The 288,358-nt window shown below is 40.6% G+C and overlaps 5 protein-coding genes across 25 annotated transcripts; 2 read left to right on the top strand and 3 right to left on the bottom strand.

The window, feature by feature from the left end:
* Positions 1-76,239: 76,239 nt before the first annotated feature.
* fgfr3 (fibroblast growth factor receptor 3) lies at positions 76,240-187,369 on the top strand. Of its 9 annotated transcripts, none has more exons than XM_088354876.1 (18): positions 76,240-76,524; positions 86,181-86,342; positions 118,160-118,426; positions 126,494-126,547; positions 146,334-146,503; positions 155,042-155,165; positions 157,473-157,663; positions 165,159-165,303; positions 166,934-167,109; positions 170,175-170,323; positions 171,733-171,854; positions 173,625-173,735; positions 173,809-173,999; positions 177,894-178,016; positions 178,090-178,160; positions 180,080-180,217; positions 181,951-182,056; positions 183,631-187,369. In XM_088354876.1, the coding sequence occupies exons 2-18, from the start codon at positions 86,252-86,254 to the stop codon at positions 183,799-183,801; spliced, it is 2,400 nt and encodes a 799-aa protein (XP_088211002.1). In that variant the 5' UTR covers positions 76,240-76,524; positions 86,181-86,251; the 3' UTR covers positions 183,802-187,369. The 9 variants fall into 9 exon arrangements, with proteins under 9 accessions (XP_088211002.1, XP_088211001.1, XP_088210999.1 ...); XM_088354875.1 differs by having other exon boundaries at positions 166,934-167,116; positions 170,179-170,323; XM_088354873.1 differs by having other exon boundaries at positions 126,494-126,559; positions 146,337-146,503.
* A 23,673-nt stretch (positions 187,370-211,042) lies between these two features.
* On the bottom strand, positions 211,043-232,280 carry letm1 (leucine zipper-EF-hand containing transmembrane protein 1). 4 transcript variants are annotated; one of them, XM_088354329.1, is made up of 15 exons: positions 231,930-232,280; positions 227,326-227,383; positions 226,440-226,911; positions 223,756-223,899; positions 221,068-221,205; positions 220,731-220,934; positions 220,503-220,622; positions 219,325-219,456; positions 219,090-219,248; positions 217,515-217,607; positions 217,308-217,331; positions 217,069-217,203; positions 216,807-217,000; positions 213,690-213,846; positions 211,043-211,471 (listed from the first exon to the last, which is right to left on the bottom strand). In XM_088354329.1, the coding sequence occupies exons 1-15, from the start codon at positions 232,012-232,014 to the stop codon at positions 211,304-211,306; spliced, it is 2,283 nt and encodes a 760-aa protein (XP_088210455.1). In that variant the 5' UTR covers positions 232,015-232,280; the 3' UTR covers positions 211,043-211,303. The 4 variants fall into 4 exon arrangements, with proteins under 4 accessions (XP_088210455.1, XP_088210456.1, XP_088210457.1 ...); XM_088354330.1 differs by having other exon boundaries at positions 213,690-213,828; XM_088354331.1 differs by lacking the exon at positions 217,308-217,331.
* A 3,606-nt stretch (positions 232,281-235,886) lies between these two features.
* Positions 235,887-253,878, top strand: nsd2 (nuclear receptor binding SET domain protein 2). 6 transcript variants are annotated; one of them, XM_088354193.1, is made up of 22 exons: positions 235,887-236,050; positions 238,772-239,303; positions 239,982-240,144; positions 240,240-240,394; positions 240,638-240,907; positions 240,976-241,117; positions 241,241-241,326; positions 241,406-241,508; positions 241,574-241,686; positions 241,773-241,862; positions 241,928-242,054; positions 242,119-242,307; positions 243,056-243,235; positions 243,904-244,060; positions 244,131-244,333; positions 244,398-244,501; positions 245,661-245,930; positions 248,667-248,783; positions 249,008-249,149; positions 250,821-250,927; positions 251,313-251,508; positions 253,255-253,878. In XM_088354193.1, the coding sequence occupies exons 2-22, from the start codon at positions 238,797-238,799 to the stop codon at positions 253,476-253,478; spliced, it is 3,645 nt and encodes a 1,214-aa protein (XP_088210319.1). In that variant the 5' UTR covers positions 235,887-236,050; positions 238,772-238,796; the 3' UTR covers positions 253,479-253,878. The 6 variants fall into 6 exon arrangements, with proteins under 6 accessions (XP_088210319.1, XP_088210320.1, XP_088210316.1 ...); XM_088354194.1 differs by having other exon boundaries at positions 240,608-240,835; XM_088354190.1 differs by having other exon boundaries at positions 240,608-240,907.
* A 4,379-nt stretch (positions 253,879-258,257) lies between these two features.
* Positions 258,258-270,620, bottom strand: jade1 (jade family PHD finger 1). 5 transcript variants are annotated; one of them, XM_088354263.1, is made up of 11 exons: positions 269,289-269,303; positions 268,798-268,899; positions 267,868-267,940; positions 267,679-267,746; positions 265,993-266,335; positions 265,712-265,923; positions 264,461-264,628; positions 264,278-264,394; positions 262,702-263,265; positions 261,546-261,663; positions 258,258-259,804 (listed from the first exon to the last, which is right to left on the bottom strand). In XM_088354263.1, exons 2-11 carry the CDS (start codon positions 268,876-268,878, stop codon positions 258,957-258,959), a joined length of 2,592 nt encoding a protein of 863 aa, XP_088210389.1. In that variant the 5' UTR covers positions 268,879-268,899; positions 269,289-269,303; the 3' UTR covers positions 258,258-258,956. The 5 variants fall into 5 exon arrangements, with proteins under 5 accessions (XP_088210389.1, XP_088210388.1, XP_088210391.1 ...); XM_088354262.1 differs by lacking the exons at positions 268,798-268,899; positions 269,289-269,303 and adding an exon at positions 270,499-270,620; XM_088354265.1 differs by lacking the exon at positions 268,798-268,899 and having other exon boundaries at positions 269,289-269,914.
* Positions 270,621-274,184: 3,564 nt separating this feature from the next.
* Positions 274,185-288,094, bottom strand: asmt2 (acetylserotonin O-methyltransferase 2). Its single transcript, XM_088354203.1, has 8 exons — positions 287,926-288,094; positions 285,465-285,645; positions 282,767-282,896; positions 282,620-282,688; positions 282,440-282,558; positions 279,804-280,013; positions 277,179-277,301; positions 274,185-274,962 (listed from the first exon to the last, which is right to left on the bottom strand). The coding sequence occupies exons 1-8, from the start codon at positions 288,004-288,006 to the stop codon at positions 274,751-274,753; spliced, it is 1,125 nt and encodes a 374-aa protein (XP_088210329.1). The 5' UTR covers positions 288,007-288,094; the 3' UTR covers positions 274,185-274,750.
* Positions 288,095-288,358: the final 264 nt, after the last annotated feature.

Raw genomic sequence — 288,358 nt, 5'->3', positions numbered from 1 at the left:
TTCACTGAGGGCAGCACGGCGGCGCAGTGGTTAGCGCGTGTGCGGCACAGTTCTGAGGTCGTGGGAACCTCCTGCGTGGGTTCAAATCCAGCTACTGACCTTCCTGTGCGGAGTTTGTATGTTCTCCCCGTGCTTGCGTGGGTTTCCTCCGGGCACTCCGGTTTCCTCCCACGTTCCAAAAACATGCATTTCAGGTGAATTGGCCGGTCCAAATTGTCCGTAGGTGTGACTGAACGAGTGAGTTGTCTGTCCCTGTGTGCCCTGCGATTGGCTGGCAACCAGTTCAGGGTGTCCCCTGCCTACTGCCCGGAGACGGCTGGGATGGGCTCCAGCCCCCCCGCGGTACAGCTAATGAGATGAGATGAGAGATATTCACTGAGTGGGCTGTAGTACAAGGTCAGGGCAGGCTGGTGGAAGATGTTGTTTACAGGAACGGCAGGAACGGGACGTACGGCTGATAAGATAATCAGCGCACCCAGACGCTGTTGACGCAGAAAGGCCCTGATGACGCAGAAAGGGTCGGTGTTGTTTTGAGGACCCCGGACATCGGGACGCTCGTTTATGAGATGGTGAAGCCCAGGGGGCTTCCTTGGCACGCCCATGGGAGGAGTCGGCACACCATTATGCGGGGAGAAGATGGCCAATAGGAGAAAGTTAAAGGACTTTAGAAAAAGGTTCCAACGTCGCTTCTTCGGCCGTATTCGATGGAGTACATTTGGTTCTTTTGTTACGGAAATTAAATCTGCCCCTGTGTGGAAATGTCGGCTCAAAAACCGAAACAGGATCAGGACCCAAACGCGTGACATTTCTCACACAAGTCTTTTATTTTACGGGAAATGGGGAGTCATGCACATTAGGCAGCAGTCCGGCGTGGAATGATAGGAAGTCAGAGGCTGACGAGGTCGATACCAATTGCCCAAGTAGATATCGGATGGATGGGGTCGATACCGGACAGGACGGGACAGACAGGATTGATAATGAAACAGGATATCGAAATAAAACAGGACAAACTAGACGGGAACGAAAACTGGAGGGAATAATAAACAGGACAAAAATAGACAGGAAAGAAACTGGAAACCGTTTTTAAACAGGGTAAAAATAAATGGGAACAATACCGGACAGGAAATACAAACAGGAAACAGGACTGAGTAAAAACCCACGTCTTGCGGGGCAGAGGTTCTTTGACGGGCTGGCAAAGGAAGAGTGAGATCACTGAGCTTAAATAGACGGAAAGCCAATCTGTCAACGAGCCGCAGCTGGCAACACACGGGCGGGGCCAATTTGGCGCCATGGCAACCGTGACAGGAGAGGGCTACCTACCATATTGTTTATTTGTAAACGGAAATAATATGGTGAATCAAACGGATTACAAGAAGCAACTTCCAATGAAGCAGACATGCTTTTAGGCGGATTTTTTTTTTATCTGTTGGCATTATGGTGTGTTTTGGAGACAATATTGGACACAGAAGTTATAGACGGACAGGGAACGTAATGGAGAGTTTGGAGCTTTGAAGTTTTCGAGTATCTTGTTTCAGACTAATCTTGATGCGGCTTATAGTCAGGTGCGGCTTATGTATACACAAAATTGATTTTTTTTCCTTTAAAAATAAAAAAAATAAAATAAATAAGCATTTTTGAATGGGCGGATTTTCACTTTTCGCGGGTCCAGACTTCCTGTGCGGAGTTTGTATGTTCTCCCTGTCCTTGCGTGGGTTTCCTCCAGGCACTCCGGTTTCCTCCCACATTCCAAAAACATGCATCTCAGGTGAATTGGCCGGTCCAAATTGTCCCTAGGTGTGAATGAGCTAGCGAGTTGTCTGTCCCTGTGTGCCCTGTGATTGGCTGGCAACCAGTTCAGGGTGTCCCCTGCCCACTGCCCGATGATTGCTGGGATGGGCTCCAGCACCCCCACGACCCTACTGAGGATAAGCGGTGCAGCTAATGAGATGAGATATATAAAATGGGCAGCACGGTGGTAGTGCGGAGTTTGCATGTTCTCCCCGTGCTTGCGTGGGTTTCCTCCGGGCACTCCGGTTGCCTCCCACATTCCCTGTGTGCCCTGCCAGTGGCTGGCAACCAGTTCAGGGTGTCCCCTGCCCACTGCCTGGGATGGGCTGGGATGGGCCAGGTGCCTCTCACATATGCTGCACTTGTATTTCTCTCTCCCTAATATCTCTTTCTCTCTCTCTCTTCCTCCATTTTTCTCTCACTCTATCACTTTCTCTCTTTTTCTCTTTCTTTGTTCCTTTTTGACTCTTTCTCTCTGTCTTTTTCCCTTCTTTTACCTGTTCATTTTTTCCTTTACTCTTTCTCTCTTGCTTTCCCCTACTGTCTTCCCCTTTCTCTCTTTCTCTCCTTCTCTCCTCTTTTTCTCTCTTTCTATTTCTCTTTGAATTTCATTCTTTCTCTTTCATCCCTCCTCTCTCACTATTTCTGTTTTTATCTCTTGTTTCTCACTCTCTCTCTCTGTCTCTCTCTGTCTCTCTTTTTCTTTTTGTCCCACCCTCTCTACCTTTGGCCCCCGAGCTTAAATGAGTTTGACACTCCTGCTCCGGCACCCCCGTGACCCTACTGAGGATAAGCGGTGCAGAGAATGGATGGATGGATATACAGTATATATATATATATATATATATATACAGTAAGAGGTTCTGAGCCTCTGGAAATTAATTTTCAACTCATTCATTCTGCCCTCGACACAAGAGCGCATCCCCGGGGTGTTCATTAGTCGAATATTTCCCCCCCCCCTTTCCTCCCCTTCCTCCCCCGTCTCACCCCCTTCGCTCATATCGTGGCTCGACAAATGGCAACACTTTGCTGGAATGTTGATAAAAGTGCTGTCAGTCATGGGGAGGAGGGCTGTTTGTCAAGTGCTGAGAAAGAGACGGTGGGGGGCAAGAAGAGGGTTCGGGGAAGGGGGGGGGGGGGGTCACGACAGCGGCAAACGCTCCCCGAGTGATGCAACCGTGTCGTCATGGCGACGGTTCAGAAGCCCCGTCGTGGTAAAACATGTCAAGGAAAAGTAAAATTGGGTTTACTTTTGATGTGACGCGGTTTGAACTGGTACGGTGGAGTTTGTGGGTGGATGCCGAGGTGGGAGGAGACAGCAACTGCGGGTTGAAAATAGATCCGTTCCTATTCATGAGAGCTGTTCAACCGGGGTTTTTTTTTTTCAGATTGATTGTCAAACAAACTATACCTACAATTTAATTCCCTGTGCAAAAAAGTGACCAAAACCTTTGGATGCATAAATGGGGTCTAAAAATTTTTTAAATTATAATTATAATATTGTCAAATTCCAGTCTTTGTTCCTTTATATTGTGTAAATCATAACCTTATCTTCTTTGTTCCTTTATCTTCTTTGTTTTCTTTTATCCTCACTGTTAAATGTGAAACTGGAGTGCCACGTCCAATTTCGTGGTCACAATATGTTCAACCCATTTTTGTAACAATGACAATAAAGGTATATTCTATTCTATTCTAATACTGATTAAATCTCTATATTGACTACATTCAACGGAATTTAAAATCAGAACATCGACTTGCAGGGATTGCCATGCGAGCTCCGTTTCCATGGTTATCACGTATTTGCTTCTCCCTTTAGCATCGCTGCAAGTCATGCACCCACAGTACCTATAACACAGTGCTTACGAAGGAAACAAGATTCTGAACGGATTGAAGAGAAAGTTTTGTTTTTTTTATATTTTTTTAATATTTTAATTGTGTAATCATAATTTCCAAATACATACAAACTCATTTAAGCTCGGGGGCCAAAGGTAGAGAGGGTGGGACAAAAAAGAGAAAGAGAGACAGAGAGAGAGAGAGAGAGAGAAAGTGAGAAACGAGATAAAAACAGAAATAGTGAGAGATGGGGAAAGAAAGAGAAAGAATGGAATCCAAAGAGAAATAGAAAGAGAGAAAAAGAGGAGAGAAGGAGAGAAAGAGAGAAAGGGGAAGACAGAAGGGGAAAGCAAGAGAGAAAGAGAGTAAAGGAAAAAATGAAGAGAGAGAAAAAGAAGGTAAAAAGACAGAAAGAGACAAAAAGGAACAAAGAAAGAGAAAAAGAGAGAGAGTGAAAGAGAGAGAGAGTGAGAGAAAAATGGAGGAAGAGAGAGAGAGAAAGAGAGATAAGAGAGAGAGAAAGTGCAGCATTTGTGAGAGCCACCTAGCTTTGGCAACATCAAGTGGACCTGTTTCAACCTACAGCTCTCTCTCTCTTGTGCTTCTCCGACACCTGTGACATACAGTATTATATATTTTATAGATTATATTTATTTATTTATTTATTTATTTTTTTTTTCAAACCTCACTCGTACCGTAGTTTTCATTTGCGCCTTATCGTGCGCTTAATCGTCTCGATTGTAATAAATAACATTTCTAGCAAATCTACCCGGCAACAAGAAAGCCATTGGAGAAGAAGTCAATCCAATGTAAATAAAGCAGACATTTTGAGGTCTTTGATGCTTCCGATGCCGCCCCCTCCCTCTAAACATGCTATATGTGTCACATATCAAAGGCGAGGCGTCGTTTTGCCCCCCCCCCGGATCCCGAAACATGCAATAAAAGTCGTGGTCGTGGAGCGAGGAAAAAAAAAATTGTTTTCTCAGATGCTGCGCGGCCACGTCATCCCCCCGAGCATTATGGGATGTATTCTGCGGCCGCCTTTGGCAGGCCTCAAAGGCGTCAGAGAAGTCTCTTTCGGGACGCGTTGGCACGCCGGACGAAGCCGCAAGACTGCGAGCGGCTCGACGTAATTAGAAACATGCCGGCCTCGAACCCGCGCCGTGTTTTTGATTTTTGAGACTTCTGACTTAACGTGGGACGGGATGACACGGTCGGTATTTATTAGGTGACGTGTCGGTCGCGGCAGACATTGCAGACATTTTTAGGAGCGGAAGCAAATTTTTAGTCTTTATGAAGCATGCATGATTCTGAAGTGAATAATGAGAAAGGCATTGTGGGAAGTAGTTCAGCCAATAGCATATCTACACGGGATGACACAGTCCGTATTTCTTTGGCTAGGTGTCGGTCACGGGAGAAATTTCGAACATTTTTATAAACAGAAGCAAAATGGTAGTCTTTATGAAGCACGTATGATTCTGAACTGAATAAAGAGGAAGGCATTGTGGGAGGTATTTCAGTCAATAGCATATCAACACGGTGTGACATCGTTCATATTTATTTGGCTAAGTGTCGGTCATGGGAGAAATTTCGAACATTTATGAATGGAAGCAAAATGGTGGTCTTTATGAAGCACGTATGATTCTGAACTGAATAAAGAGACAGGCATTGTGGGAGGTAGTTCAGTCGATAGCATATGACACGGGGTGACATCGTACATATTTCTTTGGCTAAGTGTCGGTCACAGGAGACATTTCAAACATTTTTATGAACGGAAGCAAATTGTTAGTCTTTATGAAGCATGCATGATTCTGAAGTGAATAATGAGAAAGGCATTGTGGGAATTAGTTCAGCCAGTAGCATATCAACACGGGATGACATCGTCCATATGTCTCTGGCTAAGTGTCAGTCACGGGAGACATTTCAAACATTTTTAGGAACGGAAGCAAATAGTTGTTTTTTATGAAGAATGCACGATTCGTAACTGAATAAAGAGTAAGGCATTGTGGGAGGTATTTCAGCCAATAGCATATCAACACGGGATGACATCGTCCATATTTCTTTGGCTAAGTGTCGGTCACGGGAGACATTGCAAAAAATTTTATGAACTGAAGAAAAATGGTAGTCTTTATGAAGCACGTATGATTCTGAACTGAATAAAGAGTAAGGCATTGTGGGAGGTATTTCAGCCAATAGCATATCAACACGGGATGACATAGTCCATATTTCTTTGGCTAAGTGTCGGTCACAGGAGACATTTCAAACATTTTTATGAATGGAAGCCAATTGTTTGTCTTTATGAAGCATGCATGATTCTGAAGTGAATAAAGAGAATGGCATTGTTGGAGGTAGTTCAGCCAATAGCATATCAACACGGGATGACATAATCCATATATCTTTGGCGAAGTGTCGGTCACGGGGGACTATTGATATATTTTTAGGAACGGAGGCAAATTGGTCGTCTTTATGAAGCACGCATGATTCTGAATTGAATAAGGATAGAGAAAGGCATTGTGGGAGGTAATTCATTCAATAGCATATCACACAGGTTGGCATTGTCCCTATTTATTAGATGACGTGTGGGTCATGGCAAACATTGCAAACATTTTTATAAACGGAAGCAAATTGTTAGTCTTTATGAAGCACGCATGATTCTGAACTGAATGAAGATAGAGAAAGGCATTGTGGGAGGTAGTTCAGTCCATAGCATATCACACGGGGCGACAATGTCCCTATTAAATTGGTGACATGTGGGTCATGGCAAACATTTCAAACATTTTAAAGAACAGAAGCAAATTTTTTGTCTTTATAAATTACACAATATTCGGAACTGAAAGAAGAACTAAGGCATAGTGGGAGGTAGTTCAGCCAAAAGCTTATCAACTGAGGGTGACATAGTCCGTATTTCTTAGGGCAAGTGTCGGTCAAGGCAGATATCTGCAAACATTTTAAAGAACAGAAGAACATTTTTAGTCTTTATGAATTACACAATATTCCGAACTAAATAAAGAAATAAGGCATTGTGGGAGGTAGTTCAGCCAAAAGCTTATCAACTGAGGGTGACACTGTCCGTATTTCTTAGGGTAAGTTTCGGTCAAGGCAGACATTTTTCAAACATTTTAAAGAACAGAAGCAAACTTTAGTCTTTATAAATTACACAATATTCTGAACTGAATGAAGAACGAAGGCATAGTGGGAGGTAGTTCAGCCAATAGCTTATTAACTGAGGGTGACATTGTCCGTATTTCTTAGGGTAATCGGTCAAGGCAGACATTTGCAAACATTTTAAAGAACAGAAGAACATTTTTAGTCCTTATGAAATACACAATATTCCGAACTAAATAAAGAAATAAGGCATTGTGGGAGGTAGTTCAGCCAAAAGCTTATCAACTGAGGGTGACATTGTCTGTATTTCTTAGGGTAAGTTTCGGTCAAGGCAGACATTTTTCAAACATTTTAAAGAACAGAAGCAAACTTTTAGTCTCTATAAATTACACAATATTCTGAACTAAATATAGAAATAAGGCATTGTGGGAGGTAGTTCAGCCAAAAGCTTATCAACTGAGGGTGACACTGTCCGTATTTCTTAGGGTAAGTTTCGGTCAAGGCAGACATTTTCAAACATTTTAAAGAACAGAAGCAAACTTTAGTCTTTATAAATTACACAATATTCTGAACTGAATGAAGAACGAAGGCATAGTGGGAGGTAGTTCAGCCAATAGCTTATTAACTGAGGGTGACATTGTCCGTATTTCTTAGGGTAATCGGTCAAGGCAGACATTTGCAAACATTTTAAAGAACAGAAGAACATTTTTAGTCCTTATGAAATACACAATATTCCGAACTAAATAAAGAAATAAGGCATTGTGGGAGGTAGTTCAGCCAAAAGCTTATCAACTGAGGGTGACATTGTCCGTATTTCTTAGGGTAATCGGTCAAGGCAGACATTTGCAAACATTTTAAAGAACAGAAGAACATTTTTAGTCCTTATGAAATACACAATATTCCGAACTAAATAAAGAAATAAGGCATTGTGGGAGGTAGTTCAGCCAAAAGCTTATCAACTGAGGGTGACATTGTCTGTTTTTCTTAGGGTAAGTTTCGGTCAAGGCAGACATTTTTCAAACATTTTAAAAAACAGAAGCAAACTTTTAGTCTTTATAAATTACACAATATTCGGAACTGAAAAAAAAACTAAGGCATAGTGGGAGGTAGTTCAGCCAATAGCTTATCAACTTAGGGTGACATTGTCTGTACTTACCAGGCAACGTGTCGGTCACGGCAGACATTGCAAACATTACATAATAATGGAAGTTCCTTGATTCGATTCAAAACTTTTTTTTAAATTTGGTTTGATACTTGTTAGGGCCTGGTGTACTTTCTTCCACTAGGTGGCGCCTAACAGGTTTGGATTGGGACGGGAAATGGTCTTTCCCCTTGCCAAGGGGCCTTTCTCATTGCCCCATTGGCCACGCCTGATTTTCTGTCCTGGCATTGAGGAGAAAGCCCCTGGGCAGCGCCTTGTTTCCTCATCTGTCCCAATTCCGAAACCAGTTAGGCAGCGCCCCCTGGTGGAAGAAGTTGCACCAAACCCTAACAGATTCCCTTTAAATTGTATCCAATATCGTATACATTAACTATCACTCTAATTTTCCGTTTTTCTTTATTTTTATTTTTATTTTTCATCGAATTATGGATTTCTGATTATGTACCTCAACAGATTACATAAGAGATGATTGTGATTATTTATCCATTTGATTATTTTATTCATTTTATTTTTTATTTTTTATTTTTTATTTTATTTATATTAATCTATATCAGTTCATGAAAAGGAAAATCTTAACTATATCAATCATTATGTGAATAGTGATCACCTTTAGGGAACGGGGGTGTACTGGAGCTGTACTTAGACTATTATATGAAGCCGGATTTGAGTGCGTGTGTTCGTATGTGACTTATAGGCTCCGAAATGGCTCAACCGAGTTTCGTGAAAATTTACACAGTAGTCCTTTAGGTCTTGGGAAGTGTCTTTAGCTAGGTTTCGTGTCAAATACCCATCAATACCGACCAAACCACAAACATCTGCTTTCCCGTCATACTGCTCTTCGGCTCTCCCTAGTGGCTTCCGACGACCTCTTTCAAGTAGAATGCCCAGCAACGGCAATCCCGGGCCATTACGCCAATTACCCATGAAAGTGACTGAGAGAATGATCCATCCTTTTTCTTTATTGCGGCTCCAAATATCAAATCCAAGTAGGTTAACGTCAGGTTAGCCGTCGACTCGTTAAAGCGAGTGTCTTTTCCTGTCCGACTGACCTTGAAGGCATCGCGGCACCGGTCAGAGGGAACTGTCGAGTGCACGTAACATCTCGGTGGCAGCGGGGTGATGAAAAACGAAAAAAAGAGAAAAAAAATCCCCTGTAGTTTCCCCAGCTAATGAGTCGGGACGCAAAAGGCCTGATTATTGCCGAGCTCGTCAGTGTGAAGAAGTCGGCCTCCATGCATAAATCATCACAGCCTTAATGGAGGTTCATGCTGGACGCCGACAGTGCGTGGGAAGTCCTACCGATGGAGGAGATGCTACGCTATCGCAATGAGAGACAAACATTAGCAAACAGTACCAAACAGTGGGTTCATTTTTACCAGGATCATCCAAAATCAAAGACATCGAGCGACTGATTGGCTACCTGTCCCTATTTAAACCCACTCCTATCTGTCCCCCTTTGTCAGTCCGTCTGCAAACCTCAGCGAACACTAGGCAAGCCTTTTTCGACCCTGACTCCCACCTGTTTCTTGCTCCCGTCTGTCCCCCGGCTTCGACACGTTTTTGATCCCGACCACGTCTACTCTCCCGTTCCGGTTTTCGACCTCTTTTTGTCCCCGACCACGTCTACTCTCCTTTCCTGGCTTACGACTCGCTTACGACCCCGACCACGTTTTTGCTCTCCTGTCCCGGCTACTGACCCGTTTTTCCGTTCCCCACACCGCCATCGCTCATCATGCCATTAGTATTTTGAAGATAATACTATAATCCAAAAATACTCCGACAAACGTATCACAACAAAAATACTACAAACTATTTTACTACGGAAATAGTTCTACATAATACTTCAAAAACACCAAGAAAATTCAATTCTACTATGGAAATACTAATCAAAAAGAAAACTACATAATGCTTTGAAAATACTACTTATTTTTGAAATACTACAAAATACAAAAGATCTATCATGGAAATACTTCAAAAATACTACATAAATACTTAAAATGCTACAAAAACAACAATTCTACTTTGGAAATAATTTATAATTACTGCATTAATTCTATAAAAATCCACAAATACTGCAGAAATACTACAAAATTAAACTAACGTATTACTACAAAAATACACCTATCGAAGTGCTTCATAAATAATTCTACAATAATACTATAAATAACCCACTACAGTATTACTGTAATACAAAAATACTACTACTTAATTATCACCAAAAAGTATTACAACTATATTACAGAAATCCTACGAGGGAAATACTTTTAAAACACTACATAAATACTACTGCAGAAATAATACAACAATAAAACTACAGAATTACTACAAAAATACACCTATCGAAAAGCTTCATAAATACTTCGACAATAAAACTACAAAAATCCCACTACTGTAATACTATAATACAAAAATACTACTACTGAAATATCACCAAAAAGTACTAAAGCTATATTACAGAAATCCTACGAGGGAAATACTTTAAACACTCTACATAAATACTACTGCAGAAGTAATACAACAATAAAACTACAGAATTACTACAGAAATACACCTATCGAAGTGCTTCATGTATACTTCTACAATAAAACTACAGAAATTCCACTACAGTAATACTATAATACAAAAATACTACCACTGAAATATCACCAAAAAGTATTACATCTATATTACAGAATATATCCTAAGAGGGAAATACTTTAAAAACACTACAAAAGTACTACTGTAGAAATAATACAACAATAAAACTACACAATTACTACAAAAATACACCTATCGAAGTGCTTCATGTATACTTCTACAATAAAACTACAGAAATTCCACTACAGTGATACTATAATACAAAAATACTACTACTGAAATATCACCAAAAAGTACTATAGCTATATTACAGAAATCCTGCGAGGGAAATACTTTAAAAACACTACATAGATACTACAGAAATACTACTGCTAAAATACTATTAAAAAAACATTACTGCAGAAATACTACAACAATAGAACTACAGTAATACTTCCAAAAAAATACAGTAATACTGCACAACCAAATATCAAATGTAGTTCTTAAAACAGGGAACCAACATGTGAGTATTTGATTGTGAGTATTTTAAAACCAACTTGATTTAAAAAAAATGTATAAAAATAAAAATATATATAAAAATGTATACAGTATTTATTCCGAAATGAAAAAATATGAGGTGTCCAGGATGAAACCCCAAGTTTTTTTTTTTAAATGTATCAGTATTTAAATACTGTACTAGAAAATTCCCAAAGCTAATTTTTCCCGAAAGTACTCATTACAAGCCGAACAGGTGGCGCAAATATATACTTGAAAATACGTAATTACTCTCATGAAACATTCAGACGCATTTAGTAAATCGTTTTCTCTCAAAAAGCACTTATTTCCGCTGAAACACCTGCCGGCTGATACCAACGATGAAGATTGTGATACTGACATTTCTCAAATATTCACTATTTAATATACTTATGAATACATTTTTTAGTTGTACAGTACTTGAAACCTAAAGTGATCAGTCTCCATATCTCAACCCCTGTAGAAAATCTGCGTAAGCAGTTGGAAGTCCGTGTTGGCCGAAAAAAGACTGCAAGGCGGAATGGGCCAAAATACCAGTAACAGTGTGAAAAGGTTGTGAAGAGTTCCTCTGTTGTTGCCAAGAAAAGGGTACGTAACAAAGTCTTGAAAAGGAACTTATTTTGAAATAAATTCTTTCAAAATCAAACAAGGTTATTTCCTGTGTTGGATTACGATAGGCAGAACTTAAGACTGAGTTTAGTGTATTTTTTTTTTTTTTGAATGATGTTTTTGAGCTATAGCTTGAAGCCTTACCTTCAACCTCGTCAAATTTGACAGTCTGAAAAACTAAACGTAAGTCACGGCGTTTCCATATGTGGCCCTTTGGAGACGACCATTTTACAGATCCAAAACCTCTCAGATATTGTGAAAGAGTTGTAAATGTTTGTCTTCTCTTTGCATACTTGTGCATGATAATCGCACTACGCGCGTTAATTTTAGGCTCTGATTTGAAAACACATCGTATATGTATATATTTTGTTGGGACTTTTGTTAGCTTACCAATGTGTCAATCGTAAGGGCCATATTGGAAATCAATTTACAGTCCGTTTACAAACAAACTAAATAAGATGCAGGAATGCTTTTAGGCGGATTTTTTTTTACCTGTCGGCATTATTGTTTGTCAATATTTTACACGGTTGGATTCACTGGACTCTGTGAGCTATGCTAAACCATATCTTGAATCCCACTAATTCAAGCTTTCCAATGATATGTGGCATGACGTATTTCAGTGACTGGTGACATCGTACAGACACGTATATTTCCTCCTCCATCTTTTTTAACCCCCAATTTAATGGACGCAAGAGTGTGTTTAAGGGTTTGATGTGAATGGCCAAGGATAGTTAAGAATGACAAAGACGCATATGATGCGGAGGGGGTAAACCAGTTTATGCTGTCGGGTCTCTGCTGATGAAGGGTTGCAGGGCGAAGCAACTCAGCCCTTGTTGTGCTGTGGGCTTAATGTTCGGTGTCAGGTTGGGAAGAGCGAAGGGGGTTGAATGTTTGGTGAATGGGAGTCTGTTCTTGACTCTAGCCGTATCCTTTCTGGTGGTAGGTAGGTTGGTAGGTAGACAGATGGTGGATGGATGGATTGATGGATAGCCGGATGGGTGGATGGATGATGGATGGATGGATGGACAGACGGATAGATAGCTGGATGGACGGACGGATAGATAACCGAATGGATGGACGGACGGATAGCTGGATGGATGGATAGATGAGTGCTGGACGGATTAATAAATAACTGGATGGTTGGATGGATGGATGGATATATGGATAGTTTGATGGATGGATGGACAGATAGATAGCTTAATGGATGGACGAACGGATGAATGCACGGATAGCTGGATGGATAGATGAGTGCTGAATGGATGAATAGATACATGGATGGAAGGATGGGTGATGGAAGGAAGGATGGATGGATAGATAGATAGATAGATAGATAGATAGATAGATAGATAGATAGATAGATAGATAGATAGATAGCCTTATGAATAGCTGGATGGATAGACAGACAGATAGATAACTGAATGGATGGATGGACGAATGGACGGATAGCTGGATGGATGGATAGATGAGTGCTGGATGGATGAATGGATAGATGGATGGTGGATGGAAGGATGGATGATCGTTGGATGGATGGATGGATAAATAGATAGTTTGATGGATGGATGGACAGATAGATAGCTGTATGGATGGACAGATGGATGAATGCACGGATAGCTGGATGGATAGATGAGTGCTGGATGCATGATGGATGGATGGAGTGATGGATGGATGCAAAGATGGGTGGGTAGATAGATAGATAGATAGATAGATAGATAGACAGACGTACGGATGGACAGACAGACAGCCGGATGGATAGCTGGATGGATGGACAGACTGGATGGATGGATGAATGGACGAGTAGCTGGATGGATAGATAGATGAGTGCTGGAAGGATGAATAGATAACTGGATAGATAGATGGTGGATGGATGGATGGATGGATGGATGGACAGACTGACAGATAACTGAATGGATGGATGGATGAATGGACGAGTAGCTGGATGGATGGATAGATGAGTGCTGAAGGATGAATAGATAACTGGATAGATGGATGGTGGGTGGATGGATGGATGGATAGATATTTTGGTGGGTGGATGGATGGATGGTTGGATGAATGGACAGATAGCTGGATGGATGGATAGATGAGTGCTGGATGGCTGAATGGATAGATGGATGGTGGATGGAAGGATGGATGGATCGTTGGATGGATGGATGGATAAATAGATAGTTTGATGGATGGATGGACAGATAGATAGCTGTATGGATGGACAGATGGATGAATGCACGGATAGCTGGATGGATAGATGAGTGCTGGATGGATGATGGATGGATGGAGTGATGGATGGATGCAAAGATGGGTGGGTAGATAGATAGATAGATAGATAGATAGATAGATAGATGGACGTACGGATGGACAGACAGACAGCCGGATGGATAGCTGGATGGATGGACAGACTGGATGGATGGATGAATGGACGAGTAGCTGGATGGATAGATAGATGAGTGCTGGAAGGATGAATAGATAACTGGATAGATAGATGGTGGATGGATGGATGGATGGATGGACAGACTGACAGATAACTGAATGGATGGATGGATGAATGGACGAGTAGCTGGATGGATGGATAGATGAGTGCTGAAGGATGAATAGATAACTGGATAGATGGATGGTGGGTGGATGGATGGATGGATGGATAGATATTTTGGTGGGTGGATGGATGGATGGTTGGATGAATGGACAGATAGCTGGATGGATGGATAGATGAGTGCTGGATGGATGAATGGATAGATGGATGGTGGATGGAAGGATGGATGGATCGTTGGATGGATGGATAAATAGATAGTTTGATGGATGGATGGACAGATAGATAGCTGTATGGATGGACGGATGGATGAATGCACGGATAGCTGGATGGATAGATGAGTGCTGGATGGATGATGGATGGATGGATGCAAAGATGGGTGGGTAGATAGATAGATAGATAGATAGATAGATAGATAGATAGATAGATAGATAGATAGATAGATGGACGTACGGATGGACAGACAGACAGCCGGATGGATAGCTGGATGGATGGACAGACTGGATGGATGGATGAATGGACGAGTAGCTGGATGGATAGATAGATGAGTGCTGGAAGGATGAATAGATAACTGGATAGATAGATGGTGGATGGATGGATGGATGGATGGATGGATGGATGGATGGATAGATATTTTGGTGGGTGGATGGATGGGTGGATGAATGGACGGATAGCTGGATGGATGGATAGATGAGTGCTGGACGAATGAATAGATAACTGGATAGATGAGTGATGGATGGAAGGATGGTTGAATGGATAGATAGATAGATAGATAGATAGATAGAAAGATAGATAGATAGATAGTTTGGTGGGTGGATGGATGGATGGATGAATGGACGGATAGCTGGATGGATGGAAAGATGAGTGCTGGACGGATGAACAGATAACTGGATAGATGGTTGATGGATGGAAGGATGGTTGAATGGATGGATAGATAGATAGATAGATAGATAGATAGATAGTTTGGTGGGTGGATGGATGAATAGATATCTTGATGGATGGATGATAGATAGATAGATAGATAGATAGATAGATAGATAGATAGATAGATAGATAGATAGATAGATGGACGGACAAATAGATAACTGGATGGAAAGATGGATGGATAGAGAGAGCAGGAGAGAGATAAATCTGTGTTTGTGTTGACGTTGAAGAGCATTACTGTACATTAGAGACGGCAGATAATGGCGTCACTACCTGCAGGGCCAAACACACAGCTGCATTTTCTTTTAGCAAAAATAAAACACAAATGGGGGAGGGGAGGGCACCCGGAGTGTTACTCGGGGGGCGGGACGCGTCTCCGTCCATTTCGCTGCAAACACAGCAGGAAGACAGACGGCGCCAAAACGGGACCTGAATACCCACTAAAGACAGTAGTGACGGAGGGGACACAAGGTGAAATGGAACCCACGGCCTGAAAGGAGACAAGAGGGCCCCACAAAAAGAGTGGGGGTCCTGGAGGGGGGGGGGGTTTCGTCCCACTTCCATCACACCTGTTGACAAGGGGACGCGATGATGTCACCGGGCGGGGGGCATCGGAAGAAAGCCGAGGGTCATTTGGGGTGCTGGGACGAGTTGGGGTACGCCTGGAAGAGGGGGGTGTCAAGGGTCTTTTAGAAAGGGAGAAGGGTGGGCGGGGCTTGGACACATGTGCCATATTTGGGCATGTTGTTCTTTTGGATGCGGCAACATCGAATAAATCGAAAAAGATGAATTAGAATCAGTTAGAACAATAAAACTACTGCCTTTGTGTCCAAAAGGACCCTGAAAATGGAGCCTGGAATTCTATGAAATGTTTTAAAGCCACAGTGTGTAAGATTCAAGCATTAGATGGCACTGTGTACACCAGAGGTGTCAAAGTCATTTGAACTCGGGGGCCACACGATAGAACAAACATTCTGTCGGGGGCCGGACTCGTACATTAAAGAGAAAGGAAAAGAGAGATAAAGAAATAAGAGAAAGAGGGAGGGAAAAGAAAAGAGGGCGCGACAAATAAAAAGAGAGAGGGAGAGCGTTTGAGAAACAAAAAAGATCAAAAGTTGTGAGAGAGGGGGAAAAGAAAGGGAGAGGAAGAAAGAAATCCAAAGAGAAATGGAAAGACTGAAGGAGAGAAAAGAGAAAAGAAGGCGCGAAGGGTAGGAAGAGAGAAAGAGAAAAGAGAGAAAAGGAAAAAAGGAAGTTAGAGCAAAAGTGGTTAAAAGACACAGAGAAAGAAAGAGACAAAGAGCAACAAAGGAAGAAAAAAAGAGACACAAAGAGTGAAAGAGACAGCGAGTGGAAGAAAAAGGGTGGAAAACGGAGAGATAAAGAGAGAGAGAGAGAGAGAGAGAGAAGGAGTAAAAGAGGAAGAGAGCAAAAGAGAGAGAAAGAGAAAGAAAGCAAGAGAATGACAGTAAAAACCAACAGAGAAAGAGACAAAGAAAAAGACAAAGAGTGAGAAAGAGAGAGAGAGAGAGAGAGAGAGAGAGAGAGAGAGAGAGAGAGAGAGAGAGAGAGAGAGAAAGAGAATGACAGTAAACAAAGAGCAACAAAGGAAGAGAAAAAGAGAGACACAGAGAGTGAAAGAGACAGAGACAGGGAGTGGGAGAAAAGGGGTGGAAAAAAGAGAGAGAGAGAAAGAGAGAATGACAGTAAAACCAACAGAGAAAGAAAAAGACAAAGAGTGAGAAAGAAAGAGAGAGAAAGAGAAAAAGAGAATGACCGTAAACAAAGAGCAACAAAGGAAGAGAAAAAGAGAGACACAGAGACTGAAAGAGACAGAGGCAGTGTGGGAGAGAAGGGGTGGAAAAAGAGAGAGGGAGGGGGAGAGGGAGAGAGAGAAATAAATACAATTGCAGTGGCTTTGGCAACATCAAGTTGACATATTTCAACCTGCAGCTTGTTTTTCTCTTGCGCTTCTCTGAGTGTTGTCTCGCGGGCCAGAGGATGAGATCAGATGCAGGTGTGTGCAGTCACGCCACTCCCCCCGGTTTGAGTGGAAGCGTTTGGGAAGCTAGCATGCCGGATTTTGACCAAATGTCTGCATACCAGAACGTTTTGTGGGGTATTTTTTTTTTAGTTTTGTCATGTTTGAGAGAGTCCACCTCTGGAAAAACAGTAAATTGTAACCTTTATTTTGAAAGGGTTGCGCCAAGCGACAGGAGGATGAGATCAGATGCAGGTGTGTGCAATCATGCCACTCCCCCCGGTTGGAGTGGAAGCGTTTGGAAAGCTAGCATGCTGGATATTGACCAAATGTCTGCATACCAGAATGTTTTGTGGGGTATTTTTTTTTTCTTTTGTCAATTTACTGGAAAAACAGTAAATCGTAACCTTTATTTTGAAAGGGTTGCGCCAAGCGACTGGAGGATGAGATCAGATGCAGGTGTGTGCAGTCACGCCACTCCCCCCGGTTTGAGTGGAAGCCTTTGGGAAGGTGGCATGCCGGATTTTGACCAAATGCCTGCCCACCAGAACGTTTTGTGGCGTATTTTTTTTTAGTTTTGTCATTTTTGAGAGAGTTCGCCTCTCGAAAAATAGTAAATCATGACCTTTATTTTGAAAGGGTTGCACCAAATAAGTAAAGATAACAAAAAATGTAGTGAGGCTTAAAAATCGGGAATCATTTTGTGAAAAATGTGGAAAATTACAAATAACTCTCGAGCATTTTTGTCCCCCCCCCCCCCTGTTAGGCGTTGAATTTGCTGCACATGATAAAAACAAATCGAAAAACACTTTTCACTTTTCAACAATCCCCCAAACACTCGAATTTCCCACCTATTCAAACGCCTCGGTAATTACCTCAAGAGGATAAAATAGGGGGGGGGGGGGGGGTGCGCCGGCACATATTAAAAGTGCCTGAAAAAGAAATACTCTGAATTCTTCTATCAGCTCTCAAAAGAGAATGGAGAGAGTGAAGAGAAGGAGGAGGTGTTGGGGGCAGGAGTTGTTCCCCCAGGGGGAATCTCAATCAATTCATCACAGCGATTGGCTTTCTCTTGTCTCCCCTCCTGCAAGGTCCCCCCACCCGAATGCAAGACGCCGTTTTGTCATTGGTCCGAGAACCGCACGGAGGGCTCCGATTGGTCCCCGGGGAATGTGAGAACCTGAAGACCTCGGACCGCTAGGATGACAGGAGCTCAAAGGGCAGCTTCTCTACTCACGATGGGAATCACGGCTCTTTTCGGAGAAGCGGCTCTTTGGGCTCGGCTCACTAAAAAGAGCCGACTCTTTCGGCTTCCCAACTGATTATTTTTCTTGCTTTAATGGTAATAGGTCTGCATTTCTATAGCGCTTTTCAAGTCAATGACGACCTCCCAAAGCGCTTTACAATGTGCTTCACACTTACCCATTCACACACACACTCACACACCAATAGGGAGTAGGCCTCCAAACGTTTTGAGGATAATCAAGATGCTAAATGGTAAACTGTAAATGGTCTGCATTTCTATAGCGTTTTTCAAGTCAATGAAGACCTCCCAAAGCGCTTTACAATCTGCTTCACACTTACCCATTCACACACACACTCACACACCAATAGGGACTCGGCCTCCAAACGTTTTGAGGATAATCAAGATGCTTAATGGTAAATGGTCTGCATTTCTATAGCGCTTTTCAAGTCAATGAAGACCTCCCAAAGCGCTTTACAATCTGCTTCACACTTACCCATTCACACACACACTCACACACCAATAGGGACTCGGCCTCCAAACGTTTTGAGGAGAATCAAGATGCTTAATGGTAAATGGTCTGCATTTCTATAGCGCTTTTCAAGTCACTGAAGACATCTTAAAGCGCTTTACAATGTGCTTCACACTTACCCATTCACACACACACTCACACATCAATAGGGAGTCGGCCTCCAAACGTTTTGAGGATAATCAAGATGCTAAATGGTAACCCTACCCTTACCTACCTAACTACTCTACCTACCTACCTCCCTACCCTACCCTACCCTTACCTACCTACCTACCTACCTACCCTCCCCTTACCTACCTACGTACCTACCTACCTACCCACACTTCCCTACCCTACTCTACCCTTACTAACCCTTACCTACCCTCCCCTTACCTACCTACGTACCTACCTACCTACCCACACTTCCCTACCCTACTCTACCCTTACCAACCCTTACCTACCCTACCCTTACCTACCTAACGACTCTACCTACCTACCCTACCCTACCCTTACCTACCTAACCACCCTACCCACCCTACTCTACCTACCTAACCTACCCTACCATACCCTACCCTTACCTACCCTTACCTACCCTTACCTACCTAACTACTCTACCTACCTACCTACTCTACCTACCTACCTACCTACCTACCCTAATCTACCCTACCCAACCCTTACCTACCCTACCCTACTCTACCCTACCCTACCCTTACCTACCTAACGACTCTACCTACCTACTCTATCTATCTATCTATCTAGCTATCTATCTATCTATCTATCTCGGGCCGGCTCATAGCGCCGTTCCGTTCTCAAAAGACACATCGTTATTCTCTGTGCGGCGTGAATGGCGAGGGTCTTGGGGGGCAGAGTGGGTTTTAGGGGGCGGGGGGTGCACGGTGGCACGGACGGGGGCGCTATTATCTGGCTACTAATGGAGCGGCGGATTTTGGAGAGGGATAATTAAAAGCGATGGAAGCGTAGGGCAAAGGGGGGGAGGAGAGTGTTGTCATGTGTGCAGGTTTGCAGAGGCGCACTGAGCCCACCGTGGCGTCCCCCCCCCCCCCCTTCCTCCCCAGTGTGTCCCAATGGCCAGACATCTGCCTCATTATAGCCTCCACTTCACCGCATGCTGCCTATTGTGCGCGCTCGCCGTGTTTGTGCTCGCCATTGGCGCGACCGCGCCACTCTGCGGGAAGCACTTTGTTTTTCAAGTTTTTCTAAAGGTTGGTTGGTTGGTTGGTTGGTTGGTTTGTTGGTTTTTGGTTGGTTAGTTGGTTCTTGGTTCTTTGGTTGGTTGGTTGGTTCTTTGGTTGGTTGGTTGGTTGGTTCTTGGTTCTTTGGTTGGTTGGTTGGTTCTTGGTTCTTGGTTTTTTGGTTCTTTGGTTGGTTGGTTGGTTAGTTGGTTGGTTCTTGGTTCTTGGTTCTTGGTTCTTTGATTGGTTGGTTGGTTGATTGGTTGGTTGGTTGGTTGGTTGGTTGGTTGGTTGGTTGGTTGGTTGGTTGGTTGGTTGGTTTTTGGTTGGTTAGTTGGTTCTTGGTTCTTTGGTTGGTTGGTTGGTTCTTTGGTTGGTTGGTTGGTTCTTGGTTCTTTGGTTGGTTCTTGGTTCTTGGTTCTTTGGTTGGTTGGTTGGTTGGTTGTTTGGTTCTTGGTTTTTTGGTTGGTTGGTTGGGTTGTTTTGGTTCGGTTGTTTTGGTTTGGTTGGTTGGTTTTGTTGGTTTGCTTATGTTGGTTTGGTTTGGTTGGGTTGGTTTGGTTTGGTTTGGTTTGGTTGGGTTGGTTTGGTTTGGTTTGGTTTGGTTGGGTTGGTTGTTTTGGTTTGTTTGGTTGGTTTTGTTGGTTTGCTTATATTGGTTTGGTTGGGTTGGTTTGGTTGGGTTGGTTTGGTTGGTAGGGTTAGTTGGTTGGTTGGTTGGTTGGTTGACTGGTTAGTTGGTTGGATAGTTGGTTGGTTGGTTGGTTGGTTGACTGGTTGGTTGGTTGGTTGGTTGGTTGGTTGGTTGGTTGGTTGGTTGGTTGGTTGGTTGGTTGGTTGGTTAGGTCAGGTTGGTTGGTTAGGTCAGGTTGGTTTGGTTGGTGGGTTGGGTCAGGTTGGTTTGGTTGGTTGGGTCTGGTTGGTTTGGTTGGTTGGGTTGGTTTGATTGGTTGGTTGGGTTGGTTTGGTTGGTTGGTTGGTTGGTTAATTTCCTTACACACTAGGGTCGCAGGGGCACCCTGTCCTGTGGTGTGTCTTGGGCAAGAACAGCCTTGTGGCGCCCATTCCTCTCCAGGCCATCGTATGTTTCCACCAGGTCTGAAACCAGGGACCTTTTGCGTGATAGGGAAATGTGCTAACCACGGCAATATGGAAACACAATACTGGTTGGTTGGTTGGTTGGTTGGTTGGTTGGTTGGTTGGATTCCCTACTCACTAGGGTTGTAGGGGCACCATGTCCTGTGGTGTGTCTTGGGCAAAAACAGCCTGGTGGTGCCCATTCCTCTCCAGGCCGTCATATGTGTCCCTCCAGTCTCGAACCAGGGACCTTTTGCGTGATAGGGGAATGTGCTAACCACTGCACTATGGGAACACAATACTGGTTGGTTGGATTCCTTACTCAAAAGGGTCATAGGAGCACCATGTCCCATGCTCTCTCTCTTTCTTGTTCCCTCTTTCTTTCTACCTCTCTTTTTTTCTGATTCGCTTTTTTTTCTCCCTTTCTTTCTCTTTCTCTCTCTTTTGCTCTCTTCCTCTTTTACTCCTTCTCTCTCTCTCTCTCTCTCTCTCCCCCTCTCTCTTTTCCACCCCTTCTCTCCCACTTTCTGTCTCTGTCTCTTTCACTCTCTGTCTCTCTTTTTCTCTTCCTTTGTTGCTCTTTGTTTATTGTCATTCTCTTTTTCACTCTCCCTCTTTCTCACTCTTTGTCTTTTTCTTTCTCTCTTTCTCTGTTGGTTTTACTGTCATTCTCTCGCTTTCTCTCTGTTTCTCTCTCTTTTGCTCTCTTCCTCTTTTACTCCTTCTCTCTCTCTCTCTCTCTCTCTCTCTCTCTCTCTCTCTTTCTTTTCCATCCATTTTCTCCCACTCTCTGTCTCTGTCTCTTTCACTCTCTGTCTCTCTCTTTTTCTCTTCCTTTGTCACTCTTTGTCTCTTTCTCTCTCTGTGTCTCTTTAACTTCTTTTGCTCTAACTTCCTTTTTCCTTTTCTCTCTTTCTCTCCTCCTACCCTTCACTCTTTTTTTTCTCTTTTCTCTCCTTCTGTCTTTCTATTTCTCTTTGGATTTCTTTCTTCCTCTCCCTTTTCTTTTCCCCTCTCACACGACTTTTTTATCTTTTGTTTCTCACGCTCTCCCCCTCTCTCTCTCTCTTTCTTTGTCCCGCCCTCTCTCCTTTTCCCTCCCTCTTTCTCTTATTTCTTTCTCTCTCTTTTTTCTTTTTCTCTTTAATCTACCGGTCCGGCCCCCGACAGAATGTTTGTTCTATCGTGTGGCCCCCGAGTTAAAAATGAGTTGGACACCCATGGCATAGTGCTTGCCAAACGGGTCAATATCAACTCAACCGGTATCGCGATACCGAGGCTAAAAAGTAAATCCATTCCAGCACCGAGACAACGAATCCCTGGCATACTTTCATACAGTGTGACGCCTTTCACACTGAATGTGGCCTTTGAGAGCGGGGTGGGGTCTTTGAGGAGGGGGGGCGGGGGGTCTTTGAGCAAACACGTCGCCTGGGAAAAGAACATCCAGGGCGAGCGGCCCTCCGCCCAAGTTTGAGCAAACAACCCGAGTGGGCTCCATGAGGGTGGGGGGGAAAATGGCAGCTTCAAGGGAAAAGGTTTGAAAATGGCGAAAAGATTGGACCGGGGCACTCATCAAAATGATTTGAAGCGCAGGATTCCTATCAGCCACTCACAAAGTAACCTGAGCTATATTTCTTTTTCTCCCTTTCTCTCTTTTTTGTCCTCATTTCCTCCCTCTCTTTCGCTCTCTTTCTGCCTCCCTTTGTATCTCTTTTTCAGTGTTTCTCTCTTAATCTCTCTTTTTCTGTTCTTTCCTTTCTTTCTCTTTTCTTTCTCTCTCTCTTTCTCCCTATTTATCTCGTTCGCTTTTTTTCTCTAGTCTCTCTTTTTCTCTCCCCCTCTCGCTCTCTTGTTCTCCTTCTCTTTGTTTCTCTTTTTTTCTCTCTTCTCTTTCTCAAGGTGTCTCACCTTTCTTTACTTTCTTCTTTCTCTCTCTCTATTTCTTTCTCTCTTTCTCTGTTGGTTTTACTGTCAATCTCTCTCTTTCTCTCTCTTTAGCTCTTTTCCTCTTTGAGTCATCTTTTTCTCTCTCTCCCTCCATTTATCTCGCTCACTTTTTTTCTCACCCTCTTTTTCTTTCTTCTCTTTTCTCCCCACCTCGCTCTCTCATTCTTCTTTTTGTTTCCCTTTTTTTCTCTTTCCTTTCTCAAGGTGTCTCTTTCTCACCTTTTTTACTTTCTTCTTTCTCTCTCTTTCACTCTCTTTTTCTTTCTCTCTTTCAATTTTCTTTCCTCTCTTTCTCTTTTCTTTCTCTCTCTCTTTCTCCCTATTTATTTCGTTCGCTTTATTTCTCTGCCTCTTTTTCTCTAGTCTCTCTTTTTCTCTCCCCCTCTCGCTCTCTTGTTCTCCTTCTCTTTGTTTCTCTTTTTTTCTCTCTTCTCTTTCTCAAGGTGTCTCACCTTTCTTTACGTTATTCTTTCTCTCTCTCTCTATTTCTTTCTCCCTCTTTCTCTCTTTTTCTTTCTCTCTTTCCCTTTTGGTTTTACTGTCAATCTCTCTCTTTCTTTCTCTATAGCTCTTTTCCTCTTTGAGTCATCTCTTTCTCTCTCTCTCCCTCTCCCTCTCTCCATTTATCTCGCTCACTTTTTTTCTCACCCTCTTTTTCTTTCTTCTCTTTTCTCCCCACCTCGCTCTGTCATTCTTCTTTTTGTTTCTCTTTTTTTCTCTTTCCTTTCTCAAGGTGTCTCTCTTTCTCCCCTTTTTTACTTTCCTCTTTCTCTCTTTTTCTCTCTCTTTTTCCTTTCTCTCTTTCTCTGTTGGTTTTACTGTCATTCTCTCTCTTTCCCTCTCTTTAGCTCTTTTCCTCTTTTAGTCCTCTCTCTCTCTCTTTCTCTCTCGCTCCCTCTCCCTCTCTCTATTTATCTCGCTCGCTTTTTTTCTCACCCTCTTTTTCTTTCTTCTCTTTTTCTCCCCACCTCGCGCTCTCATTCTTATATTTCGTTAAGATTTTGTATTTTCTTATTTTATTTTATAGTTTTATTTGTTATTTTTCCATCTTCTTTCATTATTTTTTGATCTGTTTTTGGTTTTAAATTTAAATAAATATTTTCATTTTTTTATTCATGTCTTTTTTATTATTTTTCTAAAAAAAATTTTTGATTTTATCATTTATTTTTTAATCGAATAATTATTGTTTATCAATTATTTTGTGATAAGTTCTATTTCTTCCCCTTTTTTTCAGTGGTCTTTCCTTCCGAATTCCGTAATTCAATCAGGTCGGGGAGTACCCCAGGGGACCCTGGCCCACCGTAGTCCGGGCCCCATCAAAACCAGGACCCTAAAACAAGTGAAATCAGGCGTCCTAATAGCGGCTTAGGTCCTCCCCGTGTGAAGGCTTTCTGGTACTGTGAGTGGCAGGTTGAGGTGGCGATGGAGGTGGGGCCCCGGGGCCGGTACGGGGGCCGGCTCGGGGTCGGCGCTATGTTAGGTGGGCACAATGGTTAATCCCTGGATAGAAGGGACTCAGAGGCCTGGAGCTCGTCACGAAACCCCCTACCGCGGCCCGGGGACCCCCACTCGCTGGAATGGACGACCGCACTGCTGTTCATTTCATGGGCAAAACCAATCCCCGAGAGAAAGAGAGAGAGAGAGAGAAAGACTAAAGGTGGAAGTGTCCTTAGGTAAGACACTGAACCCCTAATGCCCCCGATAAGCAGTTTGGCAGCCTTGCATGGCTGCACGGCCGCTATTGGTGTGTGAGTGTGTGGGTAAATGTGAAGCACATTTGTAAAGTGCTTTTGGAAGTCTTCATTGACTTGAAAAGCGCCATAGAAATGCAGACCATTTACCATTTAGCATCTTGATTATCCTCAAAACGTTTGGAGGCCGACTCCCTATCGGTGTGTGAGAGTGTGTGTGAATGGGTAAGGGTGAAGCATATTGTAAAGCGCTTTGGGAGGTCTTCATTGACTTGAAAAGCGCCATATAAATGCAGACCATTTACCATTTAGCATCTTGATTATCCTCAAAACATTTGGAGGCCGACTCCCTATTGGTGTGTGAGTGTTGGTGTGAATAGGTAAGTGTGAAGCAAATTGTGAAGCGTTTTGGGAGCTCTTCATTGACTTGAAAAGTGCTATAGAAATGCAGACCATTTACCATTTAGCATCTTGATTATCCTCAAAACGTTTGTAGGCCGACTCCCTATTGGTGTGTGAGTGTGTGTGTGAATGGGTAAGTGTGAAGCACATTGTAAAGTGTTTTGGGAGGTCTTCAGTGACTTGAAAAGTGCTATAGAAATGCAGACCATTTAGCATCTTGATTATCCTCAAAATGTTTGGAGGCCGACTCCCTATCGGTGTGTGAGTGTGGGTGTGAATAGGTAAGTGTGAAGCACATTGTGAAGTGTTTTGGGAGCTCTTCATTGACTTGAAAAGTGCTATAGAAATGCAGACCATCTACCATTTAGCATCTTGATTATCCTCAAAACGTTTGGAGGCCGACTCCCTATCGGTGTGTGAGAGTGTGTGTGAATGGGTAAGGGTGAAGCATATTGTGAAGCGTTTTGGGAGCTCTTTATTGACTTGAAAAGCGCTATAGAAATGCAGACCATTTACCATTTAGCATCTTGATTATCCTCAAAACGTTTGGAGGCCGACTCCCTATCGGTGTGTGAGTGTGTGTGTGAATGGGTAAGGGTGAAGCATATTGTGAAGCGTTTTGGGAGCTCTTTATTGACTTGAAAAGCGCTATAGAAATGCAGACCATTTACCATTTAGCATCTTGATTATCCTCAGAACGTTTGGAGGCCGACTCCCTATCGGTGTGTGAATGTGGGTGTGAATAGGTAAGTGTGAAGCACATTGTGAAGCGCTTTGGGAGCTCTTCATTGACTTTAAAAGTGCTATAGAAATGCAGACCATTCCATTCCATTCCCGCAAACCGGGCCGAGCTAATAAAAGCCAAAATGCGGGTCGGAGGCCCGCTTCGCCGGACGACGATTTCGGAAGTGGCGAAAGTGAGTTCGACTTGCGGAATGTCCCGAGGGATCCTGCACCCTGACGCATCCGGACCTCTAAAAGACTCTAAAGATAGGACCCAAATGCGTGAGTCAAGTTTTGAGGTGAGCTTTCAATGGAAAAGGAGGAAAATTCCAATGCTGTATAATTGGCTCAATCGGGAGAGCGATATGTCAGGACCAGAAAGGAAACAGGACCCACTTGCGTGACGTTGACCACAAGTGTTATTGAAAGAGAGAGGAAGGGCTGCGCCCACCATCCGGTATTCGCTGGGCACGGGAAGTGGGTGGGGTGGATCTTTTGTAGCGAGCGATGGCGGGGTCAGGGATGGAAAAACGGGTCGGTAGCTGGGACTGGGAGAGAAAAAACGTGGTCGGGGTCAGAAGCGAATCGTAAGACAGAATGGGAGAGCAGACGTGGTCGGGATCAAAAACGGGTCGTAAGTCAGGACGGGAGAGCAGTGGTCGGGATCAAAAACAGGTAATAGCTGGGACAGACGGGAGCAAAAACGGGACAGGAGGGAGTTAGGATCAAAAAAAGCCTTATCGTGTAAAAACAGAGGTTTGCAGACGGACTGACCACAGGGGACGGACAGGATTGGTTCAAATTATAGATTAGGGAGAAAGAAAAAAAAAAAGAGAAAGAAATGAGGGAAAGAGAAGGAGAGAAAAGTAGAGAGGGCGGGACAAAGAAAGAAAAAGGGAGAGAGGGCAAAAGAGATAAAAAGAGAAGTCGAGAGAGAGGGGGAAAGAAAGGGAGAGGAAGAAAGAAATCCAAAGAGAAATAGAAAGACAGAAGGAGAGAAAAGAAAGCGCAAAGGGTTGGAGGAGAGAAAGAGAAAAGGAAAAAATGAAATTAGAGCAAAATAAGTTAAAAAGACATAGAGAGAGAAAGAGACAAAGAACAACAAAGGAAGAGAAAAAGAGACACAGAGCGTGAAAGAGACAGAGACAGAGTGGGAAAAAAGGGGTGGAAAGAGAGGAGAGAGAGACAGAGAGAGAGAGAGAGAGAGAGAGAGAGAGAGAGAGAGAGAGAGAGAGAGAGAGAGAGAGAGAGATTCTCTGGTTGTCTCACGGGCCGGATTCAATCCCTTAGCGGGCCTGACATGGCCCGCGGGCCGCCTGTTTGACACCTGTGCTGTAGATAGATAGATAGATAGGCAGTGGGGAGGGGACACTTTCAGGGCACACCGGGACAGACAACTCACTCGCTCATTCACACCTAGGGACAATTTGGACAGGGCAATTAACCTGACCTGCATGTTTTTTAGAAAAATGACCGAAGGAAACCCACGCAAACACGGGGAGAACATGCAAACTCCCACATGGGTCGTCAGCGCACAAAGTGAAAAGTTGGCACCGGTCTATTCCTTAATGTTGTAAGCTCAGTTCTTCTTCTGCCTCCTGAGACTGTGCCCTGGAGAATGGTTTATGTAGGTCCTGAAGATCTTGTGACATGACCATACCACTGCAGTTTTTGTCCGTGCACAGATGACAAGAGTTCTTCGTAGGTTCCTCTGATGGTGTTGCACTCCATTTCACTTTTCAGATGGGCTAAGTAGCTGATGCCTAGAAGTTCTTGTAGCATGGCATCTCCAAGTGTTGTTGTGAGAGTCCATATCTCCCAAGGGTAGAGGAACAAGGAAGTAACCATGACTTGCATGAGTCTGATCTTTGATTTCACTGCTATGTTCTCGTCCCTCCAGATGGGTTTAAGTCTGGCAAGTGCGGCTATGGTTTGAGCTATCCTGGCTAAACGTTCTGGTTCTGGACCTTCTTCCGATATGACAGCTCCAAGATTTTTAAATTTGGTGACTGGTTCTAGCTCTCTGTGGTTGATCTTCATGGTTATTCTTGTTGACAGATTGGCTTCCCCACTATTTAAACCCTGTCCTGTCAATCCCCTGAAGTCAGTCCATCTGCGGACCTCTGTTTTTCAAAGCAAGCCTTTTTTCTATTCCTGACTCCCGCCTGCCCCGTTTTTGTTCCCGTCACCACGAACATCACCATCATCCAGATGGTGATGTTTGTGGTGATACCTTTTGGACTGTTGGTCATTAGTTTCCATCGCAGGGTGGCTGGGATCTCCCTTAGAGATAAGGTGAGAAGCTCAGTCATCCGGGAGGGACTCTAGGTAGAGCCACTGCTCCTCTGCATTGAGAGGAGCCAGTTGAGGTGGCTCGGGCATCTGATAAGGATGCCTCCTGGACGCCTCCAGGTATGTCCCAACAACAGGAGGCCTCGGGGACGACCCAGGACACGCTAGAGAGAGAATGTCTCTAGGCTGGCCTGGGAACACCTCAAGATCCCGCCGGATAAACTGGATGAAGTGGCTGGGGACAAGGAAGGGCTTCCTTGCTGAGGCTGCTACATATATGTATATATATATATAATGCATATGTCACGGTTGCCATGGCGCCCAATTGGCCCCGTCCGTGTGGTGCCAGCTGCAGCTATTCAAACCCTGCCCTTTCAATCCCCTGTGGTCAGTCCGTCTGCGAACCTCTGTTTTTCAAGGCAAGCCTTTTTTCCACCCCTGACTCCCGCCTGCCTCGTTTTCTGCTCCTGTTTGTCTCCGGCTACGACCCGTTTCGATTCCGACCAGGTCTGCTCTCCCGTCCCGACTTACGACTCGTTTTTGATCCCGACCAAGTCTGCTCTCCCGCCCCGGCTTACGGCTCATTCCCGACCACGTTTTTGCTCTCCAGTCCCGGCTACCGACCAGTTTTCCTGTCCCTGACACTGCCATCGCTCGCTACAGAAGATCCACTTCCGTGTTCGGATCACAAGCCGAGTACGAGAGCGACCTGCTTCCCGCGTCCAGCGAACATCCTCCTCGTTTCTTCAATAAAACTTGTGTTAACCGTTACGCAAGTGGGTTCTGTTTCAGTTCAGTTATTTTATTTTTTTTCACAAGTTTTTGGCACTCCTTTTATCCCGCAGACGCAAAATTGATGTACGGACACGCTAGTATTTTCAGTTTGACTTTGTTATTACGCTTATTCCTTCTTATTTACGGCCGCCGGGTGGAAGAGAGGAAATTTAGCGGAACGTTTGATCTCATCTCGCGGGTTTAAGTTACCCCGACTCGCTCAAAAAACGATTTGGGAGCTCCCTGCCGGCAAATGGTTTGACTGGGAAACTGGGAATTCTTTCTGCTTGTGTGGTAAGGAAAGACAAATGAATGTGTCGAAGAAGAAAACATAAAGGAAGTCTTTCTCGCCAGACTAACAATGGTCTTTTTTTTTTTTACGATGTTATTGATTCATGTTTCTCATTTTTTTTTTCAGCAGTTGAAGAATCTCGGCTGCTTCTTGTTAGCTAGCGCGGCATTTGTTTCTGGTTCGGGACGATGGCAGCGTGGAGTACTGCAACACGAGGAAATATATTGTTGTTTTGCTGCCGTCGTATGCTGACTGTGTTTATAAAAGGGGGGCGGAAAATGTTTAAAACTCAAAAACGACTTGAAATATTTATTTTATTTTATGTGAATTTATTTTGAGTTTTTTTGCATGACATTTTATTTTCATTTGTTTTATTTTTTCATTTATTTCATTTGATTTTCTTTGTATTTCGTTTATATTTCGTTTTATTTTGGTTTTGATTTTAATTAATTCATTTTGTTTTATTTCGTTTGTATAGTTTTCATTTTTATTTGTATAGTGGTTCATTTATATTTTAGTTTGATATAATTCATATTTTTTTCTATTTTTACTATGTATTTATTAGTTCGTTTTGATTTTATTTTATTTTATTATGATATTCTATTATTCTATTTCTATTTTAGTTTTTCATTTAGTTTTGCCCTGCGATTGGCTGGCAACCAGTTCAGGGTGTCCCCTGCCCACTGCCCGGAGATGGCTGGGATGGGCTCCAGCCCCCCCGCGACCCTAATGAGGATAAGCGGTACGGCTAATGAGATGAGAGATGAGATTTAGTTTTAATTTAAAGTAATTTTGTTTTCTTTTCCTTTTTTTGGTTTATTTTGAATGTATTCTATTTTTCTTTTATAATTATTTTCATCTATGTGTTTATTTTATCATTTTCTTTTTCTTTTTTCTTTTTTATTTGGTATGGATTCATTTATTTTAGTTTATTCTAATTTATATATATTTCTATTTTTATTTCAAGGTCTTTATTTTTTATTTATGTAATATTTTATTTGTATTTTGGTTATATTTAATTTTCATTCTTATTTATACTATTTAATTTTATTTACATACTTATTTTTATTATAGTATTCTTTTATTTCATTTCTGGTTTACTTTGTCGTTTGATTTTGATTTTATTTAATTTTGTTTCCTTTTTATTTTATTTCTATTTATTTGTATTTTTCTTTTATATTTATTTTAATCTTTGTGTTTATTTTTCATTTTTATTTTATTTCCATGTATTTATTATTATTAGTCATTATTTTTATTTTACTTTTATTGAATTCCTATTTCTATTGATTTTTTTTCCATGTATTCATTTTTTTAATCCATATTATATATTTATTGTCTCATCTCATCTCATTGGCTGCACCGCTTATCCTCAGTGGGGTCGCGGAGGTGCTGGAGCTCATCCCAGCAATCATCGCGCAGTGGGCAGGGGACACCCTGAACTGGTTGCCAGCCAGTCGCAGGGCTCACAGGGACAGACAATTCGCTTTCTCATTCACACCTAGGGACAATTCGGACCGGCCAATCAATCTGACATGTTTTTGGAATGTGGGAGGAAACCGGAGTGCCCGGAGGAAACCCACGCAAGCACGGGGAGAACATGCAAACTCCGCACAGTAAGTCCGGTAGCTGGATTTGAACCCACACAGGAGGTTCCCAAGACCTTAGAACTGTGCCGCATACGCGCTAACCACTGCGCCGCCGTTCTGCCCCTATATTTGTAAATACAAAAAAAAAATACATTTTATTGTTAGTTTCGTATCAGCAAAAACCGAAAACACAAAAAAGAATGTTACTTATGCATGTTATGTAAATATCTAATTTTATAAATAATTTATGCACACACACACACACACATATATATATGTTTGTAATATATATAGTATGAATTTAGACTAGAATAGAATAGAATATACCTTTATTGTCATTGTTACAAAATGGGTTAACATATTGTGACAACGAAATTGGGCATGACACTCCAGTTTCACACATTCACAGTGAGGTAAAAACTACAAAACTCCAGTTTGCATGTTCCTGTTTTGAATTTCTTGAAAGTATGCAATCATCACACAAGGCCATTTGCCTCCAAAACTTCCCCAAGGCGGCCATTTTGTTGTTGACGTTGCGGCGTTGCCAGTGTTTGGGTGGAGAGTTACCGTAAACCGGCGCTCGGAATTGCTCTCCTACTTTTAGAGTTTCTCTAACCAGAATAACAAACGCTCACAATCACGTATACACACACACACGGTTAGCTTACCGCGGCTACGTGTCCTGCTCGTTTATTTTGGGGCCAGAAACAAAAAACAGCCGCAGTATGTACTCTTGTTGTTTGTGGACGACCGATTTGGGTCCTGCTGCGCTTCCGTTTTCCTAACTCTTCCTGAGCCCGGATAATAGCCTTACTGTTTTCAATGTTTGGCGGATTAACAGTATCTGGTTCTTGTACCGGTTAAGAGCTGCATGACCAGAAATGCAATAATTACATACACTATTATGGAAAATATTAATTTGTGATTAAGGGATGAGCAAATACAGTTTATTGGTATCGCTATTGGCGTCCATATCAGCCTTTTTTTAAAGGTATCGTACTCTGGACACGGTATCAGCTGCACTTTAAGGACTAATTCATTCCAATTTCCTGTTGATTAAAAGCAAAAATATTGAAAAACATTATTATGTGATCATGGGATGAGCAAATACAGTTAATTGGTATCAGTATTGGCGTCCATATCAGCCATTTTTAAAGGTATCGGTACTCTGGACAGGTATCGGCTGCACTTTAAGGAATAATACTTTCTAATTTCCTGTTAATTAAAAGCAATATTATTGAAAAACATTATTATGGTATCAAGGGATAAGCAAATACAGTTAATTGGTATCGGTATTGGCGTCCATATCAGCCTTTTTTAAAGGTATCGGTACTCTGGACACGGTATCGGCTGCACTTTAAGGAATTATACATTCCAATTTCCTGTTAATTAAATGCAATAATATTGAAAAACTTTATTTTGTGATTAAAGGATGAGCAAATCCAGTTAATTGCTATCGGTATTGGGGTCCATATCAACCTTTCTTAAAGGTATCAGTACTCTGGACACGGTATCGGCTGCACTTTAAGGAATAATACATTCCAGTTTCCTGTTTATTAAATGCAATATTATTGACAGGTATCATTTTGTGATTGAGGCTTGAGCAAATAAAGTTATTGGTATCGGTATTGCCGTCCATATCAGCCATTTTTAAAGGTATCGGTACTCTGGATAAGGTATCGGCTGCACTTTGCGGAATAATACATTCAATTTTTTTGTTAATTAAAATCAATATTATTGAAAAACATTATGGTATCGAGGGATAAGCAAATTCAGTTAATTGGTATCGCTCTTGGCGTCCATATTAGCCTTTTTTAAAGGTATCGGTACTCTGGACACGGTATCGGCTGCACTTTAAGGAATAATACATTCCAATTTCCTGTTAATTAAATGCAATAATATTGAAAAACATTATTATGGTATCAAGGGATGACTAAATACAATAAATTGGTATCGGTATTGGGGTCCATATCAACCTTTCTTAAAGGTATCGGTACTCTGGACACGGTATCGGCTGCACTTAATTAATAATACATTCCAATTTCCTGTTAATTAAATGCAATAATATTGAAAAACATTATTATGGTATCAAGGGATGAGCAAATACAGTTAATTGGTATCGGTATTAGCGTCCATATCAGCCATTTTTAAAGGTATGGTACTCTGGACACGGTATCGACTGCAGTTAAAGGAATAATACATTCCAATTTCCTGTTTATTTTCTCTCAATTTAACTTCTGTTGTTTTACATCTAGAACTTTTTTTTAACTGTCCTAGAATAAAGTATAATTGCACCCCCCCTCCATTAGGGGGCAGCGGTGCTCTCGGTGGTTAAGCATACGCGCTTTGCTCATGCGTAGCCGAGAGAATGAGTATAAAGTGTAGACACGAAGTATTGCAAATCCTACAGTCACCCCATGAAAAATTATTTAACGGGAATGAGAAGACAGGCGGCGAAAGACGGGGATAAAAAGGAAAATCAAAGTCTCCCAAAAGCTCATCATTACAGTTAATTGGTAATACAAAGCAGTTATCGCTTCAGATTTTTCAGTTCACAATATTGTAAATTATACAAAATAATATTGCTGAAATATGAGTCTATATATTCATGCAGTTTTAATCGCTTCAGATTTTCCAGTTCATATATTCTTGGTGGTTTGCTGTCCCGCCACAGTTGTAATGCCTTCTCAAGGTCCAATGGCAGCAACGGAATTTCCATAGCTAATTTGTGGTTTTCATTGTTGTGGTGCCGATCCGATGTGCTCTTCTGAAAGTTCGTATTGCGAAATGATTTATGCAATCCAGTTTTTTTGTCACGCTGGGTACACGCATCACAGAACATGTAGCCTCCATGATCATCCTCCTCATAGCGTCACCAGGAATATAAGTCCATTTTGGCACGAAAGTCCTTTTCTTGCTAGGAGTTTTCTTTTGTTTATTTTCTTTCGTCGAATCGTTGGCTTCAACACACGTGTTTTCCTTGCCTTCGTGATCTCCTGAAGAATTTCTCCGCCGTTTTTTCGTGCCGGAATGATTGCCGTTGTTATCACTTTCCGCATTATGTTTCGACTTATTACCGACACTGAAGAAATCACCAATTTTGTGTTGATTATCACCTTAAATCGACGACAAGCACCACAACAATGACGTCATCTCGAAGCAACGAGATCTCGTTGGCCGAGATCGGCGTGCGGACGAAATCTCCAACCGCGAGACCAAAACAACAATGGCGGAGCTGCCTGACGAAAAGTTTGGAGTGCGGTAAATCTTTGTTTAAAAAAAAGGAATCAGGTAATAATGACAATTTGGTGTCCAAAAAGTTGTGTCCCGGGGACGCACTTTGATTCGACACTATGCGTCCCCAGCAAAAATGATACGTCTAGGACGCAGGACACGGCAAACGAGAACACTGGCATATGTAGCAATCGGCTTCACCGCGACCACTGCGTTCGACAAGATAATACCTGTGTGATTCCTATTTTTGAAAATGTTGGCAGCGGACGGCATGATGCCGAATAAATGAAGCTGTCAATTCATTACACTACACCGAAATCACTTGAGTTTTTCGAGAGAGGTTTTCTTCTTCCGAGGGGGGGCGTGACAGACAGAAACACTTCTTTAAAATGACTTATTTACCGTATTTTCCGCACGATAAGGTGCACCTAAAAGCCTTTATTTTTTTCAAAAGCTGACCATGCGCCTTATAATACAGTGCGCCTTATATATGGAACAAAATGAATTCGCAAAGTCTTGCAAATAATTTGCAGCCGCCGACTAGATTTTCCCCCGAACGCCAAGTCGTCCGCGGTGTATGCTGGGATTTATTTACCTTGCGTTTCATTGGCTAACCAATGTGTCAATCATCATTTGAATGGATCACTATTGGCTAAAGTTATTCGGAGGTAAAGGGGGCGGATCCTTTTTATCATTTACAGGCTGGCATTGGCTTGAACGGCAAAACAAAGCCTGCAATTGGCCGAAAAAGATGAATGCGTATAGCACGTGGCTGACGGCATAAAGCATTTTTTTCTATTCTGTATTTGAAAATATTTTATTCTCCTGGATTTACTACCTTCACGGATATAAGAGGACATTGGCTGCACATTATTATGAACACAACGACTTCGGTGAGCTACTCCGGCTATATACTATCCCTGTATCTTGTTTCTGACTGAACTCGATGTTTCTGTGATAAGCGGTGCAGATAATGGATGGAATGGAGTGTCTATTTTTAAATTCAACTCAATTCAAAGTGTTTATTGTCATATGCACAGTAAAGTTGCGAGCGAAAAAGAAAATAGAAACTAAGGAATGGTTGGCATTTCTTGAATCCCAAGACTTTAACCTTCCGAATGATGGAACGATGCATTTGAGGGACATCGTACGGACACCGCATCCGCACGTGTTCTCGACACATATTTTCTTCTTTGCAAGCTTTGGGAATGTTAAGGGGGTAAGAAGTTGGACTGAACTATCTGACTGTTTTGTCCACGTTCCCATTGTAGCGCCTTATCATCCGGTGCGCCTTATGTATGTCAAATATAGGACCAAAAACAATGTTTTCGGGGTGCGCCTTATAGTGCGGAAAATACGGTACTTATTTTCCAAAGTGCTTATGACTGGATCTTATATTCTACCGTGGTTTTGGAGGTCTTTTTTGGGGGGTGGGCAGAAAGGAGGGCTAAAAACTCCCAAGGCTCAGGGGAGTAAGCGGTAGATTTTTCGGGGGGGGAGTATTGGGCGGGGAGGCGACAATGAAAAGCCTGTGGTGGTCCTCTCGGAGGCAGACTAGACGTCTTTCAGCTGCTAAATGCAGCAGCACCAACACTTGCCTGGTGTTGATGGAAAAAGGCAGCTTTAATGTCCCCATAAAAGCAGCTTTAGTGCGGGCACGCTGTATTTATATCCCGGGCAACAACAAGACCCAAAGCGCGACGGGACTGTCCGAGAACCCTCTCGTTATTTTGCCGTGCAAACGTTTTATAGGTCTGAGAATGTACAGTCTTTCGAATCGCAGAGGGGTGAGTCGAGAAACGTTGAATAACAGCTATCCCTGGAAAACTGGTCGGTAGCCGGGACCGGGAGAGTAAGACGTGGTAGGGGTCGGAAACGAGTCGTAAGCCAGAACGGGAAAGCCGACGTGGTCGGGATCAAAAACGGGTCGTAAGTCGGGACGGGAGAGCAGTGGTCGGGATCAAAAACAGGTAATAGTTGGGAGCAAAAACCGGACAGGCGGGAGTCAGGATCAAAAAAAGGCTTACCGTGTAAAAACAGAAGTTCGCAGACGGACTGACCACAGGGGACAGACAGGATTGGTTCAAATAGTGACAGGGAGCCAATCAGAACTCTTCCCCCCCTTCTCCACCAGCCTCACCTCTCATTTTGAACATGTCCTTTGCCGGCCCCCGCTCACCACTATAGTCAACCAAGGATAATGGATTGCATCGCAAGGGTAGTGTTCATTTTAGAGGAAAGAATAGAGAAAAATCTGCCACGCTTAATGCAAATGTGTTCTCTCTCATTCCCCACTCTTCTCAATAGTCACCAGGGGATAATGGATCTTGGCCAAAATCGTGCCATTCGTTCTAGGCGGGCCAGGCATGCTTCAGTTGGCCGATTTTTTTTTAAAAGCGCACTAAGGGCTCCTGCTCTTAGCAATAGTCAACCAGGGATAATGGAGCGCAGTCCCACAGGTACTGTTCATTTTAGAGGAAAGAATAGAGAAAAATATGCCACACTTAATGCAAATGTGATATCTCAACCCCCGCTCTTATTAATAGTAACCAGGGGATAATGGATCTTGGCCAAAATGGTGCCGTTCAGTCTAGGCATCCCAGGCATGCTTCAGTTGGCCGAGATTTAAAAAAAAACAACCTCTGAGGGCCAATGCTCTCAGCAATAGTCAACTAGGGATAATGGATTGCAGTCCAAGGGTGCTGTTCATTTTAAAGGAAAGAAAGGAGAAAAATCTGCCACGCGTAATTCAAATGTATTCTCTTATACCCAGCTCTTATCAATAGTCACCAGGGGATAATGGATCTTGGCCAAAATGGTGCCGTTCAGTCTAGGCGTCCCAGGCATGCTTCAGTTGGCCGAAATTTTAAAAAAACAGCGCACTGAGGGCTCCTGCTCTTAGCAATAGTCAACCAGGGATAATGGAGCGCAGTCGCATGGGTGCTGTTCATTTTAGAGGAAGGAATGGAGAAAAATCTGCCACGCGCAATGCACATTTTTTCTCTTATACCCCGCTCTTATCAATAGTCACCAGGGGATAATGGGTCTTGGCCAAAATAGTGCCGTTCATTTTAGGCGAGCCGGGCATGCTTGAGATGGACGAAGTTTAAAAAAAAATAGCTCTGAGGGCCCCTGATCTCGGCAATGGTCAACCAGGGATGATGGATTGCAGTCGCACGGGTACTGTTCACTTTAGAGGAAAGAATAGAGAAAAATCTGACACACTTAATGCAAATGTATTCGCTCATCCCATGCTCTTATTAATATTAACCAGGGGATAATGGATCTCGGCCAAAATAGTGCCGTTCATTCTAGGCGGGCCAGGCATGCTGCACTTGGCCGAAATTTAAAAAAGAAGCGCTCTGAGGGCCCCTGCTCTTAGCAATAGTCAACCAGGGATAATGGATAATAGTCGCACAGGTACTGTTCCTTTTAGAGGAAAGAATGGAGAGAAATCTGGCATGCGTAATGAAAATGTATTCTTTTATACCCCGCTCTTATTAATAGTCACCAGGGGATAATGGATCTCGGTCGTGTCGTTGATTCTTGGCGGGCCAGGATGGCATGCTTCAGTTGGCCGAATATTTTTTAAAAAGCGCTCTGCTGGCCTCTGCTCTCATTGATCCTGTTCAAAATGGATCGATGACTAAACAGTGCAGTTCATTTCAAGCGGCGACATTGGCACTTTTCAGCTGCCTGAACCAAGAAAAAAACACTCTGCTGGTACCTGCTCTTAGGGATAATAGAACCTGGCCAAAACTGTGAATTTCATTTTAGGTGAGCCAGAACAGTACAGTACCTTCTGCCGGTTTTTGCCCGCAGCAATATGGGATTGGGGATAATGGATTATGACCACATGTGTGCAGTTCACATTTCGGTGGACGGAACACCGACAAACGTGCGATCTGCCATACCACACTTGCAGCAATATGCGACCGGGGATAATGGATCGGGAAGTATTTTTCCAAGTAGTATGATGACGGTAGATTGTTCCCTCTTCTTACACGACTCAATCGGAGCAAGATGACAGTTGTCACAGCAACCGGAAGATGTCAAAAGAGAGACGCGATGCCACATGCTGTTTACAGTCAAAAAGTATTTTTAGGCCTCGACGTGGGCGGGCCACAAATCGAGTCTTGGTTTATGACACTTTTTGCAGGAAAATCAACAAATTTTCATGAATTGTTCGAGAGTGAAAACCGAGATTCTGAGGGACTTGTTGGTGTTGTTAGAAAGGCCCTGATGATGTAGAAACGCTCGTTGTTGTTTTGAGTATTTCAGACATCGGGGGGGGGCTTCCTTGGCACGCCCATGGGAGGAGTCGACACGCCATTATTGCGGGGAAAAGATGGCCAATAGGAGAGAAAGAAAAAGGCTTCCCACAGACGCTAACGCTATTAATTCTGCCATTTTCGATGGAGTACACTTAAAATGACTCAATTTTGTGCAGGCTTGGGGAGTAACGGAATACATGGAACGGCAAAAATGATGTTGGCAAGCTGTTTGGATTTATTTTCATTTTGTTTCTGTCGCATTTTATTGTAGTTTTGCCTGAGATCAAAGAGATCAAAGCCAGGAGAGAAAGCTTACCACGTGTTGTGAGTCATCATTTTATTCATATTTAGTTTCTTTTGTCTTTTATTAGCATATTTGGTATTGGAGTCATCCAAAAGTCATTGAAAGTACCGTAAAGTCCGGACTATAGAGCGCACCTGATTATAAGCCTGATTATTAGAGGAAAACCGATTTTGTACACACACAAGCCGCACCTGTATATAAGCCGCATGCGCCCACATTTAAACATGTAACACAAACACAAAATTAACCCAAACCCGTCTTCAAGTCCCGCGATTGAAACTAAATGTCCTTCATTAAAGTCCACAGTCCAAAAATCACAGCCGGCAAAAAGGATGGAAAATGATACCGGTAATTAAGGTTATATGCAGACCTGCAGAATCCGGGTCCCGTTGAAAGTAATCCAAAGAAAAAAGTGTATATTTCCAAAGGTAAGGGAGGGAAAAATATATCAGATGAACACATTTACTCACGCAACTCCTTTTTCTTGAACCAACTTTTTACCCCCTCTTCTTTCCTTGTCTGTCCCTCACCTTTAGTGGTCCCCGCTTAAACTCGGCACCCCGCGTTTGTTCCGCCCCTCCTTTTTAATTCGCCCGTGCAAAACATATCAGAATAAGTGTCTAAAATAAATACATTACAAAAATATACAGTTGCAAATACATATTATAGATGGTTACACATATTTACAAAGAAAGACGGTACACCGAGAGAGTTTTCAAAGCTTTAATAATAATAATATAGCTTTGACAGGGCAGTTAATGGTAGCAACACTCGAGCGCCACTAGCGGCACACACTACGGTTAGTGTTAAAGACCCCGTTCAAGCCTAGCGCTGCAAGCTAACGATTTCACGCGGCCGATTAGCGCTCGCTGCTGCGGGGAGGCGATAAGTGCGATGGCGAAGCGTCCGCTTAGACGGGCAGCTGTCACGGAAACAGGAGCTCGAGCGCGGGACGGCTAACAATGGCCGCCGACATCGCTCCATTGTCCTAGAGGACAAAAGCGATCGGTCGGGTCTGAAATGAAATCCTATTGTTTTAGGAGTTAAAAGTCGGATCTAGGACATCATATTTAAACTGTGGAAGTAATAGAAGGGTTAAATGTACCGCTGTAGTAGAAGTAGAGCGGTCGACTCGAAACAGAGAGGTCCCAGGTTCGAATCCCGACTCGCCAGAGCATCTTTGGGAAAGACTTGAGTTGTGGGCCGCTGAAGCTAGGGTCCGGGTGAAGTTGGGCCAAATGGTGTTTTCCACAAAAAACAGCACTGATAAAAATATTCCGCTGTTCTTAAAGGGACAGTGTTTTATATTCGTCCACCAGATGTCGCTGTCCAAGGTAGACTAAAAACTACGTGGACTGAAAGTGAGCAAAAAATGTTCACCCAGCTTTCACAAAGAAAGACATAAAGAAGGGAAAACGTAAACGTTTTTTTTTTTAAAGAATAAGAAAAAAAAGCAAACGAGAAAACAAGAAATAAAAAGAAAAGTAAGGGAAAAGAAAATGGAGAAAAGGAAAGGAAGTAAGAAAGAAAGATAGAAAGAAAAAATAAATGCAATTTTCTTTTTTGTTTACTGTTTTTTAGGGTCCTAGATTTTTTTTTCATTATTCCTTTTTCCCCATTGTTTTCCTTTTTTCTTATTCCTTTGGTTTCAAAACAAGGTGCAAGCAGAGCTCTTTTATAGAAATGTCACCAAAAACTGCAAATGAAAAGTTTATGGATGCGTTTCCCTTCAGCATAGTGGACGTGTGTGAGAGAAGGGGAAGCGTCCTAGGTGTGCACAGCTACCGCTCACCCAATCAATTGCTCTGTGTGCTTGGTTTGTTCTGTGGGTTTTTATCATGAATTGTCTTAAGAGTGAACATACGTTGTTTAATGAGCTTCCATGTAAGGGATTCTTGAGAAACTTACAGCCAAAACAGGTCTGTTGTTGTGAACGGTGACTGTAAACTGTATGTGAGTACTTTATATACTGGACCGAATAGTTTATATTGTCATTTCTGCTTCAGCCAAAATACCCATTTTTGAGCTTTTCAGATTTGACGCTACAGAGGAATATTTGCATGGGTGGCATTTTATCTCCGAGCCATTTTTGGCTCGCGAGCCAGATGTTCCAGACCAATGTTCCCTGTAATTTTCCACGGGTCGGTGAGCAATGCTTGAAACAACAGTGAGCAACAGCAATCCCAAGTGTGGTAACTAAGTCATGATCAAACATGTCCAAAACTTGACATCAAGTTACATTTTGCTGAGTTTCCGGCAATGCAAAAAAAATGCAACACAAACTTTTTTCTATTTTTTTTTTTAATTCCTTTAAAAAAATCTCATTGTGTTTATTTTTTCCTAGCTGTGACTTTTTTCTTTTTGTTCTCTATTTATTTTTTTCCTTTGTTTGTTTCTTTTCCTTTTTTCTGATTTTTTCCTTTTTTTTTCTCTCGTTTTGTTTTTTTCATTTTGGTATTTTTTTCGTTTTTGTTCTATTCCCTCTTTCTTTAAGACATTTTGTGCACAATTTTACATAATATTTGGTCGTGTTGGGATTAAAGAAGCAAAAACAACCCGAAGAGCCGTTTGGGACCTGAAAGAGCCGGTTCTTTTTAGTGAGCCGAGCCGAAGAAGCCGGTTCTCGTAAAACTCTACTGACTTTACTCAACTTCGTTCTACTTCGACATTGACTTCGAAATATCGCATTTAGAACACAGCGTGAGGGAAACCCGTGTATTTTTACTTTCATGCTCTGGAACTTAAATCGCTTCTTAATTAGCAATTTGGAGCCCTGATTTTTGTGATCCAGCTAGATTTTCTTATGCGCGGAAAGCTCTGGGTAGCGCGCAATTGCGCGCACACGCAGCTTAGAGGGAACATTGCGCTGGATAGATTTTGGGGTTGGTGTTTGGACTCTACTTGAAGGCCTGTTCTTACTCTCACCATTTTCGTGCTACATGAAAAAAGTAATCAAAATAAGAATCTGCTCTACATCGTACTCATATCATCCGTGCTGTTCTGTGTTCATTTTAGCGCTACAGAAAGGAAAAATGGTGGTGGGCCAAACCAACTTGGGACTTTGAGGGGAGAATTCGCCCAGATGGTAACACTCACCTCATCTGTTGCGTGGAATGTGGCCAAATATCTGACTAGAGATCCCGTCTGTCCCGTCCTTTCCGTTATCTTGCTCGTGTATCCAGTATCTGGTATCGATCCCGTTTGTCCCTTCCTGTCCGGTATCTTGCTCATGTATCCAGTCTCTGGTATCGATCCCGTTTGTCCCGTCCTGTCCGGTATCTTGTTCATGTATCCAGTCTCCGGTATCGATCCCGTTTGTCCCGTCCTGTCCGGTATCTTGCTCATGTATCCAGTCTCCGGTATCGATCCCGTCTGTCCCATCCTGTCCGGTATCTTGCTCATGTCTCCAGTCTCCGGGATCGATCCCGTCTGTCCCGTCCTGTCCGGTATCTTGCTCATGTCTCCAGTCTCCGGTATCGATCCCGTCTGTCCCGTCCTGTCCGGTATCTTGCTCATGTATCCAGTCTCCGGTATCGATCCCGTTTGTCCCTTCCTGTCCGGTATCTTGCTCATGTATCCAGTCTCTGGTATCGATCCTGTTTGTCCCGTCCTGTCCGGTATCTTGTTCATGTATCCAGTCTCCGGTATCGATCCCGTTTGTCCCGTCCTGTCCGGTATCTTGCTCATGTATCCAGTCTTTGGTATCGATCCCGTCTGTCCCGTCCTGTCCGGTATCTTGCTCATGTAGCCAGTCTCCGGTATCGATCCCGTCTGTCCCATCCTGTCCGGTATCTTGCTCATGTCTCCAGTCTCCGGGATCGATCCCGTCTGTCCCGTCCTGTCCGGTATCTTGCTCATGTCTCCAGTCTCCGGTATCGATCCCGTCTGTCCCGTCCTGTCCGGTATCTTGCTCATGTATCCAGTCTCCGGTATCGATCCCGTCTGTCTCGTCCTGTCCGGTATCTTGCTCATGTATCCAGTCTCCGGTATCGATCCCGTCCGTCCCGTCCTGTCCGGTATCTTGCTCATGTAGCCAGTCTCCGGTATCGATCCCGTCTGTCCCGTCCTGTCCGGTATCTTGCTCATGTATCCAGTCTCCGGTATCGATCTTGTCTGTCCCGTCCTGTCCGGTATCTTGTTCATGTATCCAGTCTCTGGTATCGATCCCGTTTGTCCCGTCCTGTCCGGTATCTTGCTCATGTTTCCAGTCTCTGGTATCGATCCCGTTTGTCCCGTCCTGTCCGGTATCTTGCTCATGTATCCAGTCTCCGGTATCGATCCCGTCTGTCCCGTCCTGTCCGGTATCTTGCTCATGTATCCAGTCTCCGGTATCGATCCCGTCTGTCCCGTCCTGTCCGGTATCTTGCTCATGTCTCCAGTCTCCGGTATCGATCCCGTCTGTCTCGTCCTGTCCAGTATCTTGCTCCAGTACCCGGTATCGATCCCGATCTAGAGAATGAATACACGAGTATGATTAGATAGGGCAAGTGACGGATACACGTTCAATTGTGGACGCGCGCAGCTTAGAGGGAACATTGTTCCCGACCGCTGCTATAAGAAAAAAAAAACGCTGATTCTAGTTTGGTCACAGTACTCGAGAAGAAGATTCACTGGAAAAAAATCGCAATCTAGACATCCGAGACCCTTTGAAAACACCGGATAATCCGAGGATTCGGATCCTGGACACCAGTCAAAGTCTTCGACTCGTCGCAACAATCCCCGGTTCCTCGATTCGAGCCAGGAAAGTGGCTCCAAGCACTCGGGATCTCCATGATTTGTTGTCGATGGACTTTTTGGTCGAGCGACTCAAGTCAAACTTGAGTTTTCGGTTGATTTGCTACCCCGCCCTGAGGCGGTGGACTCTGAGTTTCTCGGTTTGTCTAGCTAATAGACTCGGAGGATTAAAATAGAACTGATGTTGAAACTCACTGCTGAGTCAGAATTTGCTGTTTGCTCTTTCGAACTGAAGTTTGTAAAATCAATGGACTTTGTAGACTCGGGTGACACGGTTCTGCTTACCCGGTTCGGGCTTAAAATGTCAATCATTACTTCGGCCAGTCAGGCTTTTCCCTCTCTGTTTTTTTTGTTTTATTTTCTTTCTTCTTCTCCCTTTGTGGAAGATCTGCACAGCAAGCATTGACTTTTCTTTAAGTAATTTTTTTTAGACAGGGAAAATGCTGAAACTGTTAGTTTTACTCAGAATCACTAAATCCAAATAAATGTTCCTCCTCATGATGGGCTAAAAGACGCGCCGCTTCCTCCTTCCACCTCCCTCACGTCAGACGTCATTTCCGCTCCTTGCCAATAGTTTTCAAGCTTTACAACCTTTCTTTCTGCTGTTTGGCTAAATGTTTCCCTATTTTCAGCTTGTAATCTGCAGAATATGATTTTGTTTTCGGTGGCATTTCGTTCAGTTTCACTTTCGTTCGCTGCACTGGCAGTGAACACTTGATTTGAGGGATTTGGCCCCAGGTAAATCCCAAGGTCGTAGTTCAGCAGAAATGCACAGTTGAGCGCTAAAGTACACATGCCTGATGTAAAGCTTCGCGTTTACTTTGGCGGCAAATCATCCGGTTTATATACCTGCGACTCAAGTCATGTCGGGCTTTTTTTTTTTTTTTTTAGGCCCTATGCTACCTCTAGTCCAAATACAGTCAGCATCAGCGGTGCGGTTTGTACTCATCCTCGAGCCGTTGCCTTGGAAACGAATACTAATAATTCAGTGTGACAATACGAGCATTTATTTATGCATAATGTGCGTAATGTAAACACTGTATGTAGAATACGTTTTCCGTTTCTGCTGCTTTTCCAATGAAGTGAGCTGTTGCCAGGGTAGGGTTACTTTAACTGGATTACTTTCAATGACTTTTGGATTACTCCAATATCAAATATGCTAATAAAAGACAAAAGAAACGAAATATGAATACAATGATGATCCGTGTATTCCGTTACTCCCCAAGCCTGCACAAAATTTAGTAATTTTTTTTCATATTTAGTTTCCTTTCTTTTAGTTTCATTCGCGTTAACGATCAGTTACTTTTATTAAGGAAATAAAAGTCGTCCAACACTCAGGGACAAAAACAAAAACAGGCTTACAGGCAAACAGGAACTCAGACTAGGAATACTCACAAAACGGGCTTTTACTCAGAACGGGCAAGTACAGGTTTCCTCAAGTCAAACAGAACAGAATAATGCAAAGTAATGCAATGAACCCGCAACCGGCAATCCCCAAAACCCGCCCTTAAGAAGCACACACGCAAATTAGAAAATCTGCTACAGCCAGTGCCAAGGGGGCGGGGCCAGCCGGTCGCCACGGCGACCATGCTGGACATGACAAATACAGTTCCTCCCTTAAGTTCAACACTAGTTTTCCTTTTTCTATAGATAGCTCTAAGGCCACTAAACATTTTGTATTGACTTATTTTACAGGAAATACAACAAAATAAATTAGAATTGATGGGTTTTATAAAGCGGAATGAGTAAAACATGTGCAGGTTTTTTTAGCTAGCTATCTGGATAATTTTTTGGGTCTTTTTTTAGCTAGCTATCTTTCTACATTTTTTAACTATTTAGCAAGCAATCTACCAGCCTTTTCACATTTTTTTCAAACTCATATTTTATCTTTTTTGCTAGTAACATGATACATTTTAGCCTTCTTTCTAGCTAGCCATCTAGCTTTCGGTCTGGCTATTTACTCTTTTAGCTAGTTATCTAGCTCCGTTTTAGTTTTTCACTTGAGTATGAACTTTAACCAAATCTAAACTAAACTAAATAGGAATAAAATGATGACTCACAACACGTGGTAAGCTTTCCCTCCTGGCTTTGATCTCTTTGATATCCGGCAAAAGGAACATAAAATGCGCCAGAAACAAAGTTAAAATAAATCCAAACAGCTTGCCAACATCATTTTACCCGTTCCGTGTATTCCGTTACTCCCCGAGCCTGCACAAAATTGAGTCATTTTAAGTGTACTCCATCGAAAATGGCAGAATTAATAGCGTTAGCGTCTGTGGGAAGCCTTTTTCTCTCTCTCCTATTGGCCATCTTTTCCCCGCAATAATGGCGTGCCGACTCCTCCCATGGGCGTGCCAAGGAAGCCCCCCCGATGTCTGAAATACTCAAACAACACAGAGCGACAAACAAAATGAAAATAAATCCAAACAGCTTGCCAACATCATTTTTGCCGTTCCGTGTATTCCGTTACTCCCCAAGCCTGCACAAAATTGAGTCATTTTAAGTGTACTCCATCGAAAATGGCAGAATTAATAGCGTTAGCGTCTGTGGGAAGCCTTTTTTTCTCTCTCCTATTGGCCATCTTTTCCCTGCAATAATGGCGTGCCGACTCCTCCCATGGGCGTGCCAAGGAAGCCCCCTTGATGTCTGAAATACTCAAACAACACAGAGCGACAAACAAAATGAAAATAAATCCAAAGAGCTTGCCAACATCATTTTTGCCGTTCCATGTTTTCCGTTACTCCCCAAGCCTGCACAAAATGTAGTCATTTTATTCATATTTAGTTTTTTTTGTCGTTTATTAGCATATTTGGTATTGGAGTCATCCAAAAGTAACTAAAAGTAATCCAGTTAAAGTAACCCTACCCAACCCTGGCTGTTGCTGTGTAAAACAAATTCCCGCCATTGTTGCCAAAGTCCACCATGTTTTCCCGCAATCTTATTCCTTGACATGATAATACGCAAATACTCATTTGTTGAGGTGACACTCGTTTCGCAAACGTGATCTGAGACGAGTGCACAAAAGACGCTTTGTTGAGCGAAACGGATGAATCTTGCAGGACCGGTCGCCGGAAATATTTGGTAGAAGCTTTGGAACGCGGGTGTAGCCTAGTTGAATGAACGAATGAAAACTTGATTTCGAACATTGAAATAAAAACAATAACTCAACAAGAAAATAATGTTACATAATATATATTCCCTACTCCTTCGTCTTCCCTATTAAATACACCGATGATAATAACAACAATAGTAGTAATACGAGACAATTCCCGCGGCAATCGTAGGAGTTGTGATTGATCTGGCAGATGTCGGTAAAGAACCGGTAGCGTTGATTGGTTAGCATTATGAGTTAGCATAAAGTTTTTAACTCAGAGAGATGTATTTGTCATTTTTCACTTGGTTCTGTGGGGGACGGAGAGACGGGGCACTGGAAAAGCTGCGGTCAATCGTGGACAATTCATCACATCCACTACACAGCATTATATCCAGGCAGAAGAGCAGCTTCAGCGACAGACTGCTATCACAGTCTTGTACCACGGACAGACTGAGGAAATCTACTATCTAGACTTCTATCTATCTATCTATCTATCTATACTTCTATCTATCTATCTATCTATCTATCTATCTATCTATCTATCTATCTATCTATCTATCTATCTATCTATCTATCTATCTATCTATCTATCTATCTATCTATCTATCTATCTATCTATCTATCTATCTATACTTCTATCTATCTATACTTCTATCTATCTATCTATTTACCTAGACTTCTATCTATCTATCTATCTATCTATCTATCTACCTATCTATCTATCTATCTATCTATCTATCTATCTATCTATCTATCTATCTATCTATCTATCTATCTATCTATCTATCTATCTATCTATCTATCTATACTTCTATCTATCTATACTTCTATCTTTCTATCTATCTATCTATCTATCTATCTACCTAGACTTCTATCTACCTAGACTTCTATCTATCTATCTATCTATCTATCTATCTATCTATCTATCTATCTATCTATCTATCTATCTATCTATCTATCTATCTATCTATCTATCTATCTATCTATCTATCTATCTACCTAGACTTCTATCTATCTATCTATCTATCTATCTATCTATCTATCTATCTATCTATCTATCTATCTATCTATCTATCTATCTATCTATCTACCTACACTTCTATCTACCTACACTTCTATCTATCTATCTATCTATCTATCTATCTATCTATCTATCTATCTATCTATCTATCTATACTTCTATCTTTCTATCTATCTATTTATCTATCTATCTATCTACCTAGACTTCTATCTACCTAGACTTCTATCTATCTATCTATCTATCTATCTATCTATCTATCTATCTATCTATCTATCTATCTATCTATCTATCTATCTATCTATCTATCTATCTATCTATCTATCTATCTATCTACCTAGACTTCTATCTATCTATCTTTCTATCTATCTATCTATCTATCTATCTATCTATCTATCTATCTATCTATCTATCTATCTATCTATCTATCTATCTATCTATCTATCTATCTATCTATCTATCTATCTATCTATCTATCTATACTTCTATCTATCTATCTATCTATCTATCTATCTATCTATCTATCTATCTATCTATCTATCTCATTGACAGGAGTCCACAGGGACGACCAAGGACAAGCGTGACGGATTAAGTCTCTAGTCGGGGCCGGGAATTCCTCAAGATCCTGTCAAATGAGCCGGACAAAATGGCTGTGGATCAGGAGGTCTGCCCCTACGACATGGCCTTGTATAAGTGGAGAAGATTGGATTGATTGATAGATACTTCAAAACTGCTGATGTCAGCATTTGGACTTGGAACCTTCTGGTTTTTCCACCGTCCTTAAAAGCGACTGCCAACAGATCAATACTCGACTGACGATACTGCAAGATCGATACTCTCCTTTAACCTTCCTGCTTCCAGGACAAAGGGCAGCAGCCGGGAGAAGAAGAAGGAATTCCAAAATAAATCTAAGGTCCTAAAAGTACAAGCAACAACTTGGACGGCGTTCAGCTGGAGACGGTCCTTCGCGTCCAGATGCTGGGAGACAAAGTCAACATCATCGGGAATGTTTAACGTCAAACACACAAAAGTATTTCATTCATTTCCAGCTGCTTCCATTCACAAAATCCAAGGAGAGACCCGAAGACTTTTTTGTCTTTTAAAATTGTGGAATATTAGTTTTGAAAGAGTTTTTGAGGTGATTCTTGATTTTGAATCCAAAAACTGTCCGATAACTGCATCAGAATCCATAGACCACGTCAACAGCCATATAAAAAACAGACAAACTTCATATTTGCCTATTTAAACCCACTCCTGTCTGTCTCCCATTGTCAGTCCATCTGCGAACCTCAGTTTACACTAGGCAAGCCTTTTTTCAACAGCCATATAAAAAACAGACAAACTTCATATTTGCCAGTTGTTTGTCACGATTACCGATATGTTTCACCTATACCAGCTCCTTTGTCACCAACTGTCCCTATTTAAACCCACTCCTATCTGTCCCCTATGGTCAGTCCATCTGCGAACCTCAGTTTACACTAGGCAAGCCTTTTTTCAACAGCCATATAAAAAACAGACAAACTTCATATTTGTCTGTTCTTTGTCATGATTACCGATATGCTTCACCTATACCAGCTCCTTTGTCACCAACTGTCCCTATTTAAACCCACTCCTATCTGTCCCCTATGGTCAGTCCATCTGCGAACCTCAGTTTACACTAGGCAAGCCTTTTTTTCAACAGCCGTATAGAAAACAGACAAACTTCATATTTGCCTGTACTTTGTCACGATTACCGATATGCTTCACCTATACCAGCTCCTTTGTCACCAACTGTCCCTATTTAAACCCACTCCTATCTGTCCCCTATGGTCAGTCAATCTGCGAACCTCAGTTTACACTAAGCAAGCCTTTTTTTTCGACCCTGACTCCAACCTGTTTTTTGCTCCCGTCTGTCCCCTGGCTTTCACACGTTTTTGATCCTGATCACGTCTACTCTCCCGTCCGGCTTTCGACCTTTTTTGTCCTCGACCACGTCTACTCTCCTTTCCTGGCTTATGACTCGCTTACGACCACGTTTTTGCTCTCCTGTCCTGGCTACTGACCCGTTTTTTCCGTTCCCCACACCGCCATCGCTCGCCATGGAAGTAAAATAAATGTAAGTCCTACTTCCGCATTCAGAGCGACCTGCTCCCTGAGCCCAGCGATCACCGGATTGTGGAGGCAACCCTTTCCTTTCTTCCAATAAAACTGAGAGAAACGTAACGCAAGTGGGTCCTGTCTCCGTTCTGGTGTAAAAAATGTACACTATAAAAAATAACATATATCTACCACAAAGACTGTTTCTGAACAAAAACAAAACAATTCAACTCAAATTCCTTCCATTTCACAATATTTTGAAAATAAAGTCATGATGAGAATATAGTGTAAACAGCACACTGTAAAAACATTTAACAGTATAACAGATACCTTAACACAAAGACTGTTTCTGAGCAAAAATAAAACAGATCCTTTTGGGTCTCCACTGTGGACCCTTGAGTTCTCGCGTGTCCCGTTCGAAGCCCCGTTGACAGCTCTGGAATCGTCCTCATTCGGATCAGCCGTCTCCTGCCGGGCTCTTCCCAGAAATCCCAGTTTGATCCTCACGTCTCACTGTTTCTGAACAAAAATAAAACGATGTCAACAATATAACTTAAATACCTTCTATTTTCACAATATTTTAAGCCGTTAAGCGAAGATAGTGTAAAGACCACAATGTAAAAACATTTACACTATAGAAAAAAACATACATCTACTACAAAGACTGTTTCTGAACAAAGATAAAACAATTCAACTCAAATACTTTCCATTTCACAATATTTTGAAAATAAAGTCATGATGAGAATATAGTGTAAACAGCACACTGTAAAAACATTTAACAGTTTAACAGATACATTAACACAAAGACTGTTTCTGAGCAAAAATAAAACAGATCCTTTTGGGTCTCTTCTGTGGACCCTTGAGATCTCAGGTGTCCCGTCCGAAGTCCCGTTGACAGCTCTGGAGTCGTCCTCATTCGGATCAGCCGTCTCCTGCCGGGCTCTTCCCAGAAATCCCAGTTTGATCCTCACGTCTCACTGTTCTGAACAAAAATAAAACGATGTCAACAATATAACTTAAATACCTTCTGTTTCACAGTATTTTCAAAATAAAACCGTTACGCGAAAATAGTGTAAAGACCACAGTGTAAAAACATTTACACTATGAAAAACGATACCTCTACCACAAAGACTGTTTCTGAACAAAAATAAAACGGATCCTTTTGGGTCTCTTCTGTGGACCCTTGAGATCTCAGGTGTCCCGTCAGAAGCCCCGTTGACAGCTCTTGAGTCGTCCCCCTCTTCCCAGAAATCCCAGTTTGATCCTCACGTCTTTCTGGAATCCGGCACGATGGATGACAGCCAGGAAGGAGGATGGGGAGGGAATTGTTTGATGGAGGGGGCAGGGGGAGGACGGGGGTCTTTGAGGGGGAGTGGATAGCGAAGGAGGTGCCGCGGGACGGGCTGATTCCAAGTCTATTAGCTCGCTCTCTTTTCCACCTGTCACACTTTGGTGACTTTATTTTCAGTGACCCCGCCTCCCGCCGCCCCCCCACCCCTGCAAATATCAGAGATCAGCTCCGTCTTCTAGGCGTAAGCGATACCGGGGATTTTGGTATCGATCTCATCCGGGCAGTATCGACCGATATGGGTTTTTCAGGGCCAATAAAACGAAGATAATAACCGATAATTGGAGCTTATAGTCATTTGCAGTAAAAGCTTATAAAATGGCGTACCAAAATTCTATTAATGCAAAAAAGACTATTTGTTAGAAAACTGAACAAAAATAAAACAATGTCAACAAGGAAACTAAAATAGCTTCCATTTCCCAATTTTTGGGAAAATAAAGCGCAAATAGTGTAAGCACCACTATGTAAATACGTTTAACAGTAAAGAAAAAATACTTCCACCACAAAGACTGTTTCTGAACAAAAATAAAAAAAACCTCAACAAGATAACTTGAATGCTAGATAAGTTTAATTCTGTTTCACAATATTTAAAAAAAAAAAAGTCGTAATGAGAAAACAGTGTAAACAGCACACTGTAAAAAAATTTAACAGTATAAAAAATACCTCTACCACAAAAACTGTTTTTGAACAAAAATAAAACGTTGTCAACAATCTGACATAGTGTAAATCGCAATGTAAAGACATTGAACAATATTGAAAAAAAACCTCCACCCAAAGACTGTTTCTGAACAAAAATAACACAATGTCAACAATATAACTAAAATACCTTCCATTTCACAATATTTTGAAAAAAAAGTAATAATGAGAAAACAGTGTAAACACCACGATGTAAAAAAATTAACACTATAAATAAAAAAATACCTCTACCACAAAGTTTCTGAACAAAAAATATATATGCATCAACAAGACAACTAAAATACCTTCCATTTCCCAATCTTTTGAAAATAAAGCCACAAAGTGCAAATAGTGTAAATCACAATGTAAAGACATTGAACAGTATTAAAAAAAACATCTATTCAAAGACTGTTTCTGAACAAAAAAAGAAAACGTTGTCAACAACATAAAATATAAAATACTTTCTATTTCACAATATTTTGAAAATAAAGTAATAATGAGAAAATAGTGTAAACAGCACAATGTAAAAACATTTAACAGTATAAAAAATACCTCTACCACAAATACTGTTTCTGAACAGAAATAAAACAGTTTTACTAAAATACCTTCCATTTCACAATATTTTGAACATAAAGTCATGATGATAAAATAGTGTAAACAGCACACTGTAAGAACATTTAACAGTATAAAAATACCTACACCACAAAGACTCTTTCTGAACAAAAATAAAACAATGTCAACAACATAACTAAAACAGCTTCAATTTCACAATATTTTGAAAAAAAGTCGTCATGAGGAAATAGTGTAAACACCACAACGTAAAAAATAACAGTATAAATAACAAAATACCTCCACCACAAAGTTTCTGAACAAAAAATATGCATGTATCAACAAGAAAACTAAAATACCTTTCATTTCCCAACCTTTTGAAAATAAAGCCACAAAGGGCAAATAGTGTAAATCACAATGTAAAGACATTGAACAATATAAAAAAAAACCTCCACCCAAAGACTGGGTGGAGGTCTGAACAAAAACAAAACGATGTCAACAATAAAACTAAAATACCTACAATGTTTCAATCTTTTGAAAATAAAACCATTAAGTGCAAATAGTGTAAACACCACAATGTAAAAACATTGAACAGTATTAAAAAACTACCCCTATCACAAAGACTGTTTCTGAACAAAAATAAAACAACATCAACAATATAACTACAACATCTTCCATTTCACAATATTTTGAAAAAAAATCATAATGAGAAAATTTCGTAAACACAATGTAAAAAAATTACAGTATAAATAACAAAATACCTCCACCACAAAGTTTCTGAACAAAAAATATATATGTATCGACAAAACAACTAAAATACCTTCCATTTCCCAATCTTTTGAAAATAAAGCCATAAAGTGCAAATAGTGTAAATCACAATGTAAAGACATTGAACAGTATAAAAAAACAAAGACTGTTTCTGAACAAAAATAAAACGATGTCAACAATATAGCTAAAATACCTTCCATTTCACAATATTTTGAACATAAAGTCACGATGAGAAAATACTGTAAACAGCACACTTTAAAAACATTTAACAGGAGCAAAAAATACCTCTACCACAAAGACTGTTTCGGAACAAAAATACAACAATATAACTAAAATACCTTCCATTTCACAATATTTTGAAAAAAAAAAATCGTAATGAGAAAAAAACCTCTGTCCAAACACTGTTTCTGAACAAAACAAAAACGATGTCAACCAGAAAACTAAAACAACATTAGGACATTAAAAGACAAAAGTATTGATGCTCAGTATCGATACTAGTATCGACCCACTTCAACAAGTACCGCGGACCCCCCTCCCTTCCCTCAGAAACCCCCACGGGACCCCGTGACCCCTGCGGCACCACGGGGGTACGAAAGGGTGAAGAGGTCCTGCGAGGGCCGAGGTGGGGACCTTCTCCAATGGGGCCCGTCAGGCGGACCCCAACCCCCCCTGGACCCCCCCTGAACCCCTTCCCACACGGCTGAGACAAAGCCTCTGCAGGATTAGCCGGCCTTTGTTGGCACAACACAAATTACGAGTCTTTTTAACGCCCTACGCGAGATCCGATACGTTTTATACCAGAAATAACTGTAAAGACGTTCGGGTGGGCCTACTTACATGGGGGGAATGAGATAAAGAGCTTCAGGCGTGACAGAAGAAAGCCCTAAACTACAGAGGTGGAGCCCCTTGTCAACCAGGAACGTCTCTTTTAGCGTGTCTGGAGCTAGGTCGCTAGTTAGCATCGTCGCGTGAAGGAATTTGAGGAACCAAACAATTAAGCTAGTAGAGTTAGCTCAACTTTTTGGAAGCTAAGAGCTAGCGCAAAGGGCACCCAATTTTTAAAAACACAACTTGTGTTATTAGTATGTCTTACTAGCTTATTACCATGTTAGCACATTCACTAACTATAATGACTACCTACGTCAATTATCCATTTCCATTGACGGGTTTAGACATCAACCCTCCATTTTCTACTTATCGAAGCTAGCGATGAGTTAACTGAGCTGGCAGTGAATTAGTTAAATACCACAATGAGCTAGTTAGCTTATATATAGCGTACCTATCGAACCAGTTAGTTTGTAACCAACCTCCTCACCTAATTAACTACCAATTACGATGAGAGTCATCAAAGATCCATTTTGAATTCAACGCCATTGACAGGTTTGGACGTCAACCTTCAGTTTTCTAGTTAACGAAGCTAGCGATGAGTTAACTGAGCTGGCAGTGAATGGGTTAAATACCACAATGAGCTAGCTAGCTTATAAATAGCTTACCCAACGAACCAGTTAGTTTGTAACCAACCTCCTCGTTCAACTAACTACCAATTACAAAGACAGACATCAAAGATCGATTTTTAATTCAATGCCATTGAAAGGTTTGGACGTCAACCTTCCATTTTCTAGTTAACTAAGCAAACGATGAGTTAACTGAGCTGTTAGTAAAAAAGTTTAATACCACAATGAGCTAGCTAACTTATAAATAGCTTACCCAACGAACGAACAAGTTAGTTTGTAACCAACCTCCTTACCTAATTAACTACCAATTACGATGAGAGTCATCAAAGATCCATTTTGAATTCAATGCCATGGACAGGTTTGGACGTCCACCTTCAGTTTTCTAGTTAGCTAAGCTAGCGATGAGTTAACTGAGCTGGCAGTGAATGGGTTAAATACCACAATGAGCTAGCTAGCTTATAAATAGCTTACCCAACGAACCAGTTAGTTTGTAACCAACCTCCTTACCTAATTAACTACCAATTACAATGAGAGTCATCAAAGATCCATTTTGAATTCAATGCTATTGACAGGTTTGGACGTCAACCTTCTATTTTCTAAGCAAACGATGAGTTAACTGAGCTGTTAGTAAATAAGTTTGATACCACAATGAGCTAGCTAACTTATAAATAGCTTACCCAATGAACCAGTTAGTTTGTAACCAACCTCCTTATCTAATCAACTACCAATTACGATGACAGACCTCAAAAACCCATTTTGAATTCAATACCATTGACCTGTCCAGTATCTTGCTCCAGTATCTGGTATCGATCCCACCTGTCCTGTTCGGTATCTTGCTCCAGTTTCCAGTATCTGGTATCGATCCCGTCTTTCCCGTTTTGTCCGATATCTTGCTCCAGTATCCAGTATCGATCCCGCCTGTCTTGTCCTGTCCAGTATCTTGCTCCAGTATCCGGTATCGATCCCGCCTGTCCTGTCCGGTATCTTGCTCCAGTCTCCAGTATCCGGTATCAATCCCATCTGTCCAATCCTGTCCGGTATCTTGCTCAAGTCTCCAGTATCTGGTATCGATCCTGTCTGTCTCGTCCTGTTCCGTATCTTGCTCCAGTCTCCGGTATCCGGTATCGATCCCGTCTGTCTCGTCCTGTCCGGTATCTTTCTCCAGTCCCCAGTATAGATCTTGCCGGTCTCATCTTGTCCGTTATCTTGCTCAAGTCTCCAGTATCAATCCTGCCTGTCTCATGCTGTCCGGTATCTTGCTCCAGTCTCCAGTATCTGGTATCGATCTCATCTGTCTCGTCCTGTTCGGTATGTTGCTCCAGTCTCCGGTATCTGGTATTGATCCTGTCTGTCTCATCCTGTCCGTTATCTTGCCCCAGTCCCCAGTATCAATCTTGCCTGTCTCATCTTGTCTTGTATCTTGCTCCAGTATCCAGTATCGATCCTGCCTGTCTCATATGTCCGGTATCTTGCTCCAGTCTCCAGTATCCGGTATCGATCCCGCCTGTCCTGTTCGGTATCTTGCGCCAGTATCTGGTATCTTGCTCCAGTCTCCAGTATCTGGTATCGATCCCGTCTGTCCCATCTTGTCCGATATCTTGCTCCAGTATCCAGTATCCAGTACCGATCCCGCCTGTCTCGTCCTGTCCAATATCTTGCTCCGGTATCCGGTATCGATCCCGTCTCTCTCGTCCTGTCCGTTATCTTGCTCCAGTCCCCAGTACCAATCTTGCCTCTCTCATCTTGTCCGGTATCTTGCTCCAGTCTCCAGTATTGGTCCCGCCTCTCTCATCCTGTCCGGTATCTTGCTCCAGTCTCCAGTATCCGGTATCGACCCTGTCTGTCTTGTCCTGTCCGCTATCTTGCTCCAGTATCCGGGATCGATCCCACCTGTCCTGTCGGGTATCTTGCTCCAGTATCCGGTATCGATCCCGTCTGTCCAGTCCTATCCGGTATCCTGCTCGTCTGCCCCTGGCTTCCTGTTTTTACCACGTCTGACTTCTCTGCCCCGCTTCTTCTGCCCATTGCTGGCGTTTATGTTCCCGCGCATGACTACCCCGCTCCCGTTAATAAAGCTTGATGCGAAAACGTTACGCGTTTGGGTCTCCCGTCTGTTCGGTATCTCCTGTGGTGTGTCTCGCAAACCACTCTACCCCATGCAAATCGAGTTGTGTCATGTTTTTTGGTTCTATGGGTTTCTTTATTGACAGTTGGCAGGCCAATTCCCGCTCTGATCCTGAAATGAAAGGCTTGCTGTATTCTGATTGGGAGTCCTGGCAAAGGTTTTAAGGAAAACAGGGAAAAGGGAGAACAGACCTGTCACAAAAAGCTTGGACCATATTGGGTGTTAACACCCCGTATATGCTCCATGCACTCGAATACATTTCTGACATAAACGGAGTTTCATACGGCGCAACGCTTTCAAGCGAAATTGCGTCAATTCCCCAGAGGCGGCGTGAGAGCGGGCCTGTAATCTATTATCTATTATCGCTCGGCACGCGTCGCCTCGTTTTTTGCGCGTTTTCTGCGCCGAGAAAGAAGATGAAAGGCCGTTTTCTGCCCCTTTTTTCATCCCTGGGCTATTTTTAGACACTTTTGAGATTCCCCTTCTTGTGGACCACATGAATCGTTCCAGGTGGGGGGTTGTCAGGGCAGGAACGGGAACAGGACCCACTAGCGTAACGTTTCTCACAGTTTTATTGGGGAGAAGGGGAAGGAATGCACGAACTATCCAGTAATCGCTGGAAGTGGGACTTCCGTGGCGAGCGATGGCGGTGTCGGGAATGGAAAAAAACGGGTTAGTTGCCGGGATGGAAGAGCTAAAACGGGATCGGGATCGGAAACAAGTCGAAAGCCAGGAGAGGAGAGTAGATGTGGTCGAGATCAAAAACGGGTCGGGTCAGTAGCCGGGATGGAAGAGGTAAAACGTGATCGGGATCGGAAACAAGTCGAAAGCCAGGAGTGGAGAGTAGACGTGGTCGAGATCAAAAACTGAACAGGTCAGTAGCCGGGATGGAAGAGCTAAAACGGGATCGGGATCGGAAACAACTCGAAAGCCAGGAGAGGAGAGTAGACGTGGTTGAGATCAAAAACGGGTCGGGTCAGTAGCCGGGATGGAAGAGCTAAAACGCGATTGGGATCGGAAACAAGTCGAAAGCCAGGAGAGGGGAGTAGACGTGGTCGAGATCAAAAACGGATCGGGTCAGTAGCCGAAATAGAAGAGCTAAAACGTGATCGGGATCGGAAACAAGTGGAAAGCCAGGAGAGGAGAGTAGACGTGGTCGAGATCAAAAACGGATCGGGTCAGTAGCCGAAATAGAAGAGCTAAAACGTGATCGGGATCGGAGACGAGTCGAAAGCCAGGAGAGAAGAGTAGACGTGGTCGAGATCAAAAACGGATCGGGTCAGTAGCCGGGATGGAAGAGCTAAAACCGGATCGGGATCGGAAACAAGTCGAAAGCCAGGAGTGGAGAGTAGACGTGGTCGAGATCAAAAACTGAACAGGTCAGTAGCCGGGATGGAAGAGCTAAAACGGGATCGGGATCGGAAACAACTCGAAAGCCAGGAGAGGAGAGTAGACGTGGTCGAGATCAAAAACGGGTCGGGTCAGTAGCCGGGATGGAAGAGCTAAAACGCGATCGGGATCGGAAACAAGTCGAAAGCCAGGAGAGGGGAGTAGACGTGTTTGAGATCAAAAACGGATCGGGTCAGTAGCCGAAATAGAAGAGCTAAAACGTGATCGGGATCGGAAACAAGTGGAAAGCCAGGAGAGGAGAGTAGACGTGGTCGAGGTCAAAAACGGATCGGGTCAGTAGCCGGGATAGAAGACCTAAAACGTGATCAGGATTGGAAACAAGTGGAAAGCCAGGAGAGGAGAGTAGACGTGGTCGAGATCAAAAACGGATCGGGTCAGTAGCCGGGATGGAAGAGCTAAAACGTGATCGGGATCGGAAACAAGTCGAAAGCCAGGAGAGGAGAGTAGACGTGGTCGAGATCAAAAACGGATCGGGTCAGTAGCCGGGATGGAAGAGCTAAAACGTGATCGGGATCGGAAACAAGTCGAAAGCCAGGAGTGGAGAGTAGACGTGGTCGAGATCAAAAACTGAACAGGTCAGTAGCCGGGATGGAAGAGCTAAAACGGGATCGGGATCGGAAACAACTCGAAAGCCAGGAGAGGAGAGTAGACGTGGTCGAGATCAAAAACGGATCGGGTCAGTAGCCGGGATGGAAGAGGTAAAACGTGATCGGGATCGGAAACAAGTCGAAAGCCAGGAGTGGAGAGTAGACGTGGTCGAGATCAAAAACTGAACAGGTCAGTAGCCGGGATGGAAGAGCTAAAACGGGATCGGGATCGGAAACAACTCGAAAGCCAGGAGAGGAGAGTAGACGTGGTTGAGATCAAAAACGGGTCGGGTCAGTAGCCGGGATGGAAGAGCTAAAACGCGATTGGGATCGGAAACAAGTCGAAAGCCAGGAGAGGGGAGTAGACGTGGTCGAGATCAAAAACGGATCGGGTCAGTAGCCGAAATAGAAGAGCTAAAACGTGATCGGGATCGGAAACAAGTGGAAAGCCAGGAGAGGAGAGTAGACGTGGTCGAGATCAAAAACGGATCGGGTCAGTAGCCGAAATAGAAGAGCTAAAACGTGATCGGGATCGGAGACGAGTCGAAAGCCAGGAGAGAAGAGTAGACGTGGTCGAGATCAAAAACGGATCGGGTCAGTAGCCGGGATGGAAGAGCTAAAACCGGATCGGGATCGGAAACAAGTCGAAAGCCAGGAGTGGAGAGTAGACGTGGTCGAGATCAAAAACTGAACAGGTCAGTAGCCGGGATGGAAGAGCTAAAACGGGATCGGGATCGGAAACAACTCGAAAGCCAGGAGAGGAGAGTAGACGTGGTCGAGATCAAAAACGGGTCGGGTCAGTAGCCGGGATGGAAGAGCTAAAACGCGATCGGGATCGGAAACAAGTCGAAAGCCAGGAGAGGGGAGTAGACGTGTTTGAGATCAAAAACGGATCGGGTCAGTAGCCGAAATAGAAGAGCTAAAACGTGATCGGGATCGGAAACAAGTGGAAAGCCAGGAGAGGAGAGTAGACGTGGTCGAGGTCAAAAACGGATCGGGTCAGTAGCCGGGATAGAAGACCTAAAACGTGATCAGGATTGGAAACAAGTGGAAAGCCAGGAGAGGAGAGTAGACGTGGTCGAGATCAAAAACGGATCGGGTCAGTAGCCGGGATGGAAGAGCTAAAACGTGATCGGGATCGGAAACAAGTCGAAAGCCAGGAGAGGAGAGTAGACGTGGTCGAGATCAAAAACGGATCGGGTCAGTAGCCGGGATGGAAGAGCTAAAACGTGATCGGGATCGGAAACAAGTCGAAAGCCAGGAGAGGAGAGTAGACGTGGTCGAGATCGAAACAGATCGTAACAGGAGACAAACAGGAGCAAAAAACAGGCGGAAAAGGACTTGCCGTGTAAAAACAGAGCTTCGCAGACGGACCGACCAAAGGGGACTGACAGGACAGAGTTTAAATACCGACCGGGAGCCAATCTGTCAACAAGCTGCAGCTGGCGCCACACAGGCGGGGCCAATTGGGGGCCATGGCAACCGTGACAGAAAAGTGCTTGTCAGAGATTTGTTGCGGAGCGGGAGCGGCTCGATAGGCCGGTCTGACGAGTCAAGGGGGGGAGGGGGGAGTGTTGTCAATCAAATTGTGTACACGTGTTAGTATTGTGTTGTCATGTGAAAGATAAACTAGGCCTGGGCCACATATTGATTTATTGATTTTAGGCGGATTTCATTTTTTTTTTGATGAATGATTGGTAGCATTCAATTTACCCGATGTATTTTTAGCAGCGTACATATGTTTTATTTATTTTGGTCATCCTGGTAGGGGAATTACCTCATGTGTGGCTCTTTCTCAATTATTTTCCCCTCATGATGATGTTTTGAGTGTTTCCTTGCCCTCATGTAGGTGTTAGATCAGGGGATGGTGTCATAGTAGTCTGTAGTTTGCAATAGTCTTTGAATTGTGCAGCTCTTTGAGACTCTTTGTGATTAAGGGTTTCACAAATAAACATGACTTGACTTGAGGTTTTTGAGTTTTCCCTTGCCCTCATGTAGGTTTTAGATCAGGGGATGGTGTCATAATAGTCTGTAGTTTGCAATAGTATGTGGTCAATGCAGCTCTTTGAGACTCCTTGGGATTAAGGGCGTCAAAAATAGACATAACTTGACTTGACTTGAGGTTTTTGAGTGTTTCCTTGCCCTCATGTAGGTTTTAGATCAGGGGATGGTGTCATAGTAGTCTGTAGTTTGCAGAAGTCTTTGAATTGTGCAGCCCTTTGAGACTCTTTGTGATTAAGGGCGTCACAAATAAACATAACTTGACATGACTTGAGGTTTTTGAGTTTTCCCTTGCCCTCATGTCGGTTTTAGATCAGGGGATAGTGTCATAGTAGTCTGTAGTTTGCAAGTCTTTGAATTGTGCAGTCTCTTTGAGACTCTTTGTGATTAAGGGTGTCACAAATAAACTTGACTTGATGTATTTCTAAAATATCAACTTATTATATTAGTACTATGTTAGAACTATGTTATTACTGTAAGCGCTCCCTCGTTTGTGCGTTGTACTTCGCGGCATCAGTGCACCGTGGGTTGATGAATATTCCTCAATCCATTATCTCCGATTGCATATTACTGCTGAGTGGGGACTTGCAGAGCAAACTTTTGACAACTGTTTTTTCCATCACTAGAGTTTGCCTAAAATGAACTGCCTTCTTGCTAGCCATTATCGCCAGTTCTATATAACTGTGAGCGGTTACAGGCAGAAGGAACTTGTGTCTGGAGGCGTTCTGGCCTGTGAAAAATGTAATGCACAGTGGAAACCGCAGTGCATTATCCCCAATACCTTATTGCTGCAAGGGGCGACAGGCAGGTGTTCCACTCTGGCTTGCCTAGCATGAAAATCACTTTTTTTTGGCCATGATCCATTATCCCCAGTTGACGATTAGTGAGAGAGACTCTTTTAGTCTGTTCTTTTTTTCTCTAAAAAGCAGGCGTGCCATTCTGGCATGCCTAAAATGAAATATACAACTCTATCTGGGATCCATTATTCCCAGTTGACTATCTTTAAGAGCGGTTGCCATCGGAGCACATTTATTGTTCCGTTCAAGCGACTGAAGCGGGCCATTTTGGCCGGCACAAAAACGAAATGCACTGTTTTGGCCGTGATCCATTATCCCCAGTTGACGATTAGTGAGAGAGGCTCTTTTAGTCTGTTCTTTTTTTTCCTAAAAAGCAGGCGTGCCATTCTGGCATGCCTAGAATGAAATATACAACTCTGTCTGGGATCCATTATTCCCGGTTGACTATCTTTAAGAGCGGTTGCCATCGGAGCACATTTATTGTTCCGTTCAAGCGACTGAAGCAGGCCATTGTGGCCTGCATAAAAACGAACTGCACTGTTTTGGCTGTGATCCGTTATCCCCAGTTGACGATTAGTGAGAGAGGCTCTTTTAGTCTGTTCTTTTTTTCTCTAAAAAGCAGGCGTGCCATTCTGGCATGCCCAGAATGAAATATACAACTCTGTCTGGGATCCATTATTCCCAGTTGACTATCTTTAAGAGCGGTTGCCATCGGAGCACATTTATTGTTCCGTTCAAGCGACAGAAGCGGGCCATTGTGGCCTGCATAAAAACGAACTGCATCGTTTTGGCTGTGATCCGTTATCCCTAGTTGACGATTATTGAGAGAGGCTCTTTTAGTCTGTTCTTTTTTCCCCTGTTCAAGCCACCGAAGCGGGCCATTGTCTGCCCTCCCGTCCCGGCTTTCGACCTTTTTTTTTTGTCCCCGACTACGGCTTACAAATGGCTTCTTTCTTTCTTTCTTTCTTTTTCTTTCTTGCTTTCTGTCTTTCTTCCTTCCTTCCTTCCCTCCCTCCTTCCTTCCTTTCTTCCTTCCTTCCTTCCTTTCTTTCTTTTTTCTCTTTTCTTTTTTAATTTTTTATTTCCTTTATTCATTCTTTCTTTCTTCCTGTCTTTCTTTGTTTTTCTTTCTTTCTTTTTTTCTTTCTTCCGTGGCGCAGCCTTTCCTCTTCCCTCCAATAAAACTTGTGAGAAACGTAACGCAATTGGGTCCTTTTTCTGTTCTGGTCCTGACACATTTACCATTTACATTCAATCATTATTATTTAATACGAGTATCATTATTATTTAATGACGTCTCAGATATATAAAACGTATACATATAAAGTTTTTTTAAAATAAATCGGCTAACAATTATCTCTGTTTGACACCTCGGCTTCCAAACAGACGTCTGCGTTTGGCTAGCCGGCCGTCGGGAGCGTGCCAAAACCCAAAACAAGCACTCGGTTATACTCGCTAGGGAGGTTTTGGGGGTAGACGATTCGGCAACACGGATGCGCTCAGTGCCAAAAACGGAGGGGAGCGCGTCACAGAAAGCAAGAAAGCGTATGGCTTGGTCGGTACCCCATGGCGAAAATGTCTCGGTCCATATTTCTATCCGTCCAGTGAAAGTCCACAGTTGTATCCGTCCTTATATAGTGTAAGTCTATGTTTCTGAGCGTGCCTTGTAAACAGAAGCAGCAATGGAACTATGTGTCTTTCTTTCTTGTTTTTTTTATTCTTGCTTTCTCCCTTTCTTATCTCTCTTCTCTCTCGTTCTCTTTCATTCTGTCTTTTTCTTTCCATCTCTCTTTTTCTTTCTCTTTCTTTCTTAATTTCTTTCTTTATTTATTTTTTCTGTTCCTTCCTTCTTACAATTTCTACTAATATTTCTTTATTTCTTGTATTTCTTGATTTTTTTTTTCACGGTCCATATTTCTATCCGTCCAAATGTAGTGAAAGTCCACAGTTGTATCCGTCCTTATATAGTGTAAGTCTATGCTTCTGAGTGTGCCTTGTAAACAGAAGCAGCAATGGAACTATGTGTCCCTTTCTTATCTCTCTTCTCTCTCGTTCTCTTTCATTCTGTCTTTTTCTTTCCATCTCTTTCTTTCTCTTTCTTTCTTCTTTCCTCCCTTCCTTCCTTTCTTTCTTACTTCCTTTCTTTTTTCTGTTCCTTCCTTCTTACAATTTCTACTAATATTTCTTTATTTCTTGTATTTCTTGTATTTTTCTTTTCACGGTTCATATCTCTATCCGTCCAAATGTAGTGAAAGTCCACAGCTGTATCCGTCCTTATATAGTGTAAGTCTATGCTTCTGAGTGCGCCTTTTAAACAGAAGCAGTAATGGAGCTATGTGTCTTTCTTTCTTGATTTTTTTATTCTTGCTTTCTCCCTTTCTTATCTCTCTTCTCTCTCGTTCTCTTTCATTCTGTCTTTTTATTTCCATCTCTCTTTTTCTTTCTCTTAATTTATTTCTTTCTTTCATAATTTCTTTCTTTATTTATTTTTTCTGTTCCTTCCTTCTTACAATTTCTACTAATATTTCTTTATTTCTTGTATTTCTTGAATTTTTTTTTTTCACGGTTCATATTTCTATCCATCCAAATGTAGTGAAAGTCCACAGTTGTATCCGTCCTTATATAGTGTAAGTCTAGGCTTCTGAGTGTGCCTTGTAAACAGAAGCAGCAATGGAGGTATGTGTGTAATACATATAAAATTACAAGTACTATTTGGATTTTTTTTAGGGGGTAATTTGTGTGCGGCACAGTTCTGAGGTCATGGGTTCAAATCCAGCTACCAACCTTCCTGTGCGGAGTTTCTTTCTTTTATGCTTTCTTTCTTTCTTTCTTTCTTGCTGTCTGTCTTTCTTCCTTCCTTCATTCCTTCCTTCCTTCCTTTCTTTCTTTATTTTTCTCTTTTAGTTTATTTTCTCTTTCTTCCTTTTTCTTTTCTTTCTTTCTCTTTTCTTTCTTCATTTTTTCTTTTTTATGCTTTCTTTCTTTCTTTTTCTTTCTTGATGTCTGTCTTCCTTTCTTCCTTCCTTTCTTTCTTTTTTCTCTTTTAGTTTCTTTTCTCTTACTTTCTTTCTCTTTTCTTTCTTTCTTTTTTCTTTCCATCTTTCGCCCTGTCTTTATTTCTTTATTACTTTCTATCTTTTCCTCCCTTTCTACACTTTCTACTCCTATTTCTTCATTTCTTGTATTTTTTTTCTTTCTGGTTTTTATGTATTGTCCCACTTTATTTTTTCATGTATTTCTTTCTTGTATTATTTTCTTTCATAATTTGCATAAGTTGTTAACATGACGGAGTTAGCATTTATCCGTTAGCATGACTCATTAGCATGTAGCCGTCATCATAGTTTGTCAGCATTTAACTCTTAGCATGTAGCTGTTAGCATCATTTGTTAGCATGAAGCAGTGAGCATTTAGCTGTTAACATTAATGTTAGCATTTAACTGTAAGCACACAGCTGTTGGAATAACTTGTTGGCATTTAGCCATTAGCATAACTTGGTAGCATGTAGCCTTTAGCATAATTTGTCAGCATCTAGCCGTTAGCATGTAGCTGTTACCATTAACTCATTAGCATGTAGCACTTAGCATAAATTGTTAGCATCTAGCCAGTAGCATGTTCTTAACATGTAGCCGTCATCATAATTTGTCAGCATTTAACTGTTAGCATGTAGCTATTAGCATAATTTGTTAGCATTCAGCTGTTAGCATGAATCCATTATCATAATTTGTTTGCATTAAGTAGTAAGCATTTATCTTTTGACAGAAATCCTGTTAGCATTTGTTCCTTTATCTTCTTTGTTCTCTTCTATCCTCACTGTAAAATGTGATACTGGAGTGCCATGCCCAATTTCGTTGTCACAATATGTTCATCCCGTTTTGTAACAATGACAATAAAGGTTTATTCTATTCTATTCTTAACCGTTAGCATAACTTGTTAGCATGTATCCTTTAGCATAATTTTTTTAGCATGTATCCATTAGCATTAAGCAGTTAGCATTACTCGTTAGCATGTAACTGTTACCATTAACTCATTAGCATGTAGCACTTAGCATGAATTGATAGTATGTGGCCATTAGCATGTAGCTATTAGCATAACTTTTTAGCATGTTTCCGTTAGCATAACTTGTTAGCATGTATCCTTTAGCATAACTTGTTAGCATGTAGCCGTTAGCATTAAGCAGTTAGCATTACTCGTTAGCATGTAGCTGTTACCATTAACTCATTGGCATGGAGCACTTAGCATGAATTGATAGTATGTGGCCGTTAGCATGTAGCTATTAGCATAACTTTTTAGCATGTTTCCGTTAGCATAACTTGTTAGCATGTATCCTTTAGCATAACTTGTTAGCATGTATCCTTTAGCATAACTTGTTAGCATGTAGCCATTAGCATTAAGCAGTTAGCATTACTCGTTAGCATGTAGCTGTTACCATTAACTCATTAGCATGTAGCACTTAGCATGAATTGATAGTATGTAGCTGCTATTAGCATAACTTTTTAGCATGTTTCCGTTAACATAACTTGTTAGCATTTAACTGTTACTCTCAGAACTCTGGGAGGAGAAGCGAGAAAAACTTCCTAGTAGAAGATAGATATAATAATAGTAATAAACTGGTGGAGGAAAGCTTACAGTGCGGGCCGGAAACGCCCCTCGGGCCGTCCTTTGGACACCGACTTCAAATACTGAGAGACTCGATCTGTGACTCGTGCTCTGGCACCGAATCTTGGAAATGAGACGAGCCGTCTTGCTGCTGGTGATGGAGCGTCTCCAAGTAGCAATCTGCTAAATTGCCGTGTGGAGAAAGTGAGCCGCCGCTTCTTCGCCGGCTCGTGTAATACGGGTCCTGTGAATGCCTACGGCAACATGCGGCCCGCGGGCCGCATCAGGGCCGCTAAGGGATTGAATCCGGCCTGAAGAGAAGCGCAGGAGAAAAACGAGCTGCAGGTTGAAATAGGTCCGCTTGATGTTGCCAAAGCCAGGTGCCTCTCGCAAAGGCTGTACTTGTATTTCTCTCTCTCTCTCTCTTCCTCCCCTTTTCTCTCACTCTCTATCGCTCTCTTTCACTCTCTCTGTCTCTCTTTTTCCCTTTCTTTGTTTCTCTATGTCTCTTTCTCTCTCTGTGTCTTTTTACCTTCTTTTGCTCTCTTCCTTTTTTCGTTTTCTGTCTCTTTTCCCTCTTTCTCTTGTTTTCCCCTTCTCTCTTTCTCCCCTTTTCTCTTTATCCCCTTGTCTTTTCTCTCCTCTTTCTCTTTCTATATCTCTTTCTTTCTCTCTTTCTTTCCCACTCTCTCACTATTTCTCTTTTTATCCCATTTGTTTCTCACACTTTCTCTCCCTCCCTCTCTCTTTTCTCTCCTCTCTTTCTCTTTCTATTTATCTTTGGATTTCTTTCTCTCTTTCTGTCACACTCTCTCACTATTTTTCTTTTTAAACCTTCTGTTTCTCACATTTTCTCTCACCCTCTCTGTTTTTTGTCTCTCTCTCATTCTCCCTTTCTCTCTTTCTTTGTCCCCCCCTCTCTCTTATTCTCTCCCTCTCTATCTCTTATTTCTTTCTCTCCTTCTCTTTTCTCTCCTCTCTTTCTCTTTCTATTTCTCTTTCGATTTCTTTCTCTCTTTCTTTCCCACTCTCTCACTTTCTCTCTTTTTATCCCCTTTGTTTCTCACATTTTTCTCTCTCTCTCTCTCTTTCTCTCTCTTCTCTTCTTTCTCTCTCTCTCTCTCCCCCTTTCTCTCTTTTTTTGTCCCTCCCTCTCTCCCTTTCTCCCTCTCTCTTTCTCTTATTTCTTTCTCTCTCTTTTCCTTTCTCTGTAATCTACTAGTCCAGACCTCGAGTTAAAATGAGTTTGACACCCCTGGCCTACAGTTTTTCTAACCCCCACATTACACAGGGTTCGTACGGTTGCTTGAAATCCTTAAAATTGCTTGATATTTAGTTTAAATCAAGGCTTAAATTATTTTCTGGATCAGATCAATACCAACATTCCCAGTCGCCTCAAAATGCTAATGCTATGCTACTAATTGGAGGTATATTATTTGCTATGGAAGTTGAGTTCAGTTCATGTATTTTTATGCGAGTGCTAATCGTTTAAAACCTCGTCTCGCCTCTCGCGGGGTTTTCCGTGTTTCAACCTGTTTGAGAGTTTGACTTGCCAATGAACTCTCACGCATTTAATTTTTAACTCCATGAAAAGATTCATTGTTCATCTGCTCATCAGCGACTCCCCTGAGGCGGGGGAGTTGTCTGAGTGTGTGTTCGCATCTGTTTGTGTGAGCCAGGGAGTATCTATGAGAGGCCCTTTGAGAAATAAATCAGACTTTCTTTCATGTTCAACATCATACTCTCACACTTGCGCTATACTCTCGTACAGACACAGTCATAACCATGCACAAATAATACTCTATTCTCTCATTCACACTACTATACACTCTCACACATACTATGCTCTCACATAATACTACTATACTCTCACAGAAACACAACTATATCCACACAACCACTACTTCAGACTCACACACACAATAGAATCTCTCACATACACTACTATAAATTCTCACACAATACATTATACTCTCACACATACACTACTATCCGTTCTCACGCATCATTAACATTGCTATTAGTATAGGGTTTTCTTTCACACTCTCAGTGTTATTTCACTTTTGGTAACCATGGCGATGCACACTGATCTGTGTGTATGTGTTGCGCTTTTGCTCCCAGTAAATAGTGTATGTGAGAGAGTATTGTAGTATATATAAGGGAGTATAGTAGTATGTGTGTGACAGCATATTATAGTGTGTACGAGAGAATAATAATATGTGTAACAGACAGTATAGTAGTGTGTGAGTGGGTTAGGGTTAGGGTTAGTAGTAGCTGTGAGAGGGTTTAGTTGTGTGTATGAGATTATAGTAGTATTTGTGTATGAGAGTTTATTGATAAATGTTTGATAATATAGTAGTGTGCGCATGAGAGTTTAGTAAAATGTGCATGAGAGTATAGTAGTACAAGTGAAAGAGATAAGGAGTGTGTTTGAGAGTAAAGTAGTAGTATGTGAAAGAGTTTATTGATAAAAGTTTGATAATCTAGTAGTGTTCGCATTAGAGTATAGTAATATGTGCATGAGAGTATAGTAGTATGTGTGTATATGGGATGGTAGTATGTGTGAGAGGGTTTAGTAGTGTGTATGATATTAGAGTAGTATTTGTGAATGAGAATTTATTGATAAATGTTAGATAATCTAGTAGTGTTCACATTAGAGTATAGTAATATGTGCATGAGAGTATAGTAGTATGTGTGTATCGGGGATAGTAGTAGCTGTGAGAGGGTTTAGTAGTGTTTATGAGATTATAGTAGTATTTGTGAATGAGAATTTATTGATGAATGTTAGATAATATAGTATGGTGGGCATGAGAGTATAGTAATATATGCATGAGAGTATAGTAGTATAAGTGCAAGAGATAAGTAGTGTGTATGAGAGTAAAGTAGTGTATGTGGAAGAGTATAGCAGTATGTGTGTGACAGTTTAGTAGTTTGACTATGAGAGTATAGCAAAATGTGTAAAAGGGAATATACTAGTGTGTGTATGAGAGTATAGTAATATTTGTTAGAGAATGTAGTAGTATGTGCATGAGAGTATAGTAGTATAAGTGCAAGAGATAAGGAGTGTGTATGAGGGTAAAGTACTGTATGTGGAAGAGTATTGTAGTATGTGTATGAGAGTTTAGTAGTTGGCCTATGAGAGTATAGCAAAATGTGTAAGAGGGAATATACTAGCGTGTGTATGAGAGTATGGTAATATCTGTGAGAGAGTGTCGTAGTATATCCATGAGAATATAGTAGAGTGTGTATGAAAGTATAGTGATATGTGTAAGAGAGAGTTTAGTAGGGTGTTTCTGAGAGTATAGCAATATTTGTGAGAGAGTATAGTAGTATGTGTATGAGAGTATAGTAATGTGGTGAGAGTATACTAGTGTTGCCTGAGAGTGTATTACAGGGACCCCCAATGTGGTTTTCATTCTCACCCGGTAGCCCCTAAGACCACCTGAGTCGCCCTCAGACTGGTCCTAAAGATATACCGACGGTCATTGTGATTTTCCAGGAAATTTGATTGGTAACTGGCACTATGTTAGGAGGTTGATTGAGCCGATTTTAACTCCTAATACTTACAACCTGGTAATAACATGGTAATAACATAGTAATAACATGTTTTTCAAAAGTAACTCTTCAAAAAGGTCGCTGCAGTAGCAAGAGAATAGCAGTATGTATAAGAAAGTATAGTAGGATTTTTGCATGGGTATGACTGTCTGTATGACAGTACAGGGTAGAAAGACATAGGAAAAGGCAGTAGATTTCATCGCATGATGAAACTGTTATTAGTCATGGTGCCAGAGAAGAATGTTAATGGCAGTTTGTTTTATTCTATTCTTTTGTTACAAGCAGTGTAAGTGACAGTTATTGTCATTGTAACATGAGAAATGCGCAATTAACGTTTGTCTCTGGTACCATTACTAAGAATAGGGTGATAAGGAAGTTAAACCTCATGTCTTTTCACCTGTGATATATATATCACTGGCTCTTGCTCTCGCAACCCAGGTTCAATTCCCGTTGCGTCTACATACTGCGATTAGTAATTTGATCAACCGGCAAAAAGTTCCTGTATACTGCTTGTACATCACAGGTGTCAAACAGGCGGCCCGCGGGCCAGATCAGGCCCGCTAAGGGATTGAATCCGGCCCGCGAGACAACACTCAGAGAAGCGCAGGAGAAAAACAAGCGGCAGGTTGAAATATGTCAACTTGATGTTGCCAAAGCCAGGTGCCTCTCATAAGGACTCTGTACTTGTATTTCTTTCTCTCTCTCTCTCTCTCTCTCTCTCTCTCTCTCTCTCTCTCTCTCTCTCTCTCTCTCTCTCTCTCTCTTCTCTCTCTTTTCCACCCCTTTTCTCCCACTCTCTGTCTCTGTCTCTTTCACTCTGTGTCTCTCTTTTTCTCTTCCTTTGTTGCTCTTTGTCTCTTTCTCTCTCTGCGTCTTTTTAACTTATTTTGCTCTGACTTCCTTTTTCCTTTTCTTTCTTTTCTTTCTCCCTACCCTTTGCGCTTTCTTTTCTCCTTTCTCTCCTTCTGCCTTTCTATTTCTCTTTGGATCTCTTTCTTCCGCTCCCTTTCTTTCCACCTCTCTCACGACTTTTTATCTCTTTTGTTTCTCCCGCTCTCTCCCTCTCTCTCTTATTCTTTCTTTATCCCGCCCTCTCTTCTTTTCCCTCCCTCTTTCTCTTTTATTCATCTATTTTTTTTTCTTTCTCTTTAATCTACTCGTCCGGCCCCCGACCGAATGTTTGTTCCATCGTGTGCCCCCCCCCCCCCGAGTTAAAATGAGTTTGACACCCCTGTTATACATAAATAATTACAGTATGCTTTATGATGCCAAATAATTCATTTTATGTGAAATATGTCGAGCTGGCGTACTCAAATGAAGTAGAGTATTATTGGTGTCCAGGCAGAATATAAACGTCTGTGGTGTTATTTATGGCGGTCACAAATCACCGCAACCGTTTTGGCTAAGTGAGTTACGGCGGCGACGGCACACTCCGCGCCGCCCGAGGGGCTCCGTCCAACGAGCCGCTTTACGGCGCCATAAAGCGTTCCTATGGGCGTCCTGTTTTTCTGCCTGCGCCAATTTAGTCTACAGGTTAGCGCCTGTTTCACGGGCTCTTAAATGTCATAAATATTTGATTTTGTATGGCATCGTTGTAGCAGATGCTGACTTGATTTTGGAAGTTTCCTCCTTTGGCGCCAACTGCCTCGGACTCTGATTGGCTCTCTGTTCCTGTTTGAACCCACCCCCTATCTGTCCCCTGTTGTCAGTCTGTTTGCGAACCTTAGCTTAGGCTAGGCAAGCCTTTTTTGAACCCGACTCCCACCTTTTTTTGCTTCCCGGCTTTGATCCGTTTTTGATCCTGACCACGTCTACTCTCCCGTCCCGGCTTTCGACCTTTTTTGTCCCCGACCATGTCTACTCTTCTTTCCTGGCTTACGACTAGATACCGACCACATTTTTGCTCTCCTGTCCCGGCTACTAACCTGTTTTTCCGTTCCCGACACCGCCATCGCTCGCCATAGCAGATCCACTTCCGCGTTCAGAGCGACCTGCTTCCCGCATCCAGCGATCACCGGATCGTGGGTGCAACCCTTTCAGAAACTTGTGAGAAACGTAACGCAATACTGTCATGATTACTGATTTAACTTAGCTGTGCCCGCTCATTTGGCGCCAACCGCCGCGGGTTCTGATTGGCTCCCTGTCACTATTTGAACCCAGTCCTGTCTGTCCCCTGTTGTCAGTCCGTCTGCGAACCTCAAGCTTTTTTCGACTCCCACCTGTCCGTTTTTGCTCCCGTCTGTCTCCGGCTACGACCTGTTTTTATCCTGACCAAGCCTGCTCTCCCGTCCTGGCTAACGACCTCTTTTTGTCCCCGACTACGTCTTCTCTCCCGTTCTGGCTAACGGCTCATTTCCTACCCCGACCACGCCTTGCTCTCCCAGTCCCGGCTACTGACCCGTTTTTCCGTTCCCGACACCGCCATCGCTCGCCACAGAAGATCCACTTCGTGGGCGCAACACTTTTTCTTTATTCCAATAAAACTTGTGAGAAATGCAACGCAAGTGAAAACGCTGGTTTACTCGTGATCCCAAGAGCCAAGAAGAGATCCGCAGGTTCGAGAGCGTTCTCCATCCGGGCTCAGTTTCCATTTCCAGTTTTGGTCGTTTTTTCTAGCTTGAACTTTGTCAGGTTTGGTTTTTGTTTCTGGTTTCTTGTTTGGACATTTAGTTTGTTACTTTGTGCCCACCTCTTTGTTTTTTGTACTTGTCTTAGCATTGCAAACAAATACCTTGCTTTTGAGCACCCTTGTTTTTAGTTTCGGCCTCCCCCACATGGGTCCATCACTCCCAAAACCCTAGCACACAGCTTGTCATTACGGTTGAATGTTGGGTCCTGAAGTCAGACCAGTTGAGAAGCAGTGGTTTAGATTTTTCATCCATTGTTGTTACCTTGTTTCTCAGACCTAGTTTTGTTTTGAAAGGTTGGTACTTCCTGTTTCTCTTTGAGAGGGGTTTGTCAATTGAAAGGACTCTAATTACTGTTTGTGAACGCAAACGTGATTTGATGATTTCATTTGGGTGTATTGCTTCTTCGCATTCAGTTTTGTTCTTTGGGTTTTTTGGGGTTTTCTTGTAAGGACCTTTGCACGTTAACCTTTTATTTTGAAAATATTTTCAGTCCGTGGCGAAAAAATGCAAGTCAGGCTTGCGGCCCGGCCGGTTTGCGGGAACAGCGGAGCGTCTCGCCATCCGACCGTCCGACCATCCGTCACTCGCTGCCTATGGCGCACCCTCCGGCAAAATTTCCACTGGAGATTGTGTTGCAAAACAGCACCTAGCTGTCGTGATAACAACTCTTTGAAAGTTTCCGGTCTTGCGATTCCAAAAATCTTCCATTTTGGTGGGGGGTATTTAAATGTATCCACGTGTCATGAAATGATCTTGATTTTATCTGTAGGTGAAAAACACAACTTTGTTTATTACTCCTTTTGCTTTGTTTTATTTTGGTAACTTATGTCGAGCAGCGGCGGTGCTACGCTAAATTACTCCTCCGAGCACCCAAGCAGCCCCCTTCTGTCGGTAACCAGAACAGGAGCAGGACCCAACCGCGTGACGTTCTCACACAAGCCTTTTATTTTACGGGAAATGGGGAGTCATGCACGTTAGTCAGCGGTCTGGCGTGAAAAGACAGGAAGCCAGAGACCGACGAGATTGTTACCTATTGCCCGAGCAGATATCGGACAGATGGGGTCGATACCGGACAGGACGGGACAGACAGGATTGATATTGAAACAGGATGTCGAAATTAAACAGGACAAATTAGAAACAAAAACTGGGGAGAACAATAATTAAGACAAAAATAGACGGGAACGAAACTGGAAAACGATATTAAACAGGACAAAATAAATGGGAACAATACCGGGCAGGAAATACCAACACAAAACAGGACCGAGTCAGAACCCACGTCTTGCGGAGCAGAGGTTCGTTGATGGACTGACCATGGAAGAGAACTGAGCTTAAATAGAAGGAACGCCAATCTGTCAACAAGCCGCAGCTGGCGCCACACGGGCGGGGGCCAATTGGGTGCCATGGCAACCGTGACACCCTGTGCCTAAAACCGCCACTGAAGTCAAGAAACAAGAAAAAGTCCACTTGTCAAACATTTCTAATAAAAGAATGAAACAGTTTAAAGCAGAAAACCTAAAATATATTCAACCTTTTTTTTTTAAATGAAATAAAAAGACCAACAAAACCACTCTAATTACCATTTGTAGTGCTTTAAAATGACCACTACTAAAAAAATAAATTCAAAATACTGCTACACATTACAGGCAGAAAAGGAAATAAAACCTACAAAATCACAATATAATGAGATGTGGGCCCTTTCAAAACTGCCCAATTGACTGAACAGGAAGAAAAGTTTGAGCAGGGCATTATCGCCATCTACATCACTAATTATTTATATGATAAACATTATTATCCTTGTAAAAAGCTTGATTTTATTTTAAACCATTTACTGTACCTTCTAGGAGAGCATCAATGGCAGAAACTTGAACATAGTAGTAATATTTTTGCAATTGTGTCTTTCTCAGGCCCGATTATTGTTGTCACTGTTTTCCACTTTTCCCTTCACTTATTACTAACTTTCTTGGGACCCATTGTGGGCAGAAAAGGAAATAAAACCTACAAAATCACAATATAATGAGATGTGGGCCCTTTCAAAACTGCCCAATTGACTGAACAGGAGGAAAAGATCGAGCAGGGCATTATCACCATCGACATCAATAATTATGTATGTAATGAATATTTGTATCCTTGTGAAAAACTATAAATATAACATTTTTAAACCATTTACTGTACCTTCCAGACCAGGAGCGGGTCAATAGCAGAAATTCGTACACAGTTTTAGTATTTTTCGCAATTGTTTCTTTCTTCTTCTCGATTATGGTCGCCACCGTTTTCCACTTTTCCCTCCACTTTTAACTAACTTTCTTGGGACCCATTATGGGCAGAAAAGGAAATAAAACCTACAAAATCACAATATAATGAGATGTGGGCCCTTTCAAAACTGCCCAATTGACTGAACAGGAGGAAAAGACAGAGCAGGGCATGAAATCCATCTACTGTAAGGGAGTGTAATTGACCCTCCGTTTTTTTCTTCTTAGCATTATCCTGTGGCCCACTGAAAACGAGTCCGCGACACACTTTTTGTTCCCGACCCACCAGTTGAGAAACGCTGGTCCAGGGCTTTTGACCCTTGCTCGTCGAGATGAGATATCGATTTGTTTATTTGTTTTCTTGGGTTCCTGGGTTTGCTTTATGCAATGCGATGCCTGTCTGCAATTGGTCCACATCATATAAGATGCTGATGATCACAGATGTCCAATTGGCTGAACTACTTCCCCCAATTCCTTTCTCCTCATTCCGTTCAGAATCTCCTGTGCTTCTGAAAGACTTTGTATCAATGTTACAAAACTGTGTTTTTTTGTACTGCATTTATTCACTATGGGTTCAAGACGTGCAGTCATGCTAATGGGAGATGCAAACACATGATGACCATGGAAACGAAGCTTGCGTATGTCGAGTAATTCGAAGAAAATACACCAATCACTTCCCTTGCTAAGTAGCATGACCGTTACCAATAAACGGCCGGGACTATTACTATATACTATCTCTGTTCCTTTATCTTCTTGGCTCATACCTCATTGTGAATGTGTAAAACTGGAGTGTCATGCCCTATTTCGTTGTCACAATATGTTAACCCATTTTGTAACAATGACAATAAAGGTATATTCTATTCTATTCTATTCTAAATAAGAAGGCTGTAAAATCTGGGAAATCCAAAGGCATTACAAACCTGCAGAAATTTAAAAATCTGTCTAATTTTTAATCCAATTTTGCCTTCTCCTCCCCTCTTCAGCATCCGCCCGCTACTCCAATCAACCAGCTCAAGTCATATCACACTAATGGTAAATTTAATTTATTTTTTCCTTTCCATACATATTTTTATTTATAATGTTATTTAATCATAGGTAGGTATGTTACACATTTGGTAGTACTTACAAAATACTTTGAAGGTTATTGGAGGTTTGGAACTTATTAACTACGGTTACTAGGTTTCACATTATAACGGAAATTTGGATTGTTGTTTTATATTTTTTTGTCGATTTTGCTATTAAACAAAACAATAGTTTATTGATCGTATCTAGTTCCTTACCCACTTAGAGTAAATTCAGTGTTGCTAATTAAATTCCCGTACAAAAAATGTTATACGGCGTACACAAATTGAAATGTTTAAAAAATATTAAATACGAGCAAAACGTATAAGAATAGAAGAGAATAAAATAGAATATACTTTTATTGTCATTGTTACAAAACGTGTTGAACATATTGTGACAACGAAATTGGACGTGGCACTCCAGTTTCACATTTTACAGTGAGGATAAAAGAAAACAAAGAAGATAAAGGAACAAAGAAGATAAAAGTTATAATTTACACAATATTTACACATGAAAGTGTGGGCATGTAGGATGTTACATACAGGTATGAGAATGTAGAACACAACGCACTATGTAAATCAGTGAAGTAGCGAGACCGTGAAAATCGAACCCTGTTATAGCGAGGGTTTAACCATAAAGAAACAGAATGAATGGACCGGAAATAGTGTTCTCTGGCGTGTCAAAGTATAACTTGTTCTTACGTTTCATATTTCTCAAAAACAAATAAAACTATTAATACCTGATTCAGGTTATCAATAATTTAGAAAAGAGAAACAACATTTCATGATTGTTTTGGTTGCCGTCCGTCTTTTAAAACAAAATTGAGCGGATTTTAATAAGTTATGCGTTTATTGTGAAATACACAACCGGATATTGTCTTTTTAAGCACCGCTAGCTTTCCTGATTGCAACTCCTCTCCACCCCCTAGCTTTCCCCTCTCACTTCCGCGCGCTGAGGCTTCGGTGCTCGGCCAGTATCAGCGTGTCTCTCCGACTGACTGGAGCCGAACGGGACGCGGCTGTCGGCGGCCACAGGGAAGACGGCATGACGGCTGCCGCCTGTCGAGAAGTTTCTGGACCGCAGCGGACCCCCGGAACCGACGCCCATTGAGACTTTTGAATTTTAACCATTTTCCGAGGATTTTCATTTAAAGACAAGGAGAGAAATCAAGAAAAAGGACTTTCGGAGGGAGAGCTTGAGTGAGGAATTACTGTGTACTTTCCCTCCCGACACGAAGGAACATTAGGTGAGTTTTTAATATTTGTATTATTTCGTTTTTTATTCATTTTTTATTCATTTCTACCTGTTAAAATGACGACTGGTTCACCTCGGGCGATATCGTCAAACAGGTTGAGTCCGTTCTGCGCGTGCGCATTGCGCCGCTCTTGTATTTCTATTTTATCATATAAATATATTATTTTTTAAATTTTATTTGGTATTATATAGTAAATACACTACAAGCATTTTTGCCTTTAATATAATAAATATATGCGGTCGAGTGCATTAAATATGCAATTTCCTATGAATATGATTTGCAGTGGTGGACTTGTTCATTTTATATGCATGTAAATATTTTTAGGGTAAAAACATTGATAAATAGTCTACTTTGTGTTTTAAATACTTTTTTAAATACATATTTGTCATATATAACCTTTTTAAAACCACACGTTTTCATTTAAACAACTCAGCGCACACCCTACTTTAAAAATATGTTTAAAAAAATCATTATTGGCACCAGTTTTAGGGTTTTTTTTAAGCTTAAATTAACAGTATAAAGTTTTGTGATAACCGTGGCTCGGGTTATTAATTGTGGCTAATTTTCTTGCTATCATTTGAGATTTTACTACATTTTCAACCATTTTTTTCAAGTTTTACTATATTTTTTATATTGTTTTTCTCTTATATATTAAAAAAACAACATCAAAAATGCTTAGAATGAGCAAAATTTTTTATACCATTGACACTATTTTTACTACGTTTCAACTTATTGTTTTTTGACTAGTAAAATAAATAAATAAAAAAAATAGAAATATAGAAATAAAATCATAGAAATACAGGTAAGCAGTTTCATGTATTTTGAAAAAGCTTAAATTATCACATTGCCTAAATTGACAGTATATATATATTTTGATTACCATGGCTCAGAAAGTAACACGGGTTATTTATATTAGCTAATAATCTTGCTGTAATTTGGGATTTGACTTCTTTGTAAAACTGTCTTTCATGTTTTTATCTTGTTTTCCTAAAAAAATAAAAATAATAATGCTTAGAATGATCACAAAATTGTATACCATAATTATGTTTTTACTAATTTTTTAAATAGAAAAATAAAAACATCAGAAAAAATATTGGTTACCAATTTTGTGTCTTTTTAAATGTTTAAATGATCATGTTCCCTAAATTGTCTGTATAAAAGTAACAGTGACACTTTATTCAATTTGAATTATCATTTTGTTATAATTTGGGAACATTTATGACCCGTTTTTCAAGGTTTACTATATTTTCATCTTGTTTCTTTCTATGAAAATATTTTTCGAAATGGTGCTTAAATCGAGCCGAAACATTTATACCAGTGACACATATTTTACGATGTTCTAAATTTGTCCTTTGTAAAAAGTAAAATAAGATTTCAAATCTGCAAAATATGTGCAAGATTTTTACTTTGGCGAATTCATTCAAAATTATTAAAAATATTGCACTACACCGTAAGCAAATTACTAGAATATAATAAAATGGAATGGCCTGTATTGTCATTATCAGGGTTGGGTAGGGTTACTTTAACTTGATTACTTTCAATGACTTTTGGATTACTCCAATACCAAATATGCTAATAAAAGACAAAAGAAACTAAATATGAATAAAATGACTACATTTTTTTTAAACGGAACACATGGAACAGCAAAAATGATGTTTGGAATTATTTTCATTTTGTTTCTGTGGCATTTTATGTTAATTTTGCCGGAGATCAAAGAGATCAAAGCCAGGAGAGAAAGCTTACCACGTGTTGTGAGTCATCATTTTATTCATATTTAGTTTCTTTTGTCTTTTATTAGCATATTTGGTATTGGAGTCATCCAAAAGTCATTGAAAGTAATCCAGTTATAGTAACCCTACCCAACCCTGGTCATTATACAATAGTAGAATGAAATCGGAGGGCTTCTCCCTTCAGTTTAAAGTAAAATGTGTTAAATACATAAAAATCTATATAAAAATAAATGACATGGTGCCACCTACTTATATGGATGAAAGTTACAGCTACTCAAAAGAGTTATATATACTGACATTGAAAATTCAGTTATGTCAAATATTTCACTGTACTACCTCATAAGCAGATAATTAGTATAAAAAGTAGTATAAAAAGAAGAAAATAATACTTAAAATAAAAAAAGAATGGTGTGCTTTATTTATGTTTATATCTTTTACAGTGCAATCTTAAACCGCTTTGTTAAACCAATTATTAAATGTACTGTGCTACCTCATGAGCAGATAATTAGTATTAAAAAAGTATATAAAAATCTACTGCCACCTACTGATATGGATGACTATTACAGGTCCACGTCTGAAGATAGCAAAAATACCGAATAATGGCCTGTTTTTTTTGCAAATATGGCAATTTCCTGCGGCACACGAAACAAGATCTCACGGCACACTAGCGTGCGCCGGCACCCTAGTCGAAAATACTGTTTCAAAGGGGTCAATGTCTATTTTCTTTATTAAGTATGCAAAGCAGATCATAAGGCTCCTCTTGCATCGATTCCCGTCTGATGCTGACACTGTACTTTGATGAATAATTCAAATGAGCAAAACATGAGAAATCTGAACCGCTCATCATTTTTGGGGGGTGAGAGGTTTGTCTAAACGTTGCCACCTTTTGAAGTCGCCCCCCCTAGAGAAGCTGCGGGGTACAGATGTTTCTTTGCAGAATGCTCAAATGATGGCTGAGCAAATTGCAGTATGCAGAAGCTGAAAGCGGGCGGTGGGGTTGCCTGAGAAATGTCACGGTCGGCGGCGTGACCGTTATGTTTTGACACTTTTTGGACCTACCGCTTAATCGGACTTTGAAACTGAGAAGAATGTGTAACTGTCGGTCTTAAACAGGACAGTTTACCTTAGACATAACTCAGAAAGGTGAAAACACGGTTACAGAGGATAAAATTGGCAATTTTTGTTTAATCGTTCTGGGATAAATCTTCCTGAGAAAACAATAACAGTGATTCACCTATCATAGGACGGGACACCAGGGTTTAATTTGGCCCACCAGACTCTCAAAGACCTTGATTATTAAAAAAAATATATATATATTAGTGGTACATCTAGTTATAAATGTAATTTGTCCTGGGAGTAGCTTTGTAACCCAAAAACTTTGTAAGTAGAGACGAATTTTGAATGTCAATGCGCTAATCTTTTCCAAGCGCATCAAAAGTACAGTATATCTTTTTAAATAAATGATAAAAAGAGAATCAGAACATAAAACAAATACATGTTAAGATTATATTACCACATAATAAACATAAAACAAGAGGCACATTATATTAAAAAAAAAACGAGGATAAGAGAATTAATAAAAAATATTAACTTTTATCGCCTCGCGTTTATTGAAAAACTGATCCAATGACGTCTGCTTTTGCCTGCTCTTGACAATCCGTCGGAAATGCGCGTGGTGGACACAGCGATAGCCCGACTTGTGAACACTTTTTCTGGGTGATTCCTTTCCACAAATTCTTTATGGAATTTTTTTAAAACGTCTTTAATTTGGGTTGTTTGAATGATGGTAGCGTCCTCATCCCCGCTATTTGGCTGGAACCCCTCCTCCTCCGCAACTCTGAACTGTGACGGTTACACGAAGAGCATGCTTGGAACATGCTTCCGGACTGGGTTGCTAGGCAGATTTGAACCATTAGCCAATTTGTTTACTTTTTAACTGTATATGTATATATATATATATATATATATATATATATATATATATATTTTTTTTTTTTTTTTAATGTGCATTTTCTGTCTAATGTTTTCATTTATCAGTATTTCAAAAACAATTAAATAACATATATAGATATATTAGGCGATGATTTCAGCAGGCTTAATTTTTGTTCTTAGAATTTTTAAACCATTTGAAAGAAGAAAAAAAAAGGCGTCCCCTCCCCCAAAGAGATGGATGTTGTTTAACCCTCTATGTCACAACAACTATAAATTACTATAGTAGCGCTAGTTAAATAATTAACGTACATACTTTGGGGTATGTTTTAAACCGACTTATTTTTAGATTATTAGATTTCAAAAACTAATTATACATAGAAACTGTTAGCCATACCTCCCAAAAAGAAATATATTGTTTTAAACAGACTTATATATTTTTAGATTAAAAAAAAAACATTACTATACTTATAATTAATACTCATTTAAGAGTGTGTTTCAGAAGTAAAATTTTTTAGCAATCCCCCAAAGGACATTGTTTAACCCTTGTGCCCCGACTGACACAACTGACAAATAGTATTTCTTTAGAAAAAAATACTGCTAGAAACTTAATGTGAGCTCAGTCACAACAAAAGCACCACTGCCACCTACTGTTGTGGATATGCAATTACAATTTATGTTGTGTGAGGCCTCCCCCTCAAAAAACTTGCTCCTAGAGTTTACATGCATTCCCAAGGGCATTCCACCCTCCTAGTTGAGAAAGCTGTGTACAGTTCATGCAATACAGACATTTAAAAGAACATTTTGCTAAGTAAATTTATTTTACGCTATTTTCTTTCTACAATTCCGATCAGGCGCTGCAGTGTTTGCCTTGACAAACGTGTGTTTGTATAGCATAACACGTAGCTACCTGACCTGTTCCCGTTTGCGTTCTTACACATTTTAGCTGCGTTCCTGCGTGTTGCTTCGGATTTTTTATCATCATATTGAACTCCTCTCGTCAGCTGGCAGCTATCTTTCTCACCCCGGGGTGCGCTTGATTTATAGGCACTCAGCAGGAGGAGAGAGGGGGGCGGGGTGGGCGTGTCGGCCACCAGGAGGCGCACCTGTCGTTGACACAGGAGGGGGGGACGAGGCCGATTCGCTCTATCGTTCGAGTGAGCTACGTTCATGTTTTATTCACCGTCGCCGCCTTTCATGCTAGGAAAATATTAGCACGGCAGACACGTCAGGAGCTTGTGGTCCGACGCTGCATGAAAGTGTTTTGGGGGGAAGGAAAGTGCTGATGCTTTTTGTTTTTATCTCAAGGCTCCAGTCAGGGAGTGCAGTGGTCTTTATTTCGGGAAGGGTATTAAGGCAATAGTATCTACAACACCAGAGGCGGGAGTCGTGGTCCAAGAGGGCGAGGGGTCTGTTATGCAGCTGGTAGCAAGGGTGGAAGTCCCAGAATTCCGTAGTTGCAATCGTAATCCAGAAGGGCAGGCGAGGGTTCGCTACACTGGGATGAAGAGGACCGTGACAAGAAGGTTTATGATGATACAAGATAGGCAATGAACTAGCACTAGTCGAGGAAATGGTCATTGGAATATAGCTCTTTCACCAAGGACCTCCTAAAGCGCTTTACAATGTACCGTATTTTCCGGGTTATAGGGCGCATCCCCCAAAAATATTTTTTGGTCCTATATTTTCCATACATAAGGCGCACCGGATTATAAGGCGCTACAATGGGAACGTCGACAAAACAGTCAGATAGTTCAGTCCAACTTATTACCCCCTTAACATTCCCAAAGCTTGCAAAGAAGCAAATACGTGTCTTAAACATGTACGGAAACCGTGTCTGTACGATGTCACCAATCACTCAAATGCATCGTTCCAAATATCATTCGGATGGTTAAAGTCTTGGGATTCAAGAAATGCCAAACATTTCTTTGTTTCCATTTTATTTTTTGCTGGCAACTGTGTGGACAGCAAAGTAGGAATTTGATTGTGCAGGGAAACAGGGTTCTTTACTGTGCATATGACAATAAACACTTTGAATTGAATTTAGTTTAAAAATAGACTCATCACAGAAACATCAAGATCGTTCTAAAACAAGATACCGGGAAAATATAAAGCCGCATAGCTCACCTAAGTTCTCTTGCAGCCATCACGTTCAATAATGATTCGTAACCGTGAGTGTAGTAAATCCAGGAGAGTCAAATATTTACAAATACAGAATAGTAAAAAAATGTTTTCTCTATGCCGTAGTGCAACCCAACATGTGATTCACATTCATCTTTTTCGGCCAATTGCAGGCTTTGTTTCGCCCCTTTAGCCTATGCCAGCCTGTAAATGATAAAAAGAATCCGCCCCCTTTACCTCCGAATAACTTTAGCCAATAGTGATCCATTCAAATGATGATTGACACATTGGTTAGGAAATGAAACGCCGGTATATAAATCCCAGCATACACCGCGGACGACTTCGCCTTCGGGGGAAAATCTAGTCGGCGGCTGCTTGCCTTAGTTGCAAGACTTTGCAACTTAATATTGATCGATATATAAGCCGCACTGTATTATAAGGCGCGTGGTCAGCTTTTGAAAAAAATAAAGGCTTTTAGGTGCGCCTTATATTGCGGAAAATACGGTACTTCAAACTTACCCATTCAAACACACACTCACAAAATTTGTGGCTCGGCAAAACATGATGGAGAAATCTAAAAATTGGCTTTACAAAGTGCTTGAATTTGGCCTCAAAAAAGGTGTACAGACCCTGTGTGAAGCATACAGACTACCCACTCTACTCCACTTATGTATAGTGTCACTCTTGTCGAAATTTCTGCCGATGCCGGGCATAACATCCGCTAAAATGGCTAGCTGTTCTCCGTGTGTGGCCGCCGCCGAAACCATCCGGAGCAGCGGGAAGGCCTTTCAGCGCCGCCGCTCTGTTTACACGGCGGCGGTTCCCGACATGAAAGCCGCCGCCGTCTTAGCGTTATCGTCGCTAACGCGGCGCTAGCGCGTGCCCGCCTAGCGAGGGGGGGGGAAGCTAAAGAAAAGCAGCAGTGTTAACACAACACAAACTCTCTGTGGACGCACAATACGCGCCTGTGTGCCGGCGGCCAAGACCACTCGCTAGCTAACCTTTGTGCGCGCGAGCCGCGCTAGGCGTCTCGCAGACGAGGTTATTCCCGGGCTATGTACACAACCAGACGGGTATGGAAGGAAAAACAGTGGAACGCCAATGAGGTTGTACAATGCGGAATTCAAGAAGAACCTTTCTGGAAAAATACGGCGGAGTCGCACAAAGCAGTTCTCTAAAGTTTTGAGTACCACCCAAGGACAAATGTTGAGAAAAGGACCTAGGTTAGCAAAATCAAAGTAGCTTTTGTTAGAAACTTGATCTCTTATTTGTGAACCGTAAAAAAACACAATAAAGAAATGTTCAAAAAAATAAAATATATATGTTTGGAAGAGATGATAGCGCCGCTAGAAATGAGGAAATGGATTTTTGAGAGAAAATGGGTGCTGGTTTTTGACTTGATTAGATAGACACAGATAATTTACTTCTGTTTTTGGTCAATTAGTCTTTTTTGGGTCATTTTCATTTATTGAATATTGAGGGTGAAGCATTATCCATACGTAATCAATCTTCGACTCAAGAAGGTGCCAAAGCTAGGTAAGCTACACTAAAAAAAAACACTTCAAACAAAATTAACCCAATTTTAAAAAAAAAGAGTGTTTCCATCCGTCCAAATTGGGCTGTTTTATCCAATATTTCATTCAGAGAATATTGAGTGTTAGTGGAAGCCACGTTTTAGGACAATTGACGTGGTTTTAGTTCTTACAAAAAAAAATATATATATATCCCAAAAATCATCAATTAATTGGCATTATTTATACTTGATGTCATAAATAATCAAGGTTCTAATGGATATGAGTCAAGGAAATCCCAAACCCAAGTTTGGAAAAACACTTTGGTCAAACATAACCCAATTCGGGTCAAGAACAGAGGCTGTCAATCTATCCAAATTGGGCTGTTTTATCCAATATCTCATTCAGAGAGAATTTGGTGTTAGTGGAGGCCAAGTTTTTGGATAAACAAAACTGGAAAAACCCCATTTGGGTCAAAAATAGGACAACTCACTCTTTTGTTCAACAGCAGGGCCCGACAGCTTTCACTGGTTTACCCCTGCCGCATCATACGGGTGCCCAGCCCATCCTTAAGAATGCGTCCACAATCCCACTATCCTTTCACAACACCTCTCCACTCCTTTCTATCACCAACAAGAGCTCTAGCTTCCATTATATTTCGACCTCTTTCCTGCAGAGCACCCATAACACTCTTGGTCTCCTTCCATTGACTTCTGCTCTGTAGATCCTCTTCAATGTTCGTTCCTCATCCATCCACTCCATGTGTCCAAACCAACCGAGTACTCTCTTATCAACACACTTGCTCAGTCCCACGACTATTCCAGTTCTGTCTCTCACAATTTCATTTCTCAGTCTATCCAATCTTGTCACTCCTAACATAGTCCTCAAACACTTCATCTCAAAAACATTCAACTTCCTTCTTAAATCTGCGTTCAGGCTCCAAGTCTCTGCACCATACGACACAGTCGGCACAATCACACTCTCATACAGTCCCCTCTTAACAACCATACTCATACTCTTGTTACTCATCACTCTCCTCAGAGCACCCAAAACCTTGCTTCCTTGATTCACTCTGTGCAATACCTCACACTCCATCCCAACAACTGCAGCCACATCACAACCCAAGTACCTAAAGCTTTCAACTTCTTCCAGCACCTGTCCATGCAACCTGATTTCTAACGTCATGCCCACTCCATCACGTGAACACTTCATCACCTTACTCTTCCCAACATTGACACATAACTTACGCCTAACACATACTCTTCCAAACTCCGTTACCAACCTTCAGTCCTAATTGGGTTATTTCATGAGAAACCTAAATTTAGATTTTTAACACCCTGGTCTTCTTCATATTTTGAGTAAAATAATTCCCTATAAGTCCTAATATTTAAAATAGTCACAATGTGGGTCATTTTGTACAACAACGAAAATAGTGGTCAGGATAATACAAGTTTTTGACCCAATTTGAGCATTTCTATGTTCATCTCTCATCCCATCTCATTAGCTGCACCGCTTATCCTCAATAGGGTCGCGGGGGTGCTGGAGCCCATCCCAACAATCATCGGGCAGTGGACACCCTGAACTGGTTGCCAGCCAATCGCAGGGCACACAGGGACAGACAACTCGCTCATTCACACCTAGGGACAATTTGGACCGGCCAATCCACCTGAAATGCATGTCTTTGGAATGTGGGAGGAAACCGGAGAGCCCAGAGGAAACCCACGCAAGCATGGGGAGAACATACAAACTCCGCACAGGAAGTCCAGCAGCTGGAATTGAACCCACACAGGAGGTTCCCAAGACTTTAGAACTGTGCCGCACACGCGCTAACCACTGCGCCGCCGTGCTGCCCCTTGGGTTCAAATCCAGCTACCAGACTTCCTGTGCGGAGTTTGTATGTTCTCCCCGTGCTTGCGTGGGTTTCCTCCGGGCACCCCGGTTTCCTCCCACATTCCAAAGACATGCATTTCAGGTGGATTGGCCGGTCCAAATTGTCCCTAGTTTTGAATGAGCGAGTGAGTTGTCTGTCCCCGTGTGCCCTGCGATTGGCTGGCAACCAGTTCAGGGTGTCCCCTGCCCACTGCCCGATGATTGCTGGGATGGGCTCCAGCACCCCCGTGACCCTACTGAGGATAAGCGGTGAGATGAGACAAGTTTTTTAACCCAATTTGAGCGTTTCTATGTTCACTTTTTCTAAAATCCCAGCACTGGTGAGAACATTTGTCAAGCGTCACCCGCCCCTCCTTCTTGCTTTCGATGATTCCTTTCTTGATGGATGGTCTCCCTAAAGGCGTCCTAATGAACGCTCGGGCTGTCAATCCTACAGTCCTGACCCGCGGTTGTGTTTGTCTTGCAGGTGGGCCCCGGGGACGCCATGCGAGCCGCCTGAAGTAGCGTGGGGCCCTCGCTTCCCTTGGCCTCGCCGGGATGACGGCGGAGGCGTGGAGGCGGCTGTGGCTGGCGTGCTTCCTCGTGCCCGTTTGGGCGGCGCCCGCCAGGCTGCCTGTCGAACCTACAGGTAGGACGGGCTTCCTGTGGATTCGATTGGCTTGCGGGAGAGCAGAACCAATTAGATTATAAATAAAATGTCCAAAAAATTGTATGCGTAGCGCAGGGGTGTCAAACTCATCTTAACTCGGGGGCCACACGATAGAACAAACATTCTGTCGGGGGCCGGACTAGTAGATTAAAGAGAAAGAAAAAGAGAGCTAAAGAAATAAGAGAAAGAGGAAGGGAAAAGGAGAGAGGGCAGGACAAAGAATGAAAAAAAGAGAGAGGGAGAGAGCGTGAGAAACAAAAGATATAAAAGGTCATGAGAGAGGGGGAAAAGACAGGAGGAGGAAGAAAGAAGCCCAAAGAGAAATAGAAAGACAAAGGGAGAGAAAAGAGAAAAGAAAGGGGGAAATGAGAAAGGGGGAAAAGACAGGAGGAGGAAGAAAGAAATCCGGAGAGAAATAGAAAGACAGAAGGAGAGAAAGGAGAAAAGAAAGTGTGAAGGGTAGGAAGAGAGAAGAGAAAAGAGAGAAAAGGAAAAAAGGAAGTTAGAGCAAAAGAAGTTAAAAAGACACAGAGAGAGAAAGAAACAAAGAGCAACAAAGGAAGAGAAAAAGAGAGACACAGATAGTGAAAGAGACAGAGTAGGAGAAAAGGGGTGGAAAAGACAGAGGGAGGGAGGAGGGAGAGAGAGAGAGAGAGAGAGAGAGAGAGTAGGAGAGAGACAGAGTGGGAGAGAGAGAGAGAGAGAGTGAAAGAGAGTGGGGGAGAGAGAGAGAGTGGGAGGGAGAGAGAGAGAGAAATACAAGTACAGTGTCTTTGTTTGAGGCACCTGGCTTTGGCAACATCAATTGGAAATATTTCAACCCGCAGCTTGTTTTTCTCTTGTGCTTCTCTGGTTGTTGTCTCACGGGCCGGATTCAATCCTTTATCGGGCCTGTGGTGTAGGGAATCCAGTTCACGATCACTCCCAGAGGCTACCAGTAGAGACCGCTAGTAACTGCTTACTGCTCATGACCTACCAGCATCAGTCAGCTCATCCAGTTTGCGCTTGCAAACTACTACAATAAAAAAGAAAAAAAAATCGTGCAGTAAAACATTTTGGGGTATATGTTCATTTAAAGTTACAGTAACTTTAATTTTAAGTGTGAAGTAAGTGCCTACGTATCATCGAAAGTCTCTCGATCTTATACCTGTCAACCTAATCCTTATTGATTGCAATTATTATTATTTTTATGATCGTTAGGAGATAAAGAGGGATAAAGGGAGGTCGAGCGGTCGTCTTGGGACCAAAGAGGTTGCAGGTTCGATTCCTGTCTCCTCCGAGTTAAATGTCGAAGTGTCCAAGACACTGAACCCCTAATGCCTCCGATTGAAGGTCCTTGCAAGGCTGAGTCTGCTATCGGTGTGTGAGTGTGTGCGTGAATGGGTAAAATACGAAGTGTATTGTAAGCGTTTTGGAGGTCCTCAGTGACTGTTAAAGGACTATATAAATGCAGTCCATTTGCATTTTTATATATTTAGAGAAAATATATTTTGCCGAAATATTTTTGGGGGATTGAGGTTCCTTCAAGGTTACCTTAATTTTCTAATCCACGTTACTAGGTTTGTAATAGCCCCATCTAGTGGCCCAACATTGAACAGATATTGAGTTACCGGCTTACAAACAGTGGAGTGAAAATGGATGATGACTGGCGGACCGATAATGAGCAAGTGAGAAGAAAAAAAAGTGTGAAAAAATGGCGACATGTTTACGTGATGGTCGGTGGCCTAAGGGTTGGAGGCCCGCCCCAAGATTGGGAGGTCGCAGGTTCGAGCCCTCGCCAAATCATAGAAATACAACATTGTTGGGTGAAATTTCATGTAGTTGTGAAGTGTCCAAGACACTGAACCCCGAATGCCTCTGATATAAGGTCCTTGCAAGGCTGACTTTTCTATCGGTGTGTGTGTGTGAATGGGTAAAATGTGACTTAAATCTAGGCTTAAAACACACTTCTATTCTATAGCTTAATGTTGACAATATCGGTGTATTATTTGTTATTGAAAAATCTCTTGCAGCCCGGTCATCCTGGAAGGGGGATTACCTCCTATGACCTCCCTTCTCAAGGTTTCTTCATTTTCCTCATGCTGAAGTTTTGAGTTTTTCCTTGCCCTCATGTCGGTTTTAGATCAGGGGATGGTGTAATAATAGTCTGTGGTCTGTAATAGTCTGTTGTCTGTGCAGCCCTTTGAGACTCCTTGTGATTCAAGGCTATGCAAATAAACATGACTTGACTTGAGGTTTGGAGTTTTTCCTTGCCCTCATGTCGGTTTTAGATCAGGGGATGGTGTAATAAGAGTCTGTGGTCTGTAATAGTCTGTGGTCTGGCCAGCCCTTTGAGACTCTTTGTGATTAAGGGCTATACAAATAAACTTGACTTGACTTGAGGTTTTTGAGTTTTCCCTTGCTGTCATGTAGGTTTTAGATCAGGGGATGGTATCATAATAGTCTGTAGTTTGCAATCATCTGTGGTCTGTGCAGCTCTTTGAGACTCTTTGTGATTAAGGGCTATACAAATAAACATGACTTGACTTGACTTGAGGTTTTGAGTTTTTCCTTGCCCTCCCTCATGTCGGTTTTAGATCGGGATGGTGTAATAATAGTCTGTGGTCTGTAATAGTCTGTTGTCTGTGCAGCCCTTTGAGACTCCTTGTGATTAAAGGCTATGCAAATAAACATGACTTGACTTGACTTGAGGTTTGGAGTTTTTCCTTGCCCTCATGTAGGTGTTAGATCAGGGGATGGTGTAATAATAGTCTGTGGTCTGTAATAGTCTGTGCAGCCCTTTGAGACTCTTTGTGATTAAGGGCTATACAAATAAACATGACTTGACTTGACTTGAGGTTTTGAGTTTTTCCTTGCCCTCATGTCGGTTTTAGATCAGGGGATGGTGTAATAATAGTCTGTGGTCGGTAATAGTCTGTTGTCTGTGAAGCCCTTTGATTTAAAGGCCAAACAAACAAACATGACATGACTCGGTCGTCCCCTCGTCGTACTTAACGCCGACACGCTCGGTTTCTCGTTCTCGTTCACGTTTTGAAGATTTAATTGGACTCTCGTCGCATTTTTTTTCGTTTCTCCTCCTCCTTGTTCTTTTGCTGTCCCCAAGGCGGAGGAACAAGCGAGGATCAAATTCCAAAGCAAACGCGGGACATGTTTGCTTTAATCACTCGGCAAAAAACAGAAAGGAATTGAAAAAACGAATTCAGAAGGAGTCATCCTTTTTTGTTTGAGGCTGCGGCCAAATTCTTTGTGCTGCTTTTGCTTTCAAGTCTGCTGCGTGCGTCTGTGTGGGAGACATGAGCAGCTCAGCACTTTTTGGACTTAGCGCTTTAAAACTTGAGTCTGTGCAAAAGTATTGGGACACTTTTCGCCCTCGTTATTCTCGTCCTGTCCTCAACAGGGCTGCAACAATTAATTGACGTTATTGGCATAAATCGATAATAGAACTCATAGTGAATTCCCCTACGGGACGAATAAAGTATCTATCTATCTATCTATCTATCTATCTATCTATCTATCTATCTATCTATCTATCTATCTATCTATCTATCTATCTATCTATCTATCTATCTATCTATCTATCTATCTATCTATCTATCTATCTATCTATCTATCTATCTATCTATCTATCTATCTATCTATCTATCTATCTATCTATCTATACTTCTATCTATACTTCTATCTATCTACCTAGACTTCTATCTACCTAGACTTCTATCTATCTGTCTGTCTGTCTGTCTGTCTGTCTGTCTGTCTGTCTGTCTGTCTGTCTAGACTTCTATCTATCTACTGGATCTAGCTATCTATCTACTCGATCTATCTATCTAGACTTCTATCTATCTATCTATCTCTCTCTCTCTCTATATATATATATATATATATATATATATATATTCAGATTCAGATTCAGATTCAGATCTACTTTATTGTCATTCTAGTACACGTGTATACAGAACGAAATGTCGATGGATCTGACTCCCACAGTTTCCCTCAGTGTCCTTCAGTGTACAGATATAAATAAAGCTGTATTGTGTTATTTACCATAGTGCCGATAGTGCAAGAAGAGACGCTAACCAGATGTGCAAGATGGGCAGTCAGGTTAACAAGTCAGGTACACAGTACCATTATATTGTAAACAATAACACTGTAAGTAATAACACTGTAAGTAACAATAGTGCAGAGATCAAATGTGCAAGGAGTGGCAAGCTATAAAAAAACTGCCACTAGTGCAAAAGTCAAATTAGCAGCCGTTTAGATTTAAGTTAACTATATGTTAGATTGACCATTTAACAGTCTAATGGCCAGGGGGACTAGACTATTGCGGAGCCTGGTGGTCCTGCACCGCACACTGCAGTACCTCTTCCCAGAGGCTAGCAGAGTGAATAGTCCATGATGGGGGTGAGAGGGGTCCCCGGTAATGTTCTTAGCATGGGATAAGCAGCGCTTCTGGCCAATGTCCTGAATGGAGGGAAGTGTAGTCCCGATTATTTTCTCTGCTGTCCTCGTTACCCTCCTCACACTACCCCAGTCGGTAGCGCTGCAGCCTCCACACCACACAGAGATACAGCTGGTCAGGATACTCTCTATGGTGCCCCTGTAGAATGTGATGAGGGATGGTGGGGGCAGGTGGGCTCTCCTCATCCTCCGCAGGAAGTACAGGCGCTGCTGTGCCCTCTTAACCAGAGATGCAGTGTTCACGGACCAGGTGAGTTTGTTTGTGATGTGCACCCCTAGGAACTTGATACTGCTGACAACCTCCACAGCCTTGTTGTTGATGCAAAGTGGGGCATGGTTGGGCTGGTTTTTCCTAAAGTCGACAATGATCTCTTTAATATATCTCCATCTATCTCTCTCTCTCTCTCTTTCTATCTCTCTCTCTTTTCCACCCCTTTTCTCCCACTCTGTCTCTGTCTCTTTCACTCTCTGTGTCTCTCTTTTTCTCTTTTTTTGTTGCTCTTTGTTTCTTTCTCTCTCTGTGTCTTTTTAACTTCTTTTGCTCTGACTTCCTTTTTCCTTTTCTCTCTTTTCTCTTTCTCCCTACCCTTTGCGCTTTCTTTTCTCTTTTCTCTCCTTCTGTCTTTCTATTTCTCTTTGGATTTCTTTTTTCCTCTCCCTCTGTTTTCCCCCTCTCTCACGACTTTTTCTCTTTTGTTTCTCATGCTGTCTCCCTCTCTCTCCTTTTCCCTCCCTCTTTCTCTTATTTCTTTATCTCTTTTTCTTTCTCTTTAATCTACTAGTCCGGCCACCGACAGAATGCTTGTTCTATCGTGTGGCCCCCGAGTTAGAATGAGTTTGACACCCTTGGACTAATCAACGCAGCCCTTAATGGGACACTGTCCCCCCTTCGTTATTCTCGTCCTCACGTCCCTCGGCTTGATTCATCCCCTTACTCCTCGTCCTCCTTTTCGCTTTCGTCCCTCTTCATCATCATAATCACCCTCCTCGTCGTCACGTATAGCAGATGGACGAGCAGCGGGTATAAAGTGACTGTTGTTTACTGGCAGATGGCTCCATTTCCTACCTGTGTGCGTATGCATGCGGGTCATGAAGTAGAATTTGGCGCTAAAGAGGGACGCGTCCTTGAACGCAGCATGACGGGGAAAGCGGCCGAATGACTTACTGCTTTACGTCACGGCGCCCGTGTACTGCGTGCGTTGGACTTGGCATTCAGGGTTGGGTAGCGTTACTTTAACTGGATTACTTTCAATGACTTGGATGACTCCAATACCAAATATGCTAATAAAAGACAAAAGAAACTAAATAGGAATAAAATGATGACTCACAACACGTGGTAAGCTTTCTCCCCTGGCTTTGATCTCTTTGATTTCCGGTAAAACTAACATAAAATGCGACAGAAACAAAATGAAAATCAATCCAAACAGCTTGCCAACATCATTTTTGCCGTTCCATGTGTTCCGTTACTCCCCAAACCTGCACAAAATTGAGTCATTTTATTCATATTTAGTTTCATTTGTCTTTTATTAGCATATTTGGTATTGAAGTAATCCAAAAGTCATTGAAAGTAATCCAGTTAAAGTAACCCTACCCAACCCTGCCGGTGAGGGCTGTTTCTCAACCACGTGGCCCCGAACTAAAATGAGTTTGACACCCCTTAAGTGCAGGGTTGGGTAGGGTTACTTTAACTGGGTTACTTTCCATTACTCTTGGATGACTCCAATACCAATATGCTAATAAAAGACAAAAGAAACTAAATATGAATAAAATGATGACTCACAACACGTGGTAAGCTTTCTCCCCTGGCTTTGATCTCTTTGATCTCCGGCAAAATAAAATGCGACAGAAACAAAATGAAAATAAATCCAAACAGCTTGCCAACATCATTTTTGCCGTTCCATGTGTTCCGATACTCCCCAAACCTGCACAAAATTGAGTCATTTTATTCATATTTAGTTTAATTTGTCTTTTATTAGCATATTTGGTATTGGAGTCATCCAAAAGTCATTGAAAGTAATCCCGTTAAAGTAACCCTACCCAACCCTGCCTGTATTTACAGTACCGGGTACCCTTCCCCCAATAGACCCGTGTGATTTATGTGGCTCCTCCAAGCTGACGTTTCGGAGCAGCACATTTAGCCCACTCACTTTTGCCATTCCATTACCGTGTGGGCACACCAGTGTGTCCCTGTGCGTTCATTTTTGTGTGTGTGTCGCCCGTCTCGTTACGCAGGCTTCGAATTCAGTCGCAGTCGGTCTCGTTTGTATTCGGAGTCTTGGAAACGGGCAAAATAACCCCCAAAATAGCAGCTTGGAAAGCAACGTGGACGACTTCCAGTGTCATTTACTGTATTTTTTTTGGTGGGTCTTCTGACTTTGGGACACGTTTAGCAGATTTGGTGGTGCTAAGTGAGTCTGGTTTTCGGAGGCAATGTTTCTAAAAAATATAATATATCTATATATATATATATATATATATATATATATATATATATATATCAAACCAAAATAATTACTTCAAGTACAAGTTTTGTCATTACAGGCCCTTATAGACTAGTGCTGTCTGTGAACCGTGAAAAAAGTCTGCAATTGGCTGATGGTGGTGTCAATCAAACGGTCAGAGGCTAACGGCCATATCGGAAGTAATTTTACGTGTCTGTTCATTTGTAAATAGGAATTAGGTGGCGAAACAGACATATTGCAACACGGAAAGTCCAACAAAGCAGACATGCTTTTAGGCAGATTTTGTTCCTATCCGTCGGCATTATCCTGTGATTTGGAGTACTGTAAATATTTTACACTGATAGATTCACTGGACGCTCATGAATGCGGGAAATCCTGGGTCAGCTAAATCAGCTGAATCCTAGGATATGTTATAGGCGAGCTACCCTGGCTTTTGTTTTTGGGTACAGTATCGTGTTTCAGACTGATCATGATTACATTAATTTATACCCAACACTCATATGTGGAGAGATTTATCTGCAAAACAAATATGTTCGCAATTTAATAAAAAAAAAAAAAAATCATATGTCTCGATAAATGAACACCCAAGTTTAAAAATTATATATATACCGGAGCCATATCCCCCTAGTGGGAGGTTGCTAGAGTCAAGAACACATTACCATTTCTGACTCTTTCTGGGAGATTGATTCAGAGGGGGGGATTCCCAGCCCCCTCGCTCAACCCAACTGATGTGTTGGGAGTGATAAGGTTATTATTAAAAATAAAATTACATATGTAAATGACAGATATATTTGTGGCTCTGCAAAATACATGATTTTCACTTTTAATGATACTGGAAAACTGACTTGCTTGAATTTGGCCATGAAAAAGGTGCACAAACCCTAAAATCAGCTCTATAGGGTTTAATTTCTGTTTAACATATTCATTGCCATACCATAAAAAATAACAATCTCGGTCATCTTTACCCGTCAATAGCAGTGAAAGAGCAAAGATGGATGTCTGGCGTGTAAAGCAGTGTTAACCTTGAAATAACCTAGAAAAAAACCCCAAGTTTTCAACGTCTCCTCTCGAAAAACACGCTAGGAAATTCATGTCGAGCCGTAAATGTTGGCAGGCCGGCGCTGAAATGTCCGAAATGTGCAAACGAAGAGTAAAGTTTCGGTGTCTGGCTACGAGACGGTCGAAAATGCTTGCGGCTGATAGAAGCACACGAGTGACGCCGAGGGGGAAAGTTGGCACCCGGTCGGGGGAGACGAGATGAAGCCAATTACACGACCAAAATAAAATTCCATGGGAATTTTCGAGCGCTGCTGGCGTGGTTTGTTTTGAAAAAAAAAAAAAAGAAAGAAAAAGTCGTGGTCGCCGCCGCCGTGGTCTCCTTTCCAGGCCCGCAGCGGCTTCCATTACACTCAACAGGCGGCACAAGGATTTATTATTTTTGCTCTCCTGGCAGAATAACCCCACACAAGGGGGGAGCGGGGGTAGAGTAGGGGGGTCGGATTGACGGGGGAAAGACGGGACGGTTTTGGTTTGAGACGGCAAAAATGGCGGCGAGTTTCTTTCCATTCACAGAAAACGAGACTGCGAAGTGAAAAAAAAGTCAGTTTTGATTGGCTGCTTCAGTGAACAAGACCGACATTTTGAAATCGAATTGATTAATCTCCATTCATTCAAACAATTATCCTATTATCGTTAATGTAGTGCCATCGATATAAATTGACCGTGATTTGAAACCATCTTAAACACAAATTTGGAGGATTCCGGTCTGGGTTTTCAATGAGGACTTCAAAATAAAAGACAAACTCACAGTCTTGTTCCATGGACAGACTGAGATCATTTCTTCCTCATGCCATGAGGCTCTTGAACTCCACCCATAGGAGTAAAAGCCCACATTAAACCCCACCCCCACATTTGCATATTACCCAATTTTTATTACAGTGTGTATTTTCCGTAGCACTATTTAAATACTCTATATCAACATGTTATATTGGGTATTTTTGTATTCTATATCTTTTATTATTTTATTTGTCAACACAAGGATACTGCTGGAAGTGTGAATTTCCCTACGGGGATGAATAAAGTATCTATCTATCCATCTATCTATCTATCTATCTATATCTATCTATCTATCTATCTATCTATCTATCTATCTATCTAGCTCTTTAGCTCTCTATCTCTATCTATCTCTGTCTCTCTCTCTCCTTTAGCTCTCTATCTCTCTATCTCTCTATCTTTTGATCTATCTATCTCTCTATCCCTCTATCCCTCTACATTGAAGCCCTATTTTGAAGGGTTTTCATTTGGACTTCAAAGTAAAACATGAACTGTACTTTGAGGTCTTTTTGATGGTTTAGGGTTTTTTTAAATTAGTAACACATGAACTCGACTTCAGGGTTAGGGTATTCAATTTGGACTTCACAGTAAAACTAGAACCCTGCTTAAAGTCCTAATTTAAAACCATAATCCCTTAAAATTAAAACAAGGGTTCGTGTTTTAAATACAAACTTCTAGGTAAAACATGAAATCTCCCCTTTACTCCTGATTTGAATTTTGCGTCTTTCAAATTGTGACTTCAAAGTAAAGTTCATATTTTACTGTTAAGTCCTAATTCAAAACCCTAACTCTCTTTTCAATATTTTGTTTCATTTATCAATCGTCTTTTTTTAATAATTCACCGATTTGATTTGGTGGCAACATGGCGTGACCACCATAATGGAACTGTCAAAACGGTGATGTGGTTTCAGAGCAGACGCTTGTCTTAGGTCTTCAATACACAATAAACATAGCAACTCTGGACAGTGGTGTTTACTTTGCACCATGAAAAAGTTTACATTTAATGAGAAATGGCTGTCCGATGAACATTTTTCGCCTTGGCTAAAAGCTGTGCCAGGGTATGTCTACGATGTACGACGTATTCTTTTTGTTTTGTTTGTTTTAATTGTGGGTTTCTAGGTCGAGTTGGTCTTTGATTTCAAAATATCTTCAAACAATCTTTAAAAGTCTTTGATTCAACCTGCCTTTTGCTCTGGAAACCCTGCTTGAGAAAGTTGAAACAATGGCACTGTCTGAAATAATGTCTGCCCGGACGCCCGGGGCGTGCATCTTTTACGTCGGGCGTACAATTTAAGAAACGTTTCCGCCCGGGTGGCCGATACCTTTTTCAAGAAAGAAAAATAAAAAACACAAAAGATTTTTTTTCAAATCAAAATTTTGCTTTAGTCCGATTTCTAAACCTTCGTTCTGTTTGAAAATTTCCGTTCGTTTGGCAATTTGCATACTCAGCAGCCAATCAGAAGCCTGCATTGAATAACTTAGTGCTTCCGGACTCCCCCGAGCCTTATAAAGTCGTGCATTTGCATATCATTTTCCAAAGTAGACGCACAAAGAACACAAGAAAAATGGATAAGTGGTTAGGAATCAAGCCAAAACCTCAGCCCCAAAAGATTCAAAAGAAGCTAACAAAATTAACGACGCTACAAAACGTAAACGTACATTAAAAGCACCGTGAAAAGAGGAGTTCACGTGGCTTGTAGCAAACATTGCATGAATGAAGATGAGTCTATACAGGTACATACTTATGGCAGATGGAAAACAGTGATGTCATATACATGCAATGAATGTTATAAGTAGATTTATAATAAACTTCATTTTAAAGTGTTGTTCTGTTATATATTCTGATTATCAATCCTTAATACTATGCGACAATGTTTTTTTTTGTTTTTTTTGCGATGAGTTGTCTTATTGTGTTTCAGTTGTGAAAAATGGGGCAGGCAACTTTTCAGAGTTGTCTGCCGTGGTGTCCTGTAACTTTTTGTCATGAGTTTCAGACACTGACAATGGTTAGGGTTTTAAATCTGAACCTTACTTTGCTCTCCTGAATTCAGTTTGACAGATTTCAAACCAGGACCTCAAGTTAAAACATGAACTAACTTTAAAGTCCTAATTTAATGACCCAACCCTCGTTTCAAACCCTGCAAACCTGATCCCAAAAGGCTTTCGCTTTCACCCCTTCATCGCCGATCTCTCGACTCAATAAATTCTGTAGGAACTGGTTTATGATTGATAGAATCAGCTGTGTAGGAGGAAGGAGAAACGAAGCGTCAAACCCTCATCGAAAAACCCAAGTCCAATTTGAAACCCTAGCTTGGACTAGAATCGGATTTGAAACCTGACTCTGAAATTCCAGACTTGAAACTAAAAACAGTGGCGCTAAGAGAGACGAGCAACAGAAGCCCAAAAAGGGTGTGCGTGCGTTACAGTGTTTTAATGGCTGCCTGTGTTGTTTTTGTTGGCATACAGCCTGCCATCTGTTTGCATCTGCAACACACTCGCACGCGCTTATTTTGCAATCCATCACAATAATCGTGCAAAAGTGTGTGCGCATGAGAGAGAGTGCGGCTAAAACCCGGCAAAAAGTTTCGGGGTATTTTGTCCTTGGAGCCTGCAACGGGCCCTAGCACAAAGAGACTCTTTGTTGCCGCCATGTTTAAGTATCGCTGATGATTATCGCGACGATTTCCCGCCGGCCGGCTCGTAATTCATGAATTTGTTCGTTTGTCGTCGGGTTATCGGACGGCCGACACAGGTACGCCCCGCGCTTTGTCGTCTCCTTATTTCAATGCGGTGTACGAAAATATCGTTGGTGACCAGTGTTCCCTCTAAACTGCGCGCGTGCGCAATTGCGCACTGCAAGAAAATCTAGCCAGCGCACAAAAATGAGGGCTCAAAATGACTAATTAAGAAGCGACTCAAGTCAAAGTTACAGTGCATGAAGGTAAAAATACACGGGTTCCCCTGACGTTGTGTCCTAAATGCTGTATTTTGAAGTCGAGTCGAAGGAGAATGGAAGTTGAGTAAAGTTAGTAGAGTTTGTCGGGGAACCGGCTTCTTCGGCTCGGCTCACTAAAAGGAACCGGGTCTTTCGGGTCCTTAACGGCTCTTCGGGTTGTTTTTTTGCTTCTTTCATCCCAACATGACCAAATATGATGTAAAATTATGCACAGAATGACTTAAAGGAAGGGGGGAATAGAACAAAAAAGAAAAAAAATACCAAAATGAAAAAGTAGTGAAAAGCTGAGAAAAAAAGAAACAAAAGGAAGAGGAAAAAAAGGAAAAATTTAGAAAAAAGCCAGAAAAAAAAGAAAGAAACGTAGGAAAAAAGTAAATAGAGAACAAAAAGAAAAAACAGCTCGGAAAAAATAAACACAATGAGATTTTTTTTGAAGGAATTAAAAAAAAAAGTAGAAAAAAAACACGAAAAAAAGAAGAAAAAGTTTGTGTTGCATTCAAATAATTTCCAATGATATCAAGTGAATCTTGTTGCCAACATTGTACTTCCACTAAAAAAATGTGATTAAGTACAGTTCTGTATCTTACAACCGACGAAATAAGCTCCCAAAAATGTTAATATTATGCGACAAAATATATCAGGAAATAAAAAGAAATGGATATCTTGTGAAAGAATTGTAAAAACAAGTAGGGCGTACAACCTTTGAAATAGTACATGAGTCAATTCATTCAAAAGAGAAAAACAATTTTGCATTGCCAGAAACTCAACAAAATGTAACTTGATGTCAAGTTTTGGACATGTTTGATAATGAAATACCTTGCCACACTTGGGATTACGGTTGCTCACTGTTGTTTCAAGCGCTGCTCACCGACTTTGTGTGAACGCTCAGACCCGTGGAATTACTGGGAACATAGATAGATTTTTGAGCATGCGAGTCCCCGGGACCCATCACTTTTCACAGGTCAAATGAACACTGCGTATACAATTCTCTTTATTGTAGTCACAACTCTATTTTCTTTATTCGATGTGTTTTTATTAACATACTTAATAATATATCGAAAATCAGACTTTAACATCGGGCGAAGCGTTCAAATTTCTTGGCGCTATTTAGGACCGTACCCAGGCCTCTCGTTAGCCAAGCTTTGGCGACGTGACATCTATCTTTAGGTTGTTGCCGGGGGGGTCGGAATAAAGGCATCAAGTGAGATGGGGGAGTTAGCGCTTTCTTCTCTTTCTTGATCTGGGGCGGACAATCGCTCTTTTGGTAAACCCCCCTCCCCCTAAAAGCGGCGTTAGGACGGCTCCGATTAAGCGCATTGTGCAGCCGTATTTACATCCGGCCAAAGCGCATTAAAGCGACATTAGCTGCCGGCTGAAAGAAGAGGGGCGCTCCTTCAGGATGTACCCCTGGCACGGCTGCCAAATGAAAGCCGAGGTGAGAAGGGGGGGATCCTGTGTCAAGGTCACGTGATGGCGGCAAATCCGTGCCAACGCTTGGCAGCCGGGGGGGCCGTTTTAAACAGGAAGTGAAAAGGAGCCGTTTGGCGGGAAAGCAGCGGGTGGACGGCCGACCGCCGTCTGGAATCTGCTGATAGGTTTTGGCAGGAGGTTAGCAAAACATTTAGCGTAGTTTGCAAAGTAGCAAAAAAGATTGTAATAAGCAATGTTCCCTCTAAGCTGCGCGCACATTCTCAGCGCACAAGAAAATCTAGCCAGCTCACAAAAAAAAGGGCTCAAAATTGCTAATTAAGAAGCCAATTAAGTCAAAATTACAGTGCATGAAGGTAAAAATTCACGGGTTCCCCTGACGCTGTGTTCTAGATGCGGTATTTTGAAGTTAAGGTCGAACAAGAACGAAGTTGAGCAAAGTCAGTAGAGTTTTTCGAGAACAGGCATCTTCGGCTCGGCTCACCAAAAGGAACCGGCTCTTTCGGGTCCTAAACGGCTTTTTGGGTGGTTTTTGCTTCTTTAATCCCAACATGACCAAATATGATGTAAAATTATGCACAAAGGACTTAAAGGAATGGGGGAATAGAACAAAAAAGAAAAAAATACCAAAATAAAAAAGTAGTTTTTAGAAAAGCTGAGAAAAAAAGAAGGAAAAATTTAGAAAAAAGCCAGAAAGAAAAGAAAAGAAAGAAACAAAGGAAAAAAAGGAAATAGAGAACAAAAAGAGAAAAGTAACAGCTAGGAAAAAAATAAACACAATGAGATTTTTTTTAAAGGAATTTAAAAGAAAGGAGAAAAAACAGGGAAAAAGAAGAAAAAGTTTGTGTTGCATTCAAATAATTTCCAATGATATCAAGTCAATCTTGTTGCCAACATTGTACTTCCACTAAAAAATGTGATTAAATACAGTTCTGTATCGTGCAACCGACTAAAAGAACCCCCAAAATGTTAGTATTATGCGACAAAAGATACCAGGAAAAAAAAAGAAATGCAAATCTTGTGAAAAAATTGTAAAAACAAACGACGTTTGTAGGCCGTACGACCTTTGCAATAGTACATGAGTCTTTTCATTCAAAAGTGAAAAATAATTTTGCATTGCCGGACTCAGCAAAATGTAACTTGATGTCAAGTTTTGGGCATGTTTGATAATGATTTATATGCCACACTTGGGATTGCTGTTGCTCACTGTTGTTTCAAGCGTTGCTCACCCTCTTTGTGTGAACGCTCAGACTCCTGCAAAATTACAGGGAACATTGGTAATAAGTGCGATGAAATGTCAAAATTGGTTTGGGATTATGAATTAGGGTTTGGAACCGGTCAAGACGGTGTTAGGATTCAAATTGGAGTCACAGTTTTTAGATTTTCCACGAGGTGTTAGATATTAAATAATGGATTTGAGCTGACCTGCTAGCATACCTGTCAACCTGTACGTTTTTGCCGTACAAAGTACATTTATTATGCATTCTAAGACGTGTACGACGTACAAGAAAATCTGTACGGAAAAACGCAAATTTGTCAATAATGGGTATCATCCGGTATACACGGACGATCACGAAACGGCAAATCAATCAAGTCAAACGAGTTCGCCGCGGTAGCCTCTATCTCGGTCTCGTTTTTTTCGTTGCAAACGAAGCGAGCGGATTGATGCTACTGTGCGCATGCGTCTGCGCCTGGGGATTTCCCTTCATGCATCATTCCGTGGTAGTTGTGTAGTGAAAGGAAGTCCGTCTCTTTTTAGAGAACCGGCTTTTTCGGATCCAGGTTTTAACTTTGAACAAAATGGGAATTTCAGGTGCATGTTATGGATTTAAAATGAGGACTGGGTTTCAAATTGAGGCTCCCACTTTCTGGTTATCCCGGGGTAAATTTTGTGCGGCTGTTCCAAATTCGAATTGAAAATCATTTTAACATCCAGGTTTTAATTTTGAATAAAATAGGACTTTCAGGTGCATGTTATGGCTCGAAATGAGGATATGGTTTCAAATTGAGGCTTCCTTCCATCTTCTGGTTATCCCTGGGTTAGGGTTTCAATTTTGAGCGTCTGTTTCAAATTCGGGTCGAAAATCAGTTTTTAACTGTGATTAAAATGGGGAATTCAGTTGCATGTTATGGCTCGAAACGAAGATAAGGTTTCAAATGGAGGCTCCCACTTTCTGGGTTATATCTGGGGGAAAGTGTGATGTTTCTAAATTGGATTTAAATTCCTTTGAGATTTAAGTTTTAAACCTGGTAAAAGATAGGAGTTTCAGAGGCATGTTATGGCTCAAAATGAGAGGTAAGGTTTCAAATTAAAGTTCCACTGAGTTAAGCTTTCAATTTCAAACGACTGTTTCATATTTGAATAGAAATTCAGAACCAAGTTCCAACTTAAGTTTAATGATTAAAACTGGAGTTTCAGGTGCATGTTACGGCTCGAAATGAGGATAAGGTTCCAAGTATGTGTCAAGTCCTGGCAACATGCAAAGAATTTGATAAACGAGCAGAGCGGGGAAAGTCAATCCATCCTGTTGCCCGGTCACAGACGCAAATAAACAATCCCATTTGATAAAAGCGATCGTTTTGTCGCCTGATTTTTGTGTTTTTTTTTAAGCACCCGTCGCTGGGTGGTAGGGTTGCGAGCTGCAGCTGTGGCAAGTCTGGTTCCTGGCGAGGGAGGACTTGATAAAGAAGGATGTCTCCATCTGGAATTCATCTCTCTCTGGGAGCGCTTTAACAGCACTTAATGTTAATGCTTTCAAACGGCCTGTAAAAATCACCTGCTTGCCCTCTTCAGTCGCACTTTATTGCTTTTTAATGCTGATTGGCTGCTCGGCCCACGGGCACAAGAGACTTTTGTTTATTTTCTGCATTGAAATATGTTTCATTGATCGGACTCTAGGGAACATTAACTTTTTTCTTTGTATAAATGAAGTCATTTCCCCAGAACTACCATTATACCATTATATTCAGTATTATTACGGACGTCACAGATAGGAAGAATGGGCTTTGTAACTTGATTTTAAAAAGTATTATGTCGTGCATTAGACAAAGTGGGCAAAAAGGATTAAGTAAAACAAAAATTGACATGCATCTGAAGGAAGTCAAGTCATGTATATTTGTATAGGTCTGAATAAGAAGGAGTCTCAAAGGGCTGCACAGACCCCAGACTATAATGACACCATCCCCTGATCTAAAACCGACATGAGGGCAAGGAAAAAGTCAAAAACCTCAACATGAGGAAAATGAAGAAACCTTGAGAAGGGACAGTCTCAAAGGGCTGCACAGACCACAGACTATTGCAAACTACAGACTATTATGACACCATCCCCTGATCTAAAACCTACATGAGGGCAAGGAAAAACAAAAAAACCTCAACATGAGGAAAATGAAACCCTGAGAAGTGACAGTCTCAAAGGGCTGCACAGACCACAGACTATTGCAAACTACAGACTATTATGACACCATCCCCTGATCTAAAACCTACATGAGGGCAAGGAAAAAGTCAAAAACCTCAACATGAGGAAAATGAAGAAACCTTGAGAAGGGACAGTCTCAAACGGCTGCACAGACCACAGACTATTGCAAACTACAGACAATTATGACACCATCCCCTGATCTAAAACCTACATGAGGGCAAGGAAAAACTCAAAAAACCTCAACATGAGGAAAATGAAACCCTGAGAAGTGACAGTCTCAAAGGGCTACACAGACCACAGACTATTGCAAACTACAGACTATTATGACACCATCCCCTGATCTAAAACCTGCATAAGGGCAAGGAAAAACTCAAAAAACCTCAACATGAGAAAAATGAAACCCTGAGAAGTGACAGTCTCAAAGGGCTGCACAGACCACAGGCTATTGCAAACTACAGACTATAATGATACCATCCCCTGATCTAAAACCTACATGACAGCAAGGAAAAACTCAAAAACCTCAACATGAGGAAACTGAAGAAACCTTGAGAAGGGGCTGCACATTTTCTCTCTCTTTACTTTTTTATTTATGTATTTCCCTTAATTTTCTCTGCTTTTGTCTTTTTCCCACTCTCTCTTTCTTTGTCTTTCTCTTTCTGTTTTTCTGTCCTTCTCATTTTTTGCCTCTTGCTCCCTCACTCTTTCCTTCTCTCTTTTTCTCTACCCTCTTTGTAATAGTGTCCCCTCTTCCAATGGATTTTGAAATACAGTAATCCCTTGTTTATAGCGGGGGTTAGGTTCCACAATGAAACTGTGATAGGTGAAATCTGTGAAAAGGAACCTTTATTTTATTTTACATTACTATACAATGAAATACTTATACACTGACACAAAAACAAAAAATGTCATTATTTTCTGTCATTTGATTTCGCTTATGGGAAAAGAAGAACCACCTTGATTTTTTTACCCTAAATATTCATATTATTCAATGGCGCAAAAAGGCCAAAATAAAAAAAAAAATTAACAAAAGAAATAAAAAGTATTATAAATAAATAGAAATGCATATATATTTATAGAAAAAAATAATTAAAAGTTTAACAATCAATAAAGCATAGATAGCTGCTCAACAAGGGGCCTGTTGTAAAATACTCAAATGTTCAAATGCGTAAAAAAAATAATTATAGGTCTACTGGCAGTTAATTCTGGCCATTTTAAGTGATATTTATCTTATTGTAAGAAAAAAAAACGAGTTAAAAATAAGACTTAAATAGCAAAATATGACTTGTTTTTTGTATGTTGGCATTTACTTTTATGTATTTTTACTACAGGCAGCGTGTTGGGCAGCTGAAATTTCACCGGGATTAAACGGGGTTCCTTCAAATCCATTTTTGTTTTTATTATTGTGTAAAAACAAATTAGAAATAATATTTAAATCAGATAAATATACTACAGGCATCTACGTTTTGTCCATTTTTACGACAGGCATCTTGTTGGGCAGCTGAAGTTACACTGGAATTAAGCGGAGTTTGTTCAAATCCGTTTTCATTTTTATTTTCATGATTCTATAAAAACAAATGAGAAATAAGGTTTAAATCAAATAAACACTCTGGTTTTTTGCATTATAGCATCTATCTTTTGTCCCTTTTTTTACAACAGGCATCTTGTTGGGCAGCTAAAGTTACACTGGAATTAAGCGGGGTTCTTTTAAATCCGTTTTCTATTTTGTTTGAATGATATATTGAAAACAAATTAAAAATAAGGTTTAAATCAGATAAATACTCTTGTTTTTTGCATTCTAGCATCAACCTTTTGTCAATTTTTACGACAGGCATCTTGTTGGTCAGCTAAAGTTTCATTGGAATATGGGAAGTGAGGGAGAGAGAGGCTCGACTACAACCGAGGCTAAATAATAGTCCCCTCGAATAAATAAAAATGCTAATACCGATATATACTCGTTTTTTGCATTCTAGCATCAACCTTTTGGAAATTTTTACGACAGGCATCTTGTTGGGCAGCTAAAGTTTCATTGGAATATGGGAAGTGAGGGAGAGGGAGGCCCGACTGCATCCGAGGCTAAATAATCGTCCCCTCGAATAAATAAAAATGCTAATACCGATATATTCTCGTTTTTTGCATTCTAGCATCAACCTTTTGTCAATTTTTACGACAGGCATCTTGTTGGGCAGCTAAAGTTTCATTGGAATATGGGGAGTGAGGGAGAGGGAGGCTCTACTGCATCAGAGGCTAAATAATCGTCCCCACGAATAACTAAAAATGCTAATACCACTATATACTCGTTTTTTGCATTCTAGCATCAACCTTTTGGAAATTTTTACGACAGGCATCTTGTTGGGCAGCTAAAGTTTCATTGGAATATGGGGAGTGAGGGAGAGGGAGGCCCGACTGCATCCGAGGCTAAATAATCGTCCCCTCGAATAAATAAAAATGCTAATACCGATATATACTCGTTTTTTGCATTCTAGCATCAACCTTTTGTCAATTTTTACGACAGGCATCTCATTGGGCAGCTAAATTTTAATTGGAAAATGGGAAGTGAGGGAGCGAGAGGCTCGACTGCATTGGAGGCTAAATAATTGTCCCCTCGAATAAATAAAAATGCTAATACCGATATATACTCGTCTTCAATGAGAAATGTAATATTTAGACCAACATTTTCTGCTGATAAGATAAAAAAAAATCATTTATTTGATTGATTTTTACCTTATTGTTGATTTTAGAATTATGTTTTTAAGTGTTCGGATGTATTGTTTGTAAAAAGCTTACCGATTCAATAATTGTGTTTTGAGCTGCTTCACACGTTGCGTTATCGACCGAAATTTTCGTAAATAATGTAAACGTCGATTCTGCGGCAACGCTTGATGCACAGTTGTAAGTTCCTTCATACGAGATGTGTTATTTTGGGCCTTGAGCTGAGAAAGTTAGTTAAAAAATGAACTGGAGATTCCATTTTTCTAGATATGAGCTCTTGGTGTGAGCAGCTGTACTATTTATCAGGCCTCGGGCTCCGCTGATAAAATGTATTTATCAACCGGATGACCTCCCATTTGTAGCGTTGCCGCGAAGCCCCGTTAACGTGTCGGATTTTCTTCTGTTGGGCTATGAAAAGTCATCAAATCGCAATTACGGCCACTACTTGGAAGTAAAGGTTAGACGAGTGCAAGGAAAAATACAAACTATGGAGACTGAAAGTGACCACAATGAAAAATTTCACCCTTCCTTTGTCTTGCCCACCCTTTTTGAGGTTTTGGGTTATCCGTAGCAGCAAGATGGGTAATGATTAACTCGTGTTATGTAAAATAAATGCAAACTTCTCGAGTAACGACTATTTTTTTTTATATAAATGTTTATATCATCGTTCGTTTTGGATTCTTTTTAAAATCAATATATATTTTTAATGTTTTCTTTTCAACCACATGGAGGCACTAATTCATACAACTGTCCCTTTGAACTTTCATATTACGGTGGGGGCATCAAAGATCAGGATCTCACAAAATTCTATGGGAAACAGCTCACTGTGATTAAGTACTTACACAAATCTTAAAATCAAAAATTGCAATACTGGTCTGAAAAAGCAAAAATATTCCCCCCAAATTTTGAAAGAGCCACACCAACTATTTAAAGACAAAATTCAACAAAACCACCAAACCCGCTCTCCAGACTAAAGCAAATTCTTCAGCACATTTTATTTTACTCAGTGTCATTTGATGATTTGATCAAATCTATGATAATAATTATACCCTTTAGTCATTTTTGTCCTAAATAATGATTTAAAACAAGGTGCAAGCAAAGTCCTTTTGTCAAAATGTCACAAAATACTGCAAACAAGGAGTTTTACCTTCAGCGCAGACTGCTGAGCAAGAGAACGATTTCTTCTTAGGGGTGGATGCTGGGTGAACTCTCACAGCGCCATACGCCGGTAGTGGCGGAAAGAAGCACTACAGTAATGTCCTCTAATCGGAAAAAGGCGTACACAATACAAAATCCAACTTACAGCAATGTCCGAATATTTTTCAACATCCCGAAAAAAAATGTTCGGATCTACCGTAAGTCGAATGTTCGTAAGTAGGGGGCGTCTGTACTGAAATCGAAATCTTACCACCTTGGAACGCCACAGAGAAATTTGCTGTCATCATATTTTATCGCCCATATAGATAGATAGATAGATAGATACTTTATTCATCCCCGTAGGGAAATTCACACTTCCAGCAGTCTCCTTTTGTTGTCTATTAACAGATTAACAGGATGGCCTCGGGGTGCTGTGTTGTAGTTTAGCCACAGCGGAGTGGATGATGTCACACGCTAGTCCAAAAGTTCGACGTCCCTGCAGCAGATGGAAATCATTGTGCCCATGGATACACCATCTCGTGTTAGCGAGTCCACCTCCTCTCCGCTTCCCGCAGGCTTTTGAGTCTCTGTCTAACTGCGCTGAAGCCGGTTAGCTCCGGGTAGCTCCACGTTAGCGTCCGGGATGCTAGACGTGAGCCACGTTTACGTAAAAACACAGCAAACTGCACTCCCTGTGCGCTTTGATGTTTTTCACCAGCACAGTCAGTTCGTCGGTCTTATTTGGTAGAGAGTTCACATTTACCATGATTACTAACTCAGACTCTCCATCCATGATAGGGCCCCTCATCACGCTGGCATGAGAATTCTTCAGGGCAAGGAGTTGCTCGCGAGCCATAGTTTCCTGACCAGTGTTCCCTCTAAGCTGCGCTCCTGCGCAATTGCGCACTGCTCGCACATTCTCAGCGCACAAGAAAATCTAGCCAGCGCACAAAAATGAGGGCTCAAAATTACTAATTAAGAAGCGACTTAAGTCAAAGTTACAGTGCATGAAGGTCAAAATACACGGGTTCCCCTGACGTTGTGTCCTAAATGCGGTATTTTGAAGTCGAGTCGAAGGAGAACGAAGTTGAGTAAAGTCAGTAGAGTTTGTCGAGAACCGGCTTCTTCGGTTCGGCTCACTAAAAGGAACCGGCTCTTTCGGGTCCTAAACGGCTCTTCGGGTTGTTTTTGCTTCTTTAATCCCAACATGACCAAATATGTAAAATGATGCACAAAATGAGTTAAAGGAAGGGGGAAATAGAACAAAAAAGAAAAAAATACCAAAATGAAAAAGTAGTGAAAAGTTGAGAAAAAAAGAAACAAAAGGAAGAGAAGAAAAGAAGGAAAAATGTAGAAAAAAACTAGAAAAAAAGAAAAGAAAGAAACGTAGGAAAAAAGTAAATCGAGAACAAAAAGAAAAAAGTAACAGCTCGGAAAAAATAAACACAATGAGATTTTTTTTTAAAGAAATTTAAAAAAAAAAGTAGAAAAAAAACACGGAAAAAAGAAGAAAAAGTTTGTGTTGCATTCAAATAATTTCCAATGATATCAAGTGAATCTTGTCGCCAACATTGTACTTCCACTAAAAAATGTGATTCAGTACAGTTCTGTATCTTACAACCGACGAAATAAGCTCCCAAAAATGTTAATATTATGCGACAAAATAGAAATAGATATCTTGTGAAAGAATTGTAAGAACAAACAACGTTTGTAGGCCGTACAACCTTTGCAATAGTAGTCAATTCATTCAAAAGAGAAAAATCATTTTGCATTGCCGGAAACTCAGCAAAATGTAACGTGATGTCAAGTTTTGGACATGTTTGATAATGACTTAGTTGCCACACTTGGGATTGCCGTTGCTCACTGTTGTTTCAAGCGTTGCTCACCGACTTTCTGTGAACGCTCAGACCCTTAAGGAAAATTACAGGGAACATGACCCCTGGTATATACAGTCGATTAAAAAGCGACTGTAAATCATTTCATCAAAGAGCCGTGCTCAGAATTTCAATCTGAACCTGAAACTTCCAAAAGCCTTGTTGGTGGGGTCCCCCCCCCGTACTTCCGGACTCGGTAATATTCAAAAACACACCCGCATAGAGAGTTTCTTTCTTCCCCTCGCTGTTTTTTCGAGGATAAATAAAGCTCTTCACTCTTAGAAGAGAGCGGCGTCTGCGAGCGTACGCAGGCCATGCTCAATGAGTGGGCCTATGTTATTGTCAAGGGCTATTTGTTATCGCGCTGAGAGGCGAGGCGGGGCCGCGCCTCGCCTCTTGATTTACAGACTGACCATCAAATGCGCACTTGTGGAAAAAGTGTTATTCAAACAGGAGCCGATAGAGACAAGTAAAGCTATTCATCCGTCTTTTATCCCCGGGGGGTCTCGATCGTTCGGCACGAGAGCCAAATGCGGCTCGCGGGACGATATTGTGGGGCCCCTGTCTTAATGTGTGGGTTTCGTGTTAGGAGTTTGATATACAGTCGGTCCTACTCCAAACTGAAGCTTGCCTTTTGTTGAGTTTCTGCTTAAACACTAGAAGATATTTGGAAATCCGACGGATATCGGTATCAGCATTTTTATCCATTCTACTGGCTTATTATTTAGGCTAAGATACAGCCAAGCCTTTCTCTCCCTCTCTTCTGCCTTCTATCTGTGAATCTACTCACCTACTGCCTTTTGATTGGATGAGAGACCTGGGGCGGAGCCACCGAAACAGGAAGAATAACGTCTGAGGGGTGTAAACAGCGGCAATGCTGCAAACTCCTGTGAATGAAGACCGCTAATCATAATGAGATTTTGAAAAGTCTATAATAAAAAAGCATGTGTGTGATTAAGAGATGAGGTAGTGTAGTTGACTTGTTTTAGGGAAGCACGTTCAGGTGGGGACTGATGCATATATATTAGCTCTTATCATAACATTAGTTTGTCAATCACGCATGGGTGTTTGTGATTGAGAGAGAGCGTAAAAGCACGCTGAAGTGGAAGGCTGATTGATTAGCTGTTACCATAACATTAGTTTGTCAATCTGACTCTAAAACAGGAGTGCCCACACTTTTCAATTCGCGAGTTCTGTTGAAATGTTGATGTTCTTTTTGTTTTAACTTAAGTCATGTTGGTTGTATTGACATTTTAATTTATTTATTGTATAAGAAACAAGGGAGCTATTCAAGTTGTTTTGTACCATTACGCTTAAATAGCTCCCTGATTTTTTTATAATACAACCAGCATGACTTAGATTAACCTAAAACATGAAGTGCAGGGATTTCACTTTAAGGTATTGCAAAAAAAAACAACATAGAACTGTATTGCAAAAACAACCCAATTTTTAGAGCCAGATTGGCGAACTTATGTGATGGCAACAGCTAATCATTGAGCCTTACGCTTTAGCCTACTTTTTATGCTCTCTCTCAATCAGAAACACACGTGCTTGATTAACAAACTAATGTTATGGTAACAGCTAATCACTCAGCCTTCGAATTTAGCGTGTTTTTTATGCTCTCTCTCAATCACAAACACACATACTGGACTGACAAACTAATGTTATGATAAGAGCTAATATATCAGTCTCTACCTAAACGTGCTTCCCTAAAACAATTTAACTACACTTTTTTACGCTCTCTCTTAATCACACACACATGCTTTTACACCTCTGACGTTTTAAAATCTCAATATTATCAGCGGCCTTGATTCACAGGCATGTCGGGACTCAGGAGTTAGCAGGCATGCTGCTGTTTACCCCCCTCTAACATTCTTCTTCCTGCTACCGGTCGCTTATCCAATCAGAAGGCGCACGTTGGGTAGCCTCTGAGACGGAGGAAGGGACGGAGAGAGAGGCTGGGCTGCATCTGAGCCCAAAAAAAAAACAGTTTCAAATATATTGAATGAATAAAAATGCTGATACCGATATCAAATTCCCAAATATCAGTGCCGATAAAGACAATTAAACTCAAGTATAGCCATCATTGTCCCTAAACAATTTAAGACACGATTGAAACTCCTGACAAATTCAAATTGCTCATCCTTAAGTGGTTTTCTTTCAGTATTCCTATTTCAAGTCACGATTGACTTCTAAACGCTCACTCAGCAATTAGCTAGCTGAGGCAACGGAAAAGTCATGAAAACAAGCGCACCGGGTGCAGGTTACGCAACAGGAATTTTTGCACGTTTCCGAGCAAAGGATGGGATGGAAAAGCGCGGTCGACTCCCGGCCATGACTTTGCTCTCTTTGAGCGCGGTTCTTCAAAGCGCGAGCGATGGATCTTGCGGCCAATTATATCCGTGTGGATGCAGGACATCCTTTTTGGTTTCACAGCATGGAAGTGCCTAAAAGGGAGGGGAAGGCTTTTGAAATTGCTTCGTTCCTTCATTGTCGTTGTCAGCTCGGAGACCAAATTCATTAGCAGAAGCGTTGGAGAGCTCCTTGGAGTTTCATTTAGGAACCCGGCTAAGTCACCTGGCAACATTAAACCTGGGAGATGTGTCTATTATTCCTTACCAACCAGGGTACCCCTAAGGCTGGCATGTCCAGGGTCCAGTTGCAGCCCATGATCACATTTTTTACTGCCTTCTGTCCTAAAATGAATAATATTTGGCCCTCCTGTAATGTTGACTGTAGTATAAAATAAATTTGTACCAAAAAAAAAAAAAATCACAATTTGACCAGATGAGAGTTTTAGCCCTCTACATTCCCGACATGGTGACAGAAATAAAGAAGGAAAACTGACTGTGAGGGCCGCCGCTTCCGGGACAAGTGGAAATTGGAGTACTTGCATGGGAACTTTATTTCTTTCAGGATACCAAAAATTTAGAATTTTTTGCCTGACCGGGTTGTTAGTGCAAATTCGGTGCAAACTTTTAAGTAAAGGTTGGCAGAGATAGATTTTTCAAATTTTCTTAGGGGAGGGGGGCGTAAGGTGACCAAATTTGGCCATGCTCACTCTCAGCATTGGTTTTGTGTCATGTTTTGATTAATCTCATCTCATCTCATTAGCCGTACCGCTTATCCTCAGTAGGGTCGCGGGGGTGCTGGAGCCCATCCCAGCCATCTCCGGGCAGTGGGCAGGGGACACCCTCAACTGGTTGCCAGCCAATCGCAGGGCACACACCTAGGGACAATTTGGACCGGCCAATTCACCTGAAATGCATGTTTTTGGAACGTGGGAGGAAACCGGTGTGCCCGGAGGAAACCCACGCAAGCACAGGGAGAACATACAAACTCCGCACAGGAAGTCCATCAACAACAAGGCTGTGGAGGTTGTCAGCAGTATCAAGTTCCTAGGGGTGCACATTACAAACAAACTCACCTGGTCCGTGAACACTGCATCACTGGTTAAGAGGGCACAGCAGCGCCTGTACTTCCTGCGGAGGATGAGGAGAGCCCACCTGCCCCCACCCTCCCTCATCACATTCTACAGGGGCACCATAGAGAGTATCCTGACCAGCTGTATCTCTGTGTGGTGTGGAGGCTGCAGCGCTACCGACTGGGGTAGTGTGAGGAGGGTAACGAGGACAGCAGAGAAAATAATCGGGACTACACTTCCCTCCATTCAGGACATTGGCCAGAAGCGCTGCCTATCCCATGCTAAGAACATTACCGGGGACCCCTCTCACCCCCATCATGGACTGTTCACTCTGCTAGCCTCTGGGAAGAGGTACTGCAGTGTGCGGTGCAGGACCACCAGGCTCTGCAATAGTCTAGTCCCCCTGGCCATTAGACTGTTAAATGGTCAATCTAACATATAGTTAACTTAAATCTAAACGGCTGCTAATCTGACTTTTTGCACTACTGGCAGTTTTTTATAGCTTGCCACTCCTTGCACATTGCTCTCTGCACTATTGTAATTACAGCGTTATTGTTACAGTGTTAATGTTACTGTGTACCTGACTTGTTAACCTGACTGCCCATTTTGCACATCTGGTTAGCTACTCTTCTTGCACTATCGGTACTATGGTAAAATACTATACGTAGCCAAAATACAATACAACTTTATTTATATCTGTACATTCAAGGAAACTGTGGGGGTCAGATGCATCGACATTTCGTTCTGTATACACGTGTACTAGAATGACAATAAAGTAGATCTGAATCTGAATCTGAATCTGAATCTGGAGCTGGATTTGAACCCACGCAGGAGGTTCCCATGACATGAACTGTGCCGCACAAGCGCTAACCACTGCGCCGCCGTGCTGCCTGTTTTGATTAATGTATCTAACAATACTTTCAATAAACATTACATTACATATTTTATTCACCGAAATCAAAATAAATGGGTGTGCCTAATTTGCTAAGAGACTGTGGTTGTTGCCAGACAAACATGCTAATGACAAAAAGCTCGCTCGAAACAAAAGCTGTGAAAAGGTGAAGCAGCCCATTGTGGCGGCATTATTTGTCGTCACCCTTACGGTTAGTCTGGAATAGAAGCTCAAAGCACACAAACGACTGCTTCCTAATTCTTCATATTTCCACCGCAATCCATCGAGGCATTCTCTTTATAATAAACACTTTAGGCATTGTGTTTTTGGTAGTGCTTAGTGACAGAATGTTGACCGTTTAATTGCTTATGTCAACTGTTGGAACAAAACACAAAGAAATGAATGATGGAATTTTGCCCACGGCCCGTCTGAGCATCATGATCTGATTTCATTGATTTCATTACAAAGTGCGGGTATGGTCCCAAACGAAGCATTAAAAAGGAAAGACACGCGGCGAAGGAGGGGACTGGCTAGTTTGGCCGCCGAGACCTAATTTGCATCATGTTAAGGAGGCAAACATGGCGGCGCTGCTTTGCAAAGCGACCAAAGACCGGGTATACTTTGTCCGGCGAAACAAAAACCGCAGAATCGGAGGGCGCTCGGGTGATAAAAGTGGCGTGGAATTTTCAAGATGCCGAGCAGGGACAAGAAACTTGATGAAATCAAAAAGTCACTCGGCTTTATGATGGACAAAATGGCTATAGTTACCAGACAACAAAATACAATCTTGAGTTTAATGGCTGAAATCTAAAAAACGAAAACACGGAGAAGAACATGAGGATTAATGCGCTAGAAGGACATGTAGCAGAACTTGAACAGTACACCAGGATCAATGACATTATAATCACCGGTCTGGGCATCAAACCTCGGACCTATGCCAAGGCTGTGGCAAATAAAAGTATCACAACGAATGCTGATTAAGAATCTCCTGAGCAACAGATCATTGCTTTCATGAGTCATAAAGGGATATCTATCAATGCTGCGGACATTGAAGCATGCCATCCATTATCAAGAGGTGAGAACACGCCCCTAAAGCTACCATAGTGAGGTTTGCCAACAGGAAACGAAAACATGAAATCCTTAAGCAAGGAAAAAAAACTATAAGGGACACATGTTTATTTAAATGAACACTTAAGCAAAAAAAAAAGACTCTTACATTGCAAGACAAGGTAATGATTGGAAGCAATAACTTAGCCAACCGCTACCCATCTAGGCATCATCTCTCAACATGTGATAGTAGTTCACAATATGTTATTGGTGGGATTGAGAGGAATTTCGCCTGCTTGTAACTCAACCCATCTAGGCGGCATTATTTTTTGTCATTTTCATCACAATCCAAAGCAGATTAGCGTGTAAAAGACATTCAAACTATACAAACATCTGCTTCAATTATTGCCGCGGCCCGTCTAAGCATCGTGATCTGTTTTTATCATTGAATTACAAAGTACGGGCATGGTCCCAAATAAAGCAGTACAGATTGGAGGCACCCTATCTCGGCGCCATCTCTCAACATGTGAAAGTAGTTCACTGAGTTAAAACACCGCTTCCCAAGATGTCATCTGGTGAGATTGAGATGAATTTCACAGAGTTTGAGTTACTCGATTGGGTTTTTCGAACTCGGCTCGTTTAGGGCTCATTATTTCCTGTGATCTTTATCACAATCTTATCGGCCTTCCATTCAGGTTAACTTGTTGAAGACATCCATCCATCCATCCATTATCTGCATCGCTTTTCTTCAGTAGGGTCACGGGGGTGCTGGAGCCCATCCCAGCTATCTTCGGGCAGTGGGCAGGGGACGCCCTGAACTGGTTGCCAGCCAATCGCAGGGCACACGGGGACAGACAACTCGCTCGCTCATTCACACCTAGGGACAATTCGGACTGGCCAATTCACTTGACATGCATGTTTTTGGAATGTGGGAGGAAACCGGAGTGCCCGGAGGAAACCCACGCAAGCACGGGGAGAACATGCAAACTCCACACAGGAGGTTCGATCTCATGACATCAGAACTGTGCCGCACACGGGCTAACCACTGCGCCGCCGTGCTGCCCCAGTCGAAACATCTGTTTCCAAAATGTACATAATTCTACCTCAACCCATCTAGGCGTCCATATTGGCTCATTTCTTCTTGATTTTAATTGTATTTCAAAGCGTTTAAGCAGTGTCTGATTTAACGTCTGCCCGGACGCCCAGGGTGTGCATCTTTCACATCGGGCATACAACTTCCAAAATGTCTCCGCCTGGGTGGCCGACAACTTTTTCAAGGGAAAAAAAAAAAAATTCTCAATTCAAACGTTTTCTTTACTCCGATTTCGAAATCTTCGTTCGGTTTGGAAATTTCAGAATTTCGGTTCAATTTGCGTACTCGGTAGCCTATCAGAAGCCTGCATCGAATAACTTCGTGCTTCTGGACTTTCCCGAGTGTTATAAGTTTGTGCGTTTGCACATAGACGCACAGAGAACACAAGAAAAATGGAGAAGTGGTTAGGAATCAAGCCAAAACCTCAGCCCCAGAAGAAAGATTCAAAAGAAGCTAACCACATTTATGACGCTACAAAAAAAGGCAAAATATATTTTTTTCAAATCAAGCGTTTGGTTTATTCCGATTTCGAATTCTTCGTTCGGTTTGGAAATTTCGGAATTTCGGTTCGTTTGGCAATTTGCATACTCGGCAGCCAATCAGAAGCCTGCATCGAATAACTTCGTGCTTCCGGACTTTCCAGAGCGTTATAAGGTCGTGCATTAGCATATCATTTTCCAAAGTAGACGCACAGAGAACACAAAAAAATGGAGAAGTGGTTAGGAATCAAGCCAAAACCTCAGCCCCAGAAGATTCAAAAGAAGCTAACAAAATTAATGACGCTACAAAACGTAAACGTACATTAAAATCATCGTGGAAAGAGGAGTTCACGTGGCTTGTAGCAGACGAGGCAACGCAAACATTGCATGAATGAAGATAAGTCAATACAGGTACATACTGAAAACATCGATGTCATATACATGCAATGAATGTTATAAGTAGATTTATAATAAACTTAATTTTAAAGTGCGGTTTTGTTATATATTCTGATTATCAATCCTTAATACTTTGCAACAATGGTTTTTTTGTGATGAATCGTCTTATTGTGTTTCAAGTTGGGAAAAATAGGGCAGGCAACTTTATGGCTGGGCAGGCAACTTTTCAGAGTTGTCTGCCCTGCTAACTTTTTGTCACGGGTTTCAGACACCGGTTTAAGTTTGGTTGGAATGTTTATCCTGTCTAGGCGACATTATTTGTTATAATCATCACCACAATCCTGTTGCCCTTATAAATCCGGTCAACTGTATATACATATGCTCCCATAATGATTCTACCGCGACCCATCTAGGCGTCCTTATGAGCTCATTTCTAACCCTTTCTTTTGTATACAAGGTGTGAAATCAGCATTGAAATTTCGGTTGAAATTCAGCTCTGTAACTCTGCTCGCAGCCCGTCGGGGCAGGGGAGGGGGAAAAAAACCTTTAGCACCAATGAATCACACCTAAATCAACTGGTTTTGGCTTCCTGTTTACGGCCAGTGCGCCGGGCCCCGACAGCGCCCCCCACCTTTCTAGCGGGGTCACGGGTGGGTGTGTCGGGGCCCTGGTTTATCACACGCCCCCTTCGCCCTTTCCCACCGTTCCCGGCAAACACTCGCGGCGTTGTCGCTCCCGGTGACGGGGTAAGGTCGCCAGGGGGTTGGACGACGTACCCTCGAATGGTTGCCGTGGAAACGTCGCGGAGGCGAGAGGAGAGGTCTGATTTAAAGGGCTGCCACGGCGTGTTGGTTTTTCTCCGGCTCGCTGCTTGCCTCGCCCAAACATTGCACTCAAGTGGGACAAAACTTTGCCCTTTATAAACCCGGCAAGATATTTTGTGGGTTTTTTGGGGTTTTGCGTGGGACTTGTACCGTAAACTCCAGACTGCGAGCCGCCTACTTTTTTTCTGCCTTTTAAACAAGGGGTAACAAACACGGTGCCCCCTCTTTCAAATTATTTTGTCTGTTTTTAATGTGGTTGGGTGTTTTTTTTAGGTCGTTTATGGTTCGGGTTTTTGTTAGGTTTTTTTGGTCAATTTGAGTTTTTAGGAGCGGTTTTTGGGAATTTTAAAAATGTATCTTCATCATTTTTAATATTGTATTTTTTTAATTGTTTTGGGGGGTTGTTTTGTCATTTTCAGTGGGTTTTTTTTATTTTTTTGGTCAATATTTGTTTTTAGGGGAATTTTTGATCATTATTCGGTCGTTTTTTATTTTATTTTTGTCAGTCATTTTTCAGCCTTTTTCATAGTTCTTTAATTTTTATTTATTTGAATGTGGTTGTTTTTAGGTCATTTTTGTCAGGGTTTTTTTGGTCAATTGAAGTTTTTAGGTGCGTTTTTAGGTACGTTTTTGGTCGTTTGTTGGTAAAAAAATTTAATTCATTTTCATAATTTTTAAAATTGGATTTGGGGGGAGTCGTTTTTGTCATTTTTCAGTGTGGGGTGTTTTTGTTTTTTAATCATTTCGGTCACTTTTCATTTGTTGGGTTGATTTAGATCATTTTTCAGTTGTTTTGTGGTCGTTTTTTGGGTTGTCGATTTGTTTGGGGTAGTTTTTCGAGTATCAATCAATGAGCAAGATAAATTATGTTCATAACAGTACCTGTTTACTTTTCCTGTAATACTAATGAGGTTTAAAAGTAAAGAACTGTTAATACAGACAATTGAATAGAAAGAAATGCTTTCTAGTCAGATTAATGTATCTAAACCTTTATCGATGACTTTTTTCGCATAGTAGTAGCAAAACTTGGTCTCCTCTATCACTTTGTTATATGAACAAGATCGTTTCAGCATGAATGTTTTGCGTGCATGTCAATGCCGATTTATGCCAATGCGCTAGTGTATTAAGATAAACAGCTGCAGACACCGTCCACAAACAAGTGTCTTGATAGTGGCACAATGTGTTACTTTTCTGTACTCGACATTTCCCCGCTGATTTTATTAAAAAATGTTAGAAATGGGTGTGAATGAGTTCCTTATTTATGGCTTTTTTGTTGAGTTTCTCTCTTAAATTTGCACTCTTTACAGTCTAAAATCTAAAAATCGGAGAAAAAATTATTCAAAATGTTTACATTTCTGTTATTCATGTTTGCAGATGCTGTGTCCAGCGAGACAGCCTTCCTGGAAGACTTTGTCCTGGGCACAGGGGACACCCTGGAAATGTCATGTGACCCAGAGGAGGACTTGGCCAGGCCCGCCATTTGGTACAAGGATGGCGGGGTTCTGCTGCCCAGCGAACGGACGAGGCCCGGCCCGAGAATACTTCGCATCGTCAACGTGTCGAACGAAGACTCGGGCGTCTACGTCTGCCGACTGGCTCGCAATAACAAACTGCTCAGCAACTACACGATCAAAGTGACAGGTAAGGACTGATATCAACCACTAGCCTTTTACATCTTCTACCAGCATTTGACCTGAAGCATGTGAACGCCTGCATGGACCAGCTGGCAGAGATGGGAAGCTGCGTCGTGGCCGTCATAGACTTTCTGGACTAGTTTACAGGCTGGGGGCGTCGCTGCTGTCATGCACTTTCCGGCACATTTTCAACATGTTACCTAGTGTTTACTATGTTTGTGTACTGTAATGCTAAATGTAATTCACCCTGGTCATCCTGGAAGGGGGATACCACTTGTGAGGTCCCTTCTCAAGGTTTCTCTTTTTCCTCACGCTAAGGTTTTGAGTTGTTCCTTGCCCGCATGTTGGTTTAAGATCGGGTCATTGTGTCTTTGTCATCCTGTGCGGTCCTTTGAGACATTTTTGTGATTAAGGGCGTCATAAATAAATTTGACTTGACTTGACTACATCGCCAGCATTGGACTAGCATGTCACTTTTTCGATAATTGGTGTCTTCATGAATTTTTTACGTTGTTAGAATGGCAGGTAAATCCTTTTTTCGCAAAATTGGTGACTATTTCCACTGCTGAGAGGTGTTGTGAAAGGATAGTGGGATGTTTGGACGCATTCTAAGGGATGGGCAGGGCACATGTATGATGCGGCAGGGGTAAACCAGCGAAAGCTGTCGGGCCTTGCTTTTGTACAGAAGAGGGTGTTGTGTCACCCTGACCCGAGTGACATGGCCGCTTTCTTGTGTCCCGTTTCATCTGGAAGGACGAAAGCATGACCGACTTAGGTGCCGAGATGCTTAACTTGTTTGGGTGTTTGGGCATTTGGGTTGGCCATGGTCCCAAAATGTTTGCGTATGTTTTTTGCTACTTTTTCCCTTTCTTTATTTTCTTTATTTTTGTCTTTGCTGTCGGTCACCCCTCTTGAGGGATATGGCCAGGGTAGATAGATAGATAGATGGATAGATTTCCACTGCAACCGACATGGCAGGGTTTCCTTGCAATAGCCACGATTTTAGGACTGTCAAGCTCAAGAAGTGTTTCCGTAGGGAAGTGGTTAGCACATTCGCCTTACACAAGAAAGGTCCCCGGTTCGAGGCTGGGTGGAAACATAGGTTGGCATGGAGAGGAATGGGCGCCACCAGGCTGTACTTGCCCAAGACACACGGGGGGGCTATCTGGACAATATCATATTCATTGTAAAACACGTGTTGAAAAACAAAGAAGGAAAAGTCACAATCACATACCTAAAAGGAGGCAAAGGTAAAAAAGGAACCTCGCTGTATTTGACAGGTAGACTTACCTCACGTAGCTTTTGATGATCAAAGCACACAACTCGGGCAAAACAGTCCGAATTCCCCTAGCGACGCAGTAAGCAAAGTTCCAACTACTCCAAGCGGCAATGAGTGCTATGTATCCGCTGATTTTTCAACCATTGTTTTTTGTTCTCGTTGTCATCCAGTGACGTCACAGCTCTAGGTGATATGATGTCAACATTTTAAATTTAAGAATTAATTTTTGGAGAACCATGGCGTGTAGAATATTATATAACATATTTGCATGATTGTGGGGAGGAACACTACAAATTCTGTGCCTAATTGGAAAAAGGGTTTTTTTGTAATCCCCTTAAAGACCTAAAAGTCTCTCATGGTAGGGGTTCTTTGCTATGACCATGATTTTAGGAATGTGTTAATCTTAAGACTCAACTCATGTAGACGGCTACACAAGTAGTCAAAATCAAAAGCGCTGGTGGTTTTTCCATGCTCCAAGACTGTGAGGTTACATACTAGGGATCAATGTTCCCTGTAATTTTCCAGGGGTCTGAGTATTTACACAAAGTCGGTGAGCAACGCTTGAAACAACAGTGAGCAACCATAATCCCAAGTGTGGCAAGATAATTCATTATCAAACATGTCCAAAACTTGACATCAGGTTACATTTTGCTGAGTTTCCGGCAATACAAAATTATTTTTTCTGTTTTGAATAAATTGACTCACGTACTATTGCAAAGGTTGTACGGCCTACAAACGTCATTTGTTTTTACAATTCTTTCACAAGATATCCATTTTGTCGCATAATATTAAAATTTTGGGGGGCTTTTTTAGTCGGTTGTAAGATACAGAACTGTACTTAATCACATTTTTTAGTGGAAGTACATTGTTGGCACTTGATATCATTGGAAATTATTTGAATGCAACACAAACGTTTTCTTCTTTTTTCAGTGGTTTTTTTTTCTTCTTCTTTTTTTAATTCCTTAAAAAAAAATCTCATTGTGTTTATTTTTTCCGAGCTGTTACTTTTTTCTTTTTGTTCTCTATTTACTTTTTCCCCACATTTGTTTTCCTTTTTCTGGCTTTTTTCTAAAAAAAATTCCTTCTTTTTTTCTCTTCCTGTTTCTTTTTTTTTCTCAGCTTTTCATTACTTTTTCATTTTGGTATTTTTTTTTTGTTCTATTACCCCATTCCTTTAAGTCATTTTGTGCATAATTGTACATAATATTTGGTCATGTTGGGATTAAAGAAGTAAAAACAACCTGAAGAGCCGTCTAGGACCCGAAAGAGCCGAAGAAGCCGGTTCTCGACAAACTCTACTGACTTTACTTTTCAACTTCGTTCGACATTGACTTCAAAATACCGCATTTAGAACACAGCGTCAGGGGAACCCGTGTATTTTGACCTTCATGCACTGTAACTTTGACTTAAGTTGCTTCTTAATTAGTAATTTTGAGGCCTCATTTTTGTGCGCTGGCTAGATTTTCTTGTTCCCTTCCTCAGCTTAGAGGGAACACTGCTAGGGATTTGGGCCTGTTTTTCTATCTAAATTTCTCGCAATTTTCTATAAATTGGTGTACATTTATTTGCTATTTTGATCGCCAACAAGGGGGTGACTGAAGGCTGGTTTCAACTGCAACATGTTTATGCCACTAAAAAATATACACGGATAAACAGGAAGTAGGATTGTGAACAGAGATTCGTATGTAGTAGTATTTCGTTGTATATTTGGCTAATATGCCAGCGCAGTTATAGTCCTATTTGTTGTATATAAATGTGAGGTCTTCAGGGCTTTTTATTTTTTTATCGAGATAAGATAAATAAGTATTTGATGATTGATGATTTAAAACTCACTTCTACTCTATAGCATACGAGTAACCTAATCTTCTTATATGTAATAACTTGTGAAGCCCTTAGAGACTAATTGTGATTAAGGGCTATACAAATAAAAATGACTTGACTTGACTTGATTGTTTTTATGTTTTACAGATACAACAATAAAGTCCTTATAATTAAAGTATAGACATGTACCGTATTTTTCCGCACTATAAGGCGCACCTAAAAGCCTTTATTTTTTTCAAAAGCTGACCATGCGCCTTATAATACAGTGCGCCTTATATATGGCTCAATGGTGTGTCGCAAAGTCTTGCAACTAAGGCAAGCAGCCGCCGATTTGATTTTCCCCCGAAGGCGAAGTAGTCCGCGATGTATGCTGGGATTTATATACCGGCGTTTCATTGGCTAACCAATGTGTCAATCATCATTTGAATCGATCACTATTGGCTAAAGTTATTCGGAGGTAAAGGGGGCGGGATCCTTTTTATCATTTACAGGCTCGCATAGGCTAAAGGGGCAAAACAAAGCCTGCAATTGGCCGAAAAAGATGAATGTGAATAGCAAGTTTGGTTGTCTACGGCATAGAGGGAACATGTTTTACCATTCTGTATTTGTAAATATTTTACTCTCCTGGATTTACTACACTCATGGATATAAGAGGACCATGGTTGCACATTATTATTGAACACAACGACTTCGGTGAGCTACTCCGGCTATATATTTTCCCAGTATCTTGTTTCAGAGTGATATCGATGTTTCTGTGATGGGTCTTTTTTTAAATTGAACTCAATTCCAAGTGTTTATTGTCATAAGCACAGTAAAGTTGCGAGCGAAAAAGAAAATAGAAACTAAGGAATGGTTGGCATTTCTTGAATCCCAAGACTTTAACCTTCCAAATGATATTTGGAACGATCGTACGGACACCGCATCCGCACGTGTCAACGACACGTATTTGCTTCTTTGCAAGCTTTCGGAATGTTAAGGGGGTGATAATTTGGACTGAACTATCTAACTCTTTTGTCCACGTTCCCATTGTAGCGCCTTATCATCCGGTGCGCCTTATGTATGGAAAATATAGGACCAAAAACTATTTTTGGGGGTGCGCCCTATAACCCGGTGCGCCCTATAGTGCGGAAAATACGGTACTTTATTTTGGAAGGAAGCTGACTTTTTTCTGTACTCTGCATACGATTGCAGATAACACATCAGTAAAACTTTTGCACACCAGCTGAGATTCTTATTGACAACTCATTAGAAAGCAATTAGCTCCAAAACAGTTCATCATCGCCGGCAGATGGGATGGCAAGAAACGAGAGGAGCACCCGTGGCATCAAGCCGGGAAAGAAATACTTTTTTCTTCCAATGGCGTGATCTTCTGAGCTGGATGGAAGACTTCTAATTTTCGACCTGCAAAATTAAATTAGCAAAGGTTTAAAATTCTCGGGAACTTGGATTATTACTCAACCTGTTCAATGCCAGGCGTTTCTCTCTAATGGGAAGAGCCGATGCCAGCCAATTTTGGCCTTTTTTGAAGGCCTACAGGATTGTAGTTCTGTAGCTTTATGTACATATTTTTTTTTAATTTGTGATACCTGCGATATCCAAACACTGGGGCACTTTGTTGCAATAAATTTTCAGGGTCCAATATTTCCGGCGAAGTGATCTCATGACTTCGGTCAACATGGCGATCGCGTTTCCTCGGGTGTGCACGAAACGTCATCCCTCTCTGACAAGAGAATGACAATGGGACACTGTCCTTTTTTTGTAAGGGAAAAGCTCTGTCAAAGCTCTGTTGGCTACGGAATTGTACTTCTGTGGCTCTATATATATATATATATATATATATATATATATATATATTTGTGTGTGTACAGGGTTGGGTAGGGTTACTTTAACTTGATTACTTTCAATTACTTTTGGATGATTACAATACCAAATATGCTAATAAAAGACAAAATAAACTCAATATGAATAAAACTATGACTCACAACACGTGGTAAGCTTTCTCTCCTGGCTTTGATCTCTTTGATCTCCGGCAAAACTAACATCAAATGCGACAGAAACAAAATGAAAATCAATCCAAACGGCTTGCCGACATCATTTTTGCCGTTCCATTTATTCCGTTACTCCCCAAGCCTGCACAAAATGGATTCATATTTATTTTATTTTGTCTTTTATTAGCATATTTGGTATTGGAGTCATCCAAAATAATTGAAGGTAATCAAGTTAAAGTAACCCTGCCCAACCCTGTATATGTATGTATAATACCTACGATATCCAAATACTGGGGCACTTAGTTTGAAAAATTTCAAGAACACTCAAAGTTGCAATACATTTTCAGCGTCAAATTTTTCCGGCGAAGCGATCGCATGACTTCGATTTCGGTCAACATGGCGATCACGTTCCCTTGGGCGTGCACAAAACGTCATCCCTCTCTGACCAGAGAATGACGATGGGGCATTGTCCTTTTTTTTTTTAAGGGGAAAAGCTCAGTTGGCTACAGAAGTGTCGGATTTTTCCGGCGAAGGGATCGCATGATTTCAATCAACATGGCGATCGCGTTCCCTTGGGCGTGCACAAAACGTCATCCCTCTCTTACCAGAGAATGACGGTGGGACATTGTCCTTTTTTTTTAAAGGGAAAAGCTCAGTTGGCTACAGAAGTGTCCGATTTTTCCGGCGTTGCCTCGGGCGTGCACAAAACGTCATCCCTCACTGACCAGACGATGATGATTTTTTTTCAAAAGGAAAATCTGTGTCGTAGCCCTTTTGCCCATTTGTCATGCTTTGCAAGTTTCAACACACTTCTTTAGTAGGCCTCCTTGCTGCGTAGGGCCACCTAACTCATTGGCTGAAAGAAGAAGTTGGGGCTGCCTCAATGTGTGGACAAAGATCTGATCTAAGCCTCTCCTGCAATGAAGTCATTCCAAGTGGTTTGATACTTACTGATGGGCAGCTTCTGAAAACGTAGTTATACATTATGACACTAAATGAGTTAAGGGCGGAATTTTGATTTCTGTGATCCATGAGAAGGTCACGACTTTCTGGTTTACAACTTTCGGGAATGGTGTTTCGCACTCACTGGCGAGCAGTCAATCGGCACTTGGTACTGTGAGCCCTGTTCGTTTCCTGCCCCCGCCCGTTGCCCTCTAAACGGCTCTTAGAAGGCACACAAACACGTACTGTTGCGTTTCGCCCTCAAATATTTGAGCAAGGTACGAGATATGTGGCGGACGCGTATCAGCTTTAGCACTTGGACGGCGCCCAGACGGCGCTAAGTGGCCTTCTCGTACTGTACACAAACGCCTACTTCGGTGTGAAAAATAATAAAACAAAAACAAAAAAATCAAAAAAGTCATAGCGCAGGGTTGGTACAGGAGCTTGATATCCTTAAAATTGCTTGAAGGATTGAAAAGTGCTTGAATATTGAGTCAAGTGCTTGTAAATGCTTGAAATTGTTGTCATGTTCCTCGACGGGGTTGCTTAAAAATGACGACGACACTGCTCTCTGGTGGCTTTGCGATTGCATCTCTTCTTCCCTTGTGATGAACGGCAGCTGATTTTAGTTTGTATGTTTTTTTTTCTACGAAATGTCATCACTCCCTACGGCTCGCGCCCGAGAGGACAGATTGGTAGATCAAAAAAGTTATATCACAAGCTTGAAATCTTTGAAAATGCTTGAATTTTAATTTTGTGTTTTCAGGAATGAAAAGTGCTTGAATTATGGGTGAAGTACTTGTTAACACTTGAAATTGATGTCATGTTCCCTAACAAGGCTGCTTGAAAATGACGCCGACACTGCTCTCTGGTGGCTTAGCTTTGGCATTGCAATTTGTCTTCCCCTCGTAATGATAGGCAGTTGGCATTAGTTTGTAAGACTTTGTCGGGGTTGCTTAAAAATGACGACGACACTGTTCTCTGGTGGCTTTGCGATTGCATCTCTTCTTCCCTTGTGATGAACGGCAGCTGACTTTAGTTGGTATGTTTTTTTTCTACGAAATGTCATCACTCCCTACGGCTCGCGCCCGAGAGGACAGATTGGTAAATCAAAAAAGTTACATCACAGGCTTCATAGAGGGGCTTGAAATCTTTGAAAATGCTTGAATTTTAATGTTGTTTAGCGAAAAGTGCTTGAATTATGGGTATAATACTTGTAACGCTTGAAATTGTTGTCATGTTCCTCAACTAGGCTGCTTGAAAATGACGCTGACACTGCTCTCTGGTGGCTTAGCTTTGTCATTGCAATTTTTCTTCCCTCGTAATGAAAAGCAGCTGGCATTAGTTTGTATGACGTTGTCCACGGAAGCGTCATCGCCCCCTACTGGTCGCGCCCAAGAGGACGGATTTGTAAATTAAAAAAAATCATATCACAGGCTTCATAGAGGGGCTTGATATCTTAGAAAATGCTTGAATTTTAATTTTGTGTTTTCAAGGATTATAAAGAACTTGAATTTTGGGTGAAGTATCTTGTGTAAATGCTTGGAATTGTTGCTATGTTTCGCAACAAGTTTGGTTAAAAAAGATGCCGACACTGATCTTCGGTGGCTTAGATTTACCGTTGCATTTCTTCTTCCCTCATGATCAACTGCAGATAACATTAGTTTGTACGGTATTGTCATATGAAGCGTCATCACCCCCTACTGGTCGCACCCAAGAGGACAGGTGCATGCTACACCTAAACAGGGCACTATGAAATGTGTATTAGTGCTAGGATTACGTATCAATTATTATGGGCCATGCATTTAATTAAGGTAGCATTTCCTAGTGATTTATTATAATAGATGGAACTTCCTGCAACTGAAAATTTAATACACAATTTAATACACAATTCGGATTTTTTCTTTGACTGGTCTTGGGAATATTGGCTTTGAAAGTCCTTAAAAAGTGCTTGAAATTGGCCATAGAAGCAATCGTTTTTTAGTCGTCACGGTAAATAAGTCCATTTTTAGCACTGAAAATGAATTCTTTTTCCCTTTTTTAGATTCTCTGTCGTCCGGTGATGATGAAGATTACGACGAAGATCCCGAAGATGCAGGTAATGACAATGGTGAATTTTCTTATTTTCTCTCTTTCTCTTTTTGAGGCTGTTTGGTTTGGATTTGGTGCTACGGTTGTACTCGTATACAGACGCTCCCCTACCTACGACCATTCGACAAATGAGATAAACAGTAATACAAAAGTCAAAGTAATACAAAAAGAGATACTTTGTTGACTCCTATCTGGTTTACGCTGCAGTCTGATTAGATTAGAGACAAGAGAGAGAGAACGAGAAAGGAGGAGACAGTTATATAGGAAAATAAAGAGAGAAGAGAAGAGAGAGACAGACAGAGAGGAAAGAGAGAGTAATACAGAGGAATCAAGAGAGAAAGACTGTTTAAGAAAGAAAAAGAAAGAGAAAGAGGAAGACAGTCATATAGAAAAGTAAAGACAGAAGAAAGAAAATAGATGGATGAGAGAGAGAAAGAGATAAACAGAGAGAAATAGAGAAATAAAAGAGTGTAAGAGGGAAAGAGTGAGGAAAAAGAGAGGGGGAGGGAGAGAGACAGTAATATGGAGAACTAAAGAAAGGGAAGGAGAGAAAAGAAAGAAGAGAGAGAAACTGAGAAAGAGTGATATAGAGAAATAAAAAGAAAAGAGATGGAGCAAGAGTGGGTGAATTAGAGACATAAAGAAAGAAGAGAGAGAGGGAAACAGTGAAATGAAGAGAGGAAAAAGAGTGAGGGAGAAAGAGGCAGAGAGAGAGAAAAAGGAGAGAGACAAAGAGAAAAGAGAGTGATATAGAGAAATAAACAGAAAAGCGAGAGAGTGCGAGAGAGAGAAAAGAGAGAGGGACAGGGATATAGAGAAGAGACAAAAAAAGAGTGAGGAAGAAAGGGAGAGAGGGAGAACGAGACAGAGAGAGAGAAGAAGGAGAGAGAGAGACAAAGAGAAAAGAGAGTGATATAGAGAAATAAAGAGAGAAAAGAGACAGAGTGTGAGAGAGAGAAAAGAGAGAGGGACGTGGATATAGAGAAGAGACAAAAAAAAGAGAGAGATACAAAGAAATGAAGAGAGGAAAAAGTAAGCGAGAGACAGAGAGAGAAACGAGGGAGACACTGAAACAGAGTGATATAAAGAAAGAGAGATAGAGAGGGAGAAACTAATAAAGAAAATGTTGATGTTGATTTATTTGTATAGCCCTTCATCACAAAGTCTCAAAGTGAAAAAAGAAAGAAATGAGAGAAAAAGAAAAAAGTGAGAAAGGGAGAGAGAATGAGAGAGTGATAAAAAGAGAGGAATAGAGGAAGTGAGAGAAAAAGAGTCAAAATGAGAAATAGAAAAAAGGAGCGAGAGAAACTAATATAGCTCCAGTGACTTTGTGAGTGGCAACATCAAGTGGACATATTTTGAACTGCAACCCATTTTTCTCTTGTGCTTCTCTTGTGTTGTCTCACGGGTCTATCACAGAGTTTGCTCCATCAGGACTAGCTTAAACCCCACCGCAGCTTCCTCCTTTTCGTTTTTTCGGTTCTTATCTTACGGACATTTTATGTTACAAGCTTAGGAAAACCCATATGGAATGCGACGTCCTCAACGTGACAAAACGGTTTTAATCTTCAGCCGGTAAATCCACCTCATGACACGGCGAGTCCCGGGCCAGGAGCGCCAGGATTAGCCCAGAAAAGCGCTAACTTGATGTGCGCTAAGCCTGCGCTAATTGGTCCCTCAGGAAGGAGACGCCACCATGTGACTCTAGAAGAGACGAGGCCACCGAAAATATTTGCCCTCAGGCAAAGTAAGGACGCCTATTTGGACGGGGACGAGTTGGACGGCGGCTCGCTAGCGCGCTAACCGGCTTGTTCTCTACATTTGCTAGCTTGATGTTTATTTGTATATTTAAAATCCTCTGAATTTTACCTCTCATCGTTCGTATAAACAGTGTTGAAGACGTTAGCTGAATTAGCATCCCTTTAGCATTGAGAATCACAGAAATGGCCGCTACCTTTATTACCGGGTAAGATTAACGAGTAATATTAGCTGCTGGCGCTCCGGACGGGTAGTTTTGCAGGTGTAGTGACTACCACTAGCAAGTATCGTCGCTGATGTGGCCGCTAGCATTAGCTAGCACCAAAGTGGAAACCAATTTGGTGTTTTTTGCTCATTCTTTAGTAAAGTGTGTTTAAGCTAATACAACCGCTCCCAGTTCATTGTCTCAGGATAAGCCTTTACTGCTATTAGCAACTAGCATTAGTGAGTAGCATTAGCTTCTCATGTTGAAACCAATTTGGTGTTTTTTGCTCATAAAGTGTGTTCAAGCTAACACGACCGCTCCCAGTTCATCGTCTCAGGATAAGCCTTTACTGCTATTAGCAACTAGCATTAGTGATTAGCATTAGCTTCTCGTGTTGAAACCAATTTGGTGTTTTTTGCTCATTCTTTAGTCAAGTGTGTTCAAGCTAACACAACCGCTCCCAGTTCATCGTCTCAAGATAAGCCTTTACTGCTATTAGCAACTAACATTAGTGAGTAGCATTAGCTTCTCGTGTTGAAACCAATTTGGTGTTTTTAGCTCATTCTTTAGTAAAGTGTGTTCAAGCTAACACCAACGCTCCCAGTTCATCGTCTCAGGATAAGCCTTTACTGCTATTAGCAACTAACATTAGTGAGTAGCATTAGCTTCTCGTGTTGAAACCAATTTGGTGTTTTTAGCTCATTCTTTAGTAAAGTGTGTTCAAGCTAACACCAACGCTCCCAGTTCATCGTCTCAGGATAAGCCTTTACTGCTATTAGCAACTAGCATTAGTGAGTAGCATTAGCTTCTCGTGTTGAAACCAATTTGGTGTTTTTTGCTCATAAAGTGTGTTCAAGCTAACACGACCGCTCCCAGTTCATCGTCTCAGGATAAGCCTTTACTGCTATTAGCAACTAGCATTAGTGATTAGCATTAGCTTCTCGTGTTGAAACCAATTTGGTGTTTTTTGCTCATTCTTTAGTCAAGTGTGTTCAAGCTAACACGACCGCTCCCAGTTCATCGTCTCAAGATAAGCCTTTACTGCTATTAGCAACTAACATTAGTGAGTAGCATTAGCTTCTCGTGTTGAAACCAATTTGGTGTTTTTAGCTCATTCTTTAGTAAAGTGTGTTCAAGCTAACACCAACGCTCCCAGTTCATCGTCTCAGGATAAGCCTTTACTGCTATTAGCAACTAACATTAGTGAGTAGCATTAGCTTCTCGTGTTGAAACCAATTTGGTGTTTTTAGCTCATTCTTTAGTAAAGTGTGTTCAAGCTAACACCAACGCTCCCAGTTCATCGTCTCAGGATAAGCCTTTACTGCTATTAGCAACTAGCATTAGTGAGTAGCATTAGCTTCTCGTGTTGAAACCAATTTGGTGTTTTTTGCTCATTCTTTAGTCAAGTGTGTTCAAGCTAACATGACTGCTCCCAGTTCATCGTCTCAGGATAAGCCTTTACTGCTATTAGCAACTAGCATTAGTGAGTAGCATTAGCTTCTCGTGTTGAAACCAGTTTGGTGTTTTTAGCTCATTCTTTAGTAAAGTGTGTTCAAGCTAACACGACCTCTCCCTGTTCATCATCTCAGGATAAGCCTTTATTGCTATTAGCAACTAGCATTAGTGAGTAGCATTAGCTTCTCGTGTTACTGTCGTGGCTGCTAGCTGTATTAGCATTGCATTTGCATTATTGTCACACGGATATGGCTCCTACCCAGATAAGCGACTAGCATTTGCTTCTATTGTTTCCAACAGGTTCGCTAGCCTCAGCAAGAAACTCTGGTGGTATAGCGGCTAGCATTAGCAATTATCAATGATTATATGTCTGCTAGCATTAGGAAGCACTAAAAAGGAAAACAATTTGTTTTTTTGCTCATTCTGTAGTGAGCTGTGTTTACTCTCACACTACTGCTAGCTGAGTTAGCATAGTTAGCACCACCCTAAGAGGCTCCCAGAAATGTTAGGAAATTGTAAATTGGATGAAACAATACGTAAAGGTTTATGTCAGGTTTTTTTTTTTTTTTGTACGAAGACAAACATCCTCTATTATATTTTGTTCAGGTGTACCCAAGCACAGACCCACAAGCTGACTGACTATAGTTCATTTGGGAGCAAAAGGGATTAACACAAGGCGCTTCAACACATGTAAAAGGGGAAAAACTAGTAATAAAAAAACACAATCTGGCAAAGTTCAGGAACTCGAGAACAGATATTCAAGTATACCCAAGCAGGAGATCAGAAACATCAAGGGCAAACAAACATTTGACGGCTTTTGCTGTTGGCACAGTCCTTTAATACTTACGTTTATGCTTCAAGTCAGGTGCAGGGCAAATTAGGCAGACTAAGTTGTTTCGGATTTGGGTGAAAATACTTCAATTAATACTCCATAATAATAATAATACTCCATAATAAAAGACATTATAGTATATATATATATATATATATATATATATATATATATATATATATATATATATGATGGGCTCCAGCCCCCCCCCCCGCGACCCTAATGAGGATAAGCGGTACAGCTGATGAGATGAGATGAGATATATATAGACAATATAAAAAAGACAATACTCCAGAATACTCCAATTTCCACTTGTCTTGGAAGCGGCGGCCCTCACAGTCAATTTTCCTTTTTTATTTAGAGTCACCATGTCAGAATCATGGCTAAAAATGTCACAGAAAGCCCAAGGTCAAGGTGGCCAAAGGTGGATGTTTTTGTCCTTACAAATTTATTCTATACTGCTGTCAACATATCATGAATTTCATGACAAATTTTATGACAAAGGCCGCGGGCCAGTAAAAATGTACTCACGGATTTTGGACATAGCTGATTTAGTGGAATCCATACCTAGACGTCCCTGCCATGTTTGTCTCGCATCAATTAAAATCAGTGCCACAGAACACAGCACAGTGCCATCTAGTGGTCATTTCTAATCTACGGGAAAAGTGAAATCCGCATGGAAAATAATCTTAAAAAGAAGAAATCTACCCACTTAAAGGGCGGAGTGGTAAAAATGGCGAGACTGGATGCCGTCTGGCGCGACTAAACGGTCTCTTTTAGCATACCGAATATAAACACGAGCGTGAGTGCGATACGGAATGTAAACAAGGTGACATCGAATTAACACCCGTAATGGCGATTATCTCCAAATATTTCCATGTTTTGGAACAGGGGGTGCGTTTGATAAAAAGCTAGCGACGGGGCAAGCGAAAATGGGTGCGCGTGTGTGCGTAGGAATGTGACCCTAAGCGTAATCGTCCCCGTCTTGTTTACGCTGGCAGCCGAGCAGAGAGCCCGTCGCTCGCCAACGGCGCTACGCTACGCTAACCCGTCCTCGTACCGCATGCATAGTAAAGGCGCAACGGGTGCAACGATCGCCGGCCAGGGCCAATGACACAATTAGGCGATTATCCCCCCTTTTGACCACGCGGGCCGCCCGAGCGCTGAACCGTCGCCTGCCGTGTCGACCCGCACGCTTAACGCTAATTGCTGTTAGCTTAAATCGCGCCGGGAATGTTCCTCACCGCGACAAAAACAGCACGTGATCCAAGCGCACCCTTTCGGTCATCCCCAAGGGGGAGGGCGGAATCGCTTCTCACTCGTCCAACAATATCAAAGATAGTTGGCGCTAAAACAATGTTTTCCTAAACTAATCAAGCGCACCTTCTACAATATCATAACTCGGTTTGCTTACATCAGGGGTGTCAAACTCATTTGAACTCGGGGGCCACACGATAGAACAAACATTCTGTCGGGGGCCAGCCTAGGAGATTAAAGAGAAAGAAAAAGAGAGATAAAGAAATTAGAGAGAGAGAGAGAGAGAGAGAGAGAGAGAGAGAGAGAGAGAGAGAGAGAGAGAGAGAGAGAGAGAGAGAGAGAAATAAATACAGTCTCTTTGTACGAGGCACCTTTCTTTGGCAACATCAAGTTAACATATTTCAACCTGCAGCTTGTTTTTCTCTTGCGCTTCTCTGAGTGTTGTCTCGCGGGCCGGATTCAATCCCTTAGCGGGCCTGATGTGGCCCGCGGGCTGCCTGTTTGACACTTGTAGCTTACCCTTTTCTATAGCACATTCCTTGGCTAAAGCTAAAACATTTTCAAGCCTTGAACCTGCTTCTGAAATCTTCATGGAATTGGTGCACCCACGCTACCCTGGAAACTTGCACCACCCCCCGAAAAAACAAGTAATCAAGCGTACCTTCTACTACATGGGTCGGGAACCTTTTTAACCCATTTTAAGACAAAATTCGGCTAAACAACGCCAAAAACCAGCTCCCTCAGTTTCCCTAAGATTGTTGAGGCTCATTTCGACCTTCATTATCTTTTGTAAATAATGGTTCAAAATCAAGGTGCAAGCAGAGTTTTGGAGGAAAGATGTCACAAAAAAACTACAAACAAAAAGTTTATGAATGCATTTCCCTTCGTCGCAGTGAGCGAAACATGAGTTTGCTGTGTGTGAATAGCTCCACCCACCTCTAGTGCACATCCAATGAAATTTGTTATGTGTGTTTGGCTTGCGTTTATGGGTAATTACACTTTGTTCTGTGGGTTTTTTTCTCATAAAGTGTTTCAACAGTGAACATACATTACTTAAATAGCTTCCATATTTGGATTTTTTAGCGATGTACAGCCAAAACGGGGTCTGTTGGTGTGTTACTGTAAACTGTTGTCCTTTATATACTGGCAAAACAGCTCTAGTTGCTAATGTTGCTAACTTGAATTTGAGCTTATCAAAATTAAACCGTTACAGAGGAAATTCCCTCAATTACTATTAGTCTCTGAGCCAATTGTCATATATGTCTCGCGAGCTATAGGTTCCCGACCCCTGTTCCACAACGATACTCCTCAGTTTGCATACATGCTAATTTGGCGCACCCCCTTTTACCCCTGCACACTCCAAAACAAAACCATTTTAAGCCTCGATTTTCCTTCCAAAATGATTTGGTGTGCTGATGACCATGCAAACTTGAGCACACCCTAAAAACTTGCTCCAACCGGGAGAGAGAGTGATGTAGAGAAACCTGCACCCCCCTGCAGAAAAAAACAAATCAAGCGCACCTTCTACAATATCATGACTCAGTTTTTTCTACATGCTAAGTTAGCACACCCCCATTTTCCCCTCACAGACTCCTCAGCCAAAACAAAAACATGTTTTAAGCCTTGAACCTCCTTCCAAAATCTTCAAAGAGTCGGCGCACCCGTGCTACCTTGCGCACCCTGTAAACTGGCGCCCCCTATCGAGAAAAAATATATCCAAACTCTCTACCCCAAATATACTCTTTAATATTTTGACATATTCCGACCTATTTAACTTGGCACATGCGCCCACCCTCCATGAAGTCATCATTTTCCAAACTTTTGAAGCCACATACATTACACTACACCCTTCAAATAGAACCTCACGGTTTCTCAAAGACACGCATCCCTGCCAATCTTCCAAAAGAGTTGCTGCAACATTTTTGAATATTCTGACTGCTGTTTGGAATATCGTCATTCATGTTTTCAAATCCAGTCCAACATCGCTGCACACCCCCTGCCCATTTTTTATGAATACAAATATAACGTCTTTGATATTCTGACTCAGTTGGAGCACCTGCACATAAAATTTAAAGTTAGTGTGCAATATCTCCACTGAACGGATTTGGGTGAAAAGATCACTCCAATTTCCACATGTCTTGGATGCAGCGGCCCTCACAGTCAATTTTCCTTTTTTGTTTACAGTCGCCATGTCAGGATCATGGCTAAAATTCTCACAGAAAGCCAAGGACAAGGTGGCCACTATCATTTTCAACGTTTTAAGCAACACAGTCCATTTTACACGGAGAAAAATTTGATGTCTTTGATATCTTGACAGTGTTGGTCCACTTCCCAAAACTCAAAGATGGAGCGCCCCATCTTCTCTGCAAAGACACAAAAATACTCAATGTTACGCTAATATCTAAAGCCTATTTTACATGTCCAAAAATAGAAAGTCTTTAATATTCTCACTGAGTTGGTGGGCTTCATCTTATCTGCACAGACAAGATAACTCTGCACTATTATGCTAAGATGGGTCACATACTAAGTCTTTGATTTTTTGACAGTGTTGGTCCACCTCCCAAAACTCAAAGATGGAGCGCCCCATCTTCTCTACAAAGACACAAAAATACTCATTGTTATGCTAATATCTAAAGCTCATGTTACATGTAGAAAAATGGATGGCCTTTGATATTCTCACTGAGTTGGTGGGCTTCGTCTTATCTGCACAGACAAGAAAACTCTGCACTATTATGCTAACATGAGTTATATACTAAGTCTTTGATTTTCTAACAGAGTTGGTGCAGAGAGAGAGAGAGAGAGAGAGCGAGAGAGAGAGAGAGAGAGAGAGAGAGCAGTATCTTTGTGAGAGGAACCTGGCATATTTCAACCTGCAGCTTGTTTTTCTCTTGCGCTTCTCTTAGTGTTGTCTCACGGGCCGGATTTAATCCCTTAGTGGGCCTAATCTAGCCCGCGGGCCGCCTGTTTGACACCCGTGCCCTAAATAGTCCCTGACAGTGCTGTGAGTATCCCAGTAGCAGCTGATATTTGAATGTCACTGTGCAGCGTTTACGCTAGCTTGCGTAGAAACTTCATCCCGTGTCTAATTGGCGGGATGGAATTTCCTCCGCGTTCCGCACGCCCCTCTTCTGGTCCCCCGCGGGGACGCCCAGAACCCCCCGCCGCAGTATGCGAAGCCATCCGGCGTCCCGGTCGTAACGTCCACCTGTCAGCGGGAGAGGGCTCGGCTAACTGGAGGAAATCCCAGCGGACGGCTAAAAATAGAATACAAGTACGCGAAAAGTACGCCGGGTATACAGGAAGTACCGTGAAGCGCTTTCAGGTTCCCCGTGGATCCTTGAAAAGTCTTAAAATTTATTATTCTAAAAATAAGGCCCAAATCACAAAATCCAAAGAAATTTTCATTTTCTGCGTCGGGGTAAAAGACGCGCGGCTTCCTCCTTCCACCTCCCTCACATCAGACGTCGTTTCCTTTTCTTTCCAATAGCTTATAAGCTTTATAAACTTTCTCTGTGCTTATTGGTCGGGCTGAATTTTTTAGGCCTTATCTTACCTCTAATTGGCAATAAAATGTCTGAAATCACCGAGATGCGCACTTTGGCGAAGAACCTCGGGCTCGTTTATCAAATGAAGTTAATCCGTCGGGTTTGAACGGGTTCGGGTTTATATACATGGGACTCTGGTCGGGTCGGGCTGAATTTTTTAGGCCTGATCTTACCTCAAATGTAAACGCATAAATAAGATTTATATATGTTGGACCTAAAAACATTTGGTAACATTTATTACTTGTCTTTTTTAATAATAACACTGATTTATTTTGGTGGCAACATGGCAGGACCACAAAAACTCATTTGGAATTTAGTCGATCCAAAAATCATATCTATCTAGTCTAGAGATAGACTTTTCTATATGTCCTGATTTGTGTGCAAGTGCGTGTTCGTCTGTGGCTCATAGGCTCCAAAATAGCTGAACTGATTTTCACGAAAATTTACACAGTAGTACTTTAGGCTTCTGGGGGTGTCTTAAGCTAGGTTCAGTATCAAGGCACCCCTAATAAAAACCCAAAAAATAAATAAACAACTGCTTTCGTGTGAATGCGGCTCTGAAGCTGCATGCGGCCATATTGCTCTCTAGCACTCTCTAGTGGCTCCATGCCACTTTTTCAACAAACCACGACCCCAACAATCTCACCCAAGTAGAATGTCCGGCAACCCAAAACTCTGCAACGCCGAGTCATTATGCTTGCGTCCTTAAAAATTATTTTATTTTCAACACAAGGATACTGCTGGAAGTGTGAATTTCCCTACGGGGATGAATAAAGTATCTATATATCTATCTATATATCTATCTACTGTATCTATCTATCTATCTATCTACTGTATCTAACTATCTACTGGATCTATCTATCTACTGTATCTATCTATCTATCTACTGGATCTATCTATCTATCTATCTACTGGATCTTTCCATCTATCTACTGGATCTATCTATCTACTTAATCTATCTATTTATCTACTGGATCTATCTATCTATCTATCTACTCGATCTATCTACTCGATCTATTTATCTATCTACTCGATCTATCTACTGGATCGATCCATCTATCTATCTATCTATCTATCTATTGGATCTATCTACTGGATCTATCTATCTATCTACTGGATCTATCTATCTATCTATCTACTGGATCGATCCATCAACTATCTCTATCTATCTCTATCTATCTCTATCTATCTACTGGATCTATCTATCTACCTATCTATCTACTCGATTTATCTATCTATCTCTATCTACTGGATCGATACATCTATCTATCTCTATCTACTGGATCTATCTATCTATCTATCCATCTATCTATATCTACTGGATCTATCTACTGGATCTCTCTATCTATCTACTGGATCTATCTATCTGTCTATTTATCTATCTCTATCTATCTCTATCTACTGGATTGATCCATCTATCTATCTATCTATTGGATCTATCCACTGGATCTATCTATCTATCTCTATCTATCTCTTATCTACTGGATCGATCCATCAACTATCACCATCTATCTCTATCTATCTCTATCAATCTACTGGATCTATCTATCTATCTATCTAAAAATGCACACGCAAGATTAAAAATGGCTCATGTTAATCATTCAAAATCTCAGCAAGATACATGATTCACACCTGATCTTTTTCTTTTAATGATACTGGGGGAATTGGAAAATTGGCTTTAAAAGTCCTTAAAAAGTGCTTGAAATCGGCCATGAAAACGGGGTACAAACCCTGTCTCACCACGAGGATTAAATCCGAAATTTTGAAGAAAAACCATTACCCCCTCACGGTCTAATGTCACCGGCGCAGAAGCAAGACGGCTTCGAAGGACAACAAATAATCGTGTGTGTTTTTCGCTGATGTACGAATCCGTAACAGAGCCCCGATTGTGCCGTTTTGGTCCAAAAACCGCTGCCGGCTGACGGCAGGAGTTTGCATATGCAGAAGCAGCAGAGGAGCGGGACCACACATCGGGAGCCTATAAAAAAAACAAGGAAAAGTAAAGCGTTGAAAAAAAAAAAAAGCCAGCGTGCGTGCGTGCGGTAGAAGGCGACGCCAAAAAAACACAAAGTGGCGCGGCGGCGGTCGCCAAAATGAGAAGGAAATAATCAAATCCAGCAGCTAATTCCCTTTTAAGGTGCAACCCATGGGCGTAACCAGCCCCAATTTGGGGGTGCTCAAGCCCCCTCTAAAATGATAGCTTTTTTAACACTCTCTTTTCCTTAATAAAGGACAGTATAGGGCTAAATATAATGAAAAATGCTACATTTACAAAAACTAAACATAGTAAAACAAAACGATGTGGGCCACACAGTGTCGAAACCACTTCGCTGCCTTGAAATGGTTCAGTCCATTTGATTCCAAGCTTGTTTCATATTTACTGAATTTGGTCACTGTTTTTTTTTTATTTTATTAGAATGAAATTATGTATGAATGTCTTGTCATTCTTTCTTTTTTATAATCTTAATTGTGTAAAACATTTTCTTTAAAAATTGATAACATATTTTAGTTACTTTTAGTTTTATTTCTTTTTTGATTTTATTTGAATCAAATAATTTACTCATATCTTAGCATTCTTTCTTTTTTATTATCTAATTGTATATTTTCCTTCAAAACAGTGTCTCTGTTTATTTTATTTTATTTGAATAAAATGATGTATTGGTACCTTATCATTCCTTCTTTTTGATTATCCTAATTGTATATTTTTTTCTCTAAAATTTATTAAAGATAACATATTTTAGTGACGCTTTTTTATTTTATCTATTTGTATTTATTTGAATAAAATAATATGCTTTTTTGTATTATCCCTACTTATATATTTTTACTTAAAAATATATTTACTTAATTTTGTCAGTTTTTTTTTTTTATTTTATTAGAATAAAATTATGTACAAATGTCTTGTCATTCCTTCTTTTTTATAACCCCAATTGTGTATTTTTTTTCTTCAAAAATTGAATATTGATAACATATTTTAGTGACTCTTTTTTATTTTATCTATTTGTATTTATTTGAATAAAATAATGTGCTTTTTTTGTATTATCCCACTTATATATTTTTACTTAAAAATATATTTACTTAATTTTGTCAGTTTTTTTTTTATTTTATTAGAATAAAATTATGTATGAATGTCTTGTCATTGTTTCTTTTTTATAACCCTAATTGTGTATATTTAATAATAATGTGTATATTTTTTTCTTCAAAAATTGAATATTGATAATATATTTTAGTAACTCTTTTTATTTAAATTTTTATTTGAATAAAATCCTATCTTCATAGCTTTCTTTTTGGCATCCATGCAAAACTTTGTACCGAAAGTCCATCTGTCGCTTGACTGACAAGGATAATCACTGGACCAGATTTATTTTCTAATGCTTTTTTTTTTTTTACGTTCGCAATCCAAAATGTCCGCCTGAAAAAAGCAGGTGCGTCCCGCACCTTTTTGCACCGACATGTGTGCAAAAGTCGGAAAAAAAACTCGCCTACGGCTGCTGCCGGACGCTGAGGATTATTCCGAACACTCGCATTGAAATGCAAATAAGCTTCTCTGTGTCCTTCTGCTCTCTTGTAAAAAAAAAGAAAAGAAGGAAAAGGAAGAAAAAAACGTAAAAGAGACATCTGATGAGCGGTCAAGCACGTCCTCGGCTTTTGTGGCGTCGCGCACTAAAGAAAAAAAAAAGCCGTTCGGGGCGGCGCTTTCACTGTCGCGATTGTGCATTGGTGTGTGAGAACAAGTCAATAAATCACTTTGGCAGCGTCCTGAATGGCCGCCATTGTCCAGCACTTCAAAATAAAGCTCCGGGGTCGTCCCGCCTGTGAGAAAGAGTCATCAAATTGTCTTTACCCGGAGAAGCGACGCGCTGTTATTTTGGTGCTGTGCTTGGTGATTCTGTGTTCGAAATCCTTGAGAATACTTTGGTTTTTGGTGTAGTACTTGTAAATGCTTGAAATTGTTGCTGTGTTTCTTAACAGGCCCGCTTGACACCGACACTACTTTCTGGTGGCTTTGCTATGCTATTGCTTTTCTTCTTCTCTCGTAATGAAAGGCAGCTGGCATTAGTTTGTATGACTTTGTCCCATGATGCATTATCGCCCCCTACTGGTCGCACCCAAGAGGGCGGATTCGTAAATCATAAAAGTCATATCACAGGTTTCATAGGAGGGCTTGATATCTTTGAAAATGCTTGAATTTTAATTTTGAGTTTTCAAGGATGAAATAGGGCTTGAATTTTGGGTGAAGTATCTGGTGTAAATGCTTGGAATTGTTGCTGTTTCTCAACAAGTTTGCCTAAAAATGACGCCGACACTGATCTTCGCTGGCTTGGCTTTACCATTGCATTTCTACTTCCTTCATGTTTAACTGCAGATGACATTAGTTTGTACGGCATTTTCATATGAAGCGTCATCGCCCCCTACAGGTTTCACCCAAGAGGAGAGGTGCATGCTAGACTTAAACAGGGCTCTATGAAATGTGTATTAGTGCAAGAATTACGTAGCAATTAGGAACTTCCTGCAACTGAAAATGTAAACTACATATTACTGTGCCAACACCTGTGGAGACAATTGTCTCAAAAACAATTTTTTTTGCGAATTACCTTTGATCTTAAAATCATGTCTTTATAAGTATACCTGCAATTGCATATGTAAATCAAAAATACATTTGTGGCTGTGCAAACTACTCTGAATCATCACAGTGGATTTCTTCTTTTAACGGTAGTTTAGAAATGGTCTTGAGTCCTTAAAAAGTGCTTGAATTTGGTCATGAAAAAGGAGATTTTGTGATTTAATACACGACAAAATACGTGAAAAAAATGAATACATGAACAATAGACAACAAAATGCACGACAAAAAAAACTGAAATAAATAAACGACAATATGCTCGACATAATTCAATACAAAATACACAACAAAATGAATGAAACAGAAATACCAAAATGAATAAACTGCAAAATACACCACATATTGCACTAATACGATCCTGAAACTGTATGTAAATATCTTCTGCCTCTACATGCCCACACTTTCTTGTGTAAATATTGTGTAAATTATCTTTTATCTTTTTGGTTTGTTTTTTTCTCTCAGTAAAATGTGAAACTGGAGTGGCACGTCCACTTTAGCTGTCACAATATGTTCAACCCATTTTGTAACAATGATAATAAAGGTATATTCTATTCTGTTCTATTCAAAATAAATAACAAAAAAACAACAAAATAAATACCAAAATAAGACAAAATACACAACAAAAATACACTAGGAAAAAAAACTGCCGAAAAGCAAAACAAAATGACAAAATATGCAACAAAATACATGACAAAATAAATACAGAAATCAAATAAATGACAAAATACACACAAGAAAATGAGCAGAATGACAAAATATGCAACAAAATACATTACAAAAAAACAGAATACTCAGTACACAACAAAACAAACATCAAAATACAGGAAAAAATAAATACCTAAATAAAATAAATGACACAATATGCAACAAAATACAGGACAAAAAAAATACAGAAATAAATACATGACAAAAAATGTAAGGAAATATATGACACAATTTACGACAAAATACGAAATAAGTAAGACAAAATAAATGACAAAATACTCAACAAATTTATGACAAAATAAACAAAAGACAAAGTACATGACAAAATACACGTTAAAATACACAAAAGATAAATACCGAAATAAAATAAATGACAATACGCAACAAAACACAGCACAAAACTAATAAAAAGTAAGGAAATAGATGACACAATTCACGACAAAATACATGACGAAATAACTGAAAGACAAAATAAATGACAAAATACTCAACATGACAAAACAAACAAAAGACAAAGTACATGACAAAATACACGTTAAAATACACAAAAGATAAATACCGAAATAAAATAAATGACAATACGCAACAAAACACAGCACAAAACTAATAAAAAGTAAGGAAATAGATGACACAATTCACGACAAAATACATGACGAAATAACTGAAAGACAAAATAAATGACAAAATACTCAACATGACAAAACAAACAAAAGAAAGACAAAATACCCGAAAAAATAAATACCTAAATAAATGACAAAATACGCAACAAAATACAGGACAAAACAAATACAGAAAGAAACAAATGACAAAAAAATGTAAGGAAATATATGACACAATTTACGACAAAATACATGACGAAATAACTAAAAGACAAAATAAATGACAAAATTCAAAATGAAATAAATGACAAAATACATGACAAAATAAACAAAAGACAAAGTATAGGACAAAATACAGGAAAAAATAAATACTTCAATAAAATAAATGACAAAATACAGGACAAAATAAATACAGAAAGAAACAAATGACAAAAAACGTAAGGAAATATATGACACAATTTACGACAAAATACATGACGAAATAACTCAAAGACAAAATAAATGACAAAATTCAAAATTAAATAAATGACAAAATACATGACAAAATAAACAAAAGACAAAGTACAGGACAAAATACAGGAAAAAATAAATACTTCAATAAAATAAATGACAAAATACAGGACAAAATAAATACAGAAAGAAACAAATGACAAAAAAATGTAAGGAAATATATGACACAATTTACGACAAAATACATGACGAAATAACTAAAAGACAAAATAAATGACAAAATTCAAAATTAAATAAATGACAAAATACATGACAAAATAAACAAAAGACAAAGTATAGGACAAAATACAGGAAAAAATAAATACTTCAATAAAATAAATGACAAAATACAGGACAAAATAAATACAGAAAGAAACAAATGACAAAAAAATGTAAGGAAATATATGACACAATTTACGACAAAATACATGACGAAATCAATAAAAGACAAAATAAATGACAAAATTCAAAATTAAATAAATGACAAAATACATGACAAAATAAACAAAAGACAAAGTATAGGACAAAATACAGGAAAAAATAAATACTTCAATAAAATAAATGACTAAATACAGGACAAAATAAATACAGAAAGAAAAAAATGACAAAAAACGTAAGGAAATATATGACACAATTTACGACAAAATACATACATGACGAAATTCAAAATTAAATAAATAACAAAATACATGACGAAAAAAACAAAAGACAAAGTACAGGGCAAAATACAAGAAAAAATAAATACTTCAATAAAATAAATGACAAAATACAGGACAAAATAAATACAGAAAGAAAAAAATGGCAAAAAAAGTAAGAAAATATATGACTCAATTTACAGCAAAATACTCTACGAAATGAATACCACAATAAATGACAAAATGCATAAAAAAAGGATTCAATTGCATTTCCTATATTTTGGTATTACATTCTATATTCATATGTTCATTTATTTATAAAATATATATTCCTTTCTACATATGACAGGATGGGTCCTCCATAGTAAAGTGCATCTAGTTGTTATTCAAAGTGTCCACGCCTCTTTTCAAATTGTAGGTTTGCTGATGTTTTCCATTTGGAAGCCATAAATCACCTCAAAATCCTTTCCCCACATTATTGTAGCTTGTAATTAAAGTTATTTCAGGACACAAAAGCCTCTGATTCATTCCAAGTTCACCTCACATGTCCGAGTATCCTCTCCCAGTAGCAAATGTTATGTTGGACAAAAATGGCACACGAGACAAAACTGTTTTTTTTATTTTTTTTGTAGCCACTATACAAACTTCTCCCGTTTGGCTTTTAATTTTTTGATATTGTGACATTTTTCTCGGGTAAGTTTGGCCAAAAAACAAATTCACTACCAGCTTGTCTAAAACTGTAGCTGTCCGTGGCAGCATAGTTTAACTGTGACCTAGCAAAAATGGATCTTTGACGTCTATAACCGTCCATGGCAGACTACAGTAGCTAAAATTGATCTTTGATGTATACAGCTGTCTATAGTAGCTCAGCAGAAACAGATGTTTGGCGTATATGGCCGTCCATGGCAGCACAGCTCAACTCGATCTTTTATGGCAGCCTAGCTGAAATGGATCTTTGATGTATATAACTGTCCATGTTAGGTTAAGGAAAGTGGATCTTTGATGACCATAGCTGTCTATGGTAACTCAGTAGAGACATATCTTTGAAATACCATGGCAGCACAGCTCAACTCGATTTTTTATGTCTATAGATGTTTATGGCAGCCTAGCTGAAATGGATCTTTGATGTATATAACTGTCCATGTTAGATTAAGGAAAGTGGATCTTTGATGACCATAGTTGTCTATGGTAGCTCAGTAAAGACATATATTTGAAATAAATGGCTGTCTATGCCAGCACAGCTCAACTCAATATTTTATGTCTATGGCAGCCTAGCTGAAATGGACCTTTGACGTCTATAACCATCCATGGCAGACTACAGTAGGTAAAATGGATCTTTGATTTCCATAGTTGTCCATAGTAGCTGAGCAGAAACAGATCTTTGACGTTAATGGCTGTCCATATACGTCCATGTAGCTGTCCAAGGCAGCACAGCTCAACTCGATCTTTTATGTCTATGGCAGCCTAGCTGAAATGGACCTTTGACGTCTATAATTGTCCATGGCAGACTACAGTAGGTAAGATGGATCTTTGATGTCCATAGCTGTCCATAGTAGCTCAGCGGAAACAGATCTTTGGTGTTAATGGCAGTCCATGCCAGCATAGCTCAACTCAATCTTTTATGTCTATAGACGTTTATGGCAGCCTAGCTGAAATGGATCTTTGATGTATATAACTGTCCATGGTAGACTAAGGAAGGTTGATCTCTGATGTCCATTGCTGTCTATAGTAGCTCAGTAGAGACATATCTTTGACGTTAATGGCTGTCCATATACGTCCATGTAGCTCTCCAAGGCAGCGCAGCTCAACTCGATCTTTTATGTCTATGGCAGCCTAGCTGAAATGGACCTTTGACGTCTATAACCATCCATGGCAGACTACAGTAGGTAAAATGGATCTTTGATTTCCATAGTTGTCCATAGTAGCTGAGCAGAAACAGATCTTTGACGTTAATGGCTGTCCATATACGTCCATGTAGCTGTCCAAGGCAGCACAGCTCAACTCGATCTTTTATGTCTATGGCAGCCTAGCTGAAATGGACCTTTGACGTCTATAATTGTCCATGGCAGACTACAGTAGGTAAGATGGATCTTTGATGTCCATAGCTGTCCATAGTAGCTCAGCGGAAACAGATCTTTGGTGTTAATGGCAGTCCATGCCAGCATAGCTCAACTCAATCTTTTATGTCTATAGACGTTTATGGCAGCCTAGCTGAAATGGATCTTTGATGTATATAACTGTCCATGGTAGACTAAGGAAGGTTGATCTCTGATGTCCATTGCTGTCTATAGTAGCTCAGTAGAGACATATCTTTGACGTTAATGGCTGTCCATATACGTCCATGTAGCTCTCCAAGGCAGCGCAGCTCAACTCGATCTTTTATGTCTATGGCAGCCTAGCTGAAATGGACCTTTGACGTCTATAATTGTCCATGGCAGACTACAGTAGGTAAGATGGATCTTTGATGTCCATAGCTGTCCATAGTAGCCCAGCGGAAACAGATCTTTGGCGTTAATGGCAGTCCATGGCAGCATAGCTCAACTCAATCTTTTATGTCTATAGACGTTTATGGCAGCCTAGCTGAAATGGATCTTTGATGTATATAACTGTCCATGGTAGACTAAGGAAGGTTGATCTCTGATGTCCATTGCTGTCTATAGTAGCTCAGTAGAGACATATCTTTGAAATACATGGCTGTCCATGGCAGCTTAGCTGAAATGGATCTTTGATGTATATAACTGTCCATGGTAGACTAGGGAAAGTGGATCTTTGACGACCATAGCTGTCTATAGTAGCTCAGCAGAAACAGATGTTTAAGGTTTATAGCTGTCCATAGCAGCATAGCGCAACTCGATCTTAGTAGCCCATAGAGGTTTATGGAAACCTGTTTGAAATAGCAGACTAGGTTAAATGGATCTTTGACTACTATAACTGTCCATGGAAAGCATAGCTTGACTCAATCTTTGATGTCTATAGCCGCCGTCCATGGGAGCCGAGCAAAAATGGATCTCTGCTGTCTATAGCAGCTCAGGTTAGGTAGATCTTTGACATCTCTTGCTGTCCCTGGCAGCATAGCCCAACTCGATCTTTGATGTCTATAGCCGTCTATGGCAGCATCACTAAACTTGATCTTTGACGCCTATAATTGTCCATGGCAGCCTGATGGATCCTTAATGTTTTGTAGCCATGTCAGGCAGCAAATAAGTTAAAAATGTTCCTACGGTCCACAGCCCACGTTAGCCTACACGAGCCTGATTTGGTAAAATGGAAAGGGGCTTCAAATATCTTCAGCCATTAGTAACCCAATTTTTCCAACATAATTTTATGCCATTTTCCTGGGATGTATTCAAATCAGAACCGAAAGTTACGTGCGCAAGGCAATCCGTAATTCATTTTTACACACTATTATTACACTCAAGTGTGCACAATCATTGATTTGAATTCTGGAAAGAGAAGTCAAACATTTACAACTCTTTTACAATGTCTAATAAATGGCCAAAGTAAAATGAAAACTTGAAAACGTTTTAGTGTAGTAAAGTAAAATTTTATCCGAAGAAAAAATTATTTTTCATAGTATCTCCTGGGGAAAAAAAAGATCTTTCGCCGGTGTGTTTTTTTCTTTTAAATTGAAAAAAAATACATGTAATGTCTTTGTAAAAGCCATTTGTCTTGAATGTCTATTTTCTTTCGTGCAGAAGCACCGTACTGGACTCGTCCGGACCGGATGGACAAGAAGCTCCTGGCGGTTCCGGCCGCCAACACGGTCAAGTTCCGCTGTGCCGCAGCGGGTAACCCGACCCCGACCATCCATTGGCTGAAAAACGGCAAAGAGTTCAAGGGGGAGCAGCGCATGGGCGGCATCAAGGTCAGCCCTGATAAACACTCACTATTTTATTTTGAAGGATAGTCAAGTCAAGTCATGTTTGTTTTGTGACGCCCTTAATCACAAAGAGTCTCAAAGGGCTGCACAAACCACAGATTCTTGCAAACTACAGACTATTATGACACCGTCCCCTGATCTAAAACCTACATGAGGGCAAGGGAAAACTCAAAAACCTCAAGTCAAGTCATATTTATTTGTGACACCCTTAATCACAAAGAGTCTCAAAGGGCTGCACAAACCACAGATTCTTGCAAACTACAGACTATTATGACACTGTCCCTGATCTAAAACCTACATGAGGGCAAGGGAAAACTCAAAAACCTTCATAAACACATTAAACAGAATACGATCAGGACACATGTTCTGTCTGAAGAATCATAGTTCACACAACATGCTTAGATGTATTAGTATGTTATTTGCCTATTTCCCATGTCTACTCTGAAAAAACCTGGCCTCTTGGATGCGACATTAGGGGGCCGTCACGACAACTCGATGATGAGGAGTGGAGCCACCATTGGCGTCATTTTTACACACAGAATAGAACCCAGACTGGACTTTACACAAGAAAGCATGAATATTATCAACAGTTTTTGGGTTTGGTTAGGATCCCTTGGCCACTCGGGTGGTAGGGGCACCATTTTCTGTGGTGTGTCTTGGGTAAGTACAGCCTGGTGGTGCCCATCTCTCTCCAGGGCGACAAATGTTTCCACCTGGTCTCGAACCGGGGACCTTTTGCTCACCTGTCAAATGCTCAGTCATCTGCGAAAGGTCCCTGGTTCAAGACCAGGTGGAAACATTTGTTGGCCTGGAGAGGGACAGGTGCCACCAGGCTGTACTGGCCCAAGACACACCACAGGGAATGGTGCTTCTACCACCCTAGTTGTTAAGGGATCCAACCAACCAATATACTAGCCCTTAGTCCAGTTAAAAGCAGGTCTAAGTTGTGGCGCAAGTGAGGTAAAGCAATTTTGTTGAGTTTAATTTCAGTCCAATTGTTTTTTACCTCAGATATTTTGCTAACGTGCATAATTTTAAAGAAAATATATTTAAACTCGTTTTATCATATTTAATGTAAATATTATTTTCCAAAATCCACAAATTGTATTTAGCCTTGTTATGTAGAATCGTAGAGCTTCATAATAATAATAATAATAATAATAATAATAATTTCCTTGTATTGTCATTCTGTGTAACAATGTACACAGAACGAAATGTCGATTGCACCTGACCCGTTGTAGCGAGCCGATGCAGCCGCAGCCAACAGAGGGCGCCGCCGACCACTTTTTAAGTCTTAGGAATGACTCGGCCGGGGCGCGAACCACCGACCTCCCAGTCTCAAAGCGGGCGCCTTACCATCTAGGCTATAAGTAAAGGTTATGCATCAGTGGCCATGTCTGCCATCTAGTGGTGGATGTTGATATTGCAACATAAGCATTTCCGTGAATAGTAATTGTTATTTTCCAAAATCCAAATCCAAAAATTTTATTTAGCCTACTTGTGTAGAACCGTAGAGCTTCATAAGGTAAAGGTTATGTAGCAGTGGCCATGTCTGCCATCTAGTGGTGGTTGTTGATATTGCAACATAAGCATTTCCATGAATAGTTATATATATATATATATATATATATATATATATATATATATATATACTCTTGTTTCATGGATGAACTTTAATGAAAGATGTATTTTCTTTTTTATGAAAAAAAAATAACAGTTGCTAATTCCTGAGTTAAATGCTTTGAAATAAATCCAATATAAAAGTGTCAAAAAAATTAAAGTACAAAGAAATTCTAAGTTATTTAAACAATAAATATTGTTTCTCCCAAAAAAGAAGACAATAAATGACGCTAAGTTGTTCAAACGATAAATTATTTTTCGGTATTGAAAAAAAGGGAAAAAAAAGACGGAATATGTTTTAGTCTAAAAACAAACTAGCTTATTTATTTAAAGGACTAGTGTATTATTGTCATTTGACCACTAGATGTCACTGTTTTGTGAATTTCAACTGAAAGCGAGTGCTAACAAACACAAGGAAGAATTCAACTACGGAGACTAAGCCTCTCCATTTTTTGTTCCCTTTCCCGAGGTATTTGGGTTACCTGTAGCAGCAAGATGGCCGGCAATTATGTCAGCTCTGTAGATGAGGCTCATGTTGTGTAAAATAAGTGTCAATTTCTCAACCTAAAAGTAAAAAAAAATACATGTTATACAAAGGTTTGCGTATTTTTGCTTTTTATTTGAATATTGTTTATTATTTAATTTCTTTAGCCACTAGGAGGCCTTAAATAATACACACTGTCCCTTTAAAAAGGTACACAAAAAAAAGGATAAATTGTAATAAAATCTAGTAAAACACTAACAAAACAAGCGAATGAATGAATGAAACAGTCTTCTATCAGGTTCACTCGTTAATTGCCCCTCGGGTAGCCTGAGCTACCGAGGGGCTCAGGGCATGGGGGCCAAATCTACTGGGGAGCCTTTTAGCCTAGCAAAGATTTGAATCCAGGTCTCACTGGGCCGGTTACGCCGGCTTTCACGCGGGAGACTCTAAAAGCGGAGAAAGCGATCCCTGCCCGTCTTCTCACGGCGAATAAAGGTCAGGATGGCCCCGTGGAATTCCGGACCCCCCTCGGGTTCCCCGGTCCGGGACCACCGAAATAAATAAGGCGGCGTTGAAACCGGAGTGCCGCAGAAATGCTTGAACGTTAGCCCGAAAGCGCAGCGTCGACGGCAGCTGCTCGCCTCGCTTTTGTCATCGACGGTGTGGGAACTCCGAGCACAGGACTTTTTTTTTCCCTCTTTTGGGTTCGACCGGACCCGATTGGTCTTGCGCGAGTTTTTTGCTTCAACTTTGACCTCGCGGACTTTGAGAGAAACGAAGAAAGCTGGAGAAAGAGAGAAAATGAGAAATACGAATAGAGAACAAGAATTGGGAAGAGAAAATGAGAGAAGAAGAAAAAGAAATAGACTAAGAAAGTAAGAGAGGGGGAAAAAGAGAAGGAAAAAGAGTCAAGAAGGAAATACATTCAAAGAAAGAGAGAAAGAAAGGAAGAGAAGGGGAGAAAGAGAACGAAAGATATACAAGAGGAGTGAGAAAAAGAGACAGATAAAGGGAGAAAGAGAGAAAAACGAAAGAAAGAAAGATGGCGAAAGAGAGAAGAGAAAATGAGGGAGAAATACAAACCGAAAACAAGAATTGGGAAGAGAAAATGAGGAGAAAAAAAGAATGAAAGACTAAGAAAGAAAGAGAGGGAAAAGAAAGAGAAGGAAAAAGAGAAGAGTAAAGAGAAAAATAAATTCAAAGAAAGAGACTAAAAGGGAAGAGAAGGGGGAGAAAGAGAACAAAAGACATACAGAAAGAGAAAGAGTGAAGAAAAATGAGAAAGAAAGGAGGACAAGAGAGAAAAGGAGACAAATAGAGAAAAAGAGAGAAACAAAGAAAGATGGAGAAACAGAGAAGAGAAAATGAGAGAGAGAGAGAAATACAAATAGAGAAAGAATTGGGAAGAGAAAATGAGAAGAAAATAAGAAAGACTAAGAAAGAGAGGGAGAAGAAAGAGAAGAGTAAAGAGAGAAATAAATTCAAAGAATGAGAGAAGAAAAAGGAGACAAAGAAAGGAAGAGAGGGAAGAGAAAGAAAGAAATGGGGAGAGAGCGAAAGACATACAGAAGGAGAGAGAAGAAAAGTGAGAAAGAAAGGAGGACGAGCGAGAAAGAAACAGAGAAAAAGAGAGAAAAGAGAGAAACAAAGAAAGATGGCGAAAGAGAGAAGAGAACATGAGAGAGAGAGAGAGAGAGAGAAATACGAATAGAGAAAGAATTGGGAAGAGAAAATGAAAAAAAAAGAAAGAGAGGGAAAAGAAAGAGAGGGAAAATAGAAGAGTAAAGATAAATAAATTCAAAGAAAGAGAAGGAAAAAGAGACAAAGAAAGGAAGGGAGGAAGAGAAAGAAAGAGAAGGGGAGAACGAGAGCGAAAGACATATAGAACGAGAAGGAGAGAAGAAAATGAGAAAGAAAGGAGAATGAGCGAGAAAAAGAGACAGAGAAAGGGAGAAAGAGAGAAAATGAGCGAGAAACAAAGAAAGATGGCGAAAGAGAGAAGAGAAAATGGGAGAGAAATACAAATAGAAAACAAGAATTGGGAAGAGAAAATTAGCAGAAAAAAAGAATGAAAGACTAAGAAAGAAAGAGAGGGAAAAGAAAGAGAAGGTAAAAGAGAAGAGTAAAGAGAAAAATAAATTCAAAGAAAGAGAGAAGAAAAGAAAGAGACAAAGAAAGGAAGAGAAGGGGAGAAAGAGAGCAAAAGACATACAGTAGGAGAAAGAGAGAAGAAAAATGAGAGAAAGAAAGAAAGAGAAAAAGAGCAGAAAAAAAACATAATCGGTAATTATCGTGTAGATGACAAGGATTATTATAGCAGTAATAAAGATGAAAACAACTATTTGAAACGGCAGACTCTTGCACACCATGTGCGTATGCCGCAATCACCTTATCACAAACTTCCTAGGGAACTATCATTAAGTGCAAAAAAAAAAGTAATAAAACACACTAAATCACAGTAAAATGAGATGCGGTCCCTTTCGACACAATCAGGACAACGTTGATTTGTAACCGTTTAAGGTACCGGTGCTTCGATTGCAGACACTAGTAAACCATTTTTGGATGGGAGGCAATAAAACGCACTCAATTCAAATAAAATGAGATGTTGTCCCTGCATCGATGGATTGAAAAAGAGGGAATGCACGTTAACGTGGCACAGCCGTGGATTATTACGTCACAATACAATGTCAAACCGACTCGTTGTCGGATTTCATTCCTGGTTTTATTTTGAAAAGCGATGAGTTCGGGAGAAGGGATGGGAAAGTGTTTGGCTTGTCCTTTCAAGAGCGAACGTAAGGAGATCTTGTCGCTATTAACAGTTTACGGAGATCTCCAACATCTGCTCCCAGTTGTCCGCACCCCCTCAAACCCCCCATACTGCCCACCGCACCTGTTACCATCACTCTGATGCTAGCGCCAAGCTAAAATATCCCCCCCCCCCCTTGCTAGCGAAATGCTAATCCCGTGGGCCAGCGTTTGGATTTCGTCAGCTGGCCGAGCGAATCCGGGATCTAGAAATGTTGTGTATACCGTAAATTCCAGACCTTAGAACTGGTGGGGACAGAGGAATCCGACTATTTAGCTAAAACAGAGCGGCGGTCGATGCAATTTCTGCTCAGTGCTCTGAATGTCAAAGTGAAAGAATTCAATGGAATACAGTAAACAACTATGACTCCGTTCGGTAACCAAATCCCTCGTCATTTAATTAGTGACGTGCATGAATGGATGAACAAGACTCCTGCTGTCCCTTTAGAGCACGGGTGTCAAACAGGCGGCCCGTGGGCCAGATCAGGCCCGCCATGGTTTTTGTTTAGGCCCACGAAACAACACAAAGAGAAAAAGCAGCAGCAGTATGAAATATGTCCATTTGATGTTGACAAAGCAAGGTGTCACTCGCAAAGCAACTGGTGCTTTATCTCTCTCTCTCTCTCTTTCTTTTTCTCTCTCTCTCTCTTTTTCACTCTCGATTTCTCTTTCTGTCTCTCTTTCTGACTCTCGATGTCTTTTTCCTCTCTATTTATCTATCTCTATAGAGCTCCCTGTTTCTATGTTTCTCTTCTTTTTAACTATTTTTTCTCTTTCTTTTTCACTTCATCACTCTCTTCTCTCTGTCTCTCTTTCTCAACTTCTCTGTCTCTTATTTTCTTTCTTTTTTCCCTCTTGTGATCGCTCCTTTCAATCTTTCTTTTTTCATTTCTTTCACTCTCTTTTGTTACTTTGTCTATTTCTCCCTTTTCTTTTTGTCTGTCCCATTCTATGTGTTTTTCTATCTGTTGTCTCTCTTTCACTCTCTCTCCCTTTCACTTTCTCTCTCTTTTTTCTGTTTCTCTTTTGTTTGGTCTTTCTCTCTCTTTTGCAATCCATCTTTTTCTTTTCTCTCCCCCCATCTCTTGTACACTCTCTCCGTTCTCTCGTTTTCCCACTTTCTCTGTTCAATCTTTCTCTCTTCTCTCACTCTTTCTTGTTCTCTCTTTATCTTCTGTCTGTCTTTCTTTCTCTCTGTCTTTCTGTCTTCGCCTTTCTCGCTTTTGTTCTCTTTCACATTTTATCTCTTTAATCTACTAGTCCGGCCCCCATGATAAGTTTTCTCTACCATGTGGCCCCCAAGCTAAAATGAGTTTGACGCCCCTGCTTTAGAGGAATCACCGGGGAAATGTTTAGTAAAGAAAAGTAACAATTTAGTTTTGTTTTGAGAATAATTTTGTTGCACTCGTGCGTCCATGATAATGCCAATTTCATTAACATTGACTAGTTCATTGACGGCCAGCACGGCGGCGCAGTGGTTAGCACTGCGGCACAGTTCTGAGGTCGTGGGTTCAAATCCAGCTACCGGACTTCCTGTGCGGGGTTGTATGTTCTCCCCGTGCTTGCGTGGGTTTCTAATAAAAGACAAAAAAACTAAATATGAATAAAATGACAAATGTTAGTTTTGCCGGAGATCAAAGAGATCAAAGCCAGGAGAGAAAGCTTACCACGTGTTGTGAGTCATCATTTTATTCATATTTAGTTTCTTTTGTCTTACATTAGCATATTTGGTATTGGAGTTATCCAAAAGTAATTGAAAGTAATCAAGTTAAAGTAACCCTACCCAACCCTGCCCATTGACTAAACTGTCACCCACAAAGTAATCGGGTGACGGAAGGGCGGACGCCCCCGGGTCGACCCCCCCCACCCCGGACCCCCCAGGAGGTCTCGGAGGGGGCGAAGCGGTCATCACCTCTCTTGTATTGAAGCGACAACATCATTCCCCAAGTGACGGCCGAGCCTAATCCGCTTTGGGGCTTTTGACACGATGGCGTCTTCACGCTTCCACCCTGCACTCTATCGGACCACATGAGTGTCAAAACGAGTTTATGACAAAGGCGAAATAGAAAGGGCGAGGTATCGGGGTCCCATTGTGCGGGGGTATCGCCTCCTGGTGAGGTAGCGTTTTAATCAGGCGGAGATGTGGTCCGGTTTTAAAATTCCGAAGCATGCATTCAGCACATTTCCCGAAATATATTCTCGAATTCATTTCGCTATCCTATTTGACTCAACATGAATAGAAAAGAATAGTGATTATGGTCGTCGATAAAGACATAGTGAACGGTGTCTACAACACATGTGTCAAACAGGCGGCCCGCAGGCCAGATCAGGCCCGCTAAGGGATTGAATCCGGCCCGCAAGACAAGACTCAGAGAAGCGCAAGAGAAAAACAAGCTGCAGGTTGAAATATGTCCACTTCATGATGCCAAAGCCAGGTTCTTCTCACAAAGATACTGTACTTGTATAAATTTCTCTCTCTCTCTCTCTTTTCCACCCCTTTTCTCCCACTCTGTCTCTGTCTCTTTCACTCTCTCTCTCTCTCTCTCTCTCTCTTTTTCTTTCTTTGTCCCAACCTCTCTCCTTTTCCTGCCCTCTTTCTCTTATTTGTTTATCTTTTTTTTATCTTTAATCTACTATTCCGGCCCCCAAGAGAATGTTATCTTTTAAATTATTTTTTTAATAATGTGTTCTTTTAAATTATTTTTACTGTTTTTATTTTTGATGCGAAGAATGATTTATATTTATTTATTATAATTAAAAATGTGTTATTTCAAACCTCAAAAACATGTATTCAAAATTGGGTGATCCTTTATTTGAAGATATATTATTTAACTATTGATAATTTAATAATAATAATAATCATAATTTGATCCCTAATGCCCCCAATGAGCATGGCTGACTCCCTATTGGTGTGTGAGTGTGTGTGTGAACGGGTAAGTGTAAAGCACATTGTAAAGTGTTTCGGTAGGTCTTCATTGACTTGAAAAGTGCTATATAAATGCATACCATTAACCATTTAGCATCTTGATTATCCTCAAAACGTTTGGAGGCCGACTCCCCATTGGTGTGTTAGTGTGTGTGTGTGTGAATGGGTAAGTGTGAAGTGCATTGTAAAGCGCTTCAGGAGGTCTTCATTGACTTGAAAAGCGCAATAGAAATGCAGACCATTTACCATTTAGCATCTTGATTATCCTCAAAACGTTTGGAGGCCGACTCCCTATTGGTGTGTGAGTGTGTGTGTGAATGGGTAAGTGTGAAGCACATTGTAAAGCGCTTTGGGAGGTTTTCATTGACTTGAAAAGCGCTATAGAAATGCAGAACATTTACCATGCATTTATTGTGTAAATGATGCTAATTATGTATTTAAAGTAATATATTTGAATCAGAAGGGAATTTTAAAAGCCCCGGTGTGTCGTATTTGACCACTAGATGGCACTGTTGTCAAATGGGAATGAAAACCAACGCCGCAGCAAGACGCCAGATAAACATGGCAGTGACGACTAGGTGGGATTCCACTATGATTATTTTATAAAAAATGAACATTGGTATAATAGTTCTTGTATTTTCTGCCTAATATAAAAATCAACGCGGTTGTTTACGTCCTTTATGTTCAGCTTCGGCACCAGCAGTGGAGTTTGGTGATGGAGAGCGCCGTCCCCTCAGACCGCGGCAACTACACCTGCGTGGTGCACAACAAGTACGGCACCATCTCGCATACTTACCAGCTGGATGTGCTCGGTAAGTCGCCGCACACCTGAAAATGTATACGGTGCCGAGATCCGGGTTCGATTCCAGCTGGGGAGTTTGCGTCTTCTCGCCGGGTCTGCGTGGGCATTCCGGTTTCCTCCCGTACTCCAGAAGCATGCATGTTAGGTTCAGTGACCGGTTAAAATTCCGATTCCCAGGGACCGACAGACGGCACTACCGTTCTGGCCCACCTAAATTGGAATGCACGGTTGTAGCCACGATCTATTATCCCTGGTCAAGTGTTGCTAAGAGCTGGGGATGGCAGCAGGCAAGAGAGAAAATTTGTGTCATGAGAGGCGAATATTTATGATGTTATTTTTTTCTTAAATGAGCAGCGCCCGTACAGCCGCGATCAATTATCCCTGGTTGACTTTTGCAGTAAACGGATCCTGGCACAGAACATTTTTGTTCAAGCCCAGTGCCTTTTTTTTCCTTTCTGCTTGCGGAAATCCATGCAGATGCGAGCCATTATCCCCGTATATTATTATCATTAGTGATAGTAGTAGTAGTGTTATGGCGGCAGTAGCTCAGGAGGTAAAGCTGTCGCATAACTGACGCCGCTATAGTTGCGGGAGTGTGTGTGAATGGGTAAGTGTGAAGTGCATTGTTAAGCGCTTTGGAGGTCCTTTGTCAGGGGTTGTGCCATTATCCCTGTTTGACCATTGTTGAAAGCAGGGGCCACAGACCGCGTTTGTTTACCGTTAAGGCCGCTAAAGAGTTCCATTGTGGCCAATCTAAAATGAACTGCACTGTTTTAGCTGTGATCCATTATCCCCAGTTGACTATTGCTACGATCTGGGGTCAAGAGACAAACTTGTGTCATGCCCTGCAGTGCTTTTTTTCATTCTTTCTGCATGAAATCCATTTTCCCCGATCTACTATTGCTACAAGTGGGGTCCGGCAGTGTACATTCATGTGGAGCCTAGTGACTCTTTTTAGTGCCTAAATGAACTGCAATCCATTATCCCTAATCCCATATTGCTGCCAGCAGAAACCTAGCAGATGGCACTTCTGGCAGGGTGTGGCCATTCTATCCCTCATATAATGAAATGGTCGTAATCCATTATCCCCTGTCAACTAGTGCTGCAAATAGGGATTTGCAAAGTGCATTTTTGTCAGGTCTGGCGGCTCTTTTTTGTGTTCTGTCCACCTAAAAGTGAAATGCACTCGTGATCCATTATCCTCAATCACATTCCTGTGAGCGCAGACCAGCACCACATTTTTTTGGTTGTTTTTTTTCCTGGGTGGGCTGCCAAAGCGTGCCTTATTGGCTTGCCTAAATTAAACTGCACTGTTTTGACTGAGATCCATCATACTGACACCGCTATAGGTGCTTAAGTGTGTGTGAATGGGTAAGTGTAAGGTGCATCGTGAAGCGCTTTGGAGGTCCGCTATAGGTGCTTAAGTGTGCATTCCATTGTGGCCAACCTAAAATGAACTGCACTGTTTTAGCTGTGATCCATTATCCCCAGTTGACTATTGCTAAGATCTGGGGTCAAGAAAACAAATTCGTGTCATGCCCTGCAGTGCTTTTTTTCGTTCTTTCTGCATAAAATCCATTATCCCCGATCTACTATTGCTACAAGTGGGGTCCGGCAGTGTACATTCATGTCGAGCCTAGTGACTTTTTTTAGTGCCTAAAATTAACTGCAATCCATTATACCCAATCCCATAATGCTGGCAGAAGGCACTTTCTAGCGACCATTCTAGCCTTCATATAATGAAATGGCTGTAATCCATTATCCCCTGTCAACTAATAGTGCAAATAGGGATTGGCAGAGTGTATTTTTGTCAGGTCTGGCGGCTCTTTTTTGCTGTTCTGTCCACCTAAAAGTGAAATGCAATAGTGATCCATTATCCCCAATCACATTCCTGTGAGCGCAGACCAGCACCACATTTTTTTGTTGTTTTTTTTTCCTGGGTTGGGCTGCTAATTGGCTTGCCTAAATTTAACTTTACTGTTTTGGCTGAGATCTATCAAACCCGGTGCAGTATTCCTTAAAAACCGGGGCAAGAAAGGTAAATTTGTGTCATGAGAGACGGCTCTTTTTTTGGCCCTAAAATAAACAGTCCGTGTGCGGCTGCGATCCAATATCCCTGGTTAAATATTAATACCAGCATGTACTGAAGAGGGTCATGCTAAAATCGGGGGGCTACTTCCTGGATTTTTACATATCGCGAGGTTATGGTCCGGATTCATCGTGAAAAAACAGAGATCACAGTAGTTTAGAATCATTCCTATTATAATAATAACGGTAGAATAACATCCGTGTCAATAATATTACCGTGTCCATTCAGAGCGTTCGCCGCACCGGCCCATCCTGCAGGCGGGCTTACCGGCTAACCAGTCGGTGGTGGTGGGCAGCAACGTGGAGTTCCACTGCAAAGTCTACAGCGACGCTCAGCCTCACATTCAATGGCTCAAACACATCGAGGTCAACGGCAGCCGCTTCGACCCCGACGGAGGACCCTACGTCAAAATCCTCAAGGTAAGACTTCGGCCCCGTATGGGGTCTTCTCCTTCCCGCCTGAAGAAAGTAGGGCTTAGTACCTAAAAGATTCGGTAGCAGTTTTGCTGCTTCGTCCTCTGGCCGATCCAATATCGGTCACGTATACCCTCCTTTGCACCTGGACCCAAATCCCAAATTTCTCACATCCGTGCCGATGACCTAGATAGGTGGCTCCCCCCCCCCCCCGTATTCTTGGTCATCATCTTCCCCATCGATAGCAATATTTGGGGTTACGCATACTTGTATTTCAGGGCCGTCCAAATCCTGATTTTAGCTTGAGGGCCACATAGTAGAGAAAAAGAAGTCACGGGGACTGGACGCATATATTAAAGAAAGAAATGGTGAAAGAAAGAGACATACAAAGAAAGAGAAAATAAAAGAAGAGAGAAAGAAAGAGAGAAAGAAGAAAAAAGAAAGACAAAGACAGAAAAATAAAGGAAGAGAGGGAAGAGAAAGAGCGAAAGGAAAAAAAGAAAGAAAAGGGAGAAAGAAATACAAAGAGAGACATAAAGAAAAAGAAAGGAAGAGAGGGAAGAGAAAGAGAAGGAAAGCAAGAGAAAGGAAAAAAGAAAGAAAAGGGAGAAAGAAATACAAAGAGAGACATAAAGAAAAAGGAAGGAAGAGAGGGAAGAGAGAGAAAGAAACCAAGAGAAAGGGAGAAGGAAAGAAAGAGAAAGAGAGAAAGAAAGACAAATAGAGACATAAAGAAAAAGAAAGGAAGAGAGGGGAGAGAAAGAGAAGGAAAGCAAGAGAAAGGAAAAAAGAAAGAAAAGGGAGAAAGAAATACAAAAAGAGACATAAAGAAAAAGAAAGGAAGAGAGTGAAGAGAAAGAGAGAAAGAAAGCAAGAGAAAGGGAGAAAGAAAGACAAAGAGAAAAGAGAAAGATATAAAAAGAAAGAAAAATAAAGGAAGAGAGGGAAGAGAAAGAGTAGAGAAAGCGAGACAGGGAAAATAAAAAGACGGATGATGGGGAAAGAAAGAGACAGAGAGATAGAGAGAGAGAAAGAAAGACATTTAGAAGAAGAAAGAGAGAAAAAAGAAATAGAAGCAAGAGAGAAAAGAGGAGAGTGAGAGAGAAGACAAATAGAGAGGAATGGAGCAAAAGAGAAAGCGCGAAATAAGAGAAAAAGGGGGAGACTGAGAAAGAGAGAAGGTAAAGAGAAAACGAGAAGGAGAGTGAGACAAAGGGAGAATGAGAAAGAGTGAGAGAAAGAGAGGAAAAAGAGATATGGAGTAATAGAGATAGAAACAGAGACAATGAGGGTTGGCTAAAGTTTTCACAGGAGGGCAAGGTGGGCTACTACCATCTGGTGAAATGGTGATTTATTTCCGGGGGTACATATTTATTTTTATTTCTGGCCGGCCACATATTATTCATTTTATGACAGAGGCCGCGGGCCGGTAAAAATTGGATCACGGGCCCTAATCGGCCCCCGGGCCGGACTTTAAACCCACCGGCCGTAGTCACTCGTTGGAAAAAAACTACAAGTATGTTTAAATATAATTGTACTTCCTGTTGTAATAATAAGCCAAAAAATCCTCAGCTTGGCCCTTCTCCCCTCCTCAAAATGTCCAGCCCAGTCGAGTGGTGTTTACGTTGAAGGTTCTGCCCGGAATAGTGGCAAGCGGGCGACACCCTAAAACCCTTCTGGGGGGGGCGTGACGCTTCTTTTTTGGACTCCCGCATTCGGGTTCCACCCCCCCCCCCCTTTTTTTCAAGGTGGCCGCCGAGAGAGCGAGTGACTTAAACAAACATCTGGTTTAGAGTAAGTTAACTGCCGCGGTGGCGGCGGCGCAGGCGAAGGGGAGGCCCTCTGTTAACCGCCGCTGCCTTCAGATGTCCCGCGTCGCCGTGTTGTTTTTTTTCCAGGGGTGGCAGAAGAGGAGGCGGACCCCCCCAAATCCCCCCACCCCCAAAAGAAAAAAACTTGGAAAAAATGAGCGAGGAAGGGCAAACTCAGCACAGACTAGTGTGATGCAGGAGGAGGCTAGCCACTGAAAAAGCAACATATAGGACATCGCTTGTGTTTATTTGTTATATAAATTAAGGATGGCTGACTATTTGCATTGGAGGGCTGCATTGGTTTAAAACACAGGTGTCAAACAGGCGGCCCGTGGGCCAGATCAGGGATTGAATCCGCCCTGCGAGACAACACTCAGAGAAGCGCAAGAGAAAAACGAGCTGCAGGTTGAAATAGGTCAACTTGATGTTGCCAAAGCCAGGTGCCTCGATCAAAGACACTGTACTTGTATTTCTTTCTCTCTCTCTCTTTCTTTTCCACCCCTTTTCTCCCACTCTGTCTCTGTCTCTTTCACTCTCTGCGTCTCTCTTTTTCTCTTCCTTTGTTTCTCTTTGTCTTTTTCTCTCTGTGTGTCTTTTTAACTTTTTTTGCTCTAACTTCCTTTTTTCCTTTTCTCTTTCTCTCTTCCTACCCTTCGTGCTGTTTTTTCTCTTTTCTCTCCTTGTCTTTCTATTTCTCGTTTGATTTCTTTCTTCCTCTCCCTTTCTTTTCCCTCTATCACGACTTTTTATCTCTTTTGTTTCTCACGCTCTCTCCCTCTCTCTTTTTCTTTCTTCGTCCCGCCCTCTCTCCTTATCCCTCCCTCTCTCTCTTATTTCTTTATCTCTCTTTCTCTTTCTCTTTAATCTACTCGTCCGGCCCCCGATAGAATGTTTGTTCTATCGTGTGGCCCCCGAGTTATAATTAGTTTGACACCCCTGCTTTAAAAAAATGTGGCCACGGGGCCCATCCGGGAGACCCGTCCAATATTTTAATATTTTAATTTATGAATAAATATATGTGCAGATATCTACATGTTATGTCTATTTATATTTGTTAACCCCCTGTTTTGAACACTAAATTTGATCATTTGTTTTGTAGTATTTCTGTAGTATTATTTTTTGTAGGATTTCTAATGTATTACTGTATTTTATTTTGTAGTACAGCTGTGTTTTTGTAGTTTGCTTTAGTTTTATTTTTGTAGTATTTCTGTAGAAGTATTTTTGAGTATTTTCAAAATACTATTTCTGTAGTATTTTTGTAGGATTTCCATAGTTCAATTTTTGTGTTATTGCTTAGGCATTTTGTAATATTACTATGTAGTTTTGTGAATTTTTTTGGCACTCATTATTATAGCCAGAAAAAGGAAATAAAACTAACAAAATCACCATAAAACGAGATGTGGGCCCTCTCAAATGTGCTGATTGAACAGGTAGAAGACTTTGAGCCGGGCATTTTTGCCATCTACTGTTCAGGAGTGTAAATGCACCCCCCGCCCCCTTCTGCGCGTTTTCTTCTTAGTATTATTTTGCCCCCCAAAAATGAAAGCGAAACAATATTTTAAGTCCATGTTTTAAGCACTAAATTTGATAATTAGTTTTATAGTATTTCTGTAGTATTTCTGTGTTTTTGTAGTAATACTGTAGTTTTATTTTTGTATTATTTATGCAGAATTATTTTAAAGTATTTCCACAATGGTGTTTTTTGTAGGATTTCCATATTAGTATTTTTTACTCTTTTTTGTAATATTACTGTATAGTTTAATTACCTTTCTTGGCACTCATAATTATGGGCAGAAAATAAGGAAATAAAACCAACAAAATCACCATAAAACGAGATGTGGGCCCTTTTAATCTTGCTGATTGAACAGTTAAAAAGGATCTAGCTGGTCATTTTTGCCATCTACTTTTGAGCAGTGTAAATGGACCCTATTTTTTCTTCTTAGCAATATGACCCAAAATATATATCAAGTCCCTGTTTTAAGCACTACATTTGATAATAAATTTTGTCGTATTTTTGTAGTATTACTGTATTGTGTTTTGTCGTATTTCTGTGTTTTTTACAGTATTACTGTAGTTTTAATGTCTGTAGTATTTGTAAGTACTGTATTTCCACAATAGTATTTATGTAGTATTTTTGGTCGTTTTTTGTAATATTACTGTATAGTTTAATTACTTTCTTGGGAATTATTGTTATGGGCAGCAAAAAGGAAATAAAACCAACAAAATCACCATAAAGCAAGATGTGGGGACTCTCAAACGTGTTGATTGAAAAAGTAGAAGAGATTCAGCTGGGAAGAGATTGAGCTAGGTATTTTTGCCATCAACTTTTCAAGAGTGTAAATGACCCTTCATTTTTTTTCAACCTAGCTTTATTTTGTCCCCCAAAAAAGGCCCGCGACCCACTAAAAAAGGGGTCCACAACCCACTTTTACAGGTCCTGACCCACCAGTTGAGAAAACACCATTAGCTCCTTGCAGGTCCATCTGATAAAGTAACAACAGATCGTCAAAGGACGCCGCGTCGCGCCCGGCGCTAGTTAGCTTAGCATTTCACCGCATGTGTGTCTGAATGTATCCCATTGTTTGCAGAGCGTAGTGAGCTGGCGTACCGAGGCCCGGCACACGCTCAAATTGTCCAACGTGACAGAGCGAGATGCCGGAAAATACTGGTGCCGCGCCACTAACTTTGTAGGGAGGTCGCAAAACGCCTTCTGGCTCAAAATACTCCGAGCAGGTAAAAAAAAAAAAAGAAAACCCCAAAATGGCTCTCCACAGCATCTGTGTGTCCTCTTTTTCTCGGGGCGCTGGTTGTGGTTTCGTCTGCTACTGCTTGGTCGGGTTAGCCTCCTTCGAGAAGATCTGTCAACCTCATGATTGAATCATGGGTTTTTTGCTACAATTTCACTTAGCCTTAAAATAGCTAAAAAGCTAGCTTATATTTGACCAAAAAGTTCAGATGTCAACTCCAATTCTTAGTTTTGAGCTGGGTACTTTTTAAAAAAGGCTTTTATTGTACTACTATACCAAGGGTCTCCAAACTTTTTCCAAGCGTCCAGCTACTTTTTACTAACTAGCACCTTGTTTGATATAAAGTTCTAAAATAGCAACTTAGCTAAAGGGCTTGCTGAATAGCTAAAAAGCTAGCTTGATAGTTAGCTCGAAAGGTAGACAGGTGAAAAAATAAAAGGGAGCTAGATAGCAAGTTAAGAGTAAAACGCCACCGAAACAGCCAGATAAAAAGCTAAAAACCTAGTTCGATAGCTAGTTAAAAATGAGGCAAACCTTTAGCTTGATAACTAGCACCCAGTTTGATATATGTTTCTAAAATAGCAACTTATCTAAAGCGCTTGCTAAATAGCTAGAAAGGTAGCTTGATAGTTGGCTGGAAAAGTAGACGGGTAAACAACTAAAAGGTATCTAGATAGCTAGTTAAGATTAAAATGCCACCGAAACAGCCAGATAGAAAGCTAAAAACCTAGTACGATAGCTAGTTGAAAATGAGGCCAACATTTAGATTGATATCTAGCACTGCTAGCACCCAGTTTGATATTCATTTTCAAAATAGTAACTTAGCTAGAGGGCTTGTTAAATAGCTAAAAAGGTAGCTTGATAGTTGGCTAGAAAGGTAGACGGGTAAAAAAAACTAAAAGGGAGCTGGATAGCTAGTTAAGAGTAAAACACCATCTAAACAGCCAGATAGAAAGCTAAAAGCTAAGCTAGATAGCTAGTTAAAATGGAGGACAAACTTTAGCTTGATAACTAGCACCCAGTTTGATATAAATTTCTAAAATAACAATTTAGCTAAAGGGCTTGCAAAAGGTAGCTTGATAGTTGGCGAGAAAGGTAGACAAATAAAAAACTAAAAGGAAGCTAGATAGTTAGCTAAGAGTTAAAGACAATCAAAACAGGCAAATAGCTAGCTAAAACTTAGCTAGATAGCTAGTTAAATATGAGGCAAACCTTTTGCTTGATAATTAGCACAACTAGCACCCAGTTTGATATACATTTCTAAAACAAGAATTTAGCTAAAGGGCTTGCTAAATAGTTCAAAAGGTAGCTTGATAGTTAGCTAGAAAGGTAGACAGGTAAAAAACTAAAATGAAGCTAGTTAGCTAGCTAAGAGTAAAACGCAGTCGAAACAGCCAGATAGAAAGCTAAAAGCAAAACTAGATGGCTTGTTGAAACGGAGGCCAACCATTAGCTTGATATCTAGCACCCAGTTTGATATCAATTTCTAAAATAGCAATTTAGCTAAGGGGCTTGCTAAATGGCTAAAAGGTAGCTTGATAGTTGGCTAGAAAGGTAGACAGGTAAAAAACTAAAAGGAAGCTAGATAGCTAGCTAAGAGTAAAATGCAATCTTAACAGCCAGATAGCTAAGAACAAAGCTAGTTAGCTAGTTCAAAGGGAGGCTAACTTTTAGCTTGATAACTAACACCCAGTTTGATATACTTTTTTAAAATAGCAATTTAGCTAAAGGGCTTGCTAAATATCTAAAAAGGTAGCTTGATAGTTAGCTATAAAGGTAGACAAATAAAAAAGCAAAAACCAATACTAGATAGCTAGTTAAAAGGGAGGCAAACTCATAGCTTGATAATTAGCACAACTAGCACCCAGTTTGATAACAATTTGTAAAAAAGTAACTTAGCTACATGGCTTGCTTAAATAGCTGAAAACGTAGCTCGATAGTTAGCTGGAAAAGTGAACAGGAAAAAGGCTAAGTCATTAGATATTAGATATGTAGATATGTAGTTAGATAGGATAAGTATGTGTGTATATATAATATATAGATGGATGTGCAGGTAAATATGTAGATCAGTAGATGAGTAGTTCGATAGGTAGATAAGTAGGTAGGTGGGCAAATAAGTAGATAATTAGGTAGAGATAAAGTAAGTCAAGTTTGTGTGTTAAGCAAGTCATTTAGGGAAAAAGATGGTTAGTAAGTAAATAGAAAACAACTGGTCCTAAATGTTATTTAAATTGCTTTCGTTTTTAATTTCTTGTCAGTGTAAAATGTCATTGACAGGCCAAAATTATATTTAAAATCCTCCTGAAAAGTCTTAAATTTGTTATGATAATACTGATTTTATCCAAGCTGTGCATCGGTTTGCCAAACGGAGAAAAATAAAAGGGTTAAAGGCAACACTGAAGTCTGGAAAAGGCTAGCTGGTGTTATTCCATTTCAAGTCAAGTCACATTTATTTATATAGCCCTTAATCACAAAAATAGAATAGAATAGAATATACCTTTATTGTCATTGTTACAAAATGGGTTCACATAATGTGACAACGAAATTGGGCATGACACTCCAGTTTCACACATTCACAGTGAGGTAAAAAGGCCAAGAAGATAAAGGAACAGAGAAGATAAGGTTATAAAACAAGGAGGATAAAGCTATAGTTATAATTTACATGATATTTACACAAGAAATGTCTCAAAGGACTGCACAGGATTCCAATGACACAATGACCTGATCTAAAACCAACATGCGGGCAAGGAACAACTCAAAACCGTGAAATACGAAAAAAACGGTCCTTTGACTGCAATTTTTGCTCTGTCCTGGTGCCGCGGCGGTGACTTTTCTGCTTGGGTGTTTTCTTGGACGTCGTCGTCTTGGCATTTTTTTGGCGGTTTCCTGACGGTGCCCCCATCCCTTCCTCCCTGGCTCCCCACCCCCCTAATTCCCCCTCAGACGGCCGGTATTAACACCACGGACAACGAATTGGAGGTGCTACTGGTGTCCAACGTGTCTTTCGAGGACGCCGGCGAGTACACTTGCCTGGCGGGGAACTCTATCGGCTTTGCTCACCACTCTGCTTGGCTCACGGTGCTTCCAGGTACCCACCACCGCCACCACACCGCTGCTCTAACTCTGTCCCCTCCCGGACCCGGTTTTCATGAGGGGCTGAAAACCACGGCGGGCTAACTCTGACCGGTTTTGTTCTTTGTTCTATGTTACATTTGAGTTAAATTTGTGAAAATTGGCAGAAATAGTGATTAGCCAACAACGTCTCAAATACACTCTAATATATTATCTGTTTTTTAATTTTTTAATTGACAATTTAGGTTGACAAAAGTTGAGATGTGGTCATTTTACAATATTATGCTAATTCATATTCTCAACAGTTTTATCTTTTTCCACATTTTAAACGTAATTTATCTTAAATTGCACCAAAAAGGGGAAGTTTTAGTTTTACTATTGATTAAAAACAATACATTCAATTCTATTCTATTTATAGAATCACAATAAATTGATGTTTATAGCAACACATTTTGGCTACAAATGTTATATTACTTATTTTATTGAAAATATGAAGCATAGCAGAAAACAAAAATAAAGTACATTGATTTTTCTCTGAAGGAAGTAAGAAAAAGCTAAAAATATTCTATGAATATTTGGACATAAGTGAGTCAACGTAGGTGTAAATGAGATTACTGAGGATTGGATCTTAAATTAAATTAAAATGGCTGGAATTATTACTGCTTCCATTCATATTATTTTAATAGTCACAATAGAGTACATTTAATTCTTTATATATATATATATATATATATATATATATATATATATATATATATATGACCCCTAAATATTTACATTAGAGATTAAACATAAATATAATAATCAGTATTACAGAGCATTTAAATCTCTAATAATCTTCAACCAAAATATAGTAACTTGGGCTGAAAACAAGGGGATATATTCCTCCTTTTTTCAAATTCTTTTGACCATAATCAGTTAATTTATCCAATTAATGTTATCAAAAATAAAATACAAAATTTAAATAATAATGTAACAATCAATTATACATTTATTGTATTAGTTTTGGTATCCTAATTTTTATTTTATTTTATTTTTATGATATGTTTATCATGGAGTGCCACGTCTAATCTAGTCGTGAAAAATGTTGACTATGTAATCCATGACAAAGCAGTTCTATTTCATGGCCAGAAATATAGTGTTGCCATCTAGTGATCCAAAATTGAATTACACCCAAAAATAAGTATCAATAATGTTTTGTCCCTCTTTAATTATTTCTTCTTTTTATTCTTTACATTTTTTTTCCAATGTATTTCTTTAAAAGGACAGTGTGTAATATATATTGTCTCCTAGTGGTACAAAAAAAAAAATTCAGTAGAAAAAAAGTCAAATAAACTTACTTCAATACCAGGCAAAAATACATAACAATGTTAATTTTTAGTAAAAAAAAATATAGGTTGAAAAAGTTGTATTTCTTTTACATGTTGAAATACTTATATTGAGGTCGCCGGCAGGTTTGTCTGGCATCTTGCTGCTACGTTTTTTTGTTCACGTTAGACACTAAAGTGCCATCTAGTGGTCAAATATTACACACTGGGGCTTTAAAGATGTATTATATATATCTATTTTATTTTTCATTTCCTCTGTATTTGTTAGTAATTGTACACGCATACGTGTTTGTTTTCTTTTTGTTCTTTTTTTTGAAGCAGTGAGCCCAGAAAAGGAGGACTACTACGCGGATATCCTGATCTACGTGACGGGCTGCGTACTTTTCATCCTGGCGGTCGTGATCGTGGTCCTCTGCCGAATGCGCATGAGCGCTCACAAGTCGCTGCCCGAACCGCCCGTGCAAAAACTCTCAAAGTTCCCGCTCAAGAGACAGGTAACAGAAAGTAGATACGAGATTTGCAGACACCCTTTCCTTCCCCTTTTACGTTCCGATTGGACCCTAGCGATTGTCTAGACCAGGTTCAGAAACCGTAGACGGCTTTTTTCATGAGTACGTCTGGCTCGGAGATGCATTTGTATCTGCGCAATTATTTACCGCATTGATACATGCGAAGGTTATTTTAGCACATGTAAAGCCAGGAATATATTAAATATAAAAAATAGTTTGGTACAGTATTTATAGTACACAATCTCAACTAAAATCGTAAATGGTCTGCATTTCTATAGCGCTTTTCAAGTCAATGAAGACCTCCCGAAGTGTTTTACAACGTGCTTCACACTTACCCATTCACACACACAAACACACACACACACACACACACACACACACACACACCAATATATGCAGCCATGCAAGGGGCCGACCTGCTTGTTGGGGGCATTTGGGATTCAGTGTCTTGCCCAAGGACACTTCGACACGTAACACACAGGAGCCGGGAATTGAACCTGCGATCTCTTGATCCCAAGACAATTTACAATTTACAAACAAGGTGTCACACCAACAAACCCTGTTTTGGCTGTATATTAAAAAAAATCTTATATGTAAGATCATTAAACAATCCATTGTCACGGTTGAGATAATTTATGATGAAAACCCACAGAACAAACTGTAAATACCTCAAAACTTTAGCAGTAGGAATGGACGGAGCTATACAAACAGTGTGCACAATCCTTTCCCCCCCCTCGCTCTGAGCTTTCCGCACCAAAGGTAAATGTGTTGGGATTTCGTGATATTTGTACAAATATATTTGCTCCGCCTTGTTTGAAAACATAATTAGGACAAAAATGACCGCCAGACTAAATAAACAAACAAATACTAGTCACTGAAATACATAATTCCACATTTCATTGGAGAGTGCAAACTCTTGGGATTCAAGATATGATTTAAAATTATACTCATCAAAATAAACATCACGATCGGTCTGAAACAAGATACCCGAAAACTAAAGGCGGCGTAACTCTCCAGTCTTCAACTTCTTTGAATGTCCGTGACAATCCATAGACTCCAACTGTGTCAAATATTTACTCCAAAACACACAACAAAGCCGAGAGATTACAAAAAAATCCGCCTAAAAGTATGTCAGCAAGATAGTGACTCTATTGTAGTCATCAAAGTCAACAAAAAACCTTTTGACCAGCACTGAATTTCTTCCTTTATGGGTACTGGAAAAATGGCCTGGAAAGTGCTTGAATTCGACCAGGAAAATAAGTATACTATAAATAATAAGCAGGTTGGCAGTGAATGAGTTCCTATAAATGATAAATATGAAAAAGATGTCATTTTTGGAATGAAAGCTTGCTAGTTAAAAGCAGTCAGGCTCCTCTCCTATAAGGCAGCAAATTTTATTGCATTCTTGTGTAATCTTCGCTCGCTTTTGCTCCTGCTAATCTCTCGCTGAATTCTCTCCTTCTGTTTTTTTTCATAAGCAAGTAAATCTCCCGCAAAGCTCCCGGCATTTTCCAACGCATATTACTTTTCAGGCCAGGCAAATTTGGAGCCGGACTCCCTTTTTTTCCACCTAGACTTTCGTGAAAAAACTCCGTTTTTCTCCGGGTGAGAATTTGTCGCTTGAATGGGTTTTTGGACGAGATCGATAGAATCGTCGGTTGGAACTCGAGGTACAGAAATGGCCGCTTCCTTTTTTTTTTGTGATTGCACCGACGCAAAGAAAAATGTCTCCGTGGGCAGAAAAATTAAGCTCACTGTGTCATTTTTTTTAAATGTGAGTATATTTTAAGCTCTGTTTTTTTCCAGTAGAATATAAAAAAGGGTTGCTCGATTACATATTTTAGTAAAACATAATTGTTTTTAAATGAAAAAAAAAAAAAGGTTTCGGATCAAATAAGCTCAACTATCTTATCTAGCCTAATTACAATATTACTTGATTTGCAGAAGAGCTTGCTTATTTTACAGGAACTATAGTTAATCTTAAATCGTTTAATTTATTTTACTCTTGAAAATGAAAAAATATACACCTAAAAAAGGAAAAAAATTCTTATCCAGACCCCTGAAAAATAATCTTACTCCATTGGCAGAAAATTGTGATTGTTTTACAGGTCATTTATTCAATTTTAAGTCATTTTAGTTCATTCTTCTTTAATATTGTTTAAGAAAATATATACTTTAAAAGGTATTATCTTGGAACTCCTATATCATTTTTAAGACTGATTTTCTATGTAAAATATATTACTCGAAATAAGCAAATTATTCAATTCATTTTGCTTATTTTAACTATTGATTGTTCTTTAAAAAAATAAGATGAAATATTTAAAAAAAAAATATATATATATACATAAAATCATCAAACTTTCTGCCACTAAGTTAAGAAGTGCAGTGTACAGTGCAAAATATATATAAATATCTTTGGCAGAAAAACATACGGTACTTAATAATTTTGCAATTTATATAATTTTCAGTCATTTTAATTCAATTTCCTTAAAATAAGAGAATATACACCTTATGTAGCATATTTTATATTTCTATTTAAGGATTTTTTTTAAGGATGTTTGCAGAAAATATCATTTAAAATAGGCAAAAAAAATCTACTGGTTTGTTAGATATGCTAATTTTACCTATATTAACGTTTTTTGATCAGTTTTTCACAAGCTCATCTCATCTCATTAGCCGTACCGTTTATCCTCATTATATAATATTTGTCTTTATTTTATTCAAGAAATACGATACAATATTGCAGTACAACTGAATAAGTTCTCAGTTAATCAGTTGGATTAAATGAGTAAGTTACCCTATTAACGTGTTACTTAATTGGATCATCGTTTAGTCAATTCATCTCATTTCGGGCGAGCTGCTGTATAAATGGTGTCCTAACCTTTCCCGAAACAGGAATCAAAACTTTGAGCGACCTCGAGTGAGAAAACCGCCGCTGACAATTTGTAATCCGGCCTCACGTGACCTCCCCCCCGCCCTCCGTTTCTCCCCGTCGCGCTGTCCTTCCAGCGCCGATAACGGTCTCCTTGGTTCTGTGTTATGCACCCAAGCAGGTGTCCTTGGATTCCAACTCGTCCATGAACTCCAACACGCCGCTGGTGAGGATCGCGCGTCTCTCCTCCAGCGACGGGCCAATGCTTGCGAACGTCTCCGAGCTGGAGCTGCCTTCGGACCCCAAGTGGGAGTTTTCGCGAGCCAGGTGAGGACCCGCTGCCCGCAGCTTAGCGTTACGGAGACCTGATTGGTGTTTCTCAAAGAATTTAAGGGGTTGAGAGAAAGACAAAACAGAGAGAGAGAGAGAACAGAAAGAGGGGGGAAGAGAGAGAACAAGAGAGACAGAGAAAGAGACAAAGAGAGAGTAAAAATGGAGGGAGAGAGAGAAATAAAAAAGTGACGACGAGAAAGAGAAAAAAGAGAGAGAGACAAAAGAGTGACGTAGCTAGCTAAAGAAAGAAAGAAATAGAGAGAGAACATTGTTGAGAGAGAAAACAGAGTTGAGAGAGAGAAATAAAAAAGTGACAACGGAAAAGAGAAAAAAAAGAGAGAGAGAGAGCGAGAGACAAAAAGAGTGACGGAGCTAAAGAAAGAAAGAAATACAGAGAGAAAGAGACACAGAGAAATAAAGAGAAAAGAAGATAGAAACGGATAGACAGAGAAAAGAGAGAGAAGAGAACAAGAAAGAGAGAGACAGACAAAGAGAGAGTAAAAATGGAGGGAGAGAGAGAGAAAACAGAGTTGAGAGAGAAAACAGAGCTGAGAGGGAGAAAAAAAAAGTGACAACAAGAAAGAGAAAAATGGGAGAGAGAGAGAGAGAGAGAGTGACCGAGCTAAAGAAAGAAAGAAATACATTGATATAGAGAAATAAAGAGAAAAGAAGATAGAAATGGATAGAGAGAAGGAGACAAAGAGTGAGTAAAATGGAGGGAGGGAGAGAGAGAGAAAACAGTTGAGAGTTGAGAGGGAGAAATAAAAAAGTGACAACGAGAAAGAGAAAAAAGAGAGAGAGACAAAAAGAGTGACAGAGCTAAAGAAAGAAAAAATACAGAGAGAAAGAGAGACACTGATATAGAGAAATAAGAGAAAAGAAGATAGAAACGGAAAGACAGAGAAAAGAGAAAGAGAGAGAGAACGACAAAGAGACAAAGAGAGTAAAAATGGAGAAAGAGTGAGACAGAGAAAACAGTTGAGAGAGAGAAATAAAAAAGTGACAACGTAAAGAGAAAAATAAGAGAGAGAGACAAAAAGAGTGACGGAGCTAAAGAAAGAAAGAAATACCAAGGGAAAGAGAGACACTGATATAGAGAAATAAAGAGAAAAGAAGATAGAAACAGATAGACAGAGAAAAGAGAGAGAAGAGAACAAGAAAAGGAAATAACGAGAGAGACCGAAGTACAGAAAAAGGGAATGAGAGTCAGAAAGAAATATAGATCCAGTTGCTTTGCGAGTGGCAGCTCACTTTTCTCTTGTGTTTCTCTGGGTAATGTCTCGCTGGCCGGATTAAAACCCCCGACGGGCCTGAACCTAGCGGGTCCGATTGAACCCTGGAATGGCACCGGAATCTTCCCATGTATGGGAAAGACTGTTGAAAATTCCTGTCGGATTTTGCAGGCTGACCCTGGGGAAGCCTCTGGGCGAAGGCTGCTTCGGCCAGGTAGTGATGGCCGAGGCCATCGGGGTGGACAAGGAGAAGCCCAACAAGCCCCTCACCGTCGCTGTCAAAATGCTCAAAGGTGAGTCCCGTTTCTACACGTTTTTACCACTGATGCTCGTAAAAGTGATTTCAAAAAGAAGGAGTCGATTTCAAATCTTCTATTTTGCCTCCCTCAGAAGAAGAAATCCTCTCGCGCCCTCAACCTTATGGGTTGTAATGACAAATTAACGTATTTGGCTTTGTGCTGTTTGCTGCCAACATTTTAAATAAAGCAAGCTCGCCGGTCTTTGCTCTTCTCCCTCCGTGGCCACAGCGAAGTGCTACTTACGTTTCGTCAAATTTTCTCATCTATGCTTTCGGAAGGAGACATTTCTTTGTCTCTTTACTTTTCGTCTCCGTTGCCCGTCTCTAAATCCGTGTTAAATATTTTTTTCATGGGGTTATTTTAGGGTCTGCTACACTTCGTACTAAATGAAATGAAATGATCTGCATTTCTATAGCGCTTTTCAAGTCAAGACTTCCCAAAGCGCTTTACAGTGTGCTTCACATTTCCCAATAGCGGCCGTGCAGCTAACCTGCTTATTGGGGGTGTTAGGGGTTCAGTGTCTTACCCAAGGACACTCCAACATGTAACACGGAGGAGCCGGGATTCGAACTGCGATCTCTTGATCCCAAGACGAGCGCTCTACCTCCTGAGCCACTGCCGCCCTTGTGCTTAATAAACTGCGTTCTGGCTTTATGTAGACAAAAGACCCTATTAATGGGAGCGCCACTGCACCCTTGTGTTGCGGAAGTCCGATTGCACTTGATTCTAGGAAAGATTAAAAAAAAAAAAAAAAGATCCATGAGGTTAAAAACACCCACGCCCCCCTTGACGGAGCCTCGAATCGCACTAATTGAGAATCACTGCTCAAAATAGATATACAATGATATTATTTCTGGTCATAAATATTTTCCAAATATATTCTATGTTTAAATATATCCCGTTGATAGTTTTTTTTGTAAGAAGCACTTGCTAAGGATGATAAATCTTTTGTGTACTCTGCAAAAATATATTTAAATTCTCATCTCTCATCTCATCTCATCAGCCGCTTATCCTCATTAGGGTCGCGGGGGGGCTGAAGCCCATCCCAGCCATCTCCGGGCAGTGGGCAGGGGACACCCTGAACTGGTTGCCAGCCAATCGCAGGGCACACAGGGACAGACAACTCATTCGCTCATTCACACCTAGGGACAATTTGGACCGGCCAATTCACCTGAAATGCATGTTTTTGGAACGTGGGAGGAAACCGGAGTGCCCGGAGGAAACCCACGCAAGCACGGGGAGAACATACAAACTCCGCACAGGAAGTCTGGAGCTGGATTTGAACCCACAACAGGTTCCCATGACATGAACTGTGCCGCACAAGCGCTAACCACTGCGCCGCCGTGCTGCCTATATTTAAATTGTCCGATAATTTTTTGTATTGTATTATAGGTCTCCTTTTTTAATATTTATTGTATTTTAGTGCAAAAATATATCTTTAAAATTATGAAACAGAAGAAAAAAAACATTTGTCTTAATTTAGTAAGAAAAAAATCTTTATAGTGTCCTTAGAATATTTTTTTCTATTATTTAAAATGTGTAAAATATAAGTATTCTTTTTCTTTTAAGAGATTTATTGAGAAAATATTGAATTCTTTTACAGAAAAACATCCAATTATGATACTTTTTTTTTCCATATTTATAGCATGAAAATGTTCCCGAAGTTTAAGGTTACTTGACTGACTTGATTGAAAAATATCACAAAAGAAAGGTTAAAACACCTTGCGCTAAGCTAATCTTGACTTCTGTGACTTTTCGCCTCAGATGACGCGACCGACAAAGATTTATCCGACCTGGTGTCCGAAATGGAGATGATGAAGATGATCGGAAAACACAAGAACATCATCAACCTCCTGGGGGCTTGCACGCAAGACGGTAAGGCTCCTCCTCCTAGCGCTCATTAGCACGCTAACCCTCCGTAAAGTAACACCAGCGCCCTATTTCTTAGGTCCGCTCTACGTCCTGGTGGAGTACGCTTCAAAAGGCAACCTGAGGGAGTATTTGCGGGCGCGTAGGCCGCCCGGCATGGACTACTCCTTCGATACGTGCAAAATCCCCGACGAGCAGCTAACTTTCAAGGACTTGGTGTCCTGTGCCTACCAGGTGGCCCGAGGCATGGAGTACCTGGCCTCGCAGAAGGTCAGTCATGGGCGGATTTAGGACAAGCCTGGATTTTGTCATCCGGAGTTTCAATCGTTTCATTGGTGTTCCACAAAGCTCAATCTTAGGGCCCATGCTTTTTATTGTTAATGGGATAAAGTTGTTACCCGACATAAAAAGATTGGCTGGAAATTTAAAAAAACAAATTCAAAGTCATCGACTTTGAAAGAACTGAAAGAAAATTGTTTCTATATTGTTAACATAGCAAGTTATTTTAAAAGCGAATAAGAGCGATAAATGATTACAAAAAATACTACCCCTTAAAAAACGTTAAGTCCAATTACTTTTTAAATAATTTATAGGCAATTTTTTGACTAGATTTATAGTTATTTTTATTTTATTTTCTTTCTTTCTTTTTTTCCTTTTAATCAGGTGCTCAATGTTCCCGATCCAATGTTTATTTTGTTTTTAAGTTGATTTTTATTTTATGGTTTGGACCAGTGAATAAGTCATAGTTGGCTGTAAAGGGCCCCCAGGCCATAGTTTAGATCAGGGGTGTCAAACTCATTTGAACTCGGGGGCCACACGATAGAACAAACATTCTGTCGGGGGCCGGACTGGTAGATTAAAGAGAAAGAAAAAGAGAGATAAAGAAATAGGGAGGGAAAAGGAGAGAGGGCGGGACAAAGAAAGAGAGAGAGAGCATGAGAAACAAAAGATAAAAAGTCGTGAGAGAGGGGAAAAAGAAAGGGAGAGGAAGAAAAATCCAAAGAGAAATGGAAAGACAGAAGGAGAGAAAAGAGAAAAGAAAGCGCGAAGAGTATGAAGCGAGAAAAAGAAAAAGAGACACAGAGAGTGAAAGAGACAGAGTGGGAGAAAAAGAGTTAGAGAGAGAGAGAAATACAAGTGCAGTGTCTTTGTGAGAGGCACCTGGCTTTGGCAACATCAAGTGGACATATTTCAACCTGCAGCTTGTTTTTCTCTTGCGCTTCTCTGAATGTTGTCTCGCGGGCCGGGTTCAATCCCTGACCGGGCCTGATTTGGCCCGTGGGCCGCCTGTTTGATACCTGTGGTTTAGATACACCTGTGCGAGCACAATCACACAAAAAAAGGATTTTGTGAAGACAGTTGTAAAGTTGAGACTTTCCTGTACTGTAAAAATAAATACTCCATTTGTAGGTTCTCTTTTTAAGTATCTTTTAAATATTTAAACTTCTCTCTCTATGAATACATTTTGTTCTAAATATCCACAAAATCAGCAAAATTATTTTATATCAAACTTTAGATAGGGTTTTCTCATTTTCAGCTATGTTCAACCAAAATTGGAAAGACTTAAAATGAGAAAAATTATCTGCCATATTAGCAGAGTTTTTATATGAGTATGATTTAAGTTCTAATTAATGTATAATTTCATTATAATTTCTCTCAATTTTCTGGAAAAAAAAAACGGTCAAATAATAATTTAATAACAATGAAGAATATAATAAGAATACGATAACATAATATACAATAATAATAATAAAACAATGACATAGCAAATAATTTAATGATAAAAAAACAATAAAAAATGAGTAAAGAAATAATGTTCATTATTCATAATTTGAAAAATGAAAAATAAAGACAAAATTATAAATGATACAACAAAGGAACAGTAACATTTGTGACAGTTACTCACGATGCAGCAACTCGTGATAAAAATAAAAATAAAAAAAAAAACCTGGTGAGAGCTCAGTAAGCTATGATGGTTGGGTACATGCTTTTAAGATTCCAGCTTTAAGTAAGACATTTAAATAATTAGTAATTAAACAACTCGCAGAATTAAAAAAAAATGGCATCAAATTATATCTGGCTTGTGAAATCATTTCATATACATCTACCGCTGGTTCGCGCCTCGGCCGAGTCATACCTAAGACTTATAACATTGGTAAAATGGCGGCGCCCTCTGTTGGCTGCGGCTGCATCGGCTCGCTACAACGGGTCAGGTGTATCGACATTTCGTTCTGTGTACATTGTTACAAAGAATGACAATACAAAGGAAATTATTATTATTATTATTATTATAAAGGCCCGGCTCTATGAAAGGCTGATAACTCTCAAACTACAGATCCCACAATGCAGCGCTTCTACTGCCGCCACAAGACTTTCCGAAAATGTTCCCGCATCAATCGAGTTAGCTGTAGCCTGACGAGCGCAGCCACTTTTGAAACTATCTACTGAAAAACAACACAAGTGCATTAATAGTCAGTCTTTAGTGTCAGAAAGCGGAGACCAACATCTATCACAATGTAACGGGAAGGTTCAATGGAAAAAAGCAGGGTGACGTTTCCATTGCTGAGCATTAGGCGGATGCTAAACCTTCACAATGGCCGAGCAAAACGTGGATTCGGAAAACAGCCTTTCAAAACCGATCGGAGGATGGATATGGGTTTACTGACATTGCCGGTAAACCGGTGTGTCGTCTTTATGGCCGTGATAATGGAATTTAATGTAAAATGGCACTACAAGACGAAACACAATGCTATATTTCCATTTTTGACATTTTGAATTCCTATAGTTTTGATAGGAGATATTTTTATGGAGAGCACCGTTTTTTTCAGTTATTTAATGTTTACATTTGTTTATTCTAAGTTTTAAATGTATATGTTTTTTATTGTATTTTTTAGTGTATTCAACAAATACTTCTACTGTTCTACTGAGTTTTGGCCCTCTGTGCCATTGAGTTTAAAACCCTAGTGTAATTCATGAAAAATTTGAGAAAATCCTGATATTTCTGTCCTGAAAATAATCAATATTTTACTAGAACAAGGTTTAGTAATATACAAGAATAAATGAAATTATGAAGGTAAAAGGGAGATATTTTTATGGAGAGCACCGTTTTTTCAAGTTATTTAATGTTTAAATTTGTTTATTTTGGAATAATAATCCTTACTGTTTTAAATTCATATGTTTTTTAGAGTATTATTTAGTCTATTCAAACAAATACAGTGGAACCTCGGTTCTCGACCATAATCCGTTCCATTTCTTTGTACGAAAACTGATTTGTACGATCACCGAAGCCGTTTTTTCCCATTAAAAGTAATGTAAAATTGTTTTAATCCGTTCCAACACCCTGAATGTTTACCACGAACGTAAACATGAAGCTAGCCCAGGCTAATCGTACGTTCGCGTTAGCGTAATCTTCCGTACGAAAGATTACGCTAACATGAAAAATAAAAAAATCAGGTTGTTTTCACGTCATTTAGCACCCGGGTCTCCACAACAAGTGGTGAACGGTTAAAGGATAAAGAAAAGAATTATGAATAGGATTTCTTACCGGTCGGCAGAAGCCATGCTGTATTCCTGAAAGAAGGGAAACTCGCACACCTTCTTCATATTTTGCTATTATTTCTTTCTTAAATGCAATAGTTGTACGCACTACTCTTCTTTTTTCACCTGTAGCAACTTTGCTGCTTGCACCGACCTTCTTCCGAGGCATAATTAGGGGTTAAAACACTCCCTTCACCGCTTTTGAAAAACGAAAACAGAAAAGGAGTGCGCGTTGCCGTGACAACAGTTCTTCACGAGGGGTGGGGGCAATCTACACTCGTACGCCGTTCAGCGTCGCCCCTAGCGTACCGGCGTTCGAACTCCGATTTTTTTGAACGAAAAGCGAAGCAAGAATTTCTCGAAATTTTGGGTCGAGAACCGATTTGTTCGAACAGAGAGGCGTTCGAAAACCGAGGTTCCACTGTACTTCTACTGTTCTACTGAGTTTTGCAATTGAGTTTAACTCGTGAAAAATTTGAGAAAATCCAGATATTTCTGTCCTGAAAATAATCAATATTTTACTAGAACACGGTTTAGTAATATACAAGAATAAATGAAGTTATGAAGGAAAAAATGCGAAGAAGAAGAAGAAGTAAACCAAAATCCTGTCCATTGGTCTCTTCTCAGTGCATTCACCGAGACCTGGCGGCCAGGAACGTCCTGGTGACGGAGGACAACGTCATGAAGATCGCCGATTTCGGCCTGGCGAGAGACGTGCACAATATCGACTACTACAAAAAGACCACCAACGTGAGCACCCTTTCGTCTTCTCTCACTTGTTTTGACTTCCATTTTCTTCACGTTATGCTTTTTTTGCGTTTAGGGTCGTCTCCCCGTCAAGTGGATGGCGCCCGAGGCTCTTTTCGACCGGGTCTACACTCACCAGAGCGACGTGTAAGTGACTGCAACTCGAGACTGTTTTTATAGTCCGCTAGTCCCCGACTATTGAAACCATGAGCCGAATCGTCGGATAATGATTCATTCTTCCTTATATTTTGCATAAAATTGGTTTAATGATGTGGAAAATAACACCAGAAAAAAATCAGGTAAAAATGCTTGAAATTTAATGTTGTGGTTTCAAGGATTAGGGTGAAGTGCAGTCTACTGAACTGAACGTAAAAAAGGTACAATAGTGTCATCGAAGCCGTATTGGCTTGAACGTTTCGTGAGTCTTACTGAGGCGAGTCAGACTCCATTTGATTCAACTGTTTTCCGTGCTCTTTAACTGTTCGTGCACGACCAGGGTCTTTTTATTTACCGTAACCAGGCTAAAATACCCCCAAAGTTTTTAACACCGCCATTTCTGTATGTTTATGTCACGCTATTGAGCATAAGCGACTCTCACCATAGATCGTATTGATGTAAAGATGTCTCACTCTGTTGGAAAAATGCATCCGGCCACAATAGTTGATGATAATTTCGACTAGCGTTCTTTGACGACGATATCGATTCATCGCTGCAGCCCTAACGATTTAGCCGCAAAAATATGCCACCTCGACACGTTAGCATCAGCCGCGTTAGCCGGGAATCCCGAGATCCTCCCGTAACGGTTGCGGCCGTGCATTCCTGAGCGCGTTTGTTCCGTAATCCCCCCGAGCGACATCAGAGGGAGCCGTCTTAGCCCTGTTTTAACTGCCTAAATCCGCCGGTGGGGAGATAAGAGGGTCCGAACGCCGGGTCCGCGTCTTTCCCCCGGGGATGTTTTTCCACCAAAGAGAGGGGCGATCCACTGAGAGCCTCGCAAAGTTCAAGGGTCACACGTGTTAGTGACAAAAAGAAAAACAGAAGCCTGAATCTACACTGTTTGAAGAAAAAGTCATAAGAGAACTTGCTAATTAAGTTGTCAAGAAGAAAAAATGGAGGAAGTATTGATGGGAAATTCATGCAAAATTATATTTAAAGATATTCAAAAACACGGGCAGCACGGAGGCGCAGTGGTTAGCGCGTGTGCGCCACAGTTCTAAGGTCTTGGGAACCTCCTGTGGGTTCAAATCCAGCTACCGGACTTCCTGTGCGGAGTTTGTATGTTCTCCCCGTGCTTGCTTGGGGTTTCCTCCGGGCGCTCCGGTTTCCTACCACATTTCCAAAAACATGCATGTCAGGATTATTGACCGGTCCAAATTGTCCCTAGGTGTGAATGAGCGAGCGAGTTGTCTGTCCCTGTGTGCCCTGCGATTGGCTGGCGACCAGTTCAGGGTGTCCCCTTCCCACTGCCCGATGATTGCTGGTATGGGCTCCAGCACCCCCGTGACCCTACTGAGGATAAGTGGTGCAGCTAATGAGATGAGATGAAATGAGATATTCAAAAACACTTGTTTTACATTAGTAGTATTTTAATTCCTATTTCCTGATATTTTGACCGATTCTGTTAAGAGGGGCCGATTCAAAAGCCTGACGGGCCGCACGTGGCCCATGTGCCGTAGTTTGCCCACCCCTGTCTGTGCGTTTTGCTGCTCGGCTGTGTGATTTGTGCACGCTGGGAAAGAATCCCGCCTGCCCGCCCGCTGCTCTGTTTATCCAGCAGGTCTGCATTTACACAGTAAGCCTCTACTGGCCCCCGCCTCACACAATAGTCCAGTACAGTAGTAGAAGCCCCCCCATAACCCCCCACCCCCCAAAAAAGCCCACTGACTTGGGAAATCAGAGGTGACGACTAAAAAGCGGCGCCAGAAAAAAATTGGCTGTTTTTACCCAGACGGATGCTTAAATAGAGAAAAACGTAGACATGCCGAGGCACAGAGAAACAAGGTGCGGAAAAGCAACATGTAACATAATGTTGTTGGGGGTTTTTTGTTTTTTTTTTTCATTTTCAGGTGGTCTTACGGCGTCTTACTGTGGGAGATTTTCACGCTGGGGGGTTCGCCTTACCCGGGCATCCCCGTGGAGGAGCTCTTCAAGCTACTGAAAGAGGGCCACCGCATGGACAAACCCGCCAACTGCACGCACGAGCTGTGAGTCTGAAAACGGGAACAGATGGTTTTAAAGAGACAAAAAATGGTTACAGTAGTTGCAATATTTCGTTTAAAATGTGTGTATATTATATATTTATACAATATAGTTTTTGTGTGGCAAAATTGAGAAAATTCCCACATGTTTAATAGTTAAAGGTTTTGGAAGCTAAGCTAACTTGCTATGCTAATCTGCTCAAAGTCCTTAATTTTTAATAGGAAAACTTGTTGAAGTTAAACTAATCTTCTAAGCTAATATTGTAAAACTCCCTAAACATTTGCTTAAAAAAACTCGTAGAAGCTAAACTAGCGTGCTAAACATTTTATAGGTAACCTTGTGGAAACTAACATGCAAAGCTAACATACTAAAAGTCTAAAAGAATGTTATAGAAAGTCTTCTGGAAGCTAAGCTATCATGCTAAGCCAACATGCTATGAATCCCAACTTTTTCATGAGAAAACTAACTTGTGTCCACTAAACTAACAGCCTAAGCTAGTATTCTAGAAAGTTTAAAGTTTTATATAGGAAATCTTGTGGATGTTAAACTAGCATGATAAGCTAGTATTCTTAACGTCCCAAATTCTGGATGGGAAAACCTTGTAGAAGTTAAACTAGCATGCTAAGCAAAAAAAGATGAAAGTCCTCAATTATTTATAAGAAGACTTGTGGAAGCTAAACTAACGGGCTAATTTCATACACAAAATGTGAAAACTTGTGGAAGTTAAGCTAGCATTCTAAGCTAATATACCAAAAGTCCTCAAAGGAAGTATGGGAAAACTTGTGGTAGCTAAAGTAGTAGTGAAAGCTAATATGCTAAAAGTCAGTTTTTTTTTTTATGAGAAAACTTGTAAAAGTGTCACTAGCATAAAAAGCTAACATGCTAAAAGTCTTAAATGTTTGATTAGAAAATGTGTGGACTTTTAACTACATGCTAATATGTGAAAGGTCCAAAAGGTTATGGGGTAACCTGTTGAAGTTAAACTAGCATACTAAGCTAATATACCAAAAGTCGTCAAAATAAGTATGGCAAAACTTGTGGGAGCTAAAGTAGTGTGGAAAGCTAATACGCTAAAAGTCAGATTCTTTTTGATGAGAAAACTTGTAAAACATTCACTAGCATCAAAACCTAACATGCTAAAAGTCTAAAATGTTTAATTAGAAAATGTGTGGACTTTTAACTACATGCTAATATGCTAAAGGTCCAAGATAAAATTTGTGGAAGTTAAACTAGCATACTAAGCTAATATACCAAAAGTCCTCAAAAAAGTATGGGGAAACTCATGGTAGCTAAACTAGTATGCAAAGCTAATATGCTAAAATTCTGATTTTTTTTTTTTTTTATGAGAAAACTGGTAAAAACCTCACTAGCATAAAAAGCTAACATGCTAAAAGTCTAAAATGTTTGATTAGAAAATATGTGGACTCTTAACGACATGCTGATATGTGAAAGGTCCAAAAGGTGTTATAAGGAGACTTGTGGACGTTAAACTAGCATACTAAGCTAATATACCAAAAGTCCTCAAAAAAGTATGGGAAAACTCATGGTAGCTAAACTAGTATGCAAAGCTAAAATGCTAAAAGACTGATTTGTTTTTTTTTTATGAGAAAACTTGTAAAAGCTTCACCAGCATAAAAATCGTAACATGCTAATATGCTAAAGGTCCAAAAGGTGTTATAGGAAAAGTGTTACATGAAGTTAAACTAGCATGCTAACATGCTAACGTGCTTATTTTCAGGTACATGATCATGCGCGAGTGCTGGCACGCCGTTCCGTCGCAGAGGCCGACGTTCCGGCAGCTTGTGGAAGATCACGACCGCGTTTTGTCCATGACTTCCACCGATGTGAGTTTTTCTTCAAATTGTACTTTTTATCTTTTGCAACCTTTTTGGGTTTTTTTTCAACATCGAAGAACAAAAAATAATATACTTTTGCCTTCACATATGTCACCTAGTGGCTGAAAAGCAACTTTAACACAAAGTTTATGACTCAATTTATTACGCTAGTTTTAACTGAAAAAAAAGATTTAAAATTGGACAAAAAATTGTTAGTATTCAATTTGTGATTAATCATGAGTTAACTCTAACCATCCAGTCATTATTTACAATTAATGATGATTTCAATTATCAATTATATTGTCTAAGTTTGTTGCAAAAAGGGGAATATTTTTCCCTTTTTTCTCATATTTTTTTATCCTTTATTCTTGAACATATTATATGTCATAGATATTTGATGAATGAAATGAGAATATTTGTGCAGAAAAAGAAAGTTTTGTCAAAAAACAGGCCATAAAACTAGATAAAAAATGTCATAATCTTAAATATCATTTTTCTTTTTCTATGAGAAGGAAATTGATAAGAGTTTGAATAAAAAATTGTGGAGGAAATTACAATGTCATAAATATTTGATGAATGAAATGAGAATATTTATACAGAAAAGGAGAGTTTTGTCAAAAAAACAGGCCATAAAACTACAAAAGTAACAATATGTTTTTAAGAAAAAGTTGCATACCCTCGAAAAAAATATTGAATAAAAAGTAAAGAAACGATCACAAAGTTTTCAGGAAAAATGTACCTAATGGCTCAAAAGCAGAAATTTCAAGACAAAATGCCCTAAACTTAAAGATAATTTTCCTTTTTCTATGAGAAGGAAATTGATGAGCCTAAACAAAATTTTGTGGAGGAAATTACAATATGTCATAAATATTTAATGAATGAAATGAGAAAACTTGTGCAGAAAAGGAGTTATGTCAAAAAAAGGCCATAAAACTACAAAAGTAAAACAGTTTGTTAAATAGGAAAAAAAGCTGCATACATTCAAAAAAATCAAAAATATTGAATAAAAAGTTAAAATAATCCTTAAGTTATAAAGGAAATTTTTATTAAAAGCCCAAAAGCAAAAATGTCATGACAGAATGTCATAAAATTAAACGTGATTTTTCATTTTTATGAGAAGAAAATTGATAAGAGTATAACCAAAATGTAGTGTAAAAAATTATAATACATCATAAATATTTGTTCAATGACATTAGATTATTTGCGTGGAAAAAGAATTTTGGCGCAAAAGTTTGTCATAAAGCTTCAAAAACTGAAAAGTACATGCTGTCACAAAAACCTTTCAAATCCAAGGTAAAAAGTCACATACAAGAAATAACTTGAAAAATAACTGCTGTGACCATAACAATGACGGAGCAGTCAAAAAAAGGCTGGTGTTAAATTGGACACAGGAGTGCGCAGTCAAGCCACTCCCCCCAGTTGGCGTCCTCTGGGGTAAAGCAGGTAACCAGATCCTGACAGAAAACTTGACCCGAAAAAAACAAACAAACATTATTTGACTCACTCTATGTATTTCATTTATAAGGAATCACGAGTTAACTCAAGCCATCCACTAATTAACTCGGATTCATTGTGTCCAACAGGAGTACCTGGACCTGTCGGTCCCCCTGGAGCAGTACTCGCCCACCTGCCAGGACTCCAACAGTACGTGTTCATCGGGCGACGACTCGGTCTTCGCCCACGACGCCCTCCCCGACCACCCCTGCCTTCCCAAGCAGCCCCCCCACCCCGACAACACTGCCGCTCAGGCATAAACGAGAAATAAAACCTCAAAAAAGGGGGGACGGGGGTCCCCGAAACCCCTCGAAATCATCACCTCGCCGAGACTCTGAAGGATTTTTTTTCTATCGCAAAGTATATTTTTCTACACGGCCAGTCTTTTCTTACGGACAATCTGCGGGGACGGGTCGGGCGGGGGACCAATTTGTGCCTGCCGGGACGGAAGACCCCCCGGAAAACCTTCCGGAGTCGGGACTTGGTGTTCTTCCAAAGACCTCGGACCGGAAGAGAGTCTATTGTAAATAGAAAGGGGCTCAAAGGAGTCACGACAAGGGAGGAGGACACTGCCACCAAAATGTTTTGCCAGTCTATGAATGAATTAAGGTGTATATTTGTAAAGATATTTATAGATCCACGCACGTTTAAGTCTTTCCCTTTTTACGCGCTTTCGGAAAATCGGGCGAATGGATTTGAAGGACGCACTGGAAAGAAAAAAAATTGGAACGGACGAGAAAATAAAGGTTCGGAGCAGGGATCCACCCACGTGTAGCTCGCGGGCTCCAAGTAGCTCTCGGGGATCACCCGAGTACTGAAAATAGCGTACCGGTTATAGGTCATTGGTAATTTTAGGACAATTTTAGGACATTTCTATAATCCATTCGATCCTATTTCAACACTCCTATTAATAACAACCTGGTAATAACATTGTAACAACATAGTAATAACATAAGTTGTTATTTCGGAAATGAATATCAAACATCAGGCTAATCAGTAATGATAAAATAGCTCTTAGCTTCTAAAAGGTGGGTGACTGCCCATTTTTTTAAAGCCCCAGTGTGTAATATTTGATTAGATGGCACTGTTTTCAAATGCCAACAAATACAAGTGCCAAGAGTACAGCGTAGCAACATGCCAGACAAACATGGTAGGGATTATAAAAATGAATCTTTGTATGATATTTCATGTATTTTTGCAGAGTATTCAAAAAGATATATTTTTTAATCAATCAAATTTAAGAGGCACTAAATATTACACGCTGTCCCTTTAATATGAAGAATCAAAATATATTTTCTTTCCTTTTTCACACGTAACAATTTGTTCAATAAAGAACTGAAATCCATACCTAGAATCTATTATTTCGTCAAATATTTTGAGACGAGGGTTGACATAAAAATGAAAGATGCTAAATAAAGTCAAACTGTACAGAAAATATTAGAAAATCAATTTATTTTAAATTAAATGGAAAACAAAATGAGAAATCAACGACAAAAAAAAAAATGGAAAAAAATCATTAAATACAGGAACTGAAAAAGATGATCAAAATTGAGTTAGAATATGATCAAATCAATAAATATTACAAGAATAACAAGTAAAATACTGTTATTCAATTGTTTTTATTTGTGAAGAAATAGGTTCTAAAATCATTTCATAAAAACGTGGGGTGTGTTACCTGCCCCAGTCATCATAAACCACACAAATAAAAACATCCATCCATCCATCCATTATCTGCACCGCTTATCCTCAATAGGGCCGCGGGGGTGCTGGAGCCAAATAAAAACATTTGTATTCAATTAAATAATTCACGTATTTATTGTTAAGTTTATTAAAAAAAAAGTTACTAAAAGCATTTTTAAAAGCAGTTCATCCCCAAAACTCCCCAACAAAATTTGCGATTACAGAAAAAAAACTTTATTTAACAAAACGAAACAAAAAGAGAACCAACCCTCCAATCGCAAAACAAATTACCAAAAACAGTTAAAATAAATGTTTGTGTTTAAAAAAGACAAAAATGTTACCTAAAAAGAAGATACAACTTTTAAAAAGTTACGCAGTCAGAAAAAAAAAAAAAAAAGAGAAGCGACCAACCGATATTATAAAAAAAAACATTTTATGAAAAAAATAATTAAAATCATTTGTTCTATCTTAAAGGAAATCATCTAGAAAAAAACGAAGACGTTACTGTAAAAAACATGAAACACTATGCGCTCGAAAATTCTGATTACTCAGAAACACAATTATAATTTTTTTAAAAACTGCCTTAAAATCACAAGAAACCAATATATTTTGCTTTTACTCTCTCAATTTTACAATTTCATCCCAATATTTACTTTCCAGTGTGTCACTTCCTCATCGCAACCAACTTCTCTTAAATTAATGTCTTGCTGGGCAAGAGGCATTGAACGCCCCCCGAAAAACTCTAAAAACTCCAAATCCCATCATGCTTTGCACCTGAAGCGACTCGCCGAGCAGAAGAAGAAAAAGCAATATTTGGTGTGCGTGCGAACGTCGCTCTCCAGTGTTAAACCTGACATGAAGTCGAAAAAAGTGAAAATATATATATATTTGTTTTTATTTACGTATTATTTTCATTACGGGGGCAGGAGGGAGGCGCTAGTGAGTTTATATATCTGCTGGATTGTGCGTCAAAGTGCCAAATGAAGTCTTAAAAGTGTTTCACTGTGTGGGAGAAAAACAAAAAAGTACTTTTGAGAAAAGAAAGCGCTCATTTTAACGATAATGGTCTAAAATCAACAAGTCTTCCCTCGTTTTGTTTTGAATCGGAAGCGAAATAGAAGGCACTTGTGTAAAGAACAAACGGATGTTTTTATTATTTATTCTTCCATGCTGTGTCCAAACTTTCCCTATGGTGAGAGTCTTTATTCGCGCGACCTGCGTTTATCTTTCTTCTTCTATGTTTTTTTTTTTTTTAAGTGAGTCCGATGCTCTTCCTAACTCAGCTGCCCCCTATTGGTCATGGTAAATTTGCAGTTCTTGTTGCCGCATTATGTTAGAAATGATCACGAATACATTTCAGATTTGTGAAAAGATTTGTGCTGATTTCGATATTAGCAATTGTTGTTGCTAACCTGCTCATGTTCGGAATATTTTTGGGATTGTTTATGATTTGGATCGTGTATGCTAACAACTAATTATCGACATGGAGATTATTTAAACCAACCTTTTTGAAGCCGAAGGCTACTTTTTTTGTTAGTCATTAGCGCAAAGGGCTAACAGTCGGTTTGCTTATCTTAAAATAACATTATATGTTATTACCAGAAGTAGGGCCAAAATAGGCACAGTCGACCACGAGAACACGTTGGTTAGAATTCACATATCCTAGAAAATTGCGATGACCTGGGCCGTTTTCAAATTATCCTGGGGAAACTTAGCAATTCTCAGGAGCTACTTGTAGCTCGCGAGCACCAAGTTGGTGATCCCCGGTATAGATCTTTTACATTTTTTTTAAATTTTAAATTCACTTTATGATTTTGATGATGTAGAGATAGCTTACTATTTTACATTTTATAGATTTTTTTAAACTAATCGTTTTAATTATTTGGTAGTAAATTTGATCGTAAAATCCACAATAACGAAAAAAAATAATTTAGAATAAAATGGATTGCCACCTCAGCAATTTGCATGTGATCTAAAACGACAAATTTCTCTGCTTGTTTTCTTTGAAATATTTTACGAGCAAGTTTTACAACAAAGATCACCCACGTGGTGCTCGTGAGCTCCAGGTAGCCCTTAAGAGTCCCTGAGTAGCTCACAGACCGGGTTTTGAAAATACAGGGTCCCTACGGTTAATTTCAAGGCTTTTTTAGCCTTTTGGAATCAAATTTAAGACCAAGTCGACGGAAAATTTAACACGATTGAAACAAAAAACCAAACCACATAAATCTATTTTAAACAAATATTTATTTATTTTTATTTTCAAATAAAATCGAAATTGAGAATGTTCCCTCTGAAAAACCAAGCGCTCTTCAAAGTTTTAGACATGGAAATAATAAAGATGTTTATAGTACATCATTGATCCTCAATTAAAGATGGCAGATACTATATTCTACTACCTTCATGAAACATTTTTATCAGGATGCATGAAAAATGACTTTTTGCTTTAAAGTAAAATATTTATGACCAATTTTGAGTGTAGTATTCTAAAAAGCACGCATGGGAAAAAACTACTCCCTGTATGTGGACAATTGATAAATAATACTAAATATTTGTATTCACGTTTTTAGACTTTTCGCTTGCATTTAAAAATGTTTTCATGCCAATCAAGGTCTTATTTTTAGAATCATGAATTCAATGCTTTTTAAGACTTTTCAAGGATCCTGTCGGTGAATTATTAAAAAAGATTGATAAATGTTAAATCCTTTGATTTCAAACAAATATAAATCTATATTCACGTGTTCACGATTTTAAGACTTTTGAAAATTGGATGTAAGACATTCTAATGCCAAAGAAGGTCTTATGTTTAGAATCATGAGTGTAATGCTTTTTAAGACTTTTCAAGGATCCGCAGGAACCCTGTCGGTGAATTATTAAAAAAAGATTGATAAATGTTAAATCCTTTGAGTTAAAAACAAATATGAATCTATATTCATGTGTTCACATGTTTTAAAACTTTTGAAAATTTGATTTAAGACATTCTAATGCCAAAGAAGGTCTTATGTTTAGAATCATGGATTCAATGTCTTTTAAGACTTTTCAAGGATCCGCGGGAACCCTGTCGGTGAATTGTTTAAAAAAGATTGATAAATGTTAAATTATTTGATTTCAAACAAATATAAATCTATATTCACATGTTCACATTTTTAAGACTTTTGAAAATTGGATGTAAGACATTCTAATGCCAAAGAAGGTCTTATTTTTAGAATCATAAATGTAATGCTTTTTAAGACTTTTCAAGGATCCGCGGGAACCCTGTCGGTGAATTATTAAAAAAAGATTGATAAATGTTAAATCCTTTGAGTTAAAAACAAATATGAATCTATATTCACGTGTTCACATGTTTTAAAACTTTTGAAAATTTGATTTAAGACATTCTAATGCCAAAGAAGGTCTTATATTTAGAATCATGAATTGAATGCCTTTTAAGACTTTTCAAGGAACGGGTCCTTTTTTTCTAAATAAATTAAATTCCTAGCAGCGAAGATGTTTTTGTAGTTTACCGAGTTTATTTTAACCGTATATTTAATAATTGCAACCTGGTAATAACACGATTACCGATAGCCCTTAGCGCTAATCGCTAACAACAAAAAAATGAAGTTGTCGGCATCGAATAAGTTAGCACCCCTGTTTTAAGCATTTAACAACAACAAAAAATAGGGTTTATTCAACATTTTGGTTTTAAAAGCAATGACCCTGGCAACTATTATTATTTTTGTAGGTTTTTTTTTTACCTATGAAGCTGTTTTGGATTTTTCTCACCCTTTGTTTAATTTTCACTCCGATTAATTTATAGTTTGAAACGAGCTTACTGTTTGTACATAAGAGGCGTTAGATTTTTTTTTTTTTTTTAGAGTTTTATTTAGCCGTGTGAGCTATTCATCGTTTGTCCTGCATTCCACTTTAGAGCGATTAGCGGCACGTAATTTATTTTCAATTAACCTAGAGAAATCGGAACTAACCATTTGGCATTTTTTTGTGGCTTGTGACGACGGAAGATGCTGCCGAACATTCCGGCACGGAGCGCTAGCGAGTTGTGCCGCGTGCCTGACAAAGTGTCTACGAGCAGCTTTCAATAAACAGCTTGTATGTTGTCATATCAAAGACGTTTGTGAGTCCTATTTCTTTCATCCGTACGGGAAATGAAAGTGAAAGAAGCAAGAAGGTTGAAAAATTAGGACGCCGAACGTGTTTGCGCCTTTCTCAGGGTTCGTACGGGTGCTTGGGATTCCTAAATGCTTGGATTTTAATGTGTTTAAGGGAAATTATTGAATTCCGGGTGAAGTGCTTGAAAATGCTTGAAATTGTTGCCGTTGCCATGCTTCTTGGCGGTCGGACTCTATAGACTGCGCAATAAAAAAAAATTAAGTACGTGAAAATGACACCGACACGCCTGCTCTGCTGGCTTGACATTATGGCCTTGTTATGTGAAGCGTAGCCGCCCTCTACTGGTCGCACCTTAGGGAGGACAGCTCTATTTAGAAGGCCAGTTCCTTTGGCTCAGCTCACTGAACGTCAGATTTTTCATTTTTTTAATGATACATCATCAATAATAAAAAAACTTTATGCACCAAATTATTTCGTGATTAATCATTTTATGATTTGCAGGGGATTCCTGCAAAACACATGAAATATGAATTCAAATTTTCACATATCTACAAAAAAGAAATTGTAAAATGCAAAACGATCTTAGCTTTTAAAACCCTGAACTGTCATGAACAGGAACGGATCAGGACCCAAATGCGTGACGTTTCTCACACGAGCCTTTTATTTTACGGTAAATGGGGAGTCATGCACATTGGGCAGCGGTATGGCGTGGAATGACAGGAAGCCAGAAACCGACGAGATCGATACCAATTGCCTGAGCAGATATCGGACAGATGGGGTAGATACCGGACAGAACGGGACGGACAGGCTTGATATTAAAACAGGATATCAAAAATAAACAGGACAAACTAGACGGGAACAAAAACTGGAGAGAATAATAAACGGGACAAACAGACGGGGACGAATCTGGAAACCAATAACAACAGGACAAAATAAACGGGAACAATACCGGACAGGAAATACCAACAGGAAACAGGACCGAGTCAGAACCCACGTCTTGCGGGGCAGAGGTCGTTGACGGACTGACAAAGGAAGAGTGAGAGCTCTGAGCTTAAATAGAAGGAAAGCGAATCCGTCAACGAGCTGCAGCTGCCGACACACGGGCGGGGCCAATTGGGCGCCATGGCAACCGTGACATGAAAAGTCGAACAACAACAGAAATTCCCTAAAAATGCCAGACAAAATGCTACAAATAACTTATTAAATGCAAAAAATTCACTATTCACAATTCTCTTTTAACCAATTCAGACACATATCCTCTGAAAAAAACACAAACATTTTTTGATTAAAATAAGTCAAACAAAAACCAAACAGCAGTCTCTAAGATTGAATCTGCTTCGGAGCAATCAATTTCATTAAAATGAGTCCAAATTTGTCTCATTGTTCCACTTCCTATACATAGAGGACTTTCTTTTTTGTCTTCCGTATTGAACTTAAATATTATGCAACACCTATGGAGCCCTTTCCTTATTTGTAAACAATTGTGACGTAGCCAATCTACATTGTTTAAGCAGTTGTTTATGTCAGTTTATAGCAGCTCGTTGACACAAAAAGATCCTAGATCATAGATAGGAACAGTTAAAAATAGCACAGCGTGTGTGCTAGCAAAAAGATATCCACTTTATTTTAGTCGTCCAAAACAACAAAAAGATTGATTGACACTGGATTTCTTCCTTTGAAGGTACTAGAAAAATTGAAAAGCGCTTGAATTTGACCATTAAAAAAAAGGGTACGAACCCTGGTTTAGGTAGTAGAGTAATCATTTTTGGGGGAGTAATTTTCCGTAATTTCTGGACTATTAGTCTTAGACTTTTTCATAGTTTGGCCAGGGGTGCCTCTGAAATTGACAGTAGCTCAGATGGTAGAGTGTGTCGCGTCTTGGGACCAAAAGGTCACACGTTTGATTCCCGGCTCCCCTGAGTTAATTGTTGAAGTCTCCTTGGGCAAGACACTGAACCCCTAATGCCACCAGATAAGGCCCCGTGCAAGGCTCACTCCGCTAGCGGTGTGTGAGTGGGTAAGTGTCAAGTACATTGTAAAGCACTATGGGTGGTCTTCAGGGACCGGTTAAAGCGCTACAGAAATGGAGTCTATTTACCATTTTAAATTACCGTATTTTCCGCACTATAAGGCGCACCTAAAAGCCTTTATTTTTTTCAAAAGCTGACCATGCGCCTTATAATGCAGTGCGCCTTTTTTATGGATCAATATTAAGTCGCAAAGTCTTCCAACTAATTTGCAGCCGCCGACTAGATTTTCCCCCGAACGCCAAGTAGTCCGCTGTGTATGCTGGGATTTATTTACCGGCGTTTCATTGGCTAACCAATGTGTCAATCATCATTTGAATCAATCACTATTGGCTATAGTTATTTGGAGGTCAAGGGGCGGATCCTTTTTATCATTTACAGGCTGGCATAGGCTTAAGCAGCAAAACAAAGCCAGCAATTGGCCGAAAAAGATGTGTCAATCATCAATTGAATCGATCACTATTGGCTAAAGTTATTCAGAGGTCAAGGGGCGGATCCTTTTTATCATTTACAGGCTGGCATTGGCTTAAACGGCAAAACAAAGCCTGCAATTGGCCGAAAAAGATGAACGTGGTTGACGGCATAGAGAAAGCATTTTTTACTATTCTGTATTTGTAAATATTTTATTCTCCTGGATTTACTAAACTCACGGATATAAGAGGACCATGGCTGCACATTATTATTGAACACAACGACTTCGGTGAGCTACTCCGGCTATATATTTTCCCTGTATCTTGTTTCAGACTGAACTCGATGTTTCTGTGATAAGCGGTGCAGATAATGGATGGAATGGAGTGTCTATTTTTAAATTAAACTCAATTCCAAGTGTTTATTGTCATATGCACAGTAAAGTTGCTGAGCGAAAAAGAAAATAGAAACTAAGGAATGGTTGGCATTTCTTGAATCCCAAGACTTTAACCTTCCGAATGATGGAACGATGCATTTGAGTGACATCGTACGGACACCGCATCCGCACGTGTTCTCGACACGTATTTGCGTCTTTGCAAGCTTTGGGAATGTTAAGGGGGTAATAAGTTGGACTGAACTATCTGACTGTTTTGTCGACGTTCCCATTGTAGCGCCTTATAATCCGGTGCGCCTTATGTACGTCAAATATAGGACCAAAAACTATTTTTTCGGGGTGCGCCCTATAACCCGGTGCGCCTTATAGTGCGGAAAATACGGTAACTTTCAATATGACATGTATGTTTTGGGTGTTGGCTTTCATCGAATACATTTGCCCCAACAATGCACTTTCAAGGATTTCAAGCACCCGTACGAACCCTGGCTCTACCTTCTGAGCTACTACCAATTTCACAAATACAGTTGCTTGCGAAACTATTTGCCCCCCTTGAACTTTGTGAACTTATGCCACATTTCAGACTTACAATATATAAAACATTTCTTGTGAAGCATCAACAATAAGTGGGACACAATCATGAAGTGGAACACACTTTACTGGATATTTTAAACTTTTTTAACAAACAAAAAAACGAAGAAAGTGGGTCTGCAAAACTATTCAGCCCCTTTACTTTCAGTGCAGCAAACTCTGTCCAGAGGTTCAGTGAGCATCTCTGAATGATTCATTGTTGATATAAATGACTAACGATGATAAATGGAATCCACCTGTGTGCAATCAAGTCTCTGTATAAATGCACCTGCACTGTGATCGTCTCAGAGGTCTGTTTAAAGCGCAGAGAGCATCACGAAGAACGAGGAACACACCAGGCAGGTCTGACATACTGTTGTGGAGAAGTTTAAAGATGGATTTGGATACAAAATTATTTCCCAAGCTTTAAACATCCCCAGGATCATTGTGCAAACAATAATATTGAAATGGAAGGAGTGTCAGACCACTACAAATCTACCAAGATCAGGCCGCCCCCCTAAACTTTCAGCTCATACAAGGAGAAAACTGCACAAATCTGGCCTTTATGGAAGAGTGGCAAGAAGGAAGCCATTTCTTAAAGATATCACACCAAAACATGAGGAAGAAGGTGCTCTGGTCAGATGAGACCAAAATCGAACTTTTTGGCAACAATGCGAGACGTTATGTTTGGTGTAAAAGCAGCACAGCTCATCACCCTCAACACACCATCTCCACAGTCAAACATGGTGGTGGCAGCATCATGGTTTGGGCCTGCTTTTCTTCAGCACGGACGGGGAAGATGGTTAAAATTGATGGGAAGATGGATGGAGCCAAATACAGGACCATTTTGAAAACCTGATGGGAGTCCGCAAAAGACCTGAAACTGGGACGGAGATTTGTCTTCCAACAAGACAATGATCCAAAACAAAGCAAAAGCGACAATGGAATGGTTCACCAAAAAAACACATATCAAGGTGTTAGAATGGCCGAGTCAAAGTCCAGACCTCAACCTAATTGAGAATCTGTGGAAAGAACTGAAAACTGCTGTTCATAAACGCTTTCCATCCAACCTCACTGAGCTTGAGCTGTTTTGCAAGGAGGAATGGGCAAAAATATCAGTTTCTCCATGTGCAAAACTGATAGAGACATACCCCGAGCGATTTGCAGCTGTAATCGCAGCAAAAAGTGGCGCTACAAAGTATTCACTCAATGGGGGTGAATCATTTTGCACACCCACTTTTTCGTTTTTTATTTGTTAAAAAAGTTTAAAATATCCAATAATGTGTGTTCCACTTCATAATTGTGTCCCATATATTGTTGATTCTTCACAAGAAATTAGTTTTATATATGTTTGTGTGGCAAAAGGTGACAAAGTTCAAGGGGACCAAATAGTTTCCCAAGACACGGTATGTCTTACCGGAGTATAAGTCGCACCCCAGGCCAAACTATGAAAAAAAACTCCGACTTATAGTCCGGGAAATATGGTAAATTACCCACCAAAATGATTACAGTACTACCTAAACACACAAAAATGAAGCAATATCAAAGTGAGAGTGTCAACCCTATGAAAAAAAAGTGATTGTAGGGTGGGGAAAATTTGGGGGGAGTGGTCCCTCACCAAATGCCGGACGCCCGTCCGCCTGCCTCAAGTGTCCCATTCACGGCTCTCCTGTGAGGAGCGCTTGTTTTCCCCACTAAATGCCTCTTTCTCATGTTAGGGGGGGACGCTTGCAGAATATTTTCCAAACACCCCCTCCCCTCATCCCTACCTGCCCCTTTCCAACTCTTCTCTTCAAGGTTTCAAACCCTGCGTGCACAAAACAACCCACAGAAAACAACTTTTCACATCCCTGACATGAAAATAATGAGGAAAGTTGGAACGTAACAAAGGATTTTCAGAACATTACCTCAAATTTCTAAGCCCTAGGTTTCTTTTTTATCTTTTTCATGGCCAAATTCAAGGACTTTCAAATCCAATTTTCCAATTTCTCCAGTAGCATTAACAGAAGAAATCTGGTGAGAAATAGCCAAGTCAAATCACATTCATTTATGAAATGATTGGAGGTATTAGGGGTTCAGTGTCTTACCCAAGGACACTTCGACATGCGACTGCGATCTCTTGATCCCAAGACGAGCGCTCTACCTCCTGAGCTACTGCCGCCCAATTTATGACGCCCTTAATCACAAAAATGTCTCAAAGGACTGCAGAGGATTACAATTACTCCATTACCTGATCTTAAACCAACATGCGGGCAAGGAAAAACTCAAAACTTCAGCGGGAGGGAGAAAGGGGCCTCACAAGTGGTAATCCCCCTTCCAGGATGACCAGGGTGGAATAGATTCAAATCAATTATTAGAAATAATAGAAATCAATTAATTTGTAAAGACACAAATATAACTGCGATTTACATATGCGATTTTTCATTTGGCGTGTACATTTATCAAGATATATGGCTTTTCAGGTAAAAATGAGAGTAATATGTATACCCTTACCGTTCAGGCGGGCCGTCAGACTGTCGATAATCAAAATGGTGCCTTCACAATGTCCCCAGTCACTGAAATACATCATGCCACATATCACTGGAGAGCTTAAACATTTGGGATTCAAGATATCAAGAATTCAAGATGTATTCGTCACAATTTGTCTGAAACCAGATACCCGTCAACTGTAAAGCATACATGATCACGTTACTAACTCGAGAGTCCAGTGAATTCAACTCTGTCAAATATTTACTCCAAAACACGTGATAAAGCCAACATAAGAAATAAAAATCTGCCTAAAATCATTCCTGCATCATTTGACGCTCCTTATTGCAATCAGTTCGTTTCGGTTCTTAATTCCCATTTGAAAATAAACATCCACATTAGATGATTTCCAATATGGCCGTTAGCCTCTGACATTTTGATTGACATCACTCTCATCTAATTGCAAGCCTTTTTTCGCGGCCCTTATTCCGCCATTGCCAAAGAAACCCCCAACAAAATGTTATGCAACTTTACGGGGTGTATTGAATTAATTAATAAACGTGCGTAAATCAACCCAGAATCAGTTTGACGCGAGATTATCACGTGTAAGTGTGGACCATCATGGATTGACTTCTGGAAAGTCAAAAGTCAAACATTTACAACTCTTTCACAGGGTCTTAAATTTGGCCAATGTAAAATACACAGTTGCACCTACTTTTAGAAAAATATGTAAAATACAATGTTTAGTTTTTCAGATTATGATCAAATTTGACAACATATTAGGTAAGGCTTCAAGCTATTGTCTCATCTGTTTTCCAGCTAGTATGCCCATGCTACACTCATTTGCAGGCATTTTAAATTCAGGAGAGGAGAAAAACTTCTACTTCTGGGTGTTCCAACTCAGGTTACTCAATATTAGCAGCACTTGCACTGATTATTTCAGTTTGGGACAAAACTTTAGTGTGTTACATTTTAAAAGATTTTAAAGACATTACAAATGGTTCAAGAACAGCATTCAATTTTACTTTGGGTACGTCCTGGGTTGAATTTTACAGGAAGTATGTTCGAGACAGCTATGTTAAACTGTTGTTTACTAAACAATGGTTAAAGCTAGAAACATGCGTTTTCATTCTCATAAAGGATACGGTTTCAAGTATTTGTTTGATATTATCTATAACTATATAGCTACAGCGCAACCTGTTGTAGGCCTTCAAAAATGAGTCAAAATGGCGCCCATTTAAAACAAAATGTCTGACACTGAAAGAGTTAAAGATAATTTCTATTGAAATCTGCAAAAACAGGCTGTGGGAAAATTCCTAAGAAAACAAAAGTGGAGCGAAAGGTTACTTTGTAGATAAGACGACAACATTTAGCCATATAAAAAAGAAAATCGTACCTGCTGGTGCGTCATTCGGGAACATAATTGCCATTTTGTTTTGGCTGAAGGCGGGAAAACTGCTGCCACATGTGAAAGGCGTCACCTCCATTTGACCTTGGCTGTAAACATGAAAAATTTGGCGCCTGGGCAAGAAAACCCAAAAAACGAGTAGACGGTAAGTTTCCAGACGCTGCTTGATGACGTCATCAGTTCAATGGCGACCCGGTGTCATGTTTTTTTTTTTTTACGGTTTTTTTTTTTCGACCCAGTGCGAGTTTAAAAATATGAAGGGATTTTCTTTTTAACACAGTTTAAAAAAAATAGAACTGCAGGGAGTTTTTTTCCTCTTCGGAAATCATTTTTCATTGGATTGGCTATTCGTTTGGACAAGCTTTAATATTGTTTCCAAATGAAACTTCAAACAATGGGCATTTGATGCTCAAGTTAACACCGACTGAGAGCCAAAAACAAACACAATTTAAATCAATCTAAAATCTAGATTTTATGCAAGAGTAAAACGAAAAAAAATTTTTGGGACATTGATAAAGATTTTCGTGGACGATTTCTATTCGTTTTCTTTCCTAATTGACAGCGTGTGCTGCCATCTAGAGGCCAATAGTACAAAACAATCAGAACGTAGGACAAAAAGGTTTTATGACTATGGAGAGTTACTTAAACTTGAAGAAAAACGTTCGCAAGTTTTCATTTTATAGATGAAATATTGCAGTTTAAAGCAAATTCAGTTTTTTTTTTTCCAAAAATGAGTCAAAATGGCGCCCATTTAAAACAAAGCAGGTTGTTTGTAGGAACACAGTACAATGAGATCATTTTTTAAAAAGGGGGAAAAGGTATTCGATAATTGGTAAACAACTAACACATCTTCCCCAAATAAAGCCAAAGAGAATAAAAAGACAAGACACACGCTGATATTCTTAACATTCAGGCATTAATGAGGGCAGCCCTCCATTTCTGAAGACCTCCTTGTTCAATAACTTAAGTGAGGTTGTTAAATATTTGAATAAACAACAGATATGTCGTCATTTTTCTTCTTTAAACAGATTCAAAGTTAGAAAAATACGATACGAGTCTGTATACTAGACATTCAGGCATTAGTGAGGGCAGTCCCCGACCACTTTTGTGAGGACCCGTGAGGAACGTCTAATTAAAAAAATGGGTAGTTTATTTCTTAAAATTCATCTTTTTTTTCAAAAGATAATACAAGCTGATATTCTTTACATTTTGGCTTCAGTGAGGACGGCCTTCTGTTTCTGAAGAACCGAGGACCTTGCTGCTCGTCAACTTTCATGGGGTCACCGAAAGGTTTAGGGAATTAAATAAACAATGAATATGTCATATGTTTTTTTTCTCCAACCAAAACTAAAATTACAAAAATATGATACAAGTCGATATCCTTTACATTCAGGAATTGTTGAGGGCAGCCCTCCTCTTCAGAAGACCCGAGGGCCTCCTTGTTTAGCAACTTTCATCGGAGAGTTTAGAGAATTAAATAAACAATGAAGATGTTGTCAGTTTTTTTTCCTTTAAAATAAGCTAACATGAAAAAAAATATGATGCAAGCTACTGGCTAATACTGTTTATATTTAGGCATTGGTGAGGGCAGCTTGCCACTTCAGAAGAGCTGAGAGTCTCCTTGTTCGACAACTTTCATTGTGTCAACGAAAAGTAAGGAATGTTTAGGTGTTAAACATTGTTTGTAGACAGTTTTCTAACCTTTAAACAAAGCTAAAGTGAGAAAAAAGGGATACGCGCTGATATTTTTTACATTCAGGCATGAGTGGGGGCAGCCTCCCACTCCTTAGGACCCATAACCCTCCTTGTTCGGCCACTTTCACTGTGTCCTCAATGAGTTTAAGGAATTAAATAAAAAATTTTCATGAAGTCAGTTTTTTATTTAATCGGGAGAAAAATCCAGGCTGATGTTCTTTACACTCAGGCATTAGCAAGGGCAACCCTCCACTCCTGAAGACCCATAACCTTCCTTGTTTGACCACTTTCTGGGTGTCCTTAATGAGTTTTCGGAATTAAATAAACAATGTTTATGGAATCTGGTTTATTTTTTCCTTTAAACAGGAGAAAAATCCCGGCTGATGTTCTTTACATTCAGGCATTGGTGAGGGCAACCCTCCACTCCTGGGGATCTAAGGCCTCCTTGTTCGACAACTTTCTAGTGTCCTCATGAGTTTGAGGACTTAAATAAACAATGTATATGGAGTCCGTTTTTTTTCTTTAAACAGGAGAAAAATCCCGGCTGATGATCTTTACAATCAGGCATTAGTGAGGGCAACCCTCCACTCCTGAAGACCCAAGGACCTCCTTGTTTGACAACTTTCAAGTGTCTTTAACGAGTTCAAGGAATTACATAAACACTGTGTGTGAACTCAGTTGTTTTTCTTTAATCGTGAGAAAAATCCCGGCTGATGTTCTTTACACTCAGGCATTAGCGGGGGCAACCCTCCAATCCTGAAGACCCATAACACTCCTTACTTTCCCGTGTCCTCAATGAGTTTGAGGAATTAAATAAACAATGTTTATGGAGTCTTTTTTTTTTTTGTTTAATCGCGAAACAAATCCAGGCATGTTTTTTACACTCAGGCATTACTGAGGGCAACCCTCCATTCCTGAGAACCCAGTGGACAACTTTTAAGAGTCTTTAATGAGTTTAAGGAATTAAATAAAAACTGTATGTGACATCGGTTGTTTTTATTTAATCGTGAAAAAAATCCCTGCTTATGATCTTTACACTCAGGCATTCCTGAGGGCAACCCTCCACTCCTGAAGACCCAAGGGCCTCCTTATTCTCCAATTTTACGGGGTCGTCAAAAAGTTATGAACGTTTTAGGAATAAATGACACGTAACGTAGCTTCTATGTATGTAGCGAGTGAAGGTCACATCACATTTCCTCGTGGTTTCGGAAAAAAAAGGAAAAGAGAAGAAAAAAAAAGAGAAAAAAAAGTCAACGCCAGCAAGCCGCTGCCTCGTGTGGTCAACCATGTCATTACACATCGTGTCATTAAAGTATCAAATGTCCGCCAGCAGCCGAATCCGAAGCCAAAGACTTTTCAATGGAAGGAAAATAAAGAAAAGCTAAACTCTAATTACATATACAGTACATTATAAGCGTGATTATAGCGTGTTGTGTAATTTTCTGTCCTCACGCGCACACGCGTGTAATTACGCTAGCCTTTTCAAACAGGACAGTAATAGATGTCCTTGTTTTTGTATATATATTTTTCTTCTTCTTTTGAAAAATGAAAGTTACCCACATGAAAAAACACGCAAAATGACCACATGGGCTTCATATGTGTGCTACTACATACATGTATGCGTGTGCAACGTTTTTTTTTACACGCGACCTTGAGACGACATCCAAAAGTCAAAGTCTTTTATTTCATGCAGCGCCTTTTATATATGTCCGGGTTTCGTGGCTTTAAATTACGCGTCTATTTTTGATGATAGAAAGTGTATAATTTGGACTGAGATAGCAATTAGCCGGTTAGCTTGATAGCGGGTGGTTAGCATACAGAATGCTGACATTGAAACATAAGCTAAAATTGTTATTTTTATATTTAGGCCACTGTTATTTTGTTGTTTGGACTTCATTTCAACAGGTAAGTGGCTAACTAACACTGCTAGCAAACACAAAGCTATAACGTTAGCATCTCACATGCTAACACGGGATATATAAGAGCCAACTGTATAGTATTTTGAGTGGTGAACGTATGATTTTATCAACATAAGCGACACTTTTCAACTGTAATGCGGGAAAGTGAATCAACAAGGACCAAGATAGCAATTAGCCGGTTAGCATGATAGCAGGTGGTTAGCATAAAAAATGCTGACATTTTAACATAAGGTAAAAAAATTCTTCCTGTATTTAGATCCCAATTATTTTGTTGTTTGGAATTTATTTCAACATGTAAGTGGCTAACTAACACTGCTAGCAAGCACATAGCTGTAACGTTAGCATCTCACATGCTAACACTGAACATATTAGAGCCAACCGTATACTATTTTGAGTGGTGAACGTATGATTTTATCAACATAAGCGACACTTTTAAACTGCAATGCGGGAAAGTGAATAAACGATATGTTTTTTTCCGTCTTCTTTTACTTACAACATTCATTCATGTTTTTTTTTAACATTTCTATTATTTTATTAGTTAAAATATAACACAACGCCTTGAAAATAAAATCAATGGAGTTAGCAACATGTGAGCGGCTGCTAGCTTTGCCAACAAACTCTGACTCCCGTCGGTCCCGCTTTTTGCACCCGTCTGTTCCTGATTCCCCCGTTTGTCTCCGTCTACGACCTGTTTTGTGTCCCCGACCACGTTTGCTCTCCCGTCCCGGCTTACGACCCGTTTTTGATCCCGACCACGTTTTTGCTCTCCTGTTCCGGCTATCGACCTGTTTTTTCTGTCTTCTTTTACTTACAACATTCATTCATGTTTTTTTTAACATTTCTATTATTTTATTAGTTAAAATATAACACAACGCCTTGAAAATCAAATCAATGGAGTTAGCAACATGCTAGCGGCTGCTAGCTTTGCCAACAAACTCTGACTCCCGTCGGTCCCGCTTTTTGCACCCGTCTGTTCCTGATTCCCCCGTTTGTCTCCGTCTACGACCTGTTTTGTGTCCCCGACCACGTTTGCTCTCCCGTCCCGGCTTACGACCCGTTTTTGATCCCGACCACGTTTTTGCTCTCCTGTCCCGGCTATTGACCTGTTTTTTCTGTCTTCTTTTACTTACAACATTCATTCATGTTTTTATTTAACATTTCTATTATTTTATCAGTTAAAATATTTGCAAAAAATATTCACGTATTCATATTTGTATGACTTTATTTGTATTATTGGTGTTTCTGTATTTTACTTTTTAAATATTGTGGTTTTATTTCCTCTTAATTCACGTTTTTACTTGAGATATTACATTTGTCTAAATTTCTTTTGTATTTTATTGTTAAGGTTAATAAAGTTGTATTCAACTAACAATTACGTTTCAGATTTTCGAATATTTAAAGGTATATAATTGGAATATTTAAAAATATATTTTTACTAGTTATAGATTCAAGTATTGATAGTATATATTTTTTTTTCTACTCGAACACAGTATTGTCCATTTCATTATATTATTCATTGTTTTTCAAGTTTTTGTGTTTCTTACAGTATAGCTTTAAAGTAGGGTTTCGAGACATTATGGTTTCAAGATTAGGGTTTCAAGATTGTTCTTGGAAAATCGTGTGTTTATTATGGGATACCCTCTTCAATTGAGTCATTGCTACGTGAACGTATCGAAATAAACACCCAACCAGCCCGTTTTGCAGAGGTGGCGTGGAATTAAGGCGTGAAATTGTCTCCCATTTAAATTCATGAGCTGGAAAGAAGGATGAAAGTGGGTCCATCGTGGAATTGTCACGCGCGATGTCACAGAACACGAGAAGAAGATTGGACCCCACTTGATCCACAGGGTCCCACGTAAATCACAGGTAAGGCTTCAAAACAGGGTTTTGAGAACCAGCAAGCCTTTTCATTCAGATAAGATTGAATTCAAGGAGAGGGTTGAAGATTCTCTCGTCTTTTGCTGCCCTCTTGTGGACAATTTTAAATGCCCGGTAATGAAAATACAGTAAATCTGGTTTACTGATCTTTACTGCCCCCTAGCGTCTGTTCGTATTATAAATCATAGTGCAGCTCGGTAAATAGGAGACGTCACTTAAAATACGCACATTAATTTAATAATTTTGCTTAATTTAAAGGTGGATGTAAGCAAATCAACATTGTTATTGTTATGATCTATTTTTATTGTATCAATATTGTGATAATTGTAGCGAGCAGAGACGGGAGTCGTAGGCGGAGTGTCAAACAAAGGCGCCAAAGGACGCTGCTTTAATAACATGTAAACTTGCGATAACCAAAACAAACACCCGAGAGTGGCTAGAACCGGTCGAATTAAGAGTCCCCCTAGGAACTCGCTAACTAAACAATAGTTCCGTGGGTGAATTATGTACAACCCACTACACAAGCCCCCCCAGAATTCACCCATAGTCAAAGTCTCTGTGCCTGGTTGGGACGCTGACCCGGCCACTGCGGGTACAAGGAGTTGGAATAGCAGGGGGGTGAGAGCTTGTGGACTCAGTTGGAAAGCCCACAGTTGCTGGGGGCGGAGGGTCAGAGTGGGTACCCACGGGACCGAAGGGTCGTGCCGCAGGAGGACGGCCGCGCCGTGGGGCTTGGGCCAGTTCCAATGGCTTGGACATATCCATGTGGGCAGGCTTAACCCTGTCCACGGAGACAGTCTCTGGCCTACCACCGATGTCCACGACCATGGTCTTGTCGCCATGCTGCAGGACCTTAAACGGTCCATCATAAGGAGGGCGCAATGGTCCGCGGTGGGCATCGTGGCGAATGAAAACAAAACCAGCCGAGCGCAGGTTGGAGGGAACCCGTGAAACTGGCCTGCCGTGTCGCGATGTGGGGATAGGCACAAACGCTCCCGCAGTGCCCTGCAAGATGGACTTCTCCCTGGATGCAGCCCAGGGTGTCGTTGGGTCTGGGATGAAATCACCTGGCACCCGCAGCACTTGACCGTAAACCAACTCAGCTGAAGAGCACTGAAGGTCCTCTTTGGGAGCGGTCCTCAGTCCCAGCATGACCCAGGGTAGCTTATCGACCCAGTCCCCATCGGTCAGGCTGGCGCGCAAGGCCGCTTTCATCGAGCGGTGGAACCGCTCGCACAACCCGTTAGCCTGGGGGTGGTAGGCAGTGGTGCGGTGAAGTTTGACTCCAAGGCTCTCGGCAACCGTGTTCCACATCTCGGAGGTGAACTGTGCGCCCCTGTCAGATGAGAGATCTGCAGGGGGTCCAAAACGGGCGACCCAGGTTCCGATGAACGCCCGGGCCACATCGACAGCTGAGGTGGAAGTCAGCGGAACTGCTTCAGGCCAACGGGTCGTCCTGTCCACCATCGTCAGGAGGTAAGTGAAACCGTGTGAAGGGGGCAGTGGGCCCACCAGGTCAATGTTAACGTGGTCAAACTTCCGTTCGGGGATGGCAAATGGTACCAATGGGGCCTTGATGTGACGGTGCACTTTGGCGCGTTGACATGCCACGCATGAGTCGACCCAGTCCCGGACGTCCTTTCTCATCCCTTTCCACACAAACTTCTGGGCCACTAGCTTAATGGATGCTTTCCTGCCAGGATGAGACAGGCCATGTATTGCCTCAAAAACAGCCCGACGCCAGCCAGCAGGGACAAGCGGCCTAGGCCAACCCATGGAGACGTCACAACAAAGCTTGGCCCCTGCGTTTCCGACCGCAACCTCCTCCAGCCGCAAACCAGTGTCTGAGCTCTTGAGCGTTTGGATGCCGTTATCAGAAGCCTGGTCCACACTCATACTGGAATAATCAAGCCCCAATTGCACAGCGCTGATGGTTGCTCTGGACAGGCAATCCGCAACCACGTTGGACTTCCCAGCAATGTGCCTGATGTCAGTCGTGTATTCCGATATGAATGACAGCTGGCGCTGCTGGCGGGCAGACCATGGTTCGGACGTCTTGGACATGGAGAACGTAAGAGGCTTATGATCAACAAAGACGATGAACTCACGGCCCTCCAAGATGAAACGGAAGTGGCGAATCGCCAACCAGATGGCAAGTAGTTCTCTGTCGAATGCACTGTATTTACGTTCTCTGGGGACCAGCTGGCGACTAAAAAAGGCGAGTGGCTGCCAAGCATTGTCAACCCACTGCTCGAACACAGCACCCACTGCAAGGTCTGATGCGTCTGTAGTCAGTGCGACTGGGGCTCCGGGGGCTGGGTGAGCCAGCATGGCTGCCTGGCACAGCGCGGTTTTTGTGTCCTTGAATGCCTTGATCCTCTCAGCGGTCCATTCAACAGCTTGATTGGGTGACCTACCCTTGAGGGCTTCGTAGAGTGGGCGCATGACATCAGCGGCTCGGCGAATAAACCTATGGTAGAATGTCACCATGCCGAGAAACTCCCTGAGGCCCCGTGCTGTTGGCGGCTGAGGAAAGGTGGAGACGGCCTCTACCTTAGACGGCAGGGGGGAAGCCCCATCCTTGGTGATGAGATGCCCAAGGAAGTGGATGGAGGGTACGCCAAAAACACATTTCGCGGGATTTATAATCAGGCCATGCTGACTGAGCTTGGTGAAGAGGTCTCTGAGGTGCTCCAAGTGTTCCTCTTCTGAGGAGCTGGCAACCAGGACGTCGTCCAGGTAGACGAACACAAAAGGCATGTCCCTGAGCACTGAATCCATCAGCCTTTGGAAGGACTGAGCGGCATTTTTCAGTCCGAACGGCATCCTGAGAAATTCGAACAACCCAAATGGAGTTATCACGGCCGTCTTCGGTATATCTGAGGGATGCACTGGCAGTTGGTGGTATCCGCGCACGAGGTCCACCTTGGAAAAGAGAAGTTTGCCCGCCAGGTGTGCAGAGAAGTCTTGAATGTGCGGGACCGGGTAACGGTCGGGCGTGGTAGCCTCGTTAAGGCGGCGATAGTCCCCGCATGGGCGCCAGCCACCGCCTGGTTTCGGGACCATGTGTAATGGAGAGGCCCAGGGGCTGTCTGATCGGCGAATGATGCCGAGACGTTCCATGTTAGCAAATTCGGATTTAGCAACTGCCAGTCTGTCTGGATTGAGTCGTCGGGCCCTGGCATGAACCGGGGGCCCCTTGGTTTCAATGTGGTGCTCAACCCCATGTCTGGTCGTGGAGGCTGAGAAGGTGGGCTTCGCCAGACTGGGGAACTCGGCGAGGAGCCGGTGGTAAATATCACCGTCCAAGAGAGAGCTGGACAGACCCTCAAAAATCCCCTTGTCGCGGACACACGCGAGAGAGGAGAAATTCAATGCGTCAACGAGGCGGCCATTTTTCACATCGACGAGTAATCCATTGGCACACAGAAAATCTGCACCAAGAAGAGGAAAAGCAATATCCGCAGTGACAAAGTCCCATGTAAACTGCTGACCCCCAAAACACACGTCCACTGTCCGTGTCCCGTATGTGCGGATGGGGGTGTCATTGGCAGAAGTTAATGGAGGTCCATGTGTTCCCCCCCCCACATCGTCCACAGTGGCAGGGAGGACGCTCCTCTGGGCGCCGGTGTCACACAAGAACTTTTGGCCGGAGATGGCGTCCCGGATGAACAGTAGCCGGTTTCTTGCGCCTGCACTCACGGCCGCTACAGAGTGCAGGCCTCGAAGTTTCCCGTCGCGTTGGAGGTGCAAGGGGGACGGCACTTCTTGGCCCTGGGCCCAAAACGTGCATGGTAGTAACACAGACCTGACACATTCTGATCGTCGGTGGCCGCGCGTGCCTTGCTGGCTGGGGGCGTCGCACTTGATGGTGTGTAGGCGCGTGTAGGGGCCAGCACCTCATGTGTGTATCTATGCGTGGCCAGGAAAAACCGGTCCGCTTCCTCTGCCAGTGCACGCGGATCTGTAATGGTTGTATTTGCAAGCGCCGTCCGGACATGCGGCGGCATGTGACGCAGAAAAAGTTCAATGAAAAGAAAATTTGGCTCTTCGGTGCCAAGCAAGTTTAACATCATTTCCATGTGATCCGATGGCTTACTGTCTCCTAAGCCCTGAATAGCAAGGAGGCGTCGAGCACGCTCAGAACGCGACAGTTCAAAGATTCTGAGGAGATATGCCTTCAGTCCCTTATATTTATCCAGTTCAGGAGGGGATGTGATGAAACTCACCGCTCTGGCTGCAGTTGAGCTCCCCAGAGCAGACACCACGTGGTAATAGCGAGAGTCATCGTTAGTGATTCCGTGCAGGGCGAATCGAGCTTCTGCTTGTGCGAACCACGTTAGCGCTGATGACTCCCAGAACTCGGGGAGCTTGAGAACGGGCGCGTATGCCATGACGGTATGCTCAGTAGTATGCACAGCCTCGGAAACTTCCACGAGACTAATGTCGGGGTCACCAATGTAGCGAGCAGAGACGGGAGTCGTAGGCGGAGTGTCAAACAAAGGCGCCAAAGGACGCTGCTTTAATAACATGTAAACTTGCGATAACCAAAACAAACACCCGAGAGCGGCTAGAACCGGTTGAATTAAGAGTCCCCCTAGGAACTCGCTAACTAAACAATAGTTCCGTGGGTGAATTATGTACAACCCACTACATAATAATAATTATAACTGTCATTCGCCTCGGCCGAGACATACCTAATTGGTATAATGGCGGCGCCCTCTAGTGGCTGCGGCTGCATCGACTCGCTACAACGGGTCAGGTGTATCGACATTTCGTTCTGTGTACATTGTTACAAAGAATGACAATACAAAGGAAATTATTATTATTATTATTATTCATTGTTATAATTGCCATTGTTAAGTGATTACTAGCATAATATAGTTAATAGATGGGTAAAACTAAATTAATGTGGTAGTATAAAAATGGAGAGACTTTGTATCCGCAAAGCCAATATATGAGTATATATGAGTAATATGAGTAAATATGTGTATTCGAGAGGTGTTTGTTGTATGTTAATACACAGAAAAGCTAACTGTGGGAAACAATTATTAAGATATGACGGGTAGGATTTAATAAGCATATGCGTCTTCCGACTCCCTTTCGAACATGTACAATAGCATGTTTTTTTTGTTTTTCCGATTTGTTTTATTTGTTTTTCTTTAGTTTTTGTCATGTTCGAAATCAAAAGTTGTATTCATTTATAGGGATTTTTCTTGCTTTAATTTTGAAAATCGTTTGGATTGAAACGAATTATTCTTTCCTGTAATCAGTCAACAAATTTGCCTCTAGGTGTTGCTTGTGCTCCACCATAAACGTTTTATTGCTCTGAAGGATGCTAGAAAGTCCTACACTGATAAAAAATTAACTTAAGTTATTACTTTGAGTTCTTTGAGTTCTGATATGAATTATTAATCCCAAGAAAATGGAATCAATGAACCAGTCAGTTTGAAATACGAAATACAGATAGAATCAGGACCGACCCGCAAATTGTTGGGGCCCTAAGCAAAATGAGATTTGGGGTCCCCTATTACTTGATCATTTGCATACCTACTAGAACTCATTCCGTGTTCTACTCCAAGGGTGGGCCACTCTTTGGAGTTGGGGGCCACATTTGACATAGTATAATAGATTAGTTTCATCAAGTTGGTTTTGAAACGACTGCAATTAGAGAAAAATTGTATATTCGGTCCCCCGTTTTAAGCACTACATTCGTGATTTACTTTTGAAGTATTATTCTAAGACTTTTTGGGGCATTAATGAAGTCGTATTTTTATTAGTTATGTTGTTTTTTGTAGTGTCACTGTAGTTTTATTGTGTACCATTTTTGTAGTATTTCTGAAGTCATTTTTTTATGTAGTATTTCCATAGTAGTATTTTTGAGTATCTCTGTAGTACTTTGGTTGTTGGGAGTACTGGGAGGTCGCTGGTTCGCGCCTCGACCGAGACATACCTAATTGGTATAATGGCGGCGCCCTCTGGCTGCGGCTGCATCGACTCGCTACAACGGGTCAGGTGTATCGACATTTCGTTCTGTGTACATTGTTACAAAGAATGACAATAAAAAGGAAATTATTATTATTATTATTATTTTCCTAGAGTTTTTTTGCATTATTACAGTAGTTTTATGATTATGACATTTTTGTAGTATTAGTGTAGTACTAATTTTTTTTAGTATTTTTGTACTATTGCTGTTGTATTTTGTAGTATTTCCATATAGGAATGTTTGTTGTATATCTGTAGTATTTAAGTAGTTTTATTTTTGTATTTTTGTGATATTTCCATAGATTTCTCGTGGTATCGCTATAGGTTGTAATTTGTAGTATTTCTGTTGTAATCTTCTTGTAGTAGTATTTTTGTAGTAAGATTTCTCTAGTAGTTTTTTATATATTATTATGTATTGATATTTTTTAGCATTTCAGAAGTATAACTGATGTATTTCCATAGCAGTATTTAAGTATTTTTGTAAAAAAGTCTAGTATTTCTACTGTACTATTTTTGTCATATTAATGTAGTTGTTTTTTGTAGTGTTTTTGAAGTAAATCATTTCGTAGTAGCATTTTGTAATGTAGTATAGTATTACTGTGGTATTTTTGTAGTAATTCTATACTATTTTCAAAAAAAGGAAAAATAACATGAGGTCCCTGTTTTCAAGCACTGTATTTTAAATATAGTTTTGTAGTTATTGTGGAATGTTTTTCTTTTATTTTTTGTAGAAGTATTTTTGACACCGGGGAGCAAAAAAGTGAGCCACTCTTGAGGGCCCCCTAGTGGTTGGGAGGGCCCTAGGCAGCCGCTTAGCTCGCTATGGTAATAGGTAGCTCATACTCCTGGTACCACAGATAAAACAGTACAATAAGTACTACTGATGTGTAATACACGTGTAGGCCTATATGGTTAAATAACATACATAAAATATGCAAGTAAAGGTACAAAATAATATACTAACTGTAGTTGTTTTTCGCAAGTACGACAATTTTCGACATGAGAATTTTTCCAACTTGAAACCCATTTCACATTTTCTTCAAAAATTATAATGAAATCCAGAAATTGTTGGAAAGCAAATAAGAAACCAAGGAATACCTCTGAAAGGGTTTTTTTAAATATTTATTTTCTATACATTTTTGTTCAAAACAGTTCATCTGATTGGGTGAATTTTCTTACATTTCAAGTTCTCAAAAAAAAAACGGAAATAAAAGGATTTCAGTGAAATTACACCAAATACTCGTCTTTTTTAGGGTGTGTAAATATTTAAGGGGAGTTTAGTGGCGACAATCGACATGCTGTCACTTATTGAGCGTTGAGTAAATGATTATATAGGAATAAGAGTTTCCGTGATTCACTCCCAGCTGCCGTTTCTGATTCCCCCCACGGATGCAGTCCAAAGGGATAAACACAAAATCAGCAAATAAAGCTCCTCAAACCATATATTTTTTTACCTTTGGCTAAATAATCAATTAAAAAAAACACACAACAGAGGACGGTTCGACTCTTATGAACTGCCAGGAAATAGTCATCAATCAAAGTGCAATTCTGAATCTTCTTTAGAAGTGACGAGTGATGTAGCGCCCCCTTCTGACTGAAATGAGCATTGCGTCCCAGAAACAAAAGTTATTCTTGGAGTCCCGTACAACCACCAGAGCATCTCAAAGTCCTTGTTCACGCGAGAATATTCCGAAGGAACCGAAACCTTTTGAGACTGGAATTTGCACGTATTCCTGGGCCACAGGAGACACAAGACTAATTTGCAGGTATGAATGTGTGTTGGTGGTTAAAACGATGGAGGAGATATGTTTCGGAACGCCGTCGACACAACAGAATACCGATGTTCAGTCGATCCACACGGTTTCAGTGTTCTGCAAGAGGCACCACACACACAACTGCACATACATACATTTTGGGGGTATTGCAGGAAAGCAAGAGAAAGGATTAAGCCGGGATATGAATCATCTTGGCTGAATTTAGCCTCATGTCGGTTGCATGAAACCAGGGTAACTATAGCTCCATGAACTGCAACCATTGATCTTAGCAATTAGCATCCTTTCTTATCATGACACATGGGCAGCGGTTGTTCATTCTCTACCCCAATTGGTTAAAAACTCAGAAATTTGGTTTGATTCTTCCCTGGGCGATGACCTCACCCCCCAACTTAAACATCCAGTTCACTTTCTGCCAAAATCTCAAAAACCTCCGCCTCCACAAACTACGTTTTCTCCTCGGATATTCACGGTTCACGATTGTCACCCAATTTTGATTGAAATTGGGCCGCAGTAGCCAAGGAGGTAGAGCCCTCGTATTGCAACCAAGAAGTTCCAGGTTTGATTCCCAACTCCTCCGAGTTATAAGTAAAACACTGAACTCCCAATAAGCAAGTAAGCGCCTTGCCTGACTGACTCCGCTATCGGTGGAGTGTGTGAAACACATTGTAAAGCGCCTTGGGAGATCATCAATGACTGGTTAAAGCTATAAAAAAAAGCAGTCCATTTACCAAAAACCACCACCTGCCGGCAAATCCCTTATGAGATAGAAGACTTGAGCTGACCAGCTAGGTTGCTTGCTGGGGGGTCTTCCTATCTAAAAGCACTTTCGCTCGATTATCCAGTTCGAACCACTTCAGGGTGAGATGAGTAGGTGGGCGTCTAAAACAGTATAAGACTAGGCACTATGATTGCATTTTTTAAAGTGAACATGCACGAACTGAACATTCAGTGCCTCTGGCGGTCGTGAGGGAACTACAACCGGACTTCATATGTCCGCCCGTGCCTCCGATCAGAGTTCAAACAGGGAGAAGCTTGGCACGTCGCCATGGCAACTAAGGCCACTTCAACAGTTCATTCGAGCCGTCGAGGATGAAAGGAGATGGGGCCGTGCGATGAAATGATTTGAATGGATTCTTTGGTCGGAATCACAAACACCAAATGTGTACGATGGGGATGAAAAATGGCAACAAAAAAGGAGGAATGACGGTTTGTTTTTCATGCTAAAGTGCAGGAAGCATCGCACGTTTGATTGTTTTCACGGATACCTTAAAAAAAATGTTAAGGATGTGTTCTTTGCTGTCATCCCTGCTGGTCCAATAAATAATAAAACAAGATTTTTTACACCATCAGTAGGATTTTTTTGCTTTGCCTTTTAAAGGCAAAAGTCCAGTTTCTCAAGGCAGTTTATGGTGGCAATCTTATATCTATATATAGTTGGCCACTTTTTCCTGCGCCTTTATCCGTTGAGCTTGGCCGCCTGCTCTTTTTCCGCTTGTTCCTTTTCCGCCTTCTCCTTGGCTTTTTCCTTCTCCATCAGCTTCTCCTCCTTCTGCAGCATCACCAAGATGTCGGCCACCTGTGTGGTGGAAATGTCGATGTCCTCTTTGTCGATCAGCTCCACCACCTGCCGGCAAACCATTGTTAAAATATTAGATGGAAGACATGAGCTAACCTAGTTGCTGTGACCTTCCTTGCTTGGTGTTTTACTATCTCATAGCATTCTTGTTCGGTGATCCAGTTTGAACTGGTACAGAACAATGGATTTTATATTGGAAAAGGGGTGATGATGGGTATCGCTCGCCCCATGGCTGGGTGGGCATCTAAGACAGAATAAGACTAGGCACCAATGTTCCCTGTAATTTTCCAGGGGTCTGAGCGTTCACACAAAGTCGGTGAGCAACGCTTGAAACAACAGTGAGCAACCATAATCCCAAGTGTGGCAACTGAGTCATTATCAAACATGTCCAAAACTTGACATCAAGTTACATTTTGCTGAGTTTCTGGCAATGGGGAAAAAAAAATTTCACTTTTGAATGAATTGACTAATGTATTGTGCAAAAGGTTGTACCGCCTACAAACGTCATTTGTTTTTACAACAATTCTTTCACAAGATTTTCATTTCTTTTTTTTCCTGGTATCTTTTGTCGCATACTACTAACATTTTTGGGGAATTATTTAGTCGGTTGCACGATACAGAACTGTATTCAATCACATTTTTTTTGTGGAAATACAACGTTGGCAACAAGATTAACTTGATATCATTGGAAATTATTTGAATGCAACACAAACTGTTTCTTCCTTTTCCCAGTTTTTTTCTCCTTTTTTAAATTCCTTTAAAAAAAATCTCATTGTGTTTATTTTTTTCCTAGCTTACTTTTTTCTTTTTGCTCTCTATTTACTTTTTTCCTTTGTTTCTTTTCTTTTCGGCTTTTTTCTAAATTTGTCCTTTTTTTCTCTTCCTTTTGTTTCTTTTTTTCTCAGCTTTTCACTACTTTTCATTTTGGTATTTTTTTCTTTTTTGTTCTATTCCCCCTTCCTTTTATTCATTTTGTGCATAATTTTACATAATATTTGGTCATGTTGGGATTAAAGAAGCAAAAACAACCTGAAGAGCCGTTTGGACCCGAAAGAGCCAGTTCCCTTTGGTGAGCCGAGCCGAAGAAGCCGGTTCTCGAAAAACTCTACTGACTTTGCTCAACTTCGTTCTACTTCGACCTTAACTTCAAAATTTCCCTGTTTTTTTTCCATTTTTTTTAAACCCTTAAAAAATCTCATTGTGTTTATTTTTTCCTAGCTGTTACTTTTTTTCTTTTTGTTCTCTACTTACTTTTTTCCTTTGTTTCCTTTTCTCTGGCTTTTTTCTGAATTTTTCCTTCTTTTTTCTCTTCCTTTTGTTTTTTTTTCTCAGCTTTACACTACTTTTTCATTTTTGTATTTTTTACTTTTTTGTTCTATTCCGCCTTCCTTTAAGTCACGTTGTGCATAATTTTACATAGTATTTGGTCATATAGGGATGAAAGAAGCAAAAACAACCTGGAGAGCCGTTTAGGACCCGAAAGAGCCGGTTCCTTTTAGTGAGCCGAGCCGAAGAAGCCGGTTCTCAAACATTTTAAAAACTCACACACGCAGCTTAGACGGAACACTGCTAGGCATTATCGTAGATGAGACAGATTTCTTCTGAGTCATGCTGAAAAAAGGCATTCTACTTGTGTCTTCAAACTTTCTGGCATCCACTAAATTGTTAAACGAGGAAAAGCAGTCTCCCAGTTCTTATTTCTTGTATACTACAGAGCAGGGGAATGTATAATAATATTCTGAAAAATAGTCTGTGTAATATAATAATCTGTGAAGCCCTTTGAGACTCTTCGTGATTTAGGGCGTCACAAATAAAAATGACTTGACTATAGCGAGCATTTATGATTAAAGAATAGGGCTGCGTTTCAGGCTGGACCTTACACCATCGATCAGTTCGATGAGGATTTTGTTCAAACATCCATTGCAGCCTGGTCATGCTGGAAAGGTATTATCTCATGTGTGGTCCCTTCTCAAGGTTTCTTCCATTACCCCATGTTGAGGTTTTTGAGTTTTTCCTTGCCCTCGTGTAGGTTTTAGATCAGGGGATTGTGTCATAATAGACTGTGGATTTCTATGATCTGTGGTCTGTGCAGCCCTTTGAGACTCTGAGGTTAAGGGCTATACAAATAAACATGACTTGACTTGAATAGACCTTCCCGATATACATTTTTGTTCGTTTTTGTCATTTCCCGCTTAAGCTCTTTTAACCCCGTAAGACCCTGTATTATTAGAAACTAAACAAAATTCACAAACGTTTGTGGCCTCACCTTGATGACGTCGTCAATATCAATCTTCCCGTCCTTGTTGTCGTCCAGCGCCTCGGCGATGCTCTGCAGTTTGTGCTCGGGAATGTTTTGGATCTGCCTCATGACGCCAATCAGCTCGTCGATGCTGATCAGGTTCTCCCTGAAGGCGTAGAAGAGACTGGATACAGGAAAATGCGTTACCGGCCTGGGTGGGGGTGTAAAAAGCGGTGGAGATTTTGCTCTGTTTGACGTATACGTATGCTCTTGGGGGGGGAAAGGGGGTAGGTAGGCATGCTGCATTCCAGCTCCTCCCTTCCCATGATCACACCAATCAAAGGTTTTCAGCAAGCTTGTAGAGGTTTTCCTTAATAATTCATGCCAGGGAAAGAATCATTGCAGATGCTTGACTATACAGTGAACCTTTGCCGAGTTTTGGATTTCTCATTTTTACCTTTAACATCCTGTGATAATGATTTTTTTGGGATCAAAGTTGGGCTCACATTTAATGCTTCAGATATTATTATGGCTGTAAACCAGGAATCACCCACATGGTGCCCTCTATGAATACCAGAGTAGCCCAAGTTCTAAATATAGATAGATCATTGTGCTTTTTTTAGGAAACAAGCATATTGATTGACCTGGCATTGCTGGGCTTGGGCATTCTACTTGGGTGAGGTTGTTGGAACCGTAGTTTGTTGAAAAAGCGCCAGAAAAACACTAAAGCTGCGTGGCCGCTAGTAGCCCCGGAGCCGCTTATGAAATGAAATCTGCATTTATATCGCGCTTTTCAAGTCAATGACTTCCCAAAGCGCTTTACATTGTGCTTCACATTTCCCAATAGCGGCCGTGATCTGTGCAGCCATGTAAGGCGCTAACCTGCTTATTGGGGGTTCAGTGTCTTACCCAAGGACACTTCGACATGTAACACGGACAAGCCGGGATTCGAACTGGGATCCCTTAATCCTAAAACGATCGCTCTACCTCCTGAGCTACTGCCGCCCCAAATTTTTTTTACACGAAAGCAGAGATAGATCGTTCTTGTAGGCATTTATTGAAGGTGCCTTGCATGGAACCTAGCTAAAAATACTCCCATAGGCCTATAGTACAACTGTGTAAAATTTCGCAAAAAAACAGTTCAGCCAATTTGGAGCCTATAAGAACACACATACACACACACATGCGCAAACGCAATTCGGGATTTATAAGTAAGTTTAAATTCCATTTCTCCTAAATCAATGACATGATCAGTGTCTTTATGTAAGGTACATGATCAGTTCTCCCAAAATTTGTATCAATAAAATTAGCTTATATTTTAAATATCTTGCTACTCATCTGGGGATTTCAGTTGCCGCTAAATGTTATTGCACTATTGCCATGATACACTTTTTTCATCGCTATATTATTAAAATTTAGGCCAATATCAGCACTAACTTGTAAATATTTGGGATTCTTTACCCTGACATTTTATTATTTTTTACCCCTTTTTGGTCTTCATTGCATGTTTATCATGGAGTGCCACGATACAATGTTCACTACATTGTTATCAATGACAATAAAGAAATGAAATGTAATTCACTCAGTTCCGTCTTAGTGGTTAACAGAACCCATTTAAAGCCAACTAATCATTACAACCAATAATTACAGTGTAATAACATGATCATTTTTAGAAATGTATATTAAACTCAAAGCTCTTAGTGCTAATCAGTAGCAAAGGAAATTCAAAGGTTGGTGACCCCTTAAAGGTTTGAAAAGAAAAAAGTGATTTAGACATTTGAAGGAGGAGCCACCTTTAATTCATACATGCGACAGCGCTTGTTTTCAGCCAATCAGAACGTGAGGCAGACGACAGCCAGAGCTGCCGGTTTAGGTCGGCCGCCTTTGTATCGCGGACAAGCACATGTGATCCACATGTACAATATTTTGTATTATTTAGTATTTTGTATTTTGATTGACAGCCTGTTGCCATTTTGTATAGTCTTAGAAATGACCTGACTCATTACTGTTCTATGTAAAATCAACCATCAAGATGAATACATATACAGCGAACCCCCGTTTTCACGCATACATTCACAATAACATGCTAGGAAAATCGGTTGGTTACAATTTCAACCAAATCCTCATGACACAGCTCCCTATCAAGCTCACAGAATGACATGTGGTATAATACCATGAAATAGAAACCTGGACACGCCTTAAAAACTTCCGGAATGGGTTTGTTCTGTCATAGGTTATGGACTTTTAAAGTTACCTGCAAAGACAGGCTAAAGAAAACTTTTATAGCATTAGATGCGCCAAGAAATAGGACTGAGGTGACATATCTGAAACTCATGAAGGTCTGTTAGAAGGGATAGCAATAGAGTGTACATATCCTGCTTTACATTTGCAGATAGAGTCCATCTGAGCTGAAAAATTGGAATCTATTTCTATGTAGTTGGTGAGGGGTTTCTGACTTCCTTATAGATCGCCAACATTTTACATCCACCCTAAAAAGGTTAGCATCATTGGACACCTTGATGCCATGTATAAAACTCTAGAGACCCTTTTCTACTGACTTTTGAGAAGTTTGCATAATCCGGAATAAATGATTCCACTATACACGGTTACTGTAACTATGACGGGCGTAGCTTAGCGCTTGCTGTCGGACGTATGAAGTGATTTGATGCTGAGGGCTCACTGTATGCACATATGATTTATTTGAATGTCATGATTGTAGGCAGGGTTAAATCTTTTTCAGCAAGTTCACTGCAGACAGCCACCATGCCGTGTTAGCATTGGTGGTAGGAGCAAAAAAAAATAGAAAAGAAAAGCATAAAACACACTCAAAGGACTGGAGCTCAGCTTACCTCGTGGTGTGTCTATGTTTGGTCAAGAATAAGCTGTGAATGTTCACAGTCAATTAGGGTGCATGAAATGGTTGATTTTGTTTTATATATGTGAGCCACTGATCTCCACCAGGATTTTACCATGCAAGTGGGGAGGACGATAATGAAAATTATATGACAGGATGAATAACAATAGCCGGTTTAACATGGAGCCATGAATTCAGATTAGAATTGAACCTGAACAGAACAGAATTTAATTCAATCGTAATGACGAGGTCCCCATGTAAACGCGGCTTAGCATTTTTTTGTATCTTACCCCACTGGTGGCGACATTCCACTGTCCATCTGCCCGTCCAGGATGAGCTTGTCGTTCTCCAACTCCCCGATAATCTTGTCGATTCGTCCGATCATGCGATTGACCCTCTTGGACAGACGCTTGCTGGCCTTGGACTCGCACACGGCCTTCTCCTGGCCCGTCTTGGAGAGCTCCATCTTGATCTCTTCCAGGTCCTGAAAATTGAAAGGTAGCAAATGTTTAAAGAACTGTCTACATCATTTTTCAAGGCAAGCAAGCATACCTCACTATACTCCTGCACATCATCTTTGAGTTCCTCCAGCTCCTCCTTCTCTAGAGTGAGAAGCTTCTTCTGCTCCTTCAGCTTGGAGCAGGCGTCGCTGATCATATCAATCTCCTCTTTGGTAATCTCCTCGCCCTTTAAACAAACAAGATCAATGAACCTCACGTTTTAAGTGTAAAGAGCTACGAGGGCAATGTGAGCACAGGGAGGAGATAGCATGAGATAGCGCTAACGCTAACCTGGTAGCGCAGGAATGTCTGCCACTGTTCAAACCGAGTTGGTGAGCAAGATGAAGCCAAAATGAGAATGAAGAAAAAAAGCATAGCAAAGTGACAGGTTGTGTGAGTAAAGCAAAAAAAAAAAAGCGAAAGAAGCAAACATGCAAAAGCTCAATAGAAGTATTGTTACACCTCATGTATGCAATTGGTCAACAAATTTCAAATTACTTTCACTCCTTCAACGACTGGTGCAGTGTCTCGGAGCACGTCAGCTTGAGTCGGTGTTTCCCTAATTTGTTGGGCCTCCATTTCCTCGCTGTCCTGCAGGGGGCACCAAAGGTTGATCAGTGTTAATAGTTTCTGTATTTCCCAGAGTATAAAGCACACTTAAAAAACCCAAAGTTAACCAGGAATTTGAAAGAGCTGCTTATATCCCGGAATATACAGTGGATACATTTGGAAAGGCATAGTTACATTTAAATGATACTGCAAACGGTAACTGTTCAGCCTTTGAGAAACGTATAAAGCTCTGTTCGAGGGCCGACAGATTATTGGTTAACATGAAAATTGTTACTAAAATGAAACATAGAAGTTCTAAAGCAGCTCAGACGCACACTTTCGAACGGCTACTGAATGTTTAATGAAACGTGTAAAAAAAACTATGTACTGTACTCTTGTTTGAACTGTAGTTAGCATGTCTTAGCTTAGCTTAGAATATATCTGTACAGTTAACAAGCTAACAGCACTTTTATGTACTTTGATTTTACTTTTACAGCTACCTTATAAGAGTAATGGTTGAATTCATTGTCCAAAAAAACCAGAAACTAAAAAAAAAGAACTCTGGTTATTTGGAACTTCATTCACTCGCTGTCTAATTGACAAAAAAGGGGATACTTTGGTGTGAAGACAGCACAGTAATCATTTATGAATAAATTATTGTCAGTGTAGAAAACAGATGCCATAATGTTATTTTTTTTCTATGAAATAATACATTTCAATCTAAATGTATTTATTTATTTTTCATGCAGCCTTAACCGTTAATCATTAAAACCGTTTCAAAATAATAAAGGGCATTAAACATTTAAGCACTCAATGGATTATTTAAAGGTTGTGTATGTCACTTCAAAAATATTCTATATGCTGACACCATCTCCTGGCTGAAATCATCATTGCAGCTCCCTTTGTTGCAACTGCAAGTATGTGAAATTCTTAGATGCGCTGCAACAAACTCTTCTTTTTCCATCGTTTCTGGAGTTTGGATTGGCATTTGGACTTTATTTGAAACTGTCATTTTCTTAGGTTCACCATTTTCATCCTACAATTAGAGAAAACCATGAGCCAACAACCCTTCCGCCTCCTTCCCTTCAGCGTAATGCGGTTTTGGTCGGAACACCGATGAGAAAAATAAGAGCAGATAGGCACTGTGAAAAAAATGAATATATAAAGGCTATTTGAAATCAGTTAGGGATTATTAACGCATACTTATTAGAGAAAATATTTCATTTTAATCTTTTAAAGAACACCTCAAACTATGCAATCCACCTTTAAGTGTGCATTGATTCCAGTTAGAAATATGAAGATTTTTTTGGAACAATGTAAAAATCGTTCAATATTATAGAAAGAGGTTTGGGTTGGACTTTAATGAATACATTTTGCCTCTCGTGACCTGAGGTTAATCTTTTGGCAGCATAAAAACATCTGAAATTTGAAATCTCAGTCAAATAATGTACAACTTAAAAAAATACAAGCCACTGAGGTGTATTTTCCTCTACGTTTTCATTCGAGGCAAATAAAATTTGATACCCTGGCAGCTTTCTCAGCGGCATCAGCCAGCCTCTCCATTTCCCTGTCCTTGTTGTCCTGGCGAATGGCTGCTTCCTCCTGCAAGGTAGTCTCCACTTTGGTCTTGTTGTCTACTTTGGACAGTTCCATTTCAGCCACCTTCAACTGGGCCTCCTTTGTCTGTGAACGAATGGAAGCAGGTGGGTAAGACTGAACACAGAAGCAGGTGTTTGGGATCAGAACCCAAAAGACGTACCACCATCTCAGGGAGCGTCTGCAGGGTGGTCTTCAATTGGTCAGCGGGGGATAGGGTGTCTGGGAGGTACATGGCTCGGGAAAGCAGAAGCAGGGAGGTGGGGATCTGCTGATTCAGATGAAGCTCCAGCCACTAAAGAAGAAAAAATGTTTTTGTGTTTATGGGAGAATCGATCCTAAAAGATTTGCAAGTTGACAACACTGCAAAAGTTCTGCTTCAAAAAATGAGGTAAATTAAATAATATTTTTGTTCTACTGTCAGATCCTAGTGCTCATACTAAATATCAAATTCAACTAAAAGAACAATACTTGATTGTTAGGTATTAAGATTTTTTTAATCATTTTCATTTAGTAAAATAAGATAAATAATAAAAAATAAAAATAAAAATGGCAGATGATTTGTAATAAGTTTTGGTATTTTCTTCTACTCGCCTAAAAGAGTAGTATGAGATAATTCTTGGAGTGACTAACATTAACTGATACAACACCAAGTTTTAAAAAGTTTCCCATTTTATGGTTTAATCCGAAAAATTTGTATAAGTAGTATTTTATTCTAATTTCATAAGACAAAAATTAACAAAATATGAAAAGAAAGTTCTGAAAGTGACTATAGAAACTTGATTTAACAGACAATATTGAATAATTTTCCCAGTTAAAAATATATTTTAAGAATTAATATTAGGACGTTTTTTGAATTCAAAAATAAAACAAAAACACTTAAAATACCAAAAAATAGGCTTTAAAATTACCATAATTAACTGATATAGAAGATAATACTAAATATTTTTCAAATTTTATGATTATTTTAAGAATGTTTTTAGGACTTTTTTTTTTTTTAATTTGACAAAAAATATGAAAGAATAACACTTAAAATACTTAGCAGACAATATTATATTTTGTCCCATTAAGTTATTTTAGAATTTTTTTTCCTCTTAGTCGAACAAAACAAGACAAAAAAAAAAAAAAAACACTAAAATACTAATATAAAAATGTTAAATGACCAGAATTAACGGATCGAGTAGATCATTCAAAATATTTTCGCATTTTGTGATTCAGGAATATTTTTTTAAGTATACACAATTATCTGACATCAGCAATATCTCTTTATTTCATTGGTTATTTTTTCCTTATCTGATTAGAAAAAACTAACAGCGACATTGTAAGCATCGTGTGAGCCACCTGGCTGAGCTGTTCTCTGAGGCGCTCCTCTGTGACTCCAAGCGATCTCATTCCTCGAACTCGACAGGCAGCCTGCACCTCATTCACGTTAAGGCTCTCCACGCCCTCTTCAGCAATCAGCTTGAAGGAAAAGAGAAAAATATGAACAATTGAGCATTTATATAATCAAGTAACATGTCTTTATCATCATTTTCTCCCCACTATTAAACAGAGAAAAAGCCAGGCAACCTTATCGTCAGCCCGAATGTTCCTCAGCTTCATGATGAGCTGGAAACGCAGGAAGTTGTTGGTGCCGATGGACTGGAGCTCCAGCAGGCGGCACAGCGCCACCAGCTGGGGGCGGGTAAGATTGTCCAGCGTCAGCTCGTCCTCGAACAGTTTGGAGAAGCGCAGGATCTCCTCGTTGCTGGGACGTTCGCCTGAGTCTCGGATCTGGTGACGGATAAAAATGTACATATTCCAATCTTTTATTGACGTGTTATGAACAGGTTTTTTAGAGTGCTCTTTACATAAACCTGAGGTGAATATGTATGCATGGGTTTCACGTTCTATGTATTTCACTAACTTTCTGGAAAAAGGTGGAGAACTCTTCAGCCACGTCTCCTTGGGCCGCTTTGTTACGCAAGGCGATCTCCTCAATGGTGTCTTGCAAGAACTTGGCCATTTCCAGCTTGACGCGCAGTTCCTTTTTCAACCTTTCTTCCTGCATAGATACGTTCACATTTTAGGATATAATTACCTCAATCGAACATGTATGTCATTATGAGTATTGTTCTTAAAGATATTGTAACGTTTTTGGACCCTTTTCACGTGACGTTCCATTGCTTTCCCTGGCAGAATGAGAGCCATTACGGATGGCAGGAAGCACATTAGCGAACAGCACTTGAATGGGCATTTGAGTTTAAAAAAATACCAATAACCACGACAGAAGAACATAACCACCAATTTTTAGCATTGTGACTTATTGTTGTGCGTTGAGCTGTGGCAACCAGCAAGGTGCTGGGCCCAACTTCGAATGTTATCGTATTAACTTTGATCAAGACAGAAGATGAAAATCAAACGGAGGGACTCAAAGCCCTCAAATTATTCCAGGATTCGCAGCGAACATATTTTAAAAGGTAGGTTTGGTGTATTTCAGAAAAGATTTACGTCATTTAGGTACAAATCACATCAAAGACACTCAATGTAATAAGTTAGCTAAGGCTAACTAGCAATTTTAATAGTACTCTTCTGAATACCACATGTATTGGAACAAGTTATGTGTCAAGTCATGTTTATTTGTTTAGCCCTTCATCACAAAGAGTCGCAAAGGGGGTGCACAGACCACAGATTATTGAAAACTACAGACTATTATTACACCATTTCCTGATCTAAAACCCACATGAGGGCAAGGAAAAACTCAAAAACCTAAACATGAGGAAAATGAAGAAACCTTGAAAAGGGACCACACATGAGGGTAACCATGAAGCCTATTATGCCGGAATAAACTGCCAAATTATCAAAGGATAAAACAGGAGACAAACGTTAAGAAGATAAAACATTATTTCACCAAAGTAAATATTTTCAACATGCTCAAAGGTGATTTCTATACAAGGCAAGAATGCCCGGTGCTTAACTGTTCTATTACCTTTTACCCAAAATTTAGATACGAAGTCAATTTAGTAACGTTTGCACGAGAGGGACATTTCATGCGGGGGTGCATTTGTTGGCACAACAAAGCACAGCAACGCGTTCCAGCTACAAAGAACTGGTAAGCTTCTAGATTTTTATAAGATTTTAGATCAGCGCCGGTGTATGGGGATACTCCATTTAAAACAAGAATGATAAAACAATTTGAGCAGCGTTCGGTTGAAGTTGATTTGACAAATGATGGCACTCTAGATTAAATACCTTAGCAAACACAGCTAACGATAGTGTCCTACCTTTGCAATAATTATGTGCCTGCCCGTGTCAGCAAGCAACAAATACCAGTAACCCAACCAGCTACGAAGAACTGGTAAGCATCCAGACTTTTATAAACTAAAGCTTTTAGACAAGCACCGGTGTGTACTTCATTTAAGCAATATATTGGTACACATTGTAAGGACAGAAGACAAGTAGACTGGATAATTTGGTCAGGTGTGTGAATGTCATGAGGAAAACTGTATGGGTCGGTAGCTAGCAAAGCTAATCCTATCCTCAGTTTCTCTACATATAGCCCTTTGTGCTTTCTGACAAAATGAACTACCTTATTTGACAGCTGCACAATACTCTTTTGACTAGTCATTGCCAATGGTCTTGAATAATATAGCTGTTTTTGTTGTGGTTATCTACTGTTTACTGCCCTTGTCCACTGTTAACGACGGTTTACTGCCGTCCGTCATGGTGTAGTCACATAGTTAGGTCACGTGTATCCAAAAGGGCAATAAGCTTTTTGGGGACATCTTTATTTAATAAGGGTTTGACATTGTTACACCTTTGATTGTAGATTCTTCTTTACAGAGAGCTTAACTAACAGGTAAAGCTTGCAATAATTATAACTCCTGAAGGATTTTTTATTTTATTTAATTGACGATAAGGGATTTAATATGATACAAATTTAATTTTGCTGAATGCAGTGGGGATTTTTCACAGGGATTCAAGGCTTGGGGTCAGAGTGGCCTGGACAAGAATTATTTTTACATAAAAACGAGAACGAGGACAAGGGGTGACGCGGGAAAAGGAGACGAGGTTTCTGATGAGCTTTCTTGTTGTGAGCCCTCTAGACGTGGCGGCGTCTTCCGGCGAGGAGGAGGTGACGTTGGCACCTGGCCCGCCCCAGGGGAGGAAAAAGCACGCCCCATGGGAGGGGCCGATGCCCCGACGCGTCAAAAGGACAGAACACGGAAGATGGAGGGACAAGACAGACAGACAGGAGCAGAGACAAACGGGAGCAAGGCTCGACGAAAACTAATTAGACTAATTCAACAATAATTCGGCAATATTCGATGGAATTCACTTAATTATAATTTAAGAAAATAAATCTGGCCCCGTGTGAAAATGCCTGTCTCTTGTGAATATGTTTCCCTAAATTAAGAAAAGAGCATGCATTTGTTAGGAGAATAAAGTTTGTGTTTGGTTAATGGAGTCAGATAACTAATTCGAACAATTTGGTAAACGCTAAATTTATAATATAGTTTTTTCCCTAACACTCCATATGATTATACAGCCAAGACTATTGAAGCATGAAAGCAAAGATGAGATTCTACTTGTTAGCGGCTGTGGTTGTGGTTACCTTTTTGGACTGCGTCTCAAAAGTGGACGGCAACATGTTGGGGAAGAGTTTGAGCGCCACGGGCAGAAGGAACTCCATGAAGGGGACGATGATGAACACCAGGAAGGGAAGCAGTCGGAACACGTCGGCACAGGTCCGGAGGAACTGAGGGAGCGAAGCAAATGAAAAATAGGTATTTCTGTAAGTTAATTGACAACCAAAAAAGCCAAATTACCGTTTTTTTTTTTTAAATTACGCCAAAAATGTTCAACATTTTAACGCACCAAAATACAAAAACAGGACTGTATCGGTCCTTTCCCCCCTGCATGTCAGCAGGCTCGGGAATACGGATTTAAGATTGATCCAGTTAAAAAGTCTTTTGTGAGAGCGGCTATTGAGATGTATATCTTCACATCAAAAGTGGTGTTGGGTGTGTTGGTGAATGGAGTGAAGTTGCTTGCTTGTTGGACAGCACATGGAAAAAGAAGACTTGAGAATGAATATGAAAAGAAGATTAAGGAAGGGGGAAGTCCAGCTCTGATGAATAGGCTGTGGATTTGGGACATGCAAGCTCAGGGGTGGCCAGTAGCTGCATATGAAAAGGTGCAAATGTAAGTTCTTTGTGTGCTCAGGGTTGTTAGGGGGACATTCACCACCAGCTATTTACACAACACAATCCCCCTTGTTCTCAATAACACCAATTATAAAGTGAATTCAGCATATCATATATCGTGAACCTAAACTGGTTTAGAATGTAAAAAACATGATTGATGCAAGCACAATTTGGAAATTTGAATCCCTAATAACAGAGGTTAAAGTCTACAACTCTGAGTTTTGGTCTAGTCTTCAATGGTTCTTGCAATATTGCATCATCATACACATGTGCATGCATTGAAGCAGGATTTGTCACTTGGAGTTGTGAAATAATATATGCAAAGACATGTGTGCTGTTGCTCTTCAACTGACTGGAATGCAGCAATACCGTAGGCTTGCGCAAGTTTGAAAATACAGTAATGAGATTACAGAAGAGTCTCGCCCAACTTGAAATTCCTGGCAGTACTAAAACAGTCAAATACACTAATGGGATAAAAAGGATGCTAGACTAGTTTTGTTTCTGCAGTGTGACTGTAAATAGCTCAAATGACACAGTCACAACTTGACACCGGAGACCCGTGCAAAGAGTATTCACTCACTAGCCAACCATCGCCTCTTGCTTAGGCTAAGCTGCTGACGCCAGTGCTGTGACCTGGGCTGCCCTCCTTGGACTTTCCTTTTCAACTCTCTTACTAAAATAATACCAAACTTCACAAAGCTTTTTAGGCCCAAACCAGTGAAACTCATTCAAGAGCAAAGACAAACTTAGGCAATTGACAAAGATTATTATTATGACCACAAGTATAGTGAAGTTTTTATCACAAGTGACATTTGAAGCACCTTTGATTTATAACTTGCTGACTTACTCCGCCTGAAAAAGTTTATGATTGACTGCAAGTGGTACCAAGGTGGAGAGTTAATGCATCTTCTCCTAAGCTGCCCTAAACACCAAATGAGTAAACACACACAGCGCACAGCTACTTTCCTTAAGTGATCCCATTAGAGCAGAGATTCGCAACCGGTGGGTTGCGATACAAAATTGGTTCGCAGACCCATTTTTAGTAGGTTGCGACCCATTTTTAGTAGGTTGCAGGCCTATGCATTGCAAAAACTTGCTAAGAAATTAAAAATAACCTAGGGTCAATTAAACTCTTTAACAGTAACAATAATCTGCTGCAAATGTGAGATCACGCTCGCATATTCACACCGCAGAAAATGACCAGAAAAGTTTGGCTACTCAGATACTGTAATCTGTTTATCGCAGTTAATGGGGACCAAAATTGCCCCAATATGCGAAAATCTAAAGGCCAGTATATAAAAAAAAAAATCAATATACTTTACGATCTTGTTTAAACGTCCTCTCATTCAATACATATGAGAAGTAAAATGTTTTCATCATTCGGGTCGCGGGTAGTAAATAGGGTTTGGATTTGTAGGTCCTCAGGGCGGACCAGTTAAGAACCACTAAATTAGAGACACCCAAGTTAAGTTTCAGAAATGTGAAATTTTTCTTCCGACGCGATTACTATTATTATTATTTGAAAAGACAACAATAAAATTCGTTTTTCAATCTACTTTATTGTTATTTTATGTTTACATATGATTATTACAATGTTTAATTATTCCAAATTTTCTGGGGTTCTTTAACATAGTCATATGTAGCACTCTTATTCGTCTGCTGGTCTCGAAGGAATGAGATCACGTGGAGTTCGAGATTATGATTGCAGAGTCTCGATCAAAGCTTTTTCCGGTGCAGAACGGCGAAAAAGACGATGATAAAGACTATGGATAATTCGGCTACATTTTAATCTGCAAAACTTTGTTCACATAAAAATTCCGGCGACCCAAAAAAAAATAATAATAAGTAGATGTTGCTCTCAGATCGGTAGGCGGGAGAATCGTAGCCAAAGCGGTAGTCTCCCGACCAAATCGGGAGACTTAACTAGTGTGGACACCAATGATTTGGACGGAGGCACACCAGGACGTCATAGTATAATCAGGAACTTTCTCATTTTGCTCGATAAATTTCGGATTACCAATGTGAAGCAGTTCAATTTCCTACTGTGGGGTTAAGTAAAAGAGAGTGCATACAAACACAAAAATATCCTCACCTGTCTCCTCTCTCTCCGGGACAGACCGTGTCCGTTGAGCACCCTCCACAGCATCCGTCCAGCTATCCCCGTATCCACAAACAACAGCCTAAAGCCGTGGTAATAATGTTTGATTTCGTCTAGCACCCGCTGCGGCAGCGTTCGTCTGACAGGCTCGGCGTCCAGAGTAGGACTGTACACTGGCCCGCCTTCTTCCAGCTTCTTCTTGTCCTTCAACGAACGCAAGGACTTCTCCACTTTGGAGTCGTCCAGTCTCGCCGGCGAAACATGGAGCCACCGGACGCCATGGATGTCCTGCTGCCAGGGTCTCGTACCCGTGGAAATGGAGAGGTAAGGCGAAGAGGGAGCCCAACTGGCCAAAGCAAATGAGTGGCGCCTTGAGTTCGTGCACAAGCGGGGTCCATCGGACGAGAGGATTGAGGGACCAAATTGAGAGATCTGAGATTTGCTGACTATTTGAAATCCATCAAGCCTGTGGAGGTAGAAGAAAAAAATCTAAATAAAGTTATGTTTTAAACACTCAAAAAACGAGATAATAATGGGGAAACAGAACTATTCACTCACCCAGCACTACATGTTTGAAAAATTCAAAATGTACTCCAAAAAAAATAAAAATGACCAAAATTATAAACAAACACTAAGACCACCCAAAACAATCTGGACAATGTATTCTTACTTTTGTTGCTGGTAAAAACATTTTTTTTAAATAATCGGACAGTATCTCAATTCATAGAACTTTATTCTGTCGATAGAATTAATATCAGTTGCATATTTTTTTAATATTTTTTTATCAGTCACAAAATTCCATGAGCAATCATAACCGGTGGTTGTCGAGTCAAGTCATGTTGTGAACCTATGAATACACCAAAAGATATAATTGGCTTACCTTTGACTGGATTGTCTTAACGCAGTGCAGTTGAGGCAAGAAGTGTCTTTTAGTTTCCCTGTGTTGAAGAAAAAAATGATGTTCAGTTGAAACAACAGCAAAACATCTATTACATAGGGAGTATATTAACCACGCTGGGTGAACTAAATTCAGATCCAATTCATTCAGCATTTTCTAAGTTTTAATCCACTCTTCCGTTGAATGATAAATGATGAAGTAATTTTTTTTTTTTAACATGTAACGCCTCATGACACTTTAGACCAATCAGAGAACCGGTAACCAGGCCGCACCCCTCTAAGCACTCACATGACAGGCTGCAATGGACCAAAGAAGATACGCATACAAAACACATAGAGTGTACTGGAAGCACCTCATTTTGAATGACAGAGGGAATGGACTGGAAATGATGCAAAGAGTGGGCAAGAGGGTATTGAGTTGCTTTTAATGTCATGGCCCCCCTCTAATCATCAATAGCTGACTTGCCGGTCTCTTAGCAGTGTAAACCAAAGCATACATATAAATAAACCCTATTTTTAATGACCCGCGCAAGCTTTTTGTTGTTGTTTTTAATACAAAGAACACTAAGCATCATGAAGCGTCTCAACATCCTTGCTGACTCCAGTCGGTCAAAACAGATTAGAGAGTAGTTGATAGGGTGAATCTATATCAGTGTATTACAAAAAAAGGTATACAATATGTGAAATGTGAAAATACTTAATAAGTTAGGATGAAAACTACTGGCCTGTTTTGAGAGACTTCTTGTGATACCCCAAAAACAAGGATGTGAATCAAACATTATAATACAAGAAACAACACTTTAACTGCTTTTAACTAGGAAAATAAAGTTTGGCTGACCTGCACTGGCTCCCTGTCAGTTTAAGATGTTATCTTAAGATTCCGTTGGTGTTATACAAAATTATGCATGGACTTGCCCCCTCATATCTTTCAGATTTAATTTCCCCCTATGCTCCTGCCTTTGCTGGGAAAATGCCTGTCCACTAGTGATCTCAAGATCCAAGAAGATATCTGCAGGTTTAAGATTATTCTACATTCGTACGCTGGTACTGTGGAATAGTCTGCCCACTGAGATTCAATATGCAACCTGAGAGGAACCGTTTAAATCTAGGCTTCAGAAACATTTATATTCTACGGCTGAAGAATGGCCTTAATTTCACATTAATGGTGTCTGTGTATGTTTGTTGATGCCCTTGCAATATCAATTGCAGCCTGGTCATTCTGGAAGGCGGATTATTTCATGTGCGGCCCCTTCTAAAAGTTAATTTCCTCATGGTGAGATTTTATAGCTTTTCTTTGCCCTAGTGTAGTTTTTAGATCAGGGGATGGTGTAATATTATTCTATACACCCCTTTGAGACTTCTTGACATGAAGGGCTATACAAATAAACATGACTTGACACTTTACTGTGCTCTAATCTTTACTGCTGCCGACCATGTGTAAATAAATTGCACATTGACCAGCTTTAAACGGTCACTGGCCGCGCCCTTCACAAAATTTCCGGTGGTGAAGAGGTGTAGTAGCATTGAACCTTTTTAATTCAAATGGACATTGCATTTTAGTAGAATCAGATCCAGGAACTAATTAGGGGGAAACTTCCTCATTATTAAATTGCTAAGGTTTTGGTTTTCATATATACAATACCTCATGCAAATTTTAAATGCCAAAATATTTTAACTCACTTTTAAGTTTGCTTGGGAACTATTTGTGTCATATCTAGCAGGACAGGACTGACCTTTCCTATTTTCAATAAGCAGGACCTGCAGCCGACGAGCCAAGGTCGCCTTCGTGATCCTCATCTATTAATAAGCTCGGCCTGTATTGTGCCAACTTCAACTGAATGTCTATGCTGTGTTTTTGTTATCAACCCATAACACTCACAACAACAAAGTTAAAAGAAAAGAAGGAAATAATTATTACCCCTGTGTTATGAAGTCAGAATAGATAACCTTTCAAGTTCTTTTTTCCATCAAATCTCTCACGTTTTTTAACCTGGCGTTCCACCTTTTTTGTATTTTTAGATTTTTGCTTTGCATTGTAATCAAATGATAGTTACAATTTATTATCTAAACTATCCAAATTTCTAGTTATCCAGTCCCCATGCTCTGAAATAGGAGGATCAAGAACATTTTTATTAATAGTACTTCAAGACTCTTTTCATCATTTTAACTTTTAATATCATAGACCAGTGATAGTGTTATCTGTGCTCACTTTTACACAATATATTTACTCCCAGCACAGTATAAAAAGTGAGCCACTATAATGATTTGGCAGCCCTATTTTCAAACTGTAACACATTTGTATGTAGTTTACATCCTCAAAACAAAAAAACACAGGCTTTTTGGTTAAGTTTTTGTGAAGGTAATAATACCACGTGAGAATAAAATTTGAATACGACCTTTTACAGTTTAGTTAAACATGTACATGTTGACCTGCTGCCCTCTGGCAGACGATTTACAAATCCCTTGAAATGAGGACTAACAGGCTCAGACTGTTTCGCCCCGGGGGCCACTGCAGTTCTGAACAAGCCCACTCGATTCTAAGGAAAAAAAAAAATTGCCTATATAAAGAAATATATATAATTTGATTTTATTTATTGCTTCTTATTTTTGCACAATGTTTTCCCTTATTGGGAGTCTTAATAGAAAGGATGCTTCTTTTCTAACACTTGCTCCGGAAGGTTTTCCTTCTGCTCTCCCTTGTGCTTTCGCTTTGGATTTTTTAATGCTATTGTGTTCAAGATGAGACTTATTTTGATCAGTCAAAATTCAAACACAGACTTTTGTATTACTCCCTTTTGGTAAGGCGCCCGCTTTGAGACTGGGAGGTTCGGGTTCGCGCCCCGGCCGAGTCATTCCTAAGACTTAAAAAGTGGTCGGCGGCGCCCTCTCTTGGCTGCGGCTGCATCGGGTCAGATGCAATCGACATTTCGTTCTGTGTACATTGTTACACAGAATGACAATACAAGGAAATTATTATTATTATTATTATTTTCTTCAAAAATGATTAAACGACACATTGTTAAGGGGAAGGCTGAAGGGGGAACAAATCTCAGAAATTAAAATATCTACCTTGATTCAAACAATGTGATCGTTTCTAAATAGACTGTTATAATGATGTAGGGTTTAATAATTTGTTGGATAATTGATAGAAGTTCCTTAAGTTTTTTTTGGGAGGTCAGTTCTCTTATAAGCTTTTGGCTTCAACCTGTTATACTTTTTTTCTTTCAAGTGATTGGTTTCATTATGTGATATTAGTTGCACCATGATTGAAAAGTAAAAATGAAGGAGAAATACAAAAGTCAATGTACTATTTTCTGGTGTAACTTAGGCCAGTTGAGTAATGCTCACCAATTATTTTTTAGCATTCTTTTATAAGGTTATTTTTATAGTATTCTATTACATCATTATACTGGATTACAACCTCTAATCTTGTTGCAAACAACGTGAGCTATGTTGTTATCAATAAAAATCAATACACTTGTATTATGTTATACAAGATAATAGGGAGTCCAATCTGAAGGTCAATTACTTCTAGTATTGTTTGTTTGTATCCCGGCAGCGCAGTGGTTAGCTGGTGTGCGGCACAGCTCTGAGGTCATGAGATCAAACCTCCTGTATGGAGTTTGCATGTTCTCCCCGGGCTTGCGTGGGTTTCCTGCGGGCACTCCGGTTTCCTCCCACATTCTAAAAACATGCATGTCAGGTTAATTGGCCGGTCTAAATTGTCCCTGGGTGGGAATGAGCGAGTTGTCTGTCCCTGTGTGCCCTGCGACTGGCTGGCAACCAGTTCAGGGTGCCCCTGTCCACTGCCCCAAGATAGCTGGGATGGGCTCCAGCACCCCCGCGACCCTACTGAGGATAAGCAGTGCAGATAATGGATGGATGTTAGGATCCCTTAACCACTAGGGTCGTTGGAGAATGCTCTTCCCCTGAACAGTCTTCACCCCTGAGATCCGATCTGCAAGCTCAGTGGAAATGTTTAAATCTAAGCTTAAAACTCACTTCTACTCTATAGCATACGAATAACCTTAACTTCTTATATGTAATAACTTGTGAAGCCCTTTGAGACTATTTGTGATCAAGAGCTATACAAATAAAAATGACTTGACTTTCCTGTGGTTTATCTTGGGCACGTACAGCATGGTGGAGCCCATCCCACTGCAGGTCAATATATGTTACATGTTGAATACTAATGATCTAAACGGCGTGGATCAAACAACAATTTTGCATTGAATGCCACGGCATAAACATTTCAAGTAAATGATTTAAGGAGGGGAGAAGATGTAGGTGCTGCCATGGCAACGGGCATCTTCCCGGTCCAATGCGACCTAGTTTGCTGTCCTTACACGACCCGATTGCAGCATGGTTTTCCTATTGGGTTGCTCTCCTTTGGAAGATTTTGAGCAAGGTTACGGTGACAATGAGTCATCAGATCACAGCTCGCTATGGAAAAGTACCACATATGCTAATCATGACGAGGTAGTTAGCTAGAAGTAGTTAGCATGTGCTCCCCCCACCCACCGCGTGCACACACATACACACGCGCACAAGCCTACAAATGCATAACAGTAATAAATAAGTGTTTACCTTTGGCTTTCCTTATATCGTTGTTTAACGACCTGGAGGTGGTCATTAAAGGTGCCCTGGACCTCGTAAATAGGATTAACGCCATGTGGATTTGCTCGTTGTCTGTCTCGCTGGTCCCCGGACTTGTTTTTAATTACCTAACAAGCTACTTAGCTATCAAGCTAGGTTAAACGAGTTCAGATAAAAAAAAGAAATTAGACTCCAAGAGTTGGGGAGGAGGCACATAGAAACAAAAACACGACGCTTAAAAAATGGTGTAACATCGGAGGTTTGGGTTACGAGCTTCATGCCCTTCCCGTCGTTCGTTCGTTCTCTCGCTCGCTCTGGAAGGAGGCCTTGAATGACAGCATGACTTCCGGTGACGTCATTATACCGTCAGCCCGGGAGCCGCCAAACGGAAGTAAGGGAGTGATTCGATAATGTAAAGGGAATATGTGAAAAAAGTTACTGTTTTTAAAAACTAAATTTAAAAATCGTGTCAACTTAATGCATGGGCATGACTCTTATACGACTATTTATACTTTAGTTGGGAATTAAGTTCTTTTTTTTTTAAGTCAGGGCGGAAATACATCTGCTGTGCATGTGAAAAAAATAAATCAGCTCACTCATATTTTTTCTGATAGATTTCCGTGTTCAAATGAAAAAAATATCTATAATTTCACAAATAACTGATCATCATTTCATATAATAAGCTAGACAAACAATATTGTTTGGATAAAAGTGTGTTCTCTGAGAAAATACACTTTATTTTGAAAGTCATATTGTATCACGTTACCGACGACTGGAAATTCTGACTGGCTACGTTTACGCGGTAATTTTCCAAAGTGTCATTCTATTCAAAGCTCCTAAAGGGCAACTCTTTTTTAATTTTAAATTGACAAACAATACACCTCTTAGAAAATATGCAATAATCACAAGGGATGATTCAGATCGTCTTAAAAGTGTAATATTACTTCTTTTGTGATACTTCTACCCAAAACACTGTGGTTTTATCTTGTACTGTAAAGGCAGGGTTGGGTAGGGTTACTTTAACTTGATTACTTTCAATTACTTTTGGATTACTCCAATACCAAATATGCTAATGAAAGACTAAAGAAACGAAATATGAATAAAATTATGACTCACAACACGTGGTAAGCTTTCTCTCCTGGCTTTGATCTCCGGCAAAACTAACATAAAATGCGACAGAAACAAAATGAAAATAAATCCAAACAGCTTGCCAACATCATTTTTGCCGTTCCATGTATTCCGCTACTCCCCAAGCCTGCACAAAATTTAGAAATTGTATTCATATTTTGTTTCTTTTGTCTTTTATTAGCATATTTGGTATTGGAGTAATCCAAAAGTAATTGAAAGTAATCAAGTTAAAGTAACCCTACCCAACCCTGTGTAAAGGTGCTTGCACAATCAGAATGGCACTTTTTAGTTTTACTCCACATTACATTTGTTACAATGACAAGAAATTCTATTCAAGTCAAGTCACGTTTATTTGTATAGCCATTTATCACTGTGAGTCTTATAGGGCTGCTCAGACCAAAGTTTATTGCAAACTACAGACTGTTATTACACCATCCCCTGATCCAAAACCTACATGAGAGCAAGGAAAAACTCAAAACCTCAACATGAGTTAAATGAAGAAACCGTTCTATTCTATTCTATTAGAGAATAAATGCTTTCATTTTTATTCAGATCTCCTGATAAAAAAGTTCCTTGAAGATATTAACCCCCAACTAATTGTGCCATCAAAATGTAAAACAATTTGCAACAACATGTTAATGAGATCCAATTTTTTTTTGTTTGTTCGTCAAGGGTCGTTACATGCCCTAAGAGAGTATACTAAAGAGAGTATACTAGGAATGCTTTGTGGAGAAGCAAATTTAAAGAAGCAAATTTGAATGCCATGCCCCTAAAAATAGAATTTACTTTTATATTTTATGTTTGTATAGTTTATATTTACAGTGTAAATCAAATTTATCTATAACAGTGGTTCTCAAATAGTGGGGTGGGCCGTCTGGGGGGCGTGGGCGCGTTTGACCTCGAAATTCTTTTTAAACTTCCCTAAGAATCAAGTGCAATTACACGTCCACTACACTAGTGAGCAGTGGCGCCCTCTTTGGCAGTGTTTTTGTTACTTTTAACCTCCACACAGTGCATTGAGTATGAAGTGTGGACACGAAATGGAGCAGATCCTCAAGTGACCCCAAAAAACAATAATTACCCTGATGAGGGGACAGACTTCTTGGGGGGCGCGAGGGGATTTCTTCTTCCAAGAGGGGGCGTGACAGAAAATAATCGAGAAGTACTCATCTATCCGAATACTCTTTTTCATTGTATTTAAACCTTTTAAGTCTTTATTACATGTTCACCCTGGAGTGACACGTCTAATCTTGTTCTAAACACTGTACCCTATGTTACAAAGACTTTTACATTCTGTTCTGTTCTATTTTATTCTGCTTATTTTAATGTATGACTTGTTCGAAAGCTGTGTTTGTTTCGAGGTTATGCAGGTTTTTTTTTAATTACTTTTTTCTCTGACTTTCCATAACATGTATTTATAACTCAAAACAATAATTATTTTTTTAAAAAATGATTTTTTTTAAAACAGCCTTGAATAAGAATTACAAATAGAACTAGAATTGTCTTTAAAGTCATTAATATCAACGTTGTGACATATCGTATGCAGACATGGCTCTCCAGGGTAAACATGTCATATAGAGACTTTGAAGAGAAAATATAAAAGACTATTAGGATGAATAGGCATATAGTTACAACATAGTTCTCAGAAAAACTGACCTATGTAATAAAAAGAATAATACAATGAAGAATATAGTATTGTAACAATAGTACAGTTAAAACAAGTGCAGCAGCATTTTTTAAAAAATCCAATATAATTCACATGGTGTATATACAGTACACATTTTTCACAGTTAAATATGGCAACAACCAATAGAGAATTAAACCCAAAATTGTCACGGGATATGTTTTCACAGTTTTGTGTGAATGTTTAGGGTTGCGATGGCACTGGGAAAGAAGCTCACTTTGAGCCTGTTTGTCTCAGTTTTGAGGGACCTGGAGCACCTACCAAAGGGCTATCTATCTTTCTATCTACCTTGGTCATATCCCTCAAGAAGGGTGACCGACAGAAAGACAAACACATACCATAAAAAAGAAAAAAAAAAAAGGGAAAGAAATAGCAACAAACATTTTTGGACCATGGCCAACCCAAATGCCCAAACAAGTTAGGCACCTCAGCACCTAAATTGGTCATCCTTACATCCCCCCAGATTAAACGGCACACAAGAAAGCGGCTATGTCACTCGGGTCCGGGTGACCCAACACACTCCTCTGTTCAACAGCAGGGCCCGAAAGCTTTTTACTGGTTTACTCCTGCCGCATCATACAGGTGCCCTGCCCATCCCTTAGAACGCATCCAAACATCCCACTATCCTTTTACAACACCTCTCCACTCATTCCTATCACCAACAAGGGCTCTAGCTTCTACTAGATTTTACTTTGCTATCCTCTTTCCTGCAGGGCACTCATTACACCATCCATACACGTCAATCGCGGCCTTCCTCTTGTTCTCCTTCCATTTACTTTTGCTACCAAAGGGCACAAGGTCAAATAGGTAGTGGTAAAGCCGTATTATAGACCGGGTAGAGAGCAGCCGATGATCTTTTGGGCCGTGTTGATTACTCTCTATGTTTGTCCTGTCCGCTGCCGTGCTCCCAGCATACCATACAGTAATGCGGTAAGCCGGAATGCCTTCTACTGTGGCTTTGGAAAATCTGCTAGTGAGTGAGATCATCTACTCACAAATGTTAAATTGTTTTCCCGGGTGTACATAACGTGTTTTTATAATTGTTTAAAAAAAAAGAAGAAAGAAATACTTGAAATATTAAAAACGACCGCAAACGTGCTAGTGCGTAAGATCATCTACTTCCTGTTTGTTTTTCTTTCAATCCGCCAATCAGGAGCGAGTATTTTTCGCGCTGGTCGTCGTCGCAGTTTGAGTTCCCAGCTTAAGCCTTTTCACTCCACTTGAATGAAATTCGTCAATTTTCTCCATGGATAAACTCCCCGTTTCCGTCTGAGCGAGCACCAGGACGTTCACCCAGCAGGTAAAACCTCCGAACGCCGCCGTTTGCCCAAAATGACACCGCCGAGCTATGGGGAACAAAACTCGCGGACTTTTTTTTTTTTTTCCTTCTGGAAAAGTGTACACTTGTCCCGGGGCCCAGCATCCATTTTAAGCGATAGGCGGCTAGTTAGCTTATGCTAACTTTTGATGCTAATTTTCAATGGGTTTTTTTCTGCTTAGCATTGAGCTGTCATGGCGTCGACAAAGTGACTTTTATCAGCGAATATTTAATTCAAACGACAGCAGTTGTAAAAATTTTTAACACTATTTGGTTTTCGGTGAATATTTCCTCGCGGCATATTCTGGGGCATTGTGCGGAGGCTTTGTTTGCTTTCTACTTAAATGGCTGACGGACACGAATATCTCAAAATAAATTTATGTATTTTTATTTGCCTGTTACGTGTACTCATTATTAAAAACACAAGAGAGACTAGTTTTTAAATGTAAAAGTACATTGAAAGTTGGAACACCCACAAGGCGCTCGCCAGACAAGATAAATCGATCCACGATGAATCAGAATTGTCTTTATCGTCTTTAACAACGTAGTGAACATTCTTTACAACGACATTAGACGTGGCACCCCCGGATGAACATGCCATAAAAAAACGTAAAAGAGGAAAACAATAAGAAACAAAGAAGTCAGGATCCATAAGCGAATATTAACATGGTAGTTCTTTTTAAACTGGCCTAAGCTTTAAGTGCATCAGAAATTGAAAAAAGGCATTAACATCAACGTATTTCTAAAACAATAAAAAAATAAAAAACGAATAATATAAATAATATTCCTTTTGAATTTAAGGAGTCAGGACTCGGGGCTAATTGTGCTACTGAAGCAGCCCTATTTAAAGTGACCAACGATCTCCTGTGGACCTCAATGTATTACTAGATAGGCTGGAAAAAATGGATTGATCCCTCAGGAACCATCTTCTTATGGCTTCGGTCCAACCTCTCAGATAAGACTTATTGTGTTAAATACGGTGATATCACTTCAGAGCCTTTTAGTGTTGCCTCTGGTGTCCCACAAGGCTTAGTTCGTGGCCCCCTCCTTTTCAATATTTGTATGCTTCTGCTAAGTAAGATTATTTACAATTATATTATTAGTTTCCATTGTTATGCAGATGACACTCAGCGTTATCTGTCAATGAAGAAAACTGCTCTGTCATCTTGAGTTAATCCTGTATTTTTAATATTCGTTTATGTATACATTTATATAGTTTTTTAGTTTTATTACGATGGCAACTGTGTGGACAGCAAAGTAAGAATTTTATTGTGCAGGGATCGTGGTTCTTTTCTGTACATATGACAGCAAACACTTTGAATTTGAAGTTGTGGAAATCTTGAGGGCTGGAAGATTAAAATAAACATGTTACTTAATTTCTTGCACTATAACCCTGAAAAAGCTGAAATTGTATTCAATGGTCTAGCTCAATGAAGATTATTTCATGTACAGCAGCCCCTTCTCATTGTTTCTTCATTTTTCTCTTGCAAAGGTTTGGAGTTTTTCCTTGCCATTTAAAACCTTTTGTGATTAAGGGCTATACTAATTAATATGACACGAATATACTTTTTCTATATATAGGTGAGGTGTGTTTTCTTTTTTATCCCCTACAGTCTCGTGTGCATGTTTAAGGTGTTGATGGCCTTGAGGTAGAAACTGTCCGTGAGCCTGTTTGTCCATATACGTCTGCCGGAAGTCAGCAGGTCAAAGAGATGGTGGCTAAGGTTAGAATGGATCCTCCTAATGTTGTTGGCTCGGCTGTGGGATTGCGAGCTGGGAATGACCTTCAGACTGGGCTCGCGAGACCCTCAAAATCATGATATATATCCCAGGATCTGCAGGATTATGTGTGCTTGATTCTTGGTTCGGTTTCTGGGCATTGATGGGCTTATAATTATTATTATTATAAGGCATCATTGCATTCAGTGCTTTTGCCCTATTTCTGCACTGAACCTCTGAAAACTGGCAAGCAGCTAGCTTGTGCGTTCTCTGAGAGACTGTTTCAATTTTTTAAGAGTGGTAGTAGCTACATGATCGATTTTCAGTGCCCTCCCTTGTGGTGCAATTCTTCGTTGCAAATCGCATTTAGACTATCTGTTTTGAAAAACGTATTAGAGAAGCAAAAACAAAGTAGTTGTAACATTTCAAGACTGCTGCTGTTTCCTTCATCAGACCCCAGGCGTTCTATTCTTGCCTCAGCATTCCTTTTTTTGCATGAGAAAAGTTATTAAGTTTCTCCTTTTTAGAGATAAGGACTTAACTTGCAGGGTTTCTCCAGGGGAGGATTTTTTTAAGGCCTGGTGTAAATGGGTTGGAAAAACCGAAAATGTAATACCCGTAATCCTATTTTTTACTGGGTGGATATCTTGTAACTTCTTTTTTGGGGGGTAAGAATGTGGTGGAGATGATAGGTCGATGCAGTTTGGATGTGAGTCGAACATTTTTTTTGATACTCAGGTGAGGGAGGACAACAAAGGCATTATGGCCCACTGAACATTCAAAACAACTTTAGGAAACCCTGAGTTGTAGCCTTATTTTTGAGCAGTGACCATCAAACTGCTTTTAATAAAAGCATTACCAAATATGTCTATCATTATGGATAGCAACTACACATACTGTTCAGATTTAATGACTTTAAACTCGATTGTGAATATTTTATATTTACACATGATTAATGCAATCTCGTTCCTGGTGTTTTGCCAGTGTGTGTGCAACATACTTGAATGGAATGGACAGCATAGGCAGGTCTTTGCCATTGATGCCTGAGCCGGCCAACCCCATCAGCATGAAGCAGCCGCCAGAGTCCTGTGGCGACCCCTCCATGTTGATAGACCAAGCCGTCGCTACATTGGCTGCCACCCTGCAGGATGGCATGCTCCATAAGATGTCCAGCCACGAGAGACTCAAGGATCTCACATCACTTGTGCTTAACGGCGACCAAGAATCCATTTCCAACCTCTGCACTGCCGAGACCCCTGTCCTCAATGGTGTAGAAGCCCCCTCTCCCAACGTGACTCTTCAGCACGCTGATCCTGAGCTGAAGGCCACCGTTCCACAATTGGTCAAGACGCCACTTGTTGAGCCGTGCTCGGCTAGCGAGACTGGTTTGTCATTGGCGCCTCAGGAAAGACAGGCAGCGAAGAAGCAGCGGGGGAGACCTCAAAAACTAAAACCCAACCTAAATTCTGCCGCAACTGGAGATGTTCTCAACTCTGCTTTGGAGGCAGCAGAGGTGGTAAGTTTTTACTAGTTTTATAAAGTGGTAAATTATTGGCATCCAAGTTCATGTTAAATAGGAGTTTAAAAAAACGCAAACCCGAGTAAAGTTCATACTTTCTAATAGGCTTTTCCTGGCCTTTTTGTAGTCCCAAGCCATGGTCCGCAGAAGGATCCCACAACATCAAAAGGACCTCATTGTTGAAAGATATCTTTCAGGAGAAGGATACAAACGAATTTCTAAGGCATTAAGTATGTCATGGAACTCTGTAAAGGGTGTTGTCGTTAAATGGAGAAAGCACGGTACAACGGTGGCTTTACCGAGAACTGGGCGTCCTTCCAAAGTCCATGATTGGAGGAGACAACTGGCTGAGAGGCCAACTAAAGCATTGGAGGAGCTGCAGAAACCTCTAGCAAGTACATGATTAGTACAGGGGATGAGACTTTTAGCCGTCATCTTTCTGGACAGAACGGTACTTACTGCACTCGACCAAAAGAACGCCATACCGACTGTGGAAAAAAAAGTTCAGGAAAAACCCTAATAGAACAGCTAAACTTTAAATTTATTATCAGACGTGTTTGCAGACTCCCATTTAATACAAATTTGAATGCCACTGATTAGTCTGGTCAGATTTCCATTTTAAAAAATTGTCCTGACTTTTGCAACAAAAGTTCTTTATTTTACTTTTTATTTTAGACTGCAATCGCCTCGGAGCTGTTACCAGGCCCTACAGAAGCGCCGTCTTTGCTGGGAAGCTTCTCTGTCGGCGACGTGGTCTGGACCAAGGTGTCAGGGTACCCATGGTGGCCCTGTATAGTGACCAACGACCCTGAACTTAACCACCACGTAAAACCTAACGGTGACTCCTCTTTTCAACTGTTTCACAATACCTATACTTTGGATAGTTTCTCTTATATGTATGAATCTCTTTTTTTCTTCTTCCATTTTCAATAGCTAAAGGCGGGTCAGGCCTCTTTTACCATGTGCAGTATTTTGGAGATGCTCCTGAGAGGGGCTATATTTTTGAGAAAAACATGATATACTTCGCCAAGGAGAGCCAGTACAAAGCGCTCAGTCGTCACCGGGCATCGCACGGCCTGCACAAACAGGTGCCCTAAAAATGTTAACTTACAATTATTGGGAAGAATCTGCATGAATGGACCGGCTCACTTGAGTCTGGAGCAGACTTTCCATTTGAGCTCTTTCTTTTATTTGAAACTAACAAACATATTTTAGTCTACTTGAGATGGCTTTCAGTATCCTCTTAATTTACAATATTGGACCAATACGAATGTCAACAGCCGTCTTCCTGTCATGTCCAGAAACTTCCATCTGTGCCCCGTAAACTGCAGCCTCAGTGGAAAATGGGCGTCATCCAGGCAACGGAGGCGCTGGCCATGTCGCCAGATGACCGCTTGGCCAACTTCACCTTCGTGTACAACGAGAGCGGGCCCCACCTCAACCCCTGCATCCTGGACAAGCTGAAACCGGAAGCCAGCATGGAGCTGGAGGCCCGCCTCTTGATGGGGGAGGCCACCCCAACACACAGGGTACGGCTGAATGGAGACCACACAAAAAATGGCCTTCAGAGAAAGAAAAGAAATGCTGGTCATATGCTAAAGGTTTGGCCAAACCACTATCTGTGGATTTTGAACGTTTTACACACCTCCTAAAATATATCTTTTGACAGGATTCACTCTCCATGGGATCTGTGGTAGCTCCTAATGCGCTCAAACACAGACAACCTGACTCCCATCTAAAGTCAGACGGGAAGACAGAGACGTCAGCAGGTTTAGCCCAAAAGAGAAAGTTGGGTGAATGTTTTGCTCCAGGTCAGTAGTAAAGTTGAATTGTTACACTTTTAGTTTTCAGATTTCTGCCATCCCACAAAAAGTCATCCTTAATTTTCGATGTGAAATGTTCAGTCATGACCTTTTACTACTTTTTGCTCTTAGATGGAAAAGGGCTGAAGAAAACACCGCAGAGGACATCTCTGCTTGACTCAGTGGTGGACCAGCAGCCCAAAAAGCGGCGGAAAAATGTGACGTTTACAGAGATGATCATTCATGTGTCATGCGATGCCACAGGAAACTCATACTAAAAGCATTATTCCTAAACAGGGCCAGGCCTCTATTGTGGCGGGAGCCAAGGAGAAGACCACGGCCGGGAGGTGTAAACCTGGCAAAGAAGCCAAGAAACAACTTGAAAAGCATCAAGTACTGGGTATAAATACAATCCATCCTCTGGGCCCCATGACTAGGTTTTAAAAAATGTTACTCTTAATCCAGATGAGCATGAAGCGGAAAAGCCAAAGCGAAAAAGAAAGCGAAAACAGAATGGTGACAATATAGGCGGGCCTGCCAAGATCAAAAGAAGATCGTCGTTTTGTCCAGAAGCTGAGGTACAATAGCAAGACATCAAAATACCTTTTTGGGCTGGAAAATATAAAAGTGACATTTAATTAACTGGGCCACACTTTGTGTGCAGGGATCCGGAAGTGAAGGGTGTCCTGAGTCCCCAAGTGGCAGTCTAGACAGCATGAAAAAGGGAGAACGCAAGAAAGAATTTGTCTGCCAGGTCTTAAGAATATTTGACCAAGGTAGAAGACGACCCCCGTGTCTTACCTTTGTGGTGCTGTTCAGGTGTGTGAGCAGGCTGGCGAGGACCTGGTGGCCTGTGAAGGTCAGTGCTGTGGCATGTTCCATCTCCGCTGCCTGGGCGAAAGCTTCAAGTTGGAAGACAAACCATTGTGTCAGCAATGTAGGACAGGTGAGCACACACATACTGCTTCCTTCATGTACTGTCGGATCTTTCAGCTTCTTTCTCCGACCAGGTGTTCACCCGTGCTTCACGTGCAAGCAATCGGACGGCGACATGCAGCGCTGCCACGTAGCAAATTGTGGCAAATTCTACCACGAAGTGTGCGCCCGCCTTAGCCCGCTGGCTGTGTTTGACAACAAAGGACTGCGTTGCCCGCTGCACGCCTGCCTCAGCTGCCACTTTGGCTCCCGCACCCAGCAGGGTAAGGAAAGTCAACTCGTATGACTTGATTAAATTGAAGCAATGTACCTCACATTAGAGGTAAGATTGGGCCTAGAAAAATCCGGCCTGTGGGTCTATAAGCTCTAACTTGATTTGAAGCTTTACTTCGGCCCAAGCTAATCTCGAAGCTTTGCTTCGGTGCCAAGCTAATCTCGAAACTTTACTCTGGCGCCCAAGTTTGCATTTCGGCTGAAGTATGCAGCTTCGGGTTTACTTCGGGTCTAGTCCCTCAAATCAAGTGTGCACTTCGAAGTGCAATGCCGAAATGAACACCTAGGTGTCACAGTGCGCATTTCGGCAAAGTGCAGCGAAATGGAACTGAACAAAATGGCACTGAAAAGAAGATCAGATGCTGCAGATTACAAGATGCAAATAGTGAAATATTCTGCTAAAAAGCAAAAAGAACGTTTGTAAAGCTTGTAAGCAATTGGAGAGGAGCGGAAATTGCGTCTGTCGTAAGCCGCGTAGAAGGAGGAAGCGGCGCATCTTTTACCGAAACACGGAACTGCAGCAACTGCAGTAACTCAAGTAAAAGTACTGTTACTTCAGAAAAACATTACTTGAGTAGAAGTAAAAAGCGTTCATCTAAATAATTACTTGAGTGAAAGTAGGTGCTACACTAAGGGGAGAGGGGGGACCGTCAAAAGAGAAGCCATTTTAAGCCGAAGTTTCAGTTTGGGCCAGAGATCTTCTCTACCTCACATAATGTTGATTATCTATTTTTGCAGGCCGGTTGATGCGATGTCTGCGGTGCCCGGTGGCCTACCACGCCGGCGACCAGTGCATGGCGGCGGGCAGCGAGACGATCACCAATGCCGCCTTCATTTGCACCAACCATTTCAGCGCCAAGAAGGGGAACAGGCACCACAGTCACGTCAACGTCAGTTGGTGCTTCGTCTGCTCCAAAGGTAAGCGGCAAAAACTAACATTAGGGATATATTTGCTGGTTCTAAGACATTTCACAAGACAACGAATGATTATAGAATAGAATTAGAAGGGTACTTGTTATGGGATTACGTTAGTTACGATGAGATTGGACGTGGCACTCCAGGAAAAGCAAGTAATAAAGACTTAAAGGATAAAAAATAAGCTTAAAAAAGAATATTATGGCATATAGGTAGTATTTATAGGGTAATGGTTGCAGACTGGCCTAAATTGTATGTAAATCAAAAAAAGTGATTACTTACTTCTTAACCTATTTGTAGAACACTTTTGAGGCAATGAAATGCTACTCAAAGAGCTGTACGTAAGCACTCAATGTAAAATGGAAAAAAAATCGCCCCTTTTCCCCTCCCAACAACCTAGAACACTAAACACACACACACACACAGTGGTTTAAACAAAAATGGCACGGCACAGATTAACCATGTGAGGAAAGCACCTGAGGGAGTCTCTTTCACACTGATGGGGATCTCAACAGTTGCATCAGGATGGATTTTCAGCCTGCTAGCCACACCCTACCAGAAACGCAAAAATCAAGAAACGACAACAACTAGAGTACTTAAACATGTGTTAGCACTAAGCTAATAGACTCTTCCAATTTAAAACTTATGTAAATATTGTTTTTGACTGCTAGGGGGTCAACTATTGTGCTGCGAGTCTTGTCCCGCCGCCTTCCACCCTGACTGCTTAAACATCGCCATGCCCGACGGCAGCTGGTTCTGCAACGACTGCCGCGCCGGCAAGAAGCCCAAATACAGAGACATCATATGGGTCAAACTGGGAAATTACCGGTGAGTCCCGTACACAGGCGCAGCTTTCTTACCAAAACCATTCTAAGTGGTGCTTTTGTTTTACTTCAAGATGGTGGCCTGCAGAAATTCACCACCCCCGCAACATCCCCACCAACATCCAGCACCTTCGTCACGAGATCGGGGAGTTCCCAGTCTTCTTCTTCGGCTCCAAGGACTATTACTGGACGCACCAAGGCCGTGTCTTCCCTTACATGGAGGGCGACCGCGGAAGCAAGTACAAGAAAACCAGCATCGGAAAAGTCTTCAAGACGGGTAACGATTCCAACGTGAAATGTGACTTGGAATGTGTCGTCTTACCTGCTTTTGCGCCCCTCAGCTTTGTTAGAGGCAGAATCTCGATTCAAGGAGAATAAGATGAAGCAGGAAGCCAAGGAGGCGCAGGAGAAAAATCGAAAACCGCCTCCGTACAAATTTATCAAGGTAGAATATAAAATTTTCACAATGACGAATATTGACAGAAAATGATTGCTACTTATTGTGTCTGATACGTTTATTTTGCTTGTTTCTGTTTTTACTATTGGACACCTGCACAGGAGATTGCTTAGAATGAATACCAGTTCATTATTTTGACTTATTCCTCACTGTTCTTTGTTCTTTTAATTATCATGCACTGTTAACATAATTGTCACAATCAGCCATAAAAAGAAAGGGCTCAGTGGGGGGCTTTGAGATCAGATTTGAAGTTTGGCTTTGGGAGGGTTTTTCTGTACAGTCTCCTCTTGTTATCCTTGCATACTCAAAATCAAAAGTAGACTTGACTCATCAGCAACCCTAGCATCAACTTATTTCGCATAGCCAAAAACTTACAAGAGTCATACATTGTTTGTACGCATTTAGAGTTTGGGTCTCTTAGATGCCAGTCTATTGGTCCATGTCATATAGTGTACTGCTCTGCAATTGATTTGCATCACAGCATCGTGAAAATACAAATGCAACTGATTGAAATCTGTTTCAGAATGCTCTATTTCTCTGTTGAATTCAGTTCACAATCTCGTGTAACAAACTTGAATTTGTCTAGCTTTGGGTCCCAAACCTTCTTGTGATGCCAAAGGTAGAAGCAAAAACATGATAACGATGGAAATAGAACTAGTAGTTATAAAGAACCTCGTAGAAGGCCCATTCATTGTTACCCTCACTAAGGAATATGGCGGTAACCATTTGACAATAGGGACATTTATTAAGAATTTGGAGACTAATAAAGCAACAAATGCTTGCAAGGACCTTGCAATCTTCCCAAATGAAAAAATCAGTTTTCATTTTAATCTGACTCCACTGTAATAATTGATGCAAATCAAATTGAATTTTTATTTTACATTTATTTGTGATGTTATTTATTCCTAGATGTTACATTAAGTAGTACTTAGTAAATATTAATTTGATTTTTCATATGTGTATACAATTTAAATGATTTAATCTGGAGTACTTAGGGTTTTAAATGCATTAGCTAATCACAAATTTCTGTTTGCGATCCCCACGTCAGAACGGATTCATGTTGTATCCTGGGGGTTTACTATATGGTCATGAAACAACGTTTGTAACAGTTTTTCTCTAAATGCACTACTTTTGAAAACCTTGGCAGGTCAACAAACCAGTGGGCAAAGTCCAGGTTTATGCGGCCGACGTGTCTGAGATCCCCAAATGTAACTGCAAGCCTTCGGTGAAGCGTCCTTGCGGCTTCGAGTCGGAGTGCCTGAACCGCATGCTGCAGTACGAATGCCACCCGCAGGTTTGTCCTAGTGGCCAGCGCTGCTGCAACCAGGACTTTACCAAGCGCCTCTACCCGGACACCAAAATCATCAAGACGCCTGGAAAGGGCTGGGGCCTGATCGCTCTGCGTGACATCAAAAAGGTGATTCAAGATAATCCGTATAAACCAGGGGTGGGCAACTATTTGAAGTGGCAGCCGCATTGGGTATCCAGTTTTTTTCATGTCTGAATACATATACATGCAGACATCTACATGCTATACATCTGCTTTTAAATGGATTAGTTTCATCAAATTGGTTTATAAAACGCAAAATGTCTTCAAACGTGTCCTCATTACATCTGCGAGAATCCAGTGAATACAACTGTGTAAAATATTTCCACACGATAATGCAGACAGATTTTTAAGACAAAATCCGCCTAAAAGCATTCCTACTTCTTTGGACGTTCCTTGTTGTAATTTGTTCATTTCGCCACATAATGTCCGTTTACAAATAAATAGACTCGTTAAATTATTTACAATATGGCCCTTCTGACTCTCCGCTAAAAGCGGGCTTTTTGTTCGAGAGCGTTCTCCATCCGGGCCCCGGTGCTGTGGAATGCTCTTCTCCCTAAGATTCGATCTGCAACCTCAGTGGAAATGTTTAAATCTAAGCTTAAAACACACTTCTACTCTATAGCATATGAATAACCTATACTTTATGTTGATAATATGTGTATCATTTGTCCTCATTTAGGTTAATAGTCTAATAATAGTTTGCAATAGTGTTTGATTTGTGCAGCCCTTTGAGTCTCTTTGTGATTAAGGGCTATACAAATAAACATGACTTGACAGTCCACAGCCCATATTAGCCTATGAAGGTCCGTATTGATAAACAGACATTGCCTCCTTTAGCTTCAAATAATTTCAGCCAGGAGTAACCGAATCAAATGATAATTGACACTTTGGTTAGCCAATGAAATTGGAAGAGAATGATAAGCAGATATACGTTGTGTATTCAAATCAGACCCCAAAATAAAGGTGCTTAATGTCACCCGTAATTCAATTTTATGCACCATTATTATGCACAAGTGTGCACGATTATTGATTGACTTCTGGAAAAATAAGTCAAACATTTACAACTCTTTAAAAATGTCTAAAGTGGAATACACAGTTGCAGAGTTTTCATAGCTGTAAACTTGTCGTCTCCAAATGGCAATTTTGGAAACTGCTAGACCTACCCTTAGAAAGTGTTTTAAATACAATGTTTGGTTCTTCAGATTCAAATTTCACAAGGTACTGAAAAAGCCTTCAAGCGATTGTCTCTCCTGTTGTTGAGCTAATAAGCCCATGCTACACTCATCTGCAGGCATTAGTTTAAAAAATAAAATCAGGCAAGAATAAACCTTCTATTTCTGTGTGTTCCAATTAAGATTACGCAACGTTTTGAAGTATGTTACCTTTCAAAAGAGAACAAAAGCGTCCATATTCTCCAAAGGGTTCAAGAACAGCATTCAATTTATTTTGGGAACGTCTTGGATTGGGATTTTAGGCCAGTTTTACAGGAACGTTAAGGTTAAGTAAAGTCAAATTGTTGGAATATTAGCTTCCTTTTTTAAGCACAAAGTTTGTTATTGAGTTTTGTAGCATTACTGTAGTTTTATTTTTGTAGTATCTATGCAGTTGCAGTTTTGTAGTATTTCCATGGTGGATTTTTTAGTAGTAGTATTGTATTATATTTTTGTTAATATTTCTGTCATCTTATTTCCTTATTACTATCTTTTTTAGTATTTCTGTCCTATTATTTGTGCAATGATATATTTGTATTATAGTATTACTGTAGTGGAATCTTAATTATTTCTTAAGATTTCTTTTCCATAATAGTATGTTTAAAGTATTTCCAAAAATGAATTTTTATAGTATTTTTGTAATATTACTGTAGTTGTGTATTTGTAGGTTTCTATTGTAATAATTTGTATGCTCGAATTACAGTAATACTGCAGTACGATTTTGTTTTTTAGTATTTCTTTTCAGAATGAAAGCAAAATAAAATATTTTGTCGCAGTTTTTAAGAAGTAAATTGTATGGACTATTTCGTTTTCTAGCAATGATTTAATATTTTTGTAGTAATATTTTTGTATTATTGAAGTGGAATCTTTGTAGTATTTCCATAATAGTATTTTTTAGTATTTTTAAAGTATTTCCAAAGAAGTATTTCTATAGTATTTTTGTAATATTACTGGCATTGTGTATTCGTAGATTTCTATTGTAATAATTCTATGTTCGAATAATAGTATTACTGCAGTAAGATTGTTTCTTAGTTTTTCTTTTCAGAATGAAAGCAAAATAAAATATTCAGTCCCGGTTTTTAAGCACTAAATTGTATGTACTGTTTCGTTTTCTCGCCATGTTTTAGTATTTTTGTGGTAATATTTTTGTTGTGGACTCACGAAGAGACAGTGGGGACAAAATGATACATTTAATATTTTCATTATTTTTTTTAAACAAAACAAATTGTCAAAATTCGTTAGTTTATGACCCCCCAAAAAAAACAAAAACGCTGTGTCTTATTTTGTGTTGTTACATTTTTTTCATGTAGATTTTATTATGAATTTGCAAATGTGTTTTTTTTTCTTTTAGGGTGACAAATGGTTGGTCATCAAAATAATTAACATTTTCTTAATGTTATAGGATTTGCTTAGTATTATTCATCTAATTATTTTTGCATTGTACAATGCTGAAGATCCTTCGTGTAGCTCTCGTTTGGTGGCTAATTGGCTGCAAAAATATCTTATCGGGGATTCGTCATTGAAATAAAGTTGACTAATACCTATTAAACCCCCACTTTTTGCTTCGAATACCCCGCGATTCGTACTGAACAGAGCCCTGTCAATCCACCAGGGCGAGTTTGTGAACGAGTACATCGGCGAGCTGATCGACGAGGACGAATGCCGGGCCAGGATCAAATACGCTCACGAAAATAACATCACCGACTTCTACATGCTCACGATCGATAAGGTATTTTCATTTTTTCAAGCGATGCTCCCAAGTGCACACGAGTGCTGCTCACTTTGCAGTTCCTCCTCCACTGGGAGCGACATGAATGAGACGGTATCGCTTTGGGAACGTTGCAAAGCAGTCCACAGCCACGTTACAGTTGCCGATACTACAAACACTGCACCATTTGGTGAAAATACGTCCGTGACTGTAACACTTGTTTGCCGTGTCATTTTTCTCTCCAGGACCGAATCATCGATGCGGGTCCCAAGGGCAACTTTTCTCGCTTCATGAACCACAGCTGCCAACCCAATTGCGAGACTCAGAAGTGGACTGTCAACGGAGACACGCGTGTGGGACTGTTTGCTGTCTGTGACATCGAAGCAGGTGGGGGCGCTTTAAGTCTAACAACCGCTAACATACTATGGACACCCGGGGATACCAGATGAATCTGCTCTGAGGTGGGGGTTGTTAGGGGAAATTATCGTATGGGCGGGAATAGAAACCTAAGGAAGGAGCTTATTCTTTCTGTAAAAACATTAAAAGTGTATATGCTCGTTAAATGGTAAATGGTACATGGTCTGCATTTTTAAAGCTCTTTTCAAGTCAATGAAGAGCTCCCAAAGCACCTTACAATGAGCTTCACACTTACCCATTCACGCACACACTCACTCACCAATAGGGAGTCAGCCATGCAAGGCCTGCTTATTGGGGGCATTAGTGATTCAGTGTCTTGCTCAAGGACACTTCGACATATAACACGGAGGAGCCGGGAATTAAACCTGCGACTTCTTGATCCCCACAAGTAACACATTAGTAAATCTTAAGTACTATAGTTTACAGACTATAAATTGCAGATTTTTTCATAATCTGGCTGGGGTTTGCGATTTATACTCCGGTGAGATTTATATGTTAAATAACACATTATTATATCATTTAGTTTTAAATTGTTATTATCAGTCCAATTTCACGTTATTCTCACTGTAAACCAGAAGAGGGGGTTCTAGGCTGGTGTTGCTCATTTCAACCTTGCTCTGTTGTGGGTGGAAATGTTTTGAACCGGAAGAAGAAAGCTTCATAAAGTCCCAAGTTGGAAGCGTTGTTGACCAGTTAAAGTGACAGAGGATGAAGATTTGATTTAGTGCTATGGAGTGAAGTTGATAGTTTAATAAGCATGTTCTTTATTCTTGAGTTATCTGAATAACTCTAAATATGTAACGTTGTTACTGACATACCATATTCGAGTGTGTCTAACGTGCTGTACCATACTGTGGTCTTTTTTTTTTTTTTATGTGTATATCCTTAAACCAAAAGAATACGTGTTAAGGTAAAATGAATCTTTTACCTTCGGTATGACATGACAAGCTGGTTTATTGGAGTTAGTGGGTGGATGCAGAGGGGGTAGAAGATGACAAATTAAATTTAAAACTATATTAAAACTTCTAGCGAAAATTATCAAGCCCTTAAAAGACTTTGTTGCTTTAATTGCCTCATTATTAATAATAGTCTCCATCGCAATTGGTTACACCCATATTCCTTAGCCAGGGTAACAATGTGTGTGCCTTCTTTGTATTTTTACATTAGCTCAAACCTTGTTTCCGTTGTTGCTTTTCCCCTCAGTATCATTGCATGCCTTGCACTCGAAGCTAAACAGATTCTCAAGATTCTGAAATAACTAAGAGAGAAATGGGGCATTATGGGAAAGTGTTCAGCCAATGGCTTATCTGCATCTTCGTGATGCCAACTAAAAAAAGACGGGCCTCCTGGAGATGTATGAGAAACGAAACACACACAGTGCTAAGCATGAACCCAGCAAAGCTTGAATTTTGTATGTTTTGGCCACACAAAGTAAGTTGTTAATGTAGTATCTTGGGAAATGTCGTAACAAGAGTCCAGAAAAACATTGTAATTCACTTTGTAACGTGAACATTTTGTGAGGTAGAGACACTGTACACTAGGGGTCTACTGTATCTGAAGTTGTAGATGACCCGTAGAGGGTAATTAACTTTGAATAAAGTAAACCTAAAACCTGATTTTTTTCTTTTTTCTCTTTGCTAGGAACTGAGCTGACATTCAACTACAACTTGGACTGTTTGGGAAACGAAAAAACGGTGTGTCGCTGCGGCGCACCCAACTGCAGCGGCTTCCTTGGAGATCGGCCTAAGGTAAACTGTTGGAGTTTTCGTCACTTTAAAAAGACTACGAAGAAAGACGCCTCATACTACGCAACCCACCTTTAAATACTTATTACATCATAGAAATTAAAAACAAATAATTGTAATGAATTACACCTTACATCGAGAAAATGTGCCGTTCTCCAATTGGCTACTGCTTATGACCAACATTGATGTTTATGCTGCATTTGACTGATTGATTGCAGCATGTCCCAACAAATACAATGCACTGAATAATTTCTCGCCATCTACCAGTACTACATCAGTGATCCACCGGTAGATTGTGATCTACATAAATGATCAAATAGGGGAAAAAAAGAAGTCTTTACACATACCATTGTTTTCTCTCTGGCCGATGCTTATTTTCCGTGGGCAGAACTCCAACGGCCCGGCGTCGGATCCTAAAGGGAAAAGACCCAAGCGCAAGCAAAGGAAACGTCGGACGGAGGGCAAAAAGTCGGACGACGAGTGTTTCCGCTGCGGCGACGGAGGACAGCTGGTCATCTGCGGGAAGAAGACCTGCACCAAAGCTTTCCACTTATCTTGCCTCAACCTCTCCAAGAGGCCTTTTGGTAGGCACATACACACTCTTTAGCTAATAGGAATTCAATTACAGTCAATCCCGGGCACTTGATTAAAAGCCACTTGCACAAATTTACAGAAGAAACTCAACTTTTTTGCGCTCCCCGCACCGGATTTTAGCCTGAAGACCTGAACAGCCGGAAAAGTAAACCGGTTCGTGACCATTTCTCATATTTTAATAATGGTCACCGGGGAAATGTCTAGTACAGAAAAGTAACATTTCGATAGCGTTTTAACCAGTCACTGAAAACCTCCCAAAGTGCTTTACTATTAGGAGTGGGAGGATATGCTTTGGTCACGTTTTGATTGTCCATCCACCGCTTATCCTCAGTAGGGTCGCGGGGGTGCCGGAGCCCATCCCAGCTATCTTCGGGCATTGGGTAGGGGACACCCTCAACTGGTTGCCAGCCAGTCACAGGGCACACAGGGACAGACAATTCGCTCACTCATTAACACCTAGGGACAATTTGTACCGGCCAATTAACCTAACCTGTATGGTTTTGGAATCTGGGAGGAAACCCACGCAAGCACTGGGAGAACATGCAAACTCCACACAGGTGGTTCAATCTCATGACCTCAGAACTGTGCCGCACACGTGCTAACCACTGCACCGCCGTGCTGCCGACGTTTCGATTGTATTGTATGTAATTCCAATTCTATAAATATTGCGATTTGATATGATTGTGATTTCATATTTTTTTTCTAAAAAAAAACAAAACATGTTTACGTACTAGATAAGACATCAGAGAAATGTCAATTTTAAAAATGACCCAAAATAAGATCACAATATATACATAAATCAATTTTTTTTGTCCCACTCCTATTTACAATGTACTTCATTCACACTTACCCATTCACACACATACACACACTTACACACACCGTTTAACTCTATTATTACCCAACACCTGTAAAGCCCTTTCCGTGTGTAAACAAGTGGGACGAAGCCAGGCTGCGTGTGCATTGTTAAAGCAGAATGGCAGAATTTAGGTCAGTTTATAGGGCGGCATAGGAGCGCTCGTCTCGGGATCAAGAGATCGCAGGTTCGGTTTCCGGCTCCTACGTGTTGTATGTCGAAGTGTCCTTATGTAGGCGCCTTGCATGGCTACATGGCCACTATCGGTGTGTGTGTGTGAATGGGAAAGTGTGAAGCACATTGTAAAGCGCTTTGGGAGGTCTTCATTGACTTAAAAAGCGCTATAGAAATGCAGAACATTTACCATTTGTAGCAGCCCATTGACACAAAAAGATCATAGATAGGAACAGCTCAAAATGGCACCGAGTATGTGATAGCAGCAAGTTTGTTAACTTTATTTTAAAGCCACCAAAAAACCTTTTGATCGGCAGGGAATTTCTTCCTTTAGGTACTGGAAAAATTGGCCTTGAAAGTGCTTGAATTTGGCCATGAAAAGGGTGTGCAAATTGTGTTTTTAAATTTACACATGTGGCTTTTAATCAGGGGAGCTCTGTAGTCTGGAAATTACGGTAAAAGACTTAGTAGTGTGTACTATTTAGTGCCTCCTAGTGGTACCAAAAAAATGTCATTCAGTTAAAAAAATTCATTTGAATAGTAGGCAAAAATACATGAAAAAAATCATACCGATTTCTATTTTTAATTTGTATTTCTTTTAAATGGTGGAATCTATACTTCGTGGTCGCCGCCATGTTTTTCTGGCATCTTGCTGCTCAGCAGCGCTCATTCGGTATATGCTAACGTCGAGTATTTTCCCCCCCAGGTCGCTGGGACTGCCCGTGGCACCACTGCGACGTCTGCGGCAAAAACTCCGACGCCTTCTGCCAGTTGTGCCCCAATTCCTTCTGCAAGGCCCACCAGGAGGGGGCGCTACGCGCCTGGCCGCCCACGGGCCAGCTCTGCTGCCAAGAACACGAAGAAGTCCGAGACGTCCTACCCAAGAAGACCGACGTCAAAAACGCCAAGAAAAAAGCGGCTCGACCTTAAAAAGATAAGCGAGTCTTTCGACGCCGCGTCGCGTACTTCCTTTTTTCTAGTATACAACTTTAGAGTAACTCGAGGCTTCTATCTTTTTTTTTTTGCATGTAGTTTCCATCAAAACCAAAAAAGTAGCCGTTCTGCCAAATGTTATTTTAATTTTATATAGAGTATAAATAGTAATTTTATACGCATATGCCTGGAAATGACTGCCTTGTACTTAGTCCAGTAGCAACTTTTCCTGTTTTTTGTTTTTTAGTGTTAATATTCAACAGGTTTAATACTAATTCATCTACGTTGTGAGCAACTCTAGTGAGACTTTGAAGCTTGAGAGGGCCAACTTTTGGACTGGGGTTCGAAAAATTTTATTTTATATATTGTTTATGAATAAACTGTTGCATCAGATGGACCGATGGCTAAGCCCCGCCCTCTTTACTCCCTCGGACAAACCTTCAACATTGAGACATTAGGACTATGCCCTGAAAGCATCAATAACCTAGAATGATTACATTTAGAGAACAACTTGTGAAGAATTGAATACCATCTTCACTGTTCCACGGTTAAATGACATTTGATTGTGTCTATATCATGGTACTACAAGATGGCTTTTTACAAACTAAGTATTTTTAAAAAAATTCACTGATCAAAATGAGAGAACAACTATGACTTTAGCATGGGTAAATATTCTGAAGGTTACAACAGTCAGCAATTAGAAGTGTACAGGCCTCTGCCGTGAAACACTTCAGCACATCTGTGGCCACAGGATAGCACAAGTCTCTGGTGTGATTTTGGCCCATTCTTCTTCCAGCCTCCTCCACAGTCCGGTGATTGTAGTGGGTTTCTTGACCATAACTTTGTCACCAAGGATTTTTAGTGGTTCTCTGTAAAAGCCATGTTAGTAATTCAATGTTTTCACCTTTAAGGAAATTCCATACCTGTTTTGCTGTGTCATGGCGCATTCTCTTGCATGAAAACTGCAGGCTGATTGGGCAATGACTCAAATAGAGAAGCATATGGTGTTGAAGAAGTTTCTGGTACACGTTTGCATTCATTCATCCATATATCTGTACAAGAGGCCCAACTCCTGCTGCAGAAAACAGATCCCAAACCATGACACTTACTCCTCCACCTTTCACTTTTTTTCTTAACTACTCTTCAGGTTTAGCCTTTTTCCAACGAGTCACCAAACTAAATGCTTCCCATCGGACTCGAATAAATTCTATCTGCTTTCATCACTGAAGTCATCTCTGGACCATTTCTCCTGTCCACACAACATGCTCCTCAACAAAGCACAGTCCAGCTTTATGATTTTCTTTGCCAATGAAAGATTTGGTCACTGCAGTGTGGGGCCCTCAGCCCAAATGCTCTGTATGGCGAGACCGATCCTTACCTCGTTCGTGCGAAAACGAATACCCATCGACATCCTCCGCAGTCCTCTCTTGTATTTGTCTTCATGGATGACTAGCATTCTTTAGTGACTTAAACGAGTTTGTAGTTTTTTTTAAGATGCAATATTCTTGAAATCACAGATTCGTCTTGCTATGGCTAATAGGGTCCTCCTTTTTCATTTTAATCTGGATAACCTACTGCCGGAGGCTTTCAGTCACTTAAGAACGGCCTGCCATCTTGCAAACTCTGTGAAACTGACAAGTTAGAATGCCAGTTAAATAGGTGATAATTGGCACCATATGCTAGATTAGCACCATGAAGTGTTCTCTCATTTTGATCAGTACATAGTTTTAGGGTTGGATTAGCATGATATGGAAACAAAATGTTTTTAAGCTGTTGAGCAGTAAAGATGGCAATTTTTCTCCTGAATGATTGTATATTGTTAATCATCTCAAAGTCACCAAAAGGGCTCTAACTATGCTTTGGAGGGTTATATTCATGATTTCATTGAGAAGGTCGATGAAAAACTTAAGCTAGTCTAAGCTGCGTGTTTCCCCTGGACAAACCATCTAAAGGCTACCAGGAATGCCTCTCCATTACTACAGTATTTACCTTGAATCATTGAGTATAACATTGCCAACATGTGTTATCTTAAGTTATTTACAGGTAAGTTAAAGAAGCTAAAACTTAACAGCTAACAAGCACGAATGATTACAAACGTCCAATAACTAGCATATAACAGGCTACTGAATTCACACTAAACAGTTACGTGATATAGAATGCAACCAAAAGCTAATGTTAGAAATAACTATATCTTCGGTAACGTGACAAGATGTTGCTGCAAATATGTTGATGGAAATCCTTATTAACTGTGTTCACGTTGAGTTGGTGCTGCGGTCAACACATAACTTTATCTGAAGCAGACACGATTTCGATTGTGGCTCGGGAATGGTAACAAAATACAGTCCAGTTTACCTGATTCCATGCAGACCGTTTGACCATTTTAATGTTTAAAATCTAACGAAAAAGAACACAAAAAACGTAAGAAATGCAATGCATTTCACAATGGACTTGGGGGCTGAGATGCTCGGCTAGGCGCACTGTGATTGGCTCATCCTGTTTAAGGGCGGGGCTTAGCCATTGATTCAAATTGATGAAAGTCAATTATTGTGACAAACTTGGGTTTTGAGGTTTTTTTTTTAATGGCAAGTATAAAAAGCAATGACATTTTGCTGTGTTTTTACACATTCTCAATAGAAATGACTTCAACTTATTGATAGTAAGTCATCTTTTTCGTCTTTTGTAATTTTATTTTTTTCTGTTTTGGTTTTGTGGGCTGGATCTGTTTTTGAGCTTTTAATTTGGAGGGAAAACCGAAAGACTGCTTAATTCTTCTAAAGTGATTCGTGTTTTGTCAAGTTCCCCATTTTCTGTTTTCCTTTCACTTTTTAAATTTTATTTTTTTCCCCTTTTTATTATCTTCACTCCTTCTCTTTCCTGTTTCCCCCCTTTTCTCATTTTTTTTTTTAAAACTATACACGTTATAAGCAGTTTAGTTTCAGCAAGATTAAGAAAAATGTATAAAATGAGCCTAAAAGGGTCTGTCATTAAAATCCAGCTGTATTTTATTTTATAGAAGGAAGTAGTAAGTGCTGGAATCATTGAAATCCTTGTCAGAATTTTTAGTTTTTGTACTTCCCGAATTTTTTGTTAAGTGATAAAGTCCAGTACATAATCAACCTAAAACTGTGCTCCTAGAGTGCCTTAAAGCAGTGTATTTGAACCCCTGTGAGATATTATCCAATGTGTGTGCCTGTGCGGTCTAGCGACCGCCATCTGTCATTTGGATTTACTTTGACCAGAGATGCAACCTTACTGACAAATGTGCCTCGGCTCAAAAAGGTTGAAAAACACTGTCTTAAAGCACATCTAGGATTTGTTTTTGTTGTCCCTTGGGGTGTTATGTTCCCACCTAAAGATAGTCATGTGCTTGTGACAAATGTACGTAGTTGTGAGCGCTGTTTAACTGGCTTGTCATGTAACTACTGTCCCTTTGAAAGCAGACTAATATGTACATACTGTATAAGTGCCCATAGTGATGCCTTCTATTGTAAATTATAACAGGTTTTCTTTCACTTTGTCTTTTTTCGTTTATTACATTTGTATGAATCGGTAAGTACCGTTAGCCGTATTGCATTTTTATGGGGGATTTACAAGACAGGACTTGGAATCCTTTAAAATGATGTCATTTGAACGTTGTTTTAATGGTTTGAGAAGTGCTTGAATTTTAAGGCGGCGTGCTTGTAAATGCTTGAAATTGTTGCCATGTTTCTAGGTTAGGTGTTTTGGGCTCTAAATAAGGGTTTTGAAACTTATTTTAATGGTTCCAAAATAGGACTGGGGCTAGGGTTAGAAATGAATATTTAAGCTCCTTATTAAGGTATTAAACTGAATTTAGAGTTCTGAAATAGAGTTGGGCTAGTGTTAGTTCGATGTAGGTTTAGGAACTAGGGTTTAAGGACTCTAAACCAAAAAGCTAGGTTTTAAACAGGGTTAGGGCTAGGGTTACAGATAATGTTGGGGTTTGGGCAATAAGTGAGGGTTTTAAACCAATTTTAGGGTTCTGAAATAAGATTGGCATTAGTTACTGTTTGAAACTAAGGTTTAGGCTCCTGGTCTTTTGATTGGCGCTGGATTTCTTTAAATCCAATTTTCCCAGTGCTATTCAAAGTCCTTAAAAGTGCTTGAAATTCTCCATGAAAAAAGGTGTACAAACCCTGGATTTAAAGTTATCCAAGTCACAATCATTTTTGATAAATTAAAAGTTTAGATGTGTGAATTTAAGTACGATAGGCCCTGATTTACAACCTTCTCACTCCAAGGTGTTTTATAACTTCACCACCAGATGGCACAAGTAGGCTGCAGTACAGGTGAATTGCATTTTCACATTGCCATGTTGAATGATAGTCCGTTTTATAGTCTGGTTAAAGATATGCTTTATAATCTGGTGTGCCTTATAGTGAGGGGAATACGGTAATTACTGTAGCTTTTTCTACAGCAATTTCAACTTGCTTTGACCACTTCAGAACAAATTGTGGTATCTTGGCGGCTTACTGTATTTTGAAAATGATAGACATCCTCCAATGCATGATAGTACTGTAAATAAGTGGATAAAATACTGTTAATAGTTTATTTCGGTGCCATTTTTGTCCTTATTTGTACTACAAAATAAATGCAAAACTAAATATCAAATTGATTGCTTTGGAACAGGTACCTTATTTTGTTTTTACTCTGTAGAAATATTACATAAGTCCAACTAAAGAAAGACTATAGCAACACCTTCAAAATAAAAGCTGTAGGGAAAGGGTCAAACAGGTATAATAAAGACCACAAAAATCATCAAATTTACCACGAAAGATTTTAATTCCTCTCTTTTGCATACCAGTAGTACAGCAACGGCCTGGGATAGAAATATATTTGTTTTCAGTGTAAAAATAACTTTGTTAGTGCAAAGGCTTGAAATAAGTGACACTTAAATGCTAACGGCGCACGTCACTTTCGTTCGAAATGCCAATGGTAAAAAGGCCGCTGCCGTTTCCTGCCTCGTGCAAAGAAACCTCCCGGGGAGCTTTCCGCAGGTCGCGGGAACCTCAAAACCCTGATGGTAGAGGTAAGATCTTAGACCTGAACCCTGCCCGAAATTTGATTCACTAAATCGCTAAGGACGTTTTTGAAAAAAGGATCCTTCCCGTGTTGTGATTGAATGCAAGTATTTTAACCACCACTAGATGTCGCTATGGCTTTAAGAATGAGCGCCACCGCTTGTTTACGGCAGTGACAAAATGTTATTGAAATCAAGTTGTATGCGATGTGATAAAACTTCGGGGTTCGCTCCGGGCTGGTCAGAACCCGATCTTACCTCTACCTGATTGTAATCCAATCCCGAATACGTTCCGGAAACTTTGTGGTCCCTTTCGGGTGCTGGCGAAACAAAAGGTCTCCGAATAAAGTCCCGATTCTAAATCCGTAAAAAATAAATATCTAGGCAGAGGCGGGATTTGTCCAGAAAAATAAAACCGCAGATGGATTTTTAGGGTGTCAGGACGCCAGGACCCCCCGTCGGATGATGTCGGATCCGTAGCGTCGGCCGAGGGAGGCGTCGCCCCTCAACTGGTGGGAGTGGCAGCGCTTCAGGCAGGGGTCGGCCACTTCGGGGCCCCCGTCCTCGTTTTCCGCCCCCGTTCGGAGTCGGGTCCGGGGTTGATGGGGCCGCGGCGCCTCCGTGTTGGTGACGGGCCTTAAGAGTTGCTTGTTCTGTTCCGGTTCGGTTTTCTCGCTGCGCTTGGGAATCCGGAACTTCCCCCATCCTTTTAAGGACCCGTTGGCGGAGGGCTCAAACTTCCGGTGATTGTAGACCCCCGCGTTTCCCGAGCTATCGGACGACCTGATATCCACCAGGCGGATGGAGACCGTTTTATCCAAGTGCTTGGAACCGATCCGGTTTTTCTGAGATCCGCAGGCGGTCCCGGAAACGGTCCAGCGTTTCCTCTTCCGGTCCTCCTGTTCAGGTTTTTCTTTTCGCTGTTCGGACCCCGGCGTTTCCTTGCGTGCGGGTTTCCTATGCAGTTTTACGCCGACGCTTTCTTGGGAGTTAACCTCAGACTTCAAGGTCTTCTCGTGCCGGAAAACGGGGTCATCGTGAAGTTGGTTGGAGGTCTGGGGGTCTGGTCTTTGCGAGGATTTGGCCCCAGTCATCGTGGCCTCCTCCTTAGGAATTGTCAAGGAGTCACAGAGTCCTTTACTCTCACACGACTTCCCCTTGTCTTGCTTGGACCGTCGTTTGGTCTTGTGTCCCAAGTGGCTGCAGGGGGCCTGAGATGGCCCCCCTTGAGAGCTCAGGCGGTCCAGAGAGAAAAGTCGCTCTAAGTTGCTCTCGGATGGATCCCCTGAGGCAAAAAACACGACAGTTATGATTCCGTTTTGAACTTATAGATCATCAAGGGATATACAAAGGAGTAAAGACAACAGTGTTTCCCATACTATGGGAAGATATGGGTTTGATTGATCCCGCCAGAGTCTCAAACTCTTCAAAGTTCATCAAAATAACTTCAATTTTCTATCATATAAGTGACCGCTAACACTTTGGTGAATATTTGTGCTCTATCTCTGTCAGAAAGAATCTTCGGTAGTAGTTTTTTTTCCATTCAACTCTAGTCTACCATGCTTTGTGGGAGTGCCTTTATTTGCCTTTCACAACTAGTGTATTTATGATTTCATCATTTATAAAGGCACACATTCAATATAGGTCTAGCGTCTTGATTTTTCCCAATAAATAAACCAAATCGATGGGTTTAGATTTTAACACATTTCTTCTGGGAAGCATGCCCCCCTGGATAGCACTAAACCACCGGTTTCCAACCCTAGCCTCTTCTGATAATAGCTCATCCTTGCTGGGTCATTACGATTTTCTAGTAAAAACGAATTCTTGATAGTTGACTGAGTCTATTTAACCCTAAGGTATAATAACAGCATGATTAGTTATAGAGATTAAGAAATGCATATAAAACTGGGTGCATTTTGCAGTAAATAGCAACAAAAAGTAGCTCTATGCTAAACAGTAGAAGACCCTTGCCCTAAACTGTCCATCCACCGGTGTCTCACAAAATTATATGGAAAAAGAATCTTTTTCACCCTCTGCTGCTTTACTTTACTAAAGTCAGCCAGGCGTCAAAAATACTTGGGAATGTCCAAAGTCTTAAGAGGATTTATACAGAAGAGCAGGGGTCGGGAACTATGGGCCCATTTCATGAGTACGCACGGCTCTGAGACAACTTTATGCATATTTTCTCCATGTCATTCCTAATTTGAGTTATCGAGGCCTATTCAAATGCACGCAAAGCCGAACAAACGCTGAAGAATGGAGCGCTTCTGTCCAGTGTATATATAAGGCAAATTTTTACACCAGTTTAAGGTCAAGGTGTCACACCAAAAATACTCGTTTTGGCTGTACTTTGCCAAGCAATCCTTAGTATGAAAGCTAATTTTATAATCTGTGTGCCGCGTTGAGACACCTATGAAAACCCACATAACAAACTGTAAATCCCCAAAACACCAGAAAATCACCCGGAACAATGATTGACTAAGTGATGGGTAGAGCTATGCAAAGAGCGCAAGCACTTCCTCCTGTCTCCCACCCTGCGCCGAAAGTAAACACGTCAGGACCCTCGCTTGCAGAATTTTGGGACATCTTAACAAAATAACTGCTTGCACCCCGTTTTGTAACCATTATTTATGAAAAAAATGAAGGTCAAAATGAGCCTCAACGGTCGAAAAGAATTGCAGGAGGGAGACAAGTTTAAAGTGGTACGTTTGTTGACATTTGAGACACGGCCTCCGGCATTATTCTTTATATTTTATCAAATGTCACACAATGAAATAATATGTGCTGGAGAATAAGCTAGTCTGGAGAGGGGATTTAGCGGTTTTGTTGAACTTTTGTCTCAAAATGTATGGTGTGGCTCTCTCCCAAAACAATCTTTTGCTTTTATGGCTCTGAATCAAAAAAGTTTCCCAAACCTTAAAGAACATGAATACCAGCGCACACACATATAAAAGGCTATGAAAAACGTTCTCACATCAGATACACAAAGCGCCTAAGGAAAAATAAAATACTTTTTAAAGACTCACCACTGAGCAGTTCTTGGTCGATGAGTTGGACCTGGTGATGGAAAATCTGCTCCTGAACTCGCCATAATGAACGTTTCATCTTCTCCCGCCGGGTCACCATGTAGGTCAGGTTGCGGACCTGAGAGGGGCAGTAGCGGGTCAAAGTTAAATCCCCACATGAGCTTCTTTAGTATTTTTCCCAACACCAAAGAGCTCCTGACATGACCATTCCTGCTCTCCTGCCTGATATTTTGCATATAAAACCACCTTTCTAGCCACGATTGGTGGTCTCAAGGTTGAGCCCGACCATCCCAGCAGAAGTTATTGGTCCAGTAGGGCTCAATCCTCGTTTTCCAGTGGTCCACCTCTCCGAAATGGAATGAGTTTTTTTGAAAAGTGTTGTGACTGTTAAGGGGATGGGAACAAGATGAGATCCTTTTTTTTCCCTCAACTGTTTGAATTCATCATAATCTCATGTTTGGAGGGTGGGAAAATGAATTTTAGTCTGATGGCCTCAGAACCAATGGAGCCCAATGGCAGGTTGGACTCTCGTAGGAACCTAGCCTCTGCTGAAGAACCCTTATCAGTGCCATCATCTCCATAGCTCAACACCTCTCTGTGGTGCTTCACAATTTCCTTGATTTATTCCATTTCTGTCCTAAACCCTTCAACTTTTCCTCTCCTGAGATTCACCTCTTATCAGATACCCATTCACTTTGCCCTTCACCCTCTTTAAAGGGTGACTGCTCCCATAATGAAGGTTTCTGATAAGTTTATTCTGCTTGCTTCTGTTTTTTAATATTGGACACCTGCAAATGAGATTGCATAGGAGACCAGTTTGTTATTTTGACTATTATGCACTATATACGCCAGTCACTAATCAGCCATTTGTATTGCTGTTCTTTAAATCCCACACCTTTTAGGGCGGATCTTTTTTCATAACCTATGAGAAATTAATATGGCTTAGGGGGAAGGCCTTTAGAACAGATTGGAATTTTGTGTCGTGAAGATTTTTGTGCAATCCTTTCCTGTTCACTTTGCAAGTTCAAAATTCATTGATGTCTGATCCGACCGTTTACAAAATAAACTATTAGTTGCAATCCTCTCCAGAGAAGCTCCAGCAGTCCCCATTTATTTGGTCCTAGGACGCCCGTGGTGGATTCCTACTTTCACCTACCCTCTCCAGATCTTGTCGGAGATGCGTAAAGAGCTGCAGACGCCTCAGCAGCACCTCGTGTTCCCGCCGGGCCAGGCTTTCCTCCTCGTCCTTCTTCGGTGTGAGCAACGGCTGGTTGAAGTTGGCTTTTCGCTTCAGCTTCCAGTACTGATAAAGAAAGTCCACAGTCTCTGGCGCCATCTTGAGGTGACGGCTCACCTCCTCCGGGTCCACAAACTGATAAAAGACCTCCTCCATCTCCTGGAGCTTCATTTTGCGCGAGTTGACGCGCTTGTCCTGCGAGTTGCTTTGAGAGACGCGGCACAAAGACGAAGGCGGGGACGAGGTGGAGGGTCCTTCGTCTGATCTCACCCTCCCTCTCCGTTTTCCCTTCTTGCTTCCCGCGTTCTCCTCTTCGGCGCCAGAGTCTCGCTCGCGGAAGTCGCCGCCCTCCTGGTCCAAATGCTTGGGACAGTAAGATTTGAATTTGACTTCGTCGTCCTGGGTGAGCACGGTGGTCATCTCGAGGCCGGCGTGGAGGCCGCACGTCACGTGGAAGGCGGTGCGGCAGTTTTTGGCGGAGCACTGCGGGCGGGGAGACGGCGAGTTAGTGCACAAATATTTTAGGTTCACACTGACGCGAGATAAAAAGTAGAGCAGACCAATCATGTCATGTGTGGACATAAATCTATTAACTCTACATAAATACCTACAAATATGTGCCATACAAATAATGAACATAAAAAATAAATCACGTAATACCTCATTATACAACATAAACGCAGTCACATGTCGTGTATGCTGTCGCAACAAAATGTTATTTAAATAAAGAAGTTGTACAATTGCCTGGGGTTTTCACTTATAGGTGGATCAGCAAGTGTCCAGCAATGGTAATAACTCACCATAAATAACTCAGGAACAATCAACATTATCAATGCATAGAGGATTGCTTGCTTTTTATTGTAATTAACTGTAAACTAGCGTAGAAAACGATGAAATATTCATAATAATTTGTACAACAGGAGATCTTTCCTGCAAAGCACAACTTGTCTTTTCCGTCACAAATGTTAACTATTAATGTCACTGCAGGAGCCATTTGTAACAGCAACGCCATTTAACTTTTTAAACAATTGCCTTGCATACTAAGGGCTGACTATTTAAAGAAAATATACAGAAAAAAAAAATAAACAATGAAAAACAATAGTGAGCAAAATAGGTACATATGGGTCAGTAAATTCATGAACACTACACAATAATACTGTGTCTAATGCAGAGTCAAAAGACAAAGAGTTGAAATCTTTTAGAAAAATCTTAAAATATTACACTAGTATTGAACTTATCAGCAAGATTAAAAAAAAAAGGCCTATATTTAAGTGGATTGGTGATGAAGCCATAAAGTAAAGCTTTTGTTGAATTGCAATAGAGAAAATATAGAACTTTTTCTGAAAAAGTCTTGCATATGTTTTAACTGTTGTTATTGTGCGGTAGCAACTTCTAAATACAACTTACTCCTGTTTAAATTTGTTATGAACAAATGAAAACACACAGACAGGAAGAGAATTTTTCCTAATCATCTCGTTCATTCCGACAAACGCACCTGTATGCAGGCTCCAGTTTTCTCTTTACACAGGCAGCAGTTGAGCGCCCACCTGTTGCTGGGAATGTGTGACACGTTGGTGATGGGCTCCATCTTCTCCGGGTTCCCGATGCTCACCTGGGTCAGGAACCAATAAGGAACGTGAGACGGGCTCCTGAACCAAGACTGGAGCCGAGGGCTTACCTCTGGGATCCACAAGGCACAGCTGACGTGGACCCACTTGGTTCCACTGCGGGTGGGCTTCATGGCGCCGCCCTTCTTGGGGCATAACTGGCACTTTGGCAGGATGCCCAGGGCGCAGATCCGACACAGCCAGCTTCCCTTTGGGACCTTCTGGATGCCGTAACACGCCTAAATATGCCAACAGGAGAGAACAAAAACGTTTTTACTTGAAATTTTAAAAGTATGACACCATGAAATACTGCTATCCCTCGCTACTTTGTTTTTTCTGGCCTCAGTGAATCACGGGTTGAAAATTATTTTGCAATCCATTATCATATAGCAGCGTGGGCAGGAAGAGAACCCTTCTTATAGGGACTGGCAGCTATTTAGTGTTTTATTTTTTGCCGTTCTTTCCACCAGCACGTGAACCGCATTTGTGCCATTATCCCTGATCGCATCTTGCTGCGAGTGAAGACCAGCAAAAGGCACTTTTGTTAAGAAGCATGCCATTCTTGCCCGCCTAAAATAAAGTACACAATTGTGACAACGATCCATTATCCGCAGTCAACTATTTCTTAGAGCAGGAGCTACCCAGGCGTATTTCATTCTGCAGTATGGCATCTGAGGTGTGCGATTGTGGCTCGCTAAAATTAACTGAACGGTTTTGGCTGCAATCCATTCTCTCCAGTCAACCACCGCAGAGAGTGAGGGGCAAGAGAGCAAAATATGTCATGTGTGGACCTTCTTTCCCCATTTTTGAATTAATGTCAACAGCAAGCGTGCAGCCACGACCAATTATTTCCGGTCTATAATTTCTGCAAACAGGGGCAAACTGAGCGCATGTTAATAATGGAGTTGAGGGGGACTAAATGGCATACATTTGCATATCACAGGGGGATTCTGGTCCCTATTAATTGCAAAATGAGGGTTACAGTACTATTGTATTTGGGAGAATGTATTAGCAGTTGTTGTTTACCCTCAACTAATTGATGAAACTTCCATTTACAAACATGCCAACAGTTGGAGATTTTTGCAGTCCTATTTCGCCCCTACAGATCCCCAAAGGTGGTGCTTCTGGCATATTTGAATCCTTTAGTTTTATTTGTGTGGCTAAAAATGTAACAGGATTTACTAAGGAAGCGTAAGAGCAAATTTGCTTTTTGGCATTTTTTTACCGCCTCAAATAGACTACTTTGCAAATTTCTTCATCTCTTGTCCCCATTAACTGTGATGAACAAGGGATTACAGTAAACAAATGTATCAACTTTGGACCTGATGGACGCAGATGTTGCACTTGTCGCAGAACACCATCTCGTTGTTGTCTTCGCCGTCGGGCGACTGGCACACGTCGCACACGACATCCTCGTCGTATTCGATGCCCAGGCCCTCTTGTGTCTCGGTGGCGTGCGTCATGTTTTCGTAACAACGCCGCTCAAACTCTTCCATGGTGCGCTCCATGGCAAACTCGTCCAGCGGTGGCAGCGCTGCGGGATAAAGAATCATGTAAGCTCGACACGCCGACGTCTATTTTAGACAAATTCCGTCAGACTCACCCAACTTGGTGAACTCCTCGTTGGCGATCTGCAGCCAGGTGACGTCTTCTTCGTTGAGGTCGTAACGGCACATTCCCTCAGCCAGGGTGCGGATATCAACGTAGCCCAAGGCCTGGGCGGCCGACGTGCGGATCAGCTTCTTGGGCTTGACGAACATGACTTCCTTGCCTTTGTCGGCTAACACCCGGGTGGTCGGCTGCGGGATGGACTGCGGGCTGACGGGCACCTGAACGCCCTTCTCCCACTCCTGCCGCCACGGGTCGGCCAGGACGTAGTAGTCGTCCTGGTTCAGCTGGTAGGAGTCGTGCACCTTCATGGCCGTGATAAGGTCCGTCCTGAAGACCTGATGTCAACAATTTATTTTAAGTATGAATGAATGAAATTATTTCGAACATAAGTCAAGAGAAAAAAATACAGATGTATAGATATCTATATATAAATGTAGCGTGTCCGAAAAGAAGTAGGATGAAGCATAAACTTATTTACTCCTACCATGTTGACTTCCTTAATACTTGTAACTCAAATTAACTCTTCTGTGTATTTATATATAACAAATACCTCACGTCTATACATTGTCACATTGTACAAGACACTTGGAAAATAATAAGTATTATACAAGATTCACCTTTTAAAAGCTTCTATGACCCGCACATGTATGTATGGTAATACCTTGTTTTGCTGACATTTTTTAATCTATCTAGTACAACGAAAGAAAGATAAAAAAAACAACATAAATTGTTAAGAATAATCAAAACTATTTTTTTAAACTTTGAATCTTTTCAGATATTTTAGTCTGTTTAGTGAGCGTTTTTTTGTCTGTTAGCTTTACCATACTTATTTTTATTTGCTTTTAAATGTAACTAAAAATAAATAAAAACAAAATAAAATATGTCACGAATATTGTGTATCAAGTGCAGTATAAAATCTCATCATTAGAAATATTTTTCAGAAGATTTTTGTAAAACCGCAAAAAAGAATTAGGGTTGATTAAAAAAAAAAAAAAAAAAGCAACTATCTAAAAATTACCGTTTTATGGGGCTCTGTGTTTAAAGCGCAAAAAACAAATGGAATTTTCTTTATTTTGAAAGATTATATATCATTGACTACATTTGACTTTTTAAGAAGAAAAAATCGATTTAAATGTTGATAAAATAGTGAGAGGCAGAATATTTTAGAATGTCTATGACTAACCCAATAAATTCATTATTCCGTCCTTTAAAGTGAGGAAAAAAATAAATAAAAATCAACCTTAATTTTTGTTTTTAAATGTTAAAGGCAAAACAACGTTTTTAATGTCTATAGGAAAACCCACCCGCAAAAAACTATCCAACTATTTTGTCATTTTAATGATCAAAATTAAAAGCAAATGATTAGTTACACCTCATTATTTTCATTTCCTATTGTACAAATAATATTTTAATTTTAAAAATGTTGTATAAACTTTTGTCATTGTTTTTATACAAGTGGAAAAAATGGTTTTATTTGATTATGAAAAGTGACAGGAAAAAGTTCTCGTCAGTATCGAGACTGCCCTTGTTTTGCTCAATTTGATTGGCCGTTGTGACAAGGGGGAGTGTGGACGGGTGATAAGAGTTTCTGTCCGACGCTCGACAGGCACTTATCTACATAGTAGCCAGTAAAACAACACTAATGAGACTTGTGATCATTATGTAAACAATGACGCACCTCAGAAGGCTTCTGCCTGCTTTCCCTTCTGGCCTGAGACGAATGCTGGGACCAACAGGTGGAATTGCCTGAACCAGGGAAAAAAGGCCAGTCAAATGAAAGCAAGATATATTTTCCAAGAGCGACGTGACCCCATTTTCTGCTGCAGTAAATGGATGCAACGCTGACGACATGTCCTCAAAAACTTACTGGCATTGTCAGAGTCGTCGCTGCTGCTTGCATGTCGACTTCGCTTCATGGTGGCGCGCTTGAGGAGCTCCATCTTTACGTGATGGAACAAGGACAGGATTTTAAATTTGCATTAAAATACAATATTCGTAAATGTTATTGTTTACAGAGAGATTAGATGCAGCAGTACAGGGTGAACATGGTATAAAATACTTTAAAAATAAAAATCTGACTAAATTAGGATTGAGATAGGTCATATATACAAAATAGTAGTGAAAGATTGGCCTGCACAGCACTAAATATTGCAATGACATCAGAAGCAACAATGTGAAAAATAAGGTAAAACGAGATTATTTTTCTTTGCATAGTCAAGATATACACACGTAGAGCAGTGCAAATTTTGTTTTGTAAATAGTTATGTGTGCTTGTATAGTCGAGTAAATGTCAATTTAACTGTGTGTGTTTTCCAAAACAAAAGTCACTGCAAGAGCATTAGCATACAACATTCATGTGAGCTGAGTTTGCAAAATAAATGAGAAATGCTCCGCTTGTTTGAATTTTAAAGTGTAACCTGCACAACATCACTGTTGAGCACAATTACCCAAATAACAACAACCAGACTCTAAAAAAATACCACAACCAAAACATTTGTATTTTGCACAATGATGCTGCAATGCTAATGTTATTGCACTATTTTGATACATAAACTATAAACAAGTCTATTACTAATTCATCCTAATTTTCTTTTTAAGTGGTATTAAGTATTTCATTACACGTTGATCCCAATTAGCCACGTCTAATCACGTTGTCAAGTCAAGTTTATGTGTATAGCCCTTTATCACAAGGAGTCTCTAAGGGCTGCACGGACCACAGATTATTGCAAACCACAGACTATTAGCACACCATTCCCTGATCTAAAACCTACATGAGGACAAGGAAAAACTCAAAAACCTCAGCATGAGGGAAAATGAAGAAACCTTGAGAAGGGACCGCACATGAGATAATCTCCCTTGCAGGATGACCAGGCTGCATCGGATGTTGTATTAACAAACACTAAAATTAAAAGAAAAATATTAAAAAATTAAAGTATAATATAAAAAGTAAAATAAAAAGGAAGACCATGTTGTAATGGATGTAGCATTAACAAACAATACCTCACTTCTCATGAAAGGATGTAAAAAATGTACACTTAATTACAATCAACAATAAAAATAAGGTTGTCTTAAAATACATCAAACATATCTGGTTGTCAGTAACGTGTTACCTTCCCATTAATTTAGTGTACACTTTGCATACCACACACCATGGGAGTATGTTAGTTACTGTGATAGCAATTGTAATTCCAAAACAATGCAACAGTTTCACGCTGTTTTGTGTTCCTTTCGAATATTTTGTTACTGATCACAATCATGATCACAATCATAACACTTTCCACCAAGTACCTTTCATTTGGGAGGGTCCATAAAAGTATACAGAGCATCTATCCGTTACCACTTTCTATGCTCATGCAGATCTGCAAACTGTTGCAGCTGCGCGGCGAGTTGCTTCTCAACAAACACGTCCCCCGAGGCTATGAGCGAAGCAAATCGCTTCCTGTATACCAGACGACATGTTGCCTCAGATCACACACGAATAAAGCGCGATTGGGAAAAATGACGATTCGTAACATTAATCATCCGATCAAATCAAGGAGGTGACGACACAAATAACCAATGTGCAGGCAACTGCTAGTGTACAGCACGGGAATAAACAAAACAGTGGTAATAATTTGGAAACTATAAAAACACGTAAATAACTCAAACAATGTAAAATGGATGTTAAGATGATGAAAATGATCAACACCTGCTGGCAAAGCTAACAGTAGCTAACGGCGACGCATCATTTCGCGAACAGTTGAAAATACTTTAGCGCAATGGTGACCTATTTGCAATAAGTTGTTTGTATTTACTATTATGTATAATGTGTAATATAGTACTTATATGAATAATGTACTTTAAATGATTTTATGTCGATGTTAGCCTAGCTAGCTAAGCTGTCAGTGTCACTTCAAAACATAAGGGCCCACCCACCAACCTGCGCCCCTAGTGGAATATTCCAGATGATTTCGTGTTCTATATTAACCCTTTAAATGTTACAGCGGAAATATATTACATAAAAACGCTCCGAAACGACACAAAAACACGAAAAACTGTTAACTTATCATAAAAAGTAGCAAGAATTCACGACGTTGTATGGACGTACTAGCAACCCGCGCTAGCGTGGTAGCATGTTGCTATTATTACCGTAGAGAACCGCTAGCATGGAGCTAATGCTAATGACGTTTCAGCTACGACGTATTCGAAATGTGGGTTTCGTTTTCGTATCCGGTGTAAAATACTTGAAATTTATTTCACGTATTTTAGTTGAAGAGGGTAAAATAGGTTTAAATGAGATTCATTTGACGAATGTGCGGTGAACGTGGAGTGAACGTTAACCAGCTGGGTTCCAATGTGGCAACCGAGCGAACCACTGGTGGAGGTTAATCTTTGGCGCCATTTTAGAATGACGACGTTGCCTTCTCCCAGTGGAAGTGACCGAAGCCCCCCCAAAACAAACGAAATCAAAATGTTTCTCCGTAGAAAACGCCATTTAAGACATGTCGGCGGTACGTACGGTGACGATGCAAGCGGCCGTTTTTCTCGGTGGATGAGGCGCAGTTTGGGCTCGGAGTTCCGCTTGACCCGCATTCCACATACACAAACACCGAGACGAGGTGAGGGGGGCGGGGACGAAAGGGGAAGTGATGGGGGGAAGGGGGCGGGGCCAAAGGAGGAAACCCACTTTTGGCTTGACCCTAGAAATAGAAATTATATAACTATATTTTTGGGGGTATTCAATCGATCCATAATCACTGTAAAATATATAGTGGTTGCAGTTTACGCTTAAAAGTTGTATTATATTGAAAATTCAGCTTTTTTTTATACAAACTGTCAGGGTTGGGTTACTTTAACTGGATTACTTTCAATGACTTTTGGATTACTCCAATACCAAATATGCTGATAAAAGACAAAAGAAACTAAATAGGAATACAATTATGACAACACGTGGTAAGCTTTCTCTCCTGGCTTTGATCTCCGGCAAAACTAACATCAAATGCGACAGAAACAAAATGAAAATAAATCCAAACAGCTTGCCGACATCATTTTTGCCGTTCCATGTATTCCGTTACTCCCCAAGCCTGCACAAAATGTAGTCATTTTATTCCTATTTAATTTCTTTTGTCTTTTATTAGCATATTTGGTATTGGAGTCATCCAAAAGTAATTAAAAGTAATCAAATTAAAGTAACCCTACCCAACCCTGCAAACTGTCGTATTTTCCCTCACAAAAAACAAAATAATCTTACACCATATTTTTTTTCCAAACGTGTTTGTTTATGTAGTTTAACATGTTATATATTACATGTGTTTCATTATATCATATATATATATTTTGTTGTGAGATATGGAGTTGCTCGACATGAATGAGGGTTTATTATAAAAAAAGTTCAAAAATGAAGTCGCTTGGACGTTCCCGGTAGAAGGAAAAAATACATGCAAATATGATTAAGTAGAATTTCCTTATTCAAATTATTCATTCATTTTCTGCATTATTGTTGGTAATATACCGATTAAAGGGATAAAGACAAACCTGTTTTTTTTTTTCATTTTCTCCTTTTATACTTCCTTTTTTCTTAACTTCTTTATACAACAATAAGGATTCGTAATATAATGCATCAAAGTGAAGTGAGCCGTTTGAGAGCCGGCTCTCTTGAATGAGATGAGCCGAAAAAGCCGGTTCCCTAAAAAGAGACGGACTTCCTTTTACTACACAACTACCACGGAATGATGCATGATGGGAAATCCCGCGGCGGCAGACGCATTTGCACAGTAGCATCTAACTGCTCGCTTCGTTTGCAACGAAAAAAGCGATGCCGAGATAGAGGCTACCGCGGCGAACTCGTTTGACTTGATTGACTTGCCGTTTCGTGATAGTCGGTGTATGCCAGATTGAACCCATAATTGACAAATTTGCGTTTTTCCGTACAGATTTTCTCGTACGTCGTACACGTCTTAAAATGCATAATAAACGTACTTTGTAGGGCAAAAACGTACAGCTTGACAGGTATGATAATCACTGTAAAATATAAAGTGGATGCAGTTTACATTTAAAAGTTGTATTATATTGAAAATTCTGCTTTTTTTATAGCAATTTAGAATTAGAATGATCTTAATTGTCATCGATAACAATGCAGGGAACATTATTTAGGACAAAATTAGGCGTGGCACTCATGGATGAATTCTACTTGAAGTCTTAAAAGATAAAATTCAGAAAAAAAGTCTGGGTAATGAGGCAAATATTTACCGGCAGGGGTGATTTTCGGTTGAGAGCTTTGGTTAAAACACTTTTTGTTCATTTCACTTAAGTTATAGAACATCCATCCCCTTAAAAATAAGGAGGCAGTTCACGTTACAAAGTCTTCCAAGGGCATAACAATTATCTTTAGAGGAAGGTTCAAAATCAGTTTAATTTTTAATCTGCCCCCTCCTCTGAGCATCCACCTGTTACCCAACTTGACCAGGTCAAATTATATCCCACCTGATGTCAATAAAATATTTTTTATCGTGTGTAATTAAAGTATTAAAAGATAAAATTAAGAAAAAAAAGTCCAGGTAAAGAGGCTAATATTTACCGGCAGGGGGGATTTTCGGTTGAGAGCTTTGGGTGTCTGGTTGGTTAAAACATTTTTTTCACTTAGAGTTATAGAACATCCATCCATCCGTTGCACTGCTTATACTCAGTAGGGTCGCGGGGGTGCTGGAGCCCATCTCAGCAGACTTTGGGCAGTGGGCACAGCCAGTTGCGGGGCACACAAAGACTCATTCACCCATTCACACCTAGGGACAATTTGGACCGGCCAATTAACCTGATACGCATGTTTTTGGAATGTAGGAGAAAACCGGAGTGCCCGGAAAAAACCCACGCAAGCAGGGGGAGAACATGCAAACTCCGCACAGGAAAGCTGGTAGCTGGTTTTGAACCCATGACCCCAGAACTGTGCCACGGACACGCCAACCACCTTTCCTCTGTGCTGCCTGTTATAAAACATGTCAAATTCAATTATGATAACATTTTAATCAAAAGATTTTGCTAAAGGCTTTTTATTTCTAAAGGCTGTTTTCATCAATTGAACGTTTGTTTTAATGGCTATTTTTACGAATAGAATGTTCCCTTTTTAATTTAATATAACACTCTCACTGTGTCTCACCACAGACTCTTCCGCTATGCCGCAAGTGACTAGTGAACAGAAGAGGAGCGGTGCTAAGAATCAAATGGACTGAACCATTTCAAGGCAGGGTTTTTTTCCGACGCTGCGTTGTTTACATTTTTGTCTTGTTTTACTTTTTAAAAATGGTTTCGCTAGGAATTTCCCTTATAGTTAAGCCTTTCCTTTCCTTTATTAAAGAAAAATATTTTTTAGAATGCCCAGGTTAAAGTTAGGGGTGCTTGAGCACCCCCAAAGGCAGTCTGGTTAGAGGGCAATGCTTGTTGACTGGTCTAAGTGCGCCAGAAAAAAACGTGGAAACAAAAACCAAAAAGTACAATGACATTTAGCGTTTAAAGTGTAAAAAAACGAAAGTATTTTCGTTATTCGTAGAATACACAAGATGGCGGTATGACGACCATTTTGATTTGAATGGCTCCCGGGCATTTATTCTGCCTTTTTTTTTCAAAAGAAACGAATTAAGTTAAAGTGCAATATAAATAGTTTTTATCTAACATTTATATGAATTACTGAGTTTTAGGAGTACTTTTAGATGGTTTCAGTCGGTTGTGCGTGTAAATGTGTGTTCAAGCTGGCAGTATTATTAAAGTAGATAAAATGGACTTTCTATGAGAACAAGAACAAAGTAGAACGTTATTATTTTAGTTTAACAGAGAAAGTAACCCTGATTGTACAAATGTATTTTGGTCAATCCGTTGTGGAGAACACGGTTACGTTTATTGACTTTTGGAATGTATATTAAATTAAATAATTCAGAGAAGATCCGGAAAAATGTGATATTATGGTTGATAAAAAAAACTATTATCAGCTGCCATTGAGAGTGCAAGACATAACTTTGATCTTTTCTTTACAGACAAACTTATCTTCCGGGATCAGGTTACACAGTAGGAGGCCTGTAACATGAAAATGGTGAAAGTAAGAAAAGGTCCTCAAGTATAGTCTAAACACCAACCCAAACCCCATGAAAGAAGAGTGTAAAAAAACAGGGCACGTACCTGCATGTGCATCAGATAGGTAGATAGAGATAGATAGGATAGATAGATGGATACTTTATTCATCCCCGTAGGGAAATTCACACTTCCAGCAGTATCCTTGTCTTGAAAATAAAACCATAATAAGGTAAAAGGAATATAGAGTATTTAAATAGTGCTAAATAAAATACACACTCTAATAAAAATAGGGTAATATGCAAATGTGTGGATGTGGTTTAATGTGGGCTTTTACTCCCCCGGGTGGAGTTAAAGAGCTTCATGGCATGAGGAAGAAATGATCTCCTCAGTCTGTCCGTGGAACAAGACTCTGCTATGATCATGACAGAGCTGACTGAGGCTGCAATGATGACACAAGCCAGGGGATGGCGACAGAGAGCAATCGAGTTTCAAAAATTCCACACAGCTTTTACATTGCATATTCATTTAAAATAAACAAAACCGTACCAACAAAATTTAAATTAATATGATCTAGTAATATAAGGAGTGCATATTTCACAAAAAAAAAATGGAGGGATCAAATGCATATTACGTAACAATGGGATTAGTGTCCAATCTTTATTCCCACAGATGCAAAAGCTTAGTTGCTTATAGAGCTCCTTCCATCCGTATTATCTGAGAGCCAAAATGGCGTCGTAAGACTTCCCCGTGCGGCACAGTTGCACTTCCCGGAAGCCACCCTGTCGGAGCAGCTTGGTGTACTCGGAAAATTGACGCTCGCGGCCCTCGGTCTGCACAAGCATGTTGAGTGAGAAAAGCTGCGCCAGGACGGGGCCCCGCCGGCTCTCTAACAGCGTGCTCTCCACTAGCAGCACGCCACCGCCTGAGGCAAAAAAAAAAAAAAGGATTATGACACAATTCAGTGTGCCTTAGAGCCCCACCACTAGGCGGCAGCAGTTAAGCTGCAATAAAGTACAGTGGAACCTCGGTTCTCGACCATAATCCGTTCCAGAACCCTGTTCGAAAACCGATTTGTTCGATCACCGAAATCATTTTTCCCATTACAAATAATGTAAATCGTTTTAATCCGTTCCAACACCCTGAATGTTTACCTTTGTTTACCTTTAAGCAGGGTTGGGTAGGGTTACTTTAACTGAATTACTTTCAATTACTTTTGGATTACTCCAATACCAAATATGCTAATAAAAGACAAAAGAAACTAAATATGAATAAAATGACTACATTTTGTGCAGGCTTGGGGAGTAATGGAATACATGGAACGGCAAAAATGATGTTGGCAAGCTGTTTGGATTTATTTTCATTTTGTTTCTGTCGCATTTTATGTTAGTTTTGCCAGAGATCAAAGCCAGGAGAGAAAGCTTACCACGTGTTTTGAGTCATCATTTTATTCATATTTAGTTTCTTTTGTCTTTTATTAGCATATTTGGTATTGGAGTAATCCAAAAGTAATTGAAAGTAATCAAGTTAAAGTCCCCCTACCCAACCCTGCCTTTAAGACACAAATAACATAAATGTAACCCAGGCTAATCGTACGTTCGCGTTAGCGTCATCTTCCGTACGAAAGATGACGCTAACATGAACGTGTAAAAATAAAAAAAGGATAAAGAAAAGAATTATGAATAGGATTTTTTACCTTTGTGGTGGTCAGCAGAAGGCGCAGATGGACGGTGAGAATGATGGAGGAGGAAGGAAAATGATTGTTTGGAAGAAGAGTCCCCTTCCATAAAAACTTCGGGGAGCTCTTCTGTCTGAGGGGTGCTCACACGTTCAAATCTCTTTGCTACGGAGGACTGGCTACCAATATATCTATCCAATGACACTTGCTTCTGGCTTCTTTTTAGCACTTTTCAGCAGTGGTTCATGACAGTTTCATTAAAGTCATGATGACTCTGGTGGCTGCAGCTTCATCGGTGTGAAATTCTGTAACTCGGCCCATTTGCTACACATTTGTTTAATCTCGGACGTCCCCTAGTGTATTGGAGGTGCAATTGCACCTGAGAAAATTAAAAGGAATAAAAAAATGCGATGTGAAACATCCACCCCGGCGTTCGAACTCCGATTTTTGGACCGAACAGCGAAGCAAGAATTTCTCGAAATTTTTGGTCGGACTGAGAGGCGTTTCGAAAAATGAGGTTCCACTGTACAGTAAAAACCCCTGGATACAGCGACCCAGCCTAACTAAGTCTTCACTTTACAGTGTGGCATGTTTTCCCCTCTTTATCACATTTCCCCCACTATACATCAACCTCAAATCCCTTCGCTTGCCGAGACGTGTAAAAAATTCAAAACTTGTTATCCTGTGTATTACGAGTGACCTATCCTTCTGCGATTAGTCAATATCATAGAAGATGCTAGTCCAGTATTGGTTTGCAATACCATTTGGATATTAGCTGAACTCCCTCCCACTATACCTTTCTCTTCCTTTTTTTGCTCAGAATTACATATAACAAACTTGTTTAGCTAAGGGTCCCAACACTTGAAGTGATGCAAAAGGGAGAACAAAAACATGATAATCTTAGAAACGAAGCTCGATTAGCAGAAAATACGAAGGAGACAAACAAATCGCTTCCCACGCTAAGTCGCATGGCCATGACCAATCAACAATCAGGGCTATTAGTAAAAATAAGGAGGCAGTTAGAGTTACATAGTCTTCAAAGGGCATAACCATTTTCGATTGTTTTCGATTGTTCTCAGCTCAGGGATGCTGCTGGAAATGTGAATTTCCCTTCGGGGATGAACAAAGTATCTATCTATCTATCTATCTATCTATCTAACCATTCCTCTTTAGAGCAAGGTTCAAAATCAGTTTTATTTTTAATCTGCCTTCTCCTCTGCCCCTCTGCATCCACCTGCTACCCAACTAGACCAGGTCAGTAAAATATTTGTTATCATGTTATTTAATCATATGCATGTATTTGGCAAACAAGTAGTACTTATGTATTATTTGTTTTTTAAATCATTTTATCAAGAGTACTGATGGTTTGAAGGAATTACCTAACTAGAATAGACTAGTCTTAGTTACGATTGGTTTCTTGTCCCCGCTATTGGTTTATTCAATACACTATGTTATGGCTTCACCTGGTTTGCAAACGTCGCAGATCCTCTTGAGAAGCTGCACGCATTTGTCCTCAGACCAGTCATGGAGGATGCGAGCCAACACATATAAGTCAGCGGCCGGAAGTTCGTCATGGAAAAAATCTCCTGAAGGCCCATAAACAAGTGGTTTAGAAATACAGTAAGGTACATGCACCTCATAGTAGCATTTTAAGGCAGCACTTTGAAAAAAAACACCAGAGGGCGCTGCTTTTCGTAGAACAAGGAATGGTTTCTTACACCTTTACATTCAAGAACTTTTTAAGCACTTTCAAGGCCAATTTGTAATTTTTTTCAGTATTTTTGAAAAAAAAAAAAAAATCCAGTCCCGATCAAAAAACAACCCTTTTTAAACTTTGACGATTAAAATAAAATCGCCACCTTGCTGCTAGCACATACTTTGTGCTTGTCATGATTACCGAATGGAATAACCTGTGCCTGCTCATTTGGCGCCAGCCGCTGCGGGCTATCTGATTGGCTCCCTGTCACTATTTGAACCCAGTCCTTTCTGTCCCCTGGTGTCAGTCTGTCTGCAAACCTCAGTGAATACTAGGCAAGCCTTTTTCGACCCTGACTCCCACCTGTTCCGTTTTTGCTCCCGTCTGTCTCCGGCTACGACCTGTTTTGCTCCTGACGACGTCTGTTCTCCTGTCCCGGCTTACGACCTCTTTTTGTCCACCGACTACATCTACTCTCCCGTTCTGGCTTACGACTCGCTTCCGACCCAGACCACATTTTTCCTTTCTTTTCCCGGCTACCGACCCACTTTTTCCGTCCCTGACAACGCCATCGCTCGCTACGGAAGATCCACTTCCACGTTCGGAGCACAATCCGAGTACGAGTGCGACTTGCTTCCAACGCCCAGCGAACACCGGATCCTGGGAGCAGCCCTATCTCTTTCCTCCAATTAAACTTGTGAGAAACGTAACGCAATTGGGTCCTGTTTCCATTCTGGTCCTGACAGTGCTATTTTAAGCTGTTACTCTCTATGATCTTTTTGTGTCAATGGGCTGCTATAAACTGACATGAATTCTGCCGTTCTGCTTTAACAATGCACGCGCAGCTTGGCTATGTCACACTTGTTTACAAACACGGAAAGGGCTCATAATTGAGTTCAATACGGAAGTGCAAAATTAAAGAAGGTACTGTATGTATAAAAAGAAGACAAATGAGCCAAATTTGGACTCATTTTAATGATATTGATTTCTCTGAAGCAGAGTGCATTCATGAAATGAAATGAAATGAAATGAAATGATTCAATGATTCAATCTTTCGATCTTTGAGACTGCTGATCCTTTGCTTTTTGTTTTACTTTCATCCATCCATTATCAGCACCGCTTATCCTCAGTAGGGCCACGGGCGTGCTGGAGCCCATCCTTGCTGTCTTCAGGCAGTGGGCATGGGACACCCTCAGGGCAGACAAAGACGGACAACTCACTCGCTCATTCACACCTTGGGACATTTTGAACAGGCCAATTCACCTGACATGCATGTTTTTGGAATGTGGGAGGAAACAAGAGTGCCTGGAGGAAACCCACGCAAGCACTGGGCGAACATGCAAACTCTGCTGCGGTAGCTAGACTTGAACCCTGAACCACAAAGCTGCCGTGCTGCCATTATTTATTTCAATTTACATTTTTTTGCGTGAGGATCTCCGTCTAAATTTTTATTTTATTGTTTTGTGTTGTTGTACGACTTTAATTTGGTTCAGTGTTTAAAAAGCTTTTAGTATTTTACAATTTTTGTGTAGATCTGGGAATGTTTCAATGTTAATAATTGATAACACGTCACAGCACGGCGCTTGTGCACAATTCTGAGGTCATGAGATCGAACCTCCTGCGTGGAGTTTGCATGTTCTCCCCGTGCTTGCGTGGATTTTCTTTAGGCACTCCAGTTTTCTCCCACATTCCAAAAACATGCATGTCAGTTTAATTGGCCAAGTGAGTGAATTGTCTGTCCTTGTGTGCCCTGCGACTGGCTGGCAACCAGTTCAGGGTGTCAAATCGTAAATGGTCTGCATTTAAATAGCGCTTTTCAAGTCAATGAAGACCTCCCAAAGCGCTTTACAACGTGCTTCACACTTACACATGTCTTGCCCAAGGACACTTCAACACGGAGGAGCCGGGAATCGAACCAGTGACCTCTTGATCCCAAGACAAGCGCTCTACCTCCTGAGCTAATGCTGCCCTGCCCACTGCCCAAGGACGGCTGGGATGGGCTTCAGCAACCCCGTGACCCTACTGAGAATAAACGGTGCAGATAATGGATGGATGGATAACACGTCCTTAAAAAAAAAACCCTGAGTGAGCTGAGCCAAAAGAGCCGGTTTTCTAAATAGAGCTGTCCTCTTGGCTTCGACCAGTAGGGGGCCATAACAACAAGCCACCAGAGCAGGCGTGTCAGCGTCATTTGAAAAAAAAATCTTTATCTGTTGCCTGGTCTATCGTGTCAAGAAACATGCCAATGGCAACAATTTCAAGCACCTCACACAAAATTCAAGCTCTTTACTGACTTAAAAAAACAACATTAAAATTCAAGGATTTCAAGCACCCATAAACCCCGCCGCAAAGAGATTCATAATGTCTAAAACAGGAGATTTTTTTTTTTTACCGCTCTGGAATGTAAAAGTGTCAGTCGCCTGCAGGAAATACTTGGTGGCCATTTCCACGACGGCGGGCATGTCAAACACGGTGATGGATGATGAGGGGTACACCTTAGTTATCTCGCGGGCTAGAGTACCGGTGCACCCTGGGAGGGAAAGACCACACAAACTATAAATTTCAAAAGCAATGTCGCTTGGCCGTGTGTTTTTCTTCACCCCTTGGATTCTAACAGCAACTAGACTATTCCCGAGGCAATTGTGAGAGTTGTGATGGATCTGGAAGATATTTGCATAAAACCGGTGGCACCAAGTTTTTATCTTCAAGTTGTTCAACTCAAGTAAGATGTATCTGTTATATTGAACGTGGTTCTAGTAATAACATAGTAATAACATTGTTATTACACTGTCATAACATTTCGAAGGGGCCTATTTATTTCATAGGGTCAGCTTCCAGGGGTGGCCCAAGTGGGTCACTGTTCCGCGTGAAGTTTACACAGGAACAAGTGGATGACTTATTATGTAAATGTTAGCCTGACACTTAAGCATGTATCCGTTAGCATTAATTATTTTAGCATAATTAAATAGCATGTAGCTATTTCTCTCACTCTATTTCTCTCTCTCTTTCACTCTCTCTGTCTCTCTTTTTTCTTTGTTCCTCTTTGTCTCTTTCTCGCTCTGTCTTTTTACCTTCTTTTGCTCTCTCTTCCTTCTTCCTTTTCACTCTTTATCTCTCTCTCTCTCTCTCTCTCTTTCTCCCCTTCTGTATTTCTTTCTATTTCTCTTTGGAATTTTCTTTCTCTCTCTCTCTCTCTCATTATTTCTCTTTTTATCTCTTATTTGTATCTCTCTCTCCCTTTCTTCCTTCCATCCTCTCTACTTTTCTCTCCCTCTCCTTCCCTTATTTCTTTCTCTCGAATCTACTCGTCCGGCCCCCGAGAGAATGTTTGTTCTATCTTGTGGCCCCCGAGTTAAAATGAGTTTGACATCCCTGATCTAAATCATCTTCCTATGGTTTGTTTGTCATGTCCTGCACGGTTGTCATGGTGCCCAGCTGGCCCCGCTCCTTGACACCGGCTGACCTGCATTTTCCTGATTACTCCTATGGGCCTTTTGGAACTGCCCTTGGCCAGATCATTGTTTACCCTTGTTGAAAACCTGTTCATGCCTGTTTGATACCTGTTTATTCTTGTTGTGCTTGTTGGACTTAGTTGCACTTCGGTGTAACATTCTGAGAGATTCCTGCAAGTTCTGTTTAATCCCGTTAAATGCCGAGTCTGTAGTTTTGCCTGCATTTGAGCCTGCTTTGTTTTGTTTTCGGTCCGTTTGTGTGTTGGACAACTTTTCTTTCTCACTTAAAGTGACAGATCGTCTACGCAAATGAGTTCCAACTTCCTGCTTCCCGACCCGTTACGTGACATTGTTAAATCGTAATCATTTTCTAAATCAGTCAATATGAAGTTTAGCATTTAAGATAGATCATATTTCTAATTTTTAGGTTTTGGTGATATTTATAGTGTTTTTTTTCCAAAATATTAAAATCTTTCACACACACACACACACACACACACACACACACACACACACACACACACACACACACACACACACACACACACACACACACACACACTTGAAGTAACGTTTCAATAATCAGTCTAATTGCATCTCTTGTATGTTTATCAATCTTATATTCTTTTATTGTGAAGTGCTCATGTGTGCTGTTTCTCCCTGAAGTATAATAAATCACGCCCACGCTATGGGCGGAGTCTCTTTCCCTTCTTCAACATCATGGAGGACGTGAGTAAAATCTGCTCTTGGTATAACGATTAGATTTTAACATTATATGTATTTTATTTGTGTAAATATAGCCACGAAATAGTCTTAATAATGATTGACTTTAACATTGGCAACAAGATTCACTTGATATAATTGGAAATTATTTGAACTTTTTCTTCTTTTTTATGTGTTTTTTTTTCTACTTTTTTTAATTCCTTTAAAAAAAATCTCATTGTGTTTCTTTTTTCCAAGCTGTTACTTTTTTCTTTTTGTTCTCTATTTACCTTTTTCCTACATTTCTTTCTTTTTTTTTTTTCTGTCTTTTTTCTAAATTTTTCCTTCTTTTTTCTCTTCCTTTTGTTTCTTTTTTTCTCAGCTTTTCACTACTTTTTCATTTTGGTATTTTTTTCTTTTTTGTCATATTCCCCCTTCTTTTAGGTCATTTTGTGCATAATTTTACATAATATTTGGTCATGTTGGGATTAAAGAAGCAAAAACAACCCGAAGAGCCGTTTAGGACCCGGAAGAGCCGGTTCCTTTTAGTGAGCCGAACCGAAGAAGCCGGTTCCCCGACAAACTCTACTAACTTTACTCAACTTCGTTCTACTTTGACTTCAAAATACCGCATTTAGGACACGACGTCAGGGGAACCCGTGTATTTTGACCTTCATGCACTGTAACTTTGACTTAATTCGCTTCTTAATTAGTAATTTTGAGCCCTGATTTTTGTGCGCTGGCTAGATTTTCTTGTGCGCTGAGAATGTGCGAGCAGTGCGCAATTGTGCACGCGCGCAGCTTAGAAGGAACACTGCTCACAGCCCGGCAGTTAGCATTTAGCATGCTAGTATTGCATCAATAAGCTTCATACCTCCAAGGTCCACGATCTTTTGAAACCCGGCCAGGTCGAAAGCCGTCACCACATCGTGGCCGTCCATCAGCCATGCCGAGTTCATGAGATTCATGAACTTCAGCATCTCCTTCTCGGATCTTCGGAAAATAAAAAGGCGGAAGCTGAGCCGTTGTCGGTGTTAGCTTGTGACAGTCTCACCTATAGATGGCTTGGAAGATCTCCTCGGGTGGGATGCCGAAAGTCTTTAGGTTTTGGTTCTTGCCCTCCCTGAGAGAAGAACAGGATCCATTTAAAGCACAGGTGTCAAACAGGCGGCCCTAACTTTAAATTAATCTCTAGACAGACCTGACAGCATCCACCAGGTTGTTCCATAGTGGGTAATTGTTCTGCGACTGGTAGAGCGCTACGCCGTGCAGAGACTTGGCGCCACCTTTGGCCAAGTACACGCTGGCGACTTCGGTGCTGCTGTAAAGAGCTGAAGTCGGACAAAAGACTCCGTAAATGTCAAGTCAGTAACATCACGGATGAAACGATGGCACATTGATGGGGTGGTAGATGGAGTGAAAAGGGCAGAGAATATTCAAAATTAGGCTATTCTTGGGGCATTGGAGACGTCACTTGAGGCACTCAGACTAGACAGGACAGTTCTCGCCTGAGAGGATCTGATGGCATTGCGATAAATAAGTACAGTAGACGCCCGGGTTACAACTACTCTGCCTCGCAAAATTTTCACTTGCCAGTGGACTCAAATGCAGGAAAGCAGGTACTTCACAGTACTCAAATGTGTCATGGTTGCCGTGGCGCCCAATTGGCCCCGCCCGTGTGGCACCAGCTGCAGCTTGTTGACAGATTGGCTCCCTGTCAGTATTTAAACTCTGTCCTGTCCCCTTTTGTCGGTCCGTCTGCGAATCTGTTTTTACTCAGCAAGCCCTTTTTCACCAGTCCTGTTTATCTCCCGCTACGATCTGTTTTGATCTTGACCACGTCTGCTCTCCCGTCCCGAATTACGACCTGGTTTGATCTCGACCACGTCTGTTCTCCCGTCCTGAATAACGATCCGTTTTTGATCTTGACCACGTCTATTCTCCTCTCCTGGCTTTCGACTTGTTTCCAATCCTGACCACTTTTTGCTCTCCTTCCCCGGCTACTGACCTGTTTTTTCCGCTCCAGACACCGCCATCGCTTGCCACGGAAGTGCCACTTTCGTGTTTAGAGCGACCTGCTACCCACGACTAGCGATAACTGGATCGTGTGTGCAATCCTTTCCCTTCTTCCCAATAAAACTGTGAGAAACGTTACGCGAGTGGGTCCTGTTTTCGTTCTGGTCCTGACAAAATGATTGTCTTTAATCACAAAACTGCTCAATGAAAGTAAAAAATGGTCAAAAACCACGAAAAAAACCTGTCTGAATCAAAAAAACATTTAAAAAAAACGTCAGAAAGCAGGATGGATAGGAAATATGTTTTGGTGAAAAACAAAGGTGGAAATGAAAATCACCCGATCTTGAATGCTGTCCCAAAATGTCCTTATGATGACAGAATTGGTGCAGTTCAGTTAAATTTGATGGCTTTCTGACATGGACTGGTTTCTTCAGTTGAGTCGACAAATTCTCAATGGGGTTTAAGTCAGGACATTCTAAAGCCTTAATTCTAGACTAATTTAGCCATTCCATTACCACTTTTGATGTGTGTTTGGGGTCATTGTCCTGTTGGAACACCAAACTGCACCCAAGATCTAATCTTCGGGCTGATGTCTTTAGGTTATCTTAAAGAATTTGAAAGTAATCCTCCTTATTCATTATCCCATTTACTCTCTATATTGGGTATTTTTGTATTCTATATCTCTTATATATTTTTTAACTCAAGGATACCGCTGCAAATGTGAATGAATAAAGTATCTATCTAGCTGTAAAGCACCAGTTCCATTGGCAGCAAAACAGCCCCACAGTATACTACCACCACCGTGCTTGACGGTAGGCATGGTGTATTTGGGGTTAAAGGTCTCACTTTTTGTCCGCCAAACATATTGCTGGGCTTTTGGCCAAATTGTTCGATTTTTTTTTCATCTGACCACAGAACTTTCCTCCAGAAGGTCTTATCTTTGCCCATTTTATCAGCAATAAACTTTAGTCTAGCCTTAAGGTGCTGCTTTTGGAGCATGGGCTTCCTTCTTGCACGACAGCCTCTCAGGCCATGGAGATGCTAAACCACCTGACTGTGGACACTGACACCTGTGTTTCAGCGGCTTCTAATTCTTGGGAGATCTGCTTTTCCCGGTTGAATCTTCACCCTTCTGACCAATTTTCTCTCAGCAGCAGGTGACAGATAGCTTGTGTTTTCTTCCTGATTGTGGCAGTGACAAAACAGTGCCATGCACTTCATACTTGCAAACAATTCTTTGTACTGTAGCTCTTGAGACCTGCAGCTGCTTTAAAATGGCTCCAAGTGACATTCCTGACTTGTTCAAGTCAATGATTCGCTTTTTCAGATTCATGCTGAGCTCCTTTGACTTTCCCATTGGAGCATTTGTGGGCGTTTGCATCCAATGAGCACTATCTAAATGGCCTCAGAGAAGTCACCAGCTGTAGTCACTCATAATAACTCACAAGAAGTTAGGAGGCCATCCTATGAAGCTCATTTCACTGACACAATTTTCTAAGTCACCAAAATTGCTAATTCGTGTTGATGTATGCACATTTTTGACCCAGCAGATTTGATCACCTTTTCTGTTAACCCATAATAAAGTCATGAAAGTACCAAACCTCATGTTTTTCGTGACGAAAGAACTATCCGTTCCAATCACTCTATCAGAGAAAAAACAGAGTTGTAGAAATAACTGGAAACTCAAGAGAGCCATGGCATTATGCTCTTCACAAGTGTATGGAAACTTTTGACCACAACTGTATGTATCTGGGGTACGCATTAGCTACACATTAGCATAGGTCTCTATTTCCCCACTATACAGCAATTTCACTTGAGAAACCCACCTCTGAACGGGATATTGTCGTATCCTGGGGTTCTACTTTACTATTGATGGTACTCACCCGTCCCATCTTCTGGTAAGATCTCCACTTGGACCAGCTCGATCCCCACCAAAGCGTCTAAGAGCCGCTCTGTTCCATCCACGCTGGCCTGCACGGCCTGAGCTACCTGTTGGGCGCTCAGTGCAGAAGGTGAAGTCGTCAGGAGGTCAAAGATGCCCAGCTCACAGGCGGAGAAGATCACCTGGAACGACAGGGTAGCATAGCGACGATTAGCATCTTAGCAGTTTTCATCGGGAGCTGTTAGATTAAGACCCTTTTTTGTATTTTCCACAAGTTAAACTTCAAGACGAGTGGTAGTTTTTGCTTTAATATGGCGTGGACAGTGTTGAAGGTAACATGTTAGAAAAGGTAGCGTTCTTGATCTTTTCTACTCTTTGATGGTTCCTCCCTCACTCACGGTGTCATGTCCAGCATGGTCGCCGTGGCGACCGGCTGGCCCTGCCCCCTGGGCACCGGCTGTAGCAGATCGTCTAATTTGTGTGTGTGCTTCTTAAAGGCGGGTTTTGGGGATTGCCGGTTGCTGGTTCACTGCGTTTTCTGTTCTGCATTAATCTGTTCTGTTTGACTTGAGGAAACCTGTGTTTGCCCGTTCTGAGTAAAAGCCTGTTTTGTGAGTATTCCTAGTCTGAGTTCCTGTTTGCCTGTAAGCCTGTTTTTGTTTTGTCCCTGAGTGTTGGACAACTTTTATTTTGCTAAATAAAAGTAACTGGTCGTTACGCGATTGAGTTCATCCTTCCTGCCTCCTGCCTCCGATGTGGTCCGGTCCCGTGACACACGGTTACATTACCAACAATCGGCCAGCTAGACAACTCTAATTGTAACATTTATGAAGAGTGGGCGTGTTTATATCTACCTACAAAAGACAGTTACGGTGGTGCCATCTGATATTATACAGCCATATAATGAACAATAATACAAAATACTGAAATCAGGGTGTCACCAATAATAGTCTTGGTGGCTTCGGGGGTATGGCGCCCGCCCCGAGACTTGGAGGTTGTGGTTCAAGCCTCGGCCGAGTCATACCTAAGACTTAAACATTGGTACCCGTTGCCTCCCTGCTTGGTGTTCAGCATTAGGGGTTGGAATTGGGGGGTTTGGTCACCTAATGCCTCCCAACACCTAGTTGGGTTGAGCGAGGGGGCTGGGAATCCCCTCCTCTAAATCAATCTCCCAAAAAGAGTCAGAAATGACTCTAGCCACCTCCCACTAGGGGGATATGGCTGCTGTATATATACCAATAATAGTATAGGAGCACAGAATTTACAGTAAAAGTGTGCTGAATTTTTGGTCTTTTTATTGGTAAAATTATTTTTGCAATACGCCATTCCAGGAGGAAGAAAGAAAATGTCCTGGACATTACTCAGACATGCCCCCTATGTTCCTGTCCGGAGCCTTCGCTCTGAAAATGCTGGTCTACTAGTGATCCCAAGAGCCAAGAAGAAATCCGAAAGTTCGAATGCATTCTCCATTTGGGTCCCTGTGCTGTGGAATGCTCTGCCCTCTGAGATTTAATCTGCAACCTCAGTGGAAGTGTTTAAATCTAGGCTTAAAACACACTTATATTCTATAGCTTATGAATGATTTATATTTCATGTTGATGATGTCTGTGTATTGTTTGTTAATGAAACATCTTTTACAGCCCGGTCATCCTGGAAAGGGGACGACCTCATGTGCGGTCCCTTCTCAAAGTTTCTTCATTTACTTCATGTTGAGGTTTTTGAGTTTTTCCTTGCCCTCATGTAGGTGTTAGATCAGGGGATGGTGTCATTATAGTCTGTTGTTTGCAATAATATGTGGTCTGTGCAGCCCTTTGAGCGTCCTTGGGATTAAGGGCGTCACAAATAAACATGACTTAAAATGACTTGAGGTTTTTGAGTTTTCCCTTGCCCTCATGTAGGTTTTAGATCAGGGTATGGTGTCATATTAGTCTGTAGTTTGCAAAAGTCTGTGGTCTGTGTCACCCTTTGAGACTTCTTGAGATTAAGGGTGTCACAAATAAACATGAAATATTTGAATGGTTTGAATACAAAAACAAAATGGATATGGAGTCGCTCGGCTGTGTTAGAAAGCATGCTCTTAAGATTGCACGAGCCAAAAAAATATGAAGGGTTCATCGCTTTCACAGGTTGGCATACATATTTTCTTCTATTTCCTTTTCTAATGTGGCTAGATTTAAACAGTTTTAGTGGGTCGGCTACAATGTGAGTTTATATACAGTTATTTGTAACTTGCTAATTACTCTCAAAGTCAGTAATCTGGAGGGGTAACTCGATTACTTTTTAGATTAAGAAACTAGAAACTAGTAACTGTAACTAATTACTTTTGCAGTAACACATTTACAACAGCAATATAATAACGTCAAATTACGACATAGGAACCAACAAACATTGCATATCAAAACCATTTTAATCACATTTCTAACATTTACTGACTCCAGAATTTATTGCAGGAAAACTGTTACCTTAGACACTCTGAAACCGTGAAAGTACTCGAGTAGTTTGAAGGGATAGTCCAGCCTGCTTTGTGAAAGATGATCAGCCATTGCTGTCCCTTTAAAAATGCACAAAAGATGAAATATTACTAACTTTGGCTGCAAAAGCCCTGAAGAGCTGACAGATGAACACAAGACACTGAAGGTCGATGAAAGGGGCGGGGCTACACTAACACCAATGGCTGTACATTGGATTTGGGGGCGGAGCTTAACAAGGGGTGGACCCAAAAACTCCACCGATTAAGCGTTAAAATATGTTATATATATTCTATAATATACCATACAATTAAATGATGCACCTTTTATCATTTTAAATCTAAATTTCAAACACTGGAAGTCATTAAGATGCAAACTAAGCGGTGGAAATGGCAGCTGCGGTACTATACATTTCCACAGGGTGGAG

This window comes from Urocampus carinirostris, chromosome 15 (genome assembly GCF_059441175.1).
Source record: "Urocampus carinirostris isolate Australia breed hairy pipefish chromosome 15, RoL_Ucar_1.0, whole genome shotgun sequence".
NCBI lineage: Eukaryota > Metazoa > Chordata > Actinopteri > Syngnathiformes > Syngnathidae > Urocampus > Urocampus carinirostris.
Note: the sequence above shows the minus strand (reverse complement) of the source record. Positions and strands in the feature narration are given on the sequence as shown.

Coding starts and splice junctions, on each gene's coding strand:
- asmt2 (XM_088354203.1), bottom strand. CDS start 288,006: ATGGCTGATCATCTTTCACAAAGCAGGCTGGACTATCCCTTCAAACTA. Junction 282,689..282,766: donor AACCTGGTGGATGCTGTCAG/GTCTGTCTAGAG, acceptor TTCTTCTCTCAG/GGAGGGCAAGAACCAAAACC. Junction 274,963..277,178: donor CTGCGACGTTTGCAAACCAG/GTGAAGCCATAA, acceptor TTTTTGCCTCAG/GCGGTGGCGTGCTGCTAGTG.
- fgfr3 (XM_088354868.1), top strand. CDS start 86,252: ATGACGGCGGAGGCGTGGAGGCGGCTGTGGCTGGCGTGCTTCCTCGTG. Junction 155,166..157,472: donor TTACCAGCTGGATGTGCTCG/GTAAGTCGCCGC, acceptor GTGTCCATTCAG/AGCGTTCGCCGCACCGGCCC. Junction 173,736..173,808: donor GGGGGCTTGCACGCAAGACG/GTAAGGCTCCTC, acceptor CCTATTTCTTAG/GTCCGCTCTACGTCCTGGTG.
- letm1 (XM_088354329.1), bottom strand. CDS start 232,014: ATGGCGTTAATCCTATTTACGAGGTCCAGGGCACCTTTAATGACCACC. Junction 217,608..219,089: donor CCGCTGAGAAAGCTGCCAGG/GTATCAAATTTT, acceptor TGCCCCCTGCAG/GACAGCGAGGAAATGGAGGC. Junction 211,472..213,689: donor ATATTGACGACGTCATCAAG/GTGAGGCCACAA, acceptor GTTTGCCGGCAG/GTGGTGGAGCTGATCGACAA.
- jade1 (XM_088354262.1), bottom strand. CDS start 270,579: ATGTGGAATGCGGGTCAAGCGGAACTCCGAGCCCAAACTGCGCCTCAT. Junction 267,747..267,867: donor CGACGACTCTGACAATGCCA/GTAAGTTTTTGA, acceptor TCCCTGGTTCAG/GCAATTCCACCTGTTGGTCC. Junction 265,924..265,992: donor CGAGGAGTTCACCAAGTTGG/GTGAGTCTGACG, acceptor TTTATCCCGCAG/CGCTGCCACCGCTGGACGAG.
- nsd2 (XM_088354190.1), top strand. CDS start 238,797: ATGGACAGCATAGGCAGGTCTTTGCCATTGATGCCTGAGCCGGCCAAC. Junction 241,327..241,405: donor CCAAAAAGCGGCGGAAAAAT/GTGACGTTTACA, acceptor ATTCCTAAACAG/GGCCAGGCCTCTATTGTGGC. Junction 249,150..250,820: donor TGTCTGTGACATCGAAGCAG/GTGGGGGCGCTT, acceptor TCTCTTTGCTAG/GAACTGAGCTGACATTCAAC.